The sequence below is a fragment of the Anomaloglossus baeobatrachus genome, chromosome 8, assembly GCF_048569485.1.
Source record: "Anomaloglossus baeobatrachus isolate aAnoBae1 chromosome 8, aAnoBae1.hap1, whole genome shotgun sequence".
Lineage (NCBI taxonomy): Eukaryota > Metazoa > Chordata > Amphibia > Anura > Aromobatidae > Anomaloglossus > Anomaloglossus baeobatrachus.
Window position 1 is genome coordinate 10,936,539 of NC_134360.1, and position 288,358 is coordinate 11,224,896.

A 288,358-nucleotide genomic window follows, 5' to 3' on the forward strand; every position below is an offset into this window, starting at 1 on the left:
GATGTCCGCCAATAATGTGGAAATCTTTACACCACGTCTGAGACTCCGTATTGGGGGATCTCTTATTGTTAGAAGGATCCCCAAGAAGACGGTGATCACAGACTCCTCCCGGTGGGGTCCTCAGTGGTTAGCGGTGCGGCCGCCTTACCAGTAAGTGTTTTTACTGCAGCGCCACCACAGAAGAAATAAAGCACTACACATATTCTAATGAGGGGGTGTAATGCAGGACGGGTTCTCCAGAGTGACAGACGCTCTACGTAGCTGCTCTGCTCCTTGGCCAAGAGATGGGAATCCTGCGCAGAGAAATGGCCGCTCCCATAAGTCAGATTTCTCTAATAATCTGTACATTATTGGTAATCTGTCACCACATGTGACCTTTATACACCATTAATATGGGCAGACAGGTTAGAGAATGCTGAGAATAATCATACCTTTATCACTCATATCAGATGCCTTTTTGTGGATAAGCCAGCTTTATATTACTGAGGTCTTCCAGGCTATGGGGTGGGACACTGCCCGGAAAATAACTCAGCCTCCAGAAATGAGAACAGAACAGGAGAAATGAATCTGTCTTCTTGCAGCTCTCTGAGCTCTGCTGAATTGTACTGTCTGCCTGTGAGACGGAGGCTGAAGCGGAGAGGAGCCTGCAGATGTGTCAGTTATAATCACACACAGCTCTGCAGGGAGATCAGGAGCGGCCATCACACATCTCACTGGTAACCATCACACTGGTAACACCGGTAATGATCATACATCACACTGGTAACGCCCCCTTTCATGTAAAATAATCTCTGGAGGCGGAGTCATCTTCCGGGCAGCCTTCCGCCCATAGCCTGGAGAAGCTCATTTATATAGTGATAACAGCGGATTTATCCACCAGTCTTCTGATATGAGGCAGACAGGTCGGACATTTCTCAGCAGTCCATGACCCGTCTGCCCATATTATTAGGTTAGCTAGGTCATGAGGCGACAGATCCCTTTTAGAGGCTCCATCTTTCCCGAGCTCCAGAACGTGACTCCTTCAGATGAGAATAGGATGTAGTCAGGTGAGAGATGTATAAATTGTAGCAGAATATGGCCGTGCGGCTGGCCCTGTGATATCCGCCTTTATATAACGAGTATTTCTTGACCTCTTCTCCTTTGCAGAGGAATGGTGGCCTCTTTGGAAACCACGTCAATCATGTGGCCAATGACAGACGTGATTCCTACCAGCAAACCAACACCACGCGGCGGCCCCTGCACGTGCAGCGACAGGCAATCCGCTCCGGCAGCGACACTGACAAGTCGGTCTATTCCCACACCGGAAACTCCATACACCACAACCATCATAACCATGAATACTCCGGGAAGCACGTGTCCAACTCCACCAATGCCAACCTCAATAACGCCAACGTGTTCAAACCAATGAGTGGGAAACATGCCAGCCTGCTAGTCCATGATCACACCGCCCAGAACGGGTACTACACGTACTCTAGAGCCGACGACGAGAAGCCAAGAAAGTCCAGTATAAGGAGGTAATGCCCACGGGAAGACCTTCAGGTTGTTATAATGGGTTAAAGGAACACTCTGGGCAATTTTGGTACAGAGCGTTGTGACCAGTGCGGGGCATGAGGGGGTCGTGAATTACACCGGGATGTAAAGAACTCCAAAGAGAGAACATTTGTGTCACACATCACCCACTTATGCCCTGCACGAGGCACAGTCTAGTGGAGGGACACTTAAAGGGAATCTGTCGCCAGGATTTTGATGTCCATCTGAGAGTAACATGATATAGATACAGAAACCCTGATTCTAGCGATGTGTCACTTACTGGGCTGCTTGCTGTCATTTTGACACAATCACTGTTTTCTCAGCTGCAGATCTAGTAGAGTTCAGAATGCTGAGCTGGTTATAACCCCACCTACACCTCTGATTGACTGCTTTCTGTGTATAACTCTGCCCATACCACTGATTGGCAGCTTTCTGTTTATAACCCCACCCACACCTCTGACTGCTTTCTGTGTATAACTCTGCCCATACCACTGATTGGCAACTTTCTGTGTATAACCCTGCCTACACCACTGATTAGCAGATTCCTGCGTACACTGTGTATTGACAGAAAGCTGCCAATCAGTTGTGTTTGTGGAGGAGCAGGAGGGCTAAACTGCGTTAGATACCTAGTCCTGTAATGATAATCTCTTGCTGATAAAACACTGCTTGTATTGAAACCACAAAAATAAATCCCAATAATTAACACATCCCTGGAATCAGAATCTCAGCCTCTAGATCATGCTGATAGCAAAAACCTGCTGGCAGATTCCTTTTAAAGGATATGCCCCACCATAATATTGGACATTTTGGAGAACAAAGGGGCACAAGTCCCATAGTGATCTATGTGAGTGATCACGGCTGGGAATTACATTCCCATAAAAGCTCCGTTCCAATGGATCACCCATGATACGTGCACATACCCCTTTCAATTATTACAAAAGGGGCTATCTGTTTGGAACTTTTGGCTTAATCTTCAGCGTTAACGTCAGGATCCGGGCGGGCTCATAGCATTGGATGACCCATTACTTGTTTTTATACCCATGGCAGAGGCTGCAGATCGGTAATATATATATTTACCATAATCACTACTATAAAGGGTCTTAGATCTGTGCGAAAACCAACAAAGAAGATTCCTAAAATGCTTCTTCTGAAGGTTTTCATTTATAGGAGCAAATCATTTGCCATTCCATAATGGACACGTTACTCTCTGGGCTGTGTTCACACCGGGGATATCCTGTTATATTTTACTCAAACTTTTGTAGGTTTTTCTGCTAGAAATTGAAGCCACGAGATGTGGACGGAGCCGAACTGATAAATATAAATATGCGGCTCAGCCCCAGTGTGGATGTGATCAGGAGGCTCCATGCTACACCGTGTGATGACTCATGTGTGATGACTCATGTGTGATGACTCATGTGTGATGACTCGTGTGATGACTCATGTGTGATGACTCATGTGTGATGACTCATGTGTGATGACTCGTGTGATGACTCATGTGTGATGACTCATGTGTGATGACTCATGTCTGATGACTCATGTGTGATGACTCGTGTGATGACTCATGTGTGATGACTCGTGTGATGACTCATGTGTGATGACTCGTGTGATGACTCATGTGTGATGACTCGTGTGATGACTCATGTGTGATGACTCATGTGTGATGGCTCATGTGTGATGGCTGATGTGTGATGGCTCATGTCTGACCTCACACAGGGGTTAAGGGGTGCTGCTGTTGCATGTGGACAAAAGCCACGGACACCCGTATGGGGCGAATGCAGACACATGCACTCATTCATGGTTCGGTTTTATGACCACCGCCAACAGCAGCCGCATTTTGGGGTCCTACCATTGTAGCTGCCCACAGACAAGCGGTGTTTTATACTTTGTGGATATTAAACCACTGATCCTGGGAGAAATTGAGGCCGAATTCTGAATGCCAAGCTGAAGGACACAAGCCCAAGTACTTTCCTGCATGGTACAGAGTGGTGGCATATTCCACGAGACATCAATGATTCCTCCTTTCTGGGTCCCACACACGGGCAGGTTTATGCCATTCTGTCTGGCTTGACAAGTCAGTTGGTTCAGGCCGAGGAAGTAGGAGGTTCGTCGGTGGGTGCGGGCTGTGGATGTAGGGGGTTGGTCGGTGGGTGCGGGCCGTGGATGTAGGGGGTTGGTCGGTGGGTGCGGGCTGTGGATGTAGGGGGCTGGTCGGTGGGTGCGGGCTGTGGATGTAGGGGCTGGTCGGTGGATGTAGGCTGTGGATGTAGAGGGTTGGTCGGTGGGTGCGGGCTGTGGATGTAGGGGCTGGTCGGTGGGTGCGGGCTGTGGATGTAGGGGGTTGGTCGGTGGGTGCAGGCTGTGGATGTAGGGGGCTGCTCGGTGGATGTAGGCTGTGGATGTAGGGGGTTGGTCGGTGGGTGCGGGCTGTGGATGTAGGGAGTTGGTCGGTGGGTGCGGGCTGTGGATGTAGGGGGTTGGTCGGTGGGTGCGGGCTGTGGATGTAGGGGGTTGGTCGGTGGGTGCGGGCTGTGGATGTAGGGGGTTGGTCGGTGGGTGCGGGCTGTGGATGTAGGGGGTTGGTCGGTGGGTGCGGGCTGTGGATGTAGGGGGCTAGTCGGGTGCGGGCTGTGTATATAGGGGCTTGGTTGGTGGGTGCGGGCTGTGGATGTAGGGGGCTGGTGGGTGGGTGCGGGCTGTGGATGTAGGGGTTTGGTCGGTGGGTGCGGGCTGTGCATGTAGGGGGTTGGTCGGTGGGTGCGGGCTGTGGATATAGGGGGTTGGTCGGTGGGTGCGGGCTGTGGATATAGGGGGTTGGCCGGTGGGTGCGGGCTGTGCATGTAGGGGGTTGGTCGGTGGGTGCGGGCTGTGGATGTAGGGGGTTGGTCGGTGGGTGCGGGCTGTGCATGTAGGGGGTTGGTCGGTGGGTGCGGGCTGTGGATGTAGGGGGTTGGTCGGTGGGTGCGGGCTGTGGATGTAGGGGGTTGGTCGGTGGGTGCGGGCTGTGGATGTAGGGGGTTGGTCGGTGGGTGCGGGCTGTGGATGTAGGGGGCTAGTTGGGTGCGGGCTGTGTATATAGGGGGTTGGTCGGTGGGTGCGGGCTGTGGATGTAGGGGGCTGGTTGGTGGGTGCGGGCTGTGGATGTAGGGGGCTGGTGGGTGGCTGCAGGCTGTGGATGTAGGGGGCTGGTTGGTGGGTGCGGGCTGTGGATGTAGGGGGTTGATCGGTGGGTGCGGGCTGTTGATGTAGGGGGCTGGTGGGTGGCTGCAGGCTGTGGATGTAGGGGGCTGGTTGGTGGGTGCGGGCTGTGGATGTAGGGGGCTGGTCGGTGGGTGCGGGCTGTGGATGTAGGGGTTGGTCGGTGGGTGCGGGCTGTGCATGTCGGGGGCTGGTTGGTGGGTGCAGGCTGTGGATGTAGGGGGTTGGTCGGTGGGTGCGGGCTGTGGATGTAGGGGTTGGTCGGTGGGTGCGGGCTGTGCATGTCGGGGGCTGGTTGGTGGGTGCAGGCTGTGGATGTAGGAGTTGGTCGGTGGGTGCGGGCTGTGGATGTAGGGGTTGGTCGGTGGGTGCGGGCTGTGGATGTAGGGGTTGATCAGTGGGTGCGGGCTGTGCATGTCGGGGGCTGGTTGGTGGGTGCAGGCTGTGGATGTAGGGGGTTGGTCGGTGGGTGCGGGCTGTGGATGTAGGGGTTGGTCGGTGGGTGCGGGCTGTGGATGTAGGGGTTGGTCGGTGATGTTCCCACCCTCCTGACCTGTTGGCAGCCAGCGCCGCTCCTTTCTTCCCCCATACCTGGGCACTGTCGTTACCTTGTATATGGCACTATTTGCATGAAGTGTTAATCTGTCTCTTCTTAGACCCTCTACAGGTCGGCCTCTATCTCTTTTGTGCCGCGCAGTCTACATATGTAATAACTGATATTTATTCCCTGTCTAATAAATATCTTCCCATATTTGTATGGCTTCCCGGATAGGACCCGCTATTATGAGAGTTATATTAGGTATGTTCCTCTGTGTTCGTGGGTTATAGCTGCTTGTGCCATACAATATATGCGAAGGCGAATAGTTATTACATGCTCGGCTGTAGTGTCTGCATGCTGTGTACTGTATATACCGTATACCATTCACTGATGACACACCTGATTGTCCGAATTCTCTGCGTAAAATTGCAATTTCAGATTTTGGGGAGGTTCCTCTTCTGTTCCTCTTCTGTTCCTCCTGGATGAGCAACTGGGCATCACCATTCTATTATCAATAGTGTGCACCGTCCAATTAGTATTGATTGTATCAGACCCAGTATGGACGCAATTCATTGGACAGGATCCACAAAGTAGATAAATAATTGTCAAGCGAGTGTTAATGGGAACAGCGATCACCCGAGGAACGAGCAGCACGCTCACCCGAGGAACGAGCAGCACGCTCACCCGAGGAACGAGCAGCACGCTCACCCGAGGAACGAGCAGCACGCTCACCCGAGGAACGAGCAGCACGCTCACCCGAGGAACGAGCAGCACGCTCACCCGAGGAACGAGCAGCACGCTCACCCGAGGAACGAGCAGCACGCTCACCCGAGGAACGAGCAGCACGCTCACCCGAGGAACGAGCCGCACGCTCACCCGAGGAACGAGCCGCACGCTCACCCGAGGAACGAGCCGCACGCTCACCCGAGGAACGAGCCGCACGCTCACCCGAGGAACGAGCCGCACGCTCACCCGAGGAACGAGCCGCACGCTCACCCGAGGAACGAGCCGCACGCTCACCCGAGGAACGAGCCGCACGCTCACCCGAGGAACGAGCCGCACGCTCACCCGAGGAACGAGCCGCACGCTCACCCGAGGAACGAGCCGCACGCTCACCCGAGGAACGAGCAGCACGCTCACCCGAGGAACGAGCAGCACGCTCACCCGAGGAACGAGCAGCACGCTCACCCGAGGAACGAGCAGCACGCTCCCCTGAGGAACGAGCAGCATGCTCATCCGTCGGGTGCGATGATTTTTATGCATGCTTAAAAATCATTGTTCTCGGCATCACATCTTCTCATCTCTACAGGATGACGTGATGATGCCATGTATGGGGACAGAGTAGTTACATTAGGAATCGTTTTGTCCCAATTACTGTTTTATCATAATGACCCCTAATCGCTCCCATGAGAGAGAACGGTGGGGAGCGTGGCCACTGAAGCTCTGTGATCGGGGGAGTTGTTTAGTAGAAAACCCTTTAAAGTGCTTTTTCTCCATAAACCGCACATTATCACAGCAAGGGTCTTTGGGCCACCGGAGAAATATTAGGCCCTTCAATCTATACAGAACATGTAGAGCCCTCCTTTTAATTTTCAGAATTAGGGCCCACCAGTGGATCCCCCGGTGCTGTGGTGGGCGAGTCCATGTGCAGATCACAATCTCCAGACTGACCACAGGTCTCCTGATGTGAACTGTCGTCTTGTATGGGCCTGTGTGGATGTTAGTTAGGGTCAGCAGACCCCCAGGGTGGTCCGCACATATACAGACATCATCTTAGCAGATGCAGTTAGTCATTTCTTGTTTTAATCTTCCCCAGTATGGATTGTAGATGCTCCCTGTGATCTGCTGCTCTTTATTACCATAGATCGGAGTCTGGAGAAAGAAACCTGCCCGTCATCTTCCGTGAAGATCCCGACTTCTTGGACTACAGTGAGGATCCTTATCTGGGGGAACCCGAGTACTACAGTGGAGATGAGTGCTACGAGGAGGACACCATGCTCTCAGGAGACAGGTGCGGGATCCAGCAGATCCAGTCTGTACTGCCAGTACAAGTCCAGAAACTAATCAGACCCCTTTATTTAGGCAACTGTACGAGGAGCCGGCCTTGTATTCCGCCAACGACCTCGACTATGAGAGACCTAAAGGCTACCACCATCCGCACAGCTTCTTCGAAGAAGATGATCTGCAGATATGCTATGAATCTAGGAAATCGCCCAGGAGGAGATTACTGCCGCCAACTCCTCCATGTGAGTAGATTCCCCATGAAGGCTCTGACCATGAGATCAGGAGATTTGGGCCATTGGTAAATTGATGGCCGCATCAATCATTCTCCATACGGTGCGGGTGCGTTGGGGGGGGGGGACCCGGACCTTTAGTGTCTTGTTTTCTCTCCATTTTGCAGCAAACAGAAGGTCTTCATTTAATTTTGAATGCCTCCGAAGACAAAACAGCCATGATGAAATACCTCTGTCCCCAGCCTTCCATCACCGCACGGCATTGCCCCTGCATCTAATGCAGCAGCAGGTACAGAGCTCACATCGCCGCAGATTTAGTGTCAACTGATATGAGGATTGTGATTGTTACCTTTAAGGATTATTGCCGCCATCGAACGCTGGAGCTGTCAATCAAGCAAGAGGGGGCAGTAGGTGGGAGGTGCACTAAACTACTCGGCCACGCCCAGATGCACCGAACACCTTATTAGCATATCTGAACAATTCTTTTAAGTCCGCTGCTGGGAGATCAGTGGGCCAGAGGCGGCGCGTGTGCAGATGAGATCGTGAGCCAAGAGCTCCATCTGTGCATGCGCTGACTCCGGGAGCCATTATTTGAAGTCCTCACTGCCCACCCAGCAGCACCAGCCACTGCAGACCCCGCACAGCTGCTCCAGCACTAGCCGTCGCAGCACCAGCCGCCACAGCCCCCGCACCAGCCACCATAGACCCCGCACCAGCCGTCGCAGCACCAGGCGCCGCAGACCCCACAAAGCTGCCACAGCACCAGGCGCCGCAGACCCCACAAAGCTGCCACAGCACCAGGTGCCGCAGACCCCCAAAGCTGCCACAGCACCAGGCGCCGCAGACCCCACAAAGCTGCCACAGCACCAGGTGCCGCAGACCCCACAAAGCTGCCACAGAACCAGGCGCCGCAGACCCCACAAAACTGTCACAGCACCAGGTGCCGCAGACCCCACAAAGCTGCCACAGCACCAGGTGCCGCAGACCCCACAAAGCTGCCACAGCACCAGGTGCCGCAGACCCCACAAAGCTGCCACAGAACCAGGCGCCGCAGACCCCACAAAACTGTCACACTACCAGGTGCCGCAGACCCCACAAAGCTGCCACAGCACCAGGTGCCGCAGACCCCACAAAGCTGCCACAGCACCAGGTGCCGCAGACCCCACAAAGCTGCCACAGCACCAGGTGCCGCAGACCCCACAAAGCTGCCGCAGACCCCACAAAGCTGCCACAGCACCAGGCGCCACAGACCCCGCACACCGCTGCACCAGCCGCCGCAGACCCCGCACGGCCGCCGCAGCCCTCGCACAGCCGCCGCAGCATTTCCCCGGCCTCCTGCGACCCCTCTCCACCACCACCGGTAAGCTACATTCAGATTTTAAGACGCACCCCTCACTTTCCTCCCAAATTTTTGGGAGGAAAAGTTTGTCTTATAATCCGAAAAATACAGTATATTGTGTACAGCTGATTGCCTATTTACCCACACTCCAATCTACAAATTATCGCCTGTTAAGTGATGGCTGCTCTTGTTTGGAGACTAGACGACCCCTACAGAGACTTTTGTCCATCACAAATAGGGCATAAGATTATGAGCAGTGGGGGTCTCTCCTCGGTGATGGCCGGTCCTAATTCCCAGTCCGGTTGCAGCCGTCACGTTCCTGGCTCCGTCTCCTCCCGATACATTAGTGCCTTTCAGTTTAATATGACATCTGCGCTCGCATTAGCTTCACTTTACAGCTGCGTTTCCTCTTGTAGCCGCACGACTCCCTCAATTAACGTGACATTTTCCAGAATCTGTAAGTAATGCTGCGGAGACGTCTCCATCTTCAGATCAGCCCTGGCCGCTCTTATTAATAAAGTGTAATTCTCCAATCTTTGCTCTTTCCATCCTGATAAATGACTGGTTTTCCCTGTCACACAAACATTCACCTTATATCGGGGGGTGTAATGACCTTATATCGGGGGGTGTAATGACCTTATATCGGGGGGTGTAATGACCTTATATCGGGGGGTGTAATGACCTTATATCGGGGGATGTAATGACCTTATATCGGGCGGTGTAATGACCTTATATCGGGGGATGTAATGACCTTATATCGGGGGGGTGTAATGACCTTATATCGGGGGGTGTAATGACCTTATATCGGGGGGGTGTAATGACCTTATATCGGGGGGTGTAATGACCTTATATCGGGGGGTGTAATGACCTTATATCGGGGGGTGTAATGACCTTATATCGGGGGGTGTAATGACCTTATATCGGGGGGTGTAATGACCTTATATCGGGGGGTGTAATGACCTTATATCGGGCGGTGTAATGACCTTATATCGGGCGGTGTAATGACCTTATATCGGGGGGTGTAATGACCTTATATCGGGGGGTGTAATGACCTTATATCGGGGGGTGTAATGACCTTATATCGGGGGGTGTAATGACCTTATATCGGGGGGGTGTTGTCAAGGTCAGAATGACGATGATGATGAGACTCAAAGGATCTCTCGATATCCGGCTGCTGTTTCTAATTAAAAATGTCATGTGTGCACCCGAGAATGAAAAATAACTGCACAGCAAGTCAGTTATGTCTATCTCCATGACTGGCTATTGACCAAGTGTGTTCTTTATTGTTTGAAAGAGACTCTAGACCAAACAGTAAGGGGGTGTAAACAAAAGTTTTAGTCCAATCAGGTATCGTAGGTCAGGGCTTCATGACGTAGAGAGATCTGCATATTCTTCTTGGATTGGACAGTCCAGGCTCCAGGAATTTTCCTTGTCCATCTGTCTTGGGTGGAGAACAGGAAATAGCGGCCATCTTTACAATTACATGTGGTGGTATATACTGTGTCTAAGGAAAATACACTGAATATGCAATATACATATATACATGTTAGTAAGAAACAAAAGCATTCACAAATATGTGTGTTAGTTCACATCTACTGAACTATATAACTGAGTCTATGAAATGGCTGAATTAAGTATTTTTGGATACTCAATTCTTTATCCTCAACAGTGTAATGACCTTATATCGGGGGGGTGTAATGACCTTATATGGGGGGGTGTAATGACCTTATATCGGGGGGGGTGTAATGACCTTATATCGGGCGGTGTAATGACCTTATATCGGGGGGTGTAATGACCTTATATCGGGGGGTGTAATGACCTTATATCGGGGGGTGTAATGACCTTATATCGGGGGGTGTAATGACCTTATATCGGGGGGTGTAGTGACCTTATATCGGGGGGTGTAATGACCTTATATCGGGGGGTGTAATGACCTTATATCGGGGGGTGTAATGACCTTATATCGGGGGGTGTAGTGACCTTATATCGGGGGGTGTAATGACCTTATATCAGGGGGTGTAGTGACCTTATATCGGGGGGTGTAATGACCTTATATCGGGGGGTGTAATGACCTTATATTGGGCGGTGTAATGACCTTATATCGGGGGGGGTGTAATGACCTTATATCGGGCGGTGTAATGACCTTATATCGGGCGGTGTAATGACCATATATCGGGGGGTGTAATGACCTTATATCGGGGGGTGTAATGACTTTATATCGGGGGGTGTAATGACCTTATATCGGGGGGTGTAATGACCTTATATCGGGCGGTGTAATGACCTTATATCGGGGGGTGTAATGACCTTATATCGGGGGATGTAATGACCTTATATCGGGCGGTGTAATGACCTTATATCGGGGGATATAATGACCTTATATCGGGGGGGTGTAATGACCTTATATCGGGGGGGTGTAATGACCTTATATCGGGCGGTGTAATGACCTTATATCCGGGCGGTGTAATGACCTTATATCGGGGGGTGTAGTGACCTTATATCGGGGGGTGTAATGACCTTATATTGGGCGGTGTAATGACCTTATATCGGGGGGGGTGTAATGACCTTATATCGGGCGGTGTAATGACCTTATATCGGGCGGTGTAATGACCTTATATCGGGGGATGTAATGACCTTATATCGGGGGGGTGTAATGACCTTATATCGGGGGGGTGTAATGACCTTATATCGGGCGGTGTAATGACCTTATATCGGGGGGTGTAATGACCTTATATTGGGGGGTGTAGTGACCTTATATCGGGGGGTGTAATGACCTTATATCGGGGGGTGTAATGACCTTATATCGGGAGGTGTAGTGACCTTATATCGGGGGGTGTAATGACCTTATATCGGGGGGTGTAATGACCTTATATCGGGCGGTGTAATGACCTTATATCGGGGGGGGTGTAATGACCTTATATCGGGCGGTGTAATGACCTTATATCGGGCGGTGTAATGACCTTATATCGGGCGGTGTAATGACCTTATATAGGGGGGTGTAATGACCTTATATCGGGCGGTGAAATGACCTTATATCGGGGGGGTGTAATGACCTTATATCGGGCGGTGTAATGACCATATATCGGGCGGTGTAATGACCTTATATTGGGCGGTGTAATGACCTTATATCGGGGGGGGTGTAATGACCTTATATCGGGGGGTGTAATGACTTTATATAGGGGGGTGTAATGACCTTATATCGGGGGAGTGTAATGGCCTTATATCGGGGAGGTGTAATGACCTTATATCGGGGGGTGTAATGACCTTATATCGGGTGGTGTAATGACCATATATCGGGGGGTGTAATGACCTTATATTGGGCGGTGTAATGACCTTATATCGGGGGGTGTAATGACCTTATATCGGGCGGTGTAATGACCATATATCGGGCGGTGTAATGACCTTATATCGGGGGGTGTAATGACCTTATATTGGGCGGTGTAATGACCTTATATCGGGGGGGGTGTAATGACCTTATATCGGGCGGTGTAATGACCTTATATCGGGGGGTGTAATGACCTTATATCGGGGGGTGTAATGACCTTATATCGGGGGGGGGGTGTAATGACCTTATATCGGGGGGTGTAATGACCTTATATAGGGGGGTGTAATGACCTTATATCGGGGGAGTGTAATGACCTTATATCGGGGGAGTGTAATGACCTTATATCGGGGGGGTGTAATGACCTTATATCGGGCGGTGTAATGACCTTATATCGGGCGGTGTAATGACCTTATATCGGGCGGTGTAATGACCTTATATCGGGCGGTGTAATGACCTTATATCGGGGGGTGTAATGACCTTATATCGGGCGGTGTAATGACCTTATATCGGGCGGTGTAATGACCTTATATCGGGGGGTGTAATGACCTTATATAGGGGGGTGTAATGACCTTATATCGGGCGGTGTAATGACCTTATATCGGGGGAGTGTAATGACCTTATATCGGGGGGGTGTAATGACCTTATATCGGGCGGTGTAATGACCATATATCGGGCGGTGTAATGACCTTATATTGGGCGGTGTAATGACCTTATATCGGGGGGGGTGTAATGACCTTATATCGAGGGGTGTAATGACCTTATATCGGGCGGTGTAATGACCTTATATCGGGGGAGTGTAATGACCTTATATCGGGGGAGTGTAATGACCTTATATCGGGGGGGTGTAATGACCTTATATCGGGCGGTGTAATGACCATATATCGGGCGGTGTAATGACCTTATATCGGGGGGTGTAATGACCTTATATTGGGCGGTGTAATGACCTTATATCGGGGGGGGGTGTAATGACCTTATATCGGGCGGTGTAATGACCATATATCGGGCGGTGTAATGACCTTATATCGGGGGGTGTAATGACCTTATATCGGGCGGTGTAATGACCTTATATCGGGGGGTGTAATGACCTTATATCGGGGGGTGTAATGACCTTATATCGGGGGGGGGGGTGTAATGACCTTATATCGGGGGGTGTAATGACCTTATATAGGGGGGTGTAATGACCTTATATCGGGGGGGGGTGTAATGACCTTATATCGGGCGGTGTAATGACCTTATATCAGGGGGTGTAATGACCTTATATCGGGGGGTGTAATGACCTTATATCGGGGGGGGTGTAATGACCTTATATCGGGGAGTGTAATGACCTTATATCGGGGGGGTGTAATGACCTTATATCGGGCGGTGTAATGACCTTATATCGGGCGGTGTAATGACCTTATATCGGGCGGTGTAATGACCTTATATCGGGCGGTGTAATGACCTTATATCGGGGGGTGTAATGACCTTATATCGGGCGGTGTAATGACCTTATATCGGGCGGTGTAATGACCTTATATAGGGGGGTGTAATGACCTTATATCGGGCGGTGTAATGACCTTATATCGGGGGAGTGTAATGACCTTATATCGGGGGGGTGTAATGACCTTATATCGGGCGGTGTAATGACCATATATCGGGCGGTGTAATGACCTTATATTGGGCGGTGTAATGACCTTATATCGGGGGGGGGGGTGTAATGACCTTATATAGGGGGGTGTAATGACCTTATATCGGGGGGTGTAATGACCTTATATCGGGGGGTGTAATGACCTTATATCGGGGGGTGTAATGACCTTGTATCGGGGAGTGTAATGACCTTATATCGGGGGGTGTAATGACCTTATATCGGGCGGTGTAATGACCATATATCGGGCGGTGTAATGACCTTATATCGGGGGGTGTAATGACCTTATATTGGGCGGTGTAATGACCTTATATCGGGGGGGGGGGTGTAATGACCTTATATCGGGCGGTGTAATGACCATATATCGGGCGGTGTAATGACCTTATATCGGGGGGTGTAATGACCTTATATTGGGCGGTGTAATGACCTTATATCGGGGGGGGGGTGTAATGACCTTATATCGGGCGGTGTAATGACCTTATATCGGGGGGTGTAATGACCTTATATCGGGGGGTGTAATGACCTTATATCGGGGGGGGGTGTAATGACCTTATATCGGGGGGTGTAATGACCTTATATAGGGGGGTGTAATGACCTTATATCGGGCGGTGTAATGACCTTATATCGGGGGAGTGTAATGACCTTATATCGGGGGGGTGTAATGACCTTATATCGGGCGGTGTAATGACCTTATATCGGGCGGTGTAATGACCATATATCGGGCGGTGTAATGACCTTATATCGGGGGGGTGTAATGACCTTATATTGGGCGGTGTAATGACCTTATATCGGGGGGGGTGTAATGACCTTATATCGGGGGGTGTAATGACCTTATATCGGGCGGTGTAATGACCTTATATCGGGCGGTGTAATGACCTTATATCGGGCGGTGTAATGACCTTATATCGGGCGGTGTAATGACCTTATATCGGGCGGTGTAATGACCTTATATCGGGGGGGGGGGGTGTAATGACCTTATATCGGGGGGTGTAATGACCTTATATGGGGGGGGTGTAATGACCTTATATCGGGGGGTGTAATGACCTTATATCGGGGGGTGTAATGACCTTATATCGGGCGGTGTAATGACCTTATATAGGGGGGTGTAATGACCTTATATCGGGCGGTGTAATGACCTTATATCGGGCGGTGTAATGACCTTATATCGGGGGGTGTAATGACCTTATATCGGGCGGTGTAATGACCTTATATCGGGCGGTGTAATGACCTTATATCGGGGGGTGTAATGACCTTATATCGGGGGGTGTAATGACCTTATATCGGGGGGTGTAATGACCTTATATCGGGGGGTGTAATGACCTTATATCGGGGGGTGTAATGACCTTATATCGGGCGGTGTAATGACCTTATATCGGGGGGTGTAATGACCTTATATCGGGGGGTGTAATGACCTTATATCGGGGGGGGTGTAATGACCTTATATCGGGGGGTGTAATGACTTTATATAGGGGGGTGTAATGACCTTATATCGGGGGAGTGTAATGGCCTTATATCGGGGAGGTGTAATGACCTTATATCGGGGGGTGTAATGACCTTATATCGGGTGGTGTAATGACCATATATCGGGGGGTGTAATGACCTTATAACGGGGGGTGTAATGACCTTATATTGGGCGGTGTAATGACCTTATATCGGGGGGTGTAATGACCTTATATCGGGCGGTGTAATGACCATATATCGGGCGGTGTAATGACCTTATATCGGGGGGTGTAATGACCTTATATTGGGCGGTGTAATGACCTTATATCGGGGGGGGGGTGTAATGACCTTATATCGGGCGGTGTAATGACCTTATATCAGGGGGTGTAATGACCTTATATCGGGGGGTGTAATGACCTTATATCGGGGGGGGGGTTGTAATGACCTTATATCGGGGGGTGTAATGACCTTATATAGGGGGGTGTAATGACCTTATATCGGGGGAGTGTAATGACCTTATATCGGGGGAGTGTAATGACCTTATATCGGGGGGGTGTAATGACCTTATATCGGGCGGTGTAATGACCTTATATCGGGCGGTGCAATGACCTTATATCGTGCGGTGTAATGACCTTATATCGGGGGGTGTAATGACCTTATATCGGGCGGTGTAATGACCTTATATCGGGCGGTGTAATGACCTTATATAGGGGGGTGTAATGACCTTATATCGGGCGGTGTAATGACCTTATATCGGGGGAGTGTAATGACCTTATATCGGGGGGGTGTAATGACCTTATATCGGGCGGTGTAATGACCTTATATCGGGGGGTGTAATGACCTTATATCGGGCGGTGTAATGACCTTATATCGGGCGGTGTAATGACCTTATATAGGGGGGTGTAATGACCTTATATCGGGCGGTGTAATGACCTTATATCGGGGGAGTGTAATGACCTTATATCGGGGGGGTGTAATGACCTTATATCGGGCGGTGTAATGACCATATATCGGGCGGTGTAATGACCTTATATTGGGCGGTGTAATGACCTTATATCGGGGGGGGGGGTGTAATGACCTTATATAGGGGGGTGTAATGACCTTATATCGGGCGGTGTAATGACCTTATATCGGGGGGTGTAATGACCTTATATCGGGGGGTGTAATGACCTTGTATCGGGGAGTGTAATGACCTTATATCGGGGGGTGTAATGACCTTATATCGGGCGGTGTAATGACCATATATCGGGCGGTGTAATGACCTTATATCGGGGGGTGTAATGACCTTATATCGGGCGGTGTAATGACCTTATATCGGGGGGGGTGTAATGACCTTATATCGGGCGGTGTAATGACCATATATCGGGCGGTGTAATGACCTTATATCGGGGGGTGTAATGACCTTATATTGGGCGGTGTAATGACCTTATATCGGGGGGGGGGTGTAATGACCTTATATCGGGCGGTGTAATGACCTTATATCGGGGGGTGTAATGACCTTATATCGGGGGGTGTAATGACCTTATATCGGGGGGGGTGTAATGACCTTATATCGGGGGGTGTAATGACCTTATATAGGGGGGTGTAATGACCTTATATCGGGCGGTGTAATGACCTTATATCGGGGGAGTGTAATGACCTTATATCGGGGGGGTGTAATGACCTTATATCGGGCGGTGTAATGACCTTATATCGGGCGGTGTAATGACCATATATCGGGCGGTGTAATGACCTTATATCGGGGGGGTGTAATGACCTTATATTGGGCGGTGTAATGACCTTATATCGGGGGGGGGTGTAATGACCTTATATCGGGCGGTGTAATGACCTTATATCGGGCGGTGTAATGACCTTATATCGGGGGGGGGGTGTAATGACCTTATATCGGGGGGTGTAATGACCTTATATCGGGCGGTGTAATGACCTTATATCGGGCGGTGTAATGACCTTATATCGGGCGGTGTAATGACCTTATATCGGGCGGTGTAATGACCTTATATCGGGGGGGGGTGTAATGACCTTATATCGGGCGGTGTAATGACCTTATATCGGGCGGTGTAATGACCATATATCGGGCGGTGTAATGACCTTATATCGGGGGGGTGTAATGACCTTATATTGGGCGGTGTAATGACCTTATATCGGGGGGGGTGTAATGACCTTATATCGGGCGGTGTAATGACCTTATATCGGGCGGTGTAATGACCTTATATCGGGGGGGGGGGGTGTAATGACCTTATATCGGGGGGGGTGTAATGACCTTATATCGGGCGGTGTAATGACCTTATATCGGGCGGTGTAATGACCTTATATCGGGGGGGGTGTAATGACCTTATATCGGGCGGTGTAATGACCTTATATCGGGGGGGGGGTGTAATGACCTTATATCGGGCGGTGTAATGACCTTATATCGGGGGGTGTAATGACCTTATATCGAGCGGTGTAATGACTTTATATCGGGCGGTGTAATGACCTTATATCGGGGGAGTGTAATGACCTTATATCGGGCGGTGTAATGACCATATATCGGGCGGTGTAATGACCTTATATCGGGGGAGTGTAATGACCTTATATCGGGGGGGGTGTAATGACCTTATATCGGGCGGTGTAATGACCATATATCGGGCGGTGTAATGACCTTATATCGGTGGGTGTAATGACCTTATATCGGGGGAGTGTAATGACCTTATATCGGGGGGGTGTAATGACCTTATATCGGGCGGTGTAATGACCTTATATCGGGCGGTGTAATGACCATATATCGGGCGGTGTAATGACCTTATATCGGGCGGTGTAATGACCTTATATCGGGGGGTGTAATGACCTTATATCGGGGCGGTGTAATGACCTTATATCCGGGCGGTGTAATGACCTTATATCCGGGCGGTGTAATGACCTTATATCGGGGGGTGTAATGACCTTATATCGGGGGGTGTAATGACCTTATATGGGGGGGGTGTAATGACCTTATATCGGGGGGTGTAATGACCTTATATCGGGGGGTGTAATGACCTTATATCGGGCGGTGTAATGACCTTATATAGGGGGGTGTAATGACCTTATATCGGGCGGTGTAATGACCTTATATCGGGCGGTGTAATGACCTTATATCGGGGGGTGTAATGACCTTATATCGGGCGGTGTAATGATCTTATATGGGGGGGGTGTAATGACCTTATATCGGGGGGTGTAGTGACCTTATTTCGGGGGGTGTAATGACCTTATATCGGGGGGTGTAATGACCTTATATCGGGCGGTGTAATGACCTTATATCGGGGGGTGTAATGACCTTATATCGGGGGGTGTAATCACCTTATATCGGGGGGTGTAATGACCTTATATCGGGCGGTGTAATGACCTTATATCGGGGGGGTGTAATGACCTTATATCGGGGGGTGTAATAACCTTATATCGGGGGGTGTAATGACCCTATATCGGGGGGTGTAATGACCTTATATCGGGGGGTGTAATGACCTTATATCGGGCGGTGTAATGACCTTATATCGGTGGGTGTAATGACCTTATATCAGGGGGGTGTAATGACCTTATATCGGGCGGTGTAATGACCTTATATCGGGGGGTGTAATGACCTTATATCGGGGGGGTGTAATGACCTTATATCGGGCGGTGTAATGACCTTATATCGGGGGGTGTAATGACCTTATATCGGGCGGTGTAATGACCTTATATCGGGGGGTGTAATGACCTTATATCGGTGGGTGTAATGACCTTATATCGGGGGGGGTGTAATGACCTTATATCGGGGGGTGTAATGACCTTATATGGGGGGGGTGTAATGACCTTATATCGGGCGGTGTAATGACCTTATATCGGGGGGGTGTAATGACCTTATATCGGGCGGTGTAATGACCTTATATCGGGGGGGGGGTGTAATGACCTTATATCGGGGGGGTGTAATGAGATCCGTGTCCTCCGCTCTGCAGTTCATCATCAGACGTACTAATGTCTCATGAGGCGGCAGCTCCGTGTTTGGGAATAGTAATGACTGATCTGGTGATATTACGTGAGCGCATGCTGGACTGTAATGAAATCCCGTCTATACGTACCAAGAGAGAATGTAATCATTACTGCTGTATTGGATTTGTCACCTGCCATAAATATGTTGTTTTTATCTGCTGTAAACACCGCTGTTTTCCTGAATCTGGTGTTTTCTTTTTTTGTCCTGCAGCCCTCCATTCATGAGATATGGCCCTTTCTTCTGTTAAAAATAGTCTTGTTATCCAAGTGGGTGTTTTCCTCTGCTTTTCATGGGCATGTACCTCTGCTTTTTGTGGGCGCGTTCCTAAACTCTTTTTGGGCGTGTTCCTCTACTCTTCCTCAACTCTTTGTGGGCGCGTTCCTCTGCTCTTCCTCAACTCTTTTTGGGCGCGTTCCTCTGATCTTCCTCATGTTCCTCTACTCTTCCTCACGTTCCTCTACTCTTCCTCAACTCTTTTTAGGCGCGTTCCTCTACTCTTTGTGGGCGCGTTCCTCTACTCTTCCTCACCTCTTTGTGGGCGCATTCCTCTGCTCTTCCTCAACTCTTTTTCGGCGCGTTCCTCTACTCTTTGTGGGCGCGTTCCTCTGCTCCTCCTCTACTCTTTGTGGGCTCGTTTCTCTGCTCCTCTACTCTTTGTGGGTGCGTTCCTCTACTCCTCCTCAACTCTTTGTGGGCGCGTTCATTTACTCTTTGTGGGCGCATTCCTCTACTCTTTCTCAACTCTTTGTGGGCGCGTTCCTCTACTCTTCCTCAACTCTTTGTGAGCACGTTCCTCTACTCTTTGTGGGCGCGTTCCTCTACTCTTCCTCAACTCTTTGTGGGCATGTTCCTCTACTCTTCCTCAACTCTTTGTGGGCACGTTCCTCTGCTCTTCCTCAACTCTTTTTGGGCGCGTTCCTCTGATCTTCCTCATGTTCCTCTACTCTTCCTCACGTTCCTCTACTCTTCCTCAACTCTTTTTAGGCGCGTTCCTCTACTCTTTGTGGGCGCGTTCCTCTACTCTTCCTCACCTCTTTGTGGGCGCATTCCTCTGCTCTTCCTCAACTCTTTTTCGGCCCGTTCCTCTACTCTTTGTGGGCGCGTTCCTCTACTCTTCCTCAACTCTTTGTGGGCGCGTTCCTCTACTCTTCCTCAACTCTTTGTGGGTGCGTTCCTCTACTCTTTGTGGGCGCGTTCCTCTGCTCTTCCTCAACTCTTTGTGGGCGCGTTCCTCTACACTTCCTCAACTCTTTGTAGGCGCGTTCCTCTACACTTCCTCAACTTTGTAGGCGCGTTCCTCTACACTTCCTCTACTATTTGTGGGCGCGTTCCTCTACTCTTCCTCAACTCTTTGTAGGCGCGTTCCTCTACACTTCCTCTACTATTTGTGGGCGCGTTCCTCTACACTTCCTCAACTCTTTGTAGGCGCGTTCCTCTACACTTCCTCTACTATTTGTGGGTGCGTTCCTCTACTCTTCCTCAACTCTTTGTGGGTGCGTTCCCCTACTCTTCCTCAACTCTTTGTGGGCACGGTACTCTACTCTTCCTCAACTCTTTGTGGGCACAGTCCTCAACTCTTTTGGGGCATGCACTTCAGCTCTTCATGGGCGTGTTCCCCTGCGCTTCGTGGGTGTCTTCATGCGGACAATGCCTTCTTGGATCAACAGGCTGGATTTATATACAGAGATGAGAGAGCCATATCTCAGGAACAGAAGAAAAAGAACTCTGGATTCAGGAGAAAAGTGGTATTTACACAAAATGTAAAAAAATAATATATATATATATATGCAAAAGAACAGGTTTTCTTTAAATTTGGCTGAACTCTGTTATGTCAATATCCTTTACCGCATCCTCAGTAGCCTGACCCCCACCTGCCATTTATAAAAGGGGTTATTGGACGTCTTGTGCACCCGCCCAGGTGTGACTGCCACCTCTGCCCCCCATATATCCCATCTGTAATAATAAAATCCGATATTAGGTACCTCCTATTTGATGGTAGGTTCATGTAATATAACGTTCTGAGAGAAATTTACTGATCCCGATCCACCCCAATTCTGGTTCTCTGGCACGGAGACCCCTCGGTGGAGGTGGACAAAGCCCGAGTGTCCGCATTGGTTTGTATCTCTAGTGTATTATCCCTAAATCCGGTAACCATTACAATCCTGCGGACTCCACGTGTACCCACGGGTTATATTTTGGTGGCAGAAGCCGTTTTGGTTCTCGTCAGTTTCATGTTATCACTAGTTGCTCCTTTTGACAGAAGTGCAGTCTGTTGTATTAATGAATTATTCATTCTTCCAGATTATGGCGGTGGCTGGTCTGGACTCCAGTAAAGCTCAGAAGCATTCGCCTTGTCGCTCTACTCGGTCTTGGGCTACTCCCCCAGCAACTCCCAACCACCGGGACCGTACCCCATTCTACACCCCTCTCATCCGGGTAGACCGCGCTGAATCTAAGGAGCAAATGAATGGGAGTCTCCCGTCTTTGCAAAGGAGCTCATGGTACACAGACGACACAGATATTTCATATAGGACATTTACACAATCCAACCTGACTGTGCCCAACGACTTCAGGAACAAACAGAGCGACAAACAGAGGAGCGCAGACAGCCTTGTGGAAGCCGTAAGTCCCCAGTAAAGGTTCAGAGCAACTCTTTCCTTCTTTTAAAATCTTAATCAAACAAGACCTGTCACTCATGAGTGCGGGCGATGAGAAGGGTGACGGCCTGCCCCTAATAGGTGTAATTCCAGGGGGTCTGCTGTGTGTACATGAAGCCACTCTGTACAGCACTGCTCCGTGTGCAATACAGTCCGATCCCAGCAGCTGCTCCGTGTGCTCCACAGTCCGATCCCAGCAGCTGCTCCGTGTGCTCCACAGTCCGACCCCAGCAGCTGCTCCGTGTGCTCCACAGTCCGATCCCAGCAGCCGCTCCGTGTGCTCCACAGTCCGACCCCAGCAGCCGCTCCGTGTGCTCCACAGTCCGACCCCAGCAGCCGCTCCGTGTGCTCCACAGTCCGACCCCAGCAGCTGCTCCGTGTGCTCCACAGTCCGATCCCAGCAGCTGCTCCGTGTGCAATACAGTCCGATCCCAGCAGCTGCTCCGTGTGCAATACAGTCCGATCCCAGCAGCTGCTCCGTGTGCTCCACAGTCCGATCCCAGCAGCTGCTCCGTGTGCTCCACAGTCCGACCCCAGCAGCTGCTCCGTGTGCTCCACAGTCCGACCCCAGCAGCCGCTCCGTGTGCTCCACAGTCCGACCCCAGCAGCCGCTCCGTGTGCTCCACAATCCGACCCCAGCAGCCGCTCCGTGTGCTCCACAATTTGACCCCAGCAGCCGCTCCGTGTGCTCCACAATCCGATCCCAGCAGCCGCTCCGTGTGCTCCACAGTCCGACCCCAGCAGCCGCTCCGTGTGCTCCACAGTCCGACCCCAGCAGCCGCTCCGTGTGCTCCACAGTCCGACCCCAGCAGCCGCTCCGTGTGCGCCACAGTCCGACCCCAGCAGCCGCTCCGTGTGCTCCACAGTCCGACCCCAGCAGCCGCTCCGTGTGCTCCACAGTCCGACCCCAGCAGCCGCTCCGTGTGCTCCACAGTCCGACCCCAGCAGCCGCTCCGTGTGCGCCACAGTCCGACCTCAGCAGCCGCTCCGTGTGCTCTACAGTCCGACCCCAGCAGCCGCTCCGTGTGCTCCACAGTCCGACCCCAGCAGCCGCTCCGTGTGCTCCAGTCTGATCCCAGCAGCTGCTCCGTGTGCTCCACAGTCCGACCCCAGCAGCTGCTCCGTGTGCTCCACAGTCCGACCCCAGCAGCTGCTCCGTGTGCGCCACAGTCCGACCTCAGCAGCTGCTCCATGTGCTCCAGTCTGATCCCAGCAGCTGCTCCGTGTGCTCCACAGTCCGATCCCAGCAGCTGCTCCGTGTGCTCCACAGTCCGACCCCAGCAGCTGCTCCGTGTGCTCCACAGTCCGACCCCAGCAGCTGCTCCGTGTGCTCCACAGTCCGACCCCAGCAGCTGCTCCGTGTGCGCCACAGTCCGACCTCAGCAGCTGCTCCGTGTGCTCCACAGTCCGAGACCAGCAGCTGCTCCGTGTGCTCCACAGTCTGACCCCAGCAGCTGCTCCGTGTGCGCCACAGTCCGACCTCAGCAGCTGCTCCGTGTGCTCCAGTCTGATCCCAGCAGCTGCTCCGTGTGCTCCACAGTCCGATCCCAGCAGCTGCTCCGTGTGCTCCACAGTCCGACCCCAGCAGCTGCTCCGTGTGCTCCACAGTCCGACCCCAGCAGCTGCTCCGTGTGCTCCACAGTCCGACCCCAGCAGCTGCTCCGTGTGCTCCACAGTCTGACCCCAGCAGCTGCTCCGTGTGCGCCACAGTCCGACCTCAGCAGCTGCTCCGTGTGCTCCAGTCTGATCCCAGCAGCTGCTCCGTGTGCTCCACAGTCCGACCCCAGCAGCTGCTCCGTGTGCTCCACAGTCCGACCCCAGCAGCTGCTCCGTGTGCTCCACAGTCCGACCCCAGCAGCTGCTCCGTGTGCTCCACAGTCCGACCCCAGCAGCTGCTCCGTGTGCGCCACAGTCCGACCCCAGCAGCTGCTCCGTGTGCGCCACAGTCCGACCCCAGCAGCTGCTCCGTGTGCTCCACAGCCCGATCCCAGCAGCTGCTCCGTGTGCTCCACAGTCTGACCCCAGCAGCTGCTCCGTGTGCTCCACAGTCCGACCCCAGCAGCTGCTCCGTGTGCTCCACAGCCCGACCCCAGCAGCTGCTCCGTGTGCTCCACAGCCCGACCCCAGCAGCTGCTCCGTGTGCTCCACAGCCCGACCCCAGCAGCTGCTCCGTGTGCGCCACAGTCCGACCCCAGCAGCCGCTCCGTGTGCTCCACAGTCCGACCCCAGCAGCCGCTCCGTGTGCGCCACAGTCCGACCCCAGCAGCCGCTCCGTGTGCGCCACAGTCCGACCCCAGCAGCCGCTCCGTGTGCGCCACAGTCCGACCCCAGCAGCCGCTCCGTGTGCTCCACAGTCCGACCCCAGCAGCCGCTCCGTGTGCTCCAGTCTGATCCCAGCAGCTGCTCCGTGTGCTCCACAGTCCGACCCCAGCAGCTGCTCCGTGTGCTCCACAGTCCGACCCCAGCAGCTGCTCCGTGTGCTCCACAGTCCGACCCCAGCAGCTGCTCCGTGTGCGCCACAGTCCGACCCCAGCAGCTGCTCCGTGTGCTCCACAGTCCGATCCCAGCAGCTGCTCCGTGTGCTCCACAGTCCGACCCCAGCAGCTGCTCCGTGTGCTCCACAGTCCGACCCCAGCAGCTGCTCCGTGTGCTCCACAGTCCGACCCCAGCAGCTGCTCCGTGTGCTCCACAGTCCGACCCCAGCAGCTGCTCCGTGTGCGCCACAGTCCGACCTCAGCAGCTGCTCCGTGTGCTCCAGTCTGATCCCAGCAGCTGCTCCGTGTGCTCCACAGTCCGATCCCAGCAGCTGCTCCGTGTGCTCCACAGTCCGATCCCAGCAGCTGCTCCGTGTGCGCCACAGTCCGATCCCAGCAGCTGCTCCGTGTGCTCCACAGTCCGATCCCAGCAGCTGCTCCGTGTGCTCCACAGTCCGATCCCAGCAGCTGCTCCGTGTGCTCCACAGTCCGATCCCAGCAGCTGCTCCGTGTGCGCCACAGTCCGATCCCAGCAGCCGCTCCGTGTGCTCCACAGTCCGACCCCAGCAGCCGCTCCGTGTGCTCCACAGTCCGACCCCAGCAGCCGCTCCGTGTGCTCCACAGTCTGACCCCAGCAGCCGCTCCGTGTGCTCCACAGTCCGATCCCAGCAGCCGCTCCGTGCGCGCCACAGTCCGACCCCAGCAGCCGCTCCGTGCGCTCCACAGTTCGACCCCAGCAGCCGCTCCGTGCGCTCCACAGTTTGACCCCAGCAGCTGCTCCGTGTGCTCCGAATACTTGGGGCTGGAATTGTGCAGGCAGCAGTTGCTGAATCCTAGACCAGTAGATGGAGAGAGGGGCTGCAGGTGAATGGGGGCTTTAGAGATTTACCGGAACCTCTAGAAAACTGACACTGCACAGTGTGAATTCACCATAGGATTCATTCAGAAGTCCGTGCTCCATCTGTGTTTTCAAGGATAGAGCTCGTCTTCACATCTTATTGATTGTTTTATATTATCGTTAAAAAAACCTGACATGTCTCCATGTTTTCTTATCAGATTTACAGATCAAACTCGCCATTTACATTAATGGGTCCATGAAAAACAAAAAAACACTATAGTCTACGCCTTCCATACAAAAATCATGCTTTCTACTGTTAAACGGGTAGAAAAAGATAGTAAAATTATTAACATGGAGGTCACACTGATGGCGAGAATGGACACATGGACCAAAAAGTGGTTGAATATTGGATCGAGTACACTGATGAAAACAGTCTATTTTTTCTTGTATCCCCCTCCCAAAAAAATCAGGACTTCTGAATAGTGTTATGCTGATGAGACAGAATTTGTCAGATACATTGTAACATGTACTGAAGAAGTGATAATGGATTCTCTGGGGATAAGACGGTTACAATTTACCCAACGTGAGTTGCAAAATGAAAGGAAGAAGATGGTAAAGCAGAGGTGGTAGGTCACACTGAGGTCACTTACATAAAGGGGCTCATCTACACACAGTCATTGATATCCTTAGTTCCTCTCCGAATTTGGGAATGGCTCTCATTCCTTAAAGTTGCCGTCTGAAGGTCTAAGTAATTTTCTTTCTATATTCCTATCTATTTTAAGCTATAATCTAAAATAATTTCTAATACTTGCATTTAAAATTCCCTACTGTTCGCTAACTACATTATCTAATTGCTATTCTATTTTTTTTCTACTTCTGATGACGTTTTGTTTGAAATTCCCAGTGCATACTGGGATACTTATATGAAGTGTCATCAGGGAGCAAAAGCTGCGGTCACTGGCACACTGCGGTCATCAAGCCAGGACAAGCCTAGCCCCTTGAAACTGAGGTCACTGATAACACTTTCAGCAGGGCAAATGCCCTTCCCTCAGATGACACTTAGTTTGAGAATCCCAATGCATGCTGCTGCCTCCCCGAAACAAAGCGTCATCAGTTTCAGGGACTGGGTTCGTCCCTGCACGATGTGCACTCTCTGTTGTTGGCTTACATCAGCCATAATGAGCTGACAACAGAGCATTGTCAGAATTACACAACATGATGCTCCTGAAAGGGACATTACTGGTCTCTGCCTGCTGGATATTCTGACACCGCTCTGTTGTCTATTCGTTACTGCTGATCTGAGCCAACAACAGAGCGCACGCTGTCATCAAGCAGGGACAAGCCCAGCCCCTGAACCGGAGGTCACTGATGACGCTTTGTTTCAGAAAGGCAAAAGAGCTTGTCGCAATAACTATAACCTCTTCACCCTGATGACGCTTCATTTGATTATCCCAGCATGCACTGAGAATTTTAAAATGGAAGTTAAAAAAGAATAGAAAAGAAGTCTAGTAGTTTGGAAACGGTAGGGAATTTTAATGCAAATATATTAAGCATTAGCTTAGATTGCAGCACTAAATAAATAAGGATTAATAATGAAAATTACTCTGCCATTGTGCCACCCGTTTAAGGGACAGTATCATCAGAAAATGACCTATTGTTCAAACCAGATTTTAATGGTAAATGTATTTTATAACATTCTTTTTTTTTTTTTTTTTTAACATCAATCTATATTAAAGAGAAAACCTTGAATTCTGACACTGACCACTAAGCGCTTTTTTTTATTTTATTTTTTAAAGTGTTTTAGGAAACAGCACATGTATATTAGCAGCAATGAACAAACGATCATTTGTATTGAGGCATCTAATGAGTGTGTGCAAAGGCCATTGTTATATATCGGTGTTACCTGTCATTGGAATCCTACCTGAATATATGTACTTTATTCACTTATATAGCGCCATTAATTCCATAAAGCTTTCCAGATATTCATTTTGCACATTAGCAGCAATGAAGACACACCCATTATATATACACATATATATATAATTATATTCATGATGTGAAAAAAAAAAAATATATATATATATATACATATATATATATTATATTCATGATGTGAAAATAAAACTGAGGCCGATTTAAACAATAGGTGATTTTCTGATGATCGCTTCCCTTTAAGGCCCCATTCCGATGTCCTTACTTTTCCAATACTTCAAAAAAATCGGCTGATTTCTATCCGTGCGCTGGATCAGATTTCCAACAATGTCTGTTTTTGTTTTACCATCAATGATCTTCTCTTCCAGCAAAAGAAAACTGAAAATGACTAAGCTCCTCTTGGCCGTTGCATTGTTAATAGCAGACTGTACTCCGGTGTCATCCGTGTGCTCTGTGTCATTTTCATTGATCCATATCTGAAATGTTTTTTTCTTTTGCGGTCATATGATCCACAAAAAAATAAAAAGAAACAAAACCAAAAGCCCCACAGACCAGTGTGAACAGCCCCATAGACTATAATGGATACGTTGTATTTATAAACACGATGGACATCTGAATGGGCCCAAACCTCCTCGTCTGTCCTATTCTAGTCCGTTGATCGTCCAATCTTCCGCGTTTGCTCCCTGTTCTCACGTCATCGCTTCTTCTCTTCCAGGTCCTAATCTCAGAAGGTTTGGGCAGATACGCTCGAGATCCAAAATTTGTGTCGGCCACAAAACACGAAATTGCTGATGCCTGTGACATGACTATTGACGAGATGGAGAGTGCGGCCAGCAACCTCCTGAACGGCAGCATCCGGAACGGTACAGCAGGGGGCGATATGTTCCCCATCCTCAGCAGGAGAGACTACGATCTTCAAGACTTTGGTCCCGGGTACAGTGACGAGGAGCCGGAGACCAACAAATACGAAGAAGATTTAGCTGATGAAATGATTTGTATAACGACATTATAGTATTTAACAAACAAAAACTGTAGAATTCTATAAAATAACAACAAAAAAAAAAAAGTGCCTCTCAATCAGTGATGCATGGCACTACACGGGAGGACGGACCAGTCTGGCGCTGCGGAGCCGTGGATGGGGTGGCAGCTTTCTAGCTCATTGGATGTTGTCCTGGAGGAGGGCGTGTATACTAACGCAATGGCTCGAGAACTGGTGACAATGATGGTCAAACCATATTGTGTTATATATGAACAGTATGACGCATGTTGCACCTGAATCAGTGATGCAAATAGCGATCTATGGTGATGACAATCAAAATGCCCTGGTCATTACCCTCTGCCATATACATATCTGGTCGCTACCGTCCAGACTTTACCAGCGGCGGTCCGGCTTCACCCTCCGCCATAGAGCGGGTCTATGGGTCCGCACAGGATGAACCCTGGATGATGTAAAGTCACCTTTACATACAGAATATATCATTTCAATAGTCAACTTTTTTTTGACTATCACCTTAAAGGGCAAATGACACTGGAATAAGCTGCAAATAACGCACTGACCCTGAACCAAGTCACTCGATTTTCTGTAAATGACGTGTAACATACGACGCTTTGTATTTGTAAAGAGATGTTCTATATTTTGTAACCAATGACGGTGAATCTGAGCTGCAGCAATATCTACCGGGGTCCGATTTTATGTAGTTCTCCACCAAAAGATTAGAAATTTAAAATTTATTTTTTATTTTTTTGAAAATTCCATAAAGATTTAGAACAATATATTCATAGTCATGGGAAAAAAAGAAAAAAAAAAGGTTTTCAAATCAAAATTTATGAAAAAAAAATATTTAAAAAAAATAAAAAATATTTATGTGAGATTGAATCTTATTATAAGACAGAGAAGATCTGCATAAGATATGCAATTATGAGCGCGACGTGCGATTACGCAGGGTGGGGTTTTTTTTTTCCCATGTGACGTTCAGCTGTGAAACTTTAGTCTGCAATGAAACTTTTACCAAAAAAATAAAACTTTTTTTAAGTTTATTTTACAAAAAAGAAAAAAAATCAATCCTTTTTGTAATACTGATTTGTCTGATGGACGTCTCCATTAGTGTTTGTAGTGTTCTCGCACGTATTCAGTCATATTCCCAAGCAGCGCTGTATAGGAGATCAGACAGGCCGGTATACGGGATCGGAGGTGACGAGAACAGGACCAGGCGGCCATATTTATGGAGGAATATCCCCTCCCTATACAAAGATTCACATTATAAGAGCTGTGGGCCGAGCCCAAATATATATATATGTACCCAGCTTTACAGGATCCTCGCAGTCCAAATATCGCGAAGATTTATGGGTCCAACTCTAAGTACAGAATGCATAAATAGCAATTCCATAATATGCACCGACTATTGGGATCATGTCCTTTTGACAAGACGTGCAAGAATATTTATTTTTGCTAATAGAAAAGTCCGTCTTCTGTTCTATGGTGAATGTTCCAACTCCCTTTGATCACGCTTTACAGCTTCGGTCATGCTTTACGGCTCCAATGACTCTTTAAGGCTCCGGTTGTGCTTTACGGCTCCGGTCATACCTTAAGGGTCCAGTCATGCTTTACAACTCCAATGACACTTTAAGGCTACGGTTGTGCTTTACAGCTCCGGTCACACTTTACGGCTCCTGTCACGCTTTACGGCTCCTATCATACCTTAAAGTTCCGGTCATGCTTTACCGCTCTGATGACACTTTACAGCTCCGGTCATACCTTAAGGCTCCGGTCACGCTTTACAGCTCCAGTCATACCTTAAGGCTCCGGTCACGCTTTACAGCTCCGGTCATACCTTAAGGGTCCGGTCACGCTTTACAGCTCCAGTGACACTTTAAGGCTACGGTTGTGCTGTACAACTCTGGTCACACTTTACGGCTCCTGTCACACTTTATGGCTCCTGTCTTACCTTAAAGTTCCGGTCATGCTTTACGGCTCTGATGACACTTTACGGCTCCGGTCACGCTTTACGGAATTGCTATTTCTGGACTCCATACTTGAGTTGGATCTCATCACTGGCTGCTCCGTATGGGCGGCAGAGACGAGATCCGGTGGTAAATTATTACTTTGTGCATGGAGAAAAAAAAAACTGATGATGCATTGGAGCTAATGGAAGAATCGGTCATACACTCCTTGGGTAAAATCTTTTTTTGTCGATGGTTTTGTCTGCAGATACAATGAGGCGTCAGCGCAGAGTTCACATGATTGATGAAATCATGCCTAAATCAATAAACCTCTTTTCTACGGGTGTTGTGTGTTCTGTTCTCACTCCCGGGTCACAAAGTGGCTGTAGATATCGGGGGCTGTTCTGTGCCAGAAGTGGGAAGGGGAAAAGTTACATATTTTGGTTTCTTATTTGCATTTTATAAAACTGTATAGAACAGCACAATCTACAGTGGGAAGAGCTCAGGGGAAGGGATCATTTTACTAGAATTTATGTTTGAAATTTTTGCAAATTAAAGCACAAAATCTACGTGACTTTCTGGCACATGGAGGGCGAAGGATGCACCAAATTTATTAACATCGCTTCTGAGACTAATTGCTGCGGTTTCAGTTCTGATACGATATGATGCTTTTTTTTTTGTCCTGTTTAAGAAATAGACACAAACGCCGTACAGAAGACGAAAAATGAGACTCCCATTGTGGTCAATATAGCGCCTTCTGCTGCTGTTTGCATTAGTTTTGGAATTGATCCATTTTCCGCTTGAATGTTTTATTGTTCCTAAAATGGATCAAGAAAGCAAAATACCGTATTTTTCGGACTATAAGACACACCCTCGTTTTAGAAATAAAATTTTAACCAAAAAAATGTGGTCCTGATACAGTTATGGGGCGAGGATCTGCTGCTGACACTGTTATGGGGGGTAATGTCCCCCAAATTCTCTACTAAGGTACCCCATCCTGGTAATGATCCTCCTGCCTTGTATATGATCCTGCTCATAAAATACCCCCATTCTGATATAAGGCCTGTATCCTATGGCAGAGAAAAAAAAAATAAACATTTATACTCCCCTTTCCTCACTCCCTGCAGCACCGATCATCCTCCTCTCTGTCTCAGCAGCGCCGCCGCTGAATAGAGCTGTCACCGTGTGTGGAGCCGTCCCCCTGCAGCTTTGCGATGTCTTCCTGTCTGTGCCGGTCAGCTGATCTGTAGCGGCGCGCACAGCGATGACGTCATCGCTGTGCTCACCGCTCTCTACACAGATCTGACCGACACAGACAGGAAGACATCGCAAAGCTGCAGGGGGACGGCTCCACACACGGTGACGGGTGAGTACACTGATTCACTGCACCCCGCACTGATAATGATGCACGGGGGGCAGTGAATACAGCCGCACATGATCACTCCAGGCTGTAGTTGCCAGGGGTGATCATGGCTGGCTGTTAATTATGCACGCACCCACCGCTCATCCCCCTGCCCATCACCCCGCCCACCTGTCAGCGCTGGCTTCAGCGCTGAGAGATGATCGGCGGGAGGATGGGCGTGCATATGTAATGAGCGGGCCCATGTGGTCACGGCAGGCTGCTACAGCCTGCTCGTGCCCCCGATGACCCGCAGCACCCTCATTCCCCGCAGCCACGTTCAGACTATAAGACGCACCCCCCACCTTCCCCCAACATTTGGGGGGGGGGGGGGGGCAGTGCGTCTTATAGTCCAAAAAATACGGTACACAAGGCAGGTGTGACCAGATCCTAAAAAAAAAAAATAATAGATGAATTGCTGGCACTTCCTTTAGATTAGTCCTTGCTACAATATAAACGTTTAACGGTAAAACACTGATAACATTATTGGTGTCAGAGAGAAGAGAAACATAGAGAAGTGACAATACACAACATTAACTGTGCGACAGCGCCACCTACTGTCAGCTCATTGTAAGCACTGCACTATTTTACCCCCCGTCCCCCCCCCGGGGTACAGTTTATCCCCAGAGTATACTATGGAGTGGTTCAGACTATACTCCTAAAAATAACATTTATTAGAGAAAATCTTTAAAAATACTCAAAAATACAGAGTATAATAACTCTTATATATACATAACAGTCATGTAGTGGTGACAAAGTGAGTGGAAGATCAGAAAACGTACCATACCTGATGAACCCCTGAAAATAACCCTTCAGGGGGGAAACGCGTCGGGATGTTGGATTACCAGCAGTAAACAGGATGTTGGATTGCCAGTAGTGACCCCAGCAGATAAGTTCCTTGCTGGGATTATAATTATACTTTTTTTATACATCATGGTATATCTGTATCTATATATCATCTAGAATTGGCTAGTATTATATTGATATCATCGGTAAAACCACATTTTGATTCCCAAATTTGTAGTGTTACCAGGTTTATTGGTTATTAATACCTTATAATGACTTATTGACTATTTCTGCACTTCTATTGTTTTGGTGGTGGGTCCCTTTGCGACTTGCAGGTTAAAGGGAAAGCTTAGGGACAGCCGACGTGGAGCGGGGGGCACCCAACAACTTAAGGTGCACCTCCGCTGGCAGGTAGCTACTAGAGAGGGAGAGATTGTTCCCCCTGTTGTCCTCTAGATTTATAGGCTACTTTATCACATATGAAGAGTCTTGCTATCTTAGGCTCACTTATTTTAAGACAATTAGTCCCCTTTCCCTCACCAGCAGGTATGGTACGTTTTCTGATCTTCCACTCACTTTGTCACCACTACATGACTGTTATGTATATATAAGAGTTATTATACTCTGTATTTTTGAGTATTTTTAAAGATTTTCTCTAATAAATGTTATTTTTAGGAGTATCTTTTTTGGTTTATGTTATATGAACACTTCTAGTTTATTGTTTTTGGTTATAAAGTGGTTCAGACTATACCTGGAATTCACATTAGTTGGGTATATTATGGCCTGGAGGGGTATAGTTTGGCCTAAAACAGTTAATCCCAGGGGTATACGCTGGCCTGGGCTTAATCTGTCCTGCTACACCGGTACCACATATATAATTTAATGGGCCTAAACTTAAAGGGAATTTGTCAGCAGGTTTTTGCTCCCCCATCTGAGAGCAGCATAATATAGAGGCAGAGACCCTGATTCCAGAGATGTGTCACTTACTGAGCTGTTTACTCTGCTGCAGATCTAGCCGTTATACAGAGCTCATGAATATACTGGACTACCTGCAGCACACCAAGTAGTCCTGTAATGATAATCTTATGCTGATTAACCCTAGAACGCATACCTGGGGCCTCGCAGGCCTGCTAGGTCATTTGTTTTCTATGGTAGATTGAATTGCTTGCGCGTTCTAGGGTTAAACAGTGATTTTTATCAAAACTACTCTAAGCAGCCCAGTGAGTGACGCATCGCTGGAATCAGGGTCTCTGCCCCTACATATGCTGCTCTCAGATTAGGTGATAAAAACCAGGTGACAGATTCCCTTTAACTTCCATAAAATACAACTCACAGTCTTCTATTATATACAGGATCAGATTGGCCCCGGATTCTGACACAATTTGTCCCTTCAGTTTATTTCTGATTCACAAATAAGGTTTCGGACATTACTGATGAAGCTTGCACAGAATCCCGCTCTGCAGCGCTCAGCAGCAGCCGCTACACAATGAACGTCGCTGCGCTGTTCAGCGCTTTTCGATGTTTACATCCGGCGGCTGCTGGAGCAAATAACAGCAGATCAGTGGGGGGTGACCGGACCCCGACCGCTCTAATAATGCGGACCTCTCGATAGTAGATGCCCTGATGGCCCCTGTAATGTGCGCCACTGACAGGTTGTGCTGCTCCATTCTCCAGGGTGGACAGAACCAGCGCCTGTTGGTAAATCATTCCCTTTTCTGTCCCTGCCGCCTCTTGGTAGAGATGATAAAGGGAATGGATTATCGTTGGGTTTCGAGGCTTTTCGGCTTGTAGACGGGAATATTCTTCTCTTCCAGTGAAGCCGCTCCCTTAATGATATCGGCTGCCTTCTCTGCCAGCATAATGGTCGGGGCGTTCAGGTTACCACTCACGATGCTTGGCATGATGGACGCATCCACAACTCTTAAGTTTTCCACCCCAATGACCTTGGTGTCCGGATCAACCACAGCCGTGGTGTCGGTCGGCTGCCCCATTTTACAGGTGCAGGACGGGTGGTACGCGGTGTCGGATTTCTGCCTGATGAAGGCGTCAATTTCTTTGTCCGTCTGAACAGTTGGACCCGGTAGGATCTCGGGTCCCCGGAAATCATCAAAGGCTTTCTGGGCAAAGATCTCTCGGGACAGCTTCACGCACTTTCGGAAATCATCTACGTCCTTTTCTGTCAAAACAAATTAAATGCAATAATTAGAATTACTGTTAAATCAATTTATCCAGAGACATAAAATCTTCCTATTGGCTGCCTGAAAAGACATCCATCCAATTGAGTAATTTAGTCACCCACATTTGAACCCTCTCCTGATTTTGCATATCCATTTTAAAGCTCAGTGGTTAGCGCTGTTGCTATATAGGTGACTCAGTGGTTAGGACTGTTGTGACAGAGATTTAGCACCGTAGCTATAGAGGTGGCTCAGTGGTTAGCAATGTTGCTATGGAGGTGGCTCAGCGGTTAGCAATGTTGCTATAGAGGTGGCTCAGTGGTTAATAATATAATAATAATCTTTATTTCTACAGCGCCAACATATTCTGCAGCGCTTTACAATTCAGGAGGATCACATACAAACAACAGTTATAGAAGATACAATAATTAAAGGGAAAAAAGGCAACCCTGCTCGCAAGAGCTTACAATCTACCATGAGAGAGATGGGGGGAGGGGCAAGGTACAAGTGCTTATGTACAATGACAATCCAGCCATCTCAAGGAAATGGGGGATAGATAATGGCTTCCTGGGCCAGTTGGCCAGATCCTTGAGATGCATTTGGGTCCCATGGAAGTGGTTAGCACTGTTGTGATAGAGATGGCTCAGCGGTTAGCACCACAGCTATATAGGTGACTCAGTGGTTAGCACAGTTGATTTGCGGCACTGAGGTCCTGGGTTCAAATCCCATTAATAACGTCCGCAAGTAGTTTGTATGTTCTCCCAGTGTTATGTGGGTTTCTTCTGGTTTCTCAGATTTCCTCCCACACTCCAATCCATAATGATAGGGAACATAAATTGTGAGCTCCAGTGGGGACATCGATGATGTCTGTAAAGAGCTGCGGAAGTTATTATTTTTTGTGCTTTGCTTATACAGCACCATCATGAAGCATGTTACAAACATCATCTCTGTCCCCATCGGGGCTCACAACCTACATTCCTTATCAGTCTTTGGAGTGTGGGAGAAAACCAGAGAACCTGAAGGAAACCCACGCAAACTCCTTGCAGATGTGCAAAAAGTTGCATGTCCCCCCATAAATCAGGCATGCATGAAATGTCTCGGAAGGGGCGAACTGGAAAACATTTGCACACAAAATTAAAAATTGATGAATCAGCTGAAAACATCTGGAAACCCCAAATCCTGCCCACAAGGACAAACAAAGCAAAAGGTGAACACATAAAACAGACTTTAAAGAAGTCACAAAATAAAGCAAGAATAAAGTGCAAATAGAAAATAAAAAAAATACCAAAACGTAGACAAAAAAAAAGGTGCAAATCAAAAAACTGACTCCAGCTGATGTTACCTGCTTATTGTTATGGGGTCTTCTGTTATGCAGGGATTGTCCAAGGCAGGGACCCCAATAAATACCTTAATCCTGAATGATATTTACCTGTTGAGAGGTAGTTTGGGTTGATCAGTGGGTGGACACCGGGGTCCGCGCTCTGGAGTTTTAACCACCCAACACTTGTCTCTCTCATGGTTCCAACATGAACCTGTCAAAAATAAAATGTTAAACACATAGACCAGGTCACTAGGGGTTAAGGTAAAGTCGCCGCCCTACACCCCGACCCCCGGAATAACACAGCTATCCCATAGACTTCTACCCGCACGGCTTCCATGCATCACCATGGTCTCCATCGCCCGGTACGGGACTGTGCAGCTTTAGCGGTTGCGTGTATTGGGACGCGGCTGGTGATCTGACAGCCGGGGTGACAGCCGCCATCTTCATTTCCTGACAGTTACATTAAAGATTCCCTTCTTGTCTTTAAATTACCTAAGAATAATCAAGTTGTCAGAGTCGTCTCCAGGATGACGGAAATAAGACTTTATAACATGAGCAACTCGACTCATCTGTCATTAATTATCATTCCACGTCCCCGAAACACTAACACCATGCCCAACTATTCCGAAAATACCCACGATCCCGGCCAGGAGTTAACTCTTTACTTATCACAGTTAAGTCTTTATTTTAGGGAAGTGCGACAATAGAAAGGCGGCAGTTTTGGATTTCAATTATTTTTATTTTCAGTCTTTAATGTATAGTCTGAATAATGTTATGTCTTTGGTAGATTGATCTGTTTTCGTTTGGATTGGTTTTCATTTTTTAATATCAATTTTTTTTTAATTGGAAAAAGGGAATAATTTAAACATTTATACATTATACATTATATAGTTTTATTTTCGGTCTTTAATGTATAGTCTGATTAATGTTATATCTTTGATTGGACTTTTTTTCATTTTTTTAATTTCTATATTTTTGAATTGGATAATTATATAGTTAATTTAAACTTTTATTTTTTACTTTAGTAAAAAAAAAAAAATAAAAGGTTGTATCACTTATACTATATACTACAAGACCATGGTATTGCAGCAGTGTGACTGAGGTTCTCCTATGAAGCCCAGCCTCTAGCTGAGCTTCACAGGAAAACAAAGGTGGCAGCCTCGGGGACTACGATGGGAGCCGATGCACACCAGCAGGCAGGGAATTTTAATGCCTCTGTCACTGATTGACTGCAGCAATAAAATGGTTAACAGCAGCGATCTGAACTAGCTCCATTCTCTGCAGTTACAGGCAGATGCCAACGGTCACATTCCTCTTGAGCTCGCTCCATACAGCCCTCAGTGACTTGTGACAACAATGTATCCCACCATTCATTAAGTGGTTACAGACAAGTATTGCAAAAGTGCAATTGGATAAAAAAAAGGGCTGCGCTCGGACCCATGCTCTTCAATAACGCATTGCCAAAATGTGTTTTTCATCTCCGCTGCATTCAGCAAACTGCAATTTAACTCCGAAATCAGTCCATTGTGAGAAAAAAAAATATCGTATGCCACACGTTGCATCAGTACAGCATCAGATTATTATGTAAGGGGGGGAGATGACGGCCGCACAGAGCCCAGACCTCAACCTCATCCAACAACACTGTGACCCCGGCCTCTCCCAATATCAGGCTCCGACCTCACAAATGTTTTTTTGGATGAAGAGGCAAAAATTCCCCCAGACGCCTCCAAAATATTGTACAAAACCTTCCCATCAGTGTGGGAGCTGTTATTGTAAAGTGGGGAGCAATGCATAGTAATGTGGGGCTGTAGACCGCTCCTGTAGCTGTAATGTGAACGTGGCCCAATACTTTTATCCCGCATAGTCCTATCCATTTACTAACTTACAATAGTGGATTTCTCTGTAGTGAGACGTCCCCGCGCGTCCAGACACAGCTACAGCTAAGTGGAATGAACCCTCCGGTCAGAGATCAGGGGTGTACCTGTTGGGTTAGGTTATCCGAATACTGGCCAATCACAGGCCTGCCAGGCACGATGCCTCCCACTACCCTCCCCCCATATCCCCAATCAATCAGCCGGATGTAATCCCATCCTTCTGACTTCAGGACAGTTTTTTTTTGCAGAATAACTTCTCGGCATGAAGCCCGGAATGTCGTACGGAGCCGTTTCCATTACTGGATGCTAAAGTCTAAGATTCACCCCTTCACTGCCAAAGACAATGCAATAAACTAAACAAAGGCGTCCTGAAAATCGCAGACGTGTTATATTATAGATTTGCTTAATGCCAGTCTATGGATTTAACACTTAAAGGGAACCTGTCACCACATTTTCCCCTATTACACTAAAAGTCTCCCCTTCTGCGGCTCCGGGGCTGGTTTCTATGAAGCTGCACCTTGGCCCTGACTCCCCTTCCAGACCCCAAAAATTTCTTTATAAAACTTGGCCATTAGGTATGCTAATGACCTGTGTTGGCAATATGGGTGGGCTCATTTTCTGCTCCTTTATCCCCCTTCTACCGCTGATCGCCATCCTCCTTCATTGAGTGACGGGATGACGCCTCCGCCAACCTCATCATCGCATTTTCAAATCTTGCGCCTGTGCAGTTAGGTCCGCTCGAGCAGGCGCAGTTCATTCTGCCATATCGCGGGCAGAGCAGAAAACAGCTGCCCTAGTTCACACCGGTGAGCTAAATGCGCAGGCGCAAGATTATGGGCGAGTACGAGCATGGCGCTGGTGAGGTCATGCACAGCGCCGACGTCACCAGCGCCATGCTCGTACCCGCCCATAATCTCGCGCCTGCGCATTTAGCACATTGGCGCGAGCTAGGGCAACCAGGTTTTCTGCTCTGGCCGCGATATGGCAGACCTAACTGCACAGGCGCGAGATTTGAAAATGCGACGAGGAGGATGATGGAGGGAGTCATCCTGTCAATCAAGGAAGGAGGACGGCGATCAGCGGCAGGAGGGGGATAAAGGAGCAGAAAATGTGGCCGCCCATCTGGCCAACACAGGTCATTAGCATACCTAAGGGCCAAGTTTTATAAAGCTATTTTGGGGGTCTGGAAGGGGAGTCAGGGCCAAGGTGCAGCTTCATAAGATGCAGCCCAGGAGCTGCAGAAGGGGAGACTTTTATTTTAATAGGTAAAAATCTGGTGACAGGTTCCCTTTAAGAGTATGTTTTGTTTTTGCAGTTTTTAGAGCAGAGGTTTTTGAGGAGGATTTGGAGAACTGTGTGCCCATAGGTGTCAACGAGCTCTGATGCCTCATATCACTGACAATCATTTCTATAAAGCTAGTTTTCAAGAAGCTGATGTTCTCTTCTCACTTAACGGCTAAATGAACCATAAGGTTCAACTGTTAGGACCCCAATGATCCTTGATCCTGCCAGACATTGGGGTCTGGTATCGGCAAGTGAAGAAATTGATTGGGTGTTTGCTGTGCAGAAAGGAAATCTGAAGATACTGCTTTGTCAGTACCACCTCCATCCTAGGACCCCACTAATCAGACAGTGATGGGATATTCGAGAGAAGTCATTAGTCTGGTAACGGAAAAGTTGCCCTCATTGTTCTAGGTGCCTCGCACACAGCACTTGTACCCCAGAGCTAATCTGCGGGATCGGGGGGCACATGGGCATCGCTTCCCTCTGCGGATATCACTGTTGCCCCCACATATGCCTGCCCGTCATGTCGGCACCATGCTGTGTCCTGCTCACCTGATAGGCCTCAATCTTTGGACTCACGCGTCCATGATCTATGACCTGAGAAGGAAGAAAATGAAACTGGATATCGGGGTGCTCCACGCCGGGGGCACTTCTAATGAACCCTCCGGACTCCAGGTGTGCCGTCGCCCCATAACCTGGTGACCAAAGGGCAGAAAAAGATAAAGATCTCGTCAGTATTAGGTTTTTATAACTTTATGGTATCACTTAATATAAAAGTAAAAGAACAGAAGTTCACTGACTGATCGCTCGTTACATCCGGCACAAAATCACAGAAGTGATCAAAAATCAAAGAACATTCATAGCCGAGCCGTCAGAGCCGAGCTGAAGCAGCCGAGCCGTCACACAGCCGAACCGTCACAGCCGAGCCGTCAGAGCTGAGCCACCACAGCCGAGCCGTCACACAGCCGAACCGTCACAGCCGAGCCGACACAGCCGAGCCGTCACAGCCGAGTTGACACAGCCGAGCCGACACAGCCGAGCCGACACAGCCGAGCCGAAGCAGCAGAGCCGTCACACAGCCGAACCGTCAAAGCCCGAGCCGACACAGCCGAGCCGTCACAGCCGAGCCGAAGCAGCCGAGCCGTCAAAGCCCGAGCCGTCAAAGCCCGAGCCGACACAGCCGAGCCGTCATAGCCGAGCCGAAGCAGCAGAGCCGTCACACAGCCGAACCGTCAAAGCCCGAGCCGACACAGCCGAGCCGTCACAGCCGAGCCGAAGCAGCCGAGCCGTCAAAGCCCGAGCCGTCAAAGCCCGAGCCGACACAGCCGAGCCGTCATAGCCGAGCCGTCACACAGCCGAACCGTCACAGCCGAGCCGTCACAGCCGAGCCGTCACAGCCGAGCCGTCACAGCCGAGCCGACAGAGCCGAGCCGACAGAGCCGAGCCGACAGAGCCGAGCCGACAGAGCCGAGCCGACAGAGCCGAGCCGACAGAGCCGAGCCGACAGAGCCGAGCCGTCAAAGCCCGAGCCGTCAAAGCCCGAGCCGTCACACAGCCGAACCGTCACAACCGAGCCGAAGCAGCTGAGTCGTCAAAGCCCGAGCCGTCACAGCCAAGCGGTGAGCAGCTGCTCCAAGCACAAAGCGTCATCACTGGTGTTAACTGTCTGATCCGTTTAGTCCGGTGATCTTTGTTGCCGTCTTTTAAACCAAATTCTTCAAAATGGTGCACACAGTTGACAAAATGTGTACAAGATCGAACAAACATATACTATTTGCTTTTTTCTTTTCTTCATCTTTTATGTTTTAATCGTCACATGAGTCTTCAACCGTGTAATAATAACAGACAGATTTCTGATTCCTTCCTCCACATTCGGGCGCGGCAGAACAATCGTGTGAAAAAATGTTGTAACATTTCATAAAGTCACAAAGAATTAGGCTAAAACATCAGGATAAAGTAAACCGGACGATAATGCCGAACAAAAGGAATAAAAGCCACAAAAACAAGAAAAATTAACTGAAAAAAATGCAAATGAAACAATAAATAAAGTGAAAAAAATAACGTCACTAAGTGAACGATTTTCACCCAGAAGGAAGGTAGAAACACGAGGGTCAATTAGGGCCATAAAGTCAATTTTCAGCAATTTCCATTCCATATTTATTAGCAAACGTCGCGCCGCCCGGGGGTGACACATGGAGGAGCCGTATACGAACCTGTAAACTTCAGCATCCATTCCACCCCGATCTTCAGCATCATCAGGGGCTTTTGCGCTGCGAATAACGTTATCGGCTTCGTGCACATCTGCTGGATATAAACCTCCAGGTGATCCTGAAGATTCTGTCCCACGCCTACAATAATCAGGAGAAACAGTGTAAGTATACCTGCACCAGTGCTGGACTGGGGTGCCAGGGGCCCTAGAGTAACAGAATCCGGGGGCCACGCTGCTGCCACATGCACATAGTAACACGGAATGCGGGGGCCACGCTGCTGCCACATGCACATAGTAACACAGAATCCGGGGGCCACGCTGCTGCCACATGCACATAGTAACACAGAATCCGGGGCCCACGCTGCTGCCACATGCACATAGTAACACGGAATCTGGGGGCCCACGCTGCTGCCACATGCACATAGTAACACGGAATGCGGGGGCCACGCTGCTGCCACATGCACATAGTAACACGGAATCCGGGGGCCACACTGCTGCCACATGCACATAGTAACACGGAATCCGGGGGCCACACTGCTGCCACATGCACATAGTAACACAAAATCCGGGGGCCACGCTGCTGCCACATGCACATAGTAACACGGAATCTGGGGGCCCACGCTGCTGCCACATGCACATTGTAACACGAAATGCGGGGGCCATGCTGCTGCCACATGCACATAGTAACACGGAATCCGGGGGCCACACTGCTGCCACATGCACATAGTAACACGGAATCTGGGGGCCCACGCTGCTGCCACATGCACATAGTAACACAGAATCCGGGGGCCCACGCTGCTGCCACATGCACATAGTAACACAGAATCCGGGGGCCACGCTGCTGCCACATGCACATAGTAACACGGAATCCGGGGGCCACGCTGCTGCCACATGCACATAGTAACACGGACTCCAGGGGCCCACGCTGCTGCCACATGTACATAGTAACACAGAATCCGGGGGCCCACGCTGCTGCCACATGTACATAGTAACACAGAATCCAGGGGCCCACGCTGCTGCCACATGTACATAGTAACACAGAATCCAGGGGCCCACGCTGCTGCCACATGTACATAGTAACACGGAATCCAGGGGCCCACGCTGCTGCCACATGCACATAGTAACACGGAATCCGGGGGCTCACGCTGCTGCCACATGCACATAGTAACACGGACTCCAGGGGCCCACGCTGCTGCCACATACACATAGTAACACGGACTCCAGGGGCCCACGCTGCTGCCACATGCACATAGTAACACGGACTCCAGGGGCCCACGCTGCTGCCACATGCACATAGTAACACGGACTCCAGGGGCCCACGCTGCTGCCACATACACATAGTAACACGGACTCCAGGGGCCCACGCTGCTGCCACATACACATAGTAACACGGACTCCAGGGGCCCACGTTGCTGCCACATGCACATAGTAACACGGAATCTGGGGACCCACGCTGCTGCCACATGCACATAGTAACACGGAATTCAGGGGCCCACGCTGCTGCCACATGCACATAGTAACACGGAATCCGGGGGCTCACGCTACTGCCACATGCACATAGTAACACGGAATCTGGGGGCCCATGCTGCTGACACATGCACATAGTAACACAGAATCCGGGGGCCACGCTGCTGCCACATGCACATAGTAACACGGAATCTGGGGGCCCACGCTGCTGCCACATGCACATAGTAACACGGTCTCCAGGGGCCCACGCTGCTGCCACATGCACATAGTAACACGGAATCCGGGGGCCACGGAGCTGCCACATGCACATAGTAACACAGACTCCAGGGGCCCACGCTGCTGCCACATACAAATAGTAACACGGACTCCAGGGGCCCACGCTGCTGCCACATGCACATAGTAACACGGACTCCAGGGGCCCACGCTGCTGCCACATGCACATAGTACCACAGAATCCGGGGGCCACACTGCTGCCACCTGCATCATAGTAACACAGAATCCGGGGGCCACGCTGCTGCCACCTGCATCATAGTAACACAGAATCCGGGGGCCACACTGCTGCCACATGCACATAGTAACACAGAATCTGAGGGCCCACGCTGCTGCCAAATGTACATAGTAACATGGAATCCAGGGGCCCACGCTGCTGCCACATGCACATAGTACCACAGAATCCGGGGGCCACGCTGCTGCCACCTGCATCATAGTAACACAGAATCCGGGGGCCACGCTGCTGCCACCTGCATCATAGTAACACAGAATCTGAGGGCCCACGCTGCTGCCACATGTACATAGTAACACGGAATCCAGGGGCCCACACTGCTGCCACATGCACATAGTAACACGGAATCCAGGGGCCCACGCTGCTGCCACATGCACATAGTAACACAGAATCCGAGGGCCCACACTGCTGCCACATGCATCTAGTAACACAGGCTTTGGGGGCCCACGCTGCTGCCACATACATATAGTAACACGGAATCCGAGGGCCCACGCTGCTGCCACATGCATATAGTAACACAGGCTATGGGGGCCCACGCTGCTGCCACATGCACATAGTAACACGGAATCCAGGGGCCCACGCTGCTGCCACATGCACATAGTAACACGGAATCTGGGGGCCCACGCTGCTGCCACAAGCACATAGTAACACGGAATCCAGGGGCCCACGCTGCTGCCACATGCACATAGTAACACGGACTCCAGGGGCCCACGCTGCTGCCACATGCACATAGTAACACGGACTCCAGGGGCCCACGCTGCTGCCACATGCACATAGTAACACGGAATCTGGGGGCCCACGCTGCTGCCACATGCACATAGTAACACGGAATCTGGGGGCCCACGCTGCTGCCACATGCACATAGTAACACGGAATCTGGGGGCCCACGCTGCTGCTACATGCACATAGTAACACGGAATCTGGGGGCCCACGCTGCTGCCACATGCACATAGTAACACGGAATCTGGGGGCCCACGCTGCTGCCACATGCACATAGTAACACGGAATCTGGGGGCCCACGCTGCTGCCACATGCACATAGTAACACGGAATCCGGGGGCCACGCTGCTGACACATGCACATAGTAACACGGAATCTGGGGGCCCACGCTGCTGTCACATGCACATAGTAACACGGAATCCGGGGGCCCACGCTGCTGACACATGCACATAGTAACACGGAATCTGGGGGCCCACGCTGCTGCCACATGCGCATAGTAACATGGAATCTGGGGGCCCACGCTGCTGCCACATGCACATAGTTACACGACTCTCGCACATTTACCTTTCTACACTGCATCGTTCGTTACATGGATGATGAGCTGCTTTCTTTGTGGACAGTGAATCGAGTGTATTTTATCAATATATATGAACCAAGTATGTTCCAATTTTTTTCCACGGACAAACTGAATTTCATGGCGGAGTGCGGTGCGATGTATGGAGGACACAAGCTGCAATTTTCTTGGTCCGAGGATAAAGATTGGAATTATGCACGACCCCATAAAATAACATTACTCCAAGGGCGATCCATGTATTGTCTGATCGTACTCGGACTGATAATACGGCGGTGTGAGCGACCTCGAGATTAACGGGACCCGGTCACCATGACAATGCAGTGTGACGTGTAGTGCATGATGCAGGACAGGAGGCGCTGAACAGAAGGACGCACAGGATTCTGGGAAAAGGCTATTACTTGTAATGTACATTTATTTTAATTCTTGCTCATTGTGAGAGTCCAGTGGGCGGGCCTAATCAGTGATTGACAGTTATTGCAGTATGCACGCTCACTGAATAGGACCGTCCGCGGTATGCATGCTCACTGAATAGGACCGTCCGCGGTATGCATGCTCACTGACTAGGACCATCCGCGGTATGCATGCTCACTGACTAGGACCGTCCATGGTACGCCCGCTCACTGACTAGGACCGTCCGCAGTATGCACACTCACTGACTAGGACCGTCCGCAGTATGCATGCTCACTGACTAGGACCGTCCGTGGAATGCACACTCACTAACTAGGACCGTCCGCGGTATGCACACTCACTGACTAGGACCGTCCGCAGTATGCACACTCACTGACTAGGACCGTCCACAGTATGCACGCTCACTGACTAGGACCGTCCGCAGTATGCACGCTCACTGACTAGGACCATCCGTGGAATGCACACTCACTGACTAGGACCGTAGGCAGTATGCATGCTCACTGACTAGGACCGTCCGTGGAATGCACACTCACTAACTAGGACCGTCCGCGGTATGCACACTCACTGACTAGGACCGTCTGCGGTATGCATGCTCACTGACTAGGATCGTCCATGGTATGCACGTTCACTGACTAGGACCGTCCGCGGTATGCATGCTCACTGACTAGGACCGTCCGTGGTATGCATGCTCATTGACTAGGACCGTCCGCGGTATGCATGCTCACTGACTAGGACCGTCCGTGGTATGCATGCTCACTGACTAGGACCGTCCACGGTATGCATGCTCATTGACTAGGACCGTCCGCGGTATGCACGCTCACTGACTAGGACCGTCCGTGGTATGCATGGTCACTGACTAGGACCGTCCACGGTATGCATGCTCATTGACTAGGACCGTCCGCGGTATGCACGCTCACTGACTAGGACCGTCCGCGTTATGCACACTCACTGACTAGGACCGTCCGCCGTATGCACGCTCACTGACTAGGACCGTCCGTGGTATGCACGCTCACTGACTAGGACCGTCCACCTCTAATTGCAGAAACAACATGAATTTATATAAATGAATGAAATCCTTTCCCATAAAGCTGTATAGTCGAGTGCTCCGCTCCTCCTGCCCTATACCCCCTATACCTGCTGCCCAGAAATGGGGCTGAATTTCGTGTGACAGGTTCTCTTTAAAGGGAACAAAATCACATCCAAAAATACTATTTATCTGCAGAAATAGGGGTAATCTGCTGGGAAAAAAAAAACATTTAAGTCCTGTTTAGCTGGCATACTAAAGCAGTAGCTACAGGGAGGAAATTCATTTTTATTCTCCCTGCAGCTGCTTGCTTCAAGTCATTGTGAGTTTCAGGGAGCGGATACAGTCACCACTGACTTTACAGTGAGCACGTCGGGACTCTCTTCACAGCATGGTGATTGACAGCCTTCTCTGCACACACCTTGTACACACATGCCGCAGGGCAAGCTGTCAATCAAAGTGCCATAGAGTGATTACAGTCGAGCTCACAGTGAGAGGTGACTGCAATTGTCATACGGCACTGCCCCAATGAATGAAAACAAGCAGCTGCAGGGAGAATAAAACTTTATTTTCTCCCTGTAACTGCTGCTCCAGTAAACCAGTTAAGCAAGGTTTAACCCCTTACCAACAAATGACGTACAGTTAAGTTATATGTCGGCTCCCTGACTTTTATGCAGACTCCCATCTTTCCTGACACACGATGGCTGAATTATTCAAACATCATCTGCCTCTAAGGGTATGTGCACACGACCAGTGTTTGCAGCGTTTTGGACGCAGCGCGTTTTCACAAAAAAATCACAAATAGCGTAAGAAGGTGAGATTTCTGGGTATGAATGCAGCAGACATCATAAAATCCAAAACCATCTAAAGTATACAATCTTCTACCCCTGCGACACATACCTGGCAGGTGAGCGATCACAGGGATCCCCAATCGTCTGAGCTCTGCAGCATTGCCAATGCCAGACAGCATGAGCAGCTGGGGGGAGTTGATCGCTCCGCCACTCAGGATCACTTCTTTGCTGGCAAATGCCTAAAAAAATCATAAAAAGTCACAGGTTAAAAAATGAAGACAGATCAGTAACTGCTTCATCAGCATCTTCTTACTTTATGATGATTTATAAGACGGAGGATACCGATGACTAAACCAGAAGGAGCAGCGATATCAATGGTCACACGCGGTCACAACACAGCCGGTCATATACACAGCCGGTCATATACACAGCCGGTCATATACACAGCCGGTCATATACACAGCCGGTCATATACACAGCCAATCATATACACAGCCGGTCACAACACAGCCGGTCATATACACAGCCGGTCATATACACAGCCGGTCATATACACAGCCGGTCATATACACAGCCGGTCATATACACAGCCGGTCATATACACAGCCAGTCATATACACAGCCAGTCATATACACAGCCGGTCATATACACAGCCGGTCATATACACAGCCGGTCATATACACAGCCGGTCATATACACAGCCGGTCATATACACAGCCGGTCATATACACAGCCGGTCATATACACAGCCGGTCATATACACAGCCGGTCATATACACAGCCGGTCATATACACAGCCGGTCATATACACAGCCGGTCATATACACAGCCGGTCATATACACAGCCAGTCATATACACAGCCAGTCATATACACAGCCAGTCATATACACAGCCAGTCATATACACAGCCGGTCATATACACAGCCGGTCATATACACAGCCAGTCATATACACAGCCAGTCATATACACAGCCGGTCATATACACAGCCGGTCATATACACAGCCGGTCATATACACAGCCAATCATATACACAGCCGGTCACAACACAGCCGGTCATATACACAGCCGGTCATATACACAGCCGGTCATATACACAGCCGGTCATATACACAGCCAGTCATATACACAGCCAATCATATACACAGCCGGTCACAACACAGCCGGTCATATACACAGCCGGTCATATACACAGCCGGTCATATACACAGCCGGTCATATACACAGCCGGTCATATACACAGCCGGTCATATACACAGCCGGTCATATACACAGCCGGTCATATACACAGCCGGTCATATACACAGCCGGTCATATACACAGCCGGTCATATACACAGCCGGTCATATACACAGCCGGTCATATACACAGCCGGTCATATACACAGCCGGTCATATACACAGCCGGTCATATACACAGCCGGTCATATACACAGCCGGTCATATACACAGCCAGTCATATACACAGCCAGTCATATACACAGCCAGTCATATACACAGCCAATCATATACACAGCCGGTCATATACACAGCCGGTCATATACACAGCCGGTCATATACACAGCCGGTCATATACACAGCCGGTCATATACACAGCCGGTCATATACACAGCCGGTCATATACACAGCCGGTCATATACACAGCCGGTCATATACACAGCCGGTCATATACACAGCCGGTCATATACACAGCCGGTCATATACACAGCCGGTCATATACACAGCCAGTCATATACACAGCCAGTCATATACACAGCCAATCATATACACAGCCGGTCACAACACAGCCGGTCATATACACAGCCGGTCATATACACAGCCAGTCATATACACAGCCAGTCATATACACAGCCAGTCATATACACAGCCAGTCATATACACAGCCAGTCATATACACAGCCGGTCATATACACAGCCGGTCATATACACAGCCGGTCATATACACAGCCGGTCACAACACAGCCGGTCATATACACAGCCGGTCACAACACAGCCGGTCATATACACAACCGGTCATATACACAGCCGGTCATATACACAGCCGGTCATATACACAGCCGGTCATATACACAGCCGGTCATATACACAGCCGGTCATATACACAGCCGGTCATATACACAGCCGGTCATATACACAGCCGGTCATATACACAGCCGGTCATATACACAGCCGGTCATATACACAGCCGGTCACAACACAGCCGGTCATATACACAGCCGGTCATATACACAGCCGGTCATATACACAGCCGGTCATATACACAGCCGGTCATATACAGAGCCGGTCATATACAGAGGACAAGGAAATTATATGGGAATCTCAAGTCTCCATTGCTCTATATTTGATGACTTCTGCTTCCAGACATCGTATCATCACAAATAACTTTGGATTTGCTGATAAAAAAAATTACAGTGGAACAAAGGGGCCTATACCGACCCAAACGGTAATATCTGCCGTCCTCCAAACTCAACAGCTGTAACAATACTGATAGGCAGGTAGCATTTTCACATCTCAGCCATGTTTCCTCCAGAGCCCAGTGGTGGCGGCTTTACACCACTCTATTGGACGCTCGGCATTGTGCTCGGTGATGTACAGCTGCTGCATACAAGACATGTCTCCTCCAGAGTCCAGTGGTAGTGATTTTACACTGCTCCATCACATGCTCGGTATTGTGCTTGGTGATGTACGGCTCGGCATTGTGCTTGGTGATGTACAGCTCAGCATTGTGCTTGGTGATGTATGGCTCGGCATTGTGCTTGGTGATGTACGGCTCGGCATTGTGCTTGGTGATATATGGCTTGGCATTGTGCTTGGTGATGTACGGCTCGGCATTGCGCTTGGTGATGTACGGCTCGGCATTGCGCTTGGTGATGTACGGCTCGGCATTGTGCTTGGTGATGTACGGCTCGGCATTGTGCTTGGTGATGTACGGCTCGGCATTGTGCTTGGTGATGTACGGCTCGGCATTGCGCTTGGTGATGTACGGCTCGGCATTGTGCTTGGTGGTGTACGGCTCGGCATTGTGCTTGGTGGTGTACGGCTCGGCATTGTGCTTGGTGATGTACGGCTCGGCATTGTGCTTGGTGGTGTATGGCTCGGCATTGTGCTTGGTGATGTGTGGCTCGGCATTGTGCTTGGTGATGTGTGGCTCGGCATTGTGCTTGGTGATGTACGGCTCGGCATTGTGCTTGGTGGTGTACGGCTCGGCATTGTGCTTGGTGATGTACGGCTCGGCATTGTGCTTGGTGATGTACGGCTGCTGCTGATCGGACATGGAAACCCAAATTGTGCCAAATATATCAAAACGGCGCTTGTGATATAACAACTTTGCACAATTCAGTAGCGTTGGGGACAATTTTTTTACCTTTTGACACATCAAGATCTAAGTACATTTACCTCTTTCTTCTGCCCATTCTGGACATACTCCACTCCAGTCGCTCTCAGTCCTTGGAACAGTATTTTTGTGACCAGGGTCTTCTCGCGGACGGTCACGTTCTTGCGCTCCAGGGCTGGCCGTAGATAGGCGCTAGCTGAGCTCCATCTCTGACCTCAACAAGAAGAGAAGGTGGGTTCCCGATGTCTATGTAACGTTTACACGTCTATTACGTGGCCTCTTACCTTTGAATATCGTCATGTCCATCCATCCCACGCCTTCTTGCTGGAAGCCATTCATGTCCTCGGTGAACGGGTATCCTGCCTCCTGGGCAGCTTTGATGAATGCTTGATGAAGAAGGTGATTTGTCTTTCCTCTGGAGACGTGTAATGGGCCACTACCTCCTCTGTACGGATCAGGTCCTAGTTCATGAGTCTGGGCTTTCTTAAAATACGGCAAACAATGGCTATAGTCCCAGCCGGTGGCTCCTTGGGCGTGCCATCGATTGTAGTCCTCTGCATGTCCTCGAATATACACCATGGCATTCAAAGAAGAAGATCCCCCCCAAACTCTACCTCTCGGCCAGTACATAACCCGGTCGTCCATGTGTGTCTGTGGCACGGTGTGATAATACCAGTTGTACTTCTCATCACACAGGTTGTAGACGAGCGCCGCCGGCATATGGATCTTCCATGACAGCCTCTTACAGCCTAACATGAGATCCTTCGGCCCGGCTTCCAGGACCAGCACCGTTTCATCATTGCGTTCAGACAGCCGGTTTGCCAACACGCAACCGGCTGAACCCGCGCCGACAACGATGTAACTGAAGGAGTCCACATTGCCGGACTGAGTGGAGAACGGACAGACACTGGACAGATGTGACCTCCGCCCAAGCAAATGTCTTCCCTTATGTAAATCAGGTAAACGGCGCAAACCTTGTCCTCCGATGGGCACATGCCGGGAGGTTACCGTAAACACTTTACATATCCGGGCCATCGTCTTCTTTGGTTTTAGCTGGAAAATGATAGTAAAGGAAAGCAACAATTAATATTAAGGCTTAATCCAATTTTATCCAATAGTCACCTATCACAAGGCTTATACGTTGTCACCTGTCCACATGATAGGTGATAATTTAGTGCTTGCAGGGACCCCCCTCCCCTCCCATATCAATTGTAGTGGACCTATCTAGGTGGCAAAGACCCTGGTGGACCTATCTAGGCAGAGAAGTCCCTGGTGGACCTATTTCTGCGGAGAAGACCCTGGTGGACCTACCTAGGCAGAGAAGACCCTGGTGGACCTATCTAGGCAGAGAAGACCCTGGTGGATCAATTTCTGCGGAGAAGACCCTGGTGGACCTACCTAGGCAGAGAAGACCCTGGTGGACCTGTGGCACCCTGGACAAACCAGGGGCCACAGAGAACAACACCAACACACCCCACACCCCGGTTAGGCACACCAAAGTCAGACAAAAACCCTTGTTGCCTTCCTCCAGGGGCTGATGATCACACCAGAGGGGTGGGCCAGGCGGTTGGTCCCGCCCACCGAGGAGTTCACAGTCCTGGAGGCGGGAAAAGCAGAGAGTTCAGTTTTAGGAAGCGAAAGTGAGAGGAGTGAAGTGGCAGCTGAGCAGACTGAAGTTGGTCCGGGTGTGTGGCCCGGACGGATCAGCAAGGTTGGCAGACGGTGGTGACCGTCTGCAGGAGTGGCCTATCGGAGTCTACCGTAAGGACCGTGGACGGGCGGTGGCCCGGCGGTACCGGACCGGTACACAAAGAGAAGTCAGCACCATCTGGCAGGGGCTTGCGGACCCCGGCAAGGCTAGGAGTCGCCATGAATTTGCCAAATCCGTTAGCGAAGGGAACCTCCTGGGTTTCCCAGCAGCCAAGTCCCGTCAGAAGGTAACCGTCCAACCAAGAGAGGGAAACACAGTCACCGCCAAGGCTACCGTTCCCAGGGCCAGAGCCTGCGGGCAAAAGGGGCTCCTCTAGCCCATATCCAAGCTGGGGAGCGGGTTACCGGTGGGAACCCATTGGAACCGTTACACTACCTAGGTGCAGGGAAAGGCAGTCACCATCAACCTGCCGGGAGAAACAACAGCGCAGCCGTCTGTGGGACCTGTCCATCCAGCCGTGTGTTTTACCGAGAACTGTGTCCTCATCATTGGCTGAGTGAGTACACCGTGCCGTGCGGCACAGCGCTGCCCCCGCGACCCTGCACCTCGCCAGGCCCCGTAGCCCGCCTGCCATCCATCCCTACCCCATCACCGGGCCCCGGGACAACCAACCCCCTACCCACGGAGGGGAGAACTAACATCCAGGCTGCTCCCTGTCATCGCTCCCGGGATCCCCCGTTCAGAGCAGCGGTGGTGTCACCAATATCACCACAACCGTGGGTGGCGTCACGGACAATAACCAAATCCCCCACAATCAATTTCCCTTTTCACTCACGGGCGAGGAACGCCGCTCGAGTCCCCGGGATCCAGCCCACCGCTCGAGCCACCACCGAGCAGCAGCAGCAGCCGGACCCGAGCAGTGGGAGAGCACAGCGTCCCCTCCTCCGCCCGCGACAGACCTATCTAGGGAGAGAAGAGCCTGCTGGACCTAGCTAGGCAGAGAAGACCCTGGTGGACCTAACTAGCCGGAGAAGACCCAAGTGGACCTATGAAGGCAGAAAAGACCATGGTGGACCTATGAAGGCAGAAAAGACCCTGGTGGACCCATGAAGGCAGAAAAGACCATGGCCTGGTGGACCTATCTAGGTGGAGAAGACCCTGGTGGACCTATCAGGCGGAGAAAACCCAGTTGGACCTATCTAGTCATAGAAAACCCTGTTGGACCTATCTAGTCGGAGAAAACCCTGTTGGACCTATCTAGTCGGAGAAAACCCTGTTGGACCTATCAGGCGGAGAAAACCCAGTTGGACCTATCTAGTCATAGAAAACCCTGTTGGACCTATCTAGTCGGAGAAAACCCTGTTGGACCTATCTAGTCGGAGAAAACCCTGTTGGACCGATCTAGGCTGCACAAAATCGATCTTCCTACAGAACGTTCATCCATAAAGTCACCGTTGCGTTCGAGGTGAAGGCTGTTAACTAATAATCTGAAAGCAGCATGATTTAGGGACAGAGACCCTGATTCTAGCGATGCATCAATTACTGAGATGTTTGTTTTTTGTTTTTTTTTTATAAAATCACTTTTATAAATCTTTGCAGATCTAGCAGTTCTCTGAATGCTGAGTTTTGTATAACACCGTTCACACCACTGATTGGCAGCTTTCTGTGTATAACCCCATCCACACCACTGATTGGCAGCTTTCTGTGTATAACCCCATCCACACAACTGATTGGCAGCTTTCTGTGTATAACCCCACCCACACCACTGATTGGCAATTTCATGTGTACACTGTGCATAGGCAGAAAGCTGCTAGACAGTGAGGAGGGGGGTAACAGAGCAGGAGGCCTAAATGGCACAAGACGACTAGTCCTTCACTGATAATTAATTTGCTGATAAAACAATAATATTGAAACAACAAGCCGCCCTGTAAAGGTACCGTCACACTTAGCGACGCTCCAGCGATCCCATCAGCGATCTGACCTGGCAGGGATAGCTGGAGCGTCGCTACATGGTCGCTGGTGAGCTGTCAGTCAGGCAGATCTCCACAGCGATCAGAGATCAGCCACCAGCGACCTGTGTAACGGCGCTGTGCTTTGTAACCATGGTACACATCGGGTTACTAAGCAAAGCACTTTGCTTATAGTTACCCGATGTGTACCTTGGCTACGTGTGCAGGGAGCTGGCTTCTTGAAACTGCGGACGCTGGTAACCAAGGTAAATATCGGGTAACCAAGCAAATCACTTTGCTTGGTTACCCGATGTGTACCTTGGTTACCAGCGTCCGCAGAAGCCGGCTCCCTGCACATTCAGATCGTTGCTCTCTCGCTGTCACACACAGCGTTGTGTGCTTCACAGCGGGAGAGGAACGACCAAAAAATGGCCCAGGACATTCAGCAACGACCGGTGACCTCACAGCAGGGGCCAGGTCGTTGCTGGATGTCACACACAGCAACATCGCTAGCAACATCGCTGCTACGTCACAAAAACCGTGACTCAGCAGCGATGTCGCTTAGTGAAACGTGGCCTTAAGGCTATCGGCACCTTCAAGTTGAAAAAATAAATCAACTTTACAATAAAAGAAAAGTTTTGAATTTGTGACCGAGGAGCAGATCTGCCGGGAAGAATCTGGGAGAGGTTCAGGAGATGCCTGCAGCGTTGTACAGGGAGCGCCAGGAAAGTAAGAATCCTTACCCCGGAGATCAGCTTCTGGAAGCCGCCCATGTACAAGGCCGTGTTCACACAATATTGGACCTATCACTGCAAGAATATTTTCAAGCCCCTCTATTTTCAAGTTTCATTGCAGCATTTTTTATTTCACGGTTGGAGTGTTGCTGTAAATCTGCGTCCCCTTCCCCCGGGCTTATCCTCCAGAGCATTCATCTCTTTACAGCGTCGCTCCGCTCGGTCTCCGGTGATTTGTGACCTGTAAGCAGTTCTAGTGTTTCATGGAGGAGCCGGAGGGAACACCTCAATATAAGTCTATGAGAGCCTCATTATGGCCTCATCCTGGCTCTCATAGATTTGTATTGAGAGTTTGTGATGTAACTTCTGACTTCCGGCCAGTTAGAAATCACGGGCACAAGATAGTGTCACAGGACTGGAGAGACGCCGAAAAAGGATGAATATGGCAGCGGGTAAGTAGAACACCGGGGGCAGGGGACTTGGATTTAACCCCTTTAGGACCCATGACATGCTATGTACATCATAGGTCATTTCCCTGTCTTTGATGCGGGCTCACACGCTGAGCCTGCAGCTATCCCTGCAGAGGAAGGCTGAATCATTGAGCCATCACCTGCCTCTAACAGCTGCAGTGAAGCGGCCAACCGCCCGTGACTGTCAACCTGATACGTGCACTCCCTGCCGGCATGCAACACACGCCGGCGGGGAGCGTCCTGCTCTATCTCCTCATTGGTGAACCCAGTGACGCGATTGTGGGACACGGATGACAGCCGGGGGTCTGCTGATTTTTGATTTTTCACCACTTAAACAGACCACATCATGGAATAACGTCAACTCATAACAGACATCAGATGACGACGTAACCATGGATACCTCAGCTCTACTGCCCTCCATAAAGAGGACGACCCGACTGACGGGGAAGGATACGATGGGCCTCATTTATTGCTTACATGGCTCTGGTAAAATGAAAGCTGAGCACTGATTGGTTTCGCGGGTAAAATAAAAGCTGAGCTTTGATTGGTTGCTCTGGTAAAATGAAAGCTGAGCTCTGATTGGATACTGGGATAAAATGAAAGCTGATCGCTGATTGGTTGCTCTGGTAAAATGAAAGCAGAGTTCAGATTGGTTGCTCTGGTCAAATTAAAGCTGAGCTCTGATTGGTTACAATGGGCAACAAATGTAGTTTGACTATAAAGGTTTGGATAAATGAGGCTCAATAAGCGTCATCCTGTACAAAGTACACAAGAGAAATGAGGGGCTGTCTTCTGTGGCCCTCCCTGTAGTGTCAGACATATAAGAGGCTGCATTTGTCCTCAGAGTATCATCATCTTCCTCCTAATCCTCCATCACTCGGCTCTTTGTCTCCAGCAGATTATAAAATTTCCATTTCATAAAAATATTTGCCTACTGTGAACCTTAGTGGCTCCAGAACAGTATCCTAATGCCCGGCTACACAGCAGGAGCAGGGCATTGCCCCAGTCCTCGGCTACACAGCAGGACGTTGCCCCAGTCCTCGGCTACACAGCAGGACATTGCCCCAGTCCTCGGCTACACAGCAGGACGTTGCCCCAGTCCTCGGCTACACAGAAGGAGCAGGGCATTGCCCCAGTCCTCGGCTACACAGCAGGACATTGCCCCAGACCTCGGCTACACAGCAGGACATTGCCCCAGTCCTCGGCTACACAGCAGGACGTTGCCCCAGTCCTCGGCTACACAGAAGGAGCAGGGCATTGCCCCAGTCCTCGGCTACACAGCAGGACGTTGCCCCAGTCCTCGGCTACACAGCAGGACATTGCCCCAGTCCTCGGCTACACAGCAGGACGTTGCCCCAGTCCTCGGCTACACAGCAGGACGTTGCCCCAGTCCTCGGCTACACAGCAGGACATTGCCCCAGTCCTCGGCTACACAGCAGGACATTGCCCCAGTCCTCGGCTACACAGCAGGACATTGCCCCAGTCCTCGGCTACACAGCAGGACATTGCCCCAGTCCTCGGCTACACAGCAGGACATTGCCCCAGTCCTCGGCTACACAGCAGGACATTGCCCCAGTCCTCGGCTACACAGCAGGACATTGCCCCAGTCCTCGGCTACACAGCAGGACATTGCCCCAGTCCTCGGCTACACAGCAGGACATTGCCCCAGTCCTCAGCTACACAGCAGGACATTGCCCCAGTCCTCAGCTACACAGCAGGACATTGCCCCAGTCCTCAGCTACACAGCAGGACATTGCCCCAGTCCTCAGCTACACAGCAGGACATTGCCCCAGTCCTCGGCTACAAAGGACATTGCCCCAGTCCTCGGCTACAAAGGACATTGCCCCAGTCCTCAGCTACACAGCAGGACATTGCCCCAGTCCTCGGCTACACAGCAGGACATTGCCCCAGTCCTCGGCTACACAGCAGGACATTGCGCCAGTCCTCGGCTACAAAGGACATTGCCCTAGTCCTCGGCTACACAGCAGGACATTGCCCCAGTCCCTCAGCTACACAGCAGGACATTGCCCCAGTCCTCGGCTACACAGCAGGACATTGCCCCAGTCCTCAGCTACACAGCAGGACATTGCCCAGTCCTCGGCTACACAGCAGGACATTGCCCCAGTCCTCGGCTACAAAGGACATTGCCCTAGTCCTCGGCTACACAGCAGGACGTTTCCCCAGTCCTGGGCTACACAGCAGGACATTGCCCTAGTCCTGGGCTACACAGCAGGACATTGCCCTAGTCCTGGGCTACACAGCAGGGCATTGCCCCAGTCCTCGGCTACACAGCAGGACATTGCCCCAGTCCTCGGCTACACAGCAGGACATTGCCCCAGTCCTCGGCTACACAGCAGGACATTGCCCCAGTCCTCGGCTACACAGCAGGACATTGCCCCAGTCCTCGGCTACACAGCAGGACATTGCCCCAGTCCTCGGCTACACAGCAGGACATTGCCCCAGTCCTCGGCTACACAGCAGGACATTGCCCCAGTCCTCGGCTACACAGCAGGACATTGCCCCAGTCCTCGGCTACACAGCAGGACATTGCCCCAGTCCTCGGCTACACAGCAGGACATTGCCCCAGTCCTCGGCTACACAGCAGGACATTGCCCCAGTCCTCGGCTACACAGCAGGACATTGCCCCAGTCCTCGGCTACACAGCAGGACATTGCCCCAGTCCTCGGCTACACAGCAGGACATTGCCCCAGTCCTCGGCTACACAGCAGGACATTGCCCCAGTCCTCGGCTACACAGCAGGACATTGCCCCAGTCCTCGGCTACACAGCAGGACATTGCCCCAGTCCTCGGCTACACAGCAGGTCTTTGCCCCAGTCCTCGGCTACACAGCAGGACATTGCTCCAGTCCTCGGCTACACAGCAGGACATTGCCCCAGTCCTCAGCTACACAGCAGGACATTGCCCCAGTCCTCAGCTACACAGCAGGACATTGCCCCAGTCCTCAGCTACAAAGGACATTGCCCTAGTCCTCGGCTACACAGCAGGACATTGCCCCAGTCCTCAGCTACACAGCAGGACATTGCCCCAGTCCTCAGCTACACAGCAGGACATTGCCCCAGTCCTCGGCTACAAAGGACATTGCCCTAGTCCTCGGCTACACAGCAGGACATTGCCCCAGTCCTCGGCTACACAGCAGGACATTGCCCCAGTCCTCGGCTACACAGCAGGACATTGCCCCAGTCCTCGGCTACACAGCAGGACATTGCCCCAGTCCTCAGCTACACAGCAGGACATTGCCCCAGTCCTCGGCTACAAAGGACATTGCCCTAGTCCTGGGCTACACAGCAGGACATTGCCCTAGTCCTGGGCTACACAGCAGGACATTGCCCCAGTCCTCAGCTACACAGCAGGACGTTGCCCCAGTCCTCGGCTACACAGCAGGACATTGCCCCAGTCCTCAGCTACACAGCAGGACATTGCCCCAGTCCTCAGCTACACAGCAGGACATTGCCCCAGTCCTCAGCTACACAGCAGGACATTTCCCCAGTCCTGGGCTACACAGCAGGACATTTCCCCAGTCCTGGGCTACACAGCAGGACATTGCCCCAGTCCTGGGCTACACAGCAGGACATTGCCCTAGTCCTGGGCTACACAGCAGGACATTGCCCCAGTCCTCGGCTACATAGCAGGACGTTGCCCCAGTCCTCTGCTACACAGCAGGACGTTGCCCCAGTCCTCGGCTACACAGCAGGACATTGCCCCAGTCCTCGGCTACACAGCAGGACGTTGCCCCAGTCCTGGGCTACACAGCAGGACATTTTCCTAGTCAAGGGCTAAACCACAGTATACGGAGCACTAGTTGTTACCTAAATGTTTGATTTATAAATATTTAGTCAGAAATACATCCACAGCCCAGGACCCGCTCCAGCCGCCAGTCCTTACTAGCCAAGATGACTAAGGCTAAGGTCACGTCCAGTAATCATCTGTTAGAACGGATCCGTTATCTGATCGCTATTTATCTTCCATTTGAAATGGATCAAGAAAAACTGATCCTTTACAAATGAAAGAAAATCGGATAGTTCTTTTTACATGGAAGTCTATGGAGAACGAATCCGTTACCTGACTGCAGTTTATTAAACAGTAATCAGCTAATGGATCCATTCTCCATAGACTCCCATGTTAAAAAACGGATCTTGCAGAAATACATTTTTTCAAAATGGAGAAAAAAGTTGTGTCTGCAGAACAGAGATCACTGCTGGATCCGCTCTAACAGAAGATTACCGGACATGTGATTCAGCCTAAGACTCCAGCGCGGCTCCGCTCAGACTGTAAGCTCTTAGCCCCCAACAGAAAGCGGATTGTTATGTAATTATCAGACAAGGCAGAATATCCTGGGTCCACTGACACAGGACTGCAGGTAAACCTCATTCATCCTGGGTCCACTGACACAGGACTGCAGGTAAACCTCATTCATCCTGGGTCCATTTACACAGGACTGCAGGTAAACCTCATTCATCCAGGGTCCACTTACACAGGACTGCAGCTAAACCTCATTTATCCTGGGTCCACTTACACAGGACTGCAGGTAAACCTCATTCATCCTGGGACCACTTACACAGGACTGCAGGTAAACCTCATTCATCCTGGGTCCACTTACACAGGACTGCAGGTAAACCTCATTCATCCTGGGTCCACTGACACAGGACTGCAGGTAAACCTCATTCATCCAGGGTCCACTGACACAGGACTGCAGGTAAACCTCATTCATCCTGGGTCCACTGACACAGGACTGCAGGTAAACCTCATTCATCCTGGGTCCACTGACACAGGACTGCAGGTAAACCTCATTCATCCTGGGTCCACTGACACAGGACTGCAGGTAAACCTCATTTATCCTGGGTCCATTTACACAGGACTGCAGGTAAACATCATTCATCCTGGGACCATTTACACAGGACTGCAGGTAAACCTCATTCATCCTGGGTCCACTTACACAGGACTGCAGGTAAACCTCATTCATCCTGGGTCCACTGACACAGGACTGCAGGTAAACCTCATTTATCCTGGGTCCATTTACACAGGACTGCAGGTAAACATCATTCATCCTGGGACCATTTACACAGGACTGCAGGTAAACCTCATTCATCCTGGGTCCACTTACACAGGACTGCAGATAAACCTCATTCATCCTGGGTCCACTGACACAGGACTGCAGGTAAACCTCATTTATCCTGGGTCCATTTACACAGGACTGCAGGTAAACCTCATTCATCCTGGGTCCACTTACACAGGACTGCAGGTAAACCTCATTCATCCTGGGACCACTTACACAGGACTGCAGGTAAACCTCATTTATCCTGGGTCCATTTACACAGGACTGCAGGTAAACATCATTCATCCTGGGACCATTTACACAGGACTGCAGGTAAACCTCATTCATCCTGGGTCCACTTACACAGGACTGCAGGTAAACCTCATTCATCCTGGGTCCACTTACATAGGACTGCAGGTAAACCTCATTCATCCTGGGACCACTTACATAGGACTGCAGGTAAACCTCATTCATCCTGGGTCCACTTACACAGGACTGCAGATAAACATCATTGATCCTGGGACTACTTACACAGGACTGCAGGTAAACCAAACCTGGAAGAGTAAAAATACAAACTCGGCTCTGCTACATCTTCTGTATAACATTAGAGCTCCTATGGGTGCAGTGCAGTGGAGATTACACAATGCACTGGTGGACACAGGTCCGGATTCTCCAGGGTCTTCTGTGGACAAGAAGCCCCTACCTTGTGTCTGTCACTCACCTCCCAGGGTCTCCGGCACTCGTCTCCGCAGCTCGACCATGTAGTGAATATTAGGAAACTTCCTGCACTTCTGAGCCAGAGAACTTCATACAGTCTCCAGCATGGCGGGGGAGGGGCTCTTAAAGCTGAAGATTCTCCCTGATGGTGAACTCTATCTACATAAGGGCAGGAGGTGCACACAGAGGGTCCCTGCCAGGTAAAGCTTCTCACAGAGGGTCCCCGTCAGGGGAAGGGGCACACAGAGGGTCACCATCAGGGGAAGGGGCATACAGAGGGTCACCATAAGGGGAAGGGGCACACAGAGGGTCCCCGTCAGGGGAAGGGGCACACAGAGGGTCCCCGTCAGGGGAAGGGGCACACAGAGGGTCCCCGTCAGGGGAAGGGGCACACAGAGGGTCCCCGTCAGGGGAAGGGGCACACAGAGGGTCCCCGTCAGGGGAAGGGGCACACAGAGGGTCCCCGTCAGGGGAAGGGGCACACAGAGGGTCCCCGTCAGGGGAAGGGGCACACAGAGGGTCCCCGTCAGGTGAAGGGGCACACAAAATGTCCCCGTCAGGTGATGGGGCACACAGAGGGTCCCCGTCAGGTGAAGGGGCACACAGAGAGCCTTAATAATACAACATTCCTTGGCCACTGAGGTTCGGAGCGGATTTTTTTTAGGTTTGTGCATATTGAGTCTTTTAGTTGCGATTTTGGAGCAGAAACCACAACTTTTTGGAGTTTTGCTGAGTTTTTTTTTTATTTTACTCAGTTTCTGAATTCATAGAATTGAACTATGCTGTTGGTTTTTTTTTTTTAGTCAACAGTTTCAGTTTTTTCTTTCTATAGATCTGCGTGGTTATTCAGAACATTGTAAAAAATAAATTTCCTTCTGTTCTTACTTGTTGAGAGCCAGAACTTCTGCTGATGGACGTGTAGGAGAGCGGACATTTTTATCGACATCATTTTTGGGTACAAACCACATCTTGAATTTTTGGAGGTGGCGCAGAAATTCTGGTGTTTTGATGTTTTCTATATTCCACATTTAGGTAATGTTATGTTTTGGCAGACCAGATGTATGCATGGCATTGCCAAATATTATATATATATATATATATATATATATATATATATATATATATATATATATATATATATATATATATATATATATATATATATATATATATATTTGAACTGTGATGTAAATGTTTATATTTTTAATACATTTTGAAAACATAATTTTTAGCCATCACTTGCTGAGATTTCCTTATGAGAATGTTGAGGACCCCCATAACGCCCCCGATGGCAGTGCAGCTTGTTGTTGGAAATCCAGTAATTTTTTTCCCATTCAGCAGATGTTCAGAGCCGGGTTCGGGTCGGTTCACGTCCATTGTTTGCCATCTCTGTAGCCTTAGAGCCTTTTGCAGGTGCATAATGCAACATTAAAGACCCCTCACCCCTCTCCACGGTCATCCTGGGGTCTTCCAGTGACCCCACTAATCCTTAGATGGCCACCACCAATATTCCTGGGTCCAGACTGAACAGATACAATCTATACACATTGCACAGACTTTAGTTAATTGTTAACCTTGGAGCTAGTTAGAAGGGTTCAGAGATTAATCTGCTCCGAGCTGCTCCTGTCTCTTCCAAAGTCAAAAACTAACACTTGGACCATCCAGACAATAAGTTTAATAAGTCACTTTATTGTTTTCCATCTGATGAATCATCTCCGAGCAGATCTGATGATGTGCAATCCTTACTGTATACCAGGTGCGCTCTACTGCGTAAGAAATCGGAAATACTGAAAACGTTACACTGGGGTGAAAATCATAGAATATAAGGGGTTTCATCAGGTGAATTCTGGATGGAGTCTTGGGGGGGGGGGGGGGGTCTGGTGTCAGAGTGACCTGCACTTACTATGTAAAATGTCCATGGTATGCGCTGATTCTCACATCAAAAGGTCTTTTAAGTTCAACAAGTATCTACTAATGATAGGCGTGAGAAGAATGTGTCTCTACCCTGCGGATACAATGTGTGAATCAACCGGTTCTTAAGGATGTGGCACCATTTTCTCTGCATATTGTATGAAGGGGGATGGTCATCCTGATCATCTGGGGGACCGGACTGCGAATCTCCAGATTGTGAAGGTAGATATTGGAGATGGAAATCCATCTGTAGCCATCATGTGTATAAGACACAAGCAGGGCTCAGAAGGAAAGACATTACAATGGGAACATACTGGGGGGTAGAACTTTCCAAGAGAACGCACCAAAAGGAGACACCTGGGGTGTGACCGGAGGAACCGAAGTGAAGGAAGATACACTGACCGGTGAAAGAGACCGGAACAATCAAAGATTCCTTCTTGGTAATGATATTATTGAAAGTGGAAGTCTATATCATCTTCCATTTGCAGGAATTTGCCTCCCAGGGGGCGGTGCGCTCCTGATTGACAGTTCTCACCTGCGGCATGGGACGTCACTTGCCCAAACTGTGGATTCCCCGATGCAGCAATCAGATATAGATTTGACTCTGCGTCATCGCAGCGGATCCAGACAACTTCGGAACAGCGCTTACAAGCTCTATAGCAAAGAGATGGTAAGTGCTGAATGCCAAGGACACCGGCCACTGTTAATAACTTAACAAGTGGTAAACTATAAAATTAAAAATCCCTCCATTCCAAAGAACAAAAACAAAAAAAAAAAAAAAAAAAAGATTTTTATTAAGAAAGTTACACAGTGGATTGTTTTTGCAGGCAATTTGCAACTTTACGATCCCTTAGATTTTTGTGAGTTTTATCCCATTCAGCTGATTTTGCGCATATTTTACATTTTTTTTATACCCGGTTGCTTTCTTTGCTTACCGTTCCCTACAATCTAAGGCCACGGAGAGATTGTTATTGTTCAGTATTCTTATCATTAGATAGAAATATTGACCAATAATATTTTTCTTCATAATTTCGTGACCCCCCCCCCCCATGTGTCTCCCTTACTACAGTGTCCTGTATTCCCCTTGTAATGCCCCCCCCACCCCCCCACTATCTCGGCCTGGAGTCGCACAATCAATCAGACCATCCCCCTTTATACAATATGCAAAGAAATTGCTAGGGGCGCTTTGTTATCCACCAGTGGTATCTGCAGGTCGGAAGGATATGGTTACATTGCTATTCTACATCATCCTACACAGATGATAATTGCACCCAATTAGACTTTTTGATGTGAGAATCAGTGCAATCAATGGGAATATTGTCTAGTAATAAAGTGTATTACATTAGGACATGTCCCCACACCCAGGAGTCTCCATCCAGAGTACATTGTATACATGGTTGTCTCCTGCCAGAGGCAAAATTGTAAGTGTCGCCCCTCCCCACAATGCCTGTAACCTGCAGTGTATAAATGCAATGAAGACATTGTTTTTAGGGTTTTGCTATTGTTTGTACTCTATATGACCTGTGAACTCTATTCTTCATATCAATGTGAATACGGTGACACCAAATATCATAGATTTTCTTTTTGTCCATTAGGTGATCACGAGGGTCTTCTATGAAGCTCAGCCTGTGGAACAGGAGAGCCGAAATGGCAGCGGCAGGGGACGTCATATACCAAGATTCAATACTCCTAACATAAATACAGGTGTAGAAATCCTCAGCTTGTGTGACTGCACAACACTTTATTAACATAGTCATGTAGCACGTCATCTGTCAAGCTATGGATTGGTAGATGTGTACAGGATCAGAATTATTAACAGGACAGGATTATATCACTACAGCCACAAATTAGTACATGAACACAGCACCAAAACCACCATCAATATACGAATACAATAGTAGATCCATCATCAGTACATGAATACAGCATGGGAATCACCAAGCGTATATGAATACCACATAAGAAAACACCAACAGTACATGAATATAATCACCAGAACTACCATCAGTACATTAATATAGCACCAGAACCAAAATCAATTTTGTACATGAATACAGCACCAGAACACAATCAGTACATGAACACATCATGAAAACAATAATCAGTAAATGAAAATTGCTGGAAGAGACAAAAAGGCGCAAATAGGGTTTTACCTGGTGGTACCAGAATAAATGATTACAGTGAATAACTCACCTGGGGTAGTTCTGTGAGTCACAACTACTGTAAGAGCAAACAAAAGACCACAACGGCTGCTGCAGACCCTGAAGATGAATCAGTTGTATGGAAGGGAGAAGGAAAATGATTAACCCGTGTGGAATAAGATGATTATCACTTGAAGATAAAATTGTGATTTATTGTTCAACACGTTTCAGAGTACTGAAACTCCGTCAGGAACCAAAATCACTGATGCACAATTATGCATCTGAATCATCAGTAAATGAACACAGAAAGAGCGCCATCAGAACATTACTATATTACAAGAACTGTCATAAGTACATGACTACATTACCAGCACTGACGTTGTGGTGGTGGGTGGCATGCGGCGCTGCACCTTTAAGGCTTCAGATAAGTTAGAGACCCACTCAGAGGTTCGCCGTGACGTGGCAATGGGCTTCATACAGTCTGATCAGAATGTTATATCAAGAACCTCATGTTCAGGTATATAAATTTTTGCCTAGCGTCAGAGCATCAAAACCATCAGTACATGAGTACAGCACCAGAACCACCATCAATACATGAGCAAAGCATCAAAACCATCAGTACACGAGTACAGCACCAGAACCACCATCAATATTTGAATACATCACCAAGATTAGTACAGTGATCAATTACAATGTCATATCAGCCTCTGCCATATATATATATTTGTATCACATAAACCTACAACTCTGTTTATCCTTAATGAGGTATGCCAATCTTCAAGATCCTATCTCAATATCTAATAGGTATATTAGCACATATCTGCAATTAAAAATGTAGTACAGTTCTCCTGAATAACTGTTGCTTACCTCATGTGCAGGCATTAGAGTAGATTAAGTATCCATGGTCATGACCACTAGCAACTGTCACTATATGAGTGGACCTAACCATGGATAACTAAAGTACTGCAATGCCCTGCACATGAGGTAAGCAAAATAGCTAAATCAGGAGAACTATATTACATTTCTAATTGGAGGTATTTTCTAATTTCATTATTATTACACCTAGTACATATTGGGATAGGATCTTGGAGATGGGAATAAACCTGTAACAATGGTAAAGAGTGGTAAAGAGATACTTGGTGTTGTTACCAGCCATAATCAGACTGTGGACCATAAAAGAACCACAGTACTTAGATGCAGTCAACATCACAAATAAACATTTACACCCAGGTACCTTATGGTTGATGTTTTCTATGACTGGAGTAATCATCTTCCCTTTCGTTATTTGGTCCAGACACCATGTTGACTTTTCCCCATCCACAGCTCGTCTTTGCAGATTTCCATCTTCTCTGGTCTTCTGCAGCACAAGTGACCAGAGCTAGCTCCAATCGCTGCTGCCCAAGTCCTGCAATGCTGCTGTCTATCTATTAAAAGGGGCCTCTGTCAGCATGAAATGACTCTTCAAACAAAGTACAAGAGCTTGGTGCATCATGGTGCGGCCAAACAGTTCAGTGCACCTTCCCGCTTATTTTTCTATCCATTTCCATCATCCCTTTATTTTGATTGGCAGCTTTGGCTTTATAGCGCAAAAGAAGGGCGAAGAGTAGAAAACAGGTGGGAAGGTGCAGTTAAATCTTTGGCCACAACAAGGGTTACCAGTATGAGACATGTAGATCAGGAGGGAAGACTGCTCAGTCATTACATGTCTCACACTGGTTACGCCCCATTTTACTTAAGCTCTGGAGTCAGATTCTCGGTGAGATCTATGTCAAGCCCATAGATCTGAACAGCTCATTTACACATTAAGAAAATGTGGATTTCCATGGAATAAAACATTGGATCACAGATATCAAGGCATCATTTTATTCAGCCATATAGACGGCCCAGGAGGGTTCATCCGAGCCACAGATGCTTTTTAAAAGGGAATCTGTCAGCAGGTTTTTGCTGCCCCATCTGAGAGCAGCAAGATGTAGGGACAGAAAACCAATTCCAGCAAAATATCACTTATTGGGCTGCTTGCTGTTGTTCTCTGAATGCTGGCCTCTTTATAACACCCCCCACAACACTGTTTAACAGCTTTCTGTGTACACTGTGCATAGGCAGAAAGCTGCCAATTAGCGCTGGGGCCTGGATTATACAGGGCTCATGAATATGGAGGACTATATGGCAGCAGGTTTATTAGTCCTATAGTGATAATCTACTGCTGATAAAGCTGTGGTTTTATCAAAACTACAGCAAGCAGCCCAGTAAGTGACACATTGCTGGAATCGGGATCTCTGTTTAAATTATACTGATCTCAGAATAGGTGGCAAAAATCTGATGACCGCTCCCACTAAATGAATCAGATATCCAGGTGCAGAAAAGGTTACAACTAATCTGCTGCATATGAACACCGCCCTAGTGTCAAGATGATAAAATAATAAAATATTCAAATGGTCAAAAGAGGGAAGCAGAATGCACGAGCAATACATTAACAGTGTGTGTAAAAAACAGACCGTGATCTATACACACTGGTAATAATGTGCATTTTCACTGGTTGTTGGGGGGGGTGGGGTAAATAAAATACACAAAATCGCAATTGTTTCAGTCCCTTTGTTCTCAGGATGGATATAATCAGTGTAAGGAGCCAGAACATGGTGGCTCTGCACGCCGCTTACTGGAAGCTCCGGGGTGCTGTGGTTCAGCTCACATTCACTTCAATAGGAGCGATGCTGCAGTACCAGAGATCAGCCACTGCACAGTGTGTGGCGCCGTTGTGTTCAGGCTTTGTGCGCGGTGTACATTTAGCTGAGCCAGCGCTGCAGGTACCGGATTGGGGAGGATGGAGGGACGCCGGGCGGCAGACCCCCATATATCTGATATTGATGAGGTGTCGTACTGATGACTGGCCATACATTTTAATAAAGTCACAAAATAAAATACATGCTAAAGAGGAGCAGAAAATACAAGAAAATGTGAGATTGTGCTGCTGCAACAGGGCTGATACTGTGGGGGCTCTGGATCCTACAAGGGAGGAAAGAAGGAGGACAGGCAAACGAGGAAGAGGAGGAGGAAAGGCAAACGAAGAGGAGGAGAGGCAAACGAGGAAGAGGAGGAGGACAGGCAAACGGAGAAGAGGACAGGCAAACGGTGAAGAGGACAGGCAAACGGTGAAGAGGACAGGCAAACGGTGAAGAGGACAGGCAAACGGTGAAGAGGACAGGCAAACGGTGAAGAGGACAGGCAAACGGTGAAGAGGACAGGCAAACGGTGAAGAGGACAGGCAAACGGTGAAGAGGACAGGCAAACGGTGAAGAGGACAGGCAAACGGTGAAGAGGACAGGCAAACGGTGAAGAGGACAGGCAAACGGTGAAGAGGACAGGCAAACGGTGAAGAGGACAGGCAAACGGTGAAGAGGACAGGCAAACGGAGAAGAGGACAGGCAAACGGAGAAGAGGACAGGCAAACGGAGAAGAGGACAGGCAAACGGAGAAGAGGACAGGCAAACGGAGAAGAGGACAGGCAAACGGAGAAGAGGACAGGCAAACGGAGAAGAGGACAGGCAAACGGAGAAGAGGACAGGCAAACGGAGAAGAGGACAGGCAAACGGAGAAGAGGACAGGCAAACGGAGAAGAGGACAGGCAAACGGAGAAGAGGACAGGCAAACAGAGAAGAGGACAGGCAAACGGAGAAGAGGACAGGCAAACGGAGAAGAGGACAGGCAAACGGAGAAGAGGACAGGCAAACGGAGAAGAGGACAGGCAAACGGAGAAGAGGACAGGCAAACGGAGAAGAGGACAGGCAAACGGAGAAGAGGACAGGCAAACGGAGAAGAGGACAGGCAAACGGAGAAGAGGACAGGCAAACGGAGAAGAGGACAGGCAAACGGAGAAGAGGACAGGCAAACGGAGAAGAGGACAGGCAAACGGAGAAGAGGACAGGCAAACGGAGAAGAGGACAGGCAAACGGAGAAGAGGACAGGCAAACGGAGAAGAGGACAGGCAAACGGAGAAGAGGACAGGCAAACGGAGAAGAGGACAGGCAAACGGAGAAGAGGACAGGCAAACGGAGAAGAGGACAGGCAAACGGAGAAGAGGACAGGCAAACGGAGAAGAGGACAGGCAAACGAGGACAGGCAAACGAGGACAGGCAGACGAGGACAGGCAGACGAGGACAGGCAAACGAGGACAGGCAAACGAGGAAAGGCAGACGAGGACAGGCAGACGAGGACAGGCAGACGAGGACAGGCAGACGAGGACAGGCAGACGAGGACAGGCAGACGAGGACAGGCAGACGAGGAAAGGCAGACGAGGACAGGCAGACGAGGAAAGGCAGACGAGGAAAGGCAGACGAGGACAGGCAGACGAGGACAGGCAGACGAGGACAGGCAGACGAGGACAGGCAGACGAGGACAGGCAGACGAGGACAGGCAAACGAGGACAGGCAAACGAGGACAGGCAAACGAGGACAGGCAGACGAGGAAAGGCAGACGAGGAAAGGCAAACGAGGACAGGCAAACGAGGAAAGGCAAACGAGGAAAGGCAGACGAGGAAAGGCAAACGAGGAAAGGCAGGGAGGGGAAAAAAACCACCCCAAAAAAGAAACACCAACAACGTCCAACGCAATCTTGATCTCAAGAGGAATGGAAACTGCACGTATCCTGCAGACCTGCTATAAGTCACAGATAGGAGAACTCCTTTAAATGTCGTTGGCTCATACACAGAATCACATCTCTCTGATCGTGTTTTGTCTCCCTCTAGAGGTCAATGACTAGAAAGACATCGAGTTATATAAACATTGCTTTATTTTCTCCTTAACAACAAAAATATTGCACATCTTGTGGTGGTAACATTTTACATCCGTCATACCCCAATACACAGACACGGGCAGGATGGAATAGATTAGCCGGAATTTACAAAAAGAAAACAAAAAAAAAAAAACACAAAAACAAAAACAAGTCCATTGAGTTCACCAAACAAATGCGGCTCTTTCCCGTAACATGCGCACGCCGAAGCGCTGCCATTCCCGCTGGTAGATCCACAGCTCCTGGGTTGTGTCTAGACAAGCAAGGACTGCGCCACCTTTCCATGCGATCAGTCGTGGGTCCATATCCTAGAAGTGCACAAGCAGCGATCATTATGCCACACATAATGGTAGACGCCATAAATCCATATATTAGTTACTCGAAAAGAGCAGTAATTATCTATCTTCCGTTAAGCTGCCTTATAAAAATGTACATCTCAACTCCATATAGACCCGGAAGATACAGATAAAGACAGATCAGCACCTATCAGACCTGTTGATTGGTGGAGGTGCGACCTCTCGACCCCCCGCCTGTTGGCAAAAGGGACACCTCAATTTCCTTAAGAATGAAGACATAGTGCGGCCGTGCGCCTTACACTTCATTCATTTCCTATAGGGCTGCCAAGAACTGGCCTCCGTTTTTTCTGGCAGCCCTATAGTCAATAATTGCAGTAGTAGTCGGAGTATCCAACCCGCCTTATAGCTGGGATTTGTCCCCAATCTGCTGATCAGTGCGGATCCTGGCAGTAGGACCTTAAGCGATCAGCAGATAAGTGATAAAGGGGTCCTCCGGGTTAACGTAACCGTATTTTTCGTTTTATAAGACGCACCAAATTATAAGATGCACCCCGAATTTAGGGGAGAAAAATAGGAAAAAATAATTTTTAATGTTAAAATGAGGGTCAGTCTTATAATCCTAGCGCACCTTAATCCTAATGCTCACGGGGGATAGGGGTAAGGGGGTGGGGGGTGGGGGGGAGAGAGGCTCAGGAAGGTCACAGGCGGCAGAGGGATGCTGCGGGCTCAGAGGAGGGAATGTTGTAGGTCAGGAGGGTCCGCAATACTGCGGGCTCAGGGGTGTCATGGCAAGCGCCATTGACCTGCTGGCCGGCTGCGGAGGTGTCACTGCAGTGGAGCGACTCAGGAGGGTCACAGGATGGGGTGTCTTGGCGGCGGGTGCCATTGATCTGACGGCGGGCTTCGCTGAATCACCAGCAGTTGACAAGACAAAATTAAAAAAAAAAAAAAGTGGGCGCGGAGGACTCCTTGGCTATTTTCTTAAACTCCATCGCATCAACCACGGGTGATTCAACAGCACCCGCAGTCAGATCAATGCACCCGCTATCGAGACACCCCATCCTGTGACCCACCTGAGCCGCTCCACTGCTTCTCCGAACCCTCAGTATCCCTGATCATGCCTCCTATCACCCCGCTCCACCTCTGCCGCCCAGGTAAGCCATACCCAGATTGTAAGACACACACCCATTTTTTGGGGGAAAAAAAGTGCCTCTTATAATCCGGAAAATACGTTTTTTTACGCCACAAAGCCTATGGGACTGACGGAGATAGGAAAGTGCTGTAATTGGCGATCTCCGTCAGTCCGCTATCGCTTGTATGGAGCGACCGTAAGTGTGTGCGTCTGACCGATCCGTCCCAGTCTCCTGATCAGTGGCGCCCTCAGCGATCCGGTGGTTAACCCCTTAAGGACGAAGCCAGTTTTGTCCTTAATGTCCAGGCCATTTTTTGCAATTCTGACCAGTGTCCCTTTATGAGGTTATAACTCTGGAACGCTTCAACGGATCCCGGTGATTCTGACATTGTTTTTTCGTGACATATTGTACTTCATGATAGTTATAAATTTAGAACGATATTTTTTGCTGTTATTTGTGAAAAAAATCGGAAATTTGATGAAAATTTTGCAATTTTCAAACTTTTAATTTTTATGCCCTTAACCCAGAGAGTTATGTCACACAAAACAGTTAATAAATAACATTTCCCACATGTCTACTTTACATTAGCGCAATTTCTGAAACAAAATGTTTTGGGGTTAGGAAGTTAGAAGGGGTCAAAGTTCATCTGCAATTTCCCATTTTTTCAACAAAATTCACAAAACCATTTTTTTAGGGACCACATCACATTTGAAGTGACTTTGAGAGGCCTGGGTGACAGAAAATACCCAAAAGTGACACCATTCTCAAAACAGCACCCCTCAAAGTACTCAAAACCATATCCAAGAAGTTTATTAACCCTTCAGGTGCTTCACAGGAACTAAAGCAAAGTGGAATGAGAAAAGCAAAAAATAAAATTTTACCCAAAATGTTGCTCTACCCCAAATTTATTCACTTTTAGAAGAAATAACACAACAAAATGAACCCCAAAACTTGTTACCCACTTTCTTATGAACGCGCCAATACCCCACATGTGGTCAGAAACCTTTGTTTGGACAAATGGGAGGGCTCGGAACAGAAGGAGCAATATTTGAATTTTGGAAAGGAAATTTGGCTGAAATAGATTGCGGGCACCATGTTGCATTTACAGGTCCGCTAAGGTACCTAAACAGCAGAAACCCCTCACAAGTGACACCATTTTGGAAACTAGACCCCTCAAGGCTTCTATCTAGGGGTATAGTGAGCATTTTGGATCCACAAGTACTTCACAGATTTTGATAACGTTACGTTGTCACATTGAAAATTTTCATTTTTTTCTCAAAAATGTTGCTTTAGCATCAATTTTTTCACTTTTTCAAGAGGTAATTCCAAAAATTTGACCCCAATGTTTGTTACCCACTTTTTTATGAGCGCGGTGATACCTCACTTGTGGTCTGAAACCTTTGTTTGGAGAAATGGGAGGGCTTGGAACGGAAGGAGCAATATTTGAATTTTGGAAAGGAAATTTGGCTGAAAAAGATTGCGGGCACCATGTCGCATTTGGAGGACCCCTAAGGTACGTAAACAGCAAAAAAACACCACAAGTGACCCCACATTGGAAACTAGGCCCCTCAAGGAATTTATCTTGATGTTTGGTGAGTACCCTGAACCTCCAGGTGCTTTACAGAAGTTTATAACGTTGAGCCATGAAAATAAAAAAATAAAATTTTACCACAAAATTGTTACTTCAACCAGGTAGCTTTTTTTTCACAAGGGTAACAGGAAAAAATCACCATGAAATTTATTGTGCAATTTCTCCTGAGTTTGTTGATATCTTGCATGTGGTGGAAATCAACTGTTTGGGCACACTACAGGGCTCAGAAGAGAAGGAGTGCCATTTGACTGCAAAATTGGCTGGAATCAATAGCGGACGCCATGTTGCATTAGGAGAGCCCCTGAGGTGCCTAAGCAGTGGAGGTCCCCCACAAGTGACCCCATTCTGGAAATAAGACCCCTCAAGGCTTTAATCTAGGTGTATATTGAGCATTTTGAATCCACGAATACTTCACAGAATTTGATAAGCTTAGGTTGCCATATTGAAATTTTCATTTTTTTCACAAAAATGTTGATTTAGCGACCCATTTTTTCAAGAGGCAACAACAAAACGTGTACCCCACAGGTTGTTATCTAATTTCTTGTGAGCGCAGGGATACCCCACATGTGGCCAAAAACCTTTGTTTGGATAAATGGGAGGGCTTGGAATGGAAGGAGCACCATTTGAATTTTGGAAAAGTTGAAGTAAATTGCGCGCACCATGTCACATTAGCAGGGCCCCTTGGGTACCTATACATCAGAAACCCCCCACAAGTGACCTCATTTTGGAAACTGGACCCCTCAAGTATTTTATTCAGGAGTATAGTAAACATTTTGAATCCACAGGTACTTCACAAAAATGTTGCTGTAGCAACAAATTTCTCACTGTTAAGGGGGCTTTACACGCTGCGACATCGCTAATGCGGAGTCGTTAGGGCCACGGAATTGGTGACGCACATCCGGGCGCATTAGCGATGTTGCTGCGTGTGACACCGATGAGCGATTTTGCATCGTTGCAAAAACGTGCAAAATCGCTCATCGGTGATATGGGGGTCCATTCTCGATTATCGTTACTGCAGCAGTAACGATGTAGTTCGTCGCTCCTGCGGCAGCACACATCGCTATGTGTGACGCCGCAGGAATGAGGAAGCTCTCCTTACCTGCCTCCCGGCCGCTATGAGGAAGGAAGGAGGTGGGCGGGATGTTCCGGCCACTCATCTCCGCCCCTCCGCTTCTATTGGGCGGCCGCTCAGTGACGTCACTGTGACGCCACACGGACCGCCCCCTTAGAAAGGAGGCGGTTCGCCGGTCACAGCGAAGTCGCCGGGCAGGTAAGTATGTGTGATGCGTCTGCGCGATGTTGTGCGGCACGGGCAGCGATTTGCCCTTGTCGCACAACAGATGGGGGCGGGTACCCACGCTAGCGATATCGGGACAGATATCGCAGCGTGTAAAGTAGCCTTTAGGCTATGTGGCCATGATCCAGCGACACGGCGTCTAGTACCCAGTGTCAGCCTCCTGCAGAAATGTGAGTGTTGTCCACGGGAGAACGCAGCTGCCCATGCCCACGATTTGGGTTCAGGCTGCTGTGGACTTTAGTTCTATTCTACCTGCAAAGAACACTCATCTCCGCAGCATAAATTGACATGCTGAGGCTCGGGAAGCTGCGCCACAGGTCGATTTATGCTGCGGAGAAAAGAAACACAGTGGGCACGGGATATCTAAAAATCCTGCCACTGTGCTTCTACTGCACAACACAGCGTTATGGACGCAGGGAAAACACTCTGCACCCAAAACGTTGCAAACCCTGATTGTGGGCACACAGCGTAAAATGCTACAATGGACGAATGGATAGATGTCAAACATATATAACGTCCCACCCCCCTGCATATTCTAAGCTGGCGCCCTTTAGTGCCTTTCATGTGACACTAAAGGATGCCTAGCCTTGTATTTAGCCCAAAAAAAAAAAAAAAAAAATTAAAATAAATGACGTGGGGTCCCCCCTATTTTTGATAGCCAGCTAGGGTAAAGCAGACAGCTGTAGCCTGCAAACCACAGCTGACAGCTTCATCTTGTCTGGTGATCAATTTGGAGGGCTCCCCAAGCTGTTTTTTTTTTTTTTAATTATTTATAAATAATTAAAAAAAACAAAAAAACAAACGTGGGGTCCCCCCAAATTAGATCACCAGCCAAGGTGAAGCTGACAGCTGGGGTCTGGTATTTTCAGGATGGGAAGAGCCATGGTTATTGGACTCTTCCCAGCCTAAAAATAGCAGGCTGCAGCCGCCCCAGAAGTGGCGCATCCATTAGATGCGCCAATCCTGGCGCTTCGCCCCAGCTCATCCCGCGCCCTGGTGCGTTGGCTAACGGGGTAATGAATGGGGTTGATACCAGATGTGTAATGTCACCTGGCATCAAGCCCAGCAATTAGTTATGTCACGGCGTCTATCAGATACCCGACATAACTAATTGACAGTAATAAGAAAAAAAATTGACAACAAAAAAAAATTTATTTGAAAAAACACTCCCCAAAACATTCCCTGATTGACCAATTTATTGAAAAGAAAAAAAAAATCCACTATAATCCATTTGGACGTCCCACGTCGACTCTGGACCTTCTAGAATATGGGGGACCCGGCAGGGCCTAGGGAGCAGGTTTCTGTCGTATGTGTTATGGCACATACGACAGAAACCATAGGAACACTGTAAATGCGGCCGGCGCGCTGCTGTGCTCTCCGATGCGCGCGGCCATCTTGGATTTTCGGGAGGGGGTTGGGGGTCGGGGGGGGGGCACTTTGGGGATACCGAGGGGACCGGAGGGAACCGGGAAAAAGATTTATCTCCCATCTGGCATGTTTGATCATGCCAGATGGGAGATAAGAAGGGAATTTTGTTACTTACCGTAAATTCCTTTTCTTCTAGCTCTTATTGGGAGACCCAGACGATTGGGGTATAGCTACTGCCCTCTGGAGGCCACACAAAGCACTACATTAAAAGTGCAAGGCCCCTCCCCCTCTGGCTATACCCCCCCGTGGTATCACGGGTTCTCCAGTTTTAGTGCCAAAGCAAGAAGGAGGAAGCCAATAACTGGTTTAAACAAATTAACTCCGAATAACATCGGAGAACTGAAAAACCGTTCAACATGAACAACATGTGTACCCGCAAACAACAAAAAAACATCCCGAAGGACAACAGGGCGGGTGCTGGGTCTCCCAATAAGAGCTAGAAGAAAAGGAATTTACGGTAAGTAACAAAATTCCCTTCTTCTTCAGCGCTCTATTGGGAGACCCAGACGATTGGGACGTCCAAAAGCTGTCCCTGGGTGGGTAAATAAATACCTCATGTTAGAGCTGCAAAACAGCCCTCCCCTATGGGGGTGTCACTGCCGCCTGCAGGACTCTTCTACCTAAGCTGGCATCCGCCGAAGCATAGGTATGCACCTGATAATGCTTGGTGAAAGTGTGCAGACTGGACCAGGTAGCTGCCTGGCACACCTGTTGAGCCGAAGCCTGGTGACGTAATGCCCAGGACGCACCCACGGCTCTGGTTGAGTGGGCTTTTAGCCCTGAAGGAACCGGAAGCCCCGCAGAACGGTAGGCTTCAAGAATTGGTTCTTTGATCCATCGAGCCAGGGTGGCTTTAGAAGCCTGCAACCCCTTGCGCGGACCAGCGACAAGGACAAAAAGTGCATCGGAACGACGTATGGGCGCCGTGCGGGAAATGTAGATTCTGAGTGCTCTCACCAGATCTAGCAAACGTAAGTCCTTTTCATACCGGTGAACCGGATGAGGGCAAAAAGAAGGCAAGGAAATATCCTGATTAAGATGAAAAGAGGATACGACCTTAGGAAGAAACTCCGGAATGGGGCGCAGCACAACCTTGTCCTGGTGGAACACCAGGAAGGGAGCCTTGGATGACAGAGCTGCCAGCTCAGACACTCGCCGAAGCGATGTGATGGCAACAAGAAACGCCACTTTCTGCGACAGCCGAGAAAAGGAAACTTCCTTCAGAGGCTCGAAGGGCGGCTTCTGGAGAGCAACTAGTACCCTGTTCAGATCCCATGGATCTAACGGTCGCTTGTACGGGGGCACAATATGACAGACCCCCTGCAGGAACGTGCGCACCTTAGGAAGACGTGCTAGACGCTTCTGAAAAAACACGGATAGTGCCGAAACTTGCCCTTTAAGGGAGCTGAGCGACAAGCCCTTTTCTAACCCCGATTGCAGGAAAGAAAGAAACTTGGGTAATGCAAATGGCCAGGGAGACACTCCCTGGGCCGAGCACCAGGATAAGAAAATCTTCCACGTTCTGTGGTAGATCTTAGCAGAAGTTGACTTTCTAGCTTGTCTCATTGTGGCAATCACTCCTTGAGATAATCCTGCAGATGCTAGGATCCAGGACTCAATGGCCACACAGTCAGGTTCAGGGCCGCAGAATTCTGATGGAAAAACGGCCCTTGGGACAGTAAGTCTGGTCGGTCTGGCAGTGACCACGGTCGACCGATCGTGAGATGCCACAGATCCGGATACCACGACCTCCTCGGCCAGTTTGGAGCGACGAGTATGATGCGGCTGCACTCGGATCTGATCTTGCGTAGCACTCTGGGCAAGAGCGCCAGAGGCGGAAACACGTAAGGGAGCTGAAACTGCGACCAATCTTGAACCAAGGCGTCTGCCGCCAGAGCTCTTTGATCGCGCGACCTCGCCATGAATGCCGGGACCTTGTTGTTGTGCCGGGATGCCATTAGGTCGACGTCCGGCACTCCCCAGCGGCGACAGATTTCCTGAAACACGTCCGGGTGAAGGGACCATTCCCCTGCGTCCATGCCCTGGCGACTGAGGAAGTCTGCTTCCCAGTTTTCTACGCCTGGGATGTGAACCGCGGATATGGTGGATGCTCTGTCCTCCACCCACATTAGAATGCGCCGGACTTCTTGGAAGGCTTGCCGACTGCGCGTCCCTCCTTGGTGGTTGATGTATGCCACCGCTGTGGAGTTGTCCGATTGGATTCGGATCTGCTTTCCTTCCAGCCACTGCTGGAAGGCCAGTAGGGCAAGATACACTGCTCTGATTTCCAGAACATTGATCTGAAGGGTGGACTCCTGCGGAGTCCACGTCCCCTGAGCCCTGTGGTGGAGAAACACTGCTCCCCACCCCGACAGACTCGCATCTGTCGTAACTACTGCCCAGGATGGGGGCAGGAAGGATCTTCCCTGAGATAATGAGGTGGGAAGGAGCCACCATTGTAGAGAGTCCTTGGCCGTCTGGGAAAGCGAGACTTTCCTGTCCAGGGACGTTGACTTCCCGTCCCATTGGCGGAGAATGTCCCATTGAAGTGGGCGCAGATGAAACTGCGCAAAGGGAACTGCTTCCATGGCTGCCACCATCTTCCCTAGGAAATGCATGAGGCGCCGCAAGGGATGCAACTGGCCCTGCAGAAGAGATTGCACCCCTGTCTGTAGTGACCGCTGCTTGTCCAGCGGAAGCTTCACTATCGCTGCTAGAGTATGAAACTCCATGCCAAGATACGTTAGTGACTGAGTCGGTGATAGGATCGACTTTGGAAAGTTGATGATCCATCCGAAAGACTGTAGAGTCTCCAGCGTAGCATTCAGGCTGTGCTGACATGCCTCCTGAGAGGGAGCTTTGACCAATAAGTCGTCTAGGTAAGGGATCACCGAGTGTCCCTGAGAGTGCAAGACTGCTACCACCGCCGCCATGACCTTGGTGAAGACCCGTGGGGCTGTCGCCAGACCAAATGGAAGAGCTACGAACTGAAAATGGTCGTCTCCTATCACAAAACGTAGAAAACGTTGATGTTCTGTAGCAATTGGCACGTGGAGATAAGCATCTTTGATGTCTATTGAGGCAAGGAAGTCTCCTCTGGACATTGAGGCAATGACAGAGCGGAGGGTTTCCATCCGGAACCTCCTGGCGTGCACATGTTTGTTGAGCCGTTTTAGGTCCAGAACAGGACGGAACGAGCCGTCCTTTTTTGGAACCACAAAGAGATTGGAGTAAAACCCTTGCCCTTGTTCCTGAGGAGGGACTGGGATAACCACTCCTTCCACTTTTAGGGAATCCACCGCCTGCAGCAGAGCATCTGCTCGGTCTGGATGTGGGGAGGTTCTGAAGAACCGAGCTGGACGACGAGAATTGAACTCGATTCTGTACCCGCGAGACAAAATGTCCGTCACCCACCGGTCTTTGACCTGTGACATCCAAATGCCGGAAAAGCGGGAGAGCCTGCCCCCGACCGGCGATGCGGAGGGGGGGGGCTGGAAGTCATGAGGTAGCCGCTTTGGAAGCGGTACCTCCATTTGCTTTCTTGGGGCGTGTGCCTTGGCCGCCTTGCGTTTTGAGGATGACATGTTGCTGCTTCCACAGAGTGATCTGGGAGATGCAGCCAGAAGCGACCTCACAGTGCAAGAAATACAATATCTCTATATCCTACACAGTACACTGATACACAGTGAGGCACTAGAGGGACCAGCACAGAAAATCGCTTACCGCCCGCTTAAAAAGCGGGTGTGTGGTCGCCAGATAGCCCCTAGTCCAGGTCTCCCAGAGCCTTGCGTCCTTCCTCCAGCCAGGCATGCATGTAATGGCTGCCGGCGTCTCGAGAGAGGAAGGGGGGCGGGCCCTGGGCGTTCCTGGCCAAGAGCGGGAAGCCTGCTTCCCTCTGTGCCAAGTGAGAGGGCTGGAGCATGTAAATCAGGCTCCAGCCCTCGTCGCTGCTAGCGAACAGCGTCTCTCCCCTACCCTGAATGACAGGGTGGGGGCGGGAACGAAACGGAGCTGCCGGCGTCCTAGGCCCAAAAAGCCGGGGACTAAATTTATAACCGCCGCCGCCGTAAAAGCGCGGACGGCGGATCCCCGGCGCACCACAAGTCACAGCAGCGCCGCCCGGTCCAGAGGGGGTCGGCGCTGCGTTCCCAAACACAAACAATCCCCCAGTAATCTGTAGGGACACCAACTCCACGTTGCGGTCCCCGGCGCACTACAACACCCAGCCAGCCCGGAGTGTGTCTGTGCCTGCCGGGGACACAGAGTACCTGTATGATGCAGGGCCTGTCCCTGATCGTACTCCTGCTCCGTCTCCATCAGGTTCTAATGGGTCTGTGGATGGAGCCCGGCATCAGAGCTGAGAGGCCGGCAGGATCCCACTTCCACAGAGCCCTACAAGGGGATGTGGAAGGAAAACAGCATGTCAGGCTCCAGCCCTGTACCAGCAATAGGTACCTCAACCTTACAACACCATCCAGGGGTGAGAAGGGAGCATGCTGGGGACACTATATGTGTCCTCTTTTCTTCCATCCGAAATAGCCAGCAGCTACTGCTGACTAAAATCTGTGGAGCTATGCATGGAATGTCTGACCTCCTTCGCACACAAAGCTAAAACTGGAGAACCCGTGATACCACGGGGGGGTATAGCCAGAGGGGGAGGGGCCTTGCACTTTTAATGTAGTGCTTTGTGTGGCCTCCAGAGGGCAGTAGCTATACCCCAATCGTCTGGGTCTCCCAATAGAGCGCTGAAGAAATGATTTTTTACCGGCGCGGTCATTTACTATAACTTGATGATCGGTATACGGTGTATACCGGTCATCAGGTGAGCGGGGACCGGAAAAACCGGCCCGAATCATGATCTCCAGGGTCTCAGCTACCCCCGGCAGCTGAGACCCCGGAAATTTTCTGACTCTGGGGGGTGCTAGACCCTTTTTTCCGACCGCCGTTTTAAAACGGCAGAAAGGAATAAGTACCCTTTTTTAGTGCCGTTTTAAAACATAACGCGGTCGTAATGGGGTTAATGCTTTTCATCACCACGTTCTAGTAGACTAAGAAGACGAGCTACACACGGAAATAAACAGCACACACCTTGGGTCTTGTGATAACTTCCACATTTTCTACCACTCTTCTGAAGGACGGAGGCATCTTATTGAGGATTCGATGCTGCAGGAACTGCTGCGCCTTGTGAAACATTAACCCTCCTCCGACCACCAGGATGGAGCTGTACATCTTCTTCTTCATGTCATCGGAGGCTGCGGGGAAAGTTGAAAACATTTGAGATGATACAAAAGACGGTGAAATTCTGCATTATTATACTGCTGGAATGGAAACTAATTTAGGCCCTGTACGAACTGGGATATTTGCTTTTCTGAAGAATAATCCGCATTCTCTGGTAGAATTCCGCACCCGCAACAAAAACCGTGGTAAACATGCACCCGTGGTTTTGCTGTGGTTTGGTCTCTGCGGTTTTTTACCATTATTTATGGCACAAACGCAGGTACCTGTGGAACAGAAGTGACATGCTACTTCTTTTTTGCTGCAGAGATTCTGCAGCAAAACACACATAAAAAAGAAGGGAATTTTGTTTACTTACCGTAAATTCCTTTTCTTCTAGCTCTAATTGGGAGACCCAGACAATTGGGTGTATAGCTACTACCTCCGGAGGCCACACAAAGTATTACACTTAAAAGTGTAAGGCCCCTCCCCTTCTGCCTATACACCCCCCGTGGGATCACGGGCTCCTCAGTTTTAGTGCAAAAGCAAGAAGGAGGAAAGCCAATAAACTGGTTTAAGCACATTCAATCCGAAGGAATATCTGAGAACTGAAACCATTCAACATGAACAACATGTGTATACAAAAACACCGGGGCGGGTACTGGGTCTCCCAATTAGAGCTAGAAGAAAAGGAATTTACGGTAAGTAAACAAAATTCCCTTCTTCTTTGTCGCTCTATTGGGAGACCCAGACAATTGGGATGTCCAAAAGCAGTCCCTGGGTGGGTAAAATAATACCTCGTGATAGGGCCATAAAAACGGCCCTTTCCTACAGGTGAGCAATCGCCGCCTGAAGGACTTGTCTACCTAGGCTGGCGTCCGCCGAAGCGTAGGTATGCACCTGATAATGCTTGGTAAAAGTGTGCAGACTCGACCAGGTAGCCGCCTGGCACACTTGCTGAGCCGTAGCCTGGTGCCGTAATGCCCAGGACGCACCCACGGCTCTGGTAGAATGGGCCTTCAGCCCTGATGGAACCGGAAGCCCCGCAGAACGGTAGCTTTCAAGAATTGGTTCCTTGATCCACCGAGCCAGGGTGGATTTGGAAGCCTGCAACCCTTTACGCTGGCCGGCGACAAGGACAAAGAGTGCATCCGAGCGGCGCAGAGGTGCCGTGCGGGAAATGTAGATTCTGAGTGCTCTCACCAGATCCAACAAATGCAAATCCTTTTCACATTGATGAACTGGACGAGGACACAAAGAAGGTAAGGAGATATCCTGATTGAGATGAAAGGGGGATACCACCTTAGGGAGAAACTCCGGAATCGGGCGCAGAACCACCTTGTCCTGGTGAAACACCAGGAAGGGAGATTTGCATGACAGCGCTGCTAGCTCAGACACTCTCCGAAGAGACGTGACCGCTACTAGAAAGGCCACTTTCTGTGAAAGGCGAGACAGGGAAACATCCCTCAAAGGCTCGAAAGGCGGCTTCTGGAGAGCAATTAGAACCCTGTTCAGATCCCAGGGCTCTAACGGCCGCTTGTAAGGAGGGACGATATGACAAACCCCTTGCAGGAACGTGCGTACCTGAGGAAGTCGTGCTAGGCGCTTCTGAAAAAATACAGATAGCGCAGAGACTTGTCCCTTAAGGGAGCCGAGCGACAGACCTTTTTCCAACCCGGATTGCAGGAAGGAAAGAAAAGTAGGCAATGCAAATGGCCAGGGAGAAACTCCCTGAGCAGAGCACCAAGTTAAGAATATCTTCCACGTCCTGTGGTAGATCTTGGCAGAGGATAGTTTCCTAGCCTGTCTCATAGTGGCAATGACCTCTTGAGATAGTCCTGAAGACGCTAGGATCCAGGACTCAATAGCCACACAGTCAGGCTCAGGGCCGCAGAATTCTGATGGAAAAACGGCCCTTGAGACAGCAAGTCTGGCCGATCTGGTATTGCCCACGGTTGTCCTACCGTGAGATGCCACAGATCTGGGTACCACGACCTCCTTGGCCAGTCTGGAGCGACGAGGATGGCGCGGCGGCAGTCGGACCTGATCTTGCGTAGCACTCTGGGCAACAGCGCCAGAGGTGGGAACACATAAGGCAGCCGGAACTGCGACCAATCTTGAACTAAGGCGTCCGCCGCCAGAGCTCTGAGATCGTGAGACCGTGCCATGAAGGCCGGGACCTTGTTGTTGTGCCGGGACGCCATTAGGTCGACGTCCGGCCTCCCCCAGCGGCGACAAATTTCCTGAAACACGTCCGGGTGAAGAGACCATTCCCCTGCGTCCATACCCTGGCGACTGAGGAAGTCCGCTTCCCAGTTTTCTACGCCCGGGATGTGGACTGCGGATATGGTGGATGCCGTGTCTTCCACCCACGTCAGAATCCGCCGGACTTCCTGGAAGGCTTGCCGACTGCGTGTCCCTCCTTGGTGGTTGATGTATGCCACCGCTGTGGAGTTGTCCGACTGAATTCGGATCTGCTTGCCTTCTAGCCACTGCTGGAAGGCTTGTAGGGCAAGATACACTGCTCTGATTTCCAGAACATTGATCTGAAGGGTGGACTCTTGCTGAGTCCACGTACCTTGAGCCCTGTGGTGGAGAAAAACTGCTCCCCACCCTGATAGACTCGCGTCTGTTGTGACCACCGCCCAGGATGGGGGTAGGAAAGACTTTCCTATTGACAATGAGGTGGGAAGAAGCCACCACTGAAGAGAATCCTTGGCCGCCTGAGAAAGGGAGACGTTCCTGTCCAGGGACTTCGACTTCCCGTCCCATTGGCGGAGAATGTCCCATTGTAATGGACGCAGATGAAACTGCGCGAAAGGGACTGCCTCCATTGCTGCTACCATCTTCCCCAGGAAGTGCATGAGGCGTCTCAAGGGATGCGACTGGCCCTGAAGGAGAAATTGCACCCCTGTCTGTAGTGGACGCTGTTTGTCCAGCGGAAGCATCACTACCGCTGAGAGGAGTATGAAACTCCATGCCAAGGTATGTTATCGATTGGGTTGGGGTCAGATTTGACTTTGAAAAGTTGATGATCCACCCGAAACTCTGGAGAGTCTCCAGCGCAACGTTCAGGCTGTGTTGGCATGCCTCTTGAGAGGGTGCCTTGACAAGTAGATCGTCCAAGTAAGGGATCACAGAGTGACCCTGAGAGTGCAGGACTGCTACTACTGCTGCCATGACCTTGGTGAAGACCCTTGGGGCTGTCGCCAGACCGAAAGGCAGGGCTACGAACTGAAGGTGTTCGTCTCCTATAACGAAGCGTAGAAAACGCTGGTGTTCTGGAGCAATCGGCACGTGGAGATAAGCATCTTTGATGTCTATTGATGCTAGGAAATCTCCTTGAGACATTGAGGCGATGACGGAGCGGAGGGATTCCATCCGTAACCGCCTGGTTTTCACATGCTTGTTGAGCAGTTTTAGGTCCAGAACAGGACGGAAAGACCCGTCCTTTTTTGGCACCACAAACAAGTTGGAGTAAAAACCGTGACCTTGCTCCTGAAGAGGAACAGGGATTACCACTCCTTCTGCCTTTAAAGAGCACACCGCCTGCAGAAGAGCATTGGCTCGGCCGGGAGGCGGAGAAGTTCTGAAGAATCGAGTTGGAGGACGAGAACTGAACTCTATCCTGTACCCGTGAGACAGAATGTCTCTCACCCAACGGTCCTTGACATGTGGCAGCCAAATGTCGCCAAAGCGGGAGAGCCTGCCACCGACCGAGGATGCGGAGAGAGGAGGCCGAAAGTCATGAGGAAGCCGCTTTGGTAGCGGTTCCTCCGGCTGCTTTCTTTGGGCGTGACTGGGCCCGCCAAGAATCTGAGCTCCTCTGATCCTTTTGAGTCCTTTTGGACGAGGAGAATTGGGACCTGCCCGAGCCTCGAAAGGACCGAAACCTCGACTGTCCCTTCCTCTGTTGGGGTTTATTTGGTCTGGGCTGAGGTAAGGATGAATCCTTACCCTTGGACTGTTTAATGATTTCATCCAATCTCTCACCAAACAGTCTGTCACCAGAAAAAGGCAAACTGGTTAAGCACTTCTTGGAAGCAGAATCTGCCTTCCATTCCCTTAACCACAATGCTCTGCGTAAAACCACGGAGTTGGCGGACGCCACTGCCGTACGGCTTGTAGAGTCCAGGACAGCATTAATAGCGTAAGACGCAAATGCAGACATTTGAGAGGTTAAGGACGCTACTTGCGGAACAGATGTACGTGTGACAGTGTCAATCTGCGCCAAACCAGCTGAAATAGCTTGGAGTGCCCATACGGCTGCGAATGCTGGAGCAAACGACGCGCCGATAGCTTCATAGATGGATTTCAACCAGAGCTCCATCTGTCTGTCAGTGGCATCTTTAAGTGAAGCCCCATCTTCCACTGCAACTATGGATCTAGCCGCAAGCCTGGAGATTGGGGGATCCACCTTTGGACACTGGGTCCAGCCTTTGACCACGTCAGGGGGAAAGGGATAACGTGTATCCTTAAGACGTTTGGAGAAACGCTTATCTGGATAAGCGTGGTGTTTCTGGACTGACTCTCTAAAGTCAGAGTGGTCCAGAAAAGTACTCAATTTACGCTTAGGATACCTGAAATGGAATTTCTCCTGCTGTGAAGCTGACTCCTCCACTGGAGGAGCTGTGGGAGAAATATCCAACATTTTATTGATGGACGCTATGAGATCATTCACCATTGCGTCCCCATCAGGAGTATCCAGATTGAGAGCGGTCTCAGGATCAGAATCCTGATCAGCAACCTCTGTCTCATCAAACAGAGAGCCTTCCTGCTGGTACCCTGACCAGTGTGATGAAGTCGAGGGTCGCTCATAGCGAGCTCGCTTAGGCTGTCTGGGACTGTCGTCCGTGTCAGAGCCATCACCCTGGGATGCATGGGACCCCCCCGGAGCACGGATGTGTTCCAAAAGAGGGGAACCAGGGAGCCTTGAATCAACAGTGCCCATGGTCTGAGTTACCGGTCTGGACTGCAAAGTCTCAAGGATTTTAGACATAGTCACCGACAGTTTATCAGCAAAAACTGCAAACTCCGTCCCTGTCACCTGGACAGTGTTCACAGGTGGTTCTCCTTGGGCCACCTCTAGCAGAGGCCCCGACTGAGCAAGTGCTACAGGGGCCGAACATTGCACACAATGGGGGTCAGTGGAACCTGCCGGTAGAGTAGCCTCACATGCGGTACAAGCAGCATAGAAAGCCTGTGTCTTGGCCCCTTTGCTTTTTGCGGACGACATGCTGTTGTCTAGCAATCTAGGAGGGTATATAGCCAAGAATAGCGACCGTACAATGCAATGTATAGCATACAAGCATAAAGTACAAATGAACACTGCGGCACTAGTGGGGTGAGCCCTCGAGGGCTGCTTACCGCCCGCTGAAAAGCGGGTGTGTGACCGCCAGAATCCCGTGCCTGGGTCTCCCAGAGCTCGTGTCCCTTCTCCACTCAGACTGCAAACAGGAATGGCTGCCGGCGTCCTGTGAAGAGGGGCGGGCCGTGGGCGTGCCCCAGACAAAGTGCGGGAAACTAGCGTCCCACTGTGCCTAGTGAGGGGGGTTGGAGTATGCTAAGCAGACTCCAGCCCTCAGCGCTGACATTCTGACCAGCGTCCCGCCCTTCCCCTGACTGGCAGGCCTGGGGGCGGGAACGAAACGGAACTAGGCCGCAAAAGCCGGGGACTCGATTTATAAGCGTGGCCGTCGTATAAGCACGGCCAGCGCGGAAGTTCCCCGGCGCACCACACGTCCCAGCCGCGCCGCAGTGTAAAAAACCGCCAGCCGCGGCCGGCGCGGCAGTTCCTAATACAGAAACTCACTCAGCAAAGCTGTAGTGAGTAAAGCACCAGCGCGCCGCGCTGCTGTCCCCGGCGCACTAACACACCCAGCAATGCTGGTGTGTGTGCGCGATCTGTACGGGGACCCAGAGTACCTTAATGTAGCAGGGCCCTGTCCCTGACGATACTCAGCTCCATGTCCAGCAGATTCCCAGGGGCTGTGGACGGAGCACGGTCTCCTGTGCCTGGAGACCGATGGGATCCCACTTCACCCAGAGCCCTAAGGGGATGGGGAAGGAAAGCAGCATGTCGGCTCCAGCCTCCGTACCCGCAATGGGTACCTCAACCTTAACACCGCCAACAAAAGTGGGGTGAGAAGGGAGCATGCTGGGGGCCCTAGTATGGGCCCTCTTTTCTTCCATCCGACAAAGTCAGCAGCTGCTGCTGACTAAACAGTGGAGCTATGCGTGCATGTGTGCCTCCTTCGCACAAAGCATGAAAACTGAGGAGCCCGTGATCCCACGGGGGGTGTATAGGCAGTAGGGGAGGGGCCTTACACTTTTAAGTGTAATACTTTGTGTGGCCTCCGGAGGCAGTAGCTATACACCCAATTGTCTGGGTCTCCCAATAGAGCGACAAAGAAAAAGGCAGTGTGTGCACAGCATTTTGGTTTTCCCATACATTTTGCTGGAGAAGGACTGCAAAAAGGTTATGAACAAAAACTGCACCTTTTCAGCAGCAAAAACCGCAGTGTGCGCACAGGGCCTTATATAGTATTCATAGCTATACACGCACTACATTTTTTTTAAATGACCTCCATCTTTTACCAATACTTTAACCCCCCCTTACCCCACGCTGCCCTTCCACTGAAAATGAATGACAATCTAATAGGGGATCTTCTCACTTATGTGTATACAGTCTGTGTCCTATTTACTCATCCAGAGGGGCAAACACCAGACGTCATAGGACTGGAAGCAGGAGAGCGAGAACCAGCTTATAGTTGCTTGGCGAGATTGGAGCCACTGTATAATTATACCGCTACATACCTGCCAATGATCCCACTGACAATATATCCATACTATACACTGTTCTTTCACATGTATACAGGTGGGGCTATGGGACCAAGGCCTAATATATAGCAAAGACAACACATGTTGACCAGGCCCTGCAGATATGGTTTATATATTCGTCTATGCAGAGTATCGGTGTATTTATTTGTGCCGATCTTGAGCCATTAATGCAGCTTAACGAGCACCAATCGGCTGTACAACAAGTCACTTACACCGCATAGTGATCAATGATGGGTCGGAATAATCGCCGGTATATCGGTCCCGTCTCCAGATGTAGCACCGTTATCAGCAGGATACACACAGCGATGTGCTACCGATAATGAATATTTGTTGCTGGTATAAATGATACCATCACCATATAAACGTACATTATGTTCATTCATATGGTGATCACCGACATGTTTACACCTCCGGATAATGCAGAACTAGCCCTCCATCGCTGACTGTCAGGGGATACGTGTAAGGTTTGGTGTTTTATACATTTACTAGAAATAACTGTACATTACACCAGAGGGAATGAGAAAAGCACAGACAGCAGCAACCCAGGCAAAGACTTACTGCAGCAATCAATGCTGTGCAGAATCGCCTTGTCCAGGCCCAGAGCTTTCCCTTCAAACTGGGACACCATTGTTTTCCTGGAGTATAAAGCGGCAGACGTCTCCTCCCCGTCGTTGCTGTGCCCCATGCCATCGCTCTGGGACGGGCCGAGCTCCACTTCCATCATGTGCCCTCGTTCCGTGTCCTGGCTCCGCGCATCATCGAACATGCTGGGTTTGGACATGGCCTTCCGGTCTGCAGCCGCCCTAGAGGACTTTCAAGAAAGAAGGGAATTTTGTTTACTTACCGTAAATTCCTTTTCTTCTAGCTCCAATTGGGAGACCTCCGGAGGCCACACAAAGTATTACACTTAAAAGTGTAACCCCTCCCTTCTGCCTATACACCCCCCGTGCATCACGGGCTCCTCAGTTTTGGTGCAAAAGCAAGAAGGAGGAAAAGTTATAAATTGGTTTAAAGTAAATTCAATCCGAAGAAATTTCGGAGAACTGAAACCATTCAACATGAACAACATGTGTACACAAAGAACAACAGCCCGAAGGGAACAGGGGCGGGTGCTGGGTCTCCCAATAGGAGCTAGAAGAAAAGGAATTTACGGTAAGTAAACAAAATTCCCTTCTTCTTTGTCGCTCCATTGGGAGACCCAGACAATTGGGACGTCCAAAAGCAGTCCCTGGGTGGGTAAAGTAAAACCTCGAAATAGAGCCGTAAAACGGCCCCTTCCTACAGGTGGGCAACCGCCGCCTGAAGGACTCGCCTACCTAGGCTGGCATCTGCCGAAGCACAGGTATGCACCTGATAGTGTTTCGTGAAAGTGTGCAGGCTCGACCAGGTAGCTGCCTGACACACCTGCTGAGCCGTAGCCTGGTGCCGCAAGGCCCAGGACGCACCCATGGCTCTGGTAGAATGGGCCCTTAGCCCTGAGGGAACCGGAAGCCCAGAAGATCGGTAGGCTTCGAGAATAGGTTCCTTGATCCACCGAGCCAGGGTTGATTTGGAAGCCTGTGACCCTTTACGCTGGCCAGCGACAAGGACAAAGAGTGCATCCGAGCGGCGCAGGGGCGCCGTACGAGAAATGTAGAGTCTGAGTGCTCTCACCAGATCTAACAAGTGCAAATCCTTTTCACATTGGTGAACTGGATGAGGACAAAAAGAGGGTAAGGAGATATCCTGATTGAGATGAAAGGGGGATACCACCTTAGGGAGAAATTCCGGTACCGGACGCAGAACCACCTTGTCCTGGTGAAACACCAGGAAAGGGGCTTTGCATGACAGCGCTGCTAGCTCAGACACTCTCCGAAGTGATGTGACTGCTACTAGGAAGGCCACTTTCTGCGAAAGACGTGAGAGAGGAATATCCCTCATTGGCTCGAAAGGTGGTTTCTGAAGAGCCATCAGCACCCTGTTCAGATCCCAGGGTTCTAACGGCCGCTTGTAAGGAGGGACTATGTGACAAACCCCCTGCAGGAACGTGCGGACCTGTGGAAGTCTGGCTAGGCGCTTCTGAAAGAACACAGAGAGCGCTGAGACTTGTCCCTTAAGGGAGCCGAGCGACAAACCTTTTTCCAATCCGGATTGAAGGAAGGAAAGGAAAGTGGGCAAGGCAAATGGCCAGGGAGAAAAACCCTGATCAGAGCACCAAGATAAGAATATCCTCCACGTCCTGTGGTAGATCTTGGCGGACGTTGGTTTCCTAGCCTGTCTCATAGTGGCAATGACCTCTTGAGATAACCCTGAAGACGCTAGGATCCAGGACTCAATGGCCACACAGTCAGGTTGAGGGCCGCAGAATTCAGATGGAAAAACGGTCCTTGAGACAGCAAGTCTGGTCGGTCTGGTAGTGCCCACGGTTGGCCCACCGTGAGATGCCACAGATCCGGGTACCACGACCTCCTCGGCCAGTCTGGAGCAACGAGGATGGCGCGGCGGCAGTCGGACCTGATCTTGCGTAACACTCTGGGCAACAGTGCCAGAGGAGGGAACACATAAGGGAGTTGAAACTGCGACCAATCCTGAACTAAGGCGTCTGCCGCCAGAGCTCTGTGATCTTGAGACCGTGCCATGAATGTCGGGACCTTGTTGTTGTGCCGGGACGCCATTAGGTCGACGTCCGGCATCCCCCAGCGGCAACAGATCTCCTGAAACACGTCCGGGTGAAGGGACCATTCCCCTGCGTCCATGCCCTGGCGACTGAGAAAGTCTGCTTCTCAGTTTTCTACGCCCGGGATGTGAACTGCGGATATGGTGGAGGCTGTGGCTTCCACCCATAGCAGAATCCGCCGGACTTCCTGGAAGGCTTGCCGACTGCGTGTTCCGCCTTGGTGGTTAATGTAAGCCACCGCTGTGGAGTTGTCCGACTGAATTCGGATCTGCTTGCCTTCCAGCCACGGCTGGAACGCCTTTAGGGCAAGATACACTGCCCTTATCTCCAGAACATTGATCTGAAGGGAGGACTCTGGCTGAGTCCAAGTACCCTGAGCCCTGTGGTGGAGAAAGACCGCTCCCCACCCTGACAGGCTCGCGTCCGTCGTGACCACAGCCCAGGATGGGGGCAGGAATGATTTCCCCTTCGACAGAGAAGTGGGAAGAAGCCACCACTGAAGGGAAGCCTTGGCTGCCCGAGAAAGGGAGACGTTCCTGTCGAGGGACGTCGACTTCCTGTCCCATTTGCGGAGAATGTCCCATTGAAGTGGACGCAGATGAAACTGCGCAAAAGGAACTGCCTCCATTGCTGCTACCATCTTCCCTAGGAAGTGCATGAGGCGCCTCAAGGGGTGTGACTGACCATGAAGGAGAGATTGCACCCCTGTCTGTAGTGAACGCTGTTTGTCCAGCGGAAGCTTCACTATCGCTGAGAGGAGTATGAAACTCCATGCCAAGATATGTCAGTGATTGGGCCGGTGTCAGATTTGACTTTGGAAAATTGATGATCCATCCGAAACTCTGGAGAGTCTCTAGAGCAATGCTCAGGCTGTGTTGGCATGCCACTTGAGAGGGTGCCTTGACAAGCAGATCGTCTAAGTAAGGGATCACCGAGTGTCCCTGAGAGTGCAGAACTGCTACTACTGTTGCCATGACCTTGGTGAAGACCCGTGGGGCTGTCGCCAGGCCGAACGGCAGTGCCGCGAACTGAAGGTGTTCGTCCCCTATGGCGAAACGCAGGAAGCGCTGATGCTCTGGAGCAATCGGTACGTGGAGATAAGCATCTTTGATGTCGATTGATGCTAGAAAATCTCCTTGGGACATTGAGGCGATGACGGAGCGGAGCGATTCCATCCGGAACCGCCTGGTTTTTACATGTTTGTTGAGCAGTTTTAGGTCCAGAACAGGACGGAAGGATCCGTCCTTTTTCGGCACCACGAACAAGTTGGAGTAAAAACCGTGACCCTGTTGCTGAAAAGGAACAGGGATCACCACTCCTTCTGCCTTCAGAGTGCACACCGCCTGAAGAAGAGCATCGGCTCGCTCGGGGGGCGGCGATGTTCTGAAGAACCGAGTCGGAGGACGAGAGTTGAACTCTATCCTGTAACCGTGAGACAGAATGTCTCTCAGCCAACGGTCTTGTACCTGTAGCAGCCAGGCGTCGCAAAAGCGGGAAAGCCTGCCACCGACCGAGGATGCGGTTTGGGGAGGCCGAAAGTCATGAGGAGGCCGCTTTGGGAGCGGTTCCCCCGGCGGTCTTTTTAGGACGTGACTTAGACCGCCATGAATCGGAGTTCCTCTGATCCTTCTGAGGCCTTTTGGACGAGGAGAATTGAGACCTGCCCGCGGACCGAAAGGACCGAAACCTCGATTGTACCTTCCGTGGTTGAGGTCTGTTTGGTTTGGACTGGGGTAAGGATGAGTCCTTTTCCTTGGATTGTTTAATGATTTCATCCAATCGCTCACCAAACAGACGGTCGCCAGAAAATGGCAAACCGGTTAAGAACTTTTTGGAAGCAGAGTCTGCCTTCCATTCACGTAGCCACATGGCCCTGCGGACTGCCACCGAATTGGCGGATGCTACCGCCGTACGGCTCGTAGAGTCCAGGACAGCATTAATGGCGTAGGACGCAAACGCCGACGCCTGAGAGGTTAAGGACACCACTTGCGGAGCAGACGTACGTGTGACTGCATTAATCTGCGCATGACAAGCTGAGATAGCTTGGAGTGCCCATACGGCTGCGAATGCTGGAGCAAAAGACGCGCCGATAGCTTCATAGATGGATTTCAACCATAGCTCCATCTGTCTGTCAGTGGCATCCTTGAGTGAAGCCCCATCTTCCACTGCAACTATGGATCTAGCCGCCAGTCTGGAGACAGGAGGATCCACCTTGGGACACTGAGTCCAGCCCTTGACAACGTCAGGGGGGAAGGGATAACGTGTATCCTTAAGGCGCTTGGAAAAACGCTTATCTGGACAAGCTCGGTGTTTCTGGACTGCCTCTCTGAAGTCAGAGTGATCCAGAAACGTACTCAATGTACGCTTGGGAAACCTGAAACGGAATTTCTCCTGCTGAGAAGCAGACTCCTCAATTGGAGGAGCTGGGGGAGAAATATCCAACACCTGATTGATGGTCGCTATAAGGTCATTCACTATGGCGTCACCTTCCGGTGTATCTAGGTTGAGAGCGGCCTCAGGATCAGAATCCTGATCTGCTACCTCCGCTTCATCATCCAGAGAGTCCTCCTGCTGAGACTCCGAACAGTGTGATGAGGTCGAGGGAATTTCCCAGCAAGCCCGCTTAGGCGGCCTGGGACTGCGGTCCGTGTCAGAGACCTCACCCTGGGACCTATGGGTCACCCCAGGAGCACTTTGCTGCTCCAATTGAGGGGGGCCTGGGGTCAATGATTGAACAGTGCCCGTGGCCTGAGTCACCGGTCTGGACTGTAAGGCTTCTAGTATCTTAGCAGACCATTTATCCATACTCTCAGACAGTTTGTCAGCAAATACTGCAAACTCCGTCCCTGTCACCTGGACAGTGGTAGCAGGTGGTTCCACCTGGGCCACCAGTAGCAGAGGCTCCGGCTGAGTAAGTGCCACAGGGGCCGAGCATTGCACACAATGAGGATCGGTGGAACCTGCCGGTAGTATAGCCGCACATGAGGTACAGGTTGCAAAGTAAGCCTGTGCTTTGGCACCCTTGCTTTTTGCGGACGACATGCTGTTGTCTCCTCTGAGTACAATCCAGGAGGGTATATAGCCAAAAATCAACAGTGCGACCATACAGTGTAAATGTATAGCATATAAGCATATATATATATATGTACACTTCGGCACTCAGTGGGGCCAGCACCCAGGTGCTGCTTACCGACCGCTAAAAGCGGTTGTGTGATCACCAGATTCCCTGCCTGGGCCTCCCAGAGCCGTGTTGTCTCTCCTCTCCAGCGTCAGAAGTGCTGACAGGAATGGCTGCCGGCGTTCTGTGGGGAGGAGGGGGCCGTGGGCGTGCCCTAGAAAGTGCGGGAATCTGATGCCCCACTGAGCTGAGTGAGGGGGGAGGAGGATACAGAGTATGCTCCAGCCCTCAGCGCTGACGTCCTGTGCAGCGTCCCGCCCTTCCCCTGACTGGCAGGCCTGGGGGCGGGAATATGCGATACTAGGCCGCAAAAGCCGGGGACTAAAGTTATAAGCGCGGCCGGCAAATAAGCGCGGCCGGCGCGGTAGTCCCCGGCGCACTAACACACCCAGCAGTGCTGCAGTGTGTATGGCACAAGCGCTCCATGCGCGGTCCCCCAGGGGGACACAGAGTACCTCACAGTAGCAGGGCCTTGTCCCTGACGATACCCGGCTCCTGTCCAGCAGATTCCCCAGGGGCTGCGGAGGGAGCACGGTCCCCTGTGCCTGGAGACCGATTAGGATCCCACTTCACCCAGAGCCCATTAAGGGATGGGGAAGGAAAACAGCATGTGGCTCCTGCCTGTGTACCCGCAATGGGTACCTCAACCTTAACAGCACCGCTGACCAGAGTGGGGTGAGAAGGGAGCATGCTGGGGGCCCTGTTATGGGCCCTCTTTTCTTCCATCCGACCTAGTCAGCAGCTGCTGCTGACTAAGATGTGGAGCTATGCGTGGATGTCTGCCTCCTTCGCACAAAGCATAAAAACTGAGGAGCCCGTGATGCACGGGGGGTGTATAGGCAGAAGGGGAGGGGCTTTACACTTTTAAGTGTAATACTTTGTGTGGCCTCCGGAGGCAGAAGCTATACACCCAATTGTCTGGGTCTCCCAATGGAGCGACAAAGAAAGGTAAAGTTACAATTGAACTGGCGCATTTTCATTATGTCCCATAGATGTAGCAGAGCTGAATATGTCATTGGAGAAAATCTGACTCATTCCCAGAAATACTCATGTCGCTATCTGGTCTGTTCCACCATAGACATAGATAGCCATCTACCGGTCAAGTGGCCAATTCTTCTTCTGGCAGCTATCACTCGCCAGTTGGAAATTAGACATATTGGATCCTCCCCTCCCCCGACATCATGTCAAAGGAGTCAGGAAACCCCCGTACACAGACTGTTTACCGTGTATCTGCAAGTTTAACCAGATATCGTCTATGGGGGTCTTAAATCTAATCCTTTACAATAGCAAACCGTCGCCTTTTCGGATTAGACTTTGCAACCATGTGAGCGATGCAGGAGACTGGTCCTACCTGATCCTGTTTGCTTTGTGTGGCCAGCAGATAATGCTCATCGTGGGGATCTTCGGGGTCTCCCTGTGATCTGTGCTGCAAATAGGTCATTTTCTGGCCAACAATTCCAAAGGTGGCCGGATAAAACAGAGCCATCGGGGCCTGCAGGATGCCAAGCGTGATCAATATGTGGCGTTACCAGTCATAAAAAAAACAAAAAAATAACAAACCCCAAACATTACATTAATGGCAATCACATGATTACAACCACTGTAAAAAAGAAAATCAAATGTGAGCGGAGACAAAAGGATCCACTGGAGATCATATACTAATCAAAAGGAGGAAATAAATAATATTTACATAAATGAAAATAAACACCACAATGTATAAAACAAATGAGAATTCAAATACAATGATACATTTAATTATGTGCTCTTACCTGAAGTTTCTCATCTCCCAGTCGCATTTGGTACAATAAGGCCGGAGAATCTGGATGACGCACCTGAAACTCATGATCCTGCAGCCCACAAACGTCCTGAAGAAACGCAGACAAAGACAATTATACACAGATTGTAGTGATGAGCGGGCACTACCATGCTCGGGTGCTCTGTACTGGTAACTAGTGATGAGCGAGCACTACCATGCTCGGGTGCTCAGTACTGGTAACTAGTGATGAGCGGGCACTACCATGCTCAGGTGATCTGTACTGGTAACTAGTGATGAGCGGGCACTACCATGCTCAGGTGATCTGTACTGGTAACTAGTGATGAGCGGGCACTACCATGCTCAGGTGATCTGTACTGGTAACTAGTGATGAGCGGGCACTACCATGCTCGGGTGCTCAGTCCTGGTAACTAGTGATGAGCGGGCACAACCATGCTCGGGTGCTCAGTCCTGTTAACTAGTGATGAGCGGGCACAACCATGCTCGGGTGCTCAGTCCTGGTAACTAGTGATGAGCGGGCACTACCATGCTCAGGTGCTCAGTACTGGTAACTAGTGATGAGCGGGCACTACCATGCTCGGGTGCTTAGTACTGGTAACTAGTGATGAGTGGGCACTACCATGCTCAGGTGCTCAGTACTGGTAACTAGTGATGAGCGGGCACTACCATGCTCGGGTGCTTAGTACTGGTAACTAGTGATGAGCGGGCACTACCATGCTCGGGTGCTTAGTACTGGTAACTAGTGATGAGCAGGCACTACCATGCTCGGTACTGGTAACTAGTGATGAGCGGGCACTACCATGCTCAGGTGCTCAGTACTGGTAACTAGTGATGAGCGGGCACTACCATGCTCGGGTGCTCAGTCCTGGTAACTAGTGATGAGCGGGCACTACCATGCTCGGGTGCTCAGTCCTGGTAACTAGTGATGAGCGGGCACTACCATGCTCGGGTGCTCAGTCATGGTAACTAGTGATGAGCGGGCACTACCATGCTTGGGTGCTCAGTCCTGGTAACTAGTGATGAGCGGGCACTACCATGCTCGGGTGCTCAGTCCTGGTAACTAGTGATGAGCGGGCACTACCATGCTCAGGTGCTCAGTACTGGTAACTAGTGATGAGCGGGCACTACCATACTCGGGTGCTCAGTACTGGTAACTAGTGATGAGCGGGCACTACCATGCTCAGGTGCTCAGTACTGGTAACTAGTGATGAGCGGGCACTACCATGCTCGGGTGCTCAGTACTGGTAACTAGTCATGGGCGGGCACTACCATGCTCAGGCGCTCAGTACTGGTAACTAGTCATGGGCGGGCACTACCATGCTCGAGTGCTTAGTACTGGTAACTAGTCATGGGCGGGCACTACCATGCTCGGGTGCTCAGTACTGGTAACTAGTCATGGGCGGGCACTACCATGCTCGAGTGCTTAGTACTGGTAACTAGTCATGGGCGGGCACTAGCATTGCTCATCACTAATAGATAATAGATTGCATTACTATAACCTCTATGTATATTCTTATGGCTGACCGGAAAAACTTATTAAAAGGAATGAGTCACCAAAAAACGATGTTTTTTTTAAAAAAACCTTTTACTATCAATACCCAATTTAAAGAGAATATATTTTTATTTTACAATTTCGCTATCTTTGTTCCCTCTCTCGATGCCTCCCCCATACACAGCGATGCCCGGCTGAGCGCTCATGTGTTCCCTCTCTCGATGCCCCCCCCATACACAGCGATGCCCGGCTGAGCGCTCAGGTGTTCCCTATGACAGTCGGTGATGGACTCTTCTGGCAGCAGATATTCCACTGGAAAAAAAATAAATAAGTATTGTCTGCCAATGTCCTGAGGCCGCATTCCTCTCTCCCCGACACGATCTCTCCTGGAAACGCTGGAGGCCTCTGTTCACATTAGATGGTTATTGTCCGGCTCGGACGACCTTCGTTTATGTAATATGGGGGTCTTTAGGCTCAATAACCAGCTTACTAAGTGACAAATGCCCCGAGTGTGAACATGGTGTGAAATCTACCAGCCTGAAGACCGGGTCATGTGCTTCACAAAGAACATTGGCTGATCTGGAAACCAGCTCTGAGCCGTCAACAAAACAATGGGACTTGGTTAAGATCAGAGCGTCAGACGCCAGAACAGACAGAGGCCCTTATAGACATTAGGACAACGTTGGCCGAACCCTCCGAAATGGGTTGCGTTTGGCCGATACTTCTCCGACTGATGACCCTTTTGCTCTACAAGTGATAAGCCGCCGGCAGTCATGTCTGATGAGCGCTCCTGTGTATGGGGGCAATGGCCGACATAGCCGCTGGCTGAACGATCAGCAGAACCGGGGCTCGGCCAGCGGCTATCTAATGTATAGGGGGGCTTTAGTGTCTGGCCAGTCTGCGTGCCACAAAGGCAACAGCTCCTGGACTGTTGTATACTTCCATATTCTACAGCTAAAGTTAAGTAGTCGCAAATTAGTGCTCAAATGAGGCATGATCTACACTTTTCCTTGTGGCGGTTTTCCGGTGTAATACCCCCTACGACAATAGCGGGTTTTCTGAACGAAAACCATTGTCTTTTTCAGTGTGGACAGAATACACTTTTATTATAATTTTTGTTTCAATGCAAGAATAACTGCAGCAAATCTGCAGGTACATAAGGTGTAACTTGCTGCCTACCTGGTCCAGGTGCGTGTATGTCTCTTTAAGCTGCTGTAGGAGGAGACTGTCCAGGCGATTAGACAGCTGGCACTCTCGGTAAGGAAATCCCGCTCTCTGCATCAGCCAGAAGAAGCAGCGCGTGACGTCCGAGCCACCGTAGGCGAGACACAGCCTGCACGGAAAGAAGAAGAGCAGCAGAGGCTTTAGAGAAATATTACAATTATTCCTCTTCTATTTGCAAATTTAAAGGAAAATGTATCGTCAGAAAAAAAAAAAATTAAATACCTGAAAAGAAGGGAATTTTGTTTACTTACCGTAAATTCCTTTTCTTCTAGCTCCTATTGGGAGACCCAGACAATTGGGTGTATAGCTTCTGCCTCCGGAGGCCACACAAAGTATTACACTGTAAAAAGTGTAACCCCTCCCCTCTGCCTATACACCCTCCCGTGCATCACGGGCCCCTCAGTTTTGGTGCAAAAGCAGGAAGGAGGAAACTTATAAATTGGTCTAAGGTAAATTCAATCCGAAGGATGTTCGGAGAACTGAAACCATGAACCAAAAGAACAATTCAACATGAACAACATGTGTACACAAAAAAACAACAGCCCGAAGGGCACAGGGGCGGGTGCTGGGTCTCCCAATAGGAGCTAGAAGAAAAGGAATTTACGGTAAGTAAACAAAATTCCCTTCTTTGTCGCTCCATTGGGAGACCCAGACAATTGGGACGTCCAAAAGCAGTCCCTGGGTGGGTAAAAGAATACCTCAATAAAAAAGAGCCGCAACGGCCCCCTCTTACAGGTGGGCAACCGCCGCCTGAAGGACTCGCCTACCTAGACTGGCATCCGCCGAAGCATAGGCATGCACCTGATAGTGTTTCGTGAAAGTGTGCAGACTAGACCACGTAGCTGCCTGACACACCTGCTGAGCCGTAGCCTGGTGCCGCAATGCCCAGGATGCACCCACGGCTCTGGTAGAATGGGCTTTCAGCCCTGAAGGAATCGGAAGCCCAGAAGATCGGTAGGCTTCAAGTATCGGTTCCTTGATCCACCGAGCCAAGGTTGACTTGGAAGCCTGCGACCCCTTACGCTGGCCAGTGACAAGGACAAAGAGCGCATCAGAACGGCGCAGGGGCGCCGTGCGAGAAATGTAGAGCCGGAGTGCTCTCACGAGATCTAACAAGTGCAAATCCTTTTCACATTGGTGAACTGGATGAGGGCAAAAAGAAGGTAAGGAGATATCCTGATTGAGATGAAAAGGGGATACCACCTTAGGGAGAAATTCCGGGACCGGACGCAGAACCACCTTATCCTGGTGAAACACCAGGAAGGAGGTTTTGCATGACAGCGCTGCTAGCTCAGACACTCTCCGAAGTGATGTGACTGCCACTAGGAAGGCCACCTTCTGCGAAAGGCGTGATAGAGAGACATCCCTCATCGGCTCGAAAGGTGGTTTCTGAAGAGCCGTTAGCACCCTGTTAAGGTCCCAGGGTTCCAGCGGACGTTTGTAAGGTGGGACTATGTGGCAAACTCCCTGCAGGAACGTGCGGACCTGCGGAAGCCTGGCTAGACGCTTTTGAAAAAACACGGAAAGCGCCAATACTTGTCCCTTGAGAGAGCCGAGAGACAAACCCTTGTCCATTCCGGATTGAAGGAAAGAAAGAAAAGTGGGTAAGGCAAACGGCCAGGGGTAAAACCCTGATCAGCGCACCAGGATAAGAAGATCCTCCAAGCCCTGTGATAGATCTTGGCGGACGTTGGTTTCCTGGCTTGTCTCATAGTGGCAATGACATCTTGAGATAACCCTGAGGACGCTAGGAGCCAGGACTCAATGGCCACACAGTCAGGTTGAGGGCCGCAGAATTCAGATGGAAAAATGGCCCTTGAGACAGCAAGTCTGGACGGTCTGGGAGTGCCCACAGTTGACCCACCGTGAGGTGCCACAGATCCGGGTACCACAACCTCCTCGGCAAGTCTGGAGCGACGAGGATGGCGCGACGGCAGTCGGACCTGATCTTGCGTAACACTCTGGGCAGCATTGCCAGAGGAGGAAATACATAAGGCAGTCGAAACTGCGACCAATCCTGAACTAATGCGTCCGCCGCCAGAGCTCTGTGATCTTGAGACCGTGCCATGAATGCCGGGACTTTGTGGTTGTGCCGAGACGCCATGAGGTCGACGTCCGGCGTTCCCCAGCGGCAACAGATCTCTTGAAACACGTCCGGGTGAAGAGACCATTCCCCTGCGTCCATGCCCTGGCGACTGAGAAAGTCTGCTTCCCAGTTTTCTACGGCCGGGATGTGAACTGCGGAGATGGTGGAGGCTGTGGCTTCCGCCCACAGCAGAATCCGCCGAACTTCTTGGAAGGCTTGACGACTGCGTGTGCCGCCCTGGTGGTTGATGTACGCGACCGCCGTGGCGTTGTCCGACTGTATGCGGATCTGCCTGCCCTCCAGCCACCGATGGAACGCCTTTAGGGCTAGATACACTGCCCTTATCTCCAGAACATTGATCTGAAGGGAGGACTCTGTCGGAGTCCAGGTTCCCTGAGCCCTGTGGTGGAGGAAGACCGCTCCCCACCCTGACAGACTCGCGTCCGTCGTGACCACAGCCCAGGATGGGGGCAGGAAGGATTTTCCCTTCGACAAAGAAGTGGGAAGAAGCCACCACTGAAGAGAGGTTTTGGCTGCCAGTGAAAGAGAGACGTTCCTGTCTAGGGACGTCGACCTCCTGTCCCATTTGCGGAGAATGTCCCATTGAAGTGGACGCAGATGAAACTGCGCAAAGGGAACTGCCTCCATTGCTGCCACCATCTTCCCCAGGAAGTGCATGAGGCGCCTCAAGGGGTGTGACTGGGCCCGAAGGAGAGAGTGCACCCCTGTCTGCAGCGAACGCTGTTTGTCCAGCGGAAGCTTCACTATCGCTGAGAGAGTATGAAACTCCATCCCGAGGTAAGTCAGTGATTGGGTCGGTGTCAATTTTGACTTTGGGAAATTGATGATCCACCCGAACCTCTGGAGAGTCTCCAGCGCAATGGTCAGGCTGCGTTGACATGCCACCCGGGAGGGTGCCTTGACTAGGAGATCGTCTAAGTAAGGGATCACCGAGTGGCCCTGAGAGTGTAGGACCGCCACCACGGATGCCATGACCTTGGTGAAGACCCGTGGGGCTGTCGCCAGGCCGAAAGGCAGTGCCACGAACTGAAGGTGTTCGTCCCCGATGGCGAAACGCAGGAAGCGTTGATGCTCTGGTGCAATCGGCACATGGAGATAAGCATCCCTGATGTCGATTGATGCTAGGAAGTCTCCTTGGGACATCGAGGCGATGACAGAGCGGAGAGATTCCATCCGGAACCGTCTGGTTCTCACGTGTCTGTTGAGCAGTTTGAGGTCCAGAACGAGGCGGAATGATCAGTTCCTTCTTTGGCACCACGAACAAGTTGGAGTAAAAACCGCGACCACGTTCTTGAAGGGGAACGGGGATCACAACTCCTTCTGCCTTCAGAGTGTTCACCGCCTGAAAAAGTGCATCGGCTCGCTCGGGGGGCGGAGATGTTCTGAAGAAACGAGTCGGAGGACGAGAGCTGAGCTCTATCCTGTAACCGTGAGACAGAATGTCTCTCACCCATCGGTCTTGGACATGTGACCACCAGGCGTCGCAAAAGCGGGAGAGCCTGCCACCGACCGAGGATGCGGTTTGGGGAGGCCGAAAGTCATGAGGAGGCCGCCTTGGAGGCGGTTCCTCCGGCGGTCTTTGGAGGACGTGACTTAGACCGCCATGCAAAAGAGTTCCTCTGGCCCTTCTCTGACCTGTTGGACGTGGAAGATTGGGACCTGGCTGAGGGCCGAAAGGACCGAAACCTCGATTGAATTTTTCGTTGCTGAGGTTTGTTTGGTTTGGACTGGGGTAAGGACGAGTCCTTTCCCTTGGATTGTTTAATAATTTCATCCAATTGCTCGCCAAACAAACGGTCGCCAGAAAATGGCAAACCGGTTAAGAACTTCTTGGAAGCAGAGTCTGCCTTCCATTCGCGTAGCCACATGGCCCTGCGGACTGCCACCGAGTTGGCGGACGCTACCGCTGTACGGCTCGCAGAGTCCAGGACGGCGTTCATGGCGTAGGACGAAAAGGCCGACGCCTGAGAAGTCAAAGACACAACTTGCGGAGCAGAGGTACGTGTGACCGCATTAATCTCAGACAGACAAGCTGAGATAGCTTGGAGCGCCCACACGGCTGCAAAGGACGGAGCAAAAGACGTGCCTGTGGCTTCATAGATGGATTTCATCAGGAGCTCTATTTGCCTGTCAGTGGCATCCTTGAGCGATGAACCATCTTGCCACTGATACTACGGATCTAGCCGCCAGTCTGGAGACTGGAGGATCCACCTTGGGACACTGAGCCCAACCCTTAACTACGTCAGAGGGGAAGGGGTAACGTGTGTCATTAAGGCGCTTAGTAAAGCGCTTGTCCGGAAATGCTCTGTGCTTCTGGACAGCATCTCTGAAGTTAGAGTGATCGAAAAACGCACTCCGTGTACGTTTGGGAAACCTAAACTGGTGTTTCTCCTGCTGCGAAGCAGACTCCTCTATAGGTGGAGTTGGGGGAGAAAGATCTAGCACCTGGTTGATGGACGCTATAAGGTCATTTACTATGGCGTCCCCTTCAGGTGTATCAAGATTGAGAGCAACGTCAGGATCAGAGCCCTGAGCTGCGACCTCCGCTTCATCCTCCAGAGAGTCCTCATGCTGAGACCCCGAACAGCGTGATGAAGTCGGGGAAGGTTCCCAGCGAGCCCGCTTAGCCGGTCTGGGACTGCGGTCCGTGTCGGAGTCCTCCCCGTGGGACCTAGGTGTCACCCCAGGAGCACTCTGCTGCGCCGACCGAGAGGGGCCTGGGGGCGATGAACTCACAGTGCCCGGGGCCTGTGTTACCGATCTGGACTGCAAGGCTTCTAGTAGCTTGGCAGACCATTTGTCCATAGACTGAGCCATGGATTGTGAAAGCGACTCAGAGAGTTTCTCAGCCAAAACTGCAAATTCTGTCCCTGCCACCTGGACAGTAGAAGCCGGCGGTTCTACCTGAGCCGAGGGCCCCACCAGTGCCCGAGGCTCCGGCTGAGTGAGTGCCACAGGGGCCGAGCATTGCACACAGTGAGGGTAGGTGGAACCTGCAGGTAACATAGCCGCACAAGAGGTACAGGTTGCAAAATAAGCCTGTGCCTTGGCACCCTTGCTCTTTGCGGACGACATGCTGTTGTCTCCTCTGAGAGTGATCAGTGAGGGTATATAGCCAAAAGCAAAACCATGCGGCCGAACAGAGAAATGTATACAAAGAGATTATATATATATATATATATATATATATATATATATATATATATATATATATATATATATATATATATATATATATATATATATATATATATATATATATATATATATATATATATATATATATATATATATATATATATATATATATATATATATATATATATACACACTTCGGCACCCAAGGGGGGCCAGCACCGGGTAACCGGTGTGGCTTACCGACCGCCCAAAGCGGTTGTGTGTCCACCAGATTCCCTGCCTGGGCCTCCCAGAGCTGCAGAGCTCGTTCTGAAATCCTCCACCGGCAGAAGTGATTATAACAATGGCTGCCAGAGCTCTCAGGGGAGGAGGGAGCCGTGGGCGGTGACTAATAAAGTGCGGGAATCTGGTGCCCCACAGTGATCAGTGAGGGGGGAGGAGGACACCCAAGTATGCTCCAGCCCTCACTGCCGACGTCCAGTCGACCGTCCCGCCCTTACCCCTGACTGGCAGGCCCGGGGGCGGGAGTTATGGCACTAGGCCGCAGAAGCCGGGGACTAAATTTAATAACGCGGCCGGCAAACAGGCGCGGTCGGCACGGTAGTCCCGGTCGTCACAAAAAAACAGCAGCCGCTGCAGCGTCTGTAACACAGGCGCTCCATGCACCGTCCCCAAGGGGACACAGAGTACCTTTTAGATGCAGGGCCTGTCCCTGATGATACCCAGTCTCCTGTCCGGCAGATTCCCCCAGGGGCTGCGGAGGGAGCCCGGTCCCAGTGAATGGTGACCGGTTAGGATCCCACTTCTCCCAGAGCCTCTAAGGGATGGGGAAGGAAAAACGGCATGTGGCTCCAGCCTTTGTACCCGCAATGGGTACCTCAACCTTAACAGCACCGCCGACTTAGTGGGGTGAGAAGAGAGCATGCCGGGGGCCCTGTTGGGGGCCCTCTTTTCTTCCATCCAATACAATCAGCAGCTGCTGCTGACTAAAATGGGAGCTTGAGTGAATGTGTGCCTCCTTCAACACAAAGCATAAAACTGAGGAGCCCGTGATGCACGGGAGGGTGTATAGGCAGAGGGGAGGGGTTACACTTTTTAAAGTGTAATACTTTGTGTGGCCTCTGGAGGCAGAAGCTATACACCCAATTGTCTGGGTCTCCCAATGGAGCGACAAAGAAAATGTAAAGTAATAATTTAATGTTTTGTTTAAATATTATTTTCTTTTTTTAATTGAGCAAAATGTAAAAAAAAAAATTAAAAAGTTTAATATTTTCCACTGTTTCCACTGTTAAACACTAGGGGGAGCAGCTTCTGAAATCCTACAGAAATCCCACTGTAGGAAAAAGCTCACGTTACAGCTTGCAGTAAAGTGGGCAGAGTCTGCTCTCCTGTGTGTGATGTCGCCTCCACCTCCCAATCTGAGCGTTTACAAAGGATAACAGAGAATGACATGTAGGGACACAATGCACAGCCATTTTCCTGGTGACCAGAAATGTCTAAAGTGTCACCAAGGACAGCAGGAGTATCACCCAGGCCAGGATTAGATACACGGCCGTGCAGACCGCATCACCCAGGCCAGGATTAGTTACACGGCCGTGCAGACCGCATCACCCAGGCCAGGATTAGTTACACGGCCGTGCAGACCGCATCACCCAGGCCAGAATTAGATACACGGCCGTGCAGACCGCATCACCCAGGCCAGGATTAGATACACGGCCGTGCAGACCGCATCACCCAGGCCAGGATTAGATACACGGCCGTGCAGACCGCATCACCCAGACCAGGATTAGATACACGTCCGTGCAGACCGCATCACCCAGGACAGGATTAGATACACGGCCGTGCAGACCGCATCACCCAGGACAGGATTAGATACACGGCCGTGCAGACCGCATCACCCAGGAGAGGATTAGATACACAGCTCAGCAGACAGCATCACCCAGGACAGGATTAGATACACAGCTCATCAGACAGCATCACCCAGGACAGGATTAGATACTGTCTGATGAGCTGTGTATCTAATCCTGTCCTGGGTGATGCTGTCTGCTGAGCTGTGTATCACCCAAGAGAGGATTAGATAGATGCACGGCTCAGCAGATAGTATCAAACAGGAGAGGATAATACACAGCCGTGCAGACAGCATCAGCGGCGGTACTCGCATGCAGTGGGGCACGGGCACACACATACACAGCAGCGGCGAGCAGAGCAGTGGCTGCGGAGAGCGGAGGGAGGAAGTGTCATCGGAGACGGTAACGGCAGGGGGAGGGGCGGCGGTAGCAGTAACGGGGGCTGGGGAGAGCGGAGGGATGGGGTGCGTGTCAGCGGAGACGGGAACGGCGAGGGGCGGCACTAGCTGTAGCAGTAGCGGGGGCTGGGGAGAGCGGAGGGAGGCGGTGTCATCGGTAACGGGGGCAGGGGAGGGGAGGCGGCCTGTACTCAGACATCCCGGCGGTTGACAGGGGTGAAGTGGAGCAAACAGCATACGCTGTGAGCTCCACGATGATGGCGCTCAACTCCTCCCTCTGCTATGATCTGGACAGCCCAGGGGGCGCGTCCAGGTCACAGCATACGCCCACTGTAACGTTAAACATTAGGGTCAGATAGCGACCACTATTCTCTATGCACAGGGGCTGCCATAAAAGGAGTGAGTAACTGTCGTTACACACAGCACATCCAACATGGCCCTCAGTGCATACAGTAAAATTAGAATTACATAAAAATTAAATAAGCTACGATTTTCATTTTGTATTAGAAATACTTGATTTCAGAATCACTATTTTTAATACAAAAATAAAAAAACGCGATACTGTCCCTTTAAAAGGCGTTTCTGCTACTTCAAATTGGATGTGTGAATGCAGCATAACACATCGTCCATGTGTCCGGGCACGGACCGGCCAGGGGTCTCCGAATCCAAACCTGACCGTAGTCTGCAATGGTGTTCAAAATGCATTAACAAATACATGGAACAAACAGTAGGTGGTAACGGGAATAAGCAACGAAACAACGTTTCGACCCCGATAGGTCTTGTTCAGTGTCACTCGGGTATGCTGTGCAAAGGGCACTCGTCGCTTTTTCCCGGCACCACCTACTGTTTGTTCCACGTTTTTAATACATTTTGAACACCATTGCAAATTACATCTGAGTGCAGTGATTTTTGAGAAATTGACTACGTGGGATTATCATTCCCTCTACCAGCACCTCCACCCTGACTGAGTGCACGCCAACCAGAATCTAACGTTTAGGTCATGGGAAGTGAAAAAAAAAAGAGAATTTTGTTTACTTACCGTAAATTCTTTTTCTTATAGTTCCGACATGGGAGACCCAAACCATTGGTGTATAGCTTCTGCCTCCGGAGGACACACAAAGTACTACACTCAAACGTGTAGCTCCTCCCTCCGGGCTATATACACCCCCTGGATGACAATCTACCCAGTTCAGTGCAAAAGCTGAAGGAGGACATCCACCCATAAGTAGAGATAGAGTAAAACTCGGAATAACCGGAACTCTGACTACTAACAACAGCCGGTGAAACACACGGAACAAAAAGAAGGGAATTTTGTTTACTTACCGTAAATTCCTTTTCTTCTAGCTCCAATTGGGAGACCCAGACAATTGGGTGTATAGCTATGCCTCCGGAGGCCACACAAAGTATTACACTAAAAGTGTAAAGCCCCTCCCCTTCAGCCTATACACCCCCCGTACTGCTACGGGCTCCTCAGTTTTGGTGCAAAAGCCAGAAGGAGGAAAAAATTATAAACTGGTTTAAAGTAAATTCAATCCGAAGGAATATCGGAGAACTGAAACCATTCAACATGAACAACATGTGTATACAAAAACAGGGGCGGGTGCTGGGTCTCCCAATTGGAGCTAGAAGAAAAGGAATTTACGGTAAGTAAACAAAATTCCCTTCTTCTTTGTCGCTCCTAATTGGGAGACCCAGACAATTGGGACGTCCAAAAGCAGTCCCTGGGTGGGTAAATAATACCTCATAATAGAGCCGTAACGGCTCCGTCCTACAGGTGGGCAACTGCCGCCTGAAGGACTCGCCTACCTAGGCTGGCCTCTGCCGAAGCATAGGTATGCACCTGATAGTGTTTCGTGAAAGTGTGCAGGCTCGACCAGGTAGCTGCCTGACACACCTGCTGAGCCGTAGCCTGGTGTCGCAAGGCCCAGGACGCTCCCACGGCCCTGGTAGAATGGGCCTTCAGTCCTGAGGGAACCGGAAGCCCCGAGGAACGGTAAGCTTCGAGAATTGGTTCCTTGATCCACCGAGCCAGGGTTGATTTGGAAGCTTGTGTCCCTTTACGCTGGCCAGCGACAAGGACAAAGAGTGCATCGGAGCGGCGCAGGGGCGCCGTACGAGAAATGTAGAGTCTGAGTGCTCTCACCAGATCTAACAAGTGCAAATCCTTTTCACATTGGTGAACTGGATGAGGACAAAACGAGGGTAAGGAGATGTCCTGATTGAGATGAAAAGGGGATACCACCTTAGGGAGGAAATCTTGGCGGACGTTGGTTTCCTAGCCTGTCTCATAGTGGCAATGACCTCTTGAGATAATCCTGAAGACGCTAGGATCCAGGACTCAATGGCCACACAGTCAGGTTGAGGGCCGCAGAATTCAGATGGAAAAACGGCCCTTGAGATAGCAAATCTGGTCGGTCTGGCAGTGCCCACGGTTGGCCGACCGTGAGATGCCACAGATCCGGGTACCACGACCTCCTCGGCCAGTCTGGAGCGACGAGGATGGCGCGGCGGCAGTCGGCCCTTATCTTGCGTAACACTATGGGCAACAGAGCCAGAGGAGGAAACACATAAGGAAGCTGAAACTGCGACCAATCCTGAACTAAGGCGTCTGCCGCCAGAGCTCTGTGATCTTGAGATCGAGCCATGAATGTTGGGACCTTGTTGTTGTGCCGTGACGCCATTAGGTCGACGTCCGGCATCCCCCAGCGGCAACAGATCTCCTGAAACACGTCCGGGTGAAGGGACCATTCCCCTGCGTCCATGCCCTGGCGACTGAGAAGAAGGGAATTTTGTTACTTACCGTAAATTCCTTTTCTTCTAGCTCCTATTGGGAGACCCAGACGATTGGGTGTATAGCTACTGCCTCCGGAGGCCACACAAAGCATTACACTAAAAAGTGTAAGGCCCCTCCCCTTCTGGCTATACACCCCCAGTGGGATCACTGGCTCACCAGTTTTAGTGCAAAAGCAAGAAGGAGGAAAGCCAATAACTGGTTTAAACAAATTCACTCCGAAGTAACATCGGAGAACTGAAAACCATTCAACATGAACAACATGTGGACCCAAAAAACCAACCCAAAAATCCCGAAGGACAACAGGGCAGGTGCTGGGTCTCCCAATAGGAGCTAGAAGAAAAGGAATTTACGGTAAGTAACAAAATTCCCTTCTTCTTCGGCGCTCCATTGGGAGACCCAGACGATTGGGACGTCCAAAAGCTGTCCCTGGGTGGGTAAAGAAATACCTCATGTTAGAGCTGCAAAGACAGCCCTCCCCTACGGGGAGGCAACTGCCGCCTGCAGGACTCTTCTACCTAGGCTGGCATCCGCCGAAGCATAGGTATGCACCTGATAATGTTTGGTGAAAGTGTGCAGACTCGACCAGGTAGCTGCCTGGCACACCTGTTGAGCCGTAGCCTGGTGTCGTAATGCCCAGGACGCACCCACGGCTCTGGTAGAATGGGCCTTCAGCCCTGATGGAACCGGAAGCTCAGTAGAACGGTAGGCTTCAAGAATTGGTTCCTTGATCCATCGAGCCAGGGTGGCTTTGGAAGCCTGCGACCCTTTGCGCTGACCAGCGACAAGTATAAAGAGTGCATCCGAGCGGCGCAGGGGCGCCGTGCGGGAAAAGTAGATTCTGAGCGCTCTCATCAGATCCAACAAATGCAAATCCAAGTCATATCGATGAACTGGATGAGGACAAAAAGACGGTAAGGAGATATCCTGACTGAGATGAAAAGGGGGATACCACCTTAGGGAGAAACCCCGTAATCAGGCGCAGCACTACCTTGTCTTGGTGAAACACCAGGAAAGGAGCTTTGGATGACCGCGCTGCTAGCTCGGACACTCTCTGAAGAGACGTGACCGTTACCAAAAAAGCCACTTTCTGTGACAGTCGAGAAAGTGAAAAAACATCCCTCAGAGGCCCCAAGGGCGGCTCCTGGAGAGCAATAAGTACCCTGTGCAGATCCCATGGGTCTAACGGCCCCTTGTACGGAGGGAGAATGCGACCAACCCCCTGCAGGAACGTGCGTACCTGAGGAAGTCGTACTATGCGATTCTGAAAGAATACAGACAGCGCTGGGACTCGTCCGTTAAGGGAGCCGAGCGACAAACCTTTTCCCAAACCAGATTGCAGGAAGGAAGGAAAAGTAGGCAATGCAAATGTCCAGGGAGACACTCCCTGAGCAGAGCGCTAAGAGAAGAATATCTTCCACGTCTTGTGGTAGATCCTGGCAGACGTCAGCTTCCTAGCCCGTCTCATGGTGGCAATGACGACTTGAGATAATCCTGAAGACGCTAGAATCCCGGACTCGATGGCCACACAGTCAGGATCAGGGCCGTAGAATTCAGTGGAAAAAACGGCCCTTGGGACAGTAAGTCTGGCCGGTCTGAGAGTGCCCACGGTTGGCCGACCGTGAGATGCCCCAGATCCGGGAACCACGACCTCCTCGGCCAGTCTGGGACGACGAGGATGGCGCGGCGGCAAGCGGAGCTAAGCTTGCGTAGCACTCTGGCAACAGTGCCAGAGGTAGAACACATAGGGTAGCTGGAACTGCGACCAATCCTGAACTAAGGCGCCTGCCGCCAGAGCTCTTTGCTCGTGAGACCGCGCCATGCAAATCGGGACCTTGTTGTTATGTCGAGACGCCATTAGGTCGACGTCCGGCATCCCCCAGCGGCTACAGATTGCCTGACACCATTCTGGGTGCAGAGGCCATTCCCCTGCGTCCATACCCAGGCGACTGAAGAAGTCTGCTTCCCAATTTCCTACGCCCGGGATGTGAACTGCGGATATGGTGGATGCTCTGTCCCCCACCCACATCAGAATCCGCCGGATTGCCAGGTAGGCTTGGCGATGCGTGTTCCGCCTTGGTGGGCGATGTCTGCCACCGCTGTGGAATTGTCCGACTGAATTCGGATCTGTTTTCCTTCCAGCCACTGCTGGAAGGCTTGCAGGGCAAGATACACTGCCCAGATTTCCAGAACATTGATCTGACGCATGGACTCCATGACCGTCTGAGAAGGGAAACGTTCCTGTCTAGGGACGTCGACTCCCCAACCCATTGGCAAGCATGTCCCATTGAAGTGGACGCAGATGAAACTGCGCGAAAGTGACTGCCTGTGCATGAGACGTCTTAAGGGGTGTGACTGGCCTTGAAGGAGAGACTGCACCCCCGTCTGTAGTGAACGCTGCTTGTCCAGCGGAAGCTTCACTACCGCTGAGAGAGTGTGAAACTCTATGCTCAGATATGTCGGCGATTGGGTCAGTGCCCGATGTAACCTTGAAAAGTTGATGATCCACCCGAAACTTTGGAGAGTCTCCAGCGCCACGTTCAGGCTGCGTTGGCATGCCTCTTGAGAGGGTGCCTTGACAAGTGGATCGTTCCAGTAAGGATCACAGAGTGACCCTGAGAGTGCAGGACTGCTCCCACTGCTGCCCTGAACCTGGCGAAAACCCGTGGGGCTGTCGCTAGACCGAAGGGCAGGGCTACGCACTGAAGATGCTCGTCTTCAATAACGAAAACGTAGCACACGCTGGTGCTCTGGAGCAATCGGCACGTGGAGATAGGCATCCTGATGTCTATTGATGCTAGGAAGTCTCCTTGCGACATTGAGGCAATGACGGAGCGGAGGGTTACATCCGGAACCGCCTGGCCTTCACGTGCTTGGTGAGCAGTGTTAGGTCCAGAACGGAACGGAAAGAGCCACCCCTTTTTTGGCACCCCAATCAGATTGGAGGAAAAAACCGTGTCTTGTTCCTGAAGAGGAACCGGGATTACCACTTCTTCTGCCTGCAGAAGAGCAACGGCTCGGTGGGGGGAGGGGGGGAGAAGTGCTGAAGAATCGCGTCGGAGGACGAGAACAGAGTTCTATCCTGTACACGTGAGACAAAATGTCTCTCACCCACCGGTCTGTGACCTGTGGCAGTTAAATATCCCTAAGCGGGAGATTCTGCCACCAACCGCGGATGCGGAGAGAGACAGCTGACAGTCATGAGGAGACCGCCTTGGTAGCGGTTCCTCCTGCTGCCTTCCTTGGGCGTGATTGAGCCCGGCCGGAATCTGAGCCCCTCTGAGCCTTTTGAGCCCTTTTGGACGAGGACAACTGGGACCTGCCCGAGCCTGGAAAGGACCAACCTCGACTGTCCCTCCAGGACAGCATTACTAGGGTAAGTTGCAATGCAGACATTGCGAGGTTAAGGACACCACCTGCGGCACAGATGCACATGTGCTCAAGACCAGCTGCGCAAGCGCAGCTGAAATAGGTTAGAGTGCCCATACGGCTGCGAATGCCGGAGCAACCGACACGCTGATAGCTTCACAGACAGACTTCAACCAGAGGTCCATCTGTCTGTGAATGGTATCTTTAAGTGAAGTCCCATCTTCACTGCAACTATGGATCTAGCCGCAAGTCTGGAGATTGGGGGATCCATATGGACCCTGGGTCTAGCGCTTTACCACGTCAGGTGAAAGGGATAACGTGTATCCTTAAAACGTTTGGAGAAAACGCTTATCTGGTAAGCGTGGTGTTTCTGAACTGCTGCTCTGAAGTCAGCGCCAGAAGAATACTCAATATACACTTGAGATACTGAAAGAGGGATTTATCCTGCTGTGAAGCTGACCCCTCCCCTGGAGGAGTTGAGGGGGAAATACCCAACTTTCCATTGATGGACGCTATAAGATTATTCACTATAGCGTCACCATCCGGTGCATCCGGATTGAGAGCGGTCTCAAGATCAGAGTCTTGAACAGCTACGTCTGCCTTATGACACAGAGAGTACTCCTGTGGTGACCCTGACCAGTGATGAAGTCGAGGGCCAGTCCCCTGGAGCTCACTTAGGCCGTCTGGGACTGTCGTCCGTGTCAGAGCCTGCACCCTGGGATGCATGGGACCCCCCTGGAACCCTGATTTATTCCCAATCAGGGTGGCCAGGGGCATTGAATCAACCTTGGCCAAGGTCTATCTGGACTGCAAAGTCTGTAAGACATTAGTCATAATGACAGACAAAGCAGCGGAAACTGCAACTCCATCCCTGTCCATGGACAGGGATCACAGGTGGTCTTTTGGCTACCTGTAGCGGAGACCCCGGTTGAGCAAATGCACATACTGGGGGCCCTGGAACCGTATCACATGCAGTACAAGCAGCATAGAAAGCCTGTGCCTTGGCACCCCTGCTTTTTTGCTGTTGTTGTCTAGCCATCTAGAAGCATTAGCTAAGAATAGCGACCTTACAGTGAATGCATACAAGCATGAAGTACAAATAAACCCTTCAGCACATGTAGTACAAGCAGCCTAGAAAGCTTGTGCCTTGGCACCTTTGCTTTTCTGCTGCTGTTGTCTAGTTATTCCGGAGCATTAGCGAAGAATAGCTACATACAGTGAATGTATAGCATACAAGCATGAAAATAAACACTGCAGCACATGCAATCCAAGCAGCATTGAAAGCTTGTGCCTTGGCACCCTTGCTTTTCTGCTGCTGTTGTCAAGTTATCCAGGAGCATTAGCCAAGAATAGCGACATACAGTGAATGTATAGCATACGAATATGAAAATAAACACTGCAGCACATGCAATTCCAGCAGCATTGAAAGCTTGTGTCTTAGCACCCTTGCTGTTTGCTGCCGCTGGCTAGCCATCTAGGCGGGTAGACAGCCAAGAATAGCCATTACAGTGCCATGTACAGTCTGTGCTTTAGCACCGCTGCTTTTTAGCTGCTGTTTCTAGGCCTGCATCCTGAATAGCGACTTCACAAAAAGTACAGCAGGACACTTCGGCATTAGTGGGTCAGCACTGCAGCTGCCGCTTACCGCCCGCACAAAAGCAGGTGTGTGGCGCCTCCTGTAACTGCTAGCTCAGCGCTTGTCTCCGTTTTCCCGCTCTGTGTGCCGGAATGGCTGCCGGCGTCCAGAGAAGAGGGGCGGGCCGAGGGCGTGCCCGAGACAAGAGCGGGAACCCGGCGTCCCACTGAGTCTAGTGAAGGGGGCTGGAGAATGCAAAGCAGACTCCAGCTCCCTGCGCCGACATACTGTACAGCGTCCCGCCCCTTCCCTGACTGGCAGGGCTGGGGGCGGGAACGAAAGGAAAACTAGGCCGCAAAGCCGGGGACTCGAGTAATAAGCGCGGCCGTCCTATGTGCACGGCCGGCGCGGAAGTCCCCGGCGCACCACAAGTCCCAGCCGCGCCACAGTGTAAAACACCCAGCAGCGGCCGGCGCGGCCGTTCCCAATACATAAATTCACTCAGCAAAGCTGCAGTGAATAATAGCACAAGCGCTCTGCGCTGTTGTCCCCGGCGCACTAACACTCCCAGCAATGCTGGTGCGTGTGTGCGCGATGTGTACGGGGACACAGAGTACCTTAATGTCGCAGGGCCCTGTCCCTGAGGATACCCAGCTCCAAATCCAGCAGGTTCTCTGGGTCTGTGGATGGAGCCCGGTCTCAGTGCCTGGAGACCGGTAAGATCCCACTTCGCCCAGAGCCCCATCAGGGGGATGGGGAAGGAAAGCAGCATGTGGGCTCCAGCCTCCGTACCAGCAATAGGTACCTCAACCTTACAAACCGCAAGTGGGGTGAGAAGGGAGCATGCTGGGGGCCCTATATGGGCCCACTTTTCTTCCATCCGACATAGTCAGCAGCTACTGCTGACTAAACAGTGGAGCTATTGCATGGATGTGTGCCTCCTTCGCACAAAGCTTGAAAACTGGTGAGCCAGTGATCCCACTGGGGGTGTATAGCCAGAAGGGGAGGGGCCTTACACTTTTTAGTGTAATGCTTTGTGTGGCCTCCGGAGGCAGTAGCTATACACCCAATCGTCTGGGTCTCCCAATGGAGCGCCGAAGAAAGTCTGCTTCCCAGTTTTCTACGCCCGGGATGTGAACTGCGGATATGGTGGATGCTGTGGCTTCCACCCACAGCAGAATCCTCCGGACTTCCTGGAAGGCTTGCCGACTGCGTGTCCCACCTTGGTGGTTGATGTAAGCCACCGCTGTGGAGTTGTCTGACTGAATTCGGATCTGCTTGCCTTCCAGCCACTGCTGGAACGCTTTTAGGGCAAGATACACTGCCCTGATCTCCAGAACATTGATCTGAAGTGAGGACTCTTGCTGAGTCCACGTACCCTGAGCCCTGTGGTGGAGAAAAACTGCTCCCCACCCTGACAGGCTCGCGTCCGTCGTGACCACCGCCCAGGATGGGGGTAGGAAGGATTTTCTTTTCGATAATGAGGTGGGAAGAAGCCACCACCGAAGGGAAGCTTTGGTTGCCTGAGAGAGGGAGACGTTCCTGTCTAGGGACGTCGGCCTCCTGTCCCACTTGCGTAGGATGTCCCATTGAAGAGGACGCAGGTGAAACTGCGCGAAAGGAACTGCTTCCATTGCTGCCACCATCTTCCCCAGGAAGTGCATGAGGCGCCTCAAGGGGTGTGACCGACCTTGAAGGAGAGATTGTACCCCTGTCTGTAGTGAACGCTGTTTGTCCAGCGGAAGCTTCACTATCGCTGGAAGAGTATGAAACTCCATGCCAAGATATGTCAGCGATTGGACCGGTGTCAGATTTGACTTTGGAAAATTGATGATCCACCCGAAACTCTGGAGAATCTCCAGAGTAACGTTGAGGCTGTGTTGGCATGCCTCTTGAGAGGGTGCCTTGACCAGCAGATCGTCTAAGTAAGGTATCACTGAGTGACCCTGAGAGTGGAGGACCGCAACTACTGTAGCCATGACCTTGGTGAAAACCCTTGGGGCTGTCGCCAGGCCGAACGGCAGTGCCGCGAACTGAAGGTGTTCGTCTCCTATGGCGAAGCGCAAGAAGCGCTGATGCTCTGGAGCAATTGGTACGTGGAGATAAGCATCCTTGATATCGATCGATGCTAGGAAATCTCCTTGGGACATTGAGGCGATGACGGAGCGGAGGGATTCCATCCGGAACCGCCAGGTCCTTACGTGTTTGTTGAGCAGTTTTAGGTCCAAAACAGGACGGAAGGACCCGTCCTTCTTTGGAACCACAAACAGGTTGGAGTAGAAACCGTGACCCTGTTGCTGAAGAGGAACCGGGACCACCACTCCTTCTGCCTTCAGAATGCCCACCGCCTGCAGAAGAGCCTCGGCTTGCTCGGGAGGCGGAGATGTTCTGAAGAATCGAGTCGGAGGACGAGAGCTGAACTCTATCCTGTAACCGTGAGACAAAATGTCTCTCACCCAACGGTCTTTTACTTGTGGCAGCCAGGTGTCGCAAAAGCGGGAGAGCCTGCCACCGACCGAGGATGCGGTGTGAGGAGGCCGTAAGTCATGAGGAAGCCGCCTTGGTAGCGGCACCTCCGGCGGTCTTTTTAGGGCGTGATTTAGACCGCCATGCGTCGGAGTTCCTCTGATCCTTCTGAGGCCTTTTGGACGAGGAGAATTGGGACCTGCCCGTACCCCGAAAGGACCGAAACCTCGACTGTCCCCTCCTCTGTTGGGGTGTTTTTGGTTTTGCCTGGGGTAAGGATGTTTCCTTTCCCTTGGATTGTTTGATGATTTCATCCAATCTCTCACCAAACAAACGGTCGCCAGAAAATGGCAATCCAGTTAAGCACTTTTTGGAAGCCGAATCTGCCTTCCATTCCCGCAGCCACAAGGCCCTGCGTATTGCCACCGAATTGACGGCTGCAACCGCCGTACGGGTCGCAGAGTCCAGGACAGCATTAATAGCGTAGGACGCAAATGCCGACGTTTGAGAGGTTATGGACGCCACCTGCGGCGCAGACGTACGTGTGAGTGCGTCAATTTGCGCCTGACCAGCTGAGATAGCTTGGAGTGCCCATACGGCTGCGAATGCTGGAGCAAAAGACGCGCCGATAGCTTCATAGATGGATTTCAACCAGAGCTCCATCTGTCTGTCAGTGGCATCCTTGAGTGAAGCTCCATCTTCCACTGCAACTATGGATCTAGCCGCCAGTCTGGAGATTGGAGGATCCACCTTGGGACACTGAGTCCAGCCCTTGACCACGTCAGGGGGGAAAGGGTAACGTGTATCCTTAAGGCGCTTGGAAAAACGCTTATCTGGACAAGCTAGGTGTTTCTGGACTGCCTCTCTGAAGTCAGAGTGGTCCAGAAACATACTCCTTGTACGCTTGGGAAACCTGAAACGGAATTTCTCCTGCTGAGAGGCTGACTCCTCCACTGGAGGAGCCGAGGGAGAAAAATCCAACATTTGATGTATGGACGCGATAAGATCATTCACTATGGCGTCACCATCAGGAGTATCAAGGTTGAGAGCGGCCTCAGGATCAGAATCCTGATCAGCTACCTCCGCTTCATCTTCTGAGACCCTGAACAATGTGATGAGGTCGAGGGGATTTCCCAGCGAGCTCGCTTAGTCGGTCTGGGGCTGCGGTCCGTGTCAGAGACCTCACCCTGGGATCCATGGGACACCCCGGGAAGACATTGCTGTTCCCACTGAGGGGAACCAGGGGACAATGATTCCACAGTGCCCCTGGCTTGAGATGCCGGCCTGGACTGCAAGGCTTCTAATATCTTAGCCATAGTCTCAGAAAGTCTTTCAGTAAAAACTGCAAACTCCGTCCCTGTCACCTGGACAGTGTCAACAGGTGGTTCTCCCTGGGCCACCCTTAGCAGAGGCTCCGGCTGAGAAAGTGCCACAGGGGCCGAGCATTGCACACAATGAGGGTCAGTGGAACCTGCCGGCAGTATAGCCGTACATGCTGCACAGGCAGCATAGTAAGTCTGTGCTTTGGCACCCTTGCTATTTGTGGACGACATGCTGTTGTCTCCTCTGAGCAATACAGGAGGGTATATAGACAAAACTCAACAGTGCACCATACAGTGTAAAGTATAGACTATAATCATATAAACTATAAATACACTTCTGCACTAGTGGGGCCAGCACCACAGGTGCTGCTTACCGCCTGCGCAAAGCGTTTGTGTTGGCACCAGAATTCCTGCCTGGGTCTCTTTGAGCTTGTCTCTCCTCTCCAGCGTTAGCAAAGCTGACAGGAATGGCTGCCAGCGTCCTGGGGAGAGGAGGGAGCCGTGGGCGTGACCCAGAAAAGTGCGGGAACTGGTGCCCCACTGTGCAGAGTGAGGGGGGTGGAGTATGCAAAGCATGCGCCAGCCCTCAGTGCTGCCGACCTGTACAGCGTCCCGCCCTTCCCCTGATTGGCAGGGCTGGGGGCGGGAAGAAAGACACAAATACACTCAGCGACGCTGAAGTGTATAGTGGCACAAATGCAGCCAGCGCTGCTGTCCCCGGTGCACTAGCACACCCAGCAATGCTGGAGTGTTGCTGTGCGCGGTCCCCACGGGGACACAGAGTACCTCCAAGTAGCAGGGCCATGTCCCTGAACGATACTCGGCTCCTATCCAGCAGGGTCCTCAGGAGCTGTGGATGGAGCACGGTCTCCTGTGCCTGGAGACCGATGGGATGCCACTTCACCCAGAGCCCTAATTGAGGGATGGGGAAGGAAAGCAGCATGTGGGCTCCAGCCTCCGTACCCGCAATGGATACCTCAACCTTAACAACACCGCCGACAAGAGTGGGGTGAGAAGGGAGCATGCCGGGGGCCCTGTTATGGGCCCTCTTTTCTTCCATCCGACATAGTCAGCAGCTGCTGCTGACTAAGCTGTGGAGCTATGCGTGGATGTCTGACCTCCTTCGCACAAAGCATAAAAACTGATGAGCCCGTAGCAGTACGGGGGGTGTATAGGCTGAAGGGGAGGGGCTTTACACTTTTAGTGTAATACTTTGTGTGGCCTCCGGAGGCATAGCTATACACCCAATTGTCTGGGTCTCCCAATTAGGAGCGACAAATAAAACTGCCAACAGGCAACAGGGAGGGTGCTGGGTCTCCCATGTCGGAACTATAAGAAAAAGAATTTACGGTAAGTAAACAAAATTCTCTTTTTCTTTATCGTTCCTTATGGGAGACCCAAACCATGGGACGTTCCAAAGCAGTCCATGGGTGGGTATAAACCAAACTGAGAAGTAGGCAAAACCTAACTTCACAAATGGGCGACAGCCGCCTGAAGGATGCGTCTGCCCAAGCTCGCATCTGCCGAAGCATGAGCATGCACTTGGTAGTGCTTCGAAAAAGTGTGCAGACTGGACCACGTGGCAGCCTGACAAACCTGCTGAGCCGTAGCCTGGTGCCTGAAAGCCCAGGAGGCACCGACAGCTCTGGTCGAGTGCGCCTTAATCCCTGGCGGGGGAGGCACCTGAGAACACTGGTAGGCATCGGTGATAGCCGACCTGATCCAACGAGCTAGGGTCGGTTTAGAAGCAGCGAGACCCTTACGCTGACCAGTGGTTAGCACAAAAAGTGAGGTGCACCGCCTAAAAACGGCGGTGCGTGACACATAGATTCGGAGCGCCCGCACCAAACCCAAGGTATGCAACGCCTTTTCAAAGCGATGCACAGGGGCCGGACAAAGAGAAGGCAATGAAATGTCCTGGTTAAGGTGGAAAGGAGAAACCACCTTAGGGAGAAAGTCCGGAGACGGACGAAGAACCACCTTGTCTTGGTGAAACACCAAAAAGGGGGATTCCGAAGATAGCGCAGCCAAATCAGAAACTCTCCTGAGAGAAGTTAAGGCTACTAGAAAAACAACTTTCTGTGAAAGTCTAAACAAGGGAACCTCCCTGAGAGGCTCAAAGGGGGGTTTCTGTAAGGCCGTGAGGACCAGATTAAGGTCCCAGGGATCCAAGGGCCGCCGGTAAGGAGGAATGATGTGAGATGCGCCCTGCATGAAGGTGCGCACCTGAGCCAGTCGGGCGATACGCCGCTGGAACAATACCGACAGAGCCGACACCTGTCCCTTGAGGGAATTGAGGGACAGTCCCAGCTGTAGACCGGACTGTAGAAAAGACAGGATGGTCGGCAAGGAGAACGGCCAAGGAGCATGGTCGGAAGAGCGACACCAGGACAGGAAAATCCTCCAAGTCCTGTGGTAAATCTTGGCCGAGGAAGACTTCCGAGCCTGAGTCATGGTGGAGATGACCTCAGAGGGAATGCCTGAAGCCGTCAGGATCCAGGACTCAAGAGCCACGCCGTCAATCTGAGAGCCGCAGAATTCTGGCGGAAGAACGGACCTTGAGAGAGAAGGTCTGGGCGGTCCGGGAGATGCCACGGCACCTCTACGGACAGACGGAGCAGGTCTGGGTACCAAGCTCGCCTGGGCCAGTCCGGAGCAATGAGTATGACTCGACGGCCCTCCATTCTGATCTTGCGCAGAACCCTGGGCAAGAGCGCTAGAGGGGGAAACACATAGGCCAGACGGAACTGAGACCAATCTTGAACCAGTGCGTCTGCTGCGAAGGCTTGAGGATCGTGGGAGCGAGCCACGTAAACCGGAACCTTGTTGTTGTGCCGGGATGCCATTAGATCCACTTCCGGAGTGCCCCACTTGCGGCAGATTGACCGGAACACTGCCGGATGCAGGGCCCACTCGCCACTGTCTACGGTTTGACGGCTGAGGTAATCGGCCTCCCAGTTTTCCACGCCTGGGATGTGGACTGCAGATATGGTGGACTTGGAGTCCTCCGTCCACTGGAGGATTCGTCGAACCTCCAACATCGCCAGACGGCTGTGAGTCCCGCCCTGGTGATTGATGTAGGCAACCGCTGTCGCGTTGTCCGACTGAACTCGAATGTGCCTGCCCGCCAACAGGTGGTGAAAGGCTAGGAGAGCTAGAAACACAGCTCTGATCTCCAGCACATTGATCGAGAGGGCTGATTCGGACGGAGTCCAAGTGCCCTGTGCTCGGTGATGGAGAAATACTGCTCCCCAACCGGAGAGGCTGGCATCCGTGGTGAGGATCACCCAGGACGGAGTCAGGAAGGAGCGTCCCTGAGACAGAGAGAGGGGCCGAAGCCACCACTGAAGGGAGCTCCTGGTCTGTGACGACAGAGCCACCTGCCTGTGCAAGGAAGAGATCCGCTTGTCCCAACAGCGGAGAATGTCCAGCTGCAGGGGACGCAGATGGAACTGAGCAAAGGGGACCGCTTCCATGGACGCCACCATCTGACCCAGCACCTGCATGAGGTGTCTGATGGAATGACGGCGGTGCCTCAGCAGAGAGCGCACCGCCAGACGAAGGGACTGCTGTTTGACTAAGGGCAACTTGACAAGTGCCGGCAGAGTCTCGAATTGCATCCCTAGGTACAAAAGCACCTGGGTCGGGGTCAGAGTGGACTTGGGCAGGTTGACAAGCCACCCGAACTGAACTAGCGTGGCGAGAGTGAGAGAGACACTCCGCTGGCAGTCTGCACTGGATGAGGCCTCGACTAGAAGGTCGTCCAGGTAAGGAATCACTGCCAACCCCTGGAGGTGCAGGACCGCAACCACTGCTGCCATGACCTTGGTGAATACTCGAGGGGCCGTGGCTAAGCCGAAGGGGAGAGCCACGAATTGGAAATGTTCCTCTCCGATCGCAAAGCGTAGCCAACGCTGGTGTGAAACCGCAATAGGCACATGCAGATAGGCATCTCTGATGTCGATGGATGCCAGAAAATCTCCTTGGGTCATTGAGGCAATGACCGATCTCAGAGATTCCATGCGAAAATGCCGCACCTGAACATGCTTGTTGAGAAGCTTGAGATCCAGGATGGGCCGGAAGGAACCGTCCTTCTTGGGAACTAGAAAGAGGTTTGAGTAGAAACCTCTGAACCGTTCCCGGGCGGGAACCGGAATAATTACCCCGTTGGCCTGCAGGGATGCCACGGCCTGAGAGAAGGCGGCGGCTTTGGAGCAGGGGGGGTGGACAGAAAAAATCTGTTTGGCGGGCTGGAAGAAAATTCTATCCTGTAGCCGTGGGAGATTATATCCCGCACCCACTGATCGGAGACGTGTTGCAACCACACGTCGCTAAAGTGGGAGAGCCTGCCACCGACCAAGGACGTTGCTGGCGCGGCCAGATAGTCACGAGGAGGCTGCCTTAGTGGCAGCGGCTCCTCCGGTCTTTTGAGGACGCGGCTTTGCGCGCCAGTTGGATTTACGATCCTTGGCTGCGGTAGTGGACGAGGCCGAGGGCTTAGAGGATGACCAGTTAGAGGAACGAAAGGAACGAAACCTTGATTGGTTCCTGCCCTGGACAGGTTTCTTGGCTTTAGTTTGTGGCAAGGAAGTACTCTTCCCGCCAGTAGCTTCCTTAATTATGTCATCCAGCTGTTCCCCGAACAGCTGGGACCCAGCAAAGGGGAGACTCGCAAGGTACTTCTTAGAGGAAGCGTCTGCTTTCCACTCTCGAAGCCACAAGATCCTGCGGATCGCGAGGGAGTTAGCGGAGGCCACCGCCGTGCGGTGAGAAGCCTCCAGGATGGCAGACATGGCGTAGGATGCAAAAGCCGAAGCTTGAGAAGTTAAGGCATCCGTCTCAGGAATAGAGTCCCTGGAGAGGGAATGAATCTCCGCCAGAGAGGCAGAGACTGCCTTAAGAGCCCACACTGCCGCAAAAGACAGGGAGAACGAGGCTCCTGCCGCCTCATATACAGACTTGGCCAGAAGGTCAACCTGGCGGTCAGTGGGATCCTTAAGAGAAGTGCCATCAGCCACAGCTACGACTGTGCGGGCTGAGATTCTGGACACCGGAGGGTCTACCTTTGGGGACTGGGCCCAGTCCTTAACAACCTCTGGTGGAAAAGGAAAACGGTCATCTGAACTACGCTTCGGAAAACGTTTGTCAGGACAGGCCCTGGGCTTGTTGACAGTGGTCTGAAAGCTGGAGTGGTTAAAAAAACATACTCCTAGGTTTCTTAGGAGAGGTAAACTGGTGTACCTCTACCAGAGAGGCTTGTTCCTCTGACTCTGGTGGATTGAGGTTCAGTACGGAGTTAATGGACGCAATCAAGTCACTAACATCCGCATCACCCTCAGACAAGTCAATGGGGTACATAGAGGTAGCGTCTGAGCCCACAGTAAACGAATCCTCCTCGCCCTGCACCTCGGCTTGTGAATCAGAGCTGTGGGACGAGGAAGGAGAAGGTTCCCTGCGTCTCCGTTTAGGGGGACGGGGTCCTAGGACATGCTCTGAGTGCTCTGCAGAGCTCGGAGCCGCAGAGGCACCCTGAGAAGGGGGCTGATGCATGGACAGCAGTGTCCGGGACAGCTGCCCCATGGAGTCGGGAAAAGACTGGGAAATAGCTTGTGAAAAGGAAGCTACCCAAGCCGGGGGTTCAGCCACCAGGGCCGGAGCAGCCGGAGGGACCCCTGAGGAAGCTCCAGGCTGAGACACAAACATGTTAGCACAGGCATCACAATGTGGGTATGTGCTTGGCTCTGCAGAATGAGCTTACATGCAGTGCATATAGCGTACATGTTAGCAGCCTTGCTTCGGGTGACAGACATGCTGCTGAGGTGGAAGCTCTGCAGCAAGAATACACTCCTGTAGAATGTCCTGAGAGTGTAATAAAAGTCCACAACCGAAGGTTGTGGCTTACCAGCCCGCTCTCTGTGTGCCCTCCGGATTCCACCGCTCAAAGACCCTGTGAAGCGTCAGCCTTCCTAACAGTATGCAGCTGCAGCATCCAGCGCCTTCCAGTGTAAGAACGCTGAGAAAATGGCGATGGGAGAAGGAGGGGGGGCGTGTATAAGCCCAAGAGCGGGAAAAACGGAGGGCAGAGAGATACAGGGAGAGAAACAGGGGAGGGAACATCTCCCCAGAGAGGAGTGCCCTCCCCTCTGCTGGTCGGGCGGTGGGCGGCGCTGTATGCAAAACATGCAGAGAAGCCGAAACCGAAACTAGGCCCAAACTGAAGCCGGGGCCTAGATTTTAAAATGCGGCCGCCGAGCAGGCACCTTCGGCGCGGTTCTCAGGGGAAACCCCCAGAACCGGCCGGAATTTACAGTAACGCTAAAGCACATACTGTCCCCCCAATAAAAGTACCCGGGACCCCTGAAAAAACGTCTCAATACTTAGCTTTTGAGACGCAGGGCCATGTCCCTGAGTGGGGGTTAACGCTCCTTCCAGCAGGGACCAGACAGGGCTGCGGATGGAGACCGGCCTTCTGCAAGCAGAGAGGACCGTGGAGGCTCCCACTTCAAACAGAGCCTCGACAGAGGATGCGAAGGAGCGCGGCATGTGAAGGCTCCAGCCTTATAAAGTCAACCTTAACAGCACCCGACAGAGTGGGGTGTGAAGGGACATGCCGGGAGTGCAGACTGGACCCGCTTTTCTTCCAAATCTTTAAAATTAAAATAAAAAAATATCAGAGAATGCAAGTGTGTGATCCTCCTGAAACACAAAGCATTGAACTGGGTAGATTGTCATCCAGGGGGTGTATATAGCCCGGAGGGAGGAGCTACACGTTTGAGTGTAGTACTTTGTGTGTCCTCCGGAGGCAGTAGCTATACACCCATGGTTTGGGTCTCCCATAAGGAACGATAAAGAAATTGCTTGTGTGACTGCAGCCTCAGGATAACCTATTAATGTGAATCAACACCTTAGGCTACTTTCACACTTGCGTTAAGCGGGCTTTACACGCTATGATTTCGCTACAGCGATCTCGTTGGGGGTCACGGATTTTGTGACGCACATCCGCCCGCTGTAGCGATGTCGTATCGTGTGACTCCTAGGAGCAATTTTGGATCGTTGCAAAAACGTCCAAAATCGCTCCTCGTTGACATGGGGGGTCCGCTGCCAGTTATCGCTGCTGTCGCAGGGGCGAAGTTGTTCCTCGTTTCTGCGGCAGCACACATCGCTACATGTGACGCCGCAGGAACGAGGAACATCTCCTTACCTGCCTCCGGCCACAATGTGGAAGGAAGGAGGTGGGCGGGATGTTACGGCCGCTCATCTCCGCCCCTCCGCTTTCATTGGGCGGCCGCTTAGTGACGTCGCTGTGACGCCGAACGGACCGCCCCCTTAGAAAGGAGGCGGTACACCGGTCACAGCGACGTCACTATACAGGTAAGTATGTGTGACGGGGTGCCAGATTTTGTGCGCGACGGGCAGCGATATGCCCGTTTCACACAAACGATGGGGGTGGGTCGCATGCTAGCGATATCGGGCCGGATATCGCAGCATGTAAAGCCACCCTTAGTCGCAATTCGCTGCTTTGGAAAGCAGCGTAATCCGTTAACTGCTTGCGCTGTTTCCCATAGACTTGTATTGACGACGCATTGCGACTAATGTCTCTGCTTTGCATCCACCACGTGACAGATCAGTCGTAGAACAAATGACCGTCAGGAACGCAGAATGTAGCGTTTTTTTGAGCGACGGAATCCTTTTTTTTTCCACTGCGCATGCTCAGCTCTTATGTTTAATCATTGAAATCAATGTTTCTCCCTCTCTCGGCGGCCAGATGATCAGCTGATCGGCCAACGGCGGCTTTTGAGAGCGATCAGCTGATTGCCCAATGGCCGCCTTTTGTGAGCAATCAGCTGATCGCCTGGCCGCCGGGTGATCAGCTGATCGTTCACAATAGCCGGCCACCGGTAAAAACAAAACAATAAAAAAAAAACAAACAGATCATTGTTTTTCAGCATCAGTCACATCAGTTGTGCCACTATCTGCAACGCATCCGTTGCATCAGTCACACAACTGATTGTGACGGATGCAAAACAACACAAGTGTGAAAGTAGCCTTACAATGCCAAAATCCCCCTTGTGATGGCGCTGCAGTGAAAGTGAACACTTTTAGCTAAGGTTCCCCCTAAATGGTGGAGGGAGGCGCTCTGCAACTAACTTACTATCAAAAGGCTGTCCTAACATGTAAAGAGCGTCCAAAACAGTGACCCCCTTTAATAGTAGGAATGGAAAATTGTGGAAAAAAGAGAATTTTGTTACTTACCGTAAATTCTTTTTCTTATAGTTCCGTATTGGGAGACCCAGACCATGGGTGTTTAGCTTCTGCCTCCGGAGGACACACAAAGTACTACACTCAAACGTGTAGCTCCTCCCTCCTAGCATATACACCCCCTGGTAGCCAGTCCTAGCCAGTTTAGTGCAAAAGCTGAAGGAGGACATCAACCCACAAGTAGAGACAGAGCAAAACCCGGAACAACCGGAACCTCTGTCTACAACAACAGCCGGTGATAACACGCGGAACAAGAAACTGCCAACAGGGAGGGTGCTGGGTCTCCCATGTCAGAACTATAAGAAAAAGAATTTACGGTAAGTAACAAAATTCTCTTTTTCTTCATCGTTCCTTATGGGAGACCCAAACCATGGGACGTTCTAAAGCAGTCCATGGGCGGGAATAAACAGAAAAACTGAGAAGTAGGCGAAACCTAACTTCACAAATGGGCGACAGCCGTCCGAAGGATGCGTCTGCCCAAGCTCACATCTGCCGAAGCAAGAGCATGCACTTGGTAGTGCTACGAAAAAGTATACAGACTAGTCCAAGTGGCAGTCTGACAGACCTGCTGAGCCGTAGCCTGTGCCTGAAAGCCTAAGAAGCACCGACAGCTCTGGTCAAGTGTGCCTTGATCCCCGGCGGGAGAGGCACTTGAGTACACTGGTAGGTATCGGAAATGGCCGACCTAAACCAACGAGCCAGGGTCGGCTTAAATGCTGAAAGGCATTTACGCTGACCAGCGGTCAGCACAAAAGAGAGATGCGCCGCCTAAGAGCAGCGGTGCGAGACACATAGATCCGGAGCGCCCGCACCAGATCCAGAGTATTCAACGCCCTTTCAAAGCGATGAACAGGAGCCGGACAAAAAGGAAGGCAGGGAAAATGCCCCGGTTAAGGAGGCAGCAACCACCTTAGGGAGAAAGTCCGGAGTCGGACGGAGAACCACCTTGACTTGATGAAGGGAGGACTCCGAAGAGAGTGCAGCCAAAACAGAGACTCCCTTGAGGGAAGTCATGGCCACTAGAAAGACCACTTTCTGTGAAAGACTAAACAAGGAAACCTCCCTAAGAGGCTCAAAGGGGGGTTTCCGGAAGCTATGAGGACCGAATTAAGGTCCCAGGGCTCCAAGGGCCGCCGGTAGGGCGGAATGATGTGAGATGCGCCCTGCATGAAGGAGCGCACCTGGGCCAGCCGGGCGATATGCCGCTGGCACAACACTGACAGAGCCGAGAGCTGTCCCTTAAGGGAATTGAGGGATAGTCCTAGCTGCAGACCAGACTGCAGAAGGGACAGGAGGGACGGCAAGGCCAAAAGGCCAAAGGATACTTCCGAGCTCGAGTCATAGTGGAGATGACTTCAGGAGGGATACCAGAAGTTAGCAAGATCCATGACTCAAACGCCACGCCGTCAAACTGAGAGCCGTAGGCTCTGGCGGAAGGACGGATTTCGTGAGAGAAGATCTGGACAGTCCGGGAGATGCTGTGGCACCTCTACGGACAGACGGAGCAGGTCAGGGTACCAAGCTTGCCTGGGTCAGTCTGGAGTAATGAGAATGACCCGACGGCCCTCCCTTCTGATCTTGCGCAGGACTCTGGGCAAGAACTAGAGGGTGAAACACGTAGAACAGACGAAGCTGGGACCAAACTCGAACCAGTGCGTCTGCCGCAAAAACCTGAGGATCGTGGAGCCACGGTTTGACGGCAGAAACAATCTGCCTCCCAACTTCCCACGTCTAGGATGTGGGCTGTGGATATGGTGGACTAGGAGTCCCCCGTCCACTGAAGAATGCGATGAACCTCCAACATTGCCAGGCGGCTGAGTGCCCCGCCCTGGAGGTTGATGTAGGCAAACGCTGTAGCGTTGTCTGACTGGACTCGAATGTGCCTGGCTGCCAACAGATGGTGAAAGGCTTAGAGAGCTAGAAACACAGCTCTGATTTCCAGCACATTGATCCAGAGGGCTGATTCGGACAGAGTCCAAGTGCCCTGCGCTCCATGGTGGAGATATACTGCTCCCCAGCCGGATAGACTAGCATCTTGGTGAGGAACACCCGGGACGGAGCCAAAAAGGAGCGTCCCTGAGACAGAGGGGACGATACCACCATTGAAATGAGCCCCTGGTCTGTGGCAAAGCCACCGCCCCGTGGAAGGAGGAAGTCCGCCTGTTCCAACAGCGGAAAATATCCAGGCGTAGAGGACGCAGATGGAACTGGGCAAGGGAATGCTTCCATTGACACCACCATCTGATCTAGCACCTGTATTAGGTGCCTGAAGGAACGACGTCGACCGCCAGCGGAGGGAGTGCTGCTTGACTAAGGGCATATTCACAAGTGCCGACAGAGTCTCGAATTGCGTCTCTGGGTCTGTGAACTTCTGGGTCGAAGTCAGAGTGGACTTGGACCGAATGACAAACCACCCGAATTGGTGAGAGTGGCGAGAGTGAGCGAGGCACTCCGCTAACAGTCTGCACTGGATGAAAACCCAGAGTAGAAGGCTGTCCTGGACAAAAAAATCACTGCCAACCCCTAGAGGTGCAGGACCGCAATGACAGCTGCCCCGACCTTGAGAATACTCGAGGGGCCGTGGCTAACCCAAAGGGAAGAGCCACGAATTGGACCACTGATTGCAAAACGTAGCCAACGCTGGTGTGAAACTGCGATTGGCACATGCAGATAGGCATCTCTGATGTCGATGGATGCTAGGGAATCTCCTTGGGTCAATGATTGATCGCAGAGACTCTATGCGAAACTGCCGCACCTGAACATGCTTGAGAAGCTTGAGATCCAGGTCGGAAGGCACCGCCCTCCTCGGGTACTAGGAATAGATTTAAACAGAAATCTCAGAACCGTTCCCAGTCGGGAACCGGTACAATTACTCCAGTGGCCTGCAAGAATGCCACAGCCTGTGAGAAGGCGGCGGCCTTGGAGCAGAGGGGAGTTGACAGAAAAAAATCTGTTTGGCGGGCTGGATAGAATTCTATCCTGTAGCCGTGGGAGATGGTATCTCGCACCCACTGATCGGAGACGTGTTAAAACCATACGTCGCCAAGTGGGAGAGCCTGCCACCGACCAAGGACGTTGCTGGCGTGGCCAGATAGCCAGGAGGAGGCTGACTTAGTGGCAGCATGTCCTGCGGTCTTCTCGCGCGCCATTTGGGTTTACGATCCTTGGCTGAGCCAGTGGGCGAGGCCGAGGGCTAAGAGAACGATCAGATGGAGGAACAAAAAGAACGAAACCTCGACTGATTCCTGCCCTGGACAGGTTTCCTGGTTTAGGTTTGAGGCATGGAAGAAACTCTTCCCACCAGGAGCTTCCTTAATAATTTCATCCAGTTGTTCCCGAACAGTCTGGTCCCAGCAAAAGGGAGCCCAGCAAGGAACTTCTTTAGAAGCATCCGCCTTCCACTTCCGAAGCCACAGGAGCCTGCGGATAGCGAGAAAATTAGCCGAGGCCACCGCAGTGCGGTGAGAGCCTCCAGCATGGCAGACATGGTATAGGATGAAAAGACTGAAGTCTGGAAGCTAAGGCAACCATTTCGGGCAAAGAGTCCCTATGAGGGAATGCATCTCCTCTAGAGAAGCAGAGATGGCTTGAAAGCCACACTGCTGCAAATGGGGAGAACGAGGCCCCTGCCGCCTCCATACAGATTTGGCCAGAAGGACAAACTGGCGGACAGCAAAACCGTAAGTGAAGAGCCATCAGCCACTGAAACAACGTCCGGGCTGAGAGTCTAAACACCGGAGGGATCACCTTTGGTGAATGAGCCCACTCCTTGACCACCGCTGGTGGAAGGGGAAAACTGTCATCAGAACCACGCTTTGGGAAGCGTTTGCCAGAGCAGACCCTGGGCTTGGTCACAGTGGCCTGAAAACTGGAGTGGTTAAGGAACACACTCCTTATTCTCTTAGGCAAGGTAAACTGGTGTCCTGTTGCCAGAGAAGTTTGCTCCTCTGATACTGGCGGATTGAGGTCCAGTACAGAATTAATGTACAGGGGGATCCTTAGAGAGGTGCCGTCAGCCACTGATACAACTATCCGGGCTGAAATACTAGACACCGGAGGGACCACCCTTGGTGAATGAGCCCACTCCTTGACCACCTCTGGTGGAAGGAGGAAACAGTCATCAGAACCACGCTTTGGGAGCGTCTGTCAGGACAGGCTCTGGGCTTGGTCACAGTGGGCTGAAAACTGGAGTGGTTAAGGAACACACTCCTTGTTCTCTTAAGGTATACTGATGCCTTTCTGCCAGAGAGGGATACTCCCCTGATACAGGCGGATTGAGGTCCAGTACAAATATAATGGACGCAATCAAATCATTAGCATCTGCATCACCTTCGGACAGATCAATGGTACATTAAGTAGCGTCCGAGCCCCCAGTAAAGACATCTTCCTCGTCCAGTGAGTCAGCTCGTGAATCAGAGCTGCGGGACGGGGAAGGACAGGGGACCCTGCGTCTCCATTTTAGGAGGACGGGGTCTGAAACCAGATGAAGAGACCTCTAAGAGCTTGCTGAGCGAGCCGTAGCAGCAGAAGCGCCCTGAGAAGGGGGCTAATGCATGCTCAGCACCCCCGGAGCAGCTGGAGGGACCACTGACGAGCCTCCAGGCTGAGGGACCACTGTGTTTATGTGCTCAGTACAGGCAGTACGAGTCTACATGCAGCATATTAAGAACAGCCTTGCTCTGATGTGAGACATGCTGCAGAAGTGGGGGCTCTGTGAGGGAATGCATCTTCAGAATGACCCCCAGCAGAGTATATAAACAAAAGAATATAAGCAGCTGCACAACTGGAGGTTGTGGCTGCCAGACCGTTTAACATACATTTCCATGCCTCCAGTCCCCCAGCCCTGGCCCCAACTTGTCACAATGTGGTATCTCTGTGCTTATGCAGACACTGAGAACGCTGAGAAAATGGCGACCGGAGCGCAGGCGAGGGGGCGGGGCCTACTCTGAGAGCGGGCAAATGAGGTATACAGGGGAGGGAATCCTTCCTCAGTGAGGAGTGTCCGCTCCCTGTGCTGAACAGCCGCTGGGCGGAGCCACACCGTCCCTCTGCATGACTGACATGCAGAGGGAGTGAAACCGAAACTAGGCCTCAGGCGAAGCCGGGGCCTAGATTTAAACATGCGGCCAGCGTGCAGGCACCATCGGCGCGGTTCTCCAGTGAAAACTGGAGAACCGGCCGGAAATGTTACCCCAGACATATAATACACTCCCCCCAATAAATAAAGTACAGGGAACCCTGGAAAGACCACTTTCTGTGGTAAAAACGTCTCATACTTAGCTTTTGAGACGCAGGTGCCAGGTCCCTGGGGGGGGTTAAACGCTCCGTCCGACAGGATCCTGAACAGGGCTGCGGATGGAGACCGGTCTCCTGCAAAGCAGTGAGAACCGTGATGGCTCCCACTTCAAACCAGAGCCCCAAGGGATGGTGAAGGAGCGCGGCATGTGAAGGCTCCAGCCTTGTAAAGTCAACCTTAACAGCACCGCCGACACAGTGGGGTGAGAAGGGACATGCCGGGAGTCCAGATGGGACCCGCTTTTCTTCCAAAACTTTGAAATCCAAAAAATCAAAAATCAAAGAATGCATGTGTGTGTGTGACCTCCTGAACACAAAGCATTGAAACTGGCTAGGACTGGCTACCAGGGGGTGTATATGCTAGGAGGGAGGAGCTACACGTTTGAGTGTAGTACTTTGTGTGTCCTCCGGAGGCAGAAGCTATACACCCCATGGTTTGGGTCTCCCATAAGGAACGATGAAGAAAGAAGAAGAGTCCCGCTGCCATTTGCCTGAAGGAGTTCCCCCCGACTGATAGAGGTGGGACCGGAGCTCGCATGGAACCATACCTGGTGTTCCGGTGAGATATTCCGTCCTCCACACAGCAAATGCTGGTCTTCTGGTCCCCAACGTCCACCACACATGCACTGGTCAGACCACTGCCGTATACAGCACAGACGGACTCCTGATGGACGATCACCCCTGAGAGAGAAAATACATTAATGCAATTTATTTTAAAAAATAATCATGGATTGGATGAATGTTTTTTGATTTACTTTGAAAATAAAATTTAAAACGAAAATAAAATAATAATAAATAATAATAATTATAATATATATTTTAATATATATATTAATTATATATTGCTCAATTTTACTTTTGACCTAAAATGTAAATATGAGACTTCACTGTGTTAACCCCTTACCCCCCAATTACACCATTGGCTGCATTTTTGCCTTAGGCGTGGGGGAAAAAAACAAAAAAGTTATAAAAATGCCTGAAATTCTTGTTTTTAGAACCCTGGAAAAAAATGCATTAGTATTTTTTTTTTTTTTTGACAACCCCTTTAAAAGACACGAACGCACCTGAAAATCCCATCTTGGTGAGGATCATGTTGACCATTTCTTTCACGTGCTGCCGGTTATATATGTCAGGGATGAGTAATATACATCTGTAATACTGGAAGAGATGGGAAAAACGTTAATGTAAAACACGATGAAAATTTGCTGAAATATATTAACAAAATCCACATTTTTGGCTTGAAGCCCACATGGTGACCGGGATCAGAAAACAAACCAAACATTATATATTATATATATATATATATATATATATATATATATATATATATATATATATATATATATATATATATATATATATATATATATATATATATATATATATATTTTTTTTTTTGCCTTATATATTGCAAGATGGGTCATAAAAAAAAAGAAAACCAAAACAATAATACAGAAGCTCCTCCTGTGTATTTGCGTTGTATTTCTAGGAAATCTGCCATGTCCTCTGATAGAGTCCCCCTAATGACAACGGCATTTCAGAGTGGAGTCTCAACGCTCGGCTTCTATCTAATGGCACCGGTGGTAGATGGTACAGGGCGTCTGTTCTTGCAGTAGCAGTCACTACAGGTGATGAAGCTTGTGTTTGTTGCCCCTGCCTCCTGCTTGTGATAGGTTTCTTCCTGTCAGCCATAAACAATCTGAAGCCGCAGATCATAGAAGTACAATAGCTGCTCATAGCAGGGTCCTCTCTCCTCCTATACCAGTCTGTCTTGTACTGTTAATGATTGTTGTACGTATACCCTCTTTCACTTGTAAAGCGCCATGGAATAAATGGCGCTATAATAATAAATAATAATAATAATAATAATAATAGCTATAGGGAAGACTTCTAACCGAGGAGGAGGAGGAGGAGGAGGAGGAGAGAGGGGAGCTCAGACCCAAACAATAGGACTCCCACCATGATGTCCAACTTTCAATTAAGGGTATACAGATTGTCTCTGTATACCATAGAACCTATAACATGCATAACACTGATAATCTCGCATTGTGATGCCGTTGATCACACAGCACAATTCTTACCAGTTTCTGAAACAGAACAGACTTCAATTTAATGGGGTTTTTCCAAAATGTCAAATACTTGGTAAGAGGGAGAGAATGGTTTAAACTGGTGCTCCCCAACTCCAGTCCTCAAGAAAGAAGCAGCAGGTCGTGAGCTCAGCGTGGAATTATCACCGGGGCAATGCTAAGGAAATCCCGAAAACATGATCTGTTGTTGGCTCTGGAGGACTGGAGTTGAGGGAACAGTTGTCAGTATAGCAACTCTTTATCCTATTGTTTAGCTGTATATTTTCGAGTCTTGCACCCTGTTCACACCATGGTGTTGCAGACATACATTCTCTAATTCGTATGCATTTTCTGAGAACCCTGCCCCACCCACAGCCATGTGTCTTATTTCACATATATAGCTTGGTCCTTTGCTTCCCATACAGGGCAAGTTTTTTAACTGCAGGTGAGGTTACGTTACACATAGGTTAGGGTCCCCAAAAATAGAGATTACCTTGGCGTTTGGTTTTGGGGCTCCTTTGCATTGATCAATACAATGGCTAAACATCTCATTCCTATTATTCATAGCAGTTATGCACTTACCATTTTCATGTTTTTCACTGTTTTCAGACAGTCCATTGTATTTTTCAGTCTACTGTTCCCAGAGCAGTTCTGCTTTTCATTATTCCCCTATACATTGAGACTAGTGTGCAACTCTTTATCCTATTGTTTTGTCAGTATAGATTCTGCTGTAAATTTATACATTAAATTCCTCTCTGACGTTCCAGCACTGATGCCCCGGGGGTCATGTTGGTCACCATTTGTCTGCAGTGATGGCATCCTAACCATCTATGACGCTTGCACTGAGGGTGCAGCGCTTACGCGAGTGGGGGGGTGGGGGGGCGTCAATGCTGCCATCTATGATGCTTGTACTGAAGGGGCAGCGCTTACGTGAGTAGGGGGGGGGACGTTACTGCTGCCATCTACTGTGTTTACACTGAGGATGCAGCGCTTACATGGGTAGGTGGGATGTCACTGCCACCATCTCTGGGGTTTACACTGAGGGTGCAGCGCTTACATGAGCAGGGGGTAACGTCACTGCTGCCATCTATGGGGTTTACACTGAGGGTGCAGCGCTTACGTGGGACGTCACTGCTGCAGCGCCCGCCCTAGCGGTGCTTACACTGGGTAAGTGAAAGTTCTCGTGTTACTTTGTACCATTCTTCACACTGTCCAACATTTGGGAAATTTCAAAAACCTCTTTAAATTTCTAGCAACATCCCAGAGGGCAATGTTACTAAAGATGATGGACGCACCTTCAAGTCCTTCAGTTGTATTTCCAGGAATTTATGTATGACGTGAGACCAGATAACCTCCAGGTCTGAGAGCACAGAGGTGAGCGAGCCCCCGGGTCCACCATGGATGTTGAGCTGGCCGCAGCGGATGGGATAGTGAATATCATAGCCTTCCGTGGGGTTCACAAATAACGCCTGTGGAACAAAGATTCACACTAAACAGATCAGTCCCCGGCGAGGAGTCCGCAAGACCGCGATGAAAACCACAAAGTGCGCACCACGTGTGTTATTGGAAGATTTGCTCTATTTAAGGGGTTGTCCAGTGAAAACAAAAATTGTCACTTTCCTGTGGGATAGGCGATAATGTGCTGATCGGTGCGTGTCCCACTGATGGGACCTGCAAAACGCTGAAACTTTATCCCTGACCGAGCACTTTTATCCTCGTTCCAAAATAGAGCTGGAAATGGGACACGGAACCGTCGCTCCATTCATTCTCTATCGGGCCAGAGGAAAAGAAGGGAATTTTGTTACTTACCGTAAATTCCTTTTCTTCTAGCTCTTATTGGGAGACCCAGACGATTGGGGTATAGCTACTGCCCTCCGGAGGCCACACAAAGCACTACACTAAAAAGTGCAAGGCCCCTCCCCTTCTGGCTATACCCCCCCGTGGTATCACGGGTTCTCCAGTTTTAGTGCCAAAGCAAGAAGGAGGAAGCCAATAACTGGTTTAAACAAATTAACTCCGAATAACGTCGGAGAACTGAAAAACCGTTCCACATGAACAACATGTGTACCCGCAAACAACCAAGAAATCCCGAAGGACAACAGGGCGGGTGCTGGGTCTCCCAATAAGAGCTAGAAGAAAAGGAATTTACGGTAAGTAACAAAATTCCCTTCTTCTTCAGCGCTCTATTGGGAGACCCAGACGATTGGGACGTCCAAAAGCTGTCCCTGGGTGGGTAAAGAGATACCTCATGTTAGAGCTGCAAAACAGCCCTCCCCTACGGGGATGTCACTGCCGCCTGCAGGACTCTTCTACCTAAGCTGGCATCCGCCGAAGCATAGGTATGCACCTGATAATGTTTGGTGAAAGTGTGCAGACTCGACCAGGTAGCTGCCTGGCACACCTGTTGAGCCGAAGCCTGGTGTCGTAGCGCCCAGGACGCACCCACGGCTCTGGTTGAATGGGCTTTCAGCCCTGAAAGAACCGGAAGCCCTGCAGAACGGTAGGCTTCCAGAATTGGTTCTTTGATCCATCGAGCCAGGGTGGCTTTAGAAGCCTGCAACCTCTTGCGCGTACCCGCGACAAGGGCATCGGAACGGCGTATGGGCGCCGTGCGGGAAATGTAGATTCTGAGTGCTCTCACCAGATCTAGCAAACGTAAACATTCTCATACCGGTGAACCGGATGAGTGCAAAAGGACGGTAAGGAGATATCCTGATTAAGATGAAACGAGGATACGACCTTAGGGAGAAACTCCGGAATGATGCGCAGCACTACCTTGTCCTGGTGAAACACCAGGAAGGGAGCCTTGGATGACAGAGCTGCCAGCTCAGACACTCGCCGAAGCGATGTGATCGCAACGAGAAACGCCACCTTCTGTGACAGGCGAGAAAAGGAAACTTCCTTCAGAGGCTCGAAAGGCGGCTTCTGGAGAGGAACTAGAACCCTGTTCAGATCCCATGGATCTACCGGCCGCTTGTACGGGGGTACGATATGACAAACCCCCTGCGGGAACGTGCGCACCTTAGAAAGACGTGCTAGACGCTTCTGAAAAACACACGGATAGTGCTGAGACTTGCCCTTTGAGGGAGTCTAGCGACAAGCCCTTTTCTAACTCCTATTGTAGGAAGGAAAGAAAAGTAGGCAATGGAAATGGCCAGGGAGACACTCCCTGAGTAGAGCACCAGATTAAGAAAATCTTCCACGTTCTGTGGTAGATCTTAGCAGACGTGGGCTTCCTAGCCTGTCTCATGGTGGCAACGACCCCTTGGGATAATCCTGAAGACGCTAGGATCCAGGACACAAAGGCCACACAGTCAGGTTCAGGGCCGCAGAATTCCGATGGAGAAAACGGCCCTTGAGACAGTAAGTCTGGTCGGTCTGGTAGTGACCCCGGTCGGCCGACCGTGAGCTGCCACAGATCCGGGTACCACGATCTCCTCGGCCAGTCTGGTGCGACGAGTATGACGCGGCTGCAATCGGATCTGATTTTTGCGCAGTACTCTGGGCAAGAGTGCCAGAGGTGGAAACACATATGTGAGCCGGAACTGCGACCAATCTTGCACTAAGGCGTCTGCCGCCAGAGCTCTGTGATCGCGCGATCGTGCCATAAATGCCGGGACCTTGTTGGTGTGCCGAGACGCCATTAGGTCGACGTCCGGCACCCCCCAGCGGCAACAGATTTCCTGAAACACGTCCGGGTGAAGGGACCATTCCCCCGCGTCCATGCCCTGGCGACTGAGGAAGTCTGCTTCCCAGTTTTCTACGCCCGGGATGTGAACTGCGGATATGGTGGATGCTGTGTCCTCCACCCACATGAGGATTCGCCGGACTTCCTGGAAGGCTGCTGACTGCGTGTCCCTCCTTGGTGGTTGATGTATGCCACCGCTGTGGAGATGTCCGACTGGATTCGGATCTGCTCTCTTTCTAGCCACTTCTGGAAAGCTAATAGGGTAAGATACCCTGCCCCGATTTCCAGAACATTGATCTGAAGGGTGGACTCCTGCTGAGTCCACGTCCCCTGAGCCATGTGGCGGAGACAAACTGCTCCCCACCCTGACAGACTCGTATCTGTCGTGACCACTGCCCAGGATGGGGGCTATGACAATGAGGTGGGAATAAGCCACTATTGCAGAGAGTCCTCGGCCGTCAGGGAAAGGGAGACTTCCCGTCCAGGGAGGTTGACTGCCCGTCCCATTGGCGGAGAATGTCCCATTGCCGTTGGCGCAGATGAAACTGCGCAAAGAGAACTGCCTCGATGGCTGCCACCATCTTCCTTAGGAAGTGCATGAGGCGCCTTAAGGGGTGCGACTGGCCTTGAAGGAGAGACTGCACCTCTGTCTGCAGTGAACGCTGCTGGTTCAGCGGAAGCTTCACTATGGCTGATAGAGTATGAAACTCCATGCCGAGATCCGTTAGTGATTGAGTCGGAGACAGATTCGACCTTGCCAAATTGATGATCCACCCGAAAGTCTGGAGCAGCGTAACATTCAGGCTGCGTTGGCATGCCTCGAGAGAGGGTGCTTTGACGAGTAGATCGTCCAAGTACGGGATCACCGGGTGTCCCTGAGAGTGCAAGACTGCTACCACTGCTGCCCAGACCTTGGTGAACACCCGTGGGGCTGTCGCCAGACTGAATGGCAGAGCTACGAACTGAAGATGTTCGTCTCCTATCACAAAACGTAGAAAACGTTGGTGCTCCGTAGCAATTGGCACGTGGAGATAGGCATCTTTGATGTCTGTTGAGGCAAGGAAGTCTCCTCGAGACATTGAGGTAATGACGGATCGGAGGGATTCCATCCGGAACCGCCTGGCGTTCGCATGCTCGTTGAGCAGTTTCAGGACCAGAACAGGACGGAAGGAACCGTCCATTTTTGGAGCCACAAAGAGATTGGAGTACAAACCCTCGCCCTCGTTCCTGAGGGGGAACAGGGATCACCACTCCTTCTGCTCTTAGAGCGTCCACCGCCTGCAGCAGGGCATCTGCTCGGTGGAGAGGTGGGGCCGTTCTGAAGAATGGAGTCGGAGGACGAGAACAGAACACTGTCCTGTGCACGTGAGCACAATGTCCGTCACCCACCGGTCTGTGACCTGTGGCAGCTAAATGTCGCCAAAGGCGGGGGAGTCTGCCATCAACCGCGGATGCGGAGAGAGAGAGAGAGCTGAGAGTCCTGAGGAGACCGCCTTGGTAGCGGTTCCTCCGACTGCCTTCCTTGGGCGAGATTGAGCCCGGCCGGAATCTGAGCCCGTCTGAGGTTTTGTAGCCCTTTTGCACGAGGACAATTGGGACCTGCCGGAGCTTGGGAAGGACCGAAACCTCGACTGTACTTTTAGGACAGTATTAACAGGGTAAGTCGCAGTGCAGACATTGCGGGGTTACGGACGCCTCTGCGGTACAGATGTCCCTGCTCAAGGTCAGCTGCGCAAGAACAGCTGAAAAGGTTAGGTTGCCAAAACGGCTGTGGATGCCGGAGCAACCGACACGCCGATAGCCTCCTAGACAGATTTCAACCAGAGTCCATCTGTCTGTGAATGGCATCTTTAAGTGAAGCCCCATCTCCAGTGCAACTATGGCTCTATATGCAAGCCTGGAGATTGGAGAATCCACCTTTGGACCCTGGGTCCAGCGCTGACCACGTCAGGGGAAAAGGGATAACGTGTATCCTAAAAACGTTTGGAGAAGACGCTTATCTGGTAAGCGTGGTGTTCCTGGACTGCTTCTCTGAAGTCAGCGTGGCCAGAAAAATACTCAATATCTGCGCGAGATACTGAAAAGGAACTTCTCCTGTTCGTCTCCCATCTCCACTGGGGGAGCTGAGGGGGAAAGATCCAACCTTCCATTGATGGACGGTATAGGATCATTCCGTATGGCGTTACCATCCGGAGTATCCGGATTGAGAGCGATGTCAGTATCAAAGCCCTGAAGAGCTGCCCTTTTGGTCAAGTAGATTGCCCATGGGTGCAAGTCTCTATATTATGACTACTCCGTCCCTGTCCATGGACAGGGTTGACAGGAGGTTTCTTTGGCCACAACTAGTAGAGCCCCGGCAGACGAAGTGCTAGAGACCCCGGCAGACGACGTGCTACAGGGGAGCATGCACACAATGGGACGGTGTCATGAACAGCATCCCATGTAGTAAAAACAGCACTGAAATCTGTGTTGCTTTTTTGCCGCTGCCGACTAGCTATCTAGAAGTATATAGCCAAGATTGGTGACCGTACATTGCAATGTATAGCATACAGGCATAAAGTACAAAAGACCACTGCAGCACAAGCAATACAAGCAGCATAGAAGCCTGTGCCCTGGCACCCCTGCTCTTCTGCTGCTGCATACTAGTCATCTAGGGGAATATAGCCCTAAAGAGTGACCATACAGTGCAATGTATAGCATACAAGCACAAGTACAAATGCACAGTGCAGCCCATGCAATACAAGCAGCATAGAAAAAGAAGGGAATTTTGTTTACTTACCGTAAATTCCTTTTCTTCTAGCTCCAATTGGGAGACCCAGACAATTGGGTGTATAGCTATTGCCTCTGGAGGCCACACAAAGTATTACACTTAAAAGTGTAAGGCCCCTCCCCTTCTGGCTATACACCCCCAGTGGGATCACTGGCTCACCAGTTTTAGTGCCAAAGCAAGAAGGAGGAAAGCCAATAACTGGTTTAAAGACCAATTTAATCCGAGGAAACATCGGAGAACTGAACCATACCACATGAACAACATGTGTACCCGAAAAAACAGAAAAACCCAGAGAAAACAGGGCGGGTGCTGGGTCTCCCAATTGGAGCTAGAAGAAAAGGAATTTACGGTAAGTAAACAAAATTCCCTTCTTTTTCGCTCCTAATTGGGAGACCCAGACAATTGGGACGTCCAAAAGCAGTCCCTGGGAGGGTAAAAGAATACCTCGTGATAGGGCCGTCAAACAGCCCTTTCCTACAGGTGGGCAATTGCCGCCTGAAGGACTTATCTACCTAGGCTGGCGTCTGCCGAAGCGTAGGTATGCACCTGAAAATGCTTGGTAAAAGTATGCAGACCCAATCAGGTAGGTGCCTGACACACCTGCTGAGCCGTAGCCTGGTGCCGTAATGTCCAGGATGCACCCACGGCTCTGATAGAATGGGCCTTCGGCCTTGAGAGAACCAGAAGCCCAGTAGAACTGTAGGTTTCAAGAATTGGTTCCTCGATCCCCCGAGCAAGGGTGGATTTGGAAGCTTGCGACTGTTTACGCCGACCAGCGACAAGGACAAAGAGTGCATCCGGGTGGCGCAGGAGCGCCATGCGGGAAGTAGAACCTGAGTGCTCTCACCAGAACCAACAGATGCAAATCTTTCTGAAATTGGTGGACTGGACGAGGACACAAAGAAGGTGAGGTGATATCCTGATTGATATGAAAGTGGGATACCACCTTAGGGAGAAATTCCGGAACCGGACGCAGAACTACCCTGTCCTGGTGAAGGACCAGGAAGGGAGTTTGTATGAGAGCGTTGCTAGCTCGGACACTGTCCTAAGAGACGAGACCGTTACTAGAAGGCCACTTCCCGTGAAAAGCGGGAAGGGAGACATCTTTCAAAGGCTCGAAAGGCGGCATCTGGAGAGCAATTAGAACCTTGTTCAGATCTCAGGGCTCTAACGGCCGCTTGTACGGAGTGCTGAGAAGACAAACTCCCCGTAGGAACGAGCGTACCTGAGGAAGTCGTCGTTTCTGAAAAATACAGATAGCGCTGAGACTTGTCCCTAAAGGGAACTGAGCGACAACCCATTTTCCTACCTAGATTGCAGGAAGGAAGGAAACATAGACGATGCAACCGGCCAGGGAGAAACACCCTGCGCCGAGCACCGAGATAAGAATATCTTCCACGTCCTGTTCAAATGGAAGAATGGCCCTTGAGACAGCCAGTCTGATTGGTCTGGTAGTGCCCCCGGTTAGCCTACCGTGAGGCACCACAGAACCGAGTACCACAACATCCTCGGCCAATCTGTAGCGACGAGGATGGCGCGGCCGCAGTCGGTCTTGATCTAGCGCAGTACTCTGGGCAACAATGCCAGAGGTGGCACCTAAGGTAGCTGGAACTGCGACCAATGCTGAACTAAGGCGTTTGCCGCCAGAGCTCGATGATTGTGAAACCGTGCCATGAAGCTGGCACATTGTTGTTGTGCCGTGACGCCATTAGATCGACGTCCGGCCTCTGTCAGCGGCGCCAGATCTCCTGAAACCCGTCCGGGTGAGGAGACCATCCTCTTTCGGCCACACCTCAGCGACTTAGGAAGTCAGCTTCCTAGTTTCCACACTTGGGATGTGAATTGTGGATATGGTGGATGCCGTGTCTTCCACCCACATCAGAACCTGCCGGACTTCCTAGAAGGCTTGCCGGTTGCGCGTTCTTCCTTGGTGGTTGATGTATGCCACCGCTGTGGAGCTGTCCGACTGAAGTCGGATATGCTTGCTTTCCAGCCGCTGTTGGAAGGTTTGTAGGGCAAGATACACTGCTCTGTGTTCAAGAACATTGATCTGAAGGGTGGACTCTTGCTGAGTCCACGTACCCTGAGCGCTGTAGTGGAGAGAAACTGCTCCCCACCCTGATAGACTCGCGTCTGTCGTAACTATCGCCCAGGATGGGGATAGGAAGGACCTTCTTTTTTAACCAAGAGGTGGGAAGAAGCCACCACCGTAGAGATTCCTTGGCCGCCTGAGAAAGAACGACGACTCTGTTGAGGGACGTCGACTCCTCGTCCCATTGGCGGAGAATGTCCCATTGTAGTGGACGCAGTAAAACTGCGCGAAAGGAACTGCCTCCATTGCTACCATCTTACGTAGGAAGTGCATGAGGCGTCTCAATGTGTGCGACTGGTTCTTAAAGAAGAGCTTGCAGCCCGTAGTGAATGCTGTTTGTCTAGCGGAAGCTTCACTATCGCTGAGAGAGTAGGAAACTCTATGCCTAGATATGTTATCGATAGGGTCGGGGTCGGATCTGACTTTGAAAAGTTGATGATCCACCCAAAACTTTAGAGAGTCTCCAGCGCAACGTTCGGGCAGTGTTGGCATGTTTCCCAAGAGAGTGCCTTGACAAGTAGATCGTCTAAATACGGGATCACAGAGTGACTCTGAGAGTGCAGGACTGTGACTACTGCTGCCCTGACCTTGGCGAAGACCAGTGGGAATGTCGCTAGCCGGAAGGTAGAGCTACGAACAGAAGGTGTTCGTCTCCTATAACGAAGCGTAGACACGCTAGTGCTCTGGATCAATCGGCACGTGTGGATAAGCATCCTTGATGCCTAATGATGCTAGGAAATATCCTTGGGACCTTGAGGCGGAGTGATTCCATCCGGAACCGCCTGGTGTCCACGAGCTTGCTGAGCATTTTTAGATCCAGAACGGGATGGAACGGCCCGTTGTTATCGGTACCGCAAAGAATTTGGGGTAAAAACCGTGACCTTGTTCCTGAAGAGGAACGGGGGTCATCACTCTTTCTGCCTATAGAGTGCACCCCGTTTGCAGAAGAGCAGCGGCTCGGCCGGGAGGTGGAGAAATTCTGAAGAATCGAGTTGGAGGACGAGAAGTGAGCTCTATCCTGTACCCGTGAGAGAGAATGTCTCACACTCAATGGTCATTGACCTATGGCAGCTAAATATCGCCAAGGCGGGAGAGCCTGCTACCGACCGAGGCCGCAAGTCATGAGGAAGCCGCCTTGGAAGCGGGTTTTCAGACTGTCGATTTTTTGGGCGTGACTGAGCCCGCTAAGAACCTGAGCTCCTCTGATCCTTTTGAGTCCACAGTGGACGAGGAAAAATGGGACCTGCCCGAGCCTCGAAAAGGCCGAAAACCCCGACTGCCTCTTGCTCTGTTGGGGTTTGTTGTGTCCGGGCTGAGGAAAGGATGAATCCTTACCCCTGGACTGTTTAATGGTTACATTCACCAAACAGTCGGTCAGCAGAAAAAGGCAACTGGTAGGCAACCTTTTTTGGAAGCAGAATCTGCCTTCCATTCACTTAACGAGCAGACCAGGCTCTGCTTAAAAACACGGAGTAGCGGAGGCTACCGCCGCACGGTTCGCAGAGTCCAGGACAATCTGAATCGCGTAAGAAGCAAATGCAGACATTTGAGAGGTTAAGGATGCCACCTGCGGCACAGATGTACGTGTAACCGTGTCAATCTGTGTAAGACAAGCTGAAATAGCTTGGAGTGCCCCAAGGGAAAGAATGCCGGAGCCAACAGCAGTTCCATCTCCCACTGCAACTATGGATCTAGCTACAAGCCTGGAGATTGGAGGATGCCGCTTGAGACACTGGGTCCAGTCCCTGACCAAGTCAGGGGACAGGGATAACGTGTATCCTAAGCCGTTTGGAGAAGCGCATATCTGGATAAGCGTGGTGTTCCTGGACTGCCTCTCTGAAGGCAGAGTGGTCCAGAAAAATACGTGAAGCTGACTCCTCCACTGGAGGAGCTGTGAGAAATAACCCACATTCTATAGATGGACGCTATAAGATTATTTACTATGGCGTCACGATCAGGTGTATCCAGATTGAGAGCGGTCTCAGGATCAGAATCCTGAGCCGCTACTTCCGCCTCATTACACAGCGAGTCCTTCTGCTAGGACCCTGATGAAACCGAGGCCGCTCATAGTGAGCCCGCTTAGGCTGTCTGGGACTGACGTCCGTGCAGAGCCGTGACTCTGGGATGCGTGTGACATTCCCGGAGCTGTTAGTTGTTCACACTGAGGGGGGCCATGGATCAATGATTCAACAGTGCCCATATTGTGAGAGACATGTCCGGACTGCTAGGCTTCTAGTATCATAGCCATAGTCTCAGAAAAACTGTCAGTAAATACTGCAGACACCGTCCTCATCCCCTGGCCATTAGTGCATACAATGGGAGTCTATGTAACCTGCCGGCCGTATAGCCGTACATGCTGTACCAGCTGTATAGAAAAACATGTGGTTCTGCACCTTTGTTTTACACAGAGAATATGCTGATAACTCCTCCGCATAATCCAGGAGGGTATATACAACGTGCGACCAAACAGTGCAATGTATATAGTACAAGCATATCTATAAGTGCACTTCTGCACTAGTGGGGTTAGCACCACAGGTGCTGCTTAACGCCTGTTGCAGCGATTGTGTGACTATCAGAATGCCAGGGTCTTCCACACTTGTCTCTGTTCGTACAGAAACTGACACTAATGGCTGCCGGCGTCCTTGTAGAGAAGGAAGCCGTGGGCGTGCCTGAGAAAGTGCGGGAATCCGGATTCACAGTGCACACAGTGAGAGGGGTGGAGTATGCAAAACATACTCCAGCTCTCAGCGCTGCTGTGCTATGCAGCGTCACGCCCCTACCCTGACTGTCAGGGCTGTGGGCGGTAACGAAGGGAGACTAGGCCCAGAAGCCGGGGACTCGAGTTAACAGCGCGGCCGCCGTAAAAGCGCGGGCCGCGCTGAAGTCCCCGGCGCACCACAAGTGCCAGCCGCGCCGCAGTCCCAGCGGCCGGCGCGACCGATGCCTAGAAGTGGCCAGCGTCCCGCCCCTCTCCTGACTGGCAGGTCTGGGGGCGGGAACGAACGGAAGCAGGCCGCAAAAGCCGGGGACTCTAGTTATCAGCGCGGCCGCCGTAAAAGCGCAGGCCGCGCTGAAGTCCCCGGCGCACCACAAGTGCCAGCCGCGCCGCAGTCCCAGCGGCCGGCGCGACCGATGCCTAGAAGTGGCCAGCGTCCCGCCCCTCTCCTGACTGGCAGGTCTGGGGGCGGGAACGAACGGAAGCAGGCCGCAAAAGCCGGGGACTCTAGTTATCAGCGCGGCCGCCGTAAAAGCGCAGGCCGCGCTGAAGTCCCCGGCGCACTACAAGTGCCAGCCGCGCCGCAGTCCCAGCGGCCGGCGCGACCAATTCCCATAAGTGAGCCTGCTTCAGCGAAGCTGAATGAGGCCATGGCACAGGCGCCGCAGCGCTGATGTCCCCCGGCGCACTACAACACCCAGCATGCTGCGGTGTGAGCGCCAAATGCACGGGGACACAGAGTACCTTGAGGAAGCAGGGCCATGTCCCTGATGTACTCCGCTCCATCCAGCATCTTCTCCAGGGGCTGTAGATGGAGCACGGTCTCAGTGCCTGGAGACCGGTAAATCCCACTTCACCCAGAGCCCTGTAAAAAGGGATGGGGAAGGAATCAGCATGTGGGCTCCTGCCGCCGTACCCGCAATGGGTACCTCAACCTTACAAACACCTCCGACATACAGTGGGGTGAGAAGGGAGCATGCTGGGGACACTATATGTGTCCTCTTTTCTTCCATCCGACATAGTCAGCAGCTGCTGCTGACTAAAAAGTGGAGCTATGCGTGGATGTGTTGCCTCCTTCGCACAAAGCACAAAACTGGTGAGCCAGTGATCCCACTGGGGGTGTATAGCCAGAAGGGGAGGGGCCTTACACTTTTAAGTGTAATACTTTGTGTGGCCTCCAGAGGCAATAGCTATACACCCAATTGTCTGGGTCTCCCAATTAGGAGCGAAAAAGAAAAACCTGTGCCCCAGCACCCTTGGTTTTCTGCTGCTGTAGTCTAGCCATTCCAGGAGAATATAGCTAAGACTAGCGACTGTACAGTGCAATGTATAGCATATAAGCATAAACACAAATGAACACCTCAGTCGTGCAATACAAGCAGCCTAGAAAGCCTGTGCCTTAGCACACCTGCTTTCCTGCTGCTGATGTGTCGCTCCCCAAGCGGGCATATAGCGACCTATGCAGTAAAAAACAACACATGTACACACTGCAGTTATATCGTGGTCAGCACTATGTGTGCCTCTTACCGCCCGCCTATAAGCGGGTGTATGATCGCCACCGTCCTGCCTTGGTGCCGAAAGTCCGAGCTCGGACTGCAGTAATGGCTGCCGGCTTCTTCCCCAGCTCGTGTGAGGAGGGGCGGGCCGTGGGCGTGCCCCCAAGGCAGAGCGGGAATCCGGCGTCCGACAGTGTGCAGTGAGAGGGCTGGAGCATGTAAATAAAGCTCCAGCCCTCGGTGCTGCTGATTGCTCAGCGTCTGTCCCCTTCCCTGAGTGACAGGGAGGGGGCGGGAACGAAGCGGCACTAGGCCGCAGAAGCCGGGGACTGGATTTATAAGCGCCGCCGCCGTAAAAGCGCGGTCGGCGCCCAGTCCCCGGCGAACTACAAGTCCCAGCCGCGCCGCCGCTCCCGGAGCGTCCGGCGCGGTAGTTCCCAAAACACAAAGTCACTCAGCAAAGCTGCAGTGACTGTAACCCTTTACTGTCCCCGGCGCACTAGCACACCCAGCAAGTCTGGAGTGTGCTGTGCCTGTGTGTACGGGGACACAGAGTACCTGTAATGGTGCAGGGCCATGTCCCTGAACGGTACTCCAGCTCCGTATCCAGCAGGTTCAAATGGGTCTGTGGATGGAGCCCGGCGTCAGAGCTTTGAGGCCGGCAGGATCCCACTTCCTCAGAGCCCCTCAGGGGGATGTGGAAGGAAAGCAGCATGTGGGCTCCAGCCTCCGTACCAGCAATAGGTACCTCAACCTTACAACACCATCCACGGGTGAGAAGGGAGCATGCTGGGGGCCCTATATGGGCCCTCTTTTCTTCCATCCGAAATAGTCAGCAGCTACTGCTGACTAAAATCTGTGGAGCTATGCATGGATGTCTGACCTCCTTCGCACAAAGCTTGAAAACTGGAGAACCCGTGATACCACGGGGGGGTATAGCCAGAAGGGGAGGGGCCTTGCACTTTTTAGTGTAGTGCTTTGTGTGGCCTCCGGAGGGCAGTAGCTATACCCCAATCGTCTGGGTCTCCCAATAGAGCGCTGAAGAAATAGGGAATTAAGGGAGCATCGAGGTATGTGCACTGCTGCTCCATCCTACAAGCCCAGGCCTGCCGATCGGTGCCGCACCCAACTGATCAATACGTTATCACCTGTGAATAGCTGATACACGGCTCGCACTGGACAATCCCTTTAACTTGTGAAAGATAAAGCTGAAAGGGATCCAAGATGTGCAAAGTGTAAAGTGGTAGCCGAGGATTGGAGAGAAAAAAATGGCTGCTTCATTTCACCAGTGCATTGGCTGAGGCTGCACTCGCAATACCGCATGCAACCTGTGCACAAGGTGTGGAGCTGTTCTTGAAAGAAAGTAGCTATGTAATTTTAAGGCTATGTGCACATGTTGCGTTTTTTCATGCGTTTAATCAGCGTTTTAAACTGCAGCGTAAACGCATGCGTTCTGCATCCCCAGCAAAGTCTATGAGAATTTATCAAATTCCATGCGCACGTTGCGTTTTAAAACGCAGCGTTTTGGATGCCAAATTTTTGACAAAAATCAATGAGTTCTAAAAAGCAACATGTCACTTCTTTTGTGGGAGAGCAAGCATCCAGAAAGCATGAATTCTGCATTCAAAATACATCCAAAAACGCAACGTTTTGGCCACGTTTTGAAATGCACATGCGTGACAAAACGCAGCAGAATATTTGACACGGCAGAACGCAACGTGCGCACATAGCCTAAAGGCCACAATAAAAATAGACTAAAATCAGCTGAAGCCGCCGATATCGGCCTCCGACTCTCCCCCAACAGATAATGTCAGGGGAGAGAAGGACCCGACCTGTTGAATTCAGCAGCTGATTCTTTAATCCTCTGGGAAATTAGCTGTTGGCAGAAGACTCCATAGAAAACACAGGAGCGGTCAGCTGAACCAAGCACGTGACGAGAGAAAGCCGACGGACAAATGATTGGTCAGCCGACTGTTATCCAATGTGTATGGGGTCCTAATCCTATAAAACCCCTATAGTAATAGAGAACAGAGATTGACAATCCAAAAAAACAGATTTGAGCAAGTACCTCTTCTCCTACAAAGTATTCTTCGCTGTGAGAAGTGCTGGTCCACTTCACTCCAGAATCATGGTCCAATATCGCCGGCCTTATCTGTTTATTGTATGCTCGAGCCTAAAAAAGGAGAACAAACCCCCAGATAAACACGCTGGAATCCCGAGTCTTCAGTAGTAAATCTGTCACCAAATTTCACAAAGCAATTTGCATAATATATTATTGAATCAATATTTTAGTCCTGATGTGGCTGGTATATTTACTGTGAAAGTTTGTTTCATAAGGCTGTTCAACGCCTTCACTGCCTGGTGATTTTCCATTTTTTTTTTCCTTCCAAGCGCCATAACTTTTTGTTTATTTTTCAGTCAATATAGCCATATGATATGAGGGTTTAGTTTTTTGCAGGATGAGTTGTACTTTTGAATGACACCATTCATTCTGCTCCATATTGTACTGAAAAGTGGAAAACAAAATATTCTAAGTGTAGTGAAATTACAAGGGAGGGGGAAAGAAAAAAAAAAAAAAAAAAAAAAAGGGCAATTCCACAATTATTGTTTCTTTATTTACCATTTTCACTATAAGATAAAACTGATGTGGCAGTGTCAGTACGAGCTCATAGATACCAAACATGTATAGGTATAGACATGTATAGGTTGGGGTTTTGGTTTGTTTGTTTTTTAAGCAGTAAAAGGAATTGCCCTTTTAGCGCCATTTTCCGAGCTCTGCGGAGTTCTGATTTTTCAGGATCTGGGGCTCAGTAATGGCTTATTTTTTGGGGTCAGGAGCAGGCATTTTTAGTTCTACCATTTTTGGGAAGATGCAATGTTTTGATCACCTTTTATTGCAATGTTGCTGTGAGCAAAAAAAAAAAAAAAAAATAATTCTGACGCCTTTACCGATCAGATCCATTTATTATATTTGATAGATCGGGTATTTCTGAACGCGGCAATACCGAAAGTGTATTTTTTTTTTTTTTTTTTAACGGTTTTATTTTCAATGGGGCAAAAGGGGGTGATTTGAACTTTTGTTTTTTTATTACTTAATACTTTGAAAAACTTTTTTGTTACTCTTTTTCCTGTTGTAAATAGTCCCATTAGGGGGAGATGAAGCGGATATTCTCCCATCACTTCTGCTGTATAGGGCGATACTTCAGCATCAGCGCTGATCTGTTCAGCAGAAGTGCTGCTCTCCTGTGGATGGCGGCGCTCTGCCGGAGTGTCATCAGATGAGCCCCAGATGTCATGAGAACCTATCGGCACTCTGCGATCACATCACAAGGCCACCGATGGGGGTGGGGTACTACGCACTCTCCACCGGCGAGTGTTAAATCCCGTTATCAGAGATTGACAGCAGGATTTAACAGGTGCGGCTCTGGCCGGACGCTCATGTAATGTGTATAAAGCCCTAGGCTGCGGCTCCGCTGCTGATCACCCACCTGCTCTGGCACCACAGGGATCCGCCTGGTCCCGTTAGACAGCTTTTTGGACCAGATCGCTTGATCCACCATTTTGAGGCCATTGTGTCTTTGTTCATTGCTTTCCGGCTTCTGAAAAACAAAAGATAAAAATGATTAAATAAATAACAATAATGTAATGACTTCTTCATAGTCAATATAAACATAAAGCGGGAGGCGGATCAGTGGGTAAGTTCTGTGTACGAGGCTTAAACGATATGTGACATTGGTCCTTTATAACGACCTGTATAATGTGCCGGGGGGCAAATCTGACCACTGCAGCTCGGTGCTCACTGAGGGGGTGTGGCTGAGAGGATCCTCAGGGGCGTGTCTTTAGCCTGTTCTGCATTATTACCCTGTAAGCACCGCCCCCTTGTTCAGACCATAAATAATTAGCATAATAGCCGCAGTAAATAAAGAAGGGAATTTTGTTACTTACCGTAAATTCCTTTTCTTCTAGCTCCTATTGGGAGACCCAGACGATTGGGTGTATAGCTTCTGCCTCCGGAGGCCACACAAAGCATTACACTAAAAAGTGTAACCCCTCCCCTTCTGGCTATACACCCCCCGTGGGATCACGGGATGCTCAGTTTTAGTGCTAAAGCAAGAAGGAGGAAAGCCAATAACTGGTTTAAACAAATTCACTCCGAAGTAACATCGGAGAACTGAAAACCGTTCAACATGAACAACATGTGTATCCAAAAAAACCCAAAAATCCCGAAGGACAACAGGGCGGGTGCTGGGTCTCCCAATAGGAGCTAGAAGAAAAGGAATTTACGGTAAGTAACAAAATTCCCTTCTTCTTCGGCGCTCCATTGGGAGACCCAGACGATTGGGACGTCCAAAAGCAGTCCCTGGGTGGGTAAAGAAATACCTCATGTTAGAGCTGCAAGACAGCCCTACCCTATGGGGAGGCAACTGCCGCCTGCAGGACTCTTCTACCTAGGCTGGCGTCCGCCGAAGCATAGGTATGCACCTGATAATGTTTGGTGAAAGTGTGCAGACTCGACCAGGTAGCTGCCTGGCACACCTGTTGAGCCGTAGCCTGGTGTCGTAATGCCCAGGACGCACCCACGGCTCTGGTTGAGTGGGCCTTTAGCCCTGATGGAACCGGAAGCCCAGCAGAACGGTAGGCTTCAAGAATTGGTTCTTTGATCCATCGAGCCAGGGTGGCTTTGGAAGCCTGCGACCCTTTGCGCTTACCAGCGACAAGGACAAAGAGTGCATCGGAGCGGCGCAGTGGCGCCGTGCGGGAAATGTAGATTCTGAGTGCTCTCACCAGATCTAACAAATGTAAATCCTTCTCATACCGATGAACTGCATGAGGACAAAAGGAAGGCAAAGAGATATCCTGATTTAGATGAAAAGAGGATACCACCTTAGGGAGAAACTCCTGAATGGGGCGCAGCACTACCTTGTCCTGGTGGAAGACCAGGAAAGGAGCCTTGGATGACAGCGCTGCCAGCTCGGATACCCTCCGAAGAGACGTGACCGCTACCAGAAAAACCACTTTCTGTGATAGTCGAGAAAGTGAAACATCCCTCAGAGGCTCGAAGGGCGGCTTCTGGAGGGCAACTAGTACTCTGTTCAGATCCCATGGATCTAACGGCCGCTTGTACGGGGGTACGATATGACAAACCCCCTGCAGGAACGTGCGCACCTTAGAAAGTCGTGCTAGACGCTTCTGAAAAAAGACGGATAGCGCCGAGACTTGCCCTTTAAGGGAGCCGAGCGACAAACCTTTTTCTAACCCAGATTGCAGGAAAGAAAGAAAAGTAGGCAATGCAAATGGCCAGGGGGACACTCCCTGAGCAGAGCACCAGGATAAGAATATCTTCCACGTTCTGTGGTAGATCTTAGCAGACGTGTGCTTCCTAGCCTGTCTCATGGTGGCAACGACCCCTTGGGATAATCCTGAAGACGCTAGGATCCAGGACTCAATGGCCACACAGTCAGGTTCAGGGCCGCAGAATTCCGATGGAAAAACGGCCCTTGGGACAGTAAGTCTGGTCGGTCTGGTAGTGCCCACGGTTGGCCGACCGTGAGATGCCACAGATCCGGGTACCACGACCTCCTCGGCCAGTCTGGAGCGACGAGTATGACGCGGCTGCAATCGGATCTGATCTTGCGTAGCACTCTGGGCAGGAGTGCCAGAGGTGGAAACACATAAGGGAGCCGGAACTGCGACCAATCTTGCACCAAGGCGTCTACCGCCAGAGCACTTTGATCGCGAGACCGCGCCATGAAGGTCGGGACCTTGTTGTTGTGCCGAGACGCCATTAAGTCGACGTCCGGCACCCCCCAGCGGCAACAGATTTCCTGAAACACGTCCGGGTGAAGGGACCACTCCCCTGCGTCCATACCCTGGCGACTGAGGAAGTCCGCTTCCCAGTTTTCCACGCCCGGGATGTGAACCGCGGATATGGTGGATGCTCTGTCCTCCACCCACGTCAGAATCCGCCGGACTTCCTGGAAGGCTTGCCGGCTGCGTGTCCCTCCTTGGTGGTTGATGTATGCCACCGCTGTGGAGTTGTCCGACTGAATTCGGATCTGCTTTCCTTCCAGCCACTGCTGGAAGGCTAGTAGGGCCAGATACACTGCCCTGATTTCCAGAACATTGATCTGAAGGGTGGACTCCTGCTGAGTCCACGTACCCTGAGCCCTGTGGTGGAGAAAAACTGCTCCCCACCCTGACAGACTCGCGTCTGTCGTGACCACCGCCCAGGATGGGGGTAGGAAGGACCTTCCTTGTGATAATGAGGTGGGAAGAAGCCACCACTGCAGAGAGTCCTTGGCCGTCTGGGAAAGGGAGACTTCCCTGTTCAGGGATGTTGACTTTCCGTCCCATTGGCGGAGAATGTCCCACTGAAGTGGGCGCAGATAAAACTGCGCAAACGGGACTGCCTCCATTGCTGCCACCATCTTCCCTAGGAAGTGCATGAGGCGCCTTAAGGGGTGCGACTGACCTTGAAGGAGAGACTGCACCCCTGTTTGTAGTGACCGCTGCTTGTCCAGCGGAAGCTTCACTATCGCTGAGAGAGTATGAAACTCCATGCCAAGATACGTTAGTGATTGGGTCGGTGACAGATTGGACTTTGAAAAGTTGATGATCCACCCGAAAGTCTGGAGAGTCTCCAGGGCAACATTCAGGCTGTGTTGGCATGCCTCTTGAGAGGGTGCTTTTACAAGCAGATCGTCTAAGTAAGGGATCACCGAGTGTCCCTGAGAGTGCAAGATTGCTACCACTGCCGCCATGACCTTGGTGAAAACCCGTGGGGCTGTCGCCAGACCAAATGGCAGAGCTACGAATTGAAGATGGTCGTCTCCTATCACGAAACGTAGAAAGCGTTGGTGCTCTGTAGCAATCGGTACGTGGAGATAAGCATCTTTGATGTCTATCGATGCAAGGAAGTCTCCTTGAGACATTGAGGCAATGACGGAGCGGAGGGATTCCATCCGGAACCGCCTGGCGTTCACATGCTTGTTGAGCAGTTTTAGGTCCAGAACAGGACGGAATGAGCCGTCCTTTTTTGGCACCACAAAGAGATTGGAGTAAAAACCGTGCCCTTGTTCCTGAAGAGGAACAGGGATCACCACTCCTTCTGCTCTTAAAGAGCCCACCGCCTGCAGAAGGGCATCTGCTCGGTCGGGATGTGGGGAAGTTCTGAAGAACCGAGGCGGAGGACGAGAACTGAACTCTATCCTGTACCCGTGAGACAAAATGTCTGTTACCCACCGGTCCTTGACCTGTGGCAGCCAAATGTCGCAAAAGCGGGAGAGCCTGCCCCCAACCGAGGATGCGGAGAGAGGAGGCCGAAAGTCATGAGGCAGCCGGCTTGGAAGCGGTTCCTCCGGTTGCTTTCTTGGGGCGTGAGTGAGCCCGCCAGGCATCTGAGCTCCTTTGCTCCTTCTGAGTCCCTTTGGACGAGGAGAATTGGGGCTTGCCCGAGCCTCGAAAGGACCGAAACCTCGACTGCCACTTCTTCTGTTGAGGTTTGCTTGATCTGGGCTGGGGTAAGGAGGAGTCCTTACCCTTGGACTGTTTAATGATTTCAGCCAATTGCTCACCAAACAGTCTGTCTCCAGAAAGTGGCAAGCTGGTTAAACATTTCTTCGAAGCAGAATCTGCTTTCCATTCCTTTAACCACAAGGCTGTGCGCAAAACCACAGAGTTGGCGGACGCCATTGAGGTACGGCTCGTAGAGTCCAGTACCGCATTGATAGCGTAGGTCGCAAACGCAGACATTTGCGTAGTTAAGGACGCCACTCGCGGCACTGCTGGACGTATGATAGAGTCCACCTGTGCCAGACCAGCGGAAATAGCTTGGAGTGCCCACACGGCCGCGAATGCTGGAGCAAACGACGCGCCGATAGCTTCATAGACAGATTTTAACCAAAGGTCCATCTGTCTGTCGTTGGCATCTTTAAGTGAAGCGCCATCCTCTACTGCGACTATGGATCTAGCCGCAAGCCTGGATATTGGGGGATCCACCTTTGGACACTGGGTCCAGCGTTTGACCACGTCAGGGGGAAAGGGATAACGTGTATCCTTAAGACGTTTGGAGAAACGCTTGTCTGGATAAGCATGATGTTTCTGGACTGATTCTCTGAAGTCAGAGTGGTCCAGAAAAGTACTCAATTTACGCTTGGGATACCGGAAATGGAACTTCTCCTGCCGTGCAGCTGCCTCCTCTGCTGAAGGGGCTGGGGGAGAAATATCCAACAGTCTATTGATGGCCGCTATAAGGTCATTTACCATAGCGTCACCATCAGGGGTATCTAGATTGAGAGCGGTGTCAGGATTAGATTCCTGATCACCCACCTCTGTCCCCTCATACAGAGACTCTTCTCGCTGAGACCCTGACCAGTGTGATGACGTCGAGGGTCTTTCCCAGCGCGCCCCTTAGGCTGCCTGGGACTGTCATCCGAGTCAGAGTCTTCAGCCTGTGATGCCTGGGACCCCCTTGAAGTACGGATTAGTTCCAACTGAGGGGGACCGGGGAGCATAGACACAGCATTGTCCATGGACTGAGTAACTGGCCTGGACTGCAAGGTCTCCAGGATTTTTGTCATAGTCACAGACATCTTATCAGCAAAAGCTGCAAATTCTGTCCCCGTCACCGGGGCAGGGTTCACAGGCGTCTCTGCCTGGGCCACTACTACCATAGACTCTGGCTGCCGAAGTGGCACAGGGATTGAACATTGCACACAATGGGGGTCATTGGAACCTGCCGGTAGATTAGCCCCACATGCGGCACAAGCAGTGCATACCGCCTGTGCCTTGGCACCCTTGCGTTTTGCGGATGACATGTTGTTGTCTCCTCAGAGCAATAAGGGTATAAGCCAAGAAGCGACTGTACAGTGCAATATAAATATATATGGTACAGGGAAAAAGTGCACCAAATAACACTGTGGCACTAGTGGGGCCAGCACTTATGTGCAGCTTACCGCCCGCATAAACGCGGGTGTGTGGTCGCCAGAGCCCCTTGTCTGAGTCCCCCAGAGCCTGTGTCCGTTCTCCAGCCAGACTGCATGCAGGAATGGCTGCCGGCGTCCTGTGGAGAGGGGCGGGCCCTGGGCGTGTTGAGACCAAGAGCGGGAAACTTGCGTCCCCACTGTGCCCAGTGAGAGGGCTGGAGTATGTAAATAAGACTCCAGCCCTCGGCGCTGACTATAGAACAGCGTCTCTCCCTTTCCCTGACTGACAGGGTGGGGGCGGGAACGAAGCAGAGCTAGGCCGCAAAAGCCGGGGACTAGATTTATGAGCGCTGCCGCCGTAAAAGCGCGGTCAGCGCGAGTCCCCGGCGCACTACAAGTCCCAGCCGCGCCGCCGCTCCCGGAGCGGCCGGCGCGGTAGTTCCCAACCATAAAATCACTCAGCTAAGCTGCAGTGACTCTAACCCGAGCGCGCAGCGCTACTGCCCCCGGCGCACTAGCACACCCAGCAAGTCTGGAGTGTGCGTGGCCTTCTGTGCGGGGACACAGAGTACCTGAATGTTGCAGGGCCTTGTCCCTGACGGTACTCAGCTCCTCCAGCAGGGTCTCTGGGTCTGTGGATGGAGCCCGGCCTCAGGGTTTGGGGGCCGGTAAGATCCCACTTCCACAGAGCCCCTCAGGGGGATGGGGAAGGAAAGCAGCATGTGGGCTCCAGCCTCCGTACCCGCAATGGGTACCTCAACCTTACAAACCGCAAGTGGGGTGAGAAGGGAGCATGCTGGGGACCCTATATGGGCCCTCTTTTCTTCCATCCGATATAGTCAGCAGCTACTGCTGACTAAACAGTGGAGCTGTGCATGGATGTGTGCCTCCTTCGCACAAAGCTTGAAAACTGAGCATCCCGTGATCCCACGGGGGGTGTATAGCCAGAAGGGGAGGGGCCTTACACTTTTTAGTGTAATGCTTTGTGTGGCCTCCGGAGGCAGTAGCTATACACCCAATCGTCTGGGTCTCCCAATGGAGCGCCGAAGAAAAAAAAAATATGGCCCACAAAACGTTGACCTGCTCCTCTTTAGGTAAGATTGGTGCATATTCCAGCATTAGGGGGCCCAGGAGAGCAGGGAACCGATTCACAGGCCGGGTCCATTGGTTGCGTCTATCATCTATGGCCGGTGATGGAGAACTCCGAGAACCGCCTGTGCTGTGGCGGCCGTCTGATTGGCCGGCCTGGTGTGATGTCACATATACGTGACACCGCTACCATGATGTTGTCCCCGGCTAATCAGGCGTCCGTCACACAAGAGGCGCTTCTCAGAGTTCTGATTACTGCTACTAACGTCACATTCAGAGCCGGCCACGTGCAGACGTGAAATCCATGTGAATGGGGACCTACGGGCTGCGGAGGGCCCTGCATTACCCCACACTTACATTCAGCCCCTCTCTGAGCAGCCACTTGTCACAGGAGGAGGCCGGCTGCCCGGGCTGCCTGCGTCTTCTGCCGATTACATGGGGGATGGCTGCCGGGTGGCTGTCGGTGGCTCTGCCGATGCGCAAGGTGTTGGATCCGGGGTGCACGACCACAACGTAGTCACTCTGTATATGCTGCCAGAAAAGAAGCACAGGGATTACGGTATTATGGTGATACAGAGACATATTATATATACACATACATACACACCAGAGGAGGAGCCCGGGGAGGAGGAGACGGGGGCGATGTCCACACACAGGGGGCCGCATATGAGGATAATGATCATTAAATCCCACGTATGATGAAAAAAGATGTAAGAATTCTTTGCAGGATGAGAAGTGCACGGCTCCTCATCTGTGAGCACGGCTGTGGTGGGGCCGCTCCGGGGACAAGTTGGGGGGGGGGGGGGGGGCAGGGGGGTGGCGGCTGCGCTCCAGGGACGGGATGGGGGGGCAGTGCTCAGGGGACAGGTCTGGGGGGTTGGGGGAGGGCTGCTCTGGGGATGGGTCTGGGGGGCTGTGCTCCGGGCACGGGTCTAGGGGGGGAGGGCTGCTCCAGGGACAGGTATGTAAGGAAGGGGGAGGCTGCTCCGGGGACGGGTCTAGGGGGGGAGGGCTGCTCCAGGGACAGGTATGTAAGGAAGGGGGAGGCTGCTCCGGGGACGGGTCTAGGGGGGGAGGGCTGCTCCAGGGACAGGTATGTAAGGGGGAGGCTGCTCCGGGGACGGGTCTAGGGGGGGGAGGGCTGCTCCAGGGACAGGTATGTAAGGGGGAGGCTGCTCCGGGGACGGGTCTAGGGGGGGGGAGGGCTGCTCCAGGGACAGGTATGTAAGGGGGAGGCTGCTCCGGGGACGGGTCTAGGGGGGGAGGGCTGCTCCAGGGACAGGTATGTAAGGGGGAGGCTGCTCCGGGGACGGGTCTAGGGGGGGAGGGCTGCTCCAGGGACAGGTATGTAAGGGGGAGGCTGCTCCGGGGACGGGTCTAGGGGGGGGAGGGCTGCTCCAGGGACAGGTATGTAAGGGGGAGGCTGCTCCGGGGACGGTTTGGGGGGGGGGTTAGAGGCCACGCTCGGGGGACGGGTCTAGGGGAAGGCTGCGCATCTTCTATCACAGGACAGGAGGGGACAGAGACAACAAATCGGCGGCGTTGTCATACACACGTGTGAACCTGTTACCCAGGAGCACTTCACCCCATATAATACATATGACCTCCATCCACCAGACAGTCACCTCCTGCAGGGGCTCCGGGATGGCTGCTGGCACCACCGGCCGCTTCACCCCCCGCTGCTCCTTCTCCTTCTCTCTGCCGTTCTCCGGTTCCCCCTTTTCAGCCTGGGTCATAGCGGCCACCGAATTCCTGCCGCGCATGCGCGTAGCCACTTACTTTGCCCTCACACCCCTCCTCCTCCTGAGTGCCAGTAAGAGGGACAACCAGCGCTATCCCTGGGAGAGCGGACAAGAGGCAGCTAATTCCTGGGTGACGGCCCAACGTTGTTACAGGAAGATACGTTTCAGCCAATCAGCGCCCTCCAACTCACTGGTCACGTGACCAGGATATCCTCGAGCCGGAGCCTGAGACTGAGTCACCGTCCAGAGAAGACGAGACATGGTGTATATAGCGAACGGTGAGAGCGAGTGTATACTGTGTGTATGTATACTGTGCACAGTGTGTGTATATACTGTGTGTATACTGTGCACAGTGTGTGTATATACTGTGTGTATACTGTGCACAGTGTGTGTATATACTGTGTGTATACTGTGCACAGTGTGTGTATATACTGTGTGTATACTGTGCACAGTGTGTGTATATACTGTGTGTATACTGTGCACAGTGTGTGTATATACTGTGTGTATACTGTGCACAGTGTGTGTATATACTGTGTGTATACTGTGCACAGTGTGTGTATATACTGTGTGTATACTGTGCACAGTGTGTGTATATACTGTGTGTATACTGTGCACAGTGTGTGTATACTGTGTACAGTGTGTGTATACTGTGTGTATACTGTGTACAGTGTGTGTATATACTGTGTGTATGTATACTGTGTACAGTGTGTGTATGTATACTGTGTGTATGTATACTGTGTACAGTGTGTGTATGTATACTGTGTACAGAGAGCGAGTGTATACTGTGCACAGTGTGTGTATGTATACTGTGCACAGTGTGTGTATGTATACTGTGTACAGTGTGTGTATGTATACTGTGTACAGTGTGTGTGTATATACTGTGTATACTGTGTACAGTGTGTATGTATACTGTGTACAGAGAGCGAGTGTATACTGTGCACAGTGTGTGTATACTGTGTGTATACTGTGTACAGTGTGTGTATACTGTGTACAGTGTGTGTATACTGTGTGTATACTGTGTACAGTGTGTGTATATACTGTGTGTATGTATACTGTGTACAGTATGTGTATGTATACTGTGTGTATGTATACCGTGTACAGTGTGTGTATGTATACTGTGTACAGAGAGCGAGTGTATACTGTGCAGTGTGTGTATGTATACTGTGTACAGTGTGTGTATGTATACTGTGTACAGAGAGCGAGTGTATACTGTGTACAGTGTGTGTATGTATACTGTGTACAGTGTGTGTATGTATACTGTGTACAGTGTGTGTGTATATACTGTGTATACTGTGTACAGTGTGTGTATATACTGTGTGTATGTATACTGTGTGTATGTATACTGTGTACAGTGTGTGTATACTGTACAGTGTGTGAATACTGTGTACAGTGTGTGTATATAGCGAACGGTGAGAGCGAGTGTATACTGTGCACAGTGTGTGTATGTATACTGTGTGTATGTATACTGTGTGCAGAGAGCGAGTGTATACTGTGCAGTGTGTGTATGTATACTGTGTGTATGTATACTGTGCACAGTATGTGTGTATACTGTGTATATACTGTGCACAGTGTGTGTATATACTGTGTATATACTGTGTATATACTGTGTATATACTGTGCACAGTGTGTGTGTATGTATACTGTGTGCAGAGAGCGAGTATATACTGTGTACAGTGTGTATATACTGTGTACAGAGTGTGTATGTATACTGTGTGCAGAGAGCGAGTATATACTGTGTACAGTGTGTATATACTGTGTACAGTGTGTGTATATACTGTGTACAGAGAGCGAGTATATACTGTGTGTGCTGTGTACAGTGTGTATATACTGTGTGCAGAGAGCGTGTATATACTGTGTGTGCTGTGTACAGTGTGTATATACTGTGTGCAGAGAGCGTGAGTGTATATATACTGTGTGTGCTGTGTACAGTGTGTGTATATACTGTGTGCAGAGAGCGTGTATATACTGTGTGCAGAGAGCGTGTATATACTGTGTGTATATACTGTGTGTGCTGTGTACAGTGTGTGTATATACTGTGTGCAGAGAGCGTGTATATACTGTGTGTATATACTGTGTGTGCTGTGTACAGTGTGTGTATATACTGTGTGCAGAGAGCGTGTGTATACTGTGTGCAGAGAGCGTGTATATACTGTGTGTATATACTGTGTGTGCTGTGTACAGTGTGTGTATATACTGTGTGCTGAGAGCGTGTATATACTGTATGTATATACTGTGTGTGCTGTGTACAGTGTGTGTATATACTGTGTGCAGAGAGCGTGTATATACTGTGTGTGCTGTGTACAGTGTGTGTATATACTGTGTGCAGAGAGCGTGAGTGTATATATACTCTGTGCGTATATGTACATATACAAATGTAGGTGTGCGCACTGTGTGTGTATATATATATATATATATATATATATATATATATATATATATATATATATATATATAATATTGTAATATTGTGTGTGTGTGCGCGCACGCGGTCTATATATATATATATATATATATGAGTGTATGGCGGCGCTCCGTGTATATATATATATGAGTGTATGGCGGCGCTCCGTGTATATATATATATATATATATGAGTGTATGGCGGCGCTCCGTGTATATATATATATATATATATATATATATAATAATAATAATAATAATTTTATTCATTTATATAGCGCTATTAATTCCATAGCACTTTACATATGAGTGTATGGTGGCGCTCCGTGTATATATATATATATGAGTGTATGGCGGCGCTCCGTGTATATATATATATATATATGAGTGTATGGTGGCGCTCCGTGTATATATATATATGAGTGTATGGCGGCGCTCCGTGTATATATATATATATATATGAGTGTATGGTGGCGCTCCGTGTATATATATATATGAGTGTATGGTGGCGCTCCGTGTATATATATATATATATGAGTGTATGGCGGCGCTCCGTGTATATATATATATGAGTGTATGGCGGCGCTCCGTGTATATATATATATGAGTGTATGGTGGCGCTCCGTGTATATATATATATATATGAGTGTATGGCGGCGCTCCGTGTATATATATATATATGAGTGTATGGTGGCGCTCCGTGTATATATATATATATATGAGTGTATGGTGGCGCTCCGTGTATATATATATATGAGTGTATGGCGGCGCTCCGTGTATATATATATATGAGTGTATGGCGGCGCTCCGTGTATATATATATATGAGTGTATGGCGGCGCTCCGTGTATATATATATATGAGTGTATGGTGGCGCTCCGTGTATATATATATATATGAGTGTATGGTGGCGCTCCGTGTATATATATATATATGAGTGTATGGCGGCGCTCCGTGTATATATATATATGAGTGTATGGCGGCGCTCCGTGTATATATATATATATATGAGTGTATGGCGGCGCTCCGTGTATATATATATATGAGTGTATGGCGGCGCTCCGTGTATATATATATATATGAGTGTATGGCGGCGCTCCGTGTATATATATATATGAGTGTATGGCGGCGCTCCGTGTATATATATATATGAGTGTATGGCGGCGCTCCGTGTATATATATATATGAGTGTATGGCGGCGCTCCGTGTATATATATATATGAGTGTATGGCGGCGCTCCGTGTATATATATATATGAGTGTATGGTGGCGCTCCGTGTATATATATATATATGAGTGTATGGCGGCGCTCCGTGTATATATATATATGAGTGTATGGCGGCGCTCCGTGTATATATATATATATGAGTGTATGGTGGCGCTCCGTGTATATATATATATATATGAGTGTATGGCGGCGCTCCGTGTATATATATATATATGAGTGTATGGCGGCGCTCCGTGTATATATATATATGAGTGTATGGCGGCGCTCCGTGTGTATATCAGACATACTTGGAGTAGCAAAATCAACAGTCGGGTACATTCTGAGAAAAAAGGAATTGACTGGTGAGCTTGGGAACTCAAAAAGGCCTGGGCGTGCATGGATGACAACAGTGGTGGATGATCGCCGCATACTATCTTTGGTGAAGAAGAACCCGTTCACAACATCAACTGAAGTCCAGAACACTCTCAGTGAAGTAGGTGTATCTGTCTCTAAGTCACCAGTAAAGAGAAGACTCCATGAAAGTAAATACAAAGGGTTCACATCTAGATGCAAACCATTCATCAATTCCAAAAATAGACAGGCCAGAGTTACATTTGCTGAAAAACACCTCATGAAGCCAGCTCAGTTCTGGAAAAGTATTCTATGGACAGATGAGACCAAGATCAACCTGTACCAGAATGATGGGAAGAAAAAAGTGTGGAGAAGAAAGGGAACGGCACATGATCCAAGGCACATCACATCCTCTGTAAAACATGGTGGAGGCAACGTGATGGCATGGGCATGCATGGCTTTCAATGGCACTGGGTCACTTGTGTTTATTGATGACATAACAGCAGACAAGAGTAGCCGGATGAATTCTGAAGTGTACCGGGATATACTTTCAGCCCAGATTCAGCCAAATGCCGCAAAGTTGATCGGACGGCGCTTCATAGTACAGATGGACAATGACCCCAAGCATACAGCCAAAGCTACCCAGGAGTTCATGAGTGCAAAAAAGTGGAACATTCTGCAATGGCCAAGTCAATCACCAGATCTTAACCCAATTGAGCATGCATTTCACTTGCTCAAATCCAGACTTAAGACGGAAAGACCCACAAACAAGCAAGACCTGAAGGCTGCGGCTGTAAAGGCCTGGCAAAGCATTAAGAAGGAGGAAACCCAGCGTTTGGTGATGTCCATGGGTTCCAGACTTAAGGCAGTGATTGCCTCCAAAGGATTCGCAACAAAATATTGAAAATAAAAATATTTTGTTTGGGTTTGGTTTATTTGTCCAATTACTTTTGACCTCCTAAAATGTGGAGTGTTTGTAAAGAAATGTGACAATTCCTACAATTTCTATCAGATATTTTTGTTCAAACCTTCAAATTAAACGTTACAATCTGCACTTGAATTCTGTTGTAGAGGTTTCATTTCAAATCCAATGTGGTGGCATGCAGAGCCCAACTCGCCAAAATTGTGTCACTGTCCAAAGATTTCTGGACCTAACTGTATATGAGTGTATGGAGGCGCTCCGTGTATATATATATATGAGTGTATGGCGTCGCTCCGTGTATATCTATGAGTGTATGGCGGCGCTCCGTGTATATCTATGAGTGTATGGCGGCGCTCCGTGTATATCTATGAGTGTATGGCGTCGCTCCGTGTATATCTATGAGTGTATGGCGGCGCTCCGTGTATATCTATGAGTGTATGGCGACGCTCCGTGTATATCTATGAGTGTATGGCGGCGCTCCGTGTATATCTATGAGTGTATGGCGGCGCTCCGTGTATATCTATGAGTGTATGGCGGCGCTCCGTGTATATATATATATATATATATATATATATATATATATATATATATATATAGGTGTATGGCGGCGCTTTGTGTGTGTATATATATATATATAATGTGTGCGTGCTCTCTGGGTGCCAGCAGCCGGTCTGAGCGTTGCGATGTGATCGTCGTCCATGTTATATGGCCGTCTGACCGCACTTACATTCTGACTAGACGCATCTACTCGATACAAGTGGATTGAGCGAGGCCGCGCACATGTAGTCAGATTGCATATCGCGTACTTGTCTTGCCGCTGGTGTGGAGAATCCTGACAGTGTGTACGGTGCGCGCTGTGACGACTCACAAGTCTGCAGCCAAACATGGACATCCCCCTTTAACTTCACAATAGACAGTTCTGTATTGCGCAGATCCAGCCGCTCTGAAAATGAGACTTTTTAAAACTTTTGATTTCATTTTTTGCAGCTGTGATTATTTTATATGTTTTTTCAGCAGATATTTGTCTTGAGAATGAATCTTAAATCGTGTTTGTCTTCTTAGGGCAAGTGTTGGACGGCCAGCAGAGATCTCCATGGAGGCTGTCCTTCATCACAGACATGTTCTGGGGGATCACAGACTTTATTGTCTTGTTGTGAGTATCCGCCCGTTTAGATGTGTTATGTGTAAGGCGTCTTAGCGAGTGATGGTCAGCTCTTGGGGTGTACTATATATTGCTGCTCAGTAGTGGTCTAACCACAGAAACCCCCAATAATCTGAAGATGAAAGTGACCCGGGCCGTCAGCACTTCTCCGCACAGCGCCTCTGCAGTCTGTGCTCGGAACTGCAGCTGAGCCCCATGGAAGGGATTAGGGCCGAGTGACCGCGACAAAACTCTCCTTTGCTGGGAGAGCGGTCACTGTGTGTATGTGGGGGAGGAATGAAATACTGCGCTGAATTATAAAAATTGATATCTCCCCCTCTCTGACAAAAAATGTCCATGTCCCTGCAGAAATATATTTGCAAACGAGTAATCAGCACAAACATGATGCAGACTGGTAAAAATAAACTGTGTCCTAACTATTTATTTTTGTTTTTTCATCTTTAGCTTTCAGAGTATGATTCGGCCCGACCTAACAAGAAGAGGGTGTTCAAATTCTTCATCCAGATCAGGATATGATGATGGCAGAGGGTAAAGTGCTCCGTGGTTACAACATTACTCTGCATGGGACATATACACGGTTTAGCTGTGACTAGTGATGAGCAGGCACTACCATGCTCGGGTGCTCAGTACTGGTAACTAGTGATGAGCGGGCACTACCATGCTCGGGTGCTCAGTACTGGTAACTAGTGATGAGCGGGCACTACCATGCTCGGGTGCTCAGTACTGGTAACTAGTGATGAGCGGGCACTACCATGCTCGGGTGCTCAGTACTGGTAACTAGTGATGAGCGGGCACTACCATGCTCGGGTGCTCAGTACTGGTAACTAGTGATGAGCGGGCACTACCATGCTCGGGTGCTTTGTACTGGTAACTAGTGATGAGCGGGCACTACCATGCTCGGGTGCTCAGTACTGGTAACTAGTGATGAGCGGGCACTACCATGCTCGGGTGCTCAGTACTGGTAACTAGTGATGAGCGGACACTACCATGCTCGGGTGCTCAGTACTGGTAACTAGTGATGAGTGAGCACTACCATGCTCAGGTGCTCTGTACTCGTAACTAGTGATGAGCGGACACTACCATGCTCGGGTGCTCAGAACTCGTAACTGGTGATGAGCGAGCACTACCATGCTCGGGTGCTCAGTGCTGGTAACTAGTGATGAGCGGGCACTACCATGCTCGGGTGCTCAGTACTGGTAACTAGTGATGAGTGGCCACTACCATGCTCGGGTGCTCGGTACTCATAACTAGTGATGAGCAGGCACTACCATGCTCAGGTACTCGTAACTAGTGATGAGTGGGCACTACCATGCTCGGGTGCTCTGTACTGGTAACTAGTGATGAGCGGGCACTACCATGCTCAGGTGCTCAGTACTTGTAACTAGTGATGAGCGGGCACTACCATGCTCGGGTGCTCAGTACTGGTAACTAGTGATGAGCGGGCACTACCATGCTCGGGTGCTCTGTACTGGTAACTAGTGATGAGCGGGCACTACCATGCTCAGGTGCTCAGTACTGGTAACTAGTGAGGAGCGGGCACTACCATGCTCATGTGCTCAGTACTGGTAAGTAGTGATGAGCGGCCACTACCATGCTCGGGTGCTCGGTACTCATAACTAGTGATGAGCAGGCACTACCATGCTCAGGTACTCGTAACTAGTGATGAGTGGGCACTACCATGCTCGGGTGCTCTGTACTGGTAACTAGTGATGAGCGGGCACTACCATGCTCAGGTGCTCAGTACTTGTAACTAGTGATGAGCGGGCACTACCATGCTCGGGTGCTCAGTACTGGTAACTAGTGATGAGCGGGCACTACCATGCTCGGGTGCTCTGTACTGGTAACTAGTGATGAGCGGGCACTACCATGCTCAGGTGCTCAGTACTGGTAACTAGTGATGAGCGGGCACTACCATGCTCGGGTGCTCAGTACTGGTAACTAGTGATGAGCGGGCACTACCATGCTCGGGTGCTCAGTACTGGTAACTAGTGATGAGCGGGCACTACCATGCTCATGTGCTCAGTACTGGTAAGTAGTGATGTGCGGCCACTACCATGCTCGGGTGCTCGGTACTCATAACTAGTGATGAGCAGGCACTACCATGCTCAGGTACTCGTAACTAGTGATTAGCGGGCACTACCATGCTCGGGTGCTCAGTACTGGTAACTAGTGATGAGTGAGCACTACCATGCTCAGTACTGGTAACTAGTGATGAGCGGGCACTACCATGCTCAGGTGCTCAGTACTGGTAACTAGTGATGAGCGGGCACTACCATGCTCAGGTGCTCAGTACTGGTAACTAGTGATGAGCGGGCACTACCATGCTCGGGTGCTCAGTACTGGTAACTAGTGATGAGCGGGCACTACCATGCTCAGGTGCTCTGTACTAGTAACTAGTGATGAGCGGGCACTACCATGCTCGGGTGCTCAGTACTGGTAACTAGTGATGAGCGGGCACTACCATGCTCGGGTGCTCAGTACTGGTAACTAGTGATGAGCGGGCACTACCATGCTCGGGTGCTCAGTACTGGTAACTAGTGATGACCGGGCACTACCATGCTCAGGTGCTGTGTACTGGTAACTAGTGATGAGCGGGCACTACCATGCTCGGGTCTCCTAACGAGCAGTTAATGCCTGAATGGGTATGATTCAAGTACCTGAGTATAATAGAAATCAATGGGGAACACAAGCATTTTTCCAGAAGATTTTCCAAAAGAATGCTGAATCTCTCCATTGATTTCCATTATACTCGTGTACTCAAGTCGCACCCATCCGAGCATTAAATGCTGGTTAGGAGACCTGAGCATGGTAGTGCCCGCTCATCACTACCTGTGACTTTTTTTATGTAGTCCAGGTAAAAATGAACAATTCAAATGATTGTTTTGGGTCCAGCTAAAGAAACCCCACATTTCCCCCACACTGGTCGCTCTAGGAAAAATGTAAAATTACTTGGTGCCCATTCAATATGTAATCTATATGTAATAATGTAATGCATAGTTTGGGGCATGGCAGGTAAAATATCAGGTTTCTGCAGTCTTTACACTATGTATTAGACGTGGTCATAAAGGGAATCTATCACCAGGTTTTTACTCCCCCGTCTGAGAGCAGCATGATGTAGAGACAGAGACCCTGATTTCAGCAATGTGGCACTTACTGAGCTGTTTCTTGTCAGTTTGATAAAATCACTGTTTTCTCTGCTACAGATTTAGGAGTTATACAGAACACATGAATATGCTGGACTACCTGCAGCACGCCATGTAGTCCTGTAATGATGATCTACTGCTGATTAATCAGCGATTTTATCAAAACTATATTAAGCAGCCCAGTAAGTGACACATTGCTGGAATCAGAATCTCTGTACCTACTTTATGCTACTCTCTGATTAGGTTGCAAGAACCTGGTGACAAATTCTCTTTAAGTAGGCGACCCACCTCTAGGACGGGCTTATGCCGTAATATGACTTAGATGGTCTAATAGAGCGATTCCTTTCGGGAGGGGTACAGTATCAATGGGCTTTCCTAGTTTCCCAGGGGTCCAGCTCCTGGAACCCCAGCTGATCAGATGACCAAGGGGGCGGCTTCAGTTCAAGATGACTTCTGCTTCTTCAGTGAAATGCAAAGAACATTTGTTTTTGGTTCTTAACAAGTCAAAAAGTAACTCCACTTTCAGAAGTTTTGATTGGCAGCTGGTCCTGAGACCCCCACTGATGACTAAGATGAAGGGGCCGAATGTCTACTATCCCATTTTCAGTCTCGGAGGAGGGGTGTACATTGCTTATTTTGAACACTCCCGGACCCTGATTTTAGTCATTGGTTTAATGCTGGACCCCTATAGATCAGACTAAAGGGGTCTTTACACGCTGCGACATCGCTAATGCGAAGTCGTTGGGGTCACGGAATTGGTGACGCACATCCGGCCGCATTAGCGATGCCGTTGCGTGTGACACCTATGAGCGATTTTGCATCGTCGCAAAAACGTGCAAAATCGCTCATCGGTGACATGGGGGTCCATTCTCAAATATCGTTACTGCAGCAGTAACGAAGTTGTTCCTCGCTCCTGCGGCAGCACACATCGCTATGTGTGACACCACAGGAACGAGGAACCTCTCCTTACCTGACTCCCGGCCGCTATGAGGAAGGAAGGAGGTGGGCGGGATGTTCGTCCCGCTCATCTCCGCCCCTCCGCTTCTATTGGGCGGCGGTTCAGTGACGCAGTTGTGACGCTGAACGAACCGCCCCTTAGAAAGGAGGCGGTTCGCCGGTCACAGCAACGTCGCCGGGCAGGTAAGTACGTGTGACGGGTCCGCGCGATGTTGGACAAATCGCTGCCCGTGCCGCACGAGTCGCACAACCGATGGGGGCGGGTACGCACGATGGCGATATCGGTACCAATATCGCAGCGTGTAAAGCGGCCTTTACTCTTTACACTAATCCCTGAGCTGTGGCAACCCCATTGGCTTTTTATCTGTAAGTCACCAGGATGTCTTTAAATTAGCTTTATACTGTATTTCTTTATCGTTCCTATGGGAGACCCAGACCATGGGTGTATAGCTACTGCCTCCGGAGGACACACAAAGTTACTACACTCAAAACGTGTAGCTCCTCCCTCCCAGTATATACACCCCCTGCTAGCCAGTCCTAGCCAGTTTTTTGCTTTGTGTCAGGAGAGATCACACACACACATGCATCCTTTTTTGATTTCATTTTTTCTACAGATTTGGAAGAAAAGCGGGTCCACTGGACTCCCGGCATGTCCCTTCACACCCCCCTGGCGGCGGTGCTGTAAGGTTGATTCAGGGCAAGAGCCCTTCATGCCGCGCTCCTTCACCATCCCATGCTGGGGCTCTGGCTTGAAGTGGGAGCCAACACGGTTCTCACTGCTTTGCAGGAGACCGGCCTCCATCCGCAGCCCTTTGGCAGGACCCTGCTGGACGGAGCACTGGACCCCCACCCCACCCAGGGACTGGACCCTGCGTCTCAAAGCTAAGTATAGAGACGTTATTCAGAGGGTCCTTCTGCAATGTGGGGCACTTTATTAGGGGGACAGTGTTTGACTTTGATAATGCTGCTTTTACTGTGTTTCCGGCCGGTTCCACTGTTTTTTTCTGTGTACCGCGCCGATGATGCCTGATTTTCGGCCGCATGTTTAACTCTAGGCCCCGGCTTCAGCCGCGGCCTAGTTTCGTCTCGTTCCCCTGCATGTCAGTCATGCAGGGGGACGCTGCAGCACCGCCCGCCGGCCGCTCTGCACAGGGGAGGACACTCCTTGTTGAGGAGATGATTCCCTCCCCTGTACATTTCTTAGCCCTCCGATTCCCGCTCCTGGGTTAACCCCCGCCCTCCCCCCTCACTCTAGCGCCATTTTCTCAGCGTTCTTAGTACGCTGATCGGCGCTGGCTGCTCTGCAGTGCAGAGGGAGTGAATATCTGGCTGGGGGTCCAGGCTTGGAACCTGGGGGGGCACTCACAATAGCGGCCTGACAAGTCACAACCTCTGGTTGTGCACTTTTATATACTATCAGGGCATTGTGAAGGAGTTAATTCTTTATTATAGAACCTCCTCCTCAGCAGCATGTCTCACTAGGAGCAAAGCTCCAAGGCTGTACACTACATGTTCTGCATGTAGGCTCATATTGCCTGAACCGGCACAGACCCATACTGTAATGGTTCTTAGGTGGTGGTGCCTCAGCCTGGAGTCTCCCCAGGCTGAACCCCTGTCTTGTGTTTTCTAGACATTCTAGACAGAGCCCCCCACCTCTGCAGCATGTCTCACAGAGCGAGGCTGCAGGCTGTTTTTTATTATCCACTGCTGGTAGTCTCATACGGCTGTACCGAGCTCATAACCGCTGTGGCCCCTCAGCTTGGAGGCTCATGCATGGTCCCTTCAGCTGCTCCGGGTTCGGTGGCTGACCCCTGGGGGAATCTCTTTTTCCAGGGGTCGGCTGTCCCGGCATCCGCTGAGCATGCAACCCCCTTCTCAGGGCGTTTTCTGCTTGCTCAGCAAAGCTCACAGACCTCGTCCTTCTGACAGGGAGACGCAGGGTCCCCTGTCCTCCCCGTCCCGCAGCTCCGATACGAGCTGACTCACTGGACGAGGTGGATGTCTCTATCAGGGGCTCGGACGCTGCTTTACGTACTTTGATCCGTCCGTAGATGACGGGGATGCGAATGATTAGATTGCGTCCATTATACTTGTATTGGACCTCCATCCGCCTGTATCAGGGGAGTATTCCCCGCTGGTAACCACTCCAGTTTTCAGCCCGCTGCGTCCAAGCCCGCAGCCTGTCCTGCAGATCCCACAGCGGGGTTCTGCTGCCTGTCTCCCCCTCCCATCAGAGGTGGTCAAGGAGTGTCCTCATTCGCCAAGCGTGGCCACTCCGGTGTCCAGACTTTCAGCCCGGATAGTTGTATCAGTGGCTGACGGCACCTCTATAAGGATCCCACGGTACATTAATTTTGTACTGGACCTCAATCCGCCGGAGTTACCTTATCTAGGTGAACACAATGTGTGTTCCTTAACCACTCCAGTTTTCAGGCCCCTGTGATCAGCCCAGGGTCCGCTCTGACAGTCGCTTCCCATGAAGCGTGATTCTGAGGACTGGGTTTCCCCCGTCCACCAATGATGGTCAAGAGGTGGGCTCATTCACCTCAGGTGGGTGCTAGCTTCGGCAGCACATATGCTCAGTGGCAGAGCCTACACACAAGATGATTAGCATATGATTGATTAGCCCCTGCACAGCAGCTGCAGCAGGCCATGGATGATGACATGGAAAATACAAAAAACAATCAACTTTTTCTCAGCCCGGACCGTTATGTCAGTGGCTGATGGCTCCTCAGAGGAGATGCATTCCCTCACAGGGACTCTATGCCCAAGACGGTTGCCTGAACTTCCAGACTTCAGTCTTTCCATCCTCTGCCAAGTCTGCCATGCTGGACACCGCACAGCGGTGGTTTTGGCTACTTTCCTCGCTATCCGCAGGTGTGGCTTCGGCAATGGAAGGCAGATGCCTCTATAGAGGTTCCTTGCTGGGCTCCCCTTTGGTGGGACCAGTCTCTTCGGAACCAACTAGATGAAATTTAGGAAGCTCTCGGCGACGAGAGTTCTTCCTTGCCACAAACCTAAACCAGGACAGGAATCAGTTGAGGTTTCGGTGGTTTCCGTTCCTCCTTCTGATCGTCCTCTAGCTCGGCCTTAGTTCATAGAACCAAATGGCTTGAAGCTGCGTCTTCAGAAGACCGCAGGAGATGCTACCACGGAGTCAGCTTCCTCCGAGCTATCTGGCCACGCCAACCACCTCCTTGGTCGGTGGCAGGCTCTCTCCACTTGGCGACGTATGGTTCTACCACGTCTCCGTTCAGTGGGGGCGAGTTTATATCTCCCATGGCTACAGGATGGAATTCTGTCCACCCGCCAAACAGATTTTTTCTGTCAACTCCTCCCGGCTCCAAGGCCGCCGCCTTCTCACAGGCCGTGGCATTTCTTGCAGGCCAACGGAGTAATTGTTCCGGTTCCCGACTGGGAACGGTTCTGAGATTTTTGCTTAAATCTATTTCTAGTCCCCGAAGAGGGCGGTGCCTTCCGACCTGGATCTTTAGCTTTTCAAGCATGGTCAGGTGTGGCGTTTTCACATGGAGTCTCGGTCTTGTTCCGTGTGTTTTTCACCGGATCAATCAAGAACCCAAGGAGATTCCCTAGCAGCCATCGGCATCAGGGATGCCTTTCGGCAAGGGTCAATCGCAGTTTCACACCAGCGTTGACTACGTTTTGCCATCGGAGTAGTCCAATTCGTGGCTCTTCCCTTGGGGTTAGCCACGGCCCCTCGAGTATTCTCCTTGGGGCTGCTGTGATTAGGGTCCTGCACCCCTAGGGATTGGCAGTGATCGTTTGCCCTGGACGGTTTTCTTCTCGGGGTTTCATCCAGTGCAGACTCTTAGTAGAGTACTTCGCTTACTCTCGCCACTCTAATCTATTCGGGTGGCTTGTCATTCTGTCCAGGTCCACTCTGACTTCGCACCAGAGGTTTTCAGGGACGCAATTCGAGACTCTGTCGGCACTTGTGAAGCTGCTCTTAGTCGATCAGTAGTCCCTCCGCTGGCGGTCGACGTCGTTCTACACCAAATAAGGTGCTGGTCAGACGGTGGCGTCAATGGAAGCGATTCCTTGCCCAGTTTCTCCTGCGTCCTCTGAGACTGGAGGGTTTCCGCTGTACACGCGACCTCCCTCCTTCTCGGAGTGGTGGCTTCGCCACTGACCAGGGGCTCGTTGCAGTGGTGGTTTCGGCCACTCTGTCTCAGGGATGCCCCTTCCTGGCCCCGTCCCGGGTGATCCTCACCAGGGTGCTGGTCTTTCCGCCTTGGGAGCAGTATATCTCCACCGTGGAGCGCAGGGCGCTTGGACTCTGTCCGAATCAGCCCTCTGGTTCAATGTGCTGGAAATCAGAGCTGTATTTCTAGCTCTCTAAGCCTTCACCATCTGTTGGCGGCTAGGCACATTCGAGTCCAGTCGGACAACGTGACAGCGTTTTCCTACATCAACTTCCAGGGCGGGACATTCAGCCGTCTGGCAATCTTGGCGGCTCATCATTCTTCAGTGGACAAGGGACTCCTAGTCCACCATATCCGCAGCCCACATCCTAGATGTGAAAACTGCGAGACAGACTATTTCAGCTGTCCAACCGTGGCCCACAATCCTCAGGTTTTGCGGTAGGCACACTGGTTCATGTTTGATCCCAGCTTCGTCTCTACCTCTTGCCCAGAGTCCTGCGCAAGATCAGTTAAGGGGGCCGTCGGGTCATTCTCATTCTCCAGACTGACCCAGGCAGGCTTGGTACCCTGACCTGCTCCTTCTGTCCGTTGGGTTGCCATGGCATCTTCCGGACCGTTCAGACCTTTTCTCAAAAGGGTCCGTTTTTTCCGTCAGAATTCTGGATTCTCAGATTGACGGCGTAGCTCTTGAGTCCTGGATCTTGGCGACTTCTGGTATCCTTCCTGAAGTCATCTCCGCTATGACTCGAGCTTCAAAGTGTCCTTTGACCTTTTTAGCTTTGCCGACCCTCCTGTCTCTTTCACAGTCCGGTTTACAGCTAGGACTATCCCTCATTAAGGGACAGGTCTCGGCTCTGTCAGTATGTGCCAGCGGCGTATCGTCCGGCTGGCTCCGGTGCGCTCCTTTCAGGGCGCATCTCACATTATTCCGCCTTTCCTGCGGCCTATGGAGCCCTGGGACCTTAATCCGGTCCTCTCGGTTCCTGGAAACCCCCCTTGCGCCTCTTAGGGAGGTTTCTTTGTTTCATCTTTCACAGAAAGTAGTCTTCTAGTGGCTATAATTTCCCGCCAGAGAGTTCTGGCTGTACTCTCTCGGAGTCACCCCCTTCTTGGCCTTTTGCATCAAGACAAGGTGGTCTCCGTCCGACTCCGGACTTTTTTCCCTGAGGTGGTTACTGCTTCCACCTTATCCGGGGCAATTTTCCTGCCTTCCTTTTGTCCGGCTCCTGTTCATCGCTTGAGAAAGCGTTGCATATCCTGGATCTGGTGCGGGCGCTCCGGATCTATGTGTCTTGCACCGCCGTTATTAGGCAGTGCACCTCTCTCTGGTGCTGACTGCTAGTCAGCGTAGCGGTCTCTCGGCATCTAAGCCGACCCTTGTTCGTTAGCTTAGGTCGGCCATTTCCGAGGCCTACAAGTGTACTCAAGTGCCTTCCCCGCTGGGGATCAGAGCACATTTGATCAGACCTGTCGGTGCCTTTTCGGCTTTCAGGCTACGGCTCAGTAGGTCTGTCAGACGGCAGCTCGAATTAGTCTGCATACTTTTTCGAAGCTCTATCCAAGGCATGCTTATGCTTTGGCAGACGCGGGCTTAGGCAGACGCATCTTTCAGGCGTCTGTCGCCCATTTGTGAAGTTAGGTTTTGCCTGCTTCTCAGTTGTCTGTTTATTCCCACCCATGGACTGCTTTGGAACGTCCCATGGTCTGGGTCTCCCATAGGAACGATAAAGAAAAAGAGAATTTTGTTACTTACCGTAAATTCTTTTTCTTATAGTTCCGTCATGGGAGACCCAGCACCCTCCCTATTGCCTGTTGGCAGGTTTCTTGTTCCGGTGTCTTCACCGGCTGTTATTGTTGTAGACAGAGGTTCCGGTTCTTCCGGTTTTTACTCTGTCTCTTCTTGTGGGTGGATGTCCTCCTTCAGCTTTTGCACTAAACTGGCTAGGACTGGCTAGCAGGGGGTGTATATACTGGGAGGGAGGAGCTACACGTTTTGAGTGTAGTAACTTTGTGTGTCCTCCGGAGGCAGTAGCTATACACCCATGGTCTGGGTCTCCCATGACGGAACTATAAGAAAAAGAATTTACGGTAAGTAAACAAAATTCTCTTTATTCTATATTGCAGCCCTCCAGGATATCCACGTCGTAGAATGGGACGTATCAATCACGGAGCTGGTCCCAGCCCTCCACCGATGGCGGGAGGGGGATGAGGAAGGTATGGCGGCACAAGAGTGTATTAAGTGTGATTGCAAGTAGATCATGTCTCCAGCTTTGTCCTGGAGGAATAATCAGACATGTTTTGCTGCTGTGCTTGACAAACTCTAGGGAAGGGTTCTTCGTTTGGGTCACCCCCTCCCCTTCATTTTTCAGGGGACTTGTGGGGGCAGGAAGTGACATCTTTCTCTATTTCTAACCGCTTAAATGCCGCGGTCATGATTGACACCAGCATCTAAGATGTTTAACCCTGCCTTTCTGTTCTCTAGACGTTAGACTCGAGTGCTGGGATATAACAGTCGGCGCCTCCATTGTCCTGTATATGTCCTTGTTTATCTGTGTATGAAAATTTGAAACCGAGGCAGAAACGTGGGCTCTGTACTTGCCCGGGTCCGACAGGTGCTGGTCCCAGCTCTAATAGCCTTCACTTTACCCTATAAAGACACTTGGCCTAGTGGGAAATGGCCAAGGACTGAAATGCGGCCTACGTTTTTGGCTCAAAGTACTGGCGTAAAGCAATTAACCCCATGTATGTTACTTAAACGTGACCTCTAGGCAAACGCCAAATCTGCTTCCAGTTGTGCTGATGTCTTCTACTAGGCCTCAGCTGAAGCCTGTGCTGCCATAGCAACCGACATGGACTCCATCAGTGTCACCTAATCTTAGGCTACTTTCACACATCCGGTTTGAGCCGTGCGGCTCAATCCGGCTGTGAAACCTATGCAACGGATGCGGTGAAAACACCGCATCCTTTGCATAAGTTTTTACATGCGGCCGGTCCGTTTTTTTCTGGTTGCGGCACGCTACTAAGCATGCTCAGTGGAAAAAACTGCATGCGGCGGCCGGATGCGGTTTTTTCCGCATCGCGCCGCATCCGGCATCCATAGGCATGCATTGAAAATGCGCCGCAGCGGCCGGATGCGGCGCGATGCGGTTTTTCTTTTTCGCTCTATTGGGAGACCCAGACAATTGGGTGTATAGGCTATGCCTCCGGAGGCAGCACAAAGTATTACACTCAAAAGTGTTAAGCCCCTCCCCTTCTGCCTATACACCCCCCGTGCTCCCACGGGCTCCTCAGTTTTTATGCTTTGTGCGAAGGAGGCAGACATGCAAGCACAGCTCCACAGATTAGTCAGCAGCAGCTGCTGACTAGGTCGGATGGAAGAAAAGTGGGCCCATATAGGGCCCCCAGCATGCTCCCTTCTCACCCCACTCTTGTCGGCGGTGTTGTTAAGGTTGAGGTATCCATTGCGGGTACGGAGGCTGGAGCCCACATGCTGTTTTCCTTCCCCATCCCCCTTAGGGCTCTGGGTGAAGTGGGATCTTATCGGTCTCCAGGCACTGAGACCGGGCTTCATCCACAACTCCTGTGGAGCCTGATGGATAGGAGCCGATACCGTTCAGGGACATGGCCCTGCATCTTAGAGGTACTCTGTATCCCTATGGGGACCGCGCACGGCATCACCTCAGCTTTGCTGGGTGTGCTAGTGCACCGGGGTCCGCGGCGCTGACCGGGTCTATATGTGCCATTACACACTCAGCGTCGCTGAGTGTGTTTATATGTAAGGGCTACCGCACTGACCGCCGTTGCCACGGGACACTGCGGCGCGGCTGGGACTTGTAGTTCGCCGGGGACTTTCACGCGACCGCGCTTTTACGGCGGCCGCGTTTATTACTACAGTCCCCGGCTTCATTGCGGCCTAGTTTCCCTTTTTTTTTCTCCCGCCCTCAGCCCTGACAGGCAGGGGAAGGGCGGGACGCTGCACGGAGCGAGCAGCAATGAGGGCTGGAGTATGATTTACATGCTCCACTCCCCTCACTGTGCACAGTGTGAGCGCCCGTTTCGCGCTCTTTCTAGGCCACGCCCACAGCTTCCTCAGCTCGTCAGGACGCCGCAGCCATTCCTGTCAGCTCCACCGACGCTGCAGAGAGGGACATATTCATGGGAGACCCAGACACGGTCTCTGGTGGCCTCACAACCGCTTAGGCGGCTGGTAAGCAGCACATGTGGTGCTAGCCCCATGGTGCTGTATTGTATTGGTACATTATTTGTGTACTGTATATAATTTACACTGTATGAGCACAGTTCTTTCTGGCTATATACCCTATTGTGTTACTCAGGGAAAACTATAGCATGGCGCCCACAAAAGGCAGGGGTGCCAAAACACAGGCTTATTATGTTGCATGCGCCGCATGTAAGACCCAGCTACCGGCAGGTTCCACTGACCCTCATTGTGTACAGTGTTCGACCCCTGTGACACTTACTCAGCCGGAGCCTCTGCTAAGAGGGGCCCAGGGGGAGCCACCTGTTGACACTGTCCAGGTGACGGGGACTGAGTTTGCAGCCTTTAAGGATCAACTCTCTGAGACTATGGCTAAGATACTAGAAGCCTTGCAGTCCAGACCGGTATCTCAGCAAAGGGACTCTGTTGAATCATTGTTCCCTGACCCCCCTCAGTTGGACCAACAATGTCCTCACGGGGTATCTCATACATCCCAGACGGAGGGTTCGGATTTAGAACCTAGCCCCAGATCGTCTAAGCGGGCCCGCTTAGAATTTCCCTCGACATCATATTGTTTAGGGTCTCAGCGGGGGGATTCTCTGGTTGATGATGCGGAGACAGCTGATCAGGATTCTGATCCTGGGAGCGCTCTCAATCTTAATTCTCCAGACGGGGACGCCATAGTGAATGATCTTATTGCATCCATTCATCAGTTGCTGGATATTCTTCCCTCAGCCCCTCCGGCGGAGGAGTCAGATTCTCAGCAGGAGAAATTTCGCTTCAGGTTCCCCAAGCGAACACAGAGTATGTTTCTAGACCACTCTGATTTCAGAGAGGCAATCCAGAATCACCATGCTTGTCCGGATAAGCGTTTCTCTAAGCGCCTTAAGGATACACGTTATCCTTTTCCCCCGGAAGTGGTTAAAGGTTGGATTCAATGTCCCAAAGTGGATCCTCCAATCTCCAGACTGGCGGCTAGATCCATACTTGCAGTGGAAGATGGGGCCTCGCTTAAAGATGCCACTGACAGGCAGATGGAGCTCTGGATGAAATCCATCTATGAAGCTATCGGAGCTTCTTTTGCCCCAGCATTCGCAGCCGTATGGGCGCTACAAGCTATATCAGCAGGTCAAGCGAAAATTGAAGCGGCCGCGCCACAAGTGGCTTCCATTACCTCCCAGACCTCGGCAATTGCGTCTTACGCTATTAATGCTGTCCGGGACTCTGTGAGCCGTACGGCAGTTGCGACCGCCAATTCGGTAGTAGTCCGCAGGGCCTTGTGGCTACGGGAGTGGAAGGCAGATTCCGCTTCCAAAAAGCGTTTAACCGGTTTGCCAATTTCTGGCGACAGGCTCTTTGGCGAGCGCCTGGATGAAATCATCAAACAATCCAAGGGAAAGGATATATCCTTACCCCAGCCCAAGCAGAACCTCTCCCAACAGAGGAGAGGGCAGTCGAGGTTTCGGTCCTTTCGGGGCGCGGGCAGGTCCCAATTCTCCTCGTCCAAAAGGTCTCAGAAAGAACAAAGGAACTCTGATGCATGGCGGTCTAGGTCACGTCCTAAAAAGGCCATTGGGAGCACCGCTAACAAAGCGGCTGCCTCATGACTTTCTACCTCCTCTAGTAGCATCCTCGGTCGGTGGCAGGCTCTCCCGCTTTTGCGACACCTGGCTGCCACAAATAAAAGACCGCTGGGTGAGAGACATTCTCTCTCACGGTTACAAGATAGAGTTCATCTCTCGTCCCCCGACTCGATTCTTCCGGTCCTCTCCGCCTCCCGAGCGAGCCGAGGCTCTTCGGCAGGCGCTGGGCACCCTGAAGGCAGAAGGAGTGGTGGTCCCTGTTCCTCTTCAGCAACAGGGCCACGGTTTTTACTCCAACTTGTTTGTGGTCCCAAAGAAGGACGGGTCCTTCCGTCCTGTCCTGGACCTGAAACTTCTCAACAAACACGTAAAGACCAGGCGGTTCCGGATGGAATCCCTCCGTTCCGTCATCGCCTCAATGTCCCAGGGAGATTTCCTTGCATCGATCGATATCAAAGATGCTTATCTCCACGTTCCGATTGCCCCAGAGCACCAACGCTTCTTGCGCTTCGCCATGGAAAACGAACACCTGCAGTTCGTGGCACTTCCATTCGGCCTGGCAACAGCCCCACGGGTTTTCACCAAGGTTATGGCTACTGTAGTAGCGGTCCTCCATTCTCAGGGTCATTCTGTGATCCCGTACTTGGACGATCTGTTGATCAAGGCACCCTCTCAAGAGGCATGCCAACACAGCCTCGACGTTACCCTGGAGACTCTCCAGAGTTTCGGGTGGATCATCAATTTTCCAAAGTCAAATCTGACACCGGCCCAATCGCTGACGTACCTTGGCATGGAGTTTCATACCCTCTCAGCGATAGTGAAGCTTCCGCTGATCAAACAGCAGTCACTACAGAAAGGGGTACAGTCTCTCCTTCAAGGCCAGTCACACCCCTTGAGGCGCCTCATGCACTTCTTGGGGAAGATGGTGGCAGCAATGGAAGCAGTCCCTTTCGCGCAGTTTCACCTGCGTCCCCTTCAATGGGACATCCTACGCAAATGGGACAGGAAGCCGACGTCCCTCGACAGGACCGTCTCCCTCTCTCAGGCGACCAAAGCCTCCCTTCGGTGGTGGCTTCTTCCCACTTCATTATCGAAGGGGAAATCCTTCCTTCCCCCATCCTGGGAAGTAGTCACGACAGACGCGAGTCTGTCAGGATGGGGAGCGGTTTTTCTCCACCACAGGACTCAGGGTACGTGGACCCGGCAAGAGTCCTCGCTTCAGATCAATGTTCTGGAAATTCGGGCAGTGTATCTTGCCCTGAAAGCGTTCCAGCAGTGGCTGGCAGGCAAGCAGATCCGAATTCAGTCGGACAATTCCACAGCGGTGGCATACATCAATCACCAAGGCGGCACACGCAGTCGTCAAGCCTTCCAGGAAGTCCGGCGGATCTTGATGTGGGTGGAAGCCACGTCCTCCACCATATCCGCAGTTCACATCCCAGGCGTGGAAAACTGGGAAGCAGATTATCTCAGTCGCCAGGGCATGGACGCAGGGGAATGGTCCCTTCACCCGGACGTGTTTCAGGAGATCTGTTGCCGCTGGGGGGTGCCGGACGTCGACCTCATGGCGTCCCGGCACAACAACAAGGTACCAATGTTCATGGCACGGTCTCAAGACCCCAGAGCTCTGGCGGCAGACGCCTTAGTTCAGGATTGGTCGCAGTTTCAGCTCCCGTATGTGTTTCCTCCGCTGGCACTGTTGCCCAGAGTGTTACGCAAGATCAGGGCCGACTGCCGCCGCGCCATCCTCGTCGCTCCAGACTGGCCGAGGAGGTCGTGGTACCCGGATCTGTGGCATCTCACGGTCGGCCAACCGTGGGCACTACCAGACCGAACAGACTTGCTGTCTCAAGGGCCGTTTTTCCATCTGAATTCTGCGGCCCTCAACCTGACTGCGTGGCCATTGAGTCCTGGATCCTAGCGTCTTCAGGATTATCTCAGGATGTCATTGCCACTATGAGACAGGCTAGGAAACCAACGTCCGCCAAGATCTATCACAGGACGTGGAAAATTTTTCTGTCATGGTGCTCTGCTCAGGGTTTTTCTCCCTGGCCATTTGCATTACCTACTTTTCTGTCCTTCCTTCAATCTGGACTGGAAAAGGGTTTGTCGCTTGGCTCCCTTAAGGGACAAGTTTCTGCACTCTCGGTGTTTTTCCAGAAGCGCCTAGCTAGACTTCCACAGGTACGCACGTTCCTGCAGGGAGTTTGTCACATCGTTCCACCTTACAAGCGGCCGTTAGAACCCTGGGATCTGAACAGGGTGCTGATGGTTCTTCAGAAACCACCATTCGAGCCAATGAGAGATATCTCTCTCTCACGCCTTTCGCAGAAGGTGGTCTTCCTAGTAGCAGTCACCTCTCTTCGGAGAGTGTCTGAGCTAGCAGCGTTGTCATGCAAAGCCCCTTTTCTGGTGTTTCACCAGGACAAGGTGGTTCTACGTCCGGTTCCGGAATTTCTCCCTAAGGTTGTATCCCCCTTTCATCTCAATCAGGATATCTCCTTACCTTCTTTTTATCCTCATCCAGTTCACCAATGTGAAAAGGATTTGCACTTGTTAGATCTGGTGAGAGCACTCAGATTCTACATTTCTCGTACGGCGCCCCTGCGCCGCTCGGATGCACTCTTTGTCCTTGTCGCTGGCCAGCGTAAAGGGTCACAGGCTTCCAAATCAACCCTGGCTCGGTGGATCAAGGAGCCAATTATCGAAGCTTACCGTTCGGCTGGGCTTCCGGTTCCCTCAGGGCTGAAGGTCCATTCTACCAGAGCCGTGGGCGCGTCCTGGGCTTTGAGGCACCAGGCTACGGCTCAGCAAGTGTGTCAGGCGGCTACCTGGTCGAGCCTGCACACTTTCACGAAACACTATCAGGTGCATACCTATGCTGCGGCGGATGCCAGCCTAGGTAGACGAGTCCTTCAGGCGGCGGTTGCCCACCTGTAGGAAAGGGCCGTTTTACGGCTCCCTTACGAGGTATTATTTTACCCACCCAGGGACTGCTTTTGGACGTCCCAATTGTCTGGGTCTCCCAATAGAGCGAAAAAGAAGAACGGAATTTTGTTTACTTACCGTAAATTCCTTTTCTTCTAGCTCTAATTGGGAGACCCAGCACCCGCCCCTGTTTTTTTGTGTACACATGTTGTTCATGTTGAATGGTTTCAGTTCTCCGATGTTCCTTCGGATTGAAGTTACTTTAAACCAGTTTGTAATTATATTTCCTCCTTCTTGCTTTTGCACCAAAACTGAGGAGCCCGTGGGAGCACGGGGGGTGTATAGGCAGAAGGGGAGGGGCTTAACACTTTTGAGTGTAATACTTTGTGCTGCCTCCGGAGGCATAGCCTATACACCCAATTGTCTGGGTCTCCCAATTAGAGCTAGAAGAAAAGGAATTTACGGTAAGTAAACAAAATTCCGTTCTTTTTGCCGGAGCAAAAAACGTTGCAGGGAACGTTCTATCCGGCCGCCGCATTTATTTATTTTGCCGCATCCGGAAAAAACCGGATGCACCGCAAAGCCTTCAGGTACAATCCGGTTACAATGCAAGTCTATGGGGATAAACCGGATGCGATACCGGATCCGGTTTACCCGTTTTTTTCCGGATTGTACCTGATGGGAAAAAACTGATGTGTGAAAGTAGCCTTACAGTAATGACGACTTCCCACAGGACAGCAGTGATGAAGGGGCGCGGATCAATATATAGTTACCTCAGCTTTGTCTGACAGACTCCTGGGCTCCATGATTATCATTGATAACTGCCAGTTTTACAGTTTCCCTGTCATTGGGCTGTGAGGCAGTGAAGGGTATGGTGGTAGATGGGAGTTATAGTCCTCACAGCATGTACGTATTGCACTGGGGAGCAGCAGGGAAGAGGTCAAACCCCGGCCTGGATCTTCTCTGCCCTTTCATGTTTATGAGGCAAAGCTCAAGAGGTGCACAGCTGCAGGATTAGCACAGCATAAATAGGCAGCCAGAACCTCTATGCGGGTGGTGGGATGGATAGCTGAAGCAGGGTCTGTGGGAACTATATACCTGAATGAACTGGCACCTCCAGGACCTGTGCTGTGCTGTTAACAGGCTGGACTTGTGCTTTACATACATGTCTGAATTAAGATCTTTGTGATCAGTGTGAATAAAACACCTGTGTGTGCCTCTATACTGTGTCCCTGCTATTGCCTACCAGAGCTGATTCCTTACTGGGCCAAAATTAAAAACATAGACAACGTCATGGGCAAACCTAGTTGTGGGCCCCATATAGTCCTCCATACAGAATAATGGGCCCCACATAGCCTTACATACAGAATAATGGGCCCCATATAGTCCTCCATACAAAATAATGGGCCCCATATAGTCCTCCATGCAGAATAATGTGCCCCACATAGCCCTCCATGCAGAATAATGGGCCCCATATAGTCCTCCATGCAGAATAATGTGCCCCACATAGCCCTCCATGCAGAATAATGGGCCCCACATAGCCCTCCATACAAAATAATGGGCCCCATATAGTCCTCCATGCAGAATAATGTGCCCCACATAGTCCTCCATACAGAATAATGGGCCCCACATAGTCCTCCATACAGAATGGGCCCCACATAGCCCTCCATGCAGAATAATGGGCCCCACATAGCCCTCCATACAGAATAATGTGCCCCACATAGCCCTCCATGCAGAATAATGTGCCCCACATAGCCCTCCATACAGAATAATAGGCCCCACATAGCCCTCCATACAGAATAATGGGCCCCACATAGTCCTCCATACAGAATAATGGGCCCCACATAGCCCTCCATACAGAATAATGTGCCCCACATAGCCCTCCATACAGAATCATGTGCCCCACATAGCCCTCCATACAGAATGGGCCCCAAGAAGCCCTCCATACAGAATAATGGGCCCACATAGCCCTCCATACAGAATAATGGGCCCCACATAGCCCTCCATACAGAATAATGGGCCCCACATAGTCCTCCATACAGAATAATGTCCCCACATAGCCCTCCATACAGAATAATGGGCCCCACGTAGCCCTCCATACAGAATAATGGGCCCCACGTAGCCCTCCATACAGAATAATGGGCTCCACGTAGCCCTCCATACAGAATAATGGGCCTCACATAGCCCTCCATACAGAATAATGGGCCGCACATAGCCCTCCATACAGAATAATGTGCCCCACATAGCCCTCCATACAGAATAATGGCCCCACATAGCCCTCCATACAGAATAATGGCCCCACATAGCCCTCCATACAGAATAATGGCCCCACATAGCCCTCCATACAGAATAATGGCCCCCACATAGCCCTCCATACAGAATAATGCCCCCCTCCCCCATTGCCCTCCATACAGAATAACATCGTGGACCAAATAAAAGCAGCCAGCGGCCAGAGTTTGATATGGGTCTACAAAGTTTTGCACCTGCCCACACACATCTATGTAGGGAAAGGTAACAGGTCTGCAAGATGACGTGTAAAAAGTAAGAGGGGATTTTTAAATACTTTCAATCTATGAAAATATAAAAAAACTTCCATCACGTACAGTTGTTCCACAAACACTGCCTCCATGGGCTTTTTCTTTTCATTGACCTCTTTGCGGGACCTTTTGGTGGATGATTTTGGTGTCATTAGATTGCTTAGAAATTTTTCACATCTCAAATTAAAAGCTTTATTCCGGAGACTTGGACCTTCCTAAACCTTCTGCAAGACTTTCAGGCTCCAGACTAAAGGAAAAAGAACCTGCCTCGCTCCTGGTACCTGATTTTCATGGTATAGAGCAGAAAAAAGGAATTATTTTTCTGAAGACGGTGCTCTAGTGTATTGCAGGGATGTTCCTGAGAGCAAGTGGAAACAATTCATCCTGAAAAATGTCTGAAAGCTGCGAATGCACAATGCAGTGAGTACAGTAGGCTTCAGTGCCTGGAGGGGAAACTATGGGAGTTTAGACTTCATTATCAGGAACCTTCACTACGAGGATCAAGAATGGTCAATATGTGGTGATCTGAAAGTTCTCACTTTGCTCTTAAGGCTATGTGCCCACGGGGACAGTGTCCTGCGGTTATATCCACAAGACATTCCGCAGGTGCTCCCAGAAATCCACAGCAAAACGTCTGTCTGTTTCCAAGCTGCGGATATACAGCGGAATGTCCTGCGGATATGGTGCTGTCATTCTGCATTGAGGATACAGTACCATGGCTTCGGCACTGCATCCTCAATGCAGAACAAGTGCTGCAGTGATCGGGGCGTTCATACTTACCTCCATCACGCAGCACCTCGCTCTCCGGCGGCCGGGTCACTCTGTCAGCGTCTGGTGCACTGTGCTGGAGGTGGGCGGGCCTGCACTAGCTCCGGCTGTCACATGACCGAAGCTCGTGCAGGCCCACCCACCTCTTCCTTCCTGTACCTGGGTCGACCGCGCTCCTGTGCACCGGACAGAGAAAGTGACATCGTTGTCTTCTATCAAGGCAGGTAAGTATATGGGACCCTGCGGAGAAGTCCGCAGGAATAATTACCATGCTGCTGATTTTTCCGCAGGGAAATCCACATTATTTCCGCTGCGGAAAAAAACGCAGCGTGGGCATAACAGTTCCCAAATGCCATAAAAATGGCTGGGGAGTAGCTGTGCTGCAGGTGTTTGAAAAATTCGCTGAATTTCCGCGAAAAATCCGCCGCAAATTCCGCGCATTTTCCGCAGCGTGGGCACATAGCCTTAGGCAGCGAGGAGGATACACGAAGTCCCCATACTTTTTGTGTGAATGGGACAGCCGGGATAGGACTCATCACTGGAGCCAACGAGAACATCTGTGCAACTTGGAGTCAAGAAGTTTTTCTTTTTCGCTCCTAATTGGGAGACCCAGACAGTGGGTGTATAGCTACTGCCCTCTGGAGGCCGCACAAAGAACTACACTTAAAAGTGTAAGGCCCCTCCCCTTCTGGCTATACACCCTCCCGTAGGAGTACAGATTCCTCAGTTTTAGCTTTGTGCGCAAGGAGGTCAGACACGCACGCATAGCTCCATTGTTTTTAGTCAGCAGTAGCTGCTGACTATGTCGGATGGAAGAAAAGAGGGCCCATAAACAGGGCTCCCAGCATGCTCCCTTCTCACCCCACTGTATGTCGGAGGTGTTTGTAAGGTTGAGGTACCCATTGCGGGTACGGCGGCAGGAGCCCACATGCTGATTCCTTCCCCATCCCTTTTTACAGGGCTCTGGGTGAAGTGGGATTTACCGGTCTCCAGGCACTGAGACCGGGCTCCATCTACAGCCCCTGGAGAAGATGCTGGATGGAGCGGAGTACATCAGGGACATGGCCCTGCATCCTCAAGGTACTCTGTGTCCCCGTGCATTTGGCGCTCACACCGCAGCATGCTGGGTGTTGTAGTGCGCCGGGGGACATCAGCGCTACGGCGCTTGTGCCATGGCCTCATTCAGCTTAGCTGAAGCAGGCACACTTCCAGGAATCGGTCGCGCCGGCCGCTGGGACTGCGGCGCGGCTGGCACTTGTGGTGCGCCGGGGACTTCAGCGCGGCCCGCGCTTTTACGGCGGCCGCGCTGATAACTCGAGTCCCCGGCTTTTGCGGCCTGCTTCCGTTCGTTCCCGCCCCCGGACCTGCCAGTCAGGAGAGGGGCGGGACGCTGGCCACGTCTAGAAATCGGTCATGCCGGCCGCTGGGACTGCGGCGCGGCTGGCACTTGTGGTGCGCCGGGGACTTCAGCGCGGCCCGCGCTTTTACGGCGGCCGCGCTGATAACTCGAGTCCCCGGCTTTTGCGGCCTGCTCCCGTTCGTTCCCGCCCCCAGACCTGCCAGTCAGGAGAGGGGCGGGACGCTGGCCAGTGCATCAGCGCTGAGGGCTGGAGTCGTTTTTACATACTCCAGCCCTCACAATCGGCACAGAGGGGACACTGTTTCCCGCACTTTTGTTTGGGAACTCCCACGGACCGCCCCTCTCCACAGACGCCGGCAGCCATTCCTGCTGACACGCTGAGCTGCAGAGGGGAGCCGGGGAGACCCAGACAAGGAATTCTGCAGCCTCTTACCCGCTATTCAGCGGGCGGTAAGCAGCCCTCAGGGCTCACCCCCTCTTGTGCCAGTAGTATTCTTAGTATTTTGTTGCTACAAATACTTTGTATTGCATAGCGCTGGTCGCCCTTTGGCTATAGACTCTCTCACATTCAGAGAGCCAGCAGCATGTCGTCCGCAAAACGCAAGGGTGCCAAGGCACAGACATTATATGCTTCCTGCACCGCATGTGGGACTTTTCTACCGGCAGGCTCCACGGACCCCCATTGTGTGCAGTGCTCGGCCCCTGCGGCGCTTGCACAGTCGGGACCTCTGCTGGACGTGACCCAGGGTGTACCACCTGTGAATGCTGTCCAGGTGACAGGCACTGAGTTTGCAGCTTTTGCTGACAGAATGTCTCTCACTATGTCACAAATTCTTGACACATTGCGAGCTAGGCCTGTACTTCAGGCCACGGACACTGTGCAATCATTGCCCCCTGGTCCCCCTCAGCTCCAAGCTCCGGGACGGGCATATACACCTCAGGGTGAAGACTCTGACTCGGACGATGGCCCCGGGCAGCCTAAGCGGGCTCGCTATGACGGGCCTTCACATTCATCTCAATGGTCAGGATCCCAGCGAGATGAATCTATGGGTGATGAGGCGGACGTAACTGATCAGGATTCTGATCCTGGGACCGCTCTCAATCTAGATACACCAGATGGTGACGCCATAGTTAATGATCTTATATTTAACATCAATAAGATGTTAAATATTTCCCCACCAGCTCCTCTTGTGGAGGAGTCAGCTTCGCAGCACGAGAGAATCCATTTCAGATACCCTAAGCGTACTTTAAGCACTTTTCTGGACCACGCTGACTTTAGAGACGCAATCCAGAAACCCCACGCTTATCCTGAAAGGCGTTTTCCTAAACGGCTTAAAGATACACGCTATCCTTTTCCCCCTGAGGTGGTCAAGGGTTGGACCCAGTGTCCAAAAGTGGATCCTCCAATTTCCAGGCTTGCAGCTAGATCCTTGGTTGCAGTTGAAGATGGAGCGGCACTTAAAGATGCCACTGACAGGCAGATGGAGCTCTGGCTGAAATCCATCTATGAAGCGATTGGAGCGTCATTAGCGCCTTCTTTTGCAGCCGTATGGGCACTCCAAGCTATCTCAGCCGGGCTTGCGCGAGTTGACTCCGTCACACGTGCATTTGCCCCGCAGGTAGCACCATTGACCTCGCAAATGGCGGCATTCGCGTCGTACGCGATTAATGCTGTTCTTGACGCTACAAGCCGCACGGCAGTGGCGTCAGCCAACTCCGTTGTTTTGCGTAGGGCCCTGTGGTTGAGACATTGGAAAGCAGATTCTCATTCCAAGAAGTGCTTAACCAATTTGCCTTTTTCTCGTGACCGATTGTTTGGAGAGCGTTTGGATGAAATCATCAAACACTCCAAGGGTAAGGACTCATCCTTACCGCAACACAGACAAAACAGACCCCAACAGAGGAAGGGTCAGTCTGGTTATCGGTCCTTTCGAGGACCGGGCAGGTCCCAATTCGCCTCGTCAAAAAAGACTCAAAAAGACCAGAGACGCTCAGATTCTTGGAGGTCTCAGTCACGCCCAAAAAGGGCAGCCGGAGGAACCGTTGCCAAAACGGCGTCCTCCTGACTTGCGGTCTCCGATTCCCACACCCGCGGTCGGTGGGAGGCTTTCCCACTTTGGCGACATCTGGCTGTCACACGTCAAAGACCGTTGGGTGAGGGATATTCTGTCTCACGGGTACAGGATAGAGTTCAGTTCTCGTCCGCCAACTCGTTTCTTCAGAACTTCTCCCCCACCAGACCGAGCCGATGCTCTGTTGCAGGCGGTGGCCGCTCTAAAAGCGGAAGGAGTGGTGACCTCCGTCCCTCTTCAGGAACAAGGTCACGGTTTTTACTCCAATCTGTTTGTGGTCCCAAAAAAGGACGGATCGTATCGGCCCGTCCTGGATCTAAAGTTGCTCAACAGACACGTAAAAGTCAGGAGGTTCCGGATGGAATCCCTACGCTCCGTCATAGCCTCAATGTCTCAAGGAGATTTTCTAGCATCAATAGATATCAAAGATGCGTATCTCCACGTGCCGATCGCACCAGAGCATCAGCGTTTCCTACGCTTCGTCATACACGACGAACACCTGCAGTTCGTAGCGTTACCTTTCTGTCTGGCAACAGCCCCCCGGGTCTTCACCAAGGTCATGGCAGCAGTAGTAGCTGTTCTGCACTCGCAGGGTCACTCGGTCATCCCGTATCTAGACGACCTGCTTATAAAGGCACCCTCTCAAGAGGCATGCCAACACAGTCTGAAGGTGGCACTAGACACTCTCCAGAGTTTCGGGTGGATTATCAACTTTCCAAAGTCTCATCTAACCCCGACCCAATCTCTGACTTATCTTGGCATGGAGTTTCATACTCTCTCAGCGATAGTGAAGCTTCCACTGGACAAGCAGTGCTCGCTACGGACTGGAGTGCAATCTCTCCTTCAGAGCCAGTCGCACTCACTGAGGCGCCTCATGCATTTCCTAGGAAAGATGGTAGCAGCAATGGAGGCAGTCCCGTTCGCGCAGTTTCATCTGCGCCCTCTACAATGGGACATTCTACGCCAATGGGACGGGAGATCGACGTCCCTCGACAGGACTGTCTCCCTCTCTCAGACTGCCAAGGACTCTCTGCGTTGGTGGCTTCTCCCCACCTCATTGTCACAGGGAAAGTCGTTCCTTCCCCCGTCCTGGGCAGTGGTCACGACGGATGCGAGCCTATCAGGGTGGGGAGCGGTGTATCTCCACCACAGGGCTCAGGGGATGTGGACTCTGGAAGAGTCCACCCTGCAGATCAATGTTCTGGAAATCAGAGCAATCTATCTTGCCCTGCGAGCCTTCCAACAATGGCTGGAAGGCAAACAGATTCGGATTCAGTCGGACAATTCCACGGCGGTGGCGTACATCAACCACCAAGGGGGAACACGCAGTCGCCAAGCTTTTCAAGAAGTCCAACGGATTTTGACGTGGGTGGAAAGCAGAGCGTCCACCATATCCGCAGTTCACATCCCAGGCGTGGAAAACTGGGAAGCAGACTTTCTCAGTCGCCAGGGCATGGACGCAGGAGAATGGTCCCTTCACCCGGACGTGTTTCAGCAGATCTGTTGCCGCTGGGGGACGCCGGACGTCGATCTGATGGCGTCACGACACAACAACAAGGTCCCAGTTTTCATGGCACGGTCTCACGATCACCGAGCACTGGCGGCAGACGCCTTGGTTCAGGATTGGTCGCAATTCCGACTCCCCTATGTGTTCCCACCTCTAGCATTGTTACCCAGAGTTCTCCGGAAAATCAGGTCCGACTGCCATCGAGCCATACTCGTCGCTCCAGATTGGCCAAGAAGGTCGTGGTACCCGGATCTGTGGCATCTCACCGTAGGCCAACCGTGGACACTACCAGACCGTCCAGATTTGCTGTCTCAAGGGCCGTTTTTCCATCTGAATTCTGCGGCCCTGAACCTGACTGTGTGGCCATTGAGTCCTGGATCCTAGCGGCCTCAGGTTTATCTCATGAAGTTGTTGCCACAATGAGACAGGCTAGAAAACCATCCTCAGCTAAGATCTATCACAGAACGTGGAAGATATTCTTAGCGTGGTGCGTGGCTCAAGGGTTTTCTCCCTGGCCATTTGCATTGCCAACTTTTCTTTCCTTCCTGCAGTCTGGGTTGGAAAAAGGCTTGTCGCTTAGCTCTCTTAAGGGTCAAGTCTCCGCGCTATCCGTATTCTTTCAGAAGCGCTTGGCACAGCTTTCTAAAGTACGCACGTTTCTCCAAGGAGTTTGTCATATCGTTCCTCCTTACAGACGGCCATTGGAACCCTGGGATCTGAACAAGGTTCTCATTGCTCTCCAGAAGCCGCCTTTCGAGCCTTTGAAAGAGGTTCCCCTTTCTCAGCTTTCACAAAAGGTAGTTTTTCTTGTGGCGGTCACGTCTCTTCGAAGAGTGTCCGAGCTAGCGGCGTTATCTTGCAAATCTCCCTTCCTGGTGTTTCACCAAGACAAGGTAGTACTGCGTCCAATTCCAGAGTTTTCTCCCAAGGTGGTTTCTTCCTTTCATCTCAATCAGGATATCACTTTACCATCTTTGTGTCCGCATCCAGTTCACCAATTTGAAAAGGGTTTACATCTGTTGGACCTGGTGAGAGCACTCAGGATTTACATTTCTCGCACGGCGGCTCTACGCCGTTCTGATGCGCTCTTTGTCCTAGTCGCTGGTCAGCATAAGGGATCGCAAGCTTCCAAATCCACCCTGGCGCGGTGGATCAAGGAACCAATTCTTCACACATACCGTTCTGCTGGGCTTCCGATTCCATCTGGACTGAAGGCCCATTCTACCAGAGCCGTGGGTGCGTCCTGGGCATTGCGGCATCAGGCTACGGCTCAGCAAGTGTGCCAAGCGGCTACCTGGTCGAGTCTGCACACGTTTACCAAACACTATCAAGTGCATACCTACGCTTCGGCAGATGCCAGCCTAGGTAGACAGGTCCTTCAGGCGGCGGTGGCCCACCTGTAGGAAGAGGCTGTCTGACAGCCCGTTCATGTGGTATCTTTTTACCCACCCAGGGACTGCTTTTGGACGTCCCACTGTCTGGGTCTCCCAATTAGGAGCGAAAAAGAAGAAGGGAATTTTGTTTACTTACCGTAAATTCCTTTTCTTCTAGCTCCAATTGGGAGACCCAGCACCCGCCCTATTTGTTCTTAGGGTTTCGTTTTTCGGGTGCACATGTTGTTCATGTTGTTTCTTAAGTTCTCCGATCATGTTATCGGATTGAATTTGTTTTTGAAACTGTTATTGGCTTTCCTCCTTCTTGCTTTGGTACTAAAACTGAGGAATCTGTACTCCTACGGGAGGGTGTATAGCCAGAAGGGGAGGGGCCTTACACTTTTAAGTGTAGTTCTTTGTGCGGCCTCCAGAGGGCAGTAGCTATACACCCACTGTCTGGGTCTCCCAATTGGAGCTAGAAGAAAAGGAATTTACGGTAAGTAAACAAAATTCCCTTCATTGCGGAAAGTTTTCTTGATCCCAGTAAAGTCCTCCTCCACCGCTCCACATTAAGCTTGGACTGATGAAGCCATTTGTGAAAGCTCTACCAAAATAAGGAGAGACTTAAGTATGTGTGTACCAAGTTTCAGAAACTGTACAAAGCAAAACTGAGGGAGGACACGGGGCCGGATATTTGGAAACTAATGAAGGACGAAGTTTACAAAACAAAAATGAAAACTGTTGAGGAAATGGTTTGGGATTCTTTTAAAAAAGTTGTGAAAAAATTTCTGGGTAACAACATTTTTAAGTCCATCGTGGAGAAGATGATGAAACGGTTCCAAGCCTTGTGTCGTCTGATGAATTTGAAGTTACATTGTTTACATTCCCATTTGAACGACTTTCCTGAAAACCTCGGAGCTGACAACGAAGAGCGAGGAGAAAGTCTTCATCAGGATAATAAGAAGATTGAATGACGATACCGAAGAAGATGAAGATGATTGAGGACGACTGCAGGAGGCTTCACGGAGAAGATCCGCAGCCTTGTATAAGAAAAGGAAAAGACGCAAGAATTATCCAATAACGTTGTAGATGAATGTTCAATAAATTTATATATATAATATTGTGCACATTGTTGGCTACAACAAAGATTTCTCTTGTTCATCTCGCTTGTGTGTAATTTCACGCTCGTTTTGTGCAAAATCCATAAATGATTAAACATAGAAGTATTTCTTGAAATCAGGGCAGAAGGAAACATAAGAATCAGTCGTTGGATTTGAAAAAAATTGATGAACCAAAATTGCACATAACTGTAATTTGTGCCTCGAAGGCGCCGTAGTTTGTTTTTGTTTCTGTTTTCTCTCCTTATCCAAGAGCCGGGACTTTTTTGTTTTATTTATTGTCCTGATGACACACGTATGAGAGGTTTTTGTTTTTTTGTTTGTTTTTTTTGCTTGAAGATTTGTAGTTTTGAATGACAATTATTTTAGCAGTGAATCTTTTGGAAAACTGAAAGTATCACAAGTGAGGTGAAATGGTGAAGAAAGAAAACTTGCAATTATTGTTACAAAGTTAATTTGGTGTTGAAAATTACCTGGCAACATCATTCTGTAAATTTACAAGTTGTGGTTTTGTGTTTTTGTTTATGATATCAGTTTTTAAAAAATAAATAAAAATGCAAACTTTGTAAAAACAGCAAACAAAAGCCCCACAAATAAAAATTTGCATTTGTTTTTAGTTTTTTGTTTTTTTTTTGGGGGGGGGGGGGTGTATTTACTAAGGACATTGTAATTTTAAGTGTTTTTCTCTTTTGTGGATATTGGTTGAATAATGTTATATTATGTTTAGACTTTTACAAGCACAATATTTAATTTTTTTTTTTTATATTTTGTGTAGACTTTTATAAACACTTTATTTTTTATTATGTTTAGTTTTACAAGCACAATATTTTTAATATTCTTTTTGTATATTTTCTTTAGACTTTTACAATGTCAATATTCAATATTTTTGTTTTGTTTAAACGTTTACAAAGACAATATTCAATATTTTTTTTTATATTGTGTAGTTTTACAAACAAAATATTTATTTTTTTCTATTTAGTCTTACAAGCACAATATTTAATATTTCTTTTTCGCTCTATTGGGAGACCCAGACAATTGGGTGTATAGGCTATGCCTCCGGAGGCCGCACAAAGTACTACACTTAAAAGTGTTAGGCCCCTCCCCTTCTGCCAATACACCCCCCGTGCTCCCACGGGCTGCTCAGTTTTTTGCTTTGTGCGAAGGAGGTCAGACACGCACAGCACAGCTCCACAGATTAGTCAGCAGCAGCTGCTGACTAGGTCGGATGGAAGAAAAGTGGGCCCATATAGGGCCCCCAGCATGCTCCCTTCTCACCCCACTTTTGTCGGCGGTGTTGTTAAGGTTGAGGTATCCATTGCGGGTACGGCGGCTGGAGCCCACATGCTGTTTTTCCTTCCCCATCCCCCTTAGGGCTCTGGGTGAAGTGGGATCTTATCGGTCTCCAGGCACTGAGACCGGGCTTCATCCACAACTCCTGTGGAGCCTGATGGATAGGAGCCGATACCGTTCAGGGACATGGCCCTGCATCTTAAAGGTACTCTGTATCCCTATGGGGACCGCGCACGGCATCACCTCAGCTTTGCTGGGTGTGCTAGTGCACCGGGGACCGCGGCGCTGACCGGGTCTATATGTGCCATTACACACTCAGCGTCGCTGAGTGTGTTTATATGTAAGGGCTACCGCACTGACCGCCGTTGCCACGGGACACTGCGGCGCGGCTGGGACTTGTAGTTCGCCGGGGACTTTCACGCGACCGCGCTTTTACGGCGGCCGCGTTTATTACTACAGTCCCCGGCTTCATTGCGGCCTAGTTTCCCTTTTTTTCTCCCGCCCTCAGCCCTGACAGGCAGGGGAAGGGCGGGACGCTGCACGGAGCGAGCAGCAATGAGGGCTGGAGTATGATTTACATGCTCCACTCCCCTCACTGTACACAGTATGAGCGCCCGTTTCGCGCTCTTTCTAGGCCACGCCCACAGCTTCCTCAGCTCGTCAGGACGCCGCAGCCATTCCTGTCAGCTCCACCGACGCTGCAGAGAGGGACATATTCATGGGAGACCCAGACACGGTCTCTGGTGGCCTCACAACCGCTTAGGCGGCTGGTAAACAGCACATGTGGTGCTAGCCCCATGGTGCTGTATTGTATGGGTACATTATTTGTGTACTGTATATAATTTACACTGTATGAGCACAGTTCTTTCTGGCTATATACCCTATTGTGTTACTCAGGGAAAACTATAGCATGGCGCCCACAAAAGGCAGGGGTGCCAAAACACAGGCTTATTATGCTGCCTGCGCCGCTTGTAAGACCCAGCTACAGGCAGGTTCCACTGACCCTCATTGTGTACAGTGTTCGACCCCTGTGACACTTCCTCAGCCGGATCCTCTGCTAAGAGGGGCCCAGGGGGAGCCACCTGTTGACACTGTCCAGGTGACGGGGACTGAGTTTGCAGCCTTTAAGGATCAACTCTCTGAGACTATGGCTAAGATACTAGAAGCCTTGCAGTCCAGACCGGTATCTCAGCAAAGGGACTCTGTTGAATCATTGTTCCCTGATCCCCCTCAGTTGGACCAACAATGTCCTCACGGGGTATCTCATACATCCCAGACGGAGGGTTCGGACTTAGAACCTAGCCCCAGATCGTCTAAGCGAGCCCGCTTAGAATTTCCCTCGACATCATATTGTTTAGGGTCTCAGTGGGGGGATTCTCTGGTTGATGATGCGGAAACAGCTGATCAGGATTCTGATCCTGGGAGCGCTCTCAATCTTAATTCTCCAGACGGGGACGCCATAGTGAATGATCTTATTGCATCCATTCATCAGTTGCTGGATATTCTTCCCTCAGCCCCTCCGGCGGAGGAGTCTGATTCTCAGCAGGAGAAATTTCGCTTCAGGTCCCCCAAGCGTACACAGAGTATGTTTCTAGACCACTCTGATTTCAGAGAGGCAATCCAGAATCACCATGCTTGTCCGGATAAGCGTTTCTCTAAGCGCCTTAAGGATACACGTTATCCTTTTCCCCCGGAAGTGGTTAAAGGTTGGATTCACTGTCCCAAAGTGGATCCTCCAATCTCCAGACTGGCGGCTAGATCCATACTTGCAGTGGAAGATGGGGCCTTGCTTAAAGATGCCACTGACAGGCAGATGGAGCTCTGGATGAAATCCATCTATGAAGCTATCGGAGCTTCTTTTGCCCCAGCATTCGCAGCCGTATGGGCGCTACAAGCTATATCAGCAGGTCAAGCGAAAATTGAAGCGGCCGCGCCACAAGTGGCTTCCATTACCTCCCAGACCTCGGCGATTGCGTCTTACGCTATGAATGCTGTCCTGGACTCTGTGAGCCGTACGGCAGTTGCGACCGCCAATTCGGTAGTAGTCCGCAGGGCCTTGTGGCTCCGGGAGTGGAAGGCAGATTCCGCTTCCAAAAAAGCGTTTAACCGGTTTGCCAATTTCTGGCGACAGGCTCTTTGGCGAGCGCCTGGATGAAATCATCAAACAATCCAAGGGAAAGGATACATCCTTACCCCAGCCCAAGCAGAACCTCTCCCAACAGAGGAGAGGGCAGTCGAGGTTCGGTCCTTTCGGGGCGCGGGCAGGTCCCAATTCTCCTCGTCCAAAAGGTCTCAGAAAGAACAAAGGAACTCTGATGCATGGCGGTCTAAGTCACGTCCTAAAAAGGCCATTGGGAGCACCGCTAACAAAGCGGCTGCCTCATGACTTCTACCTCCTCTAGTAGCATCCTCGGTCGGTGGCAGGCTCTCCCGCTTTTGCGACACCTGGCTGCCACAAATAAAAGACCGCTGGGTGAGAGACATTCTGTCTCACGGTTACAAGATAGAGTTCATCTCTCGTCCCCCGACTCGATTCTTCAGGTCTTCTCCGCCTCCCGAGAGAGCCGAGGCTCTTCTGCAGGCGCTGGGCACTCTGAAGGCAGAAGGAGTGGTGGTCCCTGTTCCTCTTCATCAACAGGGCCACGGTTTTTACTCCAACTTGTTTGTGGTCCCAAAGAAGGACGGGTCTTTCCGTCCTGTCCTAGACCTGAAACTTCTCAACAAACACGTAAAGACCAGGCGGTTCCGGATGGAATCCCTTCGCTCCGTCATCGCCTCAATGTCCCAAGGAGATTTCCTTGCATCGATCGGTATCAAAGATGCTTATCTCCACGTTCCGATTGCCCCAGAGCACCAGCGCTTCTTGCGCTTCGCCATAGGAAACGAACACCTGCAGTTCGTGGCACTGCCATTCGGCCTGGCAACAGCCCCACGGGTTTTCACCAAGGTTATGGCTACTGTAGTAGCGGTCCTCCATTCTCAGGGTCACTCGGTGATCCCGTACTTGGACGATCTGTTGATCAAGGCACCCTCTCTAGAGGCATGCCAACACAGCCTCGACGCTACCCTGGAGACTCTCCAGAGTTTCGGGTGGATCATCAATTTTCCAAAGTCAAATCTGACACCGGCCCAATCGCTCACATACCTTGGCATGGAGTTTCATACCCTCTCAGCGATAGTGAAGCTTCCGCTGATCAAGCAGCGGTCACTACAGACAGGGGTACAATCTCTCCTTCAAGGCCAGTCACACCCCTTGAGGCGCCTCATGCGCTTCCTGGGGAAGATGGTGGCAGCAATGGAAGCAGTCCCTTTCGCGCAGTTTCACCTGCGTCCTCTTCAATGGGACATCCTACGCAAATGGGACAGGAAGCCGACGTCCCTCGACAGGACCGTCTCCCTCTCTCAGGTGACCAAAGCTTCCCTTCGGTGGTGGCTTCTTCCCACTTCATTGTCGAAGGGGAAATCCTTCCTACCCCCATCCTGGGAAGTAGTCACGACGGACGCAAGTCTGTCAGGGTGGGGAGCGGTTTTTTCTCCACCACAGGACTCAGGGTACGTGGACCCGGCATGAGTCCTCGCTTCAGATCAATGTTCTGGAAATTCGGGCAGTGTATCTTGCCCTGAAAGCGTTCCAGCAGTGGCTGGAAGGCAAGCAGATCCGAATTCAGTCGGACAATTCTACAGCGGTGGCATACATCAACCACCGAGGCGGCACACGCAGTCGACAAGCCTTCCAGGAAGTCCGGCGGATTTTGATGTGGGTGGAAGCCACGGCCTCCACCATATCCGCAGTTCACATCCCAGGCGTGGAAAACTGGGAAGCAGATTATCTCAGTCGCCAGGGCATGGACGCAGGGGAATGGTCCCTTCACCCGGACGTGTTTCAGGAGATCTGTTGCCGCTGGGGGGTGCCGGACGTCGACCTCATGGCGTCCCGGCACAACAACAAGGTACCAACGTTCATGGCACGGTCTCAAGATCCCAGAGCTCTGGCGGCAGACGCCTTAGTTCAGGATTGGTCGCAGTTTCAGCTCCCTTATGTGTTTCCTCCGCTGGCACTGTTGCCCAGAGTGTTACGCAAGATCAGGGCCGACTGCCGCCGCGCCATCCTCGTCGCTCCAGACTGGCCGAGGAGGTCGTGGTACCCGGATCTGTGGCATCTCACGGTCGGCCAACCGTGGGCACTACCAGACCGACCAGACTTGCTGTCTCAAGGGCCGTTTTTCCATCTGAATTCTGCGGCCCTCAACCTGACTGTGTGGCCATTGAGTCCTGGATCCTAGCGTCTTCAGGGTTATCTCAAGAAGTCATTGCCACTATGAGACAGGCTAGGAAACCAACATCCGCCAAGATTTATCACAGGACGTGGAAAATTTTCCTGTCGTGGTGCTCTGCTCAGGGTTTTTCTCCCTGGCCATTTGCATTACCTACTTTTCTGTCCTTCCTTCAATCTGGACGGGAAAAGGGTTTGTCGCTCGGTTCCCTTAAGGGACAAATTTCAGCGCTCTCTGTGTTTTCCCAGAACCGCCTAGCTAGACTTCCACAGGTACGCACGTTCCTGCAGGGTGTTTGTCACATCGTTCCGCCTTACAAGCGGCCGTTAGAACCCTGGGATCTAAACAGGGTGCTGATGGTTCTTCAGAAACCACCATTCGAGCCTATGAGAGATATTTCTCTCTCACGCCTTTCGCAGAAAGTGGTTTTTCTGGTAGCAGTCACTTCACTTCGGAGAGTGTCTGAGCTAGCAGCGTTGTCGTGCAAAGCCCCTTTTCTGTTTTTTTCACCAGGACAAGGTGGTTCTACGTCCGGTTCCGAAGTTTCTCCCTAAGGTTGTACCCCCCTTTCATCTCAATCAGGATATTTCCTTACCCTCTATTTATCCTCATCCAGTTCACCAATGTGAAAAGGATTTGCACTTGTTAGATCTGGTGAGAGCACTCAGACTCTACATTTCTCGTACGGCGCCCCTGCGCCGCTCGGATGCACTCTTTGTCCTTGTCGCTGGCCAGCGTAAAGGATCACAGGCTTCCAAATCAACCCTGGCTCGGTGGATCAAGGAGCCAATTATCGAAGCTTACCGTTCGGCTGGGCTTCCGGTTCCCTCAGGGCTGAAGGCCCATTCTACCAGAGCCGTGGGAGCGTCCTGGGCTTTGAGGCACCAGGCTGCGGCTCAACAGGTGTGTCAGGCGGCTACCTGGTCGAGCCTGCACACTTTCACGAAGCACTATCAGGTGCATACCTATGCTGCGGCGGATGCCAGCCTAGGTGGACGAGTCCTTCAGGCGGCGGTTGCCCACCTGTAGGAAAGGGCCGTTTTACGGCTCTCTTACGAGGTATTATTTTACCCACCCAGGGACTGCTTTTGGACGTCCCAATTGTCTGGGTCTCCCAATAGAGCGAAAAAGAAGGGAATTTTGTTTACTTACCGTAAATTCCTTTTCTTCTAGCTCTAATTGGGAGACCCAGCACCCGCCCCTGTTTTTTTTGTGTACACATGTTGTTCATGTTGAATGGTTTCAGTTCTCCGAGTTTCCTTCGGATTGAAGTTAAACCAGTTTATAATTATTTTTTCCTCCTTCTTGCTTTTGCACCAAAACTGAGCAGCCCGTGGGAGCACGGGGGTGTATAGGCAGAAGGGGAGGGGCCTAACACTTTTAAGTGTAGTACTTTGTGCGGCCTCCGGAGGCATAGCCTATACACCCAATTGTCTGGGTCTCCCAATTAGAGCTAGAAGAAAAGGAATTTACGGAAAGTAAACAAAATTCCCTTCTTTCTTTATATTTTGTGTACACTTTTATAAGGACAATATTTATTATTTCTTTACCGTTCCTTTGGGAGACCCACACCATGGGTGTTTAGCTTCTACCTCCGGAGGACACACAAAGTACTACACTTAAAAGTGTAGCTCCTCCCCCTGAGCTTATACACCCCCTGGTGAGCAGACCCAGCCAGTTTATCGCTTTGTGTTCAGGAGGCATACATCCACACATGCATTCTCATGATTTTTTCCTTTTGGAACGAGATTGAAGAGTGGGGTCCATGTCTGGACCCCCGGCATGTCCCTTCTCACCCCACTGTGTCGGCGGTGTTGTAAGGTTGATTTCCTAGGCTGGAGCCTTTACATGCCGTGCTCCTTCACCATCCCTCCTGGGCTCTGGCTTGAAGTGGGAGCCAGCACGGTTCTCCATGCTTGGCAGGAGACCGGTCTCCATCCGCAGCCCTTCAGGACCCTGCTGGACCGGAGCACTCATCCCCAGGGACTTGGCCCTGCGTCTCAGCAAGCTAAGTACCTGAGACGTTTAGATTTCGGGGTCCCTGTACTTTATTGTTGGGGGAGAGTGTGCTTATTGTGTTTACTGACATTTCCGGCGGGTTCTCTAGCTGTCGCCTGAGAACCGCGCCGATGGTGCCTGCGCGTCGGCCGCGCCGCTCAAATTTAGGCCCCGGCTTCGCCGGAGGCCTAGTTTCTGTTTCACTGCCCTCGCATGTCACTCATGCAGAGGGACAGGCACGGCTCCTCCCAGCGGCCGTTCTGTACAGGGGAGGGACACTCCCCACTGCAGTGTGTGTCCCCTCCCCTGTAGGTCTCTATGGCCCTCCAGTTCCCGCTCCTCAAGCAAGTCCCGCCCCCTCTCTTCGCTCCGGCGGCCATTTTCTCAGCGTTCTCTCTGCGATCAGTCATTGCAGCGCTGGTCTGCAGCATCTCTGCTGAGGTGCTGTGCTTGGGGGTCCGGGCTTCGGGATCTGGAGGGCACACAACACCGCTCCAGCGGTCTGGTAAGCCACAACCGGTCTCCGGTTGTGGACCTCTGTATATACTCTCTGGGGTTCATTCTCTGGCAGAGCCCCTACTCCAGCAGCATGTCTCACACGAGGAGCAAGGCCCCAAAGCTTTATGCTGTATGCGCTGCATGTAAGCTCCTGCTGCCTGAACCGAGCACCTTCCCACATTGTGATGCCTGCTCTAACTTGGCGGTGCCACAGCCTGGAGTCTCACCCCCAGTGGTTTCTCAGGCTGCTCCTGCTCCTGTGGCTGAACCCCCGGCTTGGGTAGAATCCTTTTCTAGGTCTATCTCCCAGTCTTTTGCTGAGTCCATGGGACTTCTGTCCAGGACGTTGATGAATATGCATCAGCCCCCTTCACAGGGTGCCTCTGCTGCTAGGGGTCCCTCAGGACCGGAGCTCACAGAGGATTCATCATCAGGGCCCAGACCCCCGTCCTCCTAAGAAGAGACGCAGGGTTCCCTCTCCCTCCTCCCGTGGCTCTGATTCCAGAGCTGACTCGCTGGATGAGGAGGATGCCTATACAGGGGGCTCGGAGGCTAACTCCATGTGCCCCATTGATCTGTCCGAAAGTGACTCAGATGTTAGTGATTTGATTGCTTCCATTAATTCTGTACTGGATCTCAATCCGCCAGTATCAGAGGAATAACCCTCTCTGGCAGAAAAGCACCAGTTTACCTCGCCTAAGAGAGCAAAGAGTGTGTTCTTTAACCACTCCAGTTTTCAGGCCGCTGTGACCAAACCTAGGGCCTGTCCTGACAAATGCTTCCCAAAGCGTGGTTCTGATGACCGTTTTCCCTTTCCACCTGAGGTGGTCAAGGAGTGGGCTCAGTCCCCAAAGGTAGACCCTCCGGTGTCTAGGCTCGCAGCCCGGACCGTTGTGTCGGTGGCTGATGGCACTTCCCTTAAGGATTCCACTGACCGCCAGATTGACCTTCTGGCCAAATCCGTGTATGAAGCGGCGGGGGCCGCGTATTCTCCGACTTTTGCAGCAGTGTGGGCTCTCAAGGCCATCTCTGCTTCTCTAGAGGAGATGCATTCCCTCACCAGGGAATCTATGCCCGAAATGGATGCCTTAACTTCCCAAGCTTCGGCCTTTTCATCCTATGCCATGTCTGCCATGCTGGAGGCTTCTCACCGCACTGCGGTGGCTTCGGCTAATTCCCTCGCTATCCGCAGAATCTTGTGGCTTCGAGAGTGGAAGGCAGATGCTTCCTCGAAGACGTTCCTTGCTGGACTCCCTTTTGCTGGGTCCCGGCTGTTCGGAGAACAGCTGGATGAAATTATTAAAGAAGCTACTGGCGGGAAGAGTACTTCCATGCCTCAAACTAAAGCCAGGAAACCTGTCCAGGGTAGGAATCGGTCGAGGTTTTTGCTCCTTTCGTTCCTCCAACTGGTCGTCCTCTAAGCCCTCGGCCTCGTCCGCTAACTCAGCCAAGGACCAGAAATCCAACTGGCGCACAAAAGCGCGTCCACAGAAGACCGCAGGAGCTGCTGCCACTAAGGCAGCCTCCTCGTGACTATCTGCCCGCTCCAGCAATGTCCTTAGTCGGTGGCAGGCTCTCCCACTTTGGCGACGCTTGGTTTCAACACGTCTCCGATCAGTGGGTGCGGGATATCATCTCCCACGGCTACAGGATAGAATTCTCTTCCAGCCCGCCAAACAGATTTTTTCTCTCAACTCCCCCCTGCTCCAAGGCCTTCTCACAGGCCGTGGCAGCCTTACAGGCCAATGGAGGAATTGTACCGGTTCCCGCCCGGGAACGGTTCAGAGGTTTCTACTCAAATCTCTTCCTAGTTCCCAAAAAGGACGGTACCTTCCGGCCCATCCTGGATCTGAAGCTTCTCAACAAGCATGTTCAGGTGCGGCGCTTTCGCATGGAGTCTCTGCGATCAGTCATTGCCTCTATGTCCCAAGGGGATTTCCTGGCATCCATCGACATCAGAGATGCCTATCTGCATGTGCCAATTGCAGTGTCACACCAGCGTTGGCTACGTTTTGCAGTAGGAGAAGATCACTTCCAATTCGTGGCTCTCCCCTTCGGGTTGGCCACGGCCCCTTGGGTATTCACCAAGGTCGTGGCAGCAGTGATTGCAGTTCTGCACCTCCAGGGGTTGGCAGTGATTCCTTACCTGGACGACCTTCTAGTCAAGGCTTCATCCAGCGCAGACTGTCAGCGGAGTGTCTCGCTCACTCTCTCCACTCTAGCTCAATTCGGGTGGCTGGTCAATCTGCCCAAATCCACTCTGACTCCGACCCAGAGTCTCACGTACCTAGGGATGCAGTTCGAGACCTTGACGGCACTTGTGAAGTTGCCCTTAGTCAAACAGCAGTCCCTCCAGCTAGCGGTGCGCTCTCTGCTGAGGCCCCGCCGTTATACCCTCAGGCGTCTGATGCAGGTGCTGGGTCTAATGGTGGCGTCCATGGAGGCTGTTCCCTTTGCCCAGTTCCATCTGCGCCCCCTGCAGCTGGACATTCTCCGCTGTTGGGACAAGCGGCCTTCCTCCTTGCACAGGTTGGTGGCTCTGTCGCCACAGACCAGGAGCTCTCTTCAGTGGTGGCTTCGGCCCCTCTCTCTGTCTCAGGGACGCTCCTTCCTGGCCCCGTCCTGGGTGATTCTCACCACGGATGCCAGTCTATCCAGCTGGGGAGCGGTATGTCTCCACCACAGAGCGCAGGGCACTTGGACTCCGTCCGAGTCAGCCCTTTCAATCAATGTGCTGGAAACCAGAGCCGTGCTTCTAGCTCTCCTAGCTTTTCACCACCTGTTGGCGGGCAGGCACATTCGAGTCCAGTCCGACAACGCGACAGCGGTTGCCTACATCAATCACCAAGGCGGGACACGCAGCCGCCTGGTGATGTTGGAAGTGCAACGCATCCTTCAATGGGCGGAGGACTCCAAGTCCACCATATCCAAAGTCCACATCCCAGGCGTCGAAAACTGGGAGGCAGATTATCTCAGCCGTCAAACCGTGGACGGTGGCGAGTGGTCCCTGCACCCGGCAGTGTTTCAGTCAATCTGCCGCAAATGGGGCACTTCGGACGTGGACCTAATGGCATCCCGTCACAACAACAAGGTTCCCGTTTACGTGGCTCGCTCCCACGACCCTCAGGCATTCGCCGCGGACGCACTGGTTCAAGACTGGTCCCAGTTTCGTCTGTCCTACGTGTTTCCCCCTCTAGCTCTCTTGCCCAGGGTTCTGCGCAAGATCAGAACGGAGGGCTGTCGAGTCATCCTCATTGCACCGGACTGGCCCAGGCGAGCTTGGTATCCAGGCCTGCTCCATCTGTCGTAGAGATGCCGTGGCATCTCCCGGACCGTCCAGACCTACTCTCACAAGGTCCGTTTTTCCGCCTGAATTCTGCGGCTCTCAAATTGACGGCGTGGCTCTTGAGTCCTGGATCTTGACGGCTTCTGGATACCCCCTCCTGAAGTCATCTCCGCTATGACTCGGGCCCGTAAGTCTTCCTCCGCTAAGATCTATCACAGGACTTGGAAAATTTTCCTGTCCTGGTGTCGCTCTACTGACCATCCTCCTTGGCCATTCTCCTTGCCAACCCTTCTGTCTTTTCTACAGTCCGGTCTGCAGCTAGGACTGTCCCTCAACTCTCTCAAGGGACAAGTCTCAGCTCTGTCAGTTCTGTTCCAGCGGCGTCTCGCTCGGCTGGCTCAGGTCCGCACCTTCATGCAAGGCGCGTCTCACATCATTACGCCTTACCGGTGGCCCTTGGATCCCTGGGACCTTAATTTAGTTCTCACGGTTTTGCAGAAACCCCCCCTTTGAGCCTCTTAGGGAGGTCTCTTTGCATCATCTTTCACAGAAAGTGGTTTTTCTGGTGGCCATAACTTCCCTCAGGAGAGTCTCTGATTTGGCCGCGCTCTCTTCGGAGTCACCTTTTTTAGTTTTTCATCAAGACAAGGTGGTTCTCCGTCCGACTCCGGATTTTCTTCCTAAGGTGGTCTCTCCTTTCCACCTTAACCAGGACATTACCCTACCTTCCTTTTGTCCGGCTCCTGTTCATCGCTTTGAAAAAGCGCTGCATACTCTGGATCTGGTGTGTGCACTCCGGATCTATGTGTCTGGCACCGCTGCTCTTAGGCGGTGCACTTCTCTTTTTGTGCTAACCACAGGTCGGTGCAAGGGCCTCTCTGCTTCTAAGCCGACCTTGGCCCGTTGGATTAGATCGACCATTTCGGACGCCTACCAGAGTTCTCAGGTGCCTCCCCCGCCGGGGATCAAGGCACATTCGACCAGAGCTGTTGGTGTCTCTTGGGCTTTCAGGCACCAGGCTACGGCTCAACAAGTCTGTCAGGCTGCCACTTGGACTAGCCTGCATACCTTTTCGAAGCACTACCAAGTGCATGCTCATGCTTCGGCAGATGCGAGCTTGGGCAGACGCATCCTTCAGGCGGCTGTCGCCCATTTGTGAAGTTAGGTTCTGCCTACTTCTGGCCTTTTTTCGGTTTATTTCCCACCCAGGGACTGCTTTGGAACGTCCCATGGTCTGGGTCTCCCAAAGGAACGATAAAGAAAAAGAGAATTTTGTTTACTTACCGTAAATTCTTTTTCTTATAGTTCCGTATTGGGAGACCCAGCACCCTCCCTGTTGCCTGTTGGCAATTTTCTTATTCCGCGTGTTATCACCGGCTGTTGTCGTGGACAGAGTCTCCGGTTGTTCCGGTTCTTGCTCTGTTCTACTTGTGGGTGGCTATCTCCTTCAGCTTTTGCACTAAACTGGCTGGGTCTGCTCACCAGGGGGTGTATAAGCTCAGGGGGAGGAGCTACACTTTTAAGTGTAGTACTTTGTGTGTCCTCCGGAGGTAGAAGCTAAACACCCATGGTCTGGGTCTCCCAATACGGAACTATAAGAAAAAGAATTTACGGTAAGTAAACAAAATTCTTTTTTTTATATAATAGAGATATATAGATATACAGTGTATATAATATATAATGTGTGTGTGTGTATATATGTGTGTGTGTGTGTGTGTATGTATATATATATATATATATATATATATATATATATATATATATATATATATATATATTTTAGACTTTTACGAACACAACTTTATTGAATATTTATTTTTTATATTCTATTTAGACTTTTATGAACAGATTAATAAATACCTATTTTTTAGATTGGTAAAAAGGGGCTGATTTTAAACTTTTAACAATTTTGAAAACTTTTTATTATAGTTTATGTGCTTTATGTCTCTACCTTATGATGTCATATTTCATGGCTAAAACCTACTGAAAAATTCCCTTTTTAATAGAATGTTATTTTCTTTTCTCCCTTTTTCAGGTAAACGCCTGCTCCTGGAGGCAGGCAAATAGAGAAGAACATGAAGGGGTAAAAGGAGAAAAGGAAAGGGGATATTAGGCCGTTCGTGTTTTTCTCTAGATGTGCGATGCTCTGCAGCTGTGCAGATGGATGACGTTGTACCGGGCAATCCTCACCCAGGATCCAGTATGACTGATGAAGCATCGGTATAAGTGGACATGTACATGTAGTACGATGTGTCTTATCTGAATATTATAACATGGGAGTGGTGACGACAGCCGTGTGACCTCCATCTTCTGCAAAACCTGAAGTCTTTTCCGAACATGACTCTGGAATCCGTCAACAGCACAATGCCTTTTTTTTTCTTTTTTTTTGTTTTTTTTTTTTTGTTTTTGCATGTCATATAATTTATGTTCTTGTTACATATCGTTCTTTCTTCTGCAGGCATCATCAGCATTTATTTGCTTCTGATATTGCGTCAGCTCACAGTCAGTCGATATTTGTTTCTTTCTTGTAGTAGAGATTTTCTCTCTATATTCTGTGCTTTTTCTATAGGTGCCGATATAAGTATACCGCATCTTTATACTGTAGCCGTGTAAATACGTCATACATAGACTGTACGCATGGCCGGCTTCATTGCAGATTAAGCATTGATCATATCGTGGGACAGCCGTATATTCGTTGGCAAAATAGATTTGTCCTTTTTGATGATCTGATGTAATTGTGTCTTTCATATATTTTTAGAAGTGTAAATAAATATTTGTGATACAGTGAAAATTTCTTTGCGATACTTTCACCGTTTTGTAAATATTTGCCCATTTTCTGTTTTTTTTTTTTTTTTGTTTTTTTTTTATCTTTCTTCTAAGAACCATAACTTTTTTTTTTTATTATTATTTTTCTGTCAATATACCTGTATAAGGGCTTGATTTTTTCAGGACAAGTTGTACTTTTGAATTACGCATTCACATTATCATATAGTGTAGAGAAAAAACCCAAGTGTGGGAAAATTGCAAAAAAAAAAAAAACTGCAATTCCTGATTTTTTTTTTTTTCTTTTTATTTACAATGTCCCCTCTATGGAAAACCTGACCTGGCAGTATGACTCCCCAGGTCAATGTGAGTTTTTACATACCAAACGTGTCGTTTTTGTGGGTTTTTTTGTTTTTTTTTATTTAAGTGGTGAAAAAAAAATTCTGAAATTTGTCACCATTTTCCAAGAAGTATGACGTTTTATTTTTTGGGGATCTGGGGCTAAGGGATGATTTTTTTTATTTTTTTTTGTTTTGCATCCTGAACTGACATTTTTTTCTGATACACTTTTTGGATAGATGTAGATGTGATGTTTTGATCGCCTCTTATAGTAGTTTATTGCAATATTGCGGCAGCCAAAAAACGTAATTTCGGCAGTTTGTATTTTTTTGTTATAACATTTACTGATCAGATTAGTTTCTTATATTTTGATACTTTGGTCATTTCTGAGTGCACATGTGTACTTTGTAATTTTTTTTTATTGTTTTATTTTCAATGGGGCAAAAGGATGGTGATTTGAACTTTTCATGTTTTTATTTTTCTCAGATTTTTAAAAACAGAAAAATAATGTTGCTTCCTGGTATCAGCTATGTTGGCTGAGGCCCACCCCTTCTGGTCACATGGGTATGTCATCAGCACAGGTCCTTCTAGCCATCATGATTTACAGCCACAACTATTAGTAAAACGCTTCTATAATGGAATTAGCATAAATAAAAGATAGGAGGAGATGCAGGGGGGGCAGAAATCGCTATCAAACCCCCACCCAAGCTATCAGCTGATCGGCAGTTGCTGCCAATCAAAAAGCTGCTGATTTTACAAACTTTACTTGCTTGTGTTTCAAAATCTATACATCCGAGCTGACACCTAAAGGTATGTACAGAATCAGCCTGATAGTGCCAGTATAGCACTGTATGTAGCGAATCAGCCTGATAGCGCCAGTATAGCACTGTATGTATAGAATCAGCCTGATAGTGCCAGTATAGCACTGTATGTATAGAATCAGCCTGATAGCGCCAGTATAGCATTGTATGTATAGAATCAGCCTGATAGTGCCAGTATAGCACTGTATGTATAGAATCAGCCTAATAGCGCCAGTATAGCACTGTATGTATAGAATCAGCCTGATAGCGCCAGTATAGCACTGTATGTATAGAATCAGCCTGATAGCGCCAGTATAGCACTGTATGTATAGAATCAGCCTGATAGTGCCAGTATAGCACTGTATGTATAGAATTAGCCTGATAGCGCCAGTATAGCACTGTATGTATAGAATCAGCCTGATAGTGCCAGTATAGCACTGTATGTATAGAATCAGCCTGATAGTGCTAGTATAGCACTGTATGTATAGAATCAGCCTGATAGCGCCAGTATAGCACTGTATGTATAGAATCAGCCTGATAGCGCCAGTATAGCACTGTATGTATAGAATCAGCCTGATAGTGCCAGTATAGCACTGTATGTATAGAATCAGCCTGATAGCGCCAGTATAGCACTGTATGTATAGAATCAGCCTGATAGTGCCAGTATAGCACTGTATGTATAGAATCAGCCTGATAGTGCCAGTATAGCACTGTATATATAGAATCAGCCTGATAGTGCCAGTATAGCACTGGCTTTAGCTTATATAGGAAAATCCTGGTGATTGGTGCGCTTTAAGAATGGATTTAGAAGGATGAGTACTGTGATATTGTTGTTTTACATCAATACTAATGTTTGGGGGTTACTTTTTTAAAAGTGGAAAGTTTTACTTTAGCTTTAGGTTTTTGTGAATAAAGCAACAAAAAAAGTCTTATGGAAAAACAAAAATATATATATATATTTAGGAGTTTGTTACCCTATCACGCGCCACTACAGATGGGGTCTCTGACTTCGAACGACCTTAGCAATGGTTCATAGTTCTTTAAAAACAATATGATCAAAAAAAGGCATTATTTAGGTTGCATTTAATCTAGGCTTATAGTAAAAATGTAACCTAAATGATGCTTTTTTTGCTGATACATTGTACTTAAGGAACCTTGAACCATTGCTAAGGTCGTTCGTGAAGCCAGAGACCCCATCTGTAGTGGCGCAGGATAGACAAACACCCGGGGAAAAGGAAAGCTTCGTTGTGTCCATCCCAGCAGATATCGGAATATTTCTACTGATCTGTTTTGAGCCTCAATTATGAAAACTGCTTCTATGCATTTTATAGTGTCCAGATAATGGAGATTATCTGGTGAGCTCTCTGCTGCAGTAACACACAAAGCCTCGCACGTTGCTGTGCCGTACCGCCGCAGCACCGGGGCCGTGCCAGGCCGGACGTGTTTCCTGCAGATTAACACATGGAGGATAGCACTATCTTCTCGGGACACACTGTTCTACATTCTATGAAGAAGTGTGAAATGAAATACTTTATGCGCTTTAATCGGAAAAGTCTGTCCCGACGTCCTTAAACGTGTTTATTCAAGGAGAATTTCAGTGAGCCTGTAATTAGATGAGGGGGTCCGGCGCTTTCCTCCGAGTGCGCGCTTTACAAGTGCAGAAAGCAGAGGCAGCAGTTTGGTGGCAGCTGCTTGTTCCGAGTCCTGTGATCTCGCTTACAAGCCAATAAGCTGCAGAAGAAAAGCAAATGCAATCTCAGGCCTTTTAACGCTCCATCGTTGGGGTGGACATTCATCCGTCCACACACAAACCTCTACGTGCCTGTCATCCGCGCACAATAAAAAATGACAATTTATGTTTCTGCAAGTGGATGATGCAGCATATTCCAGATATAACTGTTTTACTAAATACATTCATTTATTTATTTACATAAAATAGTCGTAAAGAATCCTTTCTTACAACTTTGTGTTCTGCTGTTCCTCCATTTTTCCTCCTAGAACTTTATGAATAAATTGGGAGTCTGCACAGCCGGACTGTCTGCGATAAGGACACACTCTCAACTGGATAGGTGTAAAGAGAAATGACTCAGGGGCAAAGTATTGATCATGCTTACTGAAATGTATTTAATACTTAGAAACGAAAGCCTTTGTTGATGATGTAGCTCCCAGATGCTTCCTGTATGGAGACGCTAGTCACCTGCATTGCTCAGGTGGATTTTGGTCCATTATTACACACACACACACACACACACACACACACACACACACACACACACACACACACACACACACACACACACCCTGTATAAAGACACTGGTCACCTGCATTGCTCAGGTGGATTTTGGTCCATTATTACACACACACACACACACACACACACCCTGTATAAAGACACTGGTCACCTGCATTGCTCAGGTGGATTTTGGTCCATTATTACACACACACACACACACACACACACACACACACACACACACACACACACCCTGTATAAAGACACTGGTCATCTGCATTGCACAGGTGGATTTTGGTCCATTCTTTCTCTCTCTCACACACACACACACACACACACACACACAAAAACACACACACACACACACACACACACTCCGCACATCCTGTATAGAGACACTGGTCGCCTGCATTGCTCAGGTGGATTTTGGTCCATTCTTACACACACACACACACACACACACACACACACACACACACACACATCCTATATAGAGACACTGGTCACCTGCATTGCTCAGGTGGATTTTGGTCTATTGACACACACACACACACACACACACACACACACACACTCTCCACACATCCTATATAGAGACACTGGTCACCTGCATTGCTCAGGTGGATTTTGGCCCATTCTTCTGCACACACTCCTCACATCCTGTATGGAGACACTAGTCGCCTGCATTGCTCAGGTGGATTTTGGCCCATTCTTCCACACACACTCCTCACATCCTGTATGGAGACACTAGTCACCTGCATTGCTCAGGTGGATTTTGGCCCATTCTTCCGCACACACTCCTCACATCCTGTATGGAGACACTAGTCACCTGCATTGCTCAGGTGGATTTTGGCCCATTCTTCCGCACACACTCCTCACATCCTGTATGGGGACACTAGTCACCTGCATTGCTCAGGTGGATTTTGGCCCATTCTTCTGCACACACTCCTCACATCCTGTATGGAGACACTAGTCGCCTGCATTGCTCAGGTGGATTTTGGCCCATTCTTCTGCACACACTCCTCACATCCTGTATGGAGACACTAGTCACCTGCATTGCTCAGGTGGATTTTGGCCCATTCTTCTGCACACACTCCTCACATCCTGTATGGAGACACTAGTCGCCTGCATTGCTCAGGTGGATTTTGGCCCATTCTTCCGCGCACACTCCTCACATCCTGCAGGTCCCGACTCCTTCTATGAACTCTGAGCTTTAGTTCCTTCCAGACATTTTCTATTGGATTCAGCTCCGGTGATCGGCTCGGCCATTCTAGAAGATTGATTTTCTTTCTCAGAAACCAGTTTAGCGTTTCCTTGGCCGTGTGTTTGGGATTATTGTCTTGCTGAAATGTCCTCTCTCGTTTCATCTTCAACATCCTGGTAGATGCAGCAGAGTTTTATCAGCAATGTCTCAGTACATTTGTCCATTCGTCCTTCCTTCAATTATATGAAGTTTGCCAGTGCCGTCTGCTGAAAACCAGTCCCACCCCATGATGTTCACACTTCACTGGTGCTGGTATTTTTTGAGGTAATTTGCCTTTTGCCCTCCAAACACAGTGCATATTATGGCCTTCAAAGAGTTGCGTGTTATGATCCGGAACCATGGAAGACCACCATAAATCATTGGTAAAAGGTGACGAGCATTGGCAACTAATCTGGCCGCCATCCCCTTACTAACCATCACAACTAGAAGTAGCCGAGGGGTGAACTAACATCCTGTGCACCGCGAACCCAGCCGGAGAACTAGCTATCCTAAAGGAAGGAAAGATGAATAACTCTCTGCTTCAGAAAATAGACAAGAATAGCTAGCCCTCCACATTAAAAGACTGCGGTGACATAGGAAAACACAATACACAGATAGATGATAGGATTAGCACAAGGTGAGGCCCTACTGACTTAAATAGGACAGGATAGGAAAGGGACTGATGGTGGCCAGAGAAAAACCCTAAAAAAATCCAAATACCTGATAGTACAAAAAAGCCCTCAGATCGCTAGATCTGAACTCCGTCCTATACGAGGCGCTCTTGTCATACCAATGAACAGAAAGCAGGAACCATTACAAATTCAAGAAGAAACAAACACATGGACGTATAGGAGCAATACTCCAAATATAGCTGCAGGGAGATTCCCAGCTAAGCAACTGAGAGGGAAGATCCCTGCATGCAAATAAACTGACAATAACTACAGTAAATGACAAACTCAGATAAGAACAAAAAGAACCAAACAACAAATAAAGAGCAAAGCACTTATCTGGGGTAGAAGTGGTCTGGAGCAGGATGAAGCAGGCTGGTGAACAAAGAACAATTGACATCCGACATAGCCTGCTAGCAGACCAGGGTTTAAATAGGCAGAGAGTTAGCAATGGAAATGCCCATTGCTCAACACACCTTGTCTCTGACCAAACCATTCCTGGCCACAAGAGGGAGCCTCACAGCAGCAAAAGCAACAGTTGCATTTTGGTCTCATCTGACCAGACTATATTCTCCAGTATTTCACAGACTTGTCTAAATGTTGTTGAGTAAACTTTAAAGGTTCTTGATCCTGTTTTTTGTTCAGTAATGGAGTCTTGCGTGCTGAGCGTACATACAGGAGTGTGAATATAGGCATGGAGGGGGAGTGCATTACTTATTGTTTTCTTTCAAACTGTTGTACCTGCTGATTCCAGGTCATTGTGTAGCTCTCCACAGGTGTCCTTGGCTCTTAGGACAACTCTTCTGATAATTCTTTTCACTCCTTGCCTGAAATCTTGCGGGGAGAACCTGTTTGTGGACGGTTTGTGGTGAAATGATTTTCTTTCCATTTCCAAGTTATGGTCCTAACACTGCTCACTGGAACCTTCAGTAGATTAGGAATTCTTCTGTAACCAATGATATCTGTATGTTTCGCCACAATATAGTTGTGAAGGTCTGGAGACAGCTCACTGGTTTTACCCATCATGAGATGTTTCTTGTGGGGTACTTTTCTAATTAGACACCTTTTTATTGTCCATTAGTTGAACCAGCTGATATTATTTTTCACTAAGTGTCAAGATTACTTTCTAATTACTGGTAAATTTCAGTTGATGTCTGGACTCTCCATAGCTTTTTTCTCCTTTCTATCTTCATGTGTTCAATACTTTTTTCTGTGTCATTTCTCATTATTACACATTATTTATGGACATCTATGGTTTTATTTCCTTGCCTATGTGGATTGGGTGTGGTAACATCTGGTGAGAAATTAATATTAAAAGCTCCTATAGAACTATATTCAGTTAGAAAATTGTTGTTGTGTTCAATACTTATTTCTCCCGCTGTGTGTGTATGTATGTATGTATGTATGTATATATATATATATATATATATATATATACACAGTACAGACCAAAAGTTTGGACACACCTTCTCATCTCTAGAACAACTGTTAAGAGGAGACTTTGTGCAGCAGCCTTCATGGTAAAATAGCTGCTAGGAGACCCCTGCTAAGGACAGGCAACGAGCAGAAGAGACTTGTTTGGGCTAAAGAACACAAGGAATGGGCATTAGACCAGTGGAAATCTGTGCTTTGGTCTGATGAGTCCAAATTTGAGATCTTTGGATCCAACCACCGTGTCTTTGTAGAAAAGGTGAATGGATGGGCTCTACATGGCTGGTTCCCACCGTGAAGCATGGAGGAGGAGGTGTGATGGTGTGGGGGGGCTTTGCTGGTGACACTGTTGGGGATTTATTCACAATTGAAGCCATACAGAACCAGCATGGCTACCACAGCATCTTGCAGCGGCGTGCTATTCCATCCGGTTTGCGTTTAGTTGGACCATCATTTATTTTTCAACAGGACAATGACCCAAAACACACCTCCAGGCTGTGTAAGGGCTATTTGACTAAGAAGGAGAATGATGGGGTGCTACGCCAGATGACCTGGCCTCCACAGTCACCAGACCTGAACCCAATGGAGATGGTTTGGGGTGAGCTGGACCGCAGAGTGAAAGCAAAAGGGCCAACAAGAGCTAAGCATCTCTGGGAACTCCTTCAAGACTGTTGGAAGACCATTTCCGGTGACTACCTCTTGAAGCTCATCAAGAGAATGCCAAGAGTGTGCAAAGCAGTAATCAAAGCAAAAGGTGGCTACTGTGAAGAACCTAGAATATAAGACAGATTTTCAGTTGTATCACACTTTTTTGTTAAGTATTTCATTCCACGTGTGATAATTCATAGTTTTGATGCCTTCAATGTGAATCTGCAATTTTTAGTCATGAAAATAAAGAAAACTCTTTGAATGAGGAAGTGTGTCCAAACTTTTGGTTTGTACTGTATATATATATATAGATACAGTATATACACTAGGCTCTCCGGCTGATTTACTTTAAACTATGATCACATTGATCTATATTGAGATCTAGGTCATCTGGACTTACAATGCCGTTATTACTATAATCCCTTCCCAGCGTTTAATCATGAAAGTAATGCAATTAATTTCGGATGTGAATGTTTCTATGAAAGATAAAGGCATTTTTCCTTCAGCTTCATAAGTGGATTATTTTCCTCTTTTTCATAAAATTAGTATTTGTGAAATGCAGATACTATTTTCGTCTCTGAGCGCCATGCTATTCCTCTTCGTCGGCCCGGCGGTCCGGAGGAGTGCGGGATTCTCTGCTGGGACTTGGCGGCTATTTCCATTTTTAGTGTTCAGTAGGGAATTGTGCTACTAATAGGTCCATCCTCTTAGTGTTCTGCAGCTTTCCTGAGTTTTGGGGGTTTATTAGCTGGAACCCCTGGTAATCATCTAATAAAAAAGGTGGCGCGTGTCCCATCTGAACTGCAGCACCAGAGGGGGCGCCGCGCATGTGTGAACCATAAATGGTGACGGTCCGGAGGGTTGAACCTAAGGAAGGTTCTGGCGATTGGACTCTAACAATTACTTTTAAGATACATTTGTTATTATTAGTATAAACGATGCATTAAATTCTCTATATATAATGCATTTTATATTACATATTTTATATACGCTGAACAAAAATATAAACACAACACTTTTGTTTTTTGTTCCCATTTTTCATGAGTTGAACTCCAAGATCTAAGGCTATGTGCCCACGCTGCGGATTTACCATGGATTTTGCCGCGGATTTGCCGTGGATTTTCCGAAAATCTGCAGCAGCGGCACTTCCAAGCCATTTCAATGGCATTTTGGAAATGCTGTGTCCATGCTGCGGATTTTTCCGCGGCGGATTTGCCGCGGATTTTGATCCGGAAAAATCTGCAGCATGTCAATTATTGGTGCGGATTTTGGGTATAGAATGGGGGAAAAAAAAAAAAATCCGCATCAAAATCCGCGGCAAATTCGCGGTAAATCCGCGGCAAAAATAAGGTGCGGATTTTCATGCAGAAAAATCCGCAGGTACATTCTACCGTGGACACTTAGCCTAAGACTTTTTTTCTATGGACACAAAAAGTCTTTTTTCTCTCAAATATTATTCACAAATTTGTGTAAATCTGTATTAGTGATCACTTCTGGGGAGATAATCCATCCACCTCAGAGGTGCGAGATATCAGGATGCTGATTAGACAGCAGGATTATTGCACAGGTGCGCCTTAGGCTGGCGACAATAAAATACTTCTCTAAAATGTGCAGTTTTACAGTAGGGGCAATCCGGCCATTCAGTGTGAGCACCATTTGCCTCATGTGCTGTCACAGATCTCCTTTTTCATACAGTAGATCAGGTTGGTGATTGTGGCTGTGGATTGTTGATCCACTCCTCCTCCAATGGCTGTGAAGTTGCTGGATATTGGCAGGAGCTTGACCACCCTGTCATATACGTTGATTCAGAGCATCCCAAACATCCTTAGAGCATTATATGATGATCATAAGATTCAGCTTTACACAGAACAATATACTGGAAAACTTGAAATTGTTATGCGATAATCAGGGGCAAGCAACCTTGAGGTATTGTGCTGTAATTAGTGAAAAAGTAACAATTTGGGAACATCGGAGTAAAATACCTATGATAACCTTGAAGGTTTATACTGAGAGAAACAGCATATTTTGCAATGTGGTCATTGTTTTTCACTGAGAAAAACAATGTACTGCGCAGCTGCAAGATACTGATGATTTCACTAAAACGTACTGCGCAGCTGCAAGATACTGATGATTTCACTAAAACGTACTGCGCAGCTGCAAGATACTGATGATTTCACTAAAACGTACTGCGCAGCTGCAAGATACTGATGATTCCACTAAAACGTACTGCGCAGCTGCAAGATACTGATGATTTCACTAAAACGTACTGCGCAGCTGCAAGATACTGATGATTTCACTAAAACGTACTGCGCAGCTGCAATATATTGATGATTTCACTAAAACGTACTGCGCAGCTGCAAGATACTGACGATTTCACTAAAACGTACTGCGCAGCTGCAAGATACTGATGATTTCACTAAAACGTACTGTGCAGCTGCAAGATACTGATGATTTCACTAAAACGTACTGCGCAGCTGCAAGATACTGATGATTTCACTAAAACGTACTGCGCAGCTGCAAGATACTGATGATTTCACTAAACGTACTGCGCAGCTGCAAGATACTGATGATTTCACTAAAACGTACTGCGCAGCTGCAATATATTGATGATTTCACTAAAACGTACTGCGCAGCTGCAAGATACTGACGATTTCACTAAAACGTACTGCGCAGCTGCAATATATTGATGATTTCACTAAAACGTACTGCGCAGCTGCAAGATACTGATGATTTCACTAAAATGTACTGCGCAGCTGCAAGATACTGATGATTTCACTAAAACGTACTGCGCAGCTGCAAGATACTGATGATTTCACTAAAACGTACTGCGCAGCTGCAAGATACTGATGATTTCACTAAAACGTACTGCGCAGCTGCAAGATACTGATGATTTCACTAAAACGTACTGCGCAGCTGCAAGATACTGATGATTTCACTAAAACGTACTGCGCAGCTGCAAGATACTGATGATTTCACTAAACGTACTGCGCAGCTGCAAGATACTGATGATTTCACTAAAACGTACTGCGCAGCTGCAAGATACTGATGATTTCACTAAACGTACTGCGCAGCTGCAAGATACTGATGATTTCACTAAAACGTACTGCGCAGCTGCAAGATACTGATGATTTCACTAAAACGTACTGCGCAGCTGCAAGATACTGATGATTTCACTAAAACGTACTGCGCAGCTGCAAGATACTGATGATTTCACTAAAACGTACTGCGCAGCTGCAAGATACTGATGATTTCACTAAAACGTACTGCGCAGCTGCAAGATACTGACGATTTCACTAAAACGTACTGCGCAGCTGCAAGATACTGACGATTTCACTAAAACGTACTGCGCAGCTGCAAGATACTGATGATTTCACTAAAACGTACTGCGCAGCTGCAAGATACTGATGATTTCACTAAAACGTACTGCGCAGCTGCAAGATACTGATGATTTCACTAAAACGTACTGCGCAGCTGCAAGATACTGATGATTTCACTAAACGTACTGCGCAGCTGCAAGATACTGATGATTTCACTAAAACGTACTGCGCAGCTGCAAGATACTGATGATTTCACTAAACGTACTGCGCAGCTGCAAGATACTGACGATTTCACTAAAACGTACTGCGCAGCTGCAAGATACTGATGATTTCACTAAACGTACTGTGCAGCTGCAAGATACTGATGATTTCACTAAAACGTACTGCGCAGCTGCAAGATACTGATGATTTCACTAAAACGTACTGCGCAGCTGCAAGATACTGATGATTTCACTAAAACGTACTGCGCAGCTGCAAGATACTGATGATTTCACTAAAACGTACTGCGCAGCTGCAAGATACTGATGATTTCACTAAACGTACTGCGCAGCTGCAAGATACTGATGATTTCACTAAAACGTACTGCGCAGCTGCAAGATACTGATGATTTCACTAAACGTACTGCGCAGCTGCAAGATACTGATTATTTCACTAAAACGTACTGCGCAGCTGCAAGATACTGATGATTTCACTAAACGTACTGTGCAGCTGCAAGATACTGATGATTTCACTAAAAAAACGTACTGCGCAGTTGCAAGATACTGATGATTTCACTAAAATGTACTGCGCAGCTGCAAGATACTGATGATTTCACTAAAACGTACTGCGCAGCTGCAAGATACTGATGATTTCACTAAAACGTACTGCGCAGCTGCAAGATACTGATGATTTCACTAAAATGTACGGCGCAGCTGCAAGATACTGATGATTTCACTAAAACGTACTGCGCAGCTGCAAGATACTGATGATTTCACTAAAACGTACTGCGCAGCTGCAAGATACTGATGATTTGCAGGGCACTGCGGCCGATGCCGCTGCCCCTGACTGCTGAGCCCCTCGCTACGTCCCCCATGGTCACCTCTCCCTCCTTCCCATTGTGCAATGCCCCCCGCTGACCCCCCTTCGCTGCTGGGACCTCCTCCAGGGCATATAAACAGCTGCCGGAGTCCCTCCTTCCTCTTACCACATCTGCCCTCAGGGTGAGCATCGCCGATGGACCCCCTGGAAGCAGCGGTAAGAGAAAGGATCGGACGGGAGGGAGCCGAATGGCTTACCTCCCTTGTGGGCACCAGCTCTCTCCTGCCGGTTCCCAGCAGCGGTGGGCGCAGGTCTTCCAGACCCTCCCGTCCACCGCAGCGTCTAAGCCCCACAACAGACCCCAGGCGCAGGGCGGCCCGGTCCAGAAGGTCCGGTCCGCTCTCACCCCCGGCCACCTATCCCCTGCCCCATCGGGCGTCGCATACAATAAATACAATAATATCGCGCAGCGCTGCACCCCCGTCACCCAGGCATGCTGCCCCCCACCGAGCATCGCGTTCACATATATCTCGCAGCGCTGCACCCCCATCACCCAGGCATGCTGCCCCCCACCGAGCATCGCGTTCACATATATCTCGCAGCGCTGCACCCCCGTCACCCAGGCATGCTGCCCCCCACCGAGCATCGCGTTCGTCCATGCCGCGCAGCGATGCTCCCCCTCCCCTCAGGAATGCTGCCCCCACCCTGGCATCACGCTCGCCACCACAATGCAGAGCGCCTCCCCCCAGGCACTCTGCACCGCCCAGCATGACGCGCTCCTCATGTTGCTTACCGCTCCATGCTGAGGCTGCGTCACATCCGGTATCCATGGCAGCCGAGTCACTTCCTGTGACTCGGCAACCATGTGACTATACTGTACTTCCGGTTTTCGGGCCCCGGACCGGAAGTGATGTCATTAAAAGTAAAAGCGGCAAATTTAAAGGGAAATGCAGTCATAAACAAACATGCTTTATAACTGCATTTCCTGCCCAGCGTTCGCATTCTTTACAAAGCGAACGTGGTGGTCTGCAGCAGTCAAGCACATCCATACATCCCCCTAAAGGGACAAGTTTAAAAATAAATAAATAAATAAATAAAATAAAAATAATAAAATAAAAATAAATAAATAAAATAATAAAAAAAAAAAAAAAAAAAAATATGTATACATATATACACATATTTGGTATCGGCCACGTTCAGAAAAGCTTGATCTATCAAAATATAAAATCAATTAAAGAATAATAATGCTAATAATTTTATTCACTTGGGTAGCGCTGTCCACGGCGCTTTGTATGCATTGGCGACGCTGTCCCCATTGGAACTCACAATCTAGAGTCCCTAATCTGATTGTTAAATTTCGTAGCAGCAAAAAAAAAAAAAAAACAAAACACAAACACCCAAAATTACGCTTTTGGTCACCGCATGTTTTGCGTAACATCCAATAACAGGCGATCAAAAGTAGCATCTGCGCAAAATGGTACCATTAAAAAATGTAAACTCGAGACGCAAAATAAGCAGTCATTGCGCCATAGATCCCAAAATGAGAACGCTACGGGTTTCGGAAAATGGCGCAAAACGTACGCCACTTTTATTGGGCGATCTTTTTAGCACCATCAGGAGTAGCTCTGGTTAACCCCGCGTTTGTACAACATCAGGATGTAACACAGCAGCGCCCGACTTACACAGGGACGTGTTCTACTGCTGTGTATCACAGCTGGGAACTCACCTAACACCAGATACAGTTAAAATAAATAAATAAAAAATTCGCGCAAACAAATACGTCGATATCTGATCCCTAATATCAGTGGACCAAAACACAGTCAACAAAGAAAAGAGAGTCAATTCGCAAAATACTGCAATACCATTTTCAACTCCTATAAAACCCATGTCGGTTCTCATTGGTGGAAGTACGACGAAGAATTTAGAAGATGCTTGGCATTCCAACCGTTGGGAAGTTAAGGCCACCGATTCGTGGCTTATGATGGCGCAAAAGTCCCACCAGTCGTTTCCAGGCCCACCAAACATTTCCTCTCACCACGCTACACCTGGAGCTGCAAATGTCCGCAGACCAGGTCGCTGTTGGCTTTTCAATGAAGGCCATCGCAGGTTTCAAGGACTCCGCAAATACAAGCACGAATGCTCATCGTGCGGAGGCAATCACACCTCCTCCAAATGCGATAAGCAACCAGACTGGCATCACACTAAAAATGCACCACCAAGTCCCAAAGACTCCAGTCCAGTGGTGGAGCCATTGCTAGAACGTTACCCCAATAAGGCTGCGGCCAACGCTATTAGGGACGGTTTCAACCACGGTTTCTTTATCCCCCTTTATGTTCTCCTCAGAACTAACCTTCGCCCCCAACCGCAAATCGGCCCGGGACCTCCCACAGGTCCTGGGGAACAAACTACTGAAGGAAGTGGCGTTAGGCCGACTAGCAGGCCCATTTATAGATTTACCATTCTTAAACCCTTGCGTTTCACCCCTAGGGATAGTGCCTAAGAAAGAAAAGGGTGAATTTCGCCTCATACACTACTTGTCCTTCCCGGCTGGGCGATCAGTCAATGACAGCATCCCCACAGAGGACTCAGCAGTTTCCTACGCATTTTTGACAAAGCGGTCGCACTGGTGCGAAAAGCAGGGTAAGGAGCACTAATGGCAAAATCGGACATAGCATCTGCCTTTCGCCCGCTACTAGTGCACCCCGATTGTCCCACCTGCAATGGGTGCTATTTCAACAAAAAATTCTGTACCACATGTGAATTACCATGGGTTGCTCCATATCCTGCTCACACTTCGAGCTCTTCAGCTCTTTCCTGGAATGGGTGGTTAAGGACGTGGCAAAGAATAAATTGGTCACCCATTATTTGGATGATTTCTTGTTCGTTTTCCCACACCAACTCTAAAGCATGCTCAACCGCGTTAAAATCTGTCCAGGTCATAGCGGACAAGTTTGGGTTTCCGCTGTTGGCCGAAAAAACAGTTGGCCATGTGACCTGCCTTTTCATTTGAGAATCGAAATAGACTCAATTATCATGATGTTTCGGCTACCACTCGAAAAGGTTGAAAAAACCACATCGCTCATTGACGGGTTCTGCGCGGTTCGTAAGGTAACCCTGGCGCAAATGCAATCTCTATTAGGCTTGCTCGCCTTCGCCTTTAGAGTCAGGCCCATGGGAAGGGGCTTTTCCCTGAGGCTCTGCCAGGCCACTAGGAGCATAACTGCCTCCCATCAAAGGATTTGCATCACCAGCGCTCTACGTGAGGAGCTCGGTGTATGGAGGTCCTTCATAGCTACTTACAATGGGCGTTCATGTTTCCAGGAACAGGAAGTTTCCAGCGCTGATATATCTATTTTCGGATGCTGCCGGGTCCACCGGATTCGGCGTTTACCTTGGTCCCAATTGGTACGCTAATCGCTGGCCCAACACATGGCACCTGTCTGGGTGGACAAAAAAAAAAAAAAAAAAAACTTTACTCGAGCTGTTCCCTATAATAGTAGCTACAAGTCTTTGGGCAGAAAAGTTGGCGAACAATCGGACCCGCTTCAGGACTGACTACATAAGTGTCGTCCACGCCGTTAACCACCTCGCATCTTCCTCACCACCGGTGATCAGCTTGCTACGATACTTAGTTCTTAAGTGCCTTGAACATAATATCTGGGTCAAGGCCAGCCACATACCGGGGATTGATAATACTATCGCTGATGCCTTATTGCATTTGATTTTCAGAAGTTTCGAGCATTGCACCCAGAATCTGACAACAATGGCCAAAAGTGTCCACAGTCCCTCTGGACGGTCCCCGTGGACAGTTGATTCCGCTGGTTAAGGCATCCCATCAACGTGGCATTTGTATGGTAAGGCTTGGGACGAATGATTTCAATATAGTTCAACCGCTGCCTAGCCAGGTGTCCGCGGTTTTTCTTAGCAATTCCGTTGCTCGAGACATAACGCATCTACATACCAGTGGCTTGCCGGGCACAGTAGCGTAGTAGCGGGTTGCAGGAATAGCCTCTCACTTTCAGGTTCGTGGATGGACCGATGTCACCAAGGCCTTTCTGTTCAAACAGGCCGTTAAAGGCTGGAAGCGCTGGTGCACGGAGAACAGGAAGGCCAATTCATTCGCCATCCTTTCCGGCATAATAAACCAGCTAGGTGACGTTTGCACCAATGACAGCGAGGTCCTCTTGTTCTCGGCCGCCTTCTCGCTAGCATTCTTCGGAGCTTTGATGGTCAGCGAATTAGTTAGCAGGTCCCTAGGTCGCACCGGTGGTCTGTTACGCGACAATGTTATAGTTTGCAATGGTGGAGTACGGGTTCGCATAAGGCGCTCCAAAACAGATCAGCTCGGTAGAGGAGTTTGGTTCCCTATTTTCCCGTTTTCAGGTATCCTATGTCCCATCCTTACCTTGCAGCGACACTTAGAGTCTTGGGTTCCCAACAAATTCTTCTTGGAGCACGCAGAGTGATCCCGCTCATGGCGACACAACTTTCGGCATTGCTCAAAATGTCTATTTCCTACCTGGACCTACAACCAGGAGATTATGGCATGCACTCCTTCCGCATCGACACGACAACCGAGGCAGCAAGGGCCAGCTTCATACCTATCCGTGCAGTCCTGTAGTTCCCTGCCACCAGTTGTCCACTGTTTGGCAGGTTTATATATTACACACAAAAAAAAAAAAAAAAAAAAAAATAAATAAATAAATTGTTAACCGAAATGATATACATATATTTATTTATCTAAGCACCTTCAAACCTAAAGAAACATTAATACAATGATGTTTACTGACACGATGATGGAAAATGTTTTGCACACAAGAGAGGTAACCGTTTTTCTTTTAGATCTGTCGAGACCTAGCATCTGGATCCTAGGTCACTCACACATATTCTGGGCAGCACGGCGGACTGAGTCGAGACCGGGTGGAAGCGTGCTGGGAGTTTGTGACCTGAAATTTCACTGGAGAAGAGTTCGGGGCCTGGCCTGGGCCCAGGTCCTGCCCGTGGTAGTGAGCATATCCAGAGTAGCCACTGGCCTAGTAGTGCTGGTCATTCACGGGTGGAAATGACCTGGTAAATGTGAGGATACAGGATCTGCTTGCGGTCATGCAAGTGGTCCTAGATAAGTTCAGCAGCTTCTTTCCTAGATAAGTTCAGCAGCTTCTTTCCTAGATAAGTTCAGCAGCTTCTTTAGCAACGTAGTGGGGGTACGGTCCAGTATATTACCGAGATTGAGTTGTACAGGGGCAAGGAACATAGCAGCTGTGGAAAGGTCAAGGCAACACGTTAATATGCAGATCGCCAAATTTATAGCGTCAGGAAGAGGGATAGTGCCTGGACACGAGATGCTGGAATCAGAGGTCAGCAGTTTGGTGCTAGAGGATGGTTTTAGCCTTAATGATATAGGCCTAGACAATTTCCTGTCGGACAGTAAGGACGGGGTTGAGCGGGCCATAAGGGCCCTGTGTGGGGGTCGCAGCTCAGGCTTGGGCCTTCGCCACTCCGTGGCCGGTGGAAGAGGGATTTGGTGAGAGCCAACCTGCCACGGACGGCCGTAGGCATCGGGCCTCCTCCCTCAGGTTTAAGGCGGATTTGTGCCTGTGGTTAAAGCTGTGGCCAAAATAACAAGCAACCCCCTTTTATATCAACATTGAATGGTGTTACGTGGATACCTTCAATAAAGTACAAAAGAAAGATATTCCATGTGTGGTCTCATTCATTGCGCGGTGGGGAGGGGGAACCGGTTGGTGGGTCTCGGCAGTCTGCAGGGCACTGCGGCCGATGCCGCTGCCCCTGACTGCTGAGCCCCTCGCTACGTCCCCCATGGTCACCTCTCCCTCCTTCCCATTGTGCAATGCCCCCCGCTGACCCCCCTTCGCTGCTGGGACCTCCTCCAGGGCATATAAACAGCTGCCGGAGTCCCTCCTTCCTCTTACCACATCTGCCCTCAGGGTGAGCATCGCCCGCCCTCCCTCCCTTAAGAAGGTTCTGTTACAAGTTCGGAAGTCAAAGCTGGTGGAAGAGGGATTTGGAGAACCTACCTGCCACGGACGGCCGTAGGCATCGGGCCTCCTCCCTCAGGTTTAAGGCGGTTTTGTGCCTACGGAAAAAGGTTATGGTTCAATTTCAAAGTCACAGCCGGTGGAAGAGGGATTTGGTGAGAGCCAACCTGCCACGGACGGCCGTAGGCATCGGGCCTCCTCCCTCAGGTTTAAGGCGGATTTGTGCCTGTGGTTAAAGCTGTGGCCAAAATAACAAGCAACCCCCTTTTATATCAACATTGAATGGTGTTACGTGGATACCTTCAATAAAGTACAAAAGAAAGATATTCCATGTGTGGTCTCATTCATTGCGCGGTGGGGAGGGGGAACCGGTTGGTGGGTCTCGGCAGTCTCACTAAAATGTACTGCGCAGCTGCAAGATACTGATGATTTCACTAAAATGTACTGCGCAGCTGCAAGATACTGATGATTTCACTAAAACGTACTGCGCAGCTGCAAGATACTGATGATTTCACTAAAACGTACTGCGCAGCTGCAAGATACTGATGATTTCACTAAAATGTACTGCGCAGCTGCAAGATACTGATGATTTCACTAAAATGTACTGCGCAGCTGCAAGATACTGATGATTTCACTAAAACGTACTGCGCAGCTGCAAGATACTGATGATTTCACTAAAACGTACTGCGCAGCTGCAAGATACTGATGATTTCACTAAAACGTACTGCGCAGCTGCAAGATACTGATGATTTCACTAAAATGTACTGCGCAGCTGCAAGATACTGACGATTTCACTAAAACGTACTGCGCAGCTGCAAGATACTGACGATTTCACTAAAACGTACTGCGCAGCTGCAAGATACTGACGATTTCACTAAAACGTACTGCGCAGCTGCAAGATACTGATGATTTCACTAAAACGTACTGCGCAGCTGCAAGATACTGATGATTTCACTAAAACGTACTGCGCAGCTGCAAGATACTGATGATTTCACTAAAACGTACTGCGCAGCTGCAAGATACTGATGATTTCACTAAAACGTACTGCGCAGCTGCAACATACTGATGATTTCACCAAAACGTACTGCGCAGCTGCAAGATACTGATGATTTCACTAAAACGTACTGCGCAGCAGCAAGATACTGATTTCACTAAAACGTACTGCGCAGCTGCAAGATACTGATGATTTCACTAAAACGTACTGCGCAGCTGCAAGATACTGATGATTTCACTAAAACGTACTGTGCCGCTGCAAGATACTGATGATTTCACTAAAACGTACTGCACAGCTGCAAGATATTGATGATTTCACCAAAACGTACTGCGCAGCTGCAAGATACTGATGATTTCACTAAATCGTACTGCGCAGCTGCAAGATACTGATGATTTCACTAAAACGTACTGCGCAGCTGCAAAATACTGATGATTTCACTAAAACGTACTACGCAGCTGTAAGATACTGATGATTTCACTAAAACGTACTGTGCAGCTGCAAGATACTGACGATTCCACTAAAACGTACTGCGCAGCTGCAAGATACTGACGATTCCACTAAAACGTACTGCGCAGCTGCAAGATACTGACGATTTCACTAAAACGTACTGCGCAGCTGCAAGATACTGACGATTTCACTAAAACGTACTGCGCAGCTGCAAGATACTGATGATTTCACTAAAACGTACTGCGCAGCTGCAAGATACTGATGATTTCACTAAAACGTACTGCGCAGCTGCAAGATACTGATGATTTCACTAAAACGTACTGCGCAGCTGCAAGATACTGATGATTTCACTAAAACGTACTGCGCAGCTGCAAGATACTGATGATTTCACTAAAACGTACTGCGCAGCTGCAAGATACTGATGATTTCACTAAAACGTACTGCGCAGCTGCGATGGAGAGGAGTATGTGGGAGCTGTGTAGAAAACGGAGGGTGTTACGAACCGGCGCCGCCATAGCCGCAAGCAGCCTGCTGCGGTTCCGGTTGCGCCCAGGCGCCGGCTGTCGTTCTTGGCCGTGCCTCGTATCGTCCAGTTGGCTGCTTCTTCCACCATGTCTAAGTGTGGAGAGGCGGCTAGTGCGATTGCGCGCGCCGATTTACCCCAGCCAGAGTCTAAGCCCGGTGTTTTGCCTAGTGAGCATGCTCAGCCTGATTGTGTCATTTTTGAGACTAAAGGGGGCTTTACACGCTGCGACATCGCTAATGTGGAGTCGTTGGGGTCACTGAATTGGTGACGCACATCCGGCCGCATTAGCGATGCCGTTGCGTGTGACACCGATGAGCGATTTTGCATCGTTGCAAAAACGTGCAAAATCGCTCATCGGTGACATGGGGGTCCATTCTCGATTATCGTTACTGCAGCAGTAACGATGTAGTTCGTCGCTCCTGCGGCAGCACACATCGCTATGTGAGACGCCGCAGGAACGAGGAACCTCTCCTTACCTGCTCCCGGCCGCTATGAGGAAGGAAGGAGGTGGGCGGGATGTTCCGGCCACTCATCTCCGCCCCTCCGCTTCTATTGGGCGGCCGCTCAGTGACATTACTGTGACGCCGCACGGACCGCCCCCTTAGAAAGGAGGCGGTTCGCCGGTCACAGCGACGTCGCCGGGCAGGTAAGTATGTGTGACGGGTCTGCGCGATGTTGTGCGGCACGGGCAGTGATTTGCCCGTGTCGCACAACAGATGGGGGCGGGTACCCACGGTAGCGATATCGGGACCGATATCGCAGCGTGTAAAGTAGCCTTAAGTCCTCAGTTCAGGCTACTGACCATGCTACCACTATTAATCCCAAGAGCCTCTTTGCACAGGTACTTGGACTTCGTGCTGTGTCTAAGTTCTGGGATGTTCCTACTGAGCAAGCTTAAACTGATAGTCTGATTTCTGAGTCTGTTGTTCAGGCTACTGACATGCTCAGGCACTTAGTGCATCAGAGGCTAGGTCCGGTAAGGACCTCACTGAGCATGTCCGTGAGGTGGCAGGCCCTGATAGGGCAGAGGGTGTCAGGTGTCCTGATGACGTGGCAACTCCAGACTGGCTCGCAGAGGCCCGCCCCTATGATCTGGCACCTCACCATTGGTTGTCAGACGATGACTGGTGAAGTGTTTGGGGCTGCCATGAGGTCATCAATGACGTGGCGGTTCCGGATAGGCCGCATGTGACGTCGCTGATGACATGGCACTCTGCAATTGAACCTTGGTGGTTCCACCCTGGGTTTGGGGCGGACCCAGGTTATAAAAGGGGCTGGAGACAACATGGAGGTGCGCAGTCTTCATTTAGAGTTCTTGGTGGCATAAGCCTTGTTGGAAGCGGTAGGTAGGGCTAGGCGAACGGTGCCTGTCACGCCAAGATTCGTGGCTCAGCACATGAGGGTCAGGCGCCGTGCTTCCTTGCTACCGTTCCTGTTGTGCTATAGCAGTCCAGTGGCGTTAACTGGGCTGCGGCTGCTGCGTCACCTGTCCAGTTGTGCCTCCTACGCACACGGACAGCATACCTGCTGCGTCACTTGTCTGAGAGTGCCCTCTACGCACACGGACAACGCACCTGTTGCGCCACCTGTCCGGTTGTGCCTCCTACGCGCACGGACAGCATAACCCAGGACCCCTGTGGAGTTAACAGGGTGTTCCAGGATTGGGTGTGTGAACCTATTATCCTCCTTGGCTTCCCAGTCAACGCTACTGGTGTAATCCCTTGGCCTGACGTGTCCTCTACACACGTGGCCATTCGTGTAGTGACCAGAAACGCTAATCGAAGGACCGCTCGGCCTGTCGTATCTGACACACGTGGCCAACAGGGCGCTGTCGCAGTGGTCTTCTCGGTCAACGCTACCTGGTCACCATCCGGCCTGATGTGTTCCCTGCACACGTGGTCGGGGTTGCGCCAATTCCACCGAAACGCTAACTGGGTTGTCGTCTGGTCTGACGTGTCACTACACACGTGACCAGTTCCCTGGGTTATCTCACAGCCATCCAGCTCTATAGTCTCCGCCTAACCCACAGGGTGCCAGCAGCTCCATTACCATCTGGAGCACGGTGGGCCCCAACTAGCAATTGGGATATATACCCCTGGTCCTAATCTGCCAGTTCCTCCGTAACAGAGGGATTTTGCTCAACGAATTAGGGACGTTCCAGAAGGTACAGTGGACGCACTTCTTCTGTGATGTTAAAACCAGAGTATTGTTCCTTCTTGTTGACTGAGGTCCCTTCGGTGGAGAAGTGATGCTACAATATCTGGTAATGTATTGATGTTTATTTCTCTATATACTATGATTTACATTAATTAAATCAATAGAACAGGGTAATATTGCTTCTTCCATTCCATGATCAAACGTTATCCTGATGAAATCTCAATAGATTGTTACATTATTGTTTAACCATAAAACTGTATTCACTCTGCCTAATTTGTATATTAGTGAGCGCTACGTAAGTAAGGGCGCATCCGCCCTGTCACTTTGACTTGGTAAGACATGTACAGATCCTTGCAACGTGGGGCCGTGCATTATCAGTGGTGATGGTCGTGGATGAACAGCGCAACAATGACCTCAGGATCTCGTCTCTGCATCTCAGTGCATTTTAAATGGCTTCAATAAAGTGCACCTGTGTTTTTTGTCCATAACATACGCCGGTCCATATCATAACCCCATCGCTACCATGGGCCGCTCTATTCACAACGGTAACAATAGCAAACCGCTCACCCACACAACGCCGTACACGAGTCTGCCCTCTGTCCTGTACAGTGAAAACCAGGATTCATCCATGAAGAGAAACCTCTCCAATGTGCCGGACGCCAACACATGTGAACATTTATCCACTCAAGACGGTTATGATGATGAACTGCCGTCAGGTGGAGACCCCGATGAGGACGACGAGCTGCAGTCAGGTGGAGACCCCGATGAGGATGACGAGCTGCAGTCAGGTGGAGACCCCGATGAGGATGACGAGCTGCAGTCAGGTGGAGACCCCGATGAGGACGACGAGCTGCAGTCAGGTGGAGACCCTGATGAGGACGACGAGCTGCAGTCAGGTGGAGACCCCGATGAGGATGACGAGCTGCAGTCAGGTGGAGACCCCGATGAGGACGACGAGCTGCAGTCAGGTGGAGACCCCGATGAGGACGACGAGCTGCAATCAGGTGGAGACCCCGATGATGACAAGCTGCAGTCAGGTGGACACCCCGATGAGGATGACGAGCTGCAATCAGGTGCAGACCCTGATGAGGAGGACGAGCTGCAGTCAGGTGGAGACCCCGATGAGGATGATCGTCTGCAGTCAGGTGGAGACCCCGATGAGGATGACCGTCTGCAGTCAGGTGGAGACCCCGATGAGGGCGACAAGCTTCAGTCAGGTGGAGACCCCGATGAGGACGACGAGCTGCAGTCAGGTGGAGACCCCAATGAGGACGACGAGCTGCAGTCAGGTGGAGACCCCGATGAGGATGACCGTCTGCAGTCAGGTGGAGACCCCGATGAGGACGACGAGCTGCAGTCAGGTGGAGACCCCGATGAGGATGACGAGCTGCAGTCAGGTGGAGACCCCGATGAGGATGAGGAGCAGCAGATGAGCTTCCCTGAGACATTTATGACAGTTTGTGCAGAAATTCTTTTGTTTTGCACCGATTGTTGCAGCCGCTGTCCGGTCTCAGGTGATCTTGGAGGTGAAGATGCCGGGTGTGGAGGTCCAGGGATGGTGTGGTTAAATGTGGTCTGCGGTTATAAGGTCGGTTGGATGTTCTGCCAAATTCCATGAAGCGCCTTTGGAGACGACTTATGGTGGAGAAATGAACATTCAATTTACGGGCAAAAGCTCTGGTGACATTCCTGCAGTCCGCAGCCAACTGCACGCTCCATCACAACCTGTGACATCTGTGGCATTGTGCTGTGATAAAACTGCACAGTTTATTGTGAACAGCCTAAGGCGCACCTGTGCAATAATCATGTGTCTAATCAGCATCTTGATCTGCCGCACCTGTGAGGTGGAGGATTATCTCCGCAGAGGAGAAGGGATCACTAACACAGATTACACAAATTTGTGACCAATATTTCAGAGAAAAAGGTCTTTTGTGTCCAGAGAAAAAGTCTCAGGTCTTTGAGTTCAGGTCATGAAAAATGGGAACAAAAACAAAAGTGTTGTGTTTATATTTTTGCTCAGTGGATAATCCTCTTCATATCTAAAACATAATCCTATATATATCTATATATACATTTCTCTTGGTGAGGGGACATGGCCGCTTGCAGACACTTCCACTGCGATTGTGACTATGGTTCGTTGCACTTGACTCAATGTTTTATTATGTTTACATATATCATATACAATGTATCATTGTTTTTTCACAATCCTTTGAATCATCGGAATATCTACTTGGAGTCTGAAACCTTTCCCCGTGTTCGTGTGGATTTCCTCCATAGAATCATTGAAAAGTCAATTTGCTTTTTATGAATTGGACCTTTATTGCAAGTGTCTAAAATAAGGAGAGATTGTAAGGGCCTATTGGCTACAATAACCTTTGTAAATGGAGACAATGTTTGTGCAGCACTGTGGAATATGTCGGCGATACAGAAGCAATGTGAAAAAAACAAGTATTCATTATGTAAGTATAGCAGGCAGTGTAGTGCTGGTGCCACTAGGGGGCGCCCTTAGCTTTGCTCAGGAAGCTACAGGGGAAATTCATCTGGAGACTGCTGCAGCTTTTTTTTGTTTACTTGTACTGATACCATTCTCAGGGCATATATCATCTATTTTGCTCAATTTTAGCTGGCAGTTGTTTTGCATTTTAATAACTTTATTTTTTTGTCATTCTTCTTAGTTACATGTATATATAACATATATTTATATATATATATAATTGCAATATGTATATGTAACTATATTGCAACTATATATATATATAACATTTGATGCTGAGAACATCTGGCCTGTTAATATTAACCGTAATATATTTTCAAAGTTTGCCAAAAAGTTACTTAGTTATTATTGCTACATTTAAGCCTCGTGCACACGTTCAGTATTTGGTCAGTATTTAATATCAGTATTTATAAAACCAGGAGTAGAACAATCAGATTAAAAATATAATAGTAACACGAGCTCCACTTCTGTATTTATTACCCACTCCTGGTTTTGGCAAGAAAAACTGATGCAAAAATACTGAAGTGTGAATTAGACTTTAAAAATACGACAATAATCACACAAAATATAAAGGTCACATTTCCCTTTAAAAATACTGATTTATTTTTCGTCATTTCCATACATTTAGAGACACAGCACGCTTTGTTTTTTTGTGGTGATGTCGACAAACTCTCACTTTACGGATGCACGCTCCATTATGTATATTTAGGATTTATCATTAGTATTTGGGATAATTTATGTTGAAGTATGATTGTGAACATTCACAAATAGTTCTTGGTATCTACTTGGCCACATTCCTTCCTTCCATCCTCATATACAGAACATGTAGTAGGATTGCACCACAATCCCCCCCCATATACCCCGCACATCACGCCGGAGACACTTGGGCTTTTCTTGAGTTGCCGCTGCTGGTGTTGGCCGATGCCGTCTGATCTCCGGACACAGAGGGTTCAGTGGCCCATGGATTTCTACCGCAGCAAAGAAAAGGTATCGCACAATCCTGGAACTGCAAGGACAAAAAAACATTACGTCAGACTCTCATATGGCGAATGGTAACACCCAATGGACAATTTATTTCTACATTTCCAGGAGGAGTAACAGAGGTACGACACAATGAATCAGACATGATGCTTCCCTGATAGGAAAGCCGGCAACAAATGAAGCTACGTCACCTGATGAAGGACCTCACCTGCTTATTCATGAATATGTATATAATCGGGTTATACACCGTGCTGGTTTTGGTCAGGTACATGGGCACAGTGGCGATTACCGGGTCAATATACATGCCAGGATTTGCCACAACCATCATGGCAAACGCTGCATAAGGGAGCCAACAAACGAGAAATGCCATGATCATGACGAGGACCATGCGGGAGACCTGGACCTCGGCTTTGCTGGTCGTTCCACCTTCTGCTACTCCCAGTTTGGCCACCTAAAAGGAAACACAATATTTTATACTGGTAATAAGATGCATTGTAAATCTCATATACAGTGCCTACAAGTAGTCTTCAACCCCCTGCAGATTTAGCAGGTTTGATAAGATGCAAATAAGTTAGAGCCTGCAAACTTCAAACAAGAGCAGGATTTATTAACAGATGCATAAATCTTACAAACCAACAAGTTATCTTTTTTCTTTGGGTGTCTCATGTGGACTTTAATCTTGAGCTCCTTCCACAAGTTTTCAATTGGGTTAAGGTCAGGAGACTGACTAGGCCACTGCAACACCTTGATTTTTTCCCTCTTGAACCAGGCCTTGGTTTTCTTGGCTGTGTGCTTTGGGTCGTTGTCTTGTTGGAAGATGAAATGACGACCCATCTTAAGATCCTTGATGGAGGAGCGGAGGTTCTTGGCCAAAATCTCCAGGTAGGCCGTGCTAGCCATCTTCCCATGGATGCGGACCAGATGGCCAAGCCCCTTGGCTGAGAAACAGCCCCACAGCATGATGCTGCCACCACCATGCTTGACTGTAGGGATGGTATTCTTGGGGTTGTATGCAGTGCCATCCAGTCTCCAAACGTCACGTGTGTGGTTGGCACCAAAGAGCTCGATCTTGGTCTCATCAGACCAGAGAACCTTGAATCAGTCTGCTCATGATCACTTGGAGGACTCTGAGACAAACTGTAGACGAGCCTTGACATGACGCTTTGAAAGTAAAGGTACCTTACAGGCTCGTCTGGAACGGAGACCATTGCGGTGGAGTACGTTACTTATGGTATTGACTGAAACCAATATCCCCACTGCCATGAGATCTTCCCGGAGCTCCTTCCTTGTTGTCCTTGGGTTAGCCTTGACTCTTCGGACAAGCCTGGCCTCAGCACGGGTGGAAACGTTCAAAGGCTGTCCAGGCCGTGGAAGGCTAACAGTAGTTCCATAAGCCTTCCACTTCCGGATGATGCTCCCAACAGTGGAAACAGGTAGGCCCAACTCCTTGGAAAGGTTTTTGTACCCCTTGCCAGCCTTGTGACCCTCCACGATCTTGTCTCTGATGGCCTTGGAATGCTCCTTTGTCTTTCCCATGTTGACCAAGTATGAGTGCTGTTCACAAGTTTGGGGAGGGTCTTAATTAGTCAGAAAAGGCTGGAAAAAGAGATAATTAATCCAAACCTGTGAAGCTCATTGTTCTTTGTGCCTGAAATACTTCTTAATACTTTAGGGGAACCAAACAGAATTCTGGTGGTTTGAGGGGTTGAATAATAAATGACCCTCTGAATAAACTTTTCACAATTTAAAAAAAAAAAAAAAGAAATAACATTCTTTTTTGCTGCATTTCACACTTCCAGGCTGATCTACAGTCCAAATGTCACAATGCCAAGTTAATGCCGAATGTGTAAACCTGCTAAATCTGCAGGGGGTTGAATACTACTTGTAGGCACTGTATGCTGCAGTGCATGGCACCAGCGATGAGCCCAGAGGAATTGCTGTCACTCATCCTCTGTTAGGGTATGTGCGCACGTTGTGTTCTGCTGTTCCAAATCTTCCGCAGCGTTCGTGCGTTTCAGAACACAGCCAAAAAGCTGCGTTCTGGATGCATTGTTGAATGCAGAATTCATGCGCTCTGGACGCTTGCTCTGTCATAGAGTGGGAAAAGCATCCGGAACGCACAAAAGAAGTGACATGTTGCTCTTTAGAACGCAGCGTTTTGGATCAAATTTTCAGCATCCAAATCGCTGCGCTCTCAAACGCAACGTGCGGATGGATTATGCACAATCTTTCATAGATTGTGCTGGGAACGCAGGACGCATGCAGTTACGTGGCAGTTCAAAACGCAGCGTAAAAGTATGCAACACGCAGACGTGTGCACACAGCCTTACTGTATTGGTAATTTACAGACTATGTACAGGCCATAGTGCACATGACCGCTGCAGACAATCAGCTTGTGCCATTTACATTGGCAAAATCAATGAGCCCAGTGATCGGCTGCAGTGGTCATGTGCACTATAGCCATGACATCACCGCTGCAGCCTGTAAACAAAGCCCTGAGCAGCGGAGGATGAGTAGCAGGACTTTTTTATATATATTTTAGCCTAGTGCAAGCTGATAGGCTGAAGAAATTCCCAAAATCTTCTATTTCACATACAATTTCTATTAGTGTTTTTCACTGATATAACTTATATCCATTATAATCTTGTCACACACGGACCAGGGGATGTCCGGCGCATGACGCAACACAGAGGGTACAACGGGATGGAAAAGGAGAGGAAGACCCTGATGATAGGGATTGGGGGATGGTACACCTCCTGACACTAGACAGTGTCTGGCCCTTGAGCTCTCCTAATGTCCCTATATGAGTCCTTCCCCTTGTCACCGTCACATGCCTAGTCCCTAACTGTTCCTCTACTCACCCTGTCTAGTGTCAAGGCCCATGAGTACAGACAGGGGAACATAGACAAAAGGATATGAAACAAAGTAGACTGCTGCAGCCAACACCAGGGCTGCAGCCAACAGGGCTGCAGCCAACAGGGCTCTAACAACAGGGCTGCAGACAACAGGGCTGCAGACAACAGGGCTGCATACAACAGAGCTCCAACAACAGAGCTCCAACAACAGGGCTCCAACAACAGGGCTCCAACAACAGGGCTCCAACAACAGGGCTCCAACAACAGGGCTGCAGACAACAGGGCTGCAGACAACAGGGCTGCAGACAACAGGACTCCAACAACAGGGCTCCAGACAACAGGGCTCCAGTAGCCTCCTCCCTCCAAGGTGGTCAGAATAGAAGGACTATTACCAGCATCAGGTGATGGCTCATTTGATTATTTAAGGGGAAAGGGAGTGGAGACAAACCGGCTTCAGCTGAGATGAACTAACCGGGAGCTACCAGCAAGGAAATGTCATTAACCCTTGTTACACCAAAAGAAAGCAATAACACTTAAAATCCAGAGTCTCACAAGTTCATGTGAAGCTCAGATCCCAGTACCATCATAAGTCTCCTAATGACAGGAGATACTTATGGCAAGTCTATGAGGTTGTTGACATGTCAGAGGCTTTTTTTTTTGCAAACCAACTGGTTTGTACCGAGATACGGAAACATGTTCTATCTGGTACCAAGTCACAGGTCAAACTCGCCAATGCTATGGTTCCGTGAAATAACTGCCCAGCACTCGGAGGCCACCTGTGTGTTGTGTAATTTTCATTTCCGTTGAGAACACTTCATACACAAAAATGACAAAACTGAAACATTGAAAAAACACTGGGAAAATCTGATCAAAAACATTGATGAAAATCGTTCCATTTTTTTGCACACGAGAAAAATCACTGACGTCAGAATGAAGCCTTAAAAAATTATATAACTTTTATGGCTGATAAATGTCTATGAAGGAAGCTTCAACGGTTTATCCATTTGTTGGCCATTGTAGCCACTTTTTATTCTTAAATACATGATGTTCTTTTCACAGATGTTAGAGTAGAATCCACAATCCGAATAAACAAATCTGAATTAAAAAAATCCAATCTATGCTGAGGCTCGTGCCGGTATGTGCCTTCCTGATGTTGTTTTTTCGGGCGGATTTTGCCTAAAACTCCTGGTGTGTATAGACGCATAGTCGCCAACAGTCTCAAATTTGCCAGAACTGTCCAAAACTTTCAGAAACAATGGCAGCAAATTTGGGCATGTTCTAGACCGGACCGGAAAGGTAGTGAGGCTTGCACCCACCCACCTAAATAGTGGTATTCCTACTCAGTTAAGTTCATAGGAGATTGGTAATTTAACTAATTATGGCAATACAATAATGATACTGTAGATAGTACACGTCCCTAGAGGGACTAAAAAAAAAATATTATAAAAAGTATTTGCAAATGTTAAAATAATCCCCTTTTCCCAATTAAAAAATAAAGAAATAAAGAAGGAACATATTTGGCACCGGCACGTCTGTAAAAGCCGTTACTATAAACATATAAATTGAATTAAGCGAAACAGTAAACAATGTAAAAAAAACCATGAAATCACAGAATTATTTTTGGACACTGCAGATCCCCAAAAAATACAGTAAAAAGTGAACAAAATGTTGTTTTGTTACCAATAATAACAGTTCAATCTGCAATAAACAAGCCGACAGAATAATAACAAAAATAGTGGTCTCTAAAAACGGGGGCACAAACCAAATTTAATTTTTTTTTAATTTCTGCTTTTTATTTTCACCCCAGAAATAATAATAAAAAATAAATAATAATAATAATGATTATTAATAATAATAATTAATATTGCCGTAATCATTCTGACCCGAAGCATCATGTTGCCAAGTCATTTTTACCGCACAAAAGCCGCCGTAAAAGGGAAATAAAAAAAACAATTTGCTCATCATTTCACCGCACTTGGAATTTATTTCTGTTTTTTTCATAACATTATGCAATCATTGAAAACTACAACTCATCCGGCAAAAAACAAGTCCTCATGTCGACAGATAAATAAGTTATTGTTCTTTGAAGACAGGAAGGAAAAAAACTGAAATGCAAAAAATAAAATATGGAAGGATCTGGTCTGATAAGGAGGGATCTTCTTAAAGTGGATCTTTTACCAAGTCAAAAGTGTCCGTCTTTTGCTCTTATTTTATTCCTGTTGCTTCCCTGAGTAATCCATTTTTTGTTTCTTTATAATCCGCTATACGGTTCCAGAGATATGGGCCTTTTAGTTTTGTGCTAATTTTTATGGTCTTCACTAAAGGGGCGGTGCTCAAAGGGAGACTCTGCATAACAGCCTAGAGACACGCCCCCAGAGAATCCTGTGAGCCACGCCCTCTTTGTAGAGATCATAAAAATAAGTACTGAATGTAAAAGCTCATATCTCTGGACCCGAATGGCGGATTTTAAAAAAATAAAAACCCGAATACTCAGGGGAACTGCGGGAATAAAATAAGGACAATAACTAGGCCATTTTAACTTGGTGATAGGTCCTCCTTAAAGAGGTGTTTTTAATGGGGGAGGAATACTATATCTACCCTGTTACTGACTTATTAGTGGTTCTTGAAAGTTTGTCATGGTTTGCCTCACCGTCCACATGGCTAGGGGGCGGAGCCTTCTCTCGAGTCTCACTTCCGGACCCTGGATTCCTTAAAAGCTGACATTTCCAGTGAACCAGCACCAGCTATAACCTTAGCACTGTTTTGCCTGTGATTGCTGGTCCTGGGAGTGATATCCTGATCTGTCTGTTCCTGTGCCCCCGTGCCCTTGTCTGTGTTCCGTCCCTTGGTTGTCCCTCTTGTCCTCTGTCCCCTCTCCTATTTCCCCACTCGGTTGCTTCCTCCGGTACTGACCTTGGCCTGACTTTGACTCCGCTTCTGCTCATTCCTCCGGTCCTGCTTCTGCCCGTACGGTGTTTGACCCAGCCTGCCTGACTATTCCTCGCATGCCCTGCAGCTCTGTTTCTCAGCTGTGCTGTGAGGTAGTGTATGAGAACGCTGTGTATTCACTTCCTGGTTCTCATTGCTCTGTGTAGTGTCTTCTGCTGCAGAGCTCTGGCTCCCCCTGGTGGCAGCATTACAGTTTGTTTTTACATTTTTATTGTAAAAGCTACATAGCTATTTATTACTCTTTGGTAGAGTGGATTGCAAGATGGAGGCCGTTCCAAATATCAACGAGCAGCCCAAAAATCATATTTTGAGAAAAAAAAAATAAGAAACCTTACAATATCTGAAATATACAACATTTTGGTAACATGCATGAAAAACAGCTAAAGAATATGAAATGACTGTATCCTGCGTATTAGATGTATTACTTTCCACACCATATAACATTTACATATTTTAGTTCCAGAGACAATTAATGGTCTTAGAGTAATTACCTCCTCGCAGTCGTCATTAGTTCACATTGAGTTTCCTCCAGTAAAACCGGATGATTGGATTAGATTAGAAGAATTTTAGGTTCAGAGCTATGTTTTACCTCGGGGAACGTTTAAATAGAAGCCATTTTAACAAGTGTAACCCTGATAGCGTACCCCTGGCGCCGGCTAAGTGCTTCCATAACGCCGGTGTGTATTAAATCAGCCACCGTTCATTTACATTTCTGAAGGAGACATGGATTAATGCGTCTTTTATGGGAAAACGGGATAAATGTTCGGCTATGAGATTTGGAATCATTGCAATATAAAAACATAGGGATGGTAATTAAAATGGTGCATTCGCAGTTTAAAGCCATTTATCAGGGAAACATGTTGTTGAAAATAATGAGCATTATTCGCTCCTTCATCTTAATGTTGTTTGTATTGCACCCATAGTAGTAATTACAGGCATTAAACACAACTTTGCAAAACTTCAATGTGTTTCACAGCTGCAGCGAGACTGCGATAGATGAAATATTGCTGTGCACGGGGAATCCGGGTGACTACTCGAGGGTGCAGCGGGAGGAAACCGGCTGATATTACCTTCTATTATACATGTGCAAAAGTGTTAGGCAGGTGTGGGAAAAATACTGCAACGTAAGAAATTTTTTTAAAATAGAAGTATTAAAAGTGTATTTTTTACCAATTAACAAAATGCAAAGTGAATAACAAAAGAGAAATGTAAATCGCATCAATATTTGGTTTGATCGCCCTTTACCTTTAAAACAGCATCAATTCTACTAGGTGCCCTCCTAAAGCCAGTGATTTTGTAGGATTACCCAATTATACCAAACCATGATAATGATCATCAATTTCATCATATGTAGATTGAAACACAGTTGTTAACTGAAACCGAAACAGCTGTGTAGGAGACTTAAAACTGGGTGAGGAACAGACAAATTCTACACAAAGGTGAGGTTGTGGAAGAAGGTTCCCTGTCACAGATAATACACTGTTGTAAGACAGAGCAAAGCAGCAATACGTAAGGTGATTATACTGCAACAGCAAAGTCTACATATTTTAAACATTTTAAATAGCGCAACACAACTAATATTACAGATGATTTCTGCAAATCCAACTATAAAGTACTTCTTTTATTGACGACTGCAGTTTCAGAATAGAGAGAGGTGTCATTAATTACATCAAGTGTGCTTAGAATAAAGCATGGTGATGGTTCGATGACGACTATAGTGAAGAATTGTGGTGGTCTACAGTGCCTACAATGAAAAATGGTGGCATTTCGGTGATGCCATCAGTGAAGCATGATGGTGGTTTGGTGACTGCTACAGTGAAGCATAGCGATGACTTGGTAATGCCGACAGTTAAGCATGGTTCAGTGATAACTACAGTGAAGTATTTCGGTAGCTCAGTGATGCCGTCAGTGAAGCATGGTGGTGGTTAGATGATTACTACAGTGAAGCATGTTGGTGGTTTGGTGATTCCTACAGTGAAGCATGGTGGTAGTTTGGTGATTCCTACAGTGAAGCATGGTGGAGAATTGGTGATGGGAATCATGGTGGTGGTTCAGTGATGCCTTCAGGATCATGGTAGTTCGGTGATTCCTACAGAGAATCATGGTGATGGTTTGGTGATGGATGGTGGTGGTTAGTTGATTTCAACAGTGAAGCATGGTGGTGGTTCTGTGATTCCCACAGTGAAGCATGGTGGTGGCTTGGTGATGTGAAGCATGATGGTGGTTCGGTGATGCTTTCAGTAAAACTTGGTGGTAGTTCAGTGATTTCTACAATGAAGCATGGTGTTGGTTTTGTGATGCCTTCAGTGAAGCATGGTGGTAATTCAGTGATTCCTACAATGAAGCATGGTGTTCGTTTGGTGATGCCTTCAGTGTAGAATGTCCGGGGCTCAGTGATGCTTACAGTGATCCTATGGAGTAGCTTGGTGATGACTACAGTGAAGCATGGGGGGGGTTCTGTCATGACTACAGTGAATTACGGTGGTTGTTCAGTGATTCCTACAGTAAGCACGGTGGTGTGAAGCATAGTAGTGGTTCAGTGCTTCCTACAGTGAAGCATGATGGTGGTTCAGTGATTCCTACAGTAAAGCATGGTGGTGGCTCAGTGATGCCTTCAGTGAAGCACAATGGGAGAGCTCAGTGATGATTACAGTGAAGCATGGCAGGGGCTTGCTGATGACTACAGGTAAATATGGCGGGGGCATGGTGATGACTACAGTGAAGTATGGTGAGGACTCAGTGATGCTCTGTGGCTATTTTGCATCTTCTGGAATTGGAAACTGCAGAACAAGATGGATTCAATCAAGTGTCAGGGAATCCTAGGCAAAAGCATTGAACCATCTGTGAAGAAGCTGAAGCTTCCCGTTGGATCTTCCCACAGAATAGTGAACCCAAGCATACCTCACAGTCCTCCAAAACTAGGTTTCAGAAGAAGTTCTGGAAGATTCTGGAATGTCACAGTCACCTGACTTTAAGGTCATAAAAAGTTTTTAGGGGGGATTTGAAGAAGGTGGCTGTAGCTGAAAATCCAACTAGAGGCTTTTGTCTGTGAGGAATGGGCAAGGATTCCTCAGAAAAGCTGCTAGAAGCTGGTGTCCGGATAAACATCAGGTCATAACAGCCAGAAGGGATCCACTTAGTACTAAAGACACTTGTCATGAAGGAGTGAATAATTCTGAAGTGATACCCAGAAGCGGTTTTGCAACAACTGCGCAATACCTTTATACCTGGAAGAGGTAGGTCAGCTCCAGGTCATCCGTTTAAGGAAATGGTCACTGGTGCACGTGGTCAGAGTAGGAGAAAGTCCAATCCAATCCAAAAATAAAGAAAGCCACGGCACAATCCATCCAATATTCCAAAGTGCTTTATTTAATTCATTTGGTGCAGGTAAAAATAGCGGGGAAAGAGCCGGGTGCAGGCACCCAGTGAACGACGGCAGTTTCACACCTCCTTGTGCAGCTCAGGTCCCCAGTGGACGACGGCCGTTTCGCACCTCCTTGTGCTTCAACGGGTCCAATTGAACCCATTGAAGCACAAGGAGGTGCGAAACGGCCATCATCCACTGGGGGCCTGCACCCGGCTTTTTCCACACTATTTTTACCTGCACCGAATGAATTAAATAAAGCACTGGTGAATAATTCTGAGACCCCAGCAGTTAGTAAAAGTGGCATTTTGTGTGGAAAATGCAGAAATCAATTGCTTTCTTAGTTTTGTTTGCAGCAAGTAGAAAATGGGTGTAATTAGCCAACAAACGTAATTGGCAATAGAGCTGTAGATTGAATAATTTGGAGTGAAGGCGACTACATGCACAGGTATATATGTGTGGATATGTGCGTGTTAATATATATATATATATATACTGGGTTGTTAGGAATATTGAAACTTTTTGTGCATATTTCATATTTGAAAAATTGAACTAGAATTGGAAAGACACCGCCGAGGTCTGATTTCTCGTTCTTTATCTTCTGCGGTAATTATTACCTTTCATTTCCTTTCAACTTTTTACCCAGATTCTGTCAGGTTTTTTTCTCTGTCACAGTTCACCCATTATGTTAATTTTATTTTCATTCTTTCTTGTTCTTTAGCTAAAATTATCCAACTCTTAACTCCTCCACAGCCAGAAAAAGAGAAGTCTCTAACAGCTAAACTAATGGATTGCTGGAACTAAAGGGGGTGCGGAGCTTCCGGTTCACCCCGCACCCTGGTGCCCAACGTTCCCTATAGACCCTCCACCACCTGTAAATACATTGCACATGATAAATGAGGACCTTGGCATAGATTTTGCATTTGTTTTTGTCTTTACCATCAAGCATCTGTCTAATGTCTATTCACGTGCAATTTTATATACAAATGGTCACGCAGTATATATCATGCAGTATATACCATTCATTATATACCATGCAATATATACCATGCAGAATATACCATGCAGTCTATACCATGCAGTTTATATACACTGAACAAAAATATAAATGCAACTTAATTTTGCTCCCATTTATCATGAGCTGAACTCTAAGATCTAAGGCGGGCTTTGCACGCAGCGATAGTCCCGCCCCCGTCGCACGTGCAATATCTAGTGAAAGCTGCCGTAGCGATTATTATCGCTACGGTAGTTTCACACGCACATACATGCCGTGTGACGTCCCTCTGGCCGGCGACGCGCCTCTTTCCTAAGGGGGCGGGTCGTGCGGCGTCACAGTGACGTCACACGGCAGGCGGCCAATTGAAGTGGAGGGGCGGAGATGAGCAGAATGTAAACATCCCGCCCACCTCCGTCCTTCTCATTGCAGCCGGCGGCAGGTAAGGTGATGTTCCTCACTCCTGCGGCTTCATACACAGCGATGTGCGCTGCCGCAGGAGCGAGGAACAACATCGCACCTGTCGCTGCACCGGCATTATGGAAATGTCGGAGGCTGCAGCGATGATACGATAACGACGCTTTTGCGCTCGTTCATCGTATCAAAAAGGATTTGCACGTTGCGATATCGACTGCGACGCCGGATGTGCGTCACTTTCAATTTGACCCCATCGACATCGCACGTGCAATATCGCAACGTGCAAAGCCGCCCTTAGACTTTTTATGGGCACAAGATATTTTTCTCTCAAATATTCACAAATTTGTGTAAATCTGTTCGTGATCACTTCTCCTCTGCGGACATAATTCATCCACCTCACAGGTGCGGCAGATCAAGATGCTGATTCCACAGCAGGATTATTGCACAGGTGCAACAAATGTAGAGAAGAAACAGTCCCGCACCACTAAAGCATAACCTTGCAGTGTATCACATTGGCGTGGAATGCAGCTCAGGCACTACACAATCCTGGCTCAGAGGTGCCTGTCCATGTAGCATGGACGGACACCTCTGCACCTGGTTCTCTTCCTGCATTTTATCCTGCACCTGCACATTTCTAATAAAGAACATCGTTTGGCTTTCATCTGGAGTGTGCGGTCTATTCCTTTTCTGAACTGTTTATTGCACAGGTGCGCCTTACATTGTATACACAGCATGATGTTCCGCCTAGAACAATGTCTTCTGCAGCACAAAAGATCATTGCACTTGTTGATTGGCCGCCTGTTTAGATTGCTCGGTTATTGTGAAACAAACCTTCCTCATTCACAATTACCTTAGACTTTTAAATTGACTTTTAGATTAACCTCTTCACATAGCTGGTCGGATTTCCAAAATGACATATCATATTAATTGAATTATAAGATGCACTTTTCTTCCCCAAAATTTGGGAGTAAAATGAGGGGTGCATCTTTTAATCTGAATGTAGTTTACTGGTAGGTGGTGGAGAGGGGTAGCAGGATGAAGGGGCCTTGTAGCGGACTGTGGCTACCAGTGCGGGGGGCTGCGGGGCAGGGGCCAGCATGAAAAAGTTGGTGAGGGCTTCAAATAATGGCGTCCGGAATCAGCACAAGTGCAGATGAAGCTCTTGGCTCAAGATCTCATCTGCGCACGCGCCACCTATGGCCCATTGATCTCCCGGCAGTGGATGTAAGGAAAAAGATGCCCAGAGGTGTTGCGTGTGCAGATGAGCTCATGGGATGTCATTGAGCTGATAGTTCAATCTGCGCAGGCGCTGACTCTGGGCACCATTCCCTTCAAGCCCTCACTCAGATCAGAGTGTAGTGCGGTGAGGAAACATTTTTAGGGAGGGCAGAGGAAGCAGAAATGAAATGTAGAAATGAAGGAAAACACCTGGAGGGGAAGTCGGTACAGGAATGAAGCTGTGCTGGTACTGGAGAGAACCTATAAATAAACTGGAAGACAAAAGGAGCGTAAATAGGGTCTTATCTGAGGGATGTTATTGAAGAATAACACTGAGGGTGCTCACCTTGAGGGGTTGTGAGAGTCACACCTGCCATACCGACTGCTGCAGCCTGACGTGGAACCATGTAAATCACATAAGAAGGGGACAAATGCCGCACTGCTAAAGTAAGGAACAATCAAGAGGATTCTTTTCAGTGTTTCGAAGGAATATTTCTCCTTCTTCAGGAGAGGAAAAATCACATACTAAAGCATATAGCATAGTATGTGATTTTACTCCTGAAGAAGGAGAAAGATTCCTCCTAAACACGTAGAAATAAAAGTCACTGAAAAGAATTCGACCCCTTCTTATGTGATTTATCTGGTACATGAGAGAAGACACAAAGACCTCACATCCAGCATGTATTACTGGGAGGAATGCTCCCATATCAGGCTCTGTCCAGTAATCATCCCTTAGAACAGATCCTGCTGCAGAGATCAATTGGCAAACAGTTCTGCACACACAACTTTGTCTGTTTTTAAAAAAACTGATTTCAGCTGGGTCTATTTTTTAATATTGAAGTCTATAAAAAATGAATCCAATAATTACCCATCCATTTTTCTTTCATTTGAACAGGATCCGATATTTGATTACTGGATCAGTTTCAAATAGATAATGGACGGCCATTTAACGGATCCATTATCCATAGACTGTAATATTAAAAAAAAACGGATCCAGCTGAAATCAGTTTTCTAAAAATAGGCAAAAAAGTTGTGTTTGCAGAATTTTTAATGGATGATACTGGACGTGAGAACAGCGCCTGAGAAAATCTGTATATTAGCGGGTGTTACAATGAATGAAGGAATTAAGATTACCGCCTGAAATTTACTGCAACTTTTTCATCTAAAGATATACATATATTATATATTTATTTATACAGGGTGGTCCAAAAGTAGGTGGACAGTATGTGTACTAGGGTTATCAAACATGGTGTAAAGTGAAACTGACTCAGTTACCCTTAGCAACCAATCAGATTCCACTTTTCATTCTTCACAGACTCTTTGGAAAATGAAAGGTGGAATCTGATTGGTTGCTAAGGGTAACTGAGTCAGTTTCACTTTACACCATGTTTGATAACCCTAGTACACATACTGTCCACCTACTTTTGGACCACCCTGTATATATACAGTTAGGTCCAGAAATCTTTGGCCAGTGACACAATTTTGGCGAGTTGGGCTCTGCATGCCACCACATTGGATTTGAAATGAAACCTCTACAACAGAATTCAAGTGCAGATTGTAACGTGTAATTTGAAGGTTTGAACAAAAATATCTGATAGAAATTGTAGGAATTGTCACATTTCTTTACAAACACTCCACATTTTAGGAGGTCAAAAGTAATTGGACAAATAAACCAAACCCAAACAAAATATTTTTATTTTCAATATTTTGTTGCGAATCCTTTGGAGGCAATCACTGCCTTAAGTCTGGAACCCATGGACATCACCAAACGCTGGGTTTCCTCCTTCTTAATGCTTTGCCAGGCCTTTACAGCCGCAGCCTTCAGGTCTTGCTTGTTTGTGGGTCTTTCCGTCTTAAGTCTGGATTTGAGCAAGTGAAATGCATGCTCAATTGGGTTAAGATCTGGTGATTGACTTGGCCATTGCAGAATGTTCCACTTTTTTGCACTCATGAACTCCTGGGTAGCTTTGGCTGTATGCTTGGGGTCATTGTCCATCTGTACTATGAAGCGCCGTCCGATCAACTTTGCGGCATTTGGCTGATTCTGGGCTGAAAGTATATCCGGTACACTTCAGAATTCATCCGGCTACTCTTGTCTGCTGTTATGTCATCAATAAACACAAGTGACCCAGTGCCATTGAAAGCCATGCATGCCCATGCCATCACGTTGCCTCCACCATGTTTTACAGAGGATGTGGTGTGCCTTGGATCATGTGCCGTTCCCTTTCTTCTCCACACTTTTTTCTTCCCATCATTCTGGTACAGGTTGATCTTTGTCTCATCTGTCCATAGAATACTTTTCCAGAACTGAGCCGGCTTCATGAGGTGTTTTTCAGCAAATGTAACTCTGGCCTGTCTATTTTTGGAATTGATGAATGGTTTGCATCTAGATGTGAACCCTTTGTATTTACTTTCATGGAGTCTTCTCTTTACTGTTGACTTAGAGACAGATACACCTACTTCACTGAGAGTGTTCTGGACTTCAGTTGATGTTGTGAACGGGTTCTTCTTCACCAAAGAAAGTATGCGGCGATCATCCACCACTGTTGTCATCCGTGGACGCCCAGGCCTTTTTGAGTTCCCAAGCTCACCAGTCAATTCCTTTTTTCTCAGAATGTACCCGACTGTTGATTTTGCTACTCCAAGCATGTCTGCTATCTCTCTGATGGATTTTTTCTTTTTTTTCAGCCTCAGGATGTTCTGCTTCACCTCAATTGAGAGTTCCTTAGACCGCATGTTGTCTGGTCACAGCAATAGCTTCCAAATGCAAAACCACACACCTGTAATCAACCCCAGACCTTTTAACTACTTCATTGATTACAGGTTAACGAGGGAGACGCCTTCAGAGTTAATTGCAGCCCTTAGAGTCCCTTGTCCAATTACTTTTGGTCCCTTGAAAAAGAGGAGGCTATGCATTACAGAGCTATGATTCCTAAACCCTTTCTCCGATTTGGATGTGAAAACTCTCATATTGCAGCTGGGAGTGTGCACTTTCAGCCCATATTATATATAGAATTGTATTTCTGAACATGTTTTTGTAAACAGCTAAAATAACAAAACTTGTGTCACTGTCCAAATATTTCTGGCCCTGACTGTACATATATATATATGCGCACTATATTGAAGAATTTGGTGCAAAAAAAGACCACAACAAAAAAGCTGCGAATGATTAATCAGGACCCAAAGTGTATTTGAAAATGGATGATGAAATTTGGCACATCTATAAATGTGGATGAGCATTCAGGTTACAGATCTTTTGATACTAAGGGGTACGTTGCACGCTGCGACATCGCAAGCCAATGTAGTGATGCCGAGCACAATAGTCCCCGCCCCCGTCGCAGGTACGATATCTTGTGATAGCTGCCGTAGCGAACATTATCGCTACGGCAGCTTCACACGCACTCACCTGCCCTGCGACGTCGCTCTGGCCGGCGACCCGCCTCCTTCCTAAGGGGGCGGGTCGTGCGGCGTCACAGCGACGTCACATGGCAGGCGCCCAATAGAAGCGGAGGGGCGGAGATGAGTGGGATGTAAACATCCCGCCCACCTCCTTCCTTCCGCATAGCCGGTGGACGCAGGTAAGGAGATGTTCCTCGCTCCTGCGGCTTCTCACACAGCGATGTGCGCTGTCGCAGGAGCGAGGAACAACATCGGACCGTCGCTGCAGCGAAATAATGAAAATGCCCGACACTACACCGATGATACGATTACGACGCTTTTGCGCTTGTTAATCGTATCAAAAACGATTTACACACTCCGATGTCAACAGCGACGCCGGATGTGTGTCACTTTCGATTTGACCCCACTGACATCGCACCTGCGATGTCGTAGTGTACAAAGTGCCCCTTAGTATCGTGCTGTTCAGTTATGCCAGGTCTGGCACACAGTTGGGGGCGACGCGCATATAACTCGCACGGTGCACGTGGATTAATCGCCTCAATATGATATTTTCTTCTACAGAACTGAGGATGTTATGGTGAGATTGAAACTTGGCCAAACACGACCCTATACTTTGCAGTATTCAGAAGGTAATAGATGAGATACGTTGCAGAGGGATTAATACTGGGGTGCGATGGGTGACATTACCTGCCGCAGAGTCCATATCAGGTATCCATAAGAGACCAGAATTATCAGGAATGGGATTGCAAAGCAAAAGCAGAAGAAGCTGACGATGTAGGACATGTTGACCGGGTCGGTGCTGTACCAGTTCGGGGCGCAGGACGTTTGCACTCCTTCCAGCTCGTAGCTGCCCCAGCCAAAGAGCGGTGGGGTATTCCATATGATGGACCACGTCCAGGCGACGGCTATGCCCACCAATGCCTGTCTGGGGGTGAACGTCAGGGTCCCCATCGGTTTACATACTACAAACACACGATCCACAGCTATGACTGCGATTGTGCAGAGGGCAGTGATTCCTGCAAAAACAAAAAACAGATAATGATTAGGAAATAGTCAGACAATATTCTTACAACACTTCACATGCAAATGTGTCGCCCAGGGCTATGGGGTACTCGGTCCCGGGCGGAGTATTGCTGGGGACATGTCACTGGGTGGCCGTTACCCGGTTCCGTGACCCTGGGGACACTTTTTAAAAGGGGTATATTTACAAGGGAGATTAGATGAAAGTTTAAATCGTGACGCCACTTGCGGGTTGCGGCTAATTAGTGGAGCCACCGCTGCACAGTTCTCGCTTCTGGGGCTGGTGTTGGTGGCAGCCTGGATGTTGGGCCCTCCGCAAGTATGGCCAGGCCCCAGAGGATAGGTGATGTTGATGAGCGCAGAAAGAAAGTAGACCACACAGGGGGTTGCAGTGTAACTGGTTCCTTTACTCACAGTGAGCTGGAAACTGCTCACCCGAGGAAGGCTGGTCTTGACCGCTGGTCCCCTTGGTCCCAGTGCCGGTGTAGTGACCTGGTGTGGCTTCTTTCCCCTGCACCTGTCTCTGGTTGGTGGGTCCCCGTGGCTTGGAGTGTCTGGGGGTCCCCTCCTGGTAGTCTCTCAATTGTAGTCTGTATGACGGTAGCGTGAACCCTGTGGGGTCGGTTTCTCTGGTCCGGTTCCCCGGTTCTCCAGTTTCTACGGTGTCCCGAACTTCAAGGTCAGTGAGGTCCTTGATGGTCCCCTCACTGTGAAGATTTTATCAGGTCTGCCTGGAGCATTTGGCTGACCTAGGATTCTGTACCCCGTTTGTGCAATGGTTCCGGAATACTCCACCGTACTTCACCGGCAACCACACGCCTGGGCCCGCAGGTCACTGTCACCCTCCTGTCAGTGCTTCCTCACGTCATCGTCTAGTGGACTGGATCGGCTCCACGCCTGGGTGGCCATTCATTGGGTCCAACCCTAGTCTGTCACCAGTCTTGGGGAATTTGGGGAAAAACAGGGATTAACTGGAATGTTTGGTTGTTACCGGCACTGGTCTTCTGGGTCCCTGGGGGTGGGCCCTGCTTCCTGGAGGGGATGCAGTACCTTGTAGCTCCCTGATGGCTTCAAGGGCGCTACACAAATATGGCTAAAGCTGATAAGGCGGCATGAGATGCACGGATTGGCCGTAGGTCTCCTGACCCAAACTCGGCCGCCTGATATATGCCGATAATGCTGACAAATTCAGGAGACTTGCAGCTGGTCATAAGGGTACATACGGGTCCAAGTACGGACCATGAAAAACGAATGTGTGAATACAAAGAGCATAAGGTGTAACGCACATGGCCAGTGAAGTGGCAGCGAGCGGAATTAGTGGACCACAGGAGGGACCCGGGCTTACCCTTTAGTAGGAGGGGCTTAACTAAGCACGCACCACAAGGGGGATGCCAGGTAAAACTGCCAGGATGGTGACTGGGACTGTGGCAGCTGACCTCCAGGACAGGTGATGGACACAGGTATAGGTGGACTGACTGAGACAGGCTGGGCTGGACAAGAATGGTGGGCACAGCAGGGATAGACAGGTATGGGAAGGCAGGTACTGGAAACGGACATAGGGATAAAAAGACAGGAGCTCAGGACCTGACAACAAGCTAGGTAGCAGACTGGAGACTGACTAACTAACTAGATGCATTGTGCAGGCGCCTCTCCTAATGGGAAGATAGCTTAAATACACTGTGCTTCTCAGCCATTGGTTGAGAGGCATTTCTTGGAAATAGCACGTTGGCCCTTTAAAAGGAGGGCTGGTGTGCACGCGTGCATCTTAGGTGCACACGTACATCTTAGGTGCACTCCTGGGAATCCTGTGTGGCATGCACAGGGCCGGGGAGGGGAAGGAGGCAGCACACGTGGATGGCCATGGAAGTGTGGGGGAGAATGCAATCTGGTCAGAGCAGTGAGTAAGTTGGTGTTTTTGCAGAGACACTGGCGCTACATAAGGTATATCGCCGACTTTGCCTCTTTCTTCAAGCAGCAGATTGACAACATCAGAGCAAGCTTTGTCCCACAATCACCACAGTCCCTCATCATAGCTACTCAGCCCTCTTCCTCCAAATCCAGCTTCTCCACCATGACAGAAAACAATCTTCCCACTCTACTCTCACGATCACATCTAACCACCTGTGCACTGGACCCGCTCCCATCCCACCTCATCCCCCACATCACCGCAGTCCTCATTCCAGCCTGAACCCATCTCTTCAACCTATCACTAACAACTGGTGTATTCCCTTCATGCTTTAAACATGCCTCTATTACACCCATCCTCAAAAAGCCCTCCCTTGACCCATCCTCTGTGTCAAACTATAGCCCCATATCCCTTCTCCCCTATGCCTCAAAACTACTAGAACAGCATGTCCATCTTGAATTGTCCTCATACCTCTCCTCCTGCTCCCTTTGACCAGCTACAATCTGGCTTCCGACCACATCATTCTACTGAAACTGCCCTAACCAAAGTCACTAATGACCTACTAACCACCAAAGCCAAGCGACACTACTCTGTCCTCCTCCTCCTGGACCTGTCCTCTGCCCTCTATACTACTCTGTCCTCCTCCTCCTGGACCTGTCCTCTGCCTTCGACACAGTAGACCATTCCCTCCTACTACAGATTCTCTCATCTCTGGGCATCAGAGACTTGGCCCTATCTTGGATATCTTCATACCTAACTGAGCGACCTTCCAGCGTCTCCCATTCTCACACCACTTCCTCATCTCGCCCCCTATCTGTCGGTGTCCCCCAAGGCTCAGTTCTTGGACCCCTGCTGTTCTCCATCTGCACCTTCGGCCTGGGACAGCTCATAGAGTCCACGGCTTCCAGTATCATCTCTATGCCGATGACACACAGATCTACCTCTCTGGACCTGACATTACCTCTCTACTAACCAAAATACCACAATGCCTGTCTGCTATTTCATCCTTCTTCTCTGCGCGATTCCTAAAACTTAACATGAACAAAACAGAGTTCATTGTCTTTCCTCCTCCTCACTAATCTCCTCCAAGAAGCCTTTCCATCAAACTCGATGGCTGCTCGCTCTCCCCAGTCTCACAAACTCGTTGCCTTGGAGTTACCCTCGACTCTGCTCTATCCTTCAAGCCACACATCCAAGCCCTCTTCACCTCATGCCGACTACACCTCAAAAACATCTCCCGGAGCCGTGCTTTCCTTAACCAAGAATCAGCAAAAACATTAGTGCATGCCCTCATCATCTCCCGCCTCGACTACTGCAACCTCCTGCTCTCTGGCATCCCTTCCAACACTCTTGCACCCCTCCAATCTATCCTAAACTCTGCAGCCCGCTTAATCCACCTCTCCCCCCGCTATTCCCCAGCCTCGCTACTCTGCCAATCCCTTCACTGGCTTCCCATCACCCAACGACTCCAGTTCAAAACGCTAACCATGACTTACAAAGCCATGCACAACCTGTCTCCTCCCTACATCTGTAAACCTAGTCTCCCGGCACCTACCTGCACGCAAACTCAGATCCTCACAAGATCGCTTTCTCTGCTCCTCTCTTATCTCTTCTTCCCACAATCGCGTACAAGATTTCGCCCGTACATCCCCCATACTCTGGAACGCTCTACCTCAGCACATCAGACTCTCCCCTACCGTGGAAAGCCTCAAGAGGAACCTCAAGACCCACCTCTTCCAACAAGCCTACAACCTACAATAGCCCTCAGTCCAGTAGACCACTGCGCAACCAGCTCTGTCCTCACCTATTGTACCATCACCCATTCCCTGTAGACTGTGAGCCCTCGCGGGCAGGGTCCTCTCTCCTCCTGTAGAGTGTGAGCCCTCGCGGGCAGGGTCCTCTCTCCTCCTGTAGAGTGTGAGCCCTCGCGGGCAGGGTCCTTTCTCCTCCTGTAGACTGTGAGCCCTCGCGGGCAGGGTTCTCTCTCCTCCTGTAGACTGAGCCCTCGCGGGCAGGGTTCTCTCTCCTCCTGTAGACTGTGAGCCCTCGCGGGCAGGGTCCTCTCTCCTCCTGTAGACTGTGAGCCCTCGCGGGCAGAGTCCTCTCTCCTCCTGTAGACTGTGAGCCCTCGCGGGCAGGGTCCTCTCTCCTCCTGTAGACTGTGAGCCCTCGCGGGCAGGGTCCTCTCTCCTCCTGTAGACTGTAAGCCCTCGCGGGCAGGGTCCTCTCTCCTCCTATACCAGTCTGTTTGTACTGTTAATGATTGTTGCACGTATACCCTCTTTCACTTGTAAAGCGCCATGGAATAAATGGCGCTATAATAATAAATAATAATAATATATCGTGGAGTGAACAGATTGGATTCCATTAGCAGATTGAGGAGGTACTCTCATGTAGGACATTTATTGCATCTCAATAGGACATACCAAAAATGTTTCAAGGATTTGGGTCTCACTTTTGGGAATCCCATTAATCTTGAGAACAGAGCCAAAAGTATTGGTACAGGGAATTTAGAAATTGTGATGCATAGGCAGCTCCCTCCATTCACTTCTATGGGAGTTCCAAAAATTGACAAACACCTTTATGGTAATTCTGAAAACACTTGTTTGGCTATTTCTGGAAATCTCATAGACATTAATGGAGAGCGCCGAGCATGCGCCGCCAGATCCTGATTCCAGGCAGCATGGGACTCCTATAAAAGTTAATGGAAAGCACTGTGCATGTATGTCCAGCTTCTGATTCCAGGCAGCATGGTACTCCCATAGATGTTAATGGAGAGTACTGCGCCTGCGCGGCCAGCTCCTGATTTCAGGCAGCATGGGACTCCTATAAACGTTAATGGAGAGCACTGCGCATGCATTGCCAGGTTCTGATTCCAGGCAGCCTGGGACTCCTATAAACGTTAATGGAGAGCACTGCGCATGCATCGCCAGGTTCTGATTCCAGGCAGCATGGTACTCCCATATATGTTAATGGAGAGTACTGCGCCTGCGCGGCCAGCTCCTGATTGCAGGCAGCATGGGACTCCCATAGGTGTTAATGAATAGTGTTGCACATGCGTCGCCAGGTCTTAATTCCACACAGCATGGGACTCCCATAGACATTAATGGAGAGCGCTGCGCATGCGTCGCCAGCTCTTGATTCCAGGCAGCATGGGACTCCCGTAGACGTTAATGGAGAGTGCTGCGCATGCGCGGCCAGCTCCTTATTCCAGGCAGCATGGGACATATTGATCTTGTAAGCGCGGTTTCGAAGCTTCTAATAGTGGCAGCTTCAGTGCAGCGCTTACAAGCCAGACAGCAGCAGTGGTCGGTCTCCTAGGCAACGAGCTGTAAACAAAAGTGTTAATATCTCAAGAACAGCTGCAAATTTTAATAAGCGGTAAATTGCAAAAGTGCTGGATTTTACAATATCTATGTATGAAGATGAGACTGGGCGCTATGTGACTGTCATTGTGGATGATGTCCTTTAATGTCTGTGTAGATGGTATTTACGGTATATTAAGCGCATCGGCTGCCTGGATTTATCGCTCCGCATATCAGCCTTGATTTATGGAGGCGGCCATGAAGCTGGAGTAGCGGCCCTCTTGTAGCCATTTGCAGTTTTACACCTCCAGTTTATGTGTAATGGTCTCCGGAGCGTATTTATGGTGGAAGATCGGCCGGCGCTCCCGCATACTAACCCACCGCAGCCGCTGCTCAGCATTCCACCAGGACTTCCACAAGGAAAGGTAATGGCGGTATGAAATGAATTTACGGCTTGTAAAATGAAAGATATGTGTCACACTAAGCTGAGAAAAATCAAATTAACTTTCCTTCCCGGCCGTATAAAGAACAAATGTCTGGAAAGGTCTCGTCGTATTAGCTCCGCGCCGATGGCCGACATTACGCCGGATTCAATAACACTATCTGTGTTTACCATAAAGGAACCGCGGACGCAGCGTCTAATGGGAATTAATAGGGCGATTAAATGAGAGAAATGCAGAATATTCCAAGACACAGAGGGAAAAGTCCAAATATTTGTAAGACGCCTTCAAGGAAGAAGAAATACAGATCAAGTGACCAGACTGGTCGAGAGTTACAGTACTTCCAATGTCTTATGTTACCTTCCATGGGAGGGAAGGGTGGCCCCGTCACCCACCTTCACCGGTATGTTTAGCATTACCTGTGAAGCCCGAATTCCACCCTCCAGGGTCATTAATATATCAAGATGAATTAATACCTCAGGATCCACAAATTAAACTAATATCTAGGACTGGCGTTAGATTGGCTGGTATATTTTATTAAAGAAAACTGTCAGCAGGTTTTTACTATGGAATCTGTGAGCAACATGATGTAGGGGCAGACACCCTGATTCCAGTGATGTGTCACTTACTTTGCTGCGTGCTGCAGTTTTGCTACCATGACAGTTTTCTTTGCTGCAGATCTATCAGTGCTCAGAATGCTGAGTTCTGTATAACCCTGCCCCCACCACTGATTGGCAGCTTTCTGTGTATAGTCGTGCCCCCACCAATGATTGGCAGCTTTCTGTGTATAACCCCACCCACACCCCTGATTGGCAGCTTTCTGTGTATAACCCCACCCCAACCACTGATTGACAGCTTTCTGTGTATAACCCCGTCCACACCAACGATTGGCAGTTTTCTGTGTATAACCCCACCCACACCCCTGATTGTCAGCTTTCGGTGTATAACCCCACCCCAACCACTGATTGACAGCTTTCTGTGTATAACCTCGTCCACACCAATGATTGGCAGTTTTCTGTGTATAACCTCACCCACACTACTGATTGACAGCTTTCTGTGTATAACCCCACCCCAACCACTGATTGACAGTTTCCTGTGTATAATCCCACCCACACCCCTGATCGTCAGCTTTCTGTATAACCCTGACCACACCACTGATTGGCATCTTTCTGTGTATAACCCCACTCACACCACTGATTTTCAGCTTTCTGTGTATAACCCTGCCCCCACCACTGATTGGCAGCTTTCTGTGTATAACCCCACCCACACCACTGATGGACAGCTTGCTGTGTATAACCCCGCCCACACCACTGATGGGCATCTTTCTGTGTATAACCCCGCCCACACCACTGATGGACAGCTTTCTGTGTATAACCCCGCCCACACCACTGATTGGCATCTTTCTGTGTATAACCCCACCCACACCACTGATTGGCAGCTTTCTGTGCATAGCCCCACCCACACCACTGATTGACAGCTTTCTGTGTATAGCCCCACCCACAGCCCGATACTCGTGATACCAGCAATATGCAGACAAGTAGAAAAAGCCTTTAAAAGTCAAACTGTGCAAAATTTTTAATGAAGCCCAATTGAACATATACTTATTAGCCCAAAATATTTGCATTTTAGATTAAAGAATTGTTCTGAAAAGTGTTTACCGTCTTTTATTTTCGTATGAACTTCTACCTTCGATAGTGAATAACACAATTCAAATTCCTACAGTAAATATTATTCGTGTATGAATCGTGTGCGATATTTGTCCTCCGCACTTGGATGACGCTTTGATACATTTCTGTATTTCTCTTATTCTCTTTATATTGAATGGCCGTCTGGAGCGGAGGGAATATTCCGGCTGCACTTTGCTGCTTTTGCAGATACTTTATATCTATCGCCCTTCATTCCTGAGTTCCACTCATTTTGCATCTATTTTGCAACTGTCTTAATTTATTGACACTTGTTCGGAATCTGTTACATTATTCCTGTTGTGATTCATCTGAGTTACTTTAGGGAACATTATTTGCATCTCCAGGTGTTCCCCTTGTAATCAGGCTGATTTCTGCTTTTTTTTGGTGACATCTTGCTGTATACTTATTGATTTGATTATTGATATGAGCTGATTGTACATAGTAAAGCGTGGGATTTTACTGTAGTTTCCTTCCACTATTAGGTGTTTATTATTGACTAGAAGGTGGCCCGATTCTACGCATCGGGTATTCTAGAATTTACGTATTGTGTAGTTCATGTATGATTTTTGTTTTATATATATATATATATATATATATATATATATATATATATAGATGTTGTTGTGTGTAGTTACCAAGTGTTTGTGTAGGGGCTGTACATGTTGTGGGTGTTGTCTGGGTGTGACGGGGGGTGAGAGCGGTGTTGTATGTGTGTTGCGTGTGTTGCGTTGTTTGTGGAGCGCTGTGTGTCTGTAGCGTTGTGTGTGTGTTGCGCGGTTTGTGTGTGTGTGGTGTGTTTTGGGGGGAGGTATGTTTTGTGCAATGTGTGTGTTGTGCGGTATGTGCGTATATTTGTGTGTGCCGCGGTGTTTGTGTGTTGGGTGCTGTGTGTGCGCAGCGTTGTCTGTATGTGTGGGTGTCTGTGTAGGGCAGTTGTTTGTGGTTCCCAGTGTGTGTGTGTGTGTGGTGTGTGGTGTGTGGTGTGTTGTGCAGTGCGCGCGTGTGTGTGTGTGTGTGTTTTGGGGGGAGGTGCGCACTCCCAAACGTGCTCCATCCCCCATGCAGCGCACTCCCCATCGTGCTTATCCCCCATGCAGCGCACTCCTCATCGTGCTCCATCCCCTATGCTGCGCACCCCCCATCGTGCTCCATCTCCCATGCTGCGCACTCCCAAACGTGCTCCACCCGCCATGCTGCGCACTCCCAAACGTGCTCCATCCCCCATGCTGTGAACTCCCCATCGTGCTCCATCCCCGATGCTGCGCACCCCGCCATCATGCTCCATCCCCGATGCTGCGCACCCCCCCATCGTGCTCCATCCCCCATGCTGCACCAGCATCAGCCTCTCTGCCCCCAGCATCAGCTTCTCTGCCCCCAGCATCAGCCTCTCTCCTCCCAGCATCAGCCTCTCTCCTCCCAGCATCAGCCTCTCTCATCCTAGCATCAGCCTCTCTCATCCTAGCATCAGCCTCTCTCCTCTCAGCATCAGCCTCTCCTCTCTGTCCCCAGCATCAGCCTCTCTCCTCCCAGCCTTCCCCAGCATCAGCCTCTCTCCTCCCAGCCTCCGTCCTCCCACCGTCCCCCAGCATCAGCCTCCCTCTCCCAGCCTCCCCCAGCACCAGCCTCCCCCAGCATCAGCCTCTCTTCTCTCAGCCTACCTCTCCCAGCCTCCCTCCTCCCAGCCTCCCTCAGCATCAGCCTCCCTCTCCCAGCCTCCCAAAGCATCAGCCTCCACCAGCATCAGACTCTCTCCTTCCAGCCTCCCCCAGCATCAGCCTCCGCCAGCATCAGCCTCCCTCTCCCAGCCTTCCCCAGGATCAGCCTCTCTCCTCCCAGCCTCCGTCCTCCCAGCCTTCCCCAGCATCAGCTTTCCCCTCCCAGCCTCCCTCAGCATCAGCCTTCCCCAGCATCAGCCTCTCTCCTCCCAGCCTCAGCCTCTCTCCTTCCAGCCTCCCCCAGCATCAGCCTCTCTCCTTCCAGCCTCCCTCAGCATCAGCCTCCCTTTCCCAGCCTTCCCCAGGATCAGCCTCTCTCCTCCCAGCCTCCTTCCTCCCAGCCTCCCCCTCCCAGCCTCCCTCAGCATCAGCCTTCCGCTCCCAGTCTCCCCCAGCATCAGCCTCCCCAAGCATCAGCCTCCACCAGCATCAGCCTCTCTCCTTCCAGCCTCCCCAGCATCAGCTTCTGTCCTTCCAGCCTCCCTCAGCATCAGCCTCCCGTTCCCAGCCTTCCCCATGATCAGCCTCTCTGCTCCCAGCCTCCTCCAGCACGCCGTGCTCCTCTGCCGACACTCACACACCCGATCGCATCCACTCACACACACCCGATCGCATCCACTCACACACACCCGATCGCATCCACTCTCACACACCCGACCGATCGCATCCACTCACACACACCCGATCGCATCCACTCACACACACACAACCGATCGCATACACTCACACACACAGACACTGACGATATCGCACATACGCGCTCACAGTCACAACATCCGGACATACCACATGCTTCTGGCCATGTGATCCTGCGGCAGGTCCTGGAAGCTCACAGCACAGTATCGAGGCCGAGAAGCAAGCGATATCGCCGGATGCCGTGAGTGTGTGAATGCGATGTGTGTGTGAGGTGTGTGTGAGGTGTGTGTGAGGTGTGTGTGAGGTGTTTGTGAGAGTGAGTGCGATCTGATGTGTGTGTGTATGCGTGTGTGTGTGCTGTTATGTTTGTGCGTGTGGAAGTCCTGCCGCTGCAGGACCTTGATTTACTGGTAACTATGCAAGCATGGTTACCAGCGCAACACGTCCCCTGCTCGCACGGGAGCCAACACCAGCATACGGCGGCGGCGTACGCTGATGTGGGCTCCCGTTGGTGAGGGGGGAAAGGGGGGGGAGTACAGTACTCACCTGGGATTCGTGGCTCCGTGACCGTGTCAGTTCGGGCAATGCGGGGGGGGGGGGAGCGAGAGCTAACGTCTATTGCGTGAGGGGGGCGGGGCGTGGCGTGGGCGAGTTGCCAATGCCTGCAGGGTGCCGGGGCGAGAGGCCAATCTGTGGGGGGGGGCAGAGCCTGGGCGAGCGGCTGGCCAATCCGTGTGGGGGGGCGGGGCCATGGCGAACCCAGCGGCCAATAAGCTTTGTGTCACCGTAAGGACATGTCACGGTGACACAATTTTGGAGCATGACAGACAGACAGAATAAGGCAATTATATATATAGATGAGCAATAGAATGGATCGGCCGCACGCTCGTCCACTGCCCCCGTCCAAACCCTTCATCGCTCTGATGTGGGTGCATTTGGTGGATTTGGGAGGTCAGACATGGGGGGATCAAGTGCAGAGTCTTCACTTTTGACTTCGCTCTCACAATGAGTATTTTTTTTTGTTTTTGATGTTGCAGCATTTCTGCATCAATTGGCTAAATCGAGTTTTTTCATTGTATTTTTGAGTGCACTTTTTTTACACGCATTTTTATCACGTCATGTTTTAAAATAAAACTGCTTTGTTTTGGAAAGTTTTTGTTACTTTGCTTTGATAAAACTTTATTGAGAAGATCAGGTGAGGATTATAGGCGTTTTTTTAATCTACGGATTCTTCTCATCTCATTTTTTTATTGGGACGCAAAAACGTGCGTCGTCAAAAACGTGCGGCGTCAAAAACGTGCGGCGTCATCATGGGAACTCTGTTGGAGGCAGAAGACGTCTGCGGAGCCTCTGCCCTCCCCATAGATGAAGCATGGTACATGTAGTCTGAGGGTGATGCTGCTGGGGCAGAACAAGTGGATATTGTTGGGATATTAGCAATGAAAAAATGTAGAAAATCCAGTAACTCTGTAAAAATTAGTTATGATTCATTCCAAATTCATTAAATAGATTCATCAGTATGTGGAGGCAGCTCATGTTGACTCATGGTGCATATTTGGATTTTTAGTGTTTAGTTGCAGTTTTATTGTCCAGTTGGTGCTCTAATTATGCTGCTGTTTTGGAAGATTCTGAGCTGCAGTGTAAGTTACAGTATTTTTAGTTTTTTAAGACGCACCCCAAATTTGAAAGAGGAAAATAGGAAAAAATTTTTACTGATAAAATGAGGGTTCGTCTTATAATCCAAATGCCTCTTATATTAGCTCACTGGGGGGGAGCGGCGGTGGTGGAGCGGCTCAGGAAGGTCACAGGAGGCAGGGTCAGTAATGCTGCGGGCTCGAAAGAGTGGGTGTCGCGGCTGAAAAGTAGTTCCAATATATTAGAAAAACCCGGCACACAATTGGAGAAAAGAATATCCAGTCAAAGTTGCTTTTAATATGCTGGTGTTTTATTATTCGTGAAAAAATTCATTACAGTCAATGTGTGGCAAAAAGGCAAGGCGAGGTCCAACGTTTCGGCTCATATGTGAGCCTTCACCAGGGACAAAGCCGTATAGTATTTAAGGAAGGGTCCTGCACACACAGTATATGTGAAAGATAATGTAAGATATGAGCACAGCACAAACCTAAAAAGAATCCGTGATTCGGAATGCAGTCAGGATAGGGAATTATACGGGCAGTATTATGGACATAATCTGTACCATGTAGGGGCTCGCATCAAAGGGATGCAATAAGGTTAATGCAAAAATATGAAAATGGGTCACGTCAGGAGAGGGAAGTCTGTGGACTGTACTTGGTGACCATATAATAGGGGAATCACCCCATGTGTGTTGCAAGGCTAATCAAGAATTGGTATACAGACCAAAAATACTTGGTGACCATGTAATAGGGGAATCACCCCATGTGTATAACAAGGCTAATTAAGAATCGGTATATAGACCCAAAGTAATCTGGAATGCCTATTGCAGCATATAGTCAGAATGAAAAGTGTCGGCGATGCTGTGGTGCAGGAGGAGGGAGTGTCGTGGCTCAGGAAGGTCGGCGATGCTGTTGGCATGGAGGAGGGGGTGTCGCAGCTCAACAGGGTCGGCGATACTGTGGGCTCATGGGGTGTCACGACGGTGGACGCCATTGATCTGCTGGCGGGCTTGAAGGAGGGGGTGTCACGGCTCAAGAGGGTCAGTATGTGGCAGTAGAGGGTTGGTGATACTGCAGGCTTGTGGGGTGTTGCGGCGGTGGGCGCCATTTATATGCTCGTGGCCTGTGGGCTCCATTTAATGGCCAGCCATAGACTTCATAGATTTCAAGACCATAGCTGCAGAGGTTGCGCGTGTGCAGATTGGCCTCCGCAGCTATTTTGTCAACCACTGGTAATTTAAAGCAGCCCGCAGATCAATGGCTCCCATCGCTGTGACACCCCTAGAGCCTGCAGTATCACCGACCCTCCACTGCCGCACTCTGACCCTCTTGAGCTGCAACACCCCATCCTCTGAGCCCGCCGGCAGATCAGTGGCGCCCGCTGCCCTGGTGTGACACCTCCCGAGTCCGCAGTATCACCGATCCTCCACTGCCGCACTCTGACCCTCTTGAGCTGCGACCCCTCCTCCTCCGAGCTGCCGGCAGATCAATGGCACCCGCTGCAATGACACTCTATGAGCTCGCAGTATCGCCGACCCTGCGCTGCCGCATTCTGACCCTCTTGAGCTGCGACACCCCCTCCTCTGAGCCCGCCGGCAGATCAATGGTGCCCGCTGCCATGACACTCTATGAGCCCGCAGTATCGCCGACCCTCCACTGCCGCACTCTGACCCTCTTGAGCTGCGACCCCTCCTCCTCCGAGCTGCCGGCAGATCAATAGCACCCGCTGCAATGACACTCTATGAGCTCGCAGTATCGCCGACCCTGCGCTGCCGCATTCTGACCCTCTTGAGCTGCGACACCCCCTCCTCTGAGCCCACCGGCAGATCAATGGCGCCCTCTGTAATGACATTCTATGAGCCCGCAGTATTGCCGACCCTCCGATACCACACACTGACCCCTCCTGAGCTGGTCCACTGCAGTGACACCCCCTCCAAGACCTCCGTATCGCCGACCCTGCGCTACCACTGCCGCTCCAGTAAGCCATATGTGGTTTATAAGGTGCACTCCCATTTTCCCCCAGTTTTGGAGGGAAAAAGTGCACCTTACAAAACTGAAAATACGGTATATACATATAAGTACCATATCATATATAAAAGGGGAAATAACTCACCAAAAAATGCCACAGCAAACCCTTCTATAACACAGCCAATTCTTCCGAGGTTGAAGTAGCCGACAGCGTTGGTTTCCACCGTCAGAAGACTTCCCAGGACCGTCACCCCCAGGTCGGCTATTGCCAGGTTGACTAAGGAGTAGTTGATGGGGTGCCGCAGATGCCGATACTTAATTGTCACTATGATGACTGTGACGTTGAGGATTATAGCCGCAGTACAGAATACGGCCATTATTATCGCTAAGATTGTGTACCCGATCCTGGGCATGAGGACCGTCTCAGCTCCGGGTGCCCCATCGCTGACATTCATCATCGGCTGTAGGACCTGGTCTTCAGCCATCTCCACCTTGAGAAGGAGCTGATTTGGTGGGATTCAGAGCCGGCTCCTTTCCTCGGCGTTTCTCCAGCTCTGGCTTATTCTCAGGCCTTTATTAGATGTAAAGTCTTCGGTGATATTATCCACAAATGATATGACAGATTATCAAACACTTCAATCCCCAGATCCGGATTATTTGACGTAATTCCACTTTCTCATTATATTTTTAATTACTGTAAAGCATTTTAAGATTTGTCCCTGTCTCATCGCTCCTCCAGGATTGATTATGTAAAGTATCATAAACACGGAATATTGGAAATGAATGAGTCAGTAACACGCTCGTCTATCAATATTCTGAATGTAATGAAGTTTCTAGGAATCATTTTTTCTCTTCTCCACTAAGTTTATTGTGGTAAACAGGACATAGAAGACTGAATCTGAGCCCTCGCCGGACGTCGGCCATTATTAGCATTTGCGAAAGAATAGCTCCATCTAAAAAGCTCAGTGATACCAGTGCATCCTGTAATAGGAGCCTCCGGGGGAAGAAGTCCGTCCATGACATTTTTTCCTCCTGAATCCTCTCTATCACCTGTGACTGATATTACTGAGAAGTGGAAGGAACCGCAGCAACTCAGCCACAAAGTGGAGACCCCGTAATGTTACAGAGCGGGGGCCGAGTGCTGAGGAGCAGAGGGCAGAAAAGTCCCCACCGCTCTGCTGACCCCATAACTGCAGAGTCCAGACCTCCTCTGGTAACATCAGCACAAACACTGCGCCCACTGGGGGCTTCATGGCCGAGCAGCTCCAACCATACATCACCAAGCACAATGCCGAGCCGTACATCACCAAGCACAATGCCGAGCCGTACATCACCAAGCACAATGCCGAGCCGTACATCACCAAGCACAATGCTGAGCCGTACATCACCAAGCACAATGCCGAGCCATACATCACCAAGCACAATGCCGAGCCGTACATCACCAAGCACAATGCCAAGCCGTACATCACCAAGCACAATGCCGAGCCATACATCACCAAGCACAATGCTGAGCCATACATCACCAAGCACAATGCCGAGCCGTACATAACCAAGCACAATGCCGAGCCGTACATCACCAAGCACAATGCTGAGCCATACATCACCAAGCACAATGCCGAGCCGTACATCACCAAGCACAATGCTGAGCCGTACATCACCAAGCACAATGCTGAGCTGTACATCACCAAGCACAATGCCGATCCGTACATCACCAAGCACAATGCCGAGCCGTACATCACCAAGCACAATGCCGAGCCATACATCACCAAGCACAATGCCGAGCCGTACATCACCAAGCACAATGCCGAGCCGTACATCACCAAGCACAATGCCGAGCCGTACATCACCAAGCACAATGCCGAGCCATACATCACCAAGCACAATGCCGAGCCGTACATCACCAAGCACAATGCCGAGACAAACATCACCAAGCTCAATGCTGAGCCGTACATCACCAAGCACAATGCTGAGCCAAACATCACCAAGCACAATGCCGAGCCATACATCACTAAGCACAATGCCGAGCCGTAGATCACCAAGCACAATGCCGAGCCGTACATTACCAAGCACAATGCTGAGCCATACATCACCAAGCTCAATGCTGAGCCGTACATCACCAAGCACAATGCTGAGCCAAACATCACCAAGCACAATGCCGAGCCATACATCACTAAGCACAATGCCGAGCCGTAGATCACCAAGCACAATGCCGAGCCGTACATTACCAAGCACAATGCTGAGCCATACATCACCAAGCACAATGCTGAGCCGTACATCACCAAGCACAATGCTGAGCCATACATCACCAAGCACAATGCTGAGCCATACATCACCAAGCACAATGCCGAGCCGTACATCACCAAGCACAATGCCAAGCCATACATCACCAAGCACAATGCTGAGCCGTACATCACCAAGCACAATGCTGAGCCATACATCACCAAGCACAATGCTGAGCCATACATCACCAAGCACAATGCTGAGCCATACATCACCAAGCACAATGCCGAGCCAAACATCACCAAGCACAATGCCGAGCCGTACATCACCAAGCACAATGCCGAGCCAAACATCACCAAGCACAATGCCGAGCCAAACATCACCAAGCACAATGCTGAGTCGTACATCACCAAGCACAATGCCGAGCCATACATCACCAAGCACAATGCCGAGCCGTACATCACCAAGCACAATGCCGAGCCATACATCACCAAGCACAATGCCGAGCCGTACATCACCAAGCACAATGCCGAGCCGTACATCACCAAGCACAATGCTGAGCCGTACATCACCAAGCACAATGCCGATCCGTACATCACCAAGCACAATGCCAATCCGTACATCACCAAGCACAATGCTGAGTCGTACATCACCAAGCACAATGCCGATCCGTACATCACCAAGCACAATGCTGAGCGTTGGATGGAACGGTGTAAAGGTCAGTGTATTATTATATAGAAGCTTTGTTAAATTTGTGAATGGGGTAAAACAACATTTGCATGTAGCTGAGAATTGGCCCCCAGAGTCAGTGGTGCTGGTGGGCACTTGGTATCCGAGTTTGACAATGCATAGTCTTATAGAGGTGTTGTGGAGCATCAGATCTGGATAACCGGTGAAGGAAGATTAAGTGTCTGGGATAGGAAGCGCCGCCGTCTTGTTATCTGAAGAGTCCTGAGTTCCTGGCTCCCTGGGTTGACTGTCTTCTATAACCTCCCCCAGGCAAGCACACTCTCTCTAGATCCCATGTGTTTACCTTCATGGGAATGAAATACTAGGACTCTTGTAGGAATTATGAGAGTTATCCCTTCCATAGTAGTAAAGGCATTTAGCACATGGCGGAGCCTTATGAACGGACTTTTTGTGCTTGTTTGGTTGCCACTATGGTCACTACTTTACTACGTAGGTCATACATCTGTAACAAAGTGTATAACTAATGGTATGATAGAATATTACAGAATCTCAGTCATATTATTAGATGCTCAATGAGAAGGAAGTTGTTGGGCCAAATTATCTGAAGCTTTCCATTTCTTCAGCTCATTTTGTAATGTTGATCATGGACGAGCGATGCCTCAACATTTTGATAAGGGACTATACTTCTAGACTGATTCCAGAATTCACATCATATACGGTCCCTTCCTAGTCCACGTCTCCAATCATTACACCAGGGGAACCTTCAGTGAGCTCAAGCTCCAAGAACCGTTGGGGGGAGCCGAGCAGCAGCTAAAAGTAGCTTCTAAAGGAGCATGAACATTGAAATTGCACTACCACACAGTGTTTTGATGGTAAGGAAGCAAAATAAGGTCAAAGTATAATACAAAAGTTTAGTTGTGCTTTAAAGAAACCTGACAGTTGATACATGCTGGTCGATCTGGAGGAGGCATATATCAGATCCGAAAAACACCAAAAAATTGAGCTGTAACAGAAAAACCAGTAAACATGCAACATTACAAGCATGTAAATGGCAGTAAATGTATGTACTAAGTACCCTGTTATTAAGCACTTGCAGTTTATTCATTATTATTCAGGGTATTTTTCATACAATTTTTCTCTTTGGTTTTTTCTTGTCTAGAGGCTGCCATTCACTTGCTTGTAATGTTGCATGTTTACTGTTTTTTCTGTTACAGCTCAGTTTTTTGGTGTTTTTTGTCTGCTATCTTGCTTTATTGTAAGATGGGGGTGCAGCCCTCCTTATATTGAGGCTGAACAACTAAGGCTGCTTTCCACTTTGCTGTGTATTTAATCTGGGACCCGGCTGACCACTTGTTACCATTCACATTGCAGTGTTGATAGACACAAGTCAGTTATATATAATGGTTTTAACGTTAGGCTATGACCGCACTTTGCGTTCTCCTACTTACAGTTCTAAACGCACGTTTTTGCCTTAATTGATTTAGCCAAAGTTGCCTTTTCCAGAAATTTAGCGCTAAAAACGCATGCGCATTTATCGCGTTTTAGATGCGTTTTCAGCGCTTTTTACATGATTTTTCACCTGCGTTTTTACAGATGCGTTTTGAACATCAAGACACTGCTAAATAAAGTTTACACAGTCAAACAGAATGAAAAAAGAGAAAAAAAAGCAAAACATACATAATTTTGGAATTAATAAAGAAAATAGTTATATTTCATGAAATTATAGCGGTTTTATAATATTTATTGCTAAAATAGCAATGAACTCATAATTTTCATTAATTTAATTGTCGGACTTTGTGTGTGTAAAGGGAAATATGATTCCATTATTTTAATGTCTGAAAAGCATGCGTTTTTGAAGTAAAAAACACAGTATTTCTGTACCTAAAAAGCAGGTAAAACGCCGGAATCTTTGTTGCTTTTTACAACTTCTCATTGACTTCAATGTTAGCGAAACGCTGCAGAAATGGCAAAAACAATTGACATGCTGCTTCTTTGAACGCATGTCTTTTGCCACAAAATATGCAAATTAAACACAGCGTTTTAAAACGCAAAGTGCGGACAGCAAATCCACATTTTCCATAGACTATTATGGAAAAGCAAAACGCATGCCTTTTGGCAAGAAAACGCTGCAGTTCAAAACGGACCTAAAAAGCAGCTGAAACGCAAAGTGCGGTCATAGCCTTAGTTGGTTAGGGACCGTCCCAGATGGGTACACCATGACGAGGTGGGATGACTTCTTACATTTTTGCAAAAATGTATATACTAAGTATCCTGTTATTAAGCACTTGCATTTTATTCATTATTATTCAGGGTATTTTTCATACAATTTTTTTTTTTTTAATATATATATATATATATATATATATATATATATATATATATATATTAGCTGTACTACCCGGCTTCGCCCGGGTTAATAAATGTTGTTCACAAAATAGAATGTATTAACATTCCCGGGATAGAATGTATAAATAGAGTGTATTAACGCCCGGGATAGTAACTGTCTCTCTGTTTCTCTCCCATTCTCTGTCTCCCCCTCTGTATATATCTCTCTGTCTCTCTCTCTCTTTGTCTGTCTCTTTCCCTGTCTGTCTCTGACTGTCTCTGTCTCTTTCTCCGCCTGTCTCAATCTCTTTCCCTGTCTGTCTATCTCTTTCCCTGTCTATCTATCTCTTTCCCTGTCTATCTATCTCTTTCCCTGTCTATCTATCTCTTTTCCTGTCTGTCTAACTATCTCTTTCCCTGTCTGTTTATATGTCTGTCACTTTCCCTGTCTGTCTCTTTCCCTCTGTCTCTTTCCCTGTGTCTGTCTCTTTGTCTGTTTCTTTACCTGTCTTTGTCTGTCTCTTACCCTGTCTGTCTCTTTTCCTTTCTTTCCCTGTCTGTCTGTTTCCCTGTGTCTGTCTCTGTCTCTTTGTCTGTGTCTGTTTCTTTGTGTCTGTTTCTTACCCTGTCTGTGTCTGCCTATTTCCCTGTCTGTCTCTTTCCCTGGCTGCATTGTGACACGCCAACATTCCATAAAAGGGCGTGGCTGCGCATTCTTCTGAAGTTCTGGCTGCACTGTGGCTCCCAGCTCCATTCGCTTTAATGGAGGCAGGTTTTTTGGCAAATAACTGTAAAGCGCGAGGTTAACATTTCCCCTCAAAACATAGCCTATGACGCTCTCGGGGTCCAGACGTGTGAGTGTGCAAAATTTTGTGGCTGTAGTTGCGACGGTGCAGATGCCAATCCCGGACATACATACACACACACATACACACATTCAGCTTTATATATTATATATATATATATATATATATATATATATATATATACAGTGCCTACAAGTAGTATTCAACCCCCTGCAGATTTAGCAGGTTTGATAAGATGCAAATAAGTTAGAGCCTGCAAACTTCAAACAAGAGCAGGATTTATTAACAGATGCATAAATCTTACAAACCAACAAGTTATGTTGCTCAGTTAAATTTTAATAAATTTTTGAACATAAAAGTGTGGGTCAATTATTATTCAACCCCTAGGTTTAATATTTTGTGGAATAACCCTTGTTTGCAATTACAGCTAATAATCGTCTTTTATAAGACCTGATCAGGCCGGCACAGGTCTCTGGAGTTATCTTGGCCCACTCCTCCATGCAGATCTTCTCCAAGTTATCTAGGTTCTTTGGGTGTCTCATGTGGACTTTAATCTTGAGCTCCTTCCACAAGTTTTCAATTGGGTTAAGGTCAGGAAACTGACTAGGCCACTGCAACACCTTGATTTTTTCCCTCTTGAACCAGGCCTTGGTTTTCTTGGCTGTGTGCTTTGGGTCGTTGTCTTGTTGGAAGATGAAACGACGACCCATCTTAAGATCCTTGATGGAGGAGCGGAGGTTCTTGGCCAAAATCTCCAGGTAGGCCGTGTTATCCATCTTCCCATGGATGCGGACCACATGGCCAGGCCCCTTGGCTGAGAAACAGCCCCACAGCATGATGCTGCCACCATCATGCTTGACTGTAGGGATGGTATTCTTGGGGTCGTATGCAGTGCCATCCAGTCTCCAAACATCACGTGTGTGGTTTGCACCAAAGATCTCGATCTTGGTCTCATCAGACCAGAGAACCTTGAACCAGTCTGTCTCAGAGTCCTCCAAGTGATCATGAGCAAACTGGAGACGAGCCTTGACATGACGCTTTGAAAGTAAAGGTACCTTACGGGCTCGTCTGGAACGGAGACCATTGCGGTGGAGTACGTTACTTATGGTATTGACTGAAACCAATGTCCCCACTGCCATGAGATCTTCCCAGAGCTCCTTCCTTGTTGTCCTTGGGTTAGCCTTGACTCTTCGGACAAGCCTGGCCTCGGCACGGGTGGAAACTTTCAAAGGCTGTCCAGGCCATGGAAGGCTAACAGTAGTTCCATAAGCCTTCCACTTCCGGATGATGCTCCCAACAGTGGAGACAGGTAGGCCTAACTCCTTGGAAAGGGTTTTGTACCCCTTGCCAGCTTTGTGACCCTCCACGATCTTGTCTCTGATGGCCTTGGAATGCTCCTTTGTCTTTCCCATGTTGACCAAGTATGAGTGCTGTTCACAAGTTTGGGGAGGGTCTTAATTAGTCAGAAAAGGCTGGAAAAAGAGATAATTAATCCAAACATGTGAAGCTCATTGTTCTTTGTGCCTGAAATACTTCTTAATACTTTAGGGGAACCAAACAGAATTCTTGTGGTTTGAGGGGTTGAATAATAAATGACCCTCTGAATAAACTTTTCACAATTTAAAAAAAAATTAAAAAAAGAAATAACATTCTTTTTTGCTGCATTTCACACTTCCAGGCTGATCTACAGCCCAAATGTCACAATGCCAAGTTATTCCGAATGTGTAAACCTGCTAAATCTGCAGGGGGTTGAATACTACTTGTAGGCACTGTATATATATATCAGATACGGGCTGCATGATTCAGAAAATCTGTAGCACTTCATAGTTTAAAAAGTTTAAAAGCCACCGTGGACGGAGCTGCACGGGAGACCAGTCAGACAGGGGGCGTCTCCTCCCTGCCCGCTTCCAGTGATTGACAGGTCTTTCCCTATATACGTACACAGGGAAAGTACCTGTCAATCCAGGGCAGCGGGCGGGGAGAAGCCGCTGGGGACCCGCCTATCTGATTTGTCTCCAGTGCTTGCCAGTATTTAAAGTAACAGTGCAGCTTTTCATACATGCTGAACATAGATGGCAGGTCCCCTTTAAGTGTTTCTTTTTTACTTGTGGTTTACATATTCTTTCCAGAGCTCAGTCCTTGGCTGCGGGGCGTCTTTAATGTGGGTATATATCAATTTAAGCTGCGCTGTATATAGGGCGCACGCCCCGGCATAGCTCTGCATGGATTCCGCCTTCCTTAAGGGCTGACCTCTTTTTAGAGATAAGTTGCATATTGTAAAGAACAGGTGTTGTATAGATTATGCTCCGCTACGAGGATAACAAACGGATGGAAAGCAGTTTACGGTATATGGGACAATATGTTCCTGCCATATATTATGGAAATAATTCAGGTTGGGGAAGTTTTTCTAATGAACTAAAGCGGGCTTTACACACAGCGACATTGCTAGCGATATCGCTGGTGAAAGCACCCGCCGCCGTCGGTTGTGCGTCACGGGCAAATCGCTGTCCGTGCCGCACAATATCGTTAGGAGCCATCACACGGACTTATCTGCCAGTGACGTTGCTGTGGCCGGCGAACTGCCTCCTTTCTAAGAGGGCAGGTCGTGCAGTTTCACAGCGGTGTCACTAAGCGGTCGCCCAATAGAAGCGTAGGGGCGGAGATGAGCGGCCGTAACATCCCGCCCACCTCCTTCCTTCCTCATTGCCGGTGTCCGCAGGTAAGGTGATGTTCCTTGTTCCTGCGCTGTCACACGTAGCGATGTCCGCTGCCACAAGAACGACGGACAACCTGCGTCCTGCAACAGCAACAATAATCGTGAAAGGAACGACGCGTCAACGATCAATGATTAGGTAAGTAATTTTGATCGTTAACGGTCGTTCCTGCGTTTCACACGCAACACGTCGCTAACGAGGCCAGATGTGTGTCACGAATTCCGTGACACCTTACAACATCTCGTTAGCGATGTCGCTGTGTGTGAAGCTCACTTAAAGACCCCGTAACACACAACGACGTATCTAACGATATATCGCCGGGGTCTCAGATTTCGTGACGCACATCCGGCATCGTTAGCGACGTCATTGCGTGTGACACGCACGAACGACCGTTAACGATGGAAAATACTCACAAAATCGTCCATCGTTGACACGTCGTTCATTTTCAAAAAATCGTTGATTGTTGAGGACGCAGGTTGTTCGTCGTTCCTGCAGCAGCACACATCGCTACGTGTGACACCCCAGGAACGACGACCTACAGATTACCTGCGGCCGCCGGCAATGAGGAAGGAAGGAGGTGGGCGGGATGTTACGGCCGCTCATCTCCGCCCCTCTGCTTCTATTGGGAGGCCGCTTAGTGACGCCGCACGAGCCGCCCCCCCCCTAGAAAGGAGGCGGTTCGCCAGTCACAGCGACGTCGCTAGGAAGGTAAGTCCATGTGATGGTTCCTAACGATATTGTGCGCCACAGGCAACGATTTGCCCGTGACGCACAAATGACACGGGCGGGTGCTTTCAACAGTGACATCACTAGCGATGTCGCTGTGTGTAAAACCCGCTTTAGTTCATTAGAAGCGTATCCGCCCCCGTTGGATGTGCAACACGGTCAAATCGCTACCCATGCTGCACAACATCGCTTACACCCGTCACACTACTTACCTTCCCTGCGACGCGCTGTGGCCGGCGACCAGCCTCCTTTCTAAGGGGGCGATTCTTGCGGCGTCACAGCGACGTCACATGGCAGCCGTCCAATAGAAGCGGAGGGGCGGAGATGAGCGGGACGTAACATCCCGCCCACCTCCTTCCGTCCGCATTGCCGGTGGACGCAGGTAAGGAGATGTTTGTCGTTCCTGCGGTGTCATACATAGCGATGTGCGCTGCCGCAGGAACGACGAACAACATCGTACCTGTAGCAGTAACGATATTACGGAAAGGAGCGACGTGTCAACGATCACCGTTTTTGGACAATTTTGCGATCGTTGATCGTCGATCCTTCGTGTCATACGCTGCGATGACGCTACCGGCACCGGATGTGCGTCACTAACGACGTGACCCCGACGATATATCGTTACCGATGTCGCAACGTGTAAAGCCCCCTTAAGACGAACCATCAAGGAGCCTTCCAGGGCGGATATTTTATTCTAAACCTTTTCGGCTCATGTTCTGTTTTTCTTGCAAAGTATCAACTTTTGTAAATTCAGAAAAAGAATGTGAGAAATCAGGAGAAGAATAACTGATATTATTAATTCAGATTTTTACTTTCCGCCTTTATTTTGTCTTGCTTTGTGTGTTTCTCGTCTATTTTTCCATATTCATGTTTTCATTCATGTCTTTTTGTAAATTCCCTTCTTTATGCGTTTTCTAAAATTCGCCATTGTGGTCGGCGTTTAAGCTTTCCGGATATTGTCGCCTGACTTATCATTTCAGACTTTTCAAAAAGTCACAATATTTTGGTGCACATTTACTCCAGCCCCCCCCCCTCCCCCCACGATTGATTTTATGTGACAATTTGCGAAGTTTGCACATTATTGACCCAAGAGGTTGAAAAGGAAAGGTTGAAGACAAAAATCTAGATCATTTTCATTGTACTTAAAAATTGGAAGTAAAAGATAAAAAACAACAGAAACAAACAAAAAAATCGTGAGTGCGACATTTTGAAAAATTTGGAGCAAAAGAGTCAATGAATACTACAAGACAAAGAAAGAAAAGGGACTTAATAAAAACTGAAACTGATAAATTGGGACCACCGTATATTTAGATTATAGAATTAGTTCCTTATTCAGGCCATAGGCTCAAAAGGAGTTTTCCACCAAGTTTTTGGTACCCAATTGAGACCCTGATTCCAATGATGTATCACTTACTGGGTTGCTTGCTGCAGTTTTGATAAAATCCCAGTCTTCTCTGCTGCAGATCTACAGTTCTCTGAATGCTAAGTTCTGTATAACCCTGCTTATAACACTGATTGGCAGCTTTCTGTATATAACCCCGCCCACACCACTGATTAGCAGCGTTCTATGTATAACCACACCCACACCACTGATTGGCCGCTTTTTGTATTTAATCCCACCCACACCAATGATTGGCAGCTTTTCTATGTATAACCCCACCCACACCACTGATTGGCAGCTTTCTGTGTATAGCCCCACCCACACCACTAATTGGAAGCTTTCTGTGTATAACCCCACCCACACCACTGATTGGCAGCTTTCTGTGTATAACCACACCCACACCACTGATTGGCAGCTTTCTGTGTATAACCCCACCCATACCACTTATTGGTAGGTTTCTGTCTATATCCCAGCCCACAACAATGATTGGCAACTTTCTGTGTATAACACTGCCCACACCATTGCTTGGCAGCATTGTATATAAGCCCACCCACACCACTGATTAGCAGCTCTGTGTATAACCCTACCCCAGTACTGATTATCAGCTTTCTCTGTATAACCCCGCCCACACCACTGATTGGTAGGTTTCTGTGTATATCCCAGCCCACAACATTGATTAGCTGCTTTCTGTCTACACCACTGATTGACAGCTCTGTGTACACTGTGCATAGGCAGAAAGCCACCAGTCACTGGTGGGGGCAGCGTTATACTGTCACGGCCAGGTGGACGGGCAGACCCAGGAGGTGGATCCACTGGGCCGAACTCCTAGATGGTAGTAAAGAGTCCGGTAGCTGGAACACTATAAACAGCAGAACAGTCCGTGCACACGAGTATAGCGGAGAAGTCCCTGGGACCACGGAGTCACGGGTGGTAGTCCGGGTGACGCAGCTCAGGTTCGGAAGCCGAGATGATGTCAGGCGGGGTCCGGAACCTTTGGAGCGAGATGACGAGTCACCGCAGGGATCCGGGATGGTGCGGACTGTCAGGATGGCAGATGGACAGCGTTCGGGGTTCAGGATACGGCAGGACTGGATGGCGAGGCAGGCACGGCTCTACAAGAGAGATAGGTGAGTATATCACAAAAACACCAGGAGACCTGACTCCTAGCTTAGGAAACACGAAGATCAGGCCCCGCCCCCTTGGACAATAAACCCCTTTATACCCTGTACCTGATTAGCCTCATTTCCTGTTAATGGACGCTGGCCCTTTAAGAAAGGGTCAGTGACCGCGCGCGCGCCCTAATGCGCATGCGCGCGGCCCGGGTGCCAGAAGCCAGGGAAGGAAGCTGAGAGGAGGACGCAGGGGAGCCGGCCAGGGCCTGGGAAGCCGTCGGGCGCCGGGATCGGAGACCAGGGGGCCTGGGAAGGACGGGCACCGGAGGCTGGAGAGCGGGGAGCGTGGCAGGTGAGCCGGGGAGCGGGGCTGAGGACCCGGAGAGCGGAACAGAGGACCCGGGAAGGGGAGCCGAGGACCCGGGGAGCGTGACAGTACCCCCCCCCCCACGCCCCCCTCCCCGCAACCGGGACATGAAGGCATGGATCAGAGGAGTGCCCACGTTCTCCCTGGGCTCCCAGGACCTATCCTCAGGACCATACCCTTCCCAGTCCACCAGGAAGAACTGTCGACCTCGAACGGTCTTCATGGCCACGATATCCCTTACGCATAGATGTCGTCATCGGCAATAGGTGGAGGAGCCGGACTGGCAGCAGCGGAGAAGGGACCAAGGACAACCGGCTTGAGCAGGGAGACGTGGAATGAGTTGGGTATCCTCATCGTGGCCGGGAGCTGTAGCTTGTAGGAGACCTCATTGATCTTGTTGAGGACTTTAAACGGCCCAATGTAGCGAGGACCCAGCTTGTATGATGGTATCTTCAGGCGGACGTACTGGGAAGCAAGCCAGACGAGATCTCCAGGAGAGAAACACGGAGGATCCAGACGTTTCTTGTCTGCGTGTCTTTTCATCCGCAGGGAAGCACGCCCAAGGGACGCTTTGACAGAGTCCCAAATGGTTGCAAAGTCACGGGCTACTGTATCTGCAGCAGGGACATCCGAAGAAGGAGATACAGGCAATGGGATGGAAGGCTGAAGTCCGTAAACGACATGGAAGGGAGAGCTGGAGGACGACTCACTGATGTGGTGGTTATGGGAGAATTCAGCCCAAGGAAGAAGAGCGGACCAGTCGTCGTGATGGGCGTTAACATAGTGACGTAAGAAAGAGGTCAAGATTTGATTGACCCTCTCTACCTGGCCATTAGACTGAGGATGGTATGCAGATGAAAAGTCCAGAGTCACTCCCAGATGTGTACAGAGAGCCCTCCAGAAGGGGGAGGTGAACTGAGTTCCTCTGTCGGACACGATGTGTAATGGAAAGCCATGCAAGCGGAAGATGTGTTGTATATAGGCGTCCGCGAGTTCCTGAGCAGAGGGCAGTCCAGCCATAGGGACGAAATGGGCCATTTTAGAGAACCGGTCCACCACGACCCATATGACTGTGTGTCCGGAGGACAATGGCAAGTCCGTAATAAAGTCCATTGCTATGTGTTGCCACGGAACTGAAGGTATCGGCAGAGGCAGAAGACGGCCATATGGCAGGTGTTTGGGCGTCTTGTTCCTGGCACAAGAGGAGCAGGCAGAGACAAAAGCAGCGACGTCCGTGCGAAGGGATGGCCACCAGTAATGGCGTACAATCGCACCCCATGTCTTTTTCTGACCAGCATGACCGGCTGTTTTCGAGGCATGACCCCAGTGTAACACTTTTTTCCTGTCTACCTCGGAGACGTAGGTCTTCCCGGGCGGTATCTGGGCCAGGGTGACAGGGGCCACCGGAATGATTTTACTAGGACAAATGATGGGTTGGGTAGTCTCTTCCTCCTGCTCCATGGGCATGAAAGACCTGGACAAGGCATCAGCGCGTACATTCTTGTCCGCGGGTCGGAAGTGAAGCTGGAAATCAAACCTGGCAAAGAATAGGGACCACCTGGCTTGCCGTGGGTTCAGACGCTGAGCGGACCGTAGGTATTCCAAGTTCTTGTGGTCCGTGTAAATAATCACGGGGTACACTGCCCCTTCCAGGAGGTAGCGCCATTCCTCCAAAGCCAGTTTGACTGCCAAGAGCTCTCGGTCACCGATGGTGTAGTTGCGTTCAGGCGCTGAGAAGCCCTTGGAGAAGAATCCGCAAGTCACCATCTTCCCGGAGGAGGACTTTTGCATGAGCACTGCTCCGGCTCCTGAGGAGGAGGCATCCACCTCCAAGGTGAACTGGCGGTTTAACTCCGGACGGTGGAGTACAGGAGAGGAAGCAAAAGCCCGCTTCAGAGAGCCAAACGCGGCGTCAGCCGCAGGTGACCAGTCCTTTGGATTAGCCTCCTTCTTAGTCAAAGCGGAGAGAGGAGCAGTCAAGGCAGAGAAGTGAGGGATAAACTGGCGGTAGTAGTTGGCGAATCCCAGGAAGCGTTGGATTGCCTTCAGTCCAGAAGGAGGAGGCCAGTTGAGAATGGCGGAGACCTTCTTGGGATCCATCTGCAGTCCAGTATCAGAGATGATGTACCCCAGAAAGGGGAGAGAAGACTGCTCAAAGACACACTTCTCATACTTTGCGTACAGACGATTCTCTCTCAGTCTTTGTAGAACCAGCTGTACGTTTTCTCTGTGGGTTTGGAGGTCCGGAGAGAAGACAAGGATGTCATCTAGATACACTACCACACAGATGTAGAGAAGGTCCCGGAACACGTCGTTCACCAGTTCTTGAAAGACGGCAGGAGCGTTACACAGGCCGAAGGGCATCACGCAGTATTCATAATGTCCATCGCGCGTATTGAACGCGGTTTTCCATTCGTCACCAGAGCGGATGCGTACCAGATTGTAAGCACCCCGAAGATCCAGCTTGGTGAACACACGAGCTCCTCTAAGCCGGTCAAACAATTCGGGAATGAGCGGCAGAGGGTACTTGTTTTTTACGGTGATTTGATTCAAACCCCGGTAGTCTATGCATGGGCGTAAGTCGCCCTCTTTCTTCTTGACAAAGAAGAAACCTGCTCCAGCAGGAGAGGAGGATCTCCGAATGAACCCCCTTGCCAGGCTCTCTGAGATGTAAGCAGACATGGCCCTTGTTTCGGCTGGAGATAAAGGATATATCCGTCCTCGTGGTGGTGTTGTTCCTGGGAGCAGGTCGATGGCACAATCGTATGGACGATGCGGCGGCAGTACCTCGGATTCCTTTTTATCAAAGACATCTGCAAAGGACCAATAGGCCGAGGGCAGCCCCGGTAGGTTCCCTGGAACCGGAGGTCGTCGGATGGGTTGTATGGACTTTAGGCACCTCTCATGACACGAAGAGCCCCATCGGGTGATTTCGCCAGTGCCCCAGGTAACTGATGGTTCGTGTGTCCGCAACCATGGAAGTCCCAGCAGGATCTGGTGGGACATGTGTGGGAGGACGTAGAAAGCGATGTTCTCGGTGTGAAGGGCACCGATACGCAGTTCGACCGGCCTGGTGATCCAGGAGATGGTGTCAGAGAGGGGTCTCCCATCCACCGAGGCAATCACTAGGGGCTTGTCGAGTGGAATAACAGGCACCCGGTACTTGTCCACCGTGGCCTGCTGGATGAAATTGCCTGCTGCCCCGGAATCGAGGTAGGCATCAGCCGTGAACCGCGTCTCTCCCGTTGTCACTTGCACTGTCCATGTAACCGGGTCAGAGAGAGTCCCAGCACCTAGGGTGGCCTCTCCTACCAACCCTAGGCTTTGGAGTTTCCCGGCCTCTCTGGACAGGAGCGTAGCAGGTGTGTGCCCTCACCGCAGTAAAAGCAGAGACCCTTGGCGAGCCGCTCTGCTCGACGTTGTTCAGACTGACGCACTCGGTCGATCTGCATGGGCTCGTGGACGGGAGCCCCAGCTGTCGATGACTGAAGTACGGAGGGTTTCTGCGGAGGAGAGGAATGCCGTACCGGACGTCTCTCACGGGACACCTCCTTGGATCGCTCCTGAAAGCGAATGTCCACTCGAGTCGCTAGGGCAATCAGGGCATCCAGGGTGGTCGGTACGTCACGACCCGCCAGCTCGTCTTTAATTCGCCCTGAGAGTCCTTCCCAGAAGGCGGCGGTTAGGGCCTCGTTGTTCCACCCGAGTTCTGAGGCCAGGGTGCGAAACCGGATCGCGTATTGACCCACCGTCAGAGTCCCCTGACGTAACCGGAGAAGAGACGAAGCAGACGCGGAGGAGCGTCCGGGCTCATCAAAGGTACCACGGAATGCCTGCAGGAAGTCCTGGATGTTCGTGGTCACAGGATCCCCCTTCTCCCACAAGGGGTTCATCCACGCCAGTGCCTCACCCTCTAGATGGGACATGATGAAGGCGACCTTGGCTTGGTCGGAGGCAAACAAATGCGGCAGCTGCGTGAAATGGAGGGAGCATTGGTTTAAGAATCCCCTGCAGGTCTTGGGGTCTCCGGCGTACCGGGGTGGTGAAGCCAACCGAAGTCTGGTGGTATCTGAAGAAGTCGCCACAGGAGCTGGATCCGTGGATTGACTAGTGGAAGCCCGAGATGCTGAAGACGTGACTGCCGCTTGTAGCGTGTTCAGGCGGGCGTCCACAGAAGACATAAATTGCAGCATGCGGGTCTGAGTCTCACGCTGGCGTTGGAGTTCCTCCTGTATGGCTGCTAGTGCTGCAGCGGGATCCATGGCCTGATCTTACTGTCACGGCCAGGTGGATGGGCAGACCCAGGAGGTGGATCCACTGGGCCGAACTCCTAGATGGTAGTAAAGAGTCCGGTAGCTGGAACACTATAAACAGCAGAACAGTCCGTGCACACGAGTATAGCGGAGAAGTCCCTGGGACCACGGAGTCACGGGTGGTAGTCCGGGTGACGCAGCTCAGGTTCGGAAGCCGAGATGATGTCAGGCGGGGTCCGGAACCTTTGGAGCGAGATGACGAGTCACCGCAGGGATCCGGGATGGTGCGGACTGTCAGGATGGCAGATGGACAGCGTTCGGGGTTCAGGATACGGCAGGACTGGATGGCGAGGCAGGCACGGCTCTACAAGAGAGATAGGTGAGTATATCACAAAAACACCAGGAGACCTGACTCCTAGCTTAGGAAACACGAAGATCAGGCCCCGCCCCCTTGGACAATAAACCCCTTTATACCCTGTACCTGATTAGCCTCATTTCCTGTTAATGGACGCTGGCCCTTTAAGAAAGGGTCAGTGACCGCGCGCGCGCCCTAATGCGCATGCGCGCGGCCCGGGTGCCAGAAGCCAGGGAAGGAAGCTGAGAGGAGGACGCAGGGGAGCCGGCCAGGGCCTGGGAAGCCGTCGGGCGCCGGGATCGGAGACCAGGGGGCCTGGGAAGGACGGGCACCGGAGGCTGGAGAGCGGGGAGCGTGGCAGGTGAGCCGGGGAGCGGGGCTGAGGACCCGGAGAGCGGAACAGAGGACCCGGGAAGGGGAGCCGAGGACCCGGGGAGCGTGACATATACAGAGCTCATGAACATAGGAGACTACAGGCAGCAGGTTTACCAGTCCTCTCTTGCTGATAAAACATTGATTTTATAAAAACTACAGCAAGCAGCTCAGTAAGTGTCACATAGCAGGAATCAGGGTCTCTGTCTGTACTGCTCCCAGTATAGGGTATCAGGGCGTAGAGCTTAGTTTTCCATGTGCTGCTATTGAGGGACACTGAACGCTTTCCGCCAGGATTTGCCATCAATTGCAGATGATTACGAAGGGTCTCGAGGAGCTGCTCGGCTTCCAAATACAGACATACACAAATACAGAATGATAATTCAGTTCATTTTATAGGTATAGAACATTTATCAACAATTGCATAAAAACAGCGCTGTGTAAACACGGCCATAAAGTCACCGCCGCCCGCTGCTGCACGGCGAGATTCTCTGCTGCTCATTGAACCGTTTCACTTTTCCCGTCTGCTTTTAATGGCTAATTAATTTGAACAATGCGCTGATTATTACAGCGTAATTGAAGCCGCCAGAGATCATTTAATTGTTCCACAAAACAGTAAAAATAATTAATATAGATTTTAATGACAAGCAGATAACAGTAAATTCCCTATTTCTAGTCTACAGCAGAAATGGATCATGGCCGTCCGAGCCCCCGGCCCCCAGCCCCCGGCCCCCGGCCCCCAGCCCCGCCGGATGATGGCGGTTAATAACCCTCTGCTGTCCCATCGTATGACAAATAATCTGGGCCAAAATCAATAGATCATTCATCTGTTATTTACATGGGTGAGCTGGGGTGGTGTGCAGCGGAGTGAGTGCAGTGGAGCAGAGTGCAGCGGAGCAGAGTGCAGTGGAGCAGAGTGCAGCGGAGTGAGTGCAGCGGAGTGAGTGCAGCAGAGCAGAGTGCAGCAGAGCAGAGTGCAGCCGAGCAGAGTGCAGCGAAGTGAGTACAGTGGAGTGAGTGCAGCAGAGCAGAGTGCAGTGGAACAGAGTGCAGTGAAACAGAGTGCAGCGGAGTGAGTGCAGTGGAGCAGAGTGCAGCGGAGCGAGTGCAGTGGAGCAGAGTGCAGCGGAGTGAGTGCAGCAGAGCAGAGTGCAGCAGAGCAGAGTGCAGCGAAGTGAGTGCAGTGGAGTGAGTGCAGCAGAGCAGAGTGCAGTGGAACAGAGTGCAGTGGAGTGAGTGCAGTGGAGCATAGTGCAGTGGAGCATAGTGCAGTGGAGTGAGTGCAGCGGAGTGAGTGCAGCGGAGCAGAGTGCAGTGGAACAGAGTGCAGCAGAGTGAGTGCAGAGTGCATCAGAGTGAAGCGGAGTGAGTACAGAGGAGCGAGTGCAGCGGAGAGAGTGCAGCAGAGGAGAGTGCAGCGGAGGAGAGTGCAGCAGACCAGAGTGCAGCAGAGCAGAGTGTAGCGGTGTGACTGCAGCCGTCCGGGGGAGCAATGGTTCTTCATGTGCCCCCAGGACTGGCTGTGGGCATGAGTTTGGTTGGAATTAGCGCCACCACCAGAAACACTGGGATGGGGCGAGAGGCAGGGCGCAGAATTTTAGGCGCAGCTCCTATTCTTATTACTAGGAGCTGAGCACAAGATTCCTCCGGCACCATGCTGCTACATTTTATTAATAACTGAGAAAGAGACATATTAATTTAGCCTTAGATTAAAGGTGACTTTCATGGAAGTGGACCCCAAACACTCTATAATGCCTAAAACATAACTGCTGCAGTCAAAACACTGTGATCCATGCAGCAACGTGGAACTGGTGTTGGACCTGGGGAGGATTATTATTATTTATTATTATTATTATTATTATTATTATTATTTGTTTATAGAGCACCATTAATTCCATGGTGCTGTACATTAGAAGGGGTTACATACAGAATACATACACAAGTTACAATAGACAGACTAGTACAGAGGGAAGAGGGCCCTGCCCTTGCGGGCTTACATTCTATAGGATTTTGGGGAGGAGACAGTAGGTGGGGTGTAGATTGGGCGGCAGATCAGCACGGTGGTCGGGCGGCAGCTCCGCACGGTGGTCGGGCGGCAGCTCCGCACGGTGGTCGGGCGGCAGCTCTGCACGGTGGTCGGGCGGCAGCTCCACACGGTGGGCTGGTCAGACGGCAGCTCCGCACGGTGGCCGGGCGGCAGCTCCGCACGGTGGTGAAGCAGTGAGGTCATTGAGGATGAGTACCTACTCTAATGTTTTTGAGGAGTACTCTCAAGTTATTAAATTGCTTTGCATGAAAATAAGCAAGTTTACAATTCACTTGCTTTTTCTATTTGCTGTCAATCTAGTGAGAGCTTTTATCTTTCATAGTGTACAGCTGGTTTCAATGAAGCTTGGCCACTAGTGCCTGCCAAGACCATGGCTAACAATAGCTACATTCTGGGGAAGAGGTTAACTACTAATATACCCAGCACCTCTCTCCAGCCCATTGATTTTTATACAACAGTTTGCTGCTCACATTCTTCCCCCTCCCTCTCACCTCCTGACAAGTTGCTGTTATAAAATCTGCAAAATTACCAGCGCCGCAGCTTTCAGAGCAGTTTTTCTATAGCTCTGGGCTTATTGAAATGGTGTCTTATCTCTATATGTCGACTCAGAACAAACAACTGACAGCTAAATGTGTTACAGCAGAGCTTGTGCTCAGCTCCTACTAATACAGAACTGTCACTCAAGGAGTAGAGCCCGCCCTGCCAGGAACCAGGAAGTGATGAGACTGCAGAGATCTGAGCTGCTCAAGAAACAACTTGAGAACACCCCTTTAAATATTATAGAGTGTTTGCAGTCTTCTTTCCTAAAAGTGGAAAACCCCTTTAAACCCCTAAGCGTGTACACAGAGCCTATACAACAGTGCACAAAGGCAGTATAGCTTCTTATTTGGAACTCACACGGCCTCCATACATTGCTGTACTCTGCTATATGTAGACAGGTTTATTACACTAGAAGCAATGCTATGATGCCACTTGTGTGTTCCTTCCATGCTATAAATGTTTTTTCTGTTGGATTCTACATGACTTTTCCAGAAAACAAATATGTTAGATTGGATTCTCTTACAGGTATGTATGTGTGTGTGTGTATCTGTGCATGACATCAGATATATATATAAAAGGTACAGTAAACTCTCCAAATATGAGTAAACGTTTTTTGCAATTTGATTAATTATTGATCAGGCTTTGCAAATGTATATATCTTTGCCTCCTTTTCTCCGAGGCTGCAGTGTTTAAACTGCTCGGTTCCAGTTTCCTAAGGATTTGATTTTATCTGCTGCTCAGCAAGAATCCGTACCCTACAAACAATCTGAACCATTGATGATATGGGCTTTCCCTGTCTGAGTACAAGGGCAGGGAGCGGAGAGGCTCAGACAGGGAAAGTCCTGTACCCTGTACTCTGCACATAGAGTATGGGTTCTTACTGAGCAACCGATGAAAGCAGGTTAGTGAGTTGGTTTGGTTGGCGAAGGAGAGCAAGGCTGCCAACCAGCAACAGCAGTGCTGAGACAAGACAGGATAACAAATAGGCATCTAAACAATACTGTATATTAATGTGCATCTGAGTAATATCAGAGTTATACTTTCATGACACAATAGTACTTTCACCTGCATCCTTGCATTTAAAAAGCACAAACTTTTGACAAAAATTGTAAAATGCAAATATGAATGGATCATTATTAGGGATGAGCAAATGTATACGACACTATTTGGTATCCGCCGGATAACAGGCTATTCGCACCATTCGGTATCCAACGAATAAAACAGTATCTGGTGCCTGTTTTCCAGTAAATTGCCTCCCGGTATGGAGGAGAGAGAGGGATAGAGACCAGGCATGATTTCCAACCTTCTACAGGCTCTGCCCGTACTGTTTCTGCCTTTTCCCCAGTCACCACAGCTCGCCGTTAGGTCCAACGTCAAGTTATTCGGGTTTCCCATAGACTTGCATTGCGCATCGAATATTCGCGAATAGTCGAATAGGGGCGACCTATTCGTCGGATATTCGCAAAGTCGGATATTTTGGTATTCGATCATCCCTAATCATTATTATGCAAAATAAATGTACTGATAAGTGATGAGCGGACTCGCGGATAACTGGACTAGCAGGTCCCGGTTATCTGGTTTTTAAAATCCGGTTCTAATCTAGGGCTTAATGGCAGCTGTGGACTATTATTAACTCCTCATTACCTTGATTTCCACTGCACCAGGGCAATGGGGAAGAGCAGTGTAAAGCACCAAGCTTGTCACATATAATGGATGCAACAATCCCATGGAGCTGCAGGCTGTTATTTTTAGGCTGGGGGCAGCCTAATAAAGATGGGCCTTCCCAGTCTGAGAATACCAGCCCCCAGCTGTTGAGCTTCAGCTGGGCTGGGTATCATAATACGTGGAGACCCTATGCCAATTGTATTATTTATTTTTATACCACAATAGTGACCCACAGACAGTGCCTGTGATTGGTTGCATTCAGACAGTGTCACGCAGGCTGGGGGGTACGTCTGACCGCAACCAATTACAGACACCAGGACTGCCAGTGGGCGGGGAAAGCAGTGTATATGCATGAAATTAATGAGCGGCCCCGGAAGAAGAATAAGAGTGATGAGGTGATATGCCAGATGACCTGGTCTCCACAGTCACCAGACCTGAACCCAATCGAGATGGTTTGGGGTGAGCTGGACCACAGAGTGAAGGCAAAAAGGCCAGCAAGTGCTAAGCATCTCTGGGAACTCCTTCAAGACTGTTGGAAAACCATTTCCGGTGACTACCTCTTGAAGCTCATCAAGAGAATGCCAAGAGTGTGCAAAGCAGTAATCAAAGCAAAAGGTGGCTACTGTGAAGAACCTAGAATATAAGACATATTTTCAGTTGTTTCACACTTTTTTGTTAAGTATTTCATTCCACATGTGTTAATTCATAGTTTTGATGCCTTCAATGTGAATCTACAATTTTCAGAGTCATGGAAATAAAGAAAACTCTTTGAATGAGGAAGTGTGTCCAAACTTTTGGTCTGTACTGAATATAGTTACTGCCACGCCGAGCCTTGGTAAGTATGAAGTGCTCGCTTCATTCTTTTCTTTATTTCTGCTTTTTTTTTTTATTTTGTGAGTGCCAGATCTGGATCAACACCTGGGCCTGGCATTTGGCTAAGTTTGAAACTGCGCAGATCCGGACTTTTACAATCCAGGTTTGACCATCACTAGCACTTACACTAAGTTGCCTTTTTGTGATCCATAGTGTACAGAGACCTGGCTGTATGGGGAGCACAGGAACCACTGTCCCTGGTGCCTGATGGTCCCGGTGGCCTCTCTGGCACATGGCAGTTGGGCTTCCAATGATAGATTTTGCATTGTAGCTGTGTCGCTGCCTCTGATGAGGTCTTTGCATAAGCAGAATTTGCTTTTTTGCTCGGTTTCTGTCCCAGCACCTCCCATTTGTCAGCGGAGCGCACAATGACAGTGTGTTAATGTTTGGAGTAGGAACATTTCCAGCGGCTCCTTTCTGTGCGTGAGATCCGAGCTTCCCGATGTGAGCGAGTATTTATCTTCTCCAGTCTAAATGAAGATGAACACTTATCTTGTGACCTTCATAATTTCCTGACCTCCAGCAAAAATAGCGAGCACATCGGCGAGGGATCCCGGAGCCCGTCATTAATAGCAGCTCTGCAATTTCCTGGTGTCGGCCGGCTTTGTGCTTTCATGTGTTTGCTGAGAGACAGCGCTTGTTTGATGTTGTTCTACTTATGGTTCATCAAAGCCTCCTCGGTCATTCTATTTCATGGTTTTCCTGCAAAGTACCTGCATAAAATCCCTTTATGAAAATAATAGTCGGGGAGTGCCCTGCCGACCCACATGCCGGTCCGGACGGGAAACCGGCTACGAAGAGACACGAGTGTGTCCAAATGTGGAACCAAACCGGAAAAATACAATGTAAAATGACTCGTAAAATACAAAACCTCCCAAAGAACATGTTCTACCCCAGTGATACATCAGTAAATGCACAGATATGCCTCAGATCAAAGTCTGACGAAAAATACACTGGAAAATATATACGTAGGATATTCTATCAATGAAGAGGTTCTAAATGTGAAAATATAGTCAGTAAATGTTTATAAAACTATAGAATAGTATCATTTATTTTAAAGGGAGGATACGAAATGTATCACGTTTTTATAGAAAGGGAACAGTCTCTTTTCCTTGAATTCTAATGGTTTAGTTACATTGTAATCCCTTGTGTGTTACATAGTTATTCATACGTCATATTGGAAACCTTCGCTACATGTTCCGGTCTCTCACCCAGACAACCAGTCTCCTATTTTGCACCGATGGGGAATGCAAGAGCTCAGAAACAGATGCATGCAAACGGAAATTATGGTTTGTCTTTGTTTCCAAAGTTACGTGGCAAGACTTTTCCATGTCACCCATGTGCAATTGCAATCCTTGTACCCTCTATGGTGACACCACTGAGCTTGAGGTCGGATCAGAGCAACAACTCAAACCTCTAATTATTGAAGAAGTCAATATCATACGACCTTAAAGGGGTTGTCCATTACTTTAACATTGATGACCTATTCTTAGGGGTACTTTGCACACTACGACATCTCAGGTGCGATGTCGGTGGGGTCATGTCAAAAGTGACACACCTCCTGCGTCGCTCTCGACATCGTAGTGTGTAAATCCTAGATGATACGATTAATGAGCGCAAAAGCGTCGTAATCGTATCATCGGTGCAGCGTCGGCGAATTCCATAATTACGCTGACGCGACGGTCCGATGTTGTTTCTCGCTCCTGCGGCAGCGCACATCGCTGTGTGTGAAGTCGCAGGAGCGAGGAACATCACCTACCGGCGTCACTGCGGTTCCCGTCGCCTATGCGGAAGGAAGGAGGTGGGCAGGATGTTTACATCCCGCTCATCTCCGCCCCTCCGCTCCTATTGGCCGCCTGCCGTGTGACGTCGCAGTGACGCCGCACGACCCGCCCCCTTAATAAGGAGGCGGTTCGCCGGCCACAGCGACGTCGCACGGCAGGTGAGTGCATGTGAAGCTGCCGTAGCGATAATATTCGCTACGGCAGCTATCACAATGATATCGCTGCTGCGAAGTGGGCGGGGACTACCGCGCTCGGTATCGCAGCATCGGGTTGCGATGACACAGTGTGCAAAGTACCCCTTAGGATAGATCTTGCATGTCTGATCGGCCGGGGTTCAACTGTTCTTGGTGCCAGCAGCAAATTCTCAGTTTCGGAGCTGCCTCGTTTACTGATAGTGGTCGCGGTCAGGTGCTGCGCATCCATCTCCTATTGATTTGAATAGGAGGCAGTTGTGCAGTACCTGACCGTGGCCGCTATCAGAAGATGAGGCAGTTCCAGAACTGAGAATTTGCTGCTGCCAGCGGCACCATAAACATCAAGATACCAATTTGATTATATATATATAGGAGATCAAGGGACAAGGGACTCCTATGCTGTCCCACATGCAAGGAGACCGTAGGCTATCCCTGACATCCAGATTACCCCTCAGTCTCGTGCCTTACTACAATCCTGAGTATAGCTGATCTGTTCCCCGTCCCACCACCCTCAGGGAAGGAAGGGGCCGAAGTGTGATGGAAACACAGATGAGACAGACAGGGATAACAGAAAGTCAGTCACACTGCACACTCACAGGAATACACAGTAAGAAACTAAAGGGAAAAACAAGAGAAATAAGGCAGCTACAAAAGGGCAACAAAGATTAATACCACAACAGCACACAACAATAATTTCACAACCACCAGTAAGCCTGAATAAATCCACCTATCCAGGTCAGTATAGTCAAGCTATAGCTGGCATTAAAGAATGAGTCCAGCCAGCATATATAGGAGGATAGTGAATGTGACTGGCTCCACCACAGCATGTGACCCAAGGAGACTAGCAAGCAGACCAACAGAAATTAACTCTTGCTAGCCTGCCTCTGAATTTCAAGTCTGAGTTGACACCTTAGTCTGCCCGCGCTGATCACATACAGCAGAGAAATCAGCAGGTAGAGTGCTAGAATTTGTAGTCTCTACAGATCCTGACCCCACCATGACAGTCACTGATGTTTGTAAAAACCTCCTTGTGACACTCTGCTATTCCTGTGTGTAACTGCATTTCTGAAAGCAAGTTAACAGTTGTAATGGTTTGTAACTGCACTCTTCCAGCAAGATACCAGTTTGCATATATATCTCTGGTGTTTCTGTACTGACTCAGCTGCATCTGGTGCTTCTAGCTCCATTTCTCCTTCTGCCACCCTGCATACCCTGCTGTACTGGTCCTCACTGACCATGTGCTGTCCTGCTATCCTTAGGATAGGTCATCAGTGTCTGATTGGCCCACCCCAACACCCCGCATCCCCGCCGATCAGCTGTTCTTGGTGCCGGTGGAAGCTAGAAATGCTCAGGTCCGGAACTGCGGCCGGTTACTGCACATCCCCCCCCCTATTGATTAGAATGTGCAGTACCCGGCCGCGGCCACCTTCGGGTGATGGACCCACCTTTTGTCATCTCCATATTCCCTAATAACAAATATGGAAAAATATGTAGAAAAATAGTAAGTTCAGTGCTGCAAACAATGCGTCTGATCATATCTGTGGTATCAAAATTCCCATATTGCAGAATAAAGGAAAACTCGGAGCTCAGTTTATATAACATTTAGAAAGAAAAACGGAGAAAATAAAGTATGGAAATTAGAGGTAAAAGAAATGAGAGTTTGAAGACGCGGCATAAAAAATGATCTGGAGAAAGCCGGCCAAGTGTATAATTGCATTAGAAATCACCTCGTTTTCTGGATAACTCAAGCACACGCTGAGCGATAGAATATTAGGCGAATGTTTATAAATTCCATTTTTATGCTTATTAAAAAACACACAGATTGAATATACATCACCGACGACGCATTACATTATACAAGTCATTATAAATTATCAGCAAACACAAAGCCGGACAGAAGGAATAATACAAAAAATGGTCAACTGTGATAAAAGAGCGGAATATATCCACGATATTCTGCGGAAACGGCTGGAGAAGTGTTCAGATAACTCATCTAAAGGTTTAATTACAGCACTATAGTGCGGCATCATTTCTAATGGCATAGGACATCTTAAAAGAAGTGACAGACACAGTCAAGCAGCTCCTTTAACCCCTTCACCCCCAGCCAGTTTTCACCTTCATGACCTGTCACGCGATGTTTGGCTCTGCACACACCTGCTGGCACTGTTCGTCAGACTCTGTTCACACCACAGAGTCGGACAAGCAACCTGAGGCTTCTGTATTGTTCAGCCAGGGCCGGGCGTCGGCTGGTTCAGGTTCACTGGTCTTCAGCCCTGCAGGAGTTAATTCCTGCAGACTGGTGAGCAGGAACTAGGAGCTCAGGTTGCGGATTGCCTCATGCAGCTGTCTCCTCCCTATTTAAAGCACAGCTTCCTTCCTGTAGGCGCCGATGATAGCTTCAGCATAAGCTCCAGCGATCCCGGTCTTGGTGGTTATCGTGTTTATGGTGATACGTGTTGTGCTTTTGAGTGGTGTGAGCGTTCCACTGTTGTGCATTACTCCCTTCCCTTTTTCGTTGCTCCCCAGTACACATATTGTCTCTCCTGTGTGTTTTGAGTGCTGTGTGTCAGAGTTTCCATTCTCCCTTGTCCGTGTCATTTTGTGGGGTTTTGCCATTGTGTTTTCCATCCCGTCCCAAGGGAATGGGAGAGGGGCAGTAAGATCAGGGCCCGGACAGGAGTTAGGGTCACGTTTGGGGGCTCAGACCTCTCTACCATCAAGCCTACCTCCGAGATAAGGGACAGCGCAGGGTCTCAAGTCTGAGGGCCAGCCTAGGAGGCCCCTGCCTGTCATTACATACCCCGTGACATGACCGAGCCAAATTTCACAATTCTGACCACCCATGTGTGGTGAAAAGCTACTGTTTAGGCTCGAAAGGGAAGAAGCGCTATTTGAATTTTGGAGCTCCATTTTGGCTGTTATCGATTGTGAACATTGTGTCACATATCAAGCCCCTGACATTCCAAAACAGTAGCAACCCCCACAAGTGACCCCATTTTGGAAACTACACCTCCTGCGGAATTCATTTTGGTGTTTACTTAGCTTCTTTTTTTTTTTTTCAAAACAAAGTTTATTGAAGTTATTAAAGACAAGGTATCAAGGGACAATTATGGGTCATTACAATCATACCATAAGGAAAAAAAAAATAAAAATATAATATTTGTAAGTGGTACAAGAGTTCTTGTGTCCAATGCACATAAAACTGAAACATACTTGTTTGAGGAAAAGAAGCATGAGGATGCAAAAGAGTGAGGAATAATGAAGAAAGCTTAGAAGGTAAGAATGTATGAAAATAAAAAGATAAAGAAGAACGTAAGATAAGCCAAGAAAGATAGAATAGGTCCTGCGTGCGTAGGATGCCCGTGCCCCGACCCGTCCCCACCCCCACACCGATCTAACTTATCCCAGAGTCCCAGTCCCTAAATAGAACCCAGGGAGTCCACACGTCTAGAACTTTCTCTAAAGTCTCCGTAGCCTGACCTATTAGTTCTTCCATCCTGAAGATATCATTGAGTTCTGCAACAAATTCGGATCTAAAAGGTTACTTAGCATTTTTAACCCTGAGGTGATTATGAAAATTGTATACCATTGGGCTTAATAAATGCAAAATTATCATGGGTTCCAATAAAACATGCTTTGGCTCCAAATTTTTAATGTTCAAAAGGGATAATAGGAAAAAACGAAAAGTAAAATTTGTTGTGCAATTTCTGCTGAGTGTGCCAATACCCCATATGTGGTTGAAAACTACTTTTGAGGCACAGTACAGAATGAAAAAGGGAAGGAGCGCCACATTGGAATTCAGATTTTTCTGTTATGATTTTTCACATTGGCAGAGCCGCGGAGGTGTCAGAACAGCAGAACCCCCATAAATGACCCTATTTTACAAACTGCAACCCTAAATTAATTCATTTAGGGGTGTAGTAAGTATATTGACATTGAACGTTATCATTATCCATGAACATTTGGACATGATGAAGCGACCTGCAAAGTGGGTCCCCAAATGTCTGACAACAGATCAGTGAAGCAGCGATTGAAAACTTCCCGATCCATTTGTCAGCGTTTCCGGACTGATAAGAACTTCCTGGAGCGACTGGTCACTATGGATGAGACCTGGATTTATTTGTATGACCCTGAAAACAAGGAGCAGTCAAAAGAGTGGAGACACAGTGGTTCTCCTCGTCCAAAGACGTTCAGGGGGCAAAAATCAGCCACTAAGGTTATGGTGTCTGTGTCCTAGGATAAGGAGGCCGTGCTGCTAGTGGACTACCTTTAAAAGTGTTCCACCATCAATGCAAGGTATTACAGTGAACTTTTGGACCGATTGAAGGCAGCTCTGGAGGCGAAAAGGGGCAGCAAATGTTCAAAGGAATCTTGTTCCTGCCAGACAATGCCTCCACTCACACTGCACAAGTGGCCACGGCAAAAACTGGCACAGCTGGGCTTCCAGCTAGTCGACCACCCACCTTATTCACCAGATCTAGCTCTCTCCGACTATCATCTGTTTCCAAACTGAAGAAACACCTCAAGGTACCAAAATTCACACCATTTCTGATGCCATGGCTGCTATGGATGCCTGGAATAAATGGAAAGTTTCATCATCCTATCTCGTATCTTTCTGGGTAAAGCCAAAGACTTAGCAGCAGCCCCTCATATTTAGCATATGATTA

At 49.8% G+C, this 288,358-nt stretch overlaps 5 protein-coding genes across 5 annotated transcripts in view; 2 read left to right on the forward strand and 3 right to left on the reverse strand.

Moving 5' to 3' along the window:
* Window positions 1–30,403, forward strand: part of CACNA1D (calcium voltage-gated channel subunit alpha1 D) — a 390,642-nt gene extending 360,239 nt beyond the window's left edge. The window contains exons 44-50 of the mRNA XM_075321032.1: window positions 1,147–1,514; window positions 5,498–5,524; window positions 7,128–7,274; window positions 7,346–7,509; window positions 7,665–7,786; window positions 21,503–21,823; window positions 27,818–30,403. Of these exons, the coding sequence (XP_075177147.1) occupies window positions 1,147–1,514; window positions 5,498–5,524; window positions 7,128–7,274; window positions 7,346–7,509; window positions 7,665–7,786; window positions 21,503–21,823; window positions 27,818–28,114 (1,446 nt within the window). The 3' untranslated portion in view covers window positions 28,115–30,403. The remainder of the gene's footprint in view (window positions 1–1,146; window positions 1,515–5,497; window positions 5,525–7,127; window positions 7,275–7,345; window positions 7,510–7,664; window positions 7,787–21,502; window positions 21,824–27,817) is intronic.
* Window positions 30,404–32,891: 2,488 nt separating this feature from the next.
* Window positions 32,892–60,538, reverse strand: CHDH (choline dehydrogenase). The gene is made up of 8 exons (XM_075320645.1): window positions 60,487–60,538; window positions 50,193–50,961; window positions 49,971–50,122; window positions 46,684–46,813; window positions 41,094–41,228; window positions 39,433–39,575; window positions 35,831–35,933; window positions 32,892–34,403 (listed from the first exon to the last, which is right to left on the reverse strand). Exons 2-8 carry the CDS (start codon window positions 50,941–50,943, stop codon window positions 33,985–33,987), a joined length of 1,833 nt encoding a protein of 610 aa, XP_075176760.1. The 5' UTR covers window positions 50,944–50,961; window positions 60,487–60,538; the 3' UTR covers window positions 32,892–33,984.
* Window positions 60,539–69,301: 8,763 nt separating this feature from the next.
* On the reverse strand, window positions 69,302–156,738 carry ACTR8 (actin related protein 8). Its single transcript, XM_075321300.1, has 13 exons — window positions 156,477–156,738; window positions 155,209–155,382; window positions 148,327–148,437; window positions 146,907–147,011; window positions 133,372–133,545; window positions 131,075–131,168; window positions 130,559–130,691; window positions 97,398–97,551; window positions 94,722–94,817; window positions 94,304–94,444; window positions 87,677–87,929; window positions 80,153–80,316; window positions 69,302–69,627 (listed from the first exon to the last, which is right to left on the reverse strand). Exons 1-13 carry the CDS (start codon window positions 156,612–156,614, stop codon window positions 69,484–69,486), a joined length of 1,881 nt encoding a protein of 626 aa, XP_075177415.1. The 5' UTR covers window positions 156,615–156,738; the 3' UTR covers window positions 69,302–69,483.
* A 27-nt stretch (window positions 156,739–156,765) lies between these two features.
* Window positions 156,766–204,495, forward strand: SELENOK (selenoprotein K). The gene is made up of 5 exons (XM_075321301.1): window positions 156,766–156,871; window positions 162,534–162,624; window positions 163,078–163,161; window positions 173,021–173,110; window positions 203,740–204,495. The coding sequence occupies exons 1-5, from the start codon at window positions 156,853–156,855 to the stop codon at window positions 203,741–203,743; spliced, it is 288 nt and encodes a 95-aa protein (XP_075177416.1). The 5' UTR covers window positions 156,766–156,852; the 3' UTR covers window positions 203,744–204,495.
* A 25,154-nt stretch (window positions 204,496–229,649) lies between these two features.
* LOC142249061 (parapinopsin-like) lies at window positions 229,650–259,752 on the reverse strand. Its single transcript, XM_075320646.1, has 4 exons — window positions 259,413–259,752; window positions 245,646–245,974; window positions 229,971–230,213; window positions 229,650–229,787 (listed from the first exon to the last, which is right to left on the reverse strand). Exons 1-4 carry the CDS (start codon window positions 259,750–259,752, stop codon window positions 229,650–229,652), a joined length of 1,050 nt encoding a protein of 349 aa, XP_075176761.1.
* Between the last annotated feature and the right edge of the window lie 28,606 nt (window positions 259,753–288,358).

Bases quoted from the DNA above. Each gene is read 5' to 3' on its own strand.
- LOC142249061 (XM_075320646.1), bottom strand. From the start codon at position 259,752: ATGGCTGAAGACCAGGTCCTACAGCCGATGATGAATGTCAGCGATGGG. The intron at 230,214-245,645 runs GTAATGTCACCC...GTTTCCTTTTAG, and splicing joins TGATATGGACTCTGCGGCAG to GTGGCCAAACTGGGAGTAGC. The intron at 229,788-229,970 runs GTGAGGTCCTTC...TTGTCCTTGCAG, and splicing joins ACATATTCATGAATAAGCAG to TTCCAGGATTGTGCGATACC.
- ACTR8 (XM_075321300.1), bottom strand. From the start codon at position 156,614: ATGCGCGGCAGGAATTCGGTGGCCGCTATGACCCAGGCTGAAAAGGGG. The intron at 97,552-130,558 runs GTATGGTTCCAT...CTTTCCGTGCAG, and splicing joins ATATCTCACCGGAACACCAG to GCTGTGTCTCGCCTACGGTG. The intron at 87,930-94,303 runs GTAGGACCAGTC...CTTTCTTGAAAG, and splicing joins CACAAAGCAAACAGGATCAG to TCCTCTAGGGCGGCTGCAGA.
- CHDH (XM_075320645.1), bottom strand. From the start codon at position 50,943: ATGGCCCGGATATGTAAAGTGTTTACGGTAACCTCCCGGCATGTGCCC. The intron at 46,814-49,970 runs GTAAATGTACTT...TGATTTTTTTAG, and splicing joins AGAATGGGCAGAAGAAAGAG to GCATTTGCCAGCAAAGAAGT. The intron at 41,229-46,683 runs GTATGTGTCGCA...TGATTATTGTAG, and splicing joins TGTGATCGCTCACCTGCCAG to GCGTGGGACAGAATCTTCAG.